Source organism: Tachysurus fulvidraco, chromosome 21 (assembly GCF_022655615.1).
Source record: "Tachysurus fulvidraco isolate hzauxx_2018 chromosome 21, HZAU_PFXX_2.0, whole genome shotgun sequence".
Classification (NCBI taxonomy): Eukaryota; Metazoa; Chordata; class Actinopteri; order Siluriformes; family Bagridae; genus Tachysurus; species Tachysurus fulvidraco.
The window spans coordinates 6027222-6315579 of NC_062538.1; the positions used below are offsets into that span (position 1 = coordinate 6027222).

The 288358-nt window shown below is 38.6% G+C and overlaps 20 protein-coding genes, 4 long non-coding RNA genes and 2 other non-coding genes across 38 annotated transcripts; 18 read left to right on the forward strand and 8 right to left on the reverse strand.

The window, feature by feature from the left end:
• Positions 1–11215: 11215 nt before the first annotated feature.
• ppp3ca (protein phosphatase 3, catalytic subunit, alpha isozyme) lies at positions 11216–56545 on the forward strand. 2 transcript variants are annotated; one of them, XM_027160900.2, is made up of 14 exons: positions 11216–11559; positions 23153–23353; positions 36750–36874; positions 37833–37944; positions 39459–39604; positions 39701–39840; positions 49097–49174; positions 49337–49431; positions 50730–50855; positions 51444–51521; positions 51743–51827; positions 51955–52052; positions 52478–52528; positions 54532–56545. In XM_027160900.2, exons 1-14 carry the CDS (start codon positions 11511–11513, stop codon positions 54708–54710), a joined length of 1563 nt encoding a protein of 520 aa, XP_027016701.1. In that variant the 5' UTR covers positions 11216–11510; the 3' UTR covers positions 54711–56545. The 2 variants fall into 2 exon arrangements, with proteins under 2 accessions (XP_027016701.1, XP_027016709.1); XM_027160908.2 differs by lacking the exon at positions 52478–52528.
• A 1151-nt stretch (positions 56546–57696) lies between these two features.
• ecscr (endothelial cell surface expressed chemotaxis and apoptosis regulator) lies at positions 57697–61205 on the forward strand. Its single transcript, XM_027156410.2, has 7 exons — positions 57697–57999; positions 59085–59141; positions 59612–59668; positions 59754–59849; positions 59977–60010; positions 60234–60304; positions 61014–61205. The coding sequence occupies exons 1-7, from the start codon at positions 57942–57944 to the stop codon at positions 61073–61075; spliced, it is 435 nt and encodes a 144-aa protein (XP_027012211.1). The 5' UTR covers positions 57697–57941; the 3' UTR covers positions 61076–61205.
• LOC125139846 lies at positions 59872–60919 on the reverse strand. Its single transcript, XR_007138974.1, has 2 exons — positions 60870–60919; positions 59872–59922 (listed from the first exon to the last, which is right to left on the reverse strand). It is a non-coding gene; the product is annotated as an uncharacterized LOC125139846 (long non-coding RNA).
• A 396-nt stretch (positions 61206–61601) lies between the features above and the next one.
• On the forward strand, positions 61602–67171 carry dnajc18 (DnaJ (Hsp40) homolog, subfamily C, member 18). The gene is made up of 8 exons (XM_027156397.2): positions 61602–62181; positions 63060–63264; positions 63371–63516; positions 63619–63831; positions 64226–64338; positions 64820–64929; positions 65201–65373; positions 65808–67171. Exons 1-8 carry the CDS (start codon positions 62040–62042, stop codon positions 65930–65932), a joined length of 1227 nt encoding a protein of 408 aa, XP_027012198.1. The 5' UTR covers positions 61602–62039; the 3' UTR covers positions 65933–67171.
• Positions 67172–67753: 582 nt separating this feature from the next.
• Positions 67754–67826, forward strand: trnaa-agc. Its single transcript has one exon. It is a non-coding gene; the product is annotated as a tRNA-Ala (tRNA).
• Positions 67827–68142: 316 nt separating this feature from the next.
• trnaa-agc lies at positions 68143–68215 on the forward strand. Its single transcript has one exon. It is a non-coding gene; the product is annotated as a tRNA-Ala (tRNA).
• A 1204-nt stretch (positions 68216–69419) lies between these two features.
• hnrnph1l (heterogeneous nuclear ribonucleoprotein H1, like) lies at positions 69420–74660 on the forward strand. Its single transcript, XM_027156427.2, has 11 exons — positions 69420–69544; positions 69867–69962; positions 70060–70215; positions 71099–71242; positions 71631–71769; positions 72687–72868; positions 73031–73143; positions 73227–73362; positions 73474–73554; positions 73709–73807; positions 74095–74660. The coding sequence occupies exons 2-11, from the start codon at positions 69878–69880 to the stop codon at positions 74181–74183; spliced, it is 1224 nt and encodes a 407-aa protein (XP_027012228.1). The 5' UTR covers positions 69420–69544; positions 69867–69877; the 3' UTR covers positions 74184–74660.
• Positions 74661–76500: 1840 nt separating this feature from the next.
• Positions 76501–79935, forward strand: hbegfb (heparin-binding EGF-like growth factor b). Its single transcript, XM_027149273.2, has 6 exons — positions 76501–76677; positions 77158–77310; positions 78268–78430; positions 78552–78707; positions 78799–78876; positions 79004–79935. The coding sequence occupies exons 1-6, from the start codon at positions 76635–76637 to the stop codon at positions 79065–79067; spliced, it is 657 nt and encodes a 218-aa protein (XP_027005074.1). The 5' UTR covers positions 76501–76634; the 3' UTR covers positions 79068–79935.
• Positions 79936–81322: 1387 nt separating this feature from the next.
• pfdn1 (prefoldin subunit 1) lies at positions 81323–94008 on the forward strand. Of its 2 annotated transcripts, XM_047805701.1 has the most exons (5): positions 81323–81436; positions 82418–82584; positions 82688–82772; positions 93163–93242; positions 93670–94008. In XM_047805701.1, exons 1-4 carry the CDS (start codon positions 81404–81406, stop codon positions 93193–93195), a joined length of 318 nt encoding a protein of 105 aa, XP_047661657.1. In that variant the 5' UTR covers positions 81323–81403; the 3' UTR covers positions 93196–93242; positions 93670–94008. The 2 variants fall into 2 exon arrangements, with proteins under 2 accessions (XP_047661657.1, XP_027012261.1); XM_027156460.2 differs by lacking the exon at positions 93163–93242.
• Positions 94009–95790: 1782 nt separating this feature from the next.
• Positions 95791–105446, forward strand: slc23a1 (solute carrier family 23 member 1). 2 transcript variants are annotated; one of them, XM_027156449.2, is made up of 14 exons: positions 95791–95946; positions 96805–96963; positions 98575–98732; positions 98955–99043; positions 99142–99209; positions 100331–100512; positions 100865–100985; positions 101249–101405; positions 101928–102075; positions 102190–102295; positions 102612–102741; positions 103484–103627; positions 103993–104088; positions 104992–105446. In XM_027156449.2, exons 1-14 carry the CDS (start codon positions 95869–95871, stop codon positions 105255–105257), a joined length of 1902 nt encoding a protein of 633 aa, XP_027012250.2. In that variant the 5' UTR covers positions 95791–95868; the 3' UTR covers positions 105258–105446. The 2 variants fall into 2 exon arrangements, with proteins under 2 accessions (XP_027012250.2, XP_047661656.1); XM_047805700.1 differs by having other exon boundaries at positions 95805–95946; positions 96709–96963.
• A 150-nt stretch (positions 105447–105596) lies between these two features.
• prob1 (proline-rich basic protein 1) lies at positions 105597–111565 on the reverse strand. The gene is made up of 2 exons (XM_047805699.1): positions 111019–111565; positions 105597–110874 (listed from the first exon to the last, which is right to left on the reverse strand). Exon 2 carries the CDS (start codon positions 110344–110346, stop codon positions 106525–106527), a length of 3822 nt encoding a protein of 1273 aa, XP_047661655.1. The 5' UTR covers positions 110347–110874; positions 111019–111565; the 3' UTR covers positions 105597–106524.
• Positions 111566–112421: 856 nt separating this feature from the next.
• ccnjl (cyclin J-like) lies at positions 112422–125872 on the forward strand. Its single transcript, XM_027148403.2, has 6 exons — positions 112422–113003; positions 113349–113442; positions 116759–116969; positions 122157–122456; positions 122625–122784; positions 123183–125872. Exons 2-6 carry the CDS (start codon positions 113374–113376, stop codon positions 123658–123660), a joined length of 1218 nt encoding a protein of 405 aa, XP_027004204.1. The 5' UTR covers positions 112422–113003; positions 113349–113373; the 3' UTR covers positions 123661–125872.
• Positions 125873–127674: 1802 nt separating this feature from the next.
• Positions 127675–130609, reverse strand: fabp6 (fatty acid binding protein 6, ileal (gastrotropin)). The gene is made up of 4 exons (XM_027149460.2): positions 130453–130609; positions 128872–129047; positions 128573–128662; positions 127675–128029 (listed from the first exon to the last, which is right to left on the reverse strand). The coding sequence occupies exons 1-4, from the start codon at positions 130517–130519 to the stop codon at positions 127967–127969; spliced, it is 396 nt and encodes a 131-aa protein (XP_027005261.1). The 5' UTR covers positions 130520–130609; the 3' UTR covers positions 127675–127966.
• Positions 130610–135813: 5204 nt separating this feature from the next.
• pwwp2a (PWWP domain containing 2A) lies at positions 135814–145143 on the forward strand. The gene is made up of 2 exons (XM_047805364.1): positions 135814–136833; positions 140976–145143. The coding sequence occupies exons 1-2, from the start codon at positions 135839–135841 to the stop codon at positions 142858–142860; spliced, it is 2880 nt and encodes a 959-aa protein (XP_047661320.1). The 5' UTR covers positions 135814–135838; the 3' UTR covers positions 142861–145143.
• Positions 145144–149448: 4305 nt separating this feature from the next.
• On the reverse strand, positions 149449–159327 carry ttc1 (tetratricopeptide repeat domain 1). Its single transcript, XM_027156492.2, has 8 exons — positions 159181–159327; positions 156827–157282; positions 155367–155427; positions 155091–155203; positions 154865–154901; positions 154190–154338; positions 152087–152141; positions 149449–149717 (listed from the first exon to the last, which is right to left on the reverse strand). The coding sequence occupies exons 2-8, from the start codon at positions 157271–157273 to the stop codon at positions 149581–149583; spliced, it is 999 nt and encodes a 332-aa protein (XP_027012293.2). The 5' UTR covers positions 157274–157282; positions 159181–159327; the 3' UTR covers positions 149449–149580.
• On the forward strand, positions 151247–153813 carry LOC125139813. Its single transcript, XR_007138937.1, has 2 exons — positions 151247–152345; positions 152986–153813. It is a non-coding gene; the product is annotated as an uncharacterized LOC125139813 (long non-coding RNA).
• Positions 159328–164808: 5481 nt separating the features above from the next.
• adra1ba (adrenoceptor alpha 1Ba) lies at positions 164809–174463 on the reverse strand. 2 transcript variants are annotated; one of them, XM_047805320.1, is made up of 2 exons: positions 173165–174463; positions 164809–165368 (listed from the first exon to the last, which is right to left on the reverse strand). In XM_047805320.1, exons 1-2 carry the CDS (start codon positions 174123–174125, stop codon positions 165229–165231), a joined length of 1101 nt encoding a protein of 366 aa, XP_047661276.1. In that variant the 5' UTR covers positions 174126–174463; the 3' UTR covers positions 164809–165228. The 2 variants fall into 2 exon arrangements, with proteins under 2 accessions (XP_047661276.1, XP_027004488.1); XM_027148687.2 differs by lacking the exon at positions 164809–165368 and adding an exon at positions 165452–167533.
• A 21259-nt stretch (positions 174464–195722) lies between these two features.
• Positions 195723–201254, forward strand: havcr2 (hepatitis A virus cellular receptor 2). The gene is made up of 6 exons (XM_027149776.2): positions 195723–195949; positions 196088–196426; positions 196606–196665; positions 197551–197603; positions 197829–197913; positions 200659–201254. The coding sequence occupies exons 1-6, from the start codon at positions 195904–195906 to the stop codon at positions 200754–200756; spliced, it is 681 nt and encodes a 226-aa protein (XP_027005577.2). The 5' UTR covers positions 195723–195903; the 3' UTR covers positions 200757–201254.
• Positions 201255–202373: 1119 nt separating this feature from the next.
• Positions 202374–206573, forward strand: havcr1 (hepatitis A virus cellular receptor 1). Its single transcript, XM_027148979.2, has 7 exons — positions 202374–202530; positions 203089–203430; positions 205284–205352; positions 205519–205577; positions 205665–205752; positions 205836–205869; positions 206228–206573. Exons 1-7 carry the CDS (start codon positions 202443–202445, stop codon positions 206358–206360), a joined length of 813 nt encoding a protein of 270 aa, XP_027004780.1. The 5' UTR covers positions 202374–202442; the 3' UTR covers positions 206361–206573.
• A 2596-nt stretch (positions 206574–209169) lies between these two features.
• On the forward strand, positions 209170–212704 carry timd4 (T cell immunoglobulin and mucin domain containing 4). The gene is made up of 7 exons (XM_027156122.2): positions 209170–209353; positions 209566–209904; positions 210039–210104; positions 211064–211146; positions 211242–211353; positions 211464–211497; positions 211587–212704. The coding sequence occupies exons 1-7, from the start codon at positions 209221–209223 to the stop codon at positions 211666–211668; spliced, it is 849 nt and encodes a 282-aa protein (XP_027011923.2). The 5' UTR covers positions 209170–209220; the 3' UTR covers positions 211669–212704.
• A 4226-nt stretch (positions 212705–216930) lies between these two features.
• On the reverse strand, positions 216931–225267 carry fam53c (family with sequence similarity 53 member C). 2 transcript variants are annotated; one of them, XM_027156523.2, is made up of 5 exons: positions 225219–225267; positions 220708–220878; positions 220539–220599; positions 219409–220253; positions 216931–218179 (listed from the first exon to the last, which is right to left on the reverse strand). In XM_027156523.2, exons 3-5 carry the CDS (start codon positions 220543–220545, stop codon positions 217901–217903), a joined length of 1131 nt encoding a protein of 376 aa, XP_027012324.1. In that variant the 5' UTR covers positions 220546–220599; positions 220708–220878; positions 225219–225267; the 3' UTR covers positions 216931–217900. The 2 variants fall into 2 exon arrangements, with proteins under 2 accessions (XP_027012324.1, XP_027012317.1); XM_027156516.2 differs by lacking the exon at positions 225219–225267 and adding an exon at positions 224554–224926.
• A 123-nt stretch (positions 225268–225390) lies between these two features.
• Positions 225391–233336, forward strand: LOC125139863 (zinc finger matrin-type protein 2-like). Of its 2 annotated transcripts, none has more exons than XM_047805724.1 (6): positions 225391–225597; positions 228787–228877; positions 229629–229752; positions 230825–230898; positions 230986–231128; positions 232716–233336. In XM_047805724.1, the coding sequence occupies exons 1-6, from the start codon at positions 225583–225585 to the stop codon at positions 232878–232880; spliced, it is 612 nt and encodes a 203-aa protein (XP_047661680.1). In that variant the 5' UTR covers positions 225391–225582; the 3' UTR covers positions 232881–233336. The 2 variants fall into 2 exon arrangements, with proteins under 2 accessions (XP_047661680.1, XP_047661681.1); XM_047805725.1 differs by lacking the exon at positions 225391–225597 and adding an exon at positions 226301–226494.
• An 11058-nt stretch (positions 233337–244394) lies between these two features.
• LOC125139873 lies at positions 244395–252606 on the reverse strand. The gene is made up of 8 exons (XR_007139015.1): positions 252546–252606; positions 250607–250725; positions 250187–250436; positions 249513–250094; positions 249329–249406; positions 249198–249245; positions 248780–248958; positions 244395–244459 (listed from the first exon to the last, which is right to left on the reverse strand). It is a non-coding gene; the product is annotated as an uncharacterized LOC125139873 (long non-coding RNA).
• A 981-nt stretch (positions 252607–253587) lies between these two features.
• LOC125139875 (zinc finger matrin-type protein 2-like) lies at positions 253588–256635 on the forward strand. Its single transcript, XM_047805811.1, has 5 exons — positions 253588–253641; positions 253790–253844; positions 254111–254181; positions 254281–254420; positions 256018–256635. Exons 2-5 carry the CDS (start codon positions 253828–253830, stop codon positions 256186–256188), a joined length of 399 nt encoding a protein of 132 aa, XP_047661767.1. The 5' UTR covers positions 253588–253641; positions 253790–253827; the 3' UTR covers positions 256189–256635.
• An 11564-nt stretch (positions 256636–268199) lies between these two features.
• si:ch211-57b15.1 lies at positions 268200–276019 on the forward strand. Of its 6 annotated transcripts, none has more exons than XR_007138927.1 (16): positions 268200–268746; positions 269314–269387; positions 269631–269838; positions 270154–270323; positions 270418–270516; positions 270940–271152; positions 271238–271416; positions 271780–272124; positions 272319–272436; positions 272514–272601; positions 272696–272815; positions 273072–273188; positions 273504–273692; positions 273936–274062; positions 274688–274890; positions 275629–276019. XR_007138927.1 is itself a non-coding variant. In XM_047805357.1 (7 exons), the coding sequence occupies exons 3-6, from the start codon at positions 269639–269641 to the stop codon at positions 271137–271139; spliced, it is 669 nt and encodes a 222-aa protein (XP_047661313.1). In that variant the 5' UTR covers positions 268200–268746; positions 269314–269387; positions 269631–269638; the 3' UTR covers positions 271140–271152; positions 271238–271587. The 6 variants fall into 6 exon arrangements, 1 of the variants encoding a protein (XP_047661313.1); XR_007138925.1 differs by having other exon boundaries at positions 274694–274890; XR_007138928.1 differs by having other exon boundaries at positions 270990–271152; positions 274694–274890.
• A 3069-nt stretch (positions 276020–279088) lies between these two features.
• On the reverse strand, positions 279089–285416 carry LOC125139878. Of its 2 annotated transcripts, XR_007139021.1 has the most exons (5): positions 285246–285416; positions 283615–283671; positions 282338–282379; positions 279766–279809; positions 279089–279116 (listed from the first exon to the last, which is right to left on the reverse strand). It is a non-coding gene; the product is annotated as an uncharacterized LOC125139878 (long non-coding RNA). The 2 variants fall into 2 exon arrangements; XR_007139022.1 differs by lacking the exons at positions 279089–279116; positions 279766–279809 and adding an exon at positions 281822–281890.
• Between the last annotated feature and the right edge of the window lie 2942 nt (positions 285417–288358).

A 288358-nucleotide genomic window follows, 5' to 3' on the forward strand; every position in this document is an offset into this window, starting at 1 on the left:
TACATTCAAGGGCTCATTTAGAGGTCTTTATTTCGAGGAGAGACTCATTTAGTATTATGTAAAATCGTTGTTGGCTGGAAATTTATCCAGCTGAAAAATACAACCGAATGGGTCACAATAACACTCGATAGGCATTTTTTTGGTTCTGCTAATGACTAATCCTGGACCATTATACACTTTACCCGTACAAAAGAAGAGAAGACAAAATACTGCTGGTCTAGAGCCAAGAACCGATGACATCAGCAGCTTGAAGAAGGAAATAACCACTTTCCTGGCAATTACAGTAAGCTATAGCATAATGGGGTTACCTTTTAAACTCCAAACTTCAGTTACACCCTTGTACTGTAACTCACCTACTGGATAATTTATAGAAGTGAATAAATAATGGGAAAATACCTCGACTACCACTGCGTCTACTACTACTACTAATAATAATAATAATAATAATAATGTATAAATGAATTGTATATGTGTTCAGAAGCAAAACAATTGGCAGAAAGATTTTTTTAAATGAATTATACAGCGTTCTTAAATGAATTTGCAGAATGCTTCAGATGAAGCTCAAAGTCTAAGAAAAAAGTTTTTTTTGTTACTTTTAAAACATTTAACAAAGAAAATGAACCTTTTATTTCCACTGAAGAAATATAAGAGAATATGTTTCATACATCTTGTATGTACAATGTAACACACAGTATGAATGTACAGTATTAACTCTTCTTCCAGGAGTCTATTTTATGAGAAGCGACCCGGTCTGAGTTTTGCTAAACCACAAGCTGTGAGATGCTATATCTTTAAAGCGCACTGAAGCTATCTGATCATCTGTTATCTGACTGTAAAACAAGCGTGCATAAATTCCACAATCATTATCCTTATTCATCAGTTTCACCTTCGGCGTATCTGGAAAATCAGGCTCATTTCTCGTCAGAGTGTGCGTCAGTTTGAACGTGGCATTTTAATGACCATGCGTAAAAAAAAAACTTGCTTTGTTCAGTGTTAAAAAGAAATCTAAAGCAATGTCCATATCATCAAATAATTACAGCAAAGACAGAAGTACAAGTAACAAAAAAATTGGATAATCCATAAGTTAATAATCACAATTGTGAGCTAGAAGCTCAAACTAAAATATAGGTTTAGTGTCAACATTTAATTTGTTCTTGTGAATAGAAACTGCAGATGCTCTTTTATCGGCTAATTTGTTGCTTGGGCATCGTCGCATGTTTTTCAGGTTGTGGCATAATAATTGTTTTTTTTAGACTTGTAGATCTGTGAATTTTCTCTTTAGCTCACTTCACTTTCACATGGTGGAATTTCAAAGTTTGCCAAAATGCATTTCTTTTTATTTGAATCATGTGTGACCTCTAATTGGACAGAATGCTCATAAAGGTTATCCATCAAGATTGACACTCAGTAGATTCTCGAGCTTATTGTATCTTTCTGTAGACTTTATCATTTACCAGTTTGAGCAAGAATGGAGGTTTCACCGGGACAACACTGTTTTAATTCACCTGTTTCAGAGAAGAGCCATTAGATCTTTATATCATTTTAAAATGAAGATGCGGGCTTTGCTCACTTACAGATCAGACACGTTAAGCTGTTCATGTTGTACGCCATTATTACTCTTTAATTTATAACAAACTACTAAATACTTACTGAGGTAGTAAAGACTATTGTATATAATTAGCGAAGGTTTTAAAGGTCGTCTTTTGATTGATCCTGTCAGCGGTCGCCACGTTCACTGATCACTGATCTGCATATTTGACTTGGCATTGGTTTTACAGCAGATGCCCTTCCTGATGCAACCTTCCTGTTTTATATCCAGGCTTTGGACCTGCAATGACAGTGCTCTGACTTGGAATCGAACCCTGTTTGCGGCAGTGAGAGGTTTTTCTGTCCATGAGTTATAACTTAAGTCTTTACAGTGTGAGAACGGTGCATTAACTAGCTACAAACTCATTTGAAGGGAGAACTCTTTCTTTTCAAAAATGCTCACAGACTGTTTAAAACCAGTTAGTTAACTGATACACAAGCTATTACTTTCACTGATGGTGAGAGCTCTCAGGCTGTAAAATAATACATAGACAATTTCTTTACATTTGCTTAAAGCGCATTTAAGAATATTAGTTCTAGTAGATTGTTTCCTTATTGATGAAGATTCTCTCCATGGTTTGGATACATTCGCTACTCGCTGACTCGTAAACCATCTACTTTTAGTTTTACTTTTCTCCAATGCCCAAGCCGTAGTAGACGCGTGAACACAGTGGAGTGTCATTTTTGACACCTTGGGCTGGAGATGTGTGAAATTCTACAGGTACACAAAGCTACGCACATGGCGCTCAGCTGCAGGTGAAAAGTGTAAAGGTGGCAATGGATCTGACAAGCTTACTTGCAAGGAGCTACATGGGAGATATCGAATGGAGAAGCACAAGTTTGCTTCTATAGACTGATAAGTTCATTAGTCTTAAGTGCAAGTCAGTCAAGGGAATCAATCAGTTGTGTATAAAGTTATTTAAAACACAGTATGAGTATTTACATAAGATGGAGGGTAAGATCTCAACACATTTCAATTTTCCCAATAGTTTAAAAAGTATATTCATGGTTTATACTGGGCTTCTTCAGCTTTTGTTGCCAAAACCTTAATGCATCAGTCAATGACAGTTTAGTAGAGCTGTGTAAAAAACCTATGTACTTATTAAGGATGCAACCAAGCTGATCTTCAGTATCAATATCAGACCAATATTGACCTAAAAACCTGAATCCGATTCCATAACATCCACCGTATATGCTGTGAATCAACCGATGCACATGGTGTTGGCTTATAACATAAGAACACATAAGAAACAAATTACCCTAAACTTTGCTATCACACCTGTGATGTTTTGCATAACTTTGCAACAGAAGCTTGTTAAAAGCCTGGTCTATGGATGGGACTGATTTGTATTTCTTGTCTGTATGCAAAGCCATGTATCTTCCTTAGAACCATTCTCATTATAAGCACTTCATTAGCTAAAACACACATCACACATTAGCTTTCCTTCAAATGTGTACTTTCCAAAAAGATATGGGTTCATATTAGATTTATGACATGTGCCATGACATCACCTTTGACTAGACTTTAATAGGTAAGCTCTTGTAATGGAACATGCTCATCAGTGTGACCCAAACACCTCAGAGTAAGAAATAATTACCATCAACTTGTTACTCGAGAGCAACTTGTTGTGTTAATAGCCAGGATTTAATAAGCAACCTGTTTTATCAACCATATGAGGGGAGATACATACGACGATGCATTCTATAAATAACACAGTTGAGATGATTAAGATGGCTATTGGAAACTGGAGTTGAAATTCTTTGAGCTCCTTTGCTTCAGCAACCAATAGAACTTATTATTTCCCTAAATCATCACAGTAATGTTACTATGAATGCACCTTGGTTTCAACACTGAATGTGTGTGAGCTACAAAATGTAAATTTGAATTTCAAAATTTCAAAATTTTGAATCTGAATAGGGGGGCACGATGGATTAGTGGTTAGCATGTTTGCCTCACACCTCCAGGGTTGGGTGTTCGATTCCCACCTCTGCCTTGTGTGTGTGGAGTTTGCATGTTCTCCCCGTGCTTCACGGGTTTCCTCCGGGTACTCCGGTTTCCTCCCCCTCTCCAAAGACATGCATGGTAGATTGATCTCTGGAAAATTGTCCACAGTGTGTGAGTGTGTGTGTGAATGTCAAGGGTGTATCCTGCCTCGATGCCGGATAACGCCTGAGATAGGCACAGGCTCCCCATGAGTTTTGCTACATTACAGTATGTAGCTATCCAAATCTGTTCCAATATAGAAGTATTTGGAATATATGGAAATCAGGAAGTAGCACGTTTAGATTAGATCAGATTCATCTTTATTGTCGTTCCAGATGGGTAACAACAATGCAACGAAATGCAGTTAGCATCTAATCAGAAGTTCAAAGTAGGAGAGCAGTATAGACATTAGTACAGATATATATATATAAATAGATTACTATACATATAATCCATATATGAATATACAGATTTATATATCATATATACATATGAGTGAAAATACAGTTTATACATCTTTAGTGAATACATGCACATGTTTATTAGCCACATTGGTCTGCACAGAAAGCCTAGCCAAATAAAATTAAACTTACATGAAAACATTTCCTTATCAGATTATATTTTTGACAGAAGTCTTTTCAGGCTAATTGGCTTAATTACACCACAACAACACCAGACAGGTTTTCCCAGACCGCCACACACTTATTCACACTTTCTCTCCTATTGCAAAATGTGAAATGTCTACACCAGAAGTCTACTTGAATTCTATTCACTTTGACCCTTTTACTGGTCTAATAAGAACATCTCTAACACACATCCCGAGCTGAAATCTGGATGACTTAAAGGATGACTTAAGAATGAACTTAACACCACATAAGATTGCAAATGTTTTTGTAGTGGCTGCTTTTCTTAAAATATCTTTTTATTAGTGGCAATGGTTGAGCTAGTTCCTCACATCTGACCTCTGCTGATAAGGGTTTGACTTGTCAGACCTGAAAAACTATAGGAATGTGTGACACTGAGGAAACAGGAACCACAACGTGAATGCATTACTACACACATCTTTGTGTTAAGTATGTGATATCTTGTCTGTGTTAATGGTTGTATATATACTGCCAATCTGAGTATCTTTCGTCACCCAAATGGGCAAACGTACAGGATTATGCGTTAGCATATACTGTGTAAGATATTACAATACTTTACTGGAAATATTTTATAGTGTGTGTTGCACTGCACAAGCTTTGCAAATTAGAATGAGCTGTGCATAATTACAAAGCAACCATAAACATTATGATTATTTCAAATCTTATCGCTGACAGCTTCAGGTGCAATGAAATGCTAAGATATTCCTTATGCGAAGTTATACACCACTGAACTATTTTTAGTCTAAATAATTGAGATGCAATAATAATAACTAGGTGGTAAATGTGTGTTCTTGTCATTTATGGATGCAATCCGTAGTGACGTTTTATTGTTACGTTTATAATGGATTCATATTGTTAACAAATTTGTTAACAGTTGCTTTCAATTATTCTTTTATTGTGGTGGATACAAACGTTAAGGATCTGGGTTTAAAGGTCAGGGCTCAAGACCCAGTACCACTACTGCCAGTACCACTACTACTGCTTGGGCCCCGGAGCACGGCCCTTAACCCTTCCTGCACCGGTGGCGCTGTATTATCGCTGTGCCTGCACAATGACCTACAAAGTTGGGATATGCAAAGGAAGAATTTCACTGTGCTATAATGTATATGTGGCAAAAATAAAGGCTTCTTCTTAATTATTCATTATTATTTGTTCAGATTGTGATTACCACCCAGTGTTATAATGTATGCTGACACTTATGTTATAACATGGTTATAAATGATCATGGAATTATATACCAACTTAGAAACTTCATAATGACATGCGTATATTGTAGTGAATACTTCGGTTTACATATGAGACACTGGAGTAAAAACAAAATGGAAAATCAGACGTAGTGAGGTGGAGCGAATGCTTTGTCTTGTGGGTCTTGTAGGGAGAGAAACAGAGAGAGAGCGAGAAAGCAGCAAGGCGTGACAAAGGAGAGGTTCGGGTGGGTGCGCTGAGCCTCAAGGCTGCGGCCACACTCAGATCTTTGTTGTTTTCTCCATGTGCGAGACGAGGCAGAGCGCTTTTCCTGACAGGGGAGGGGGGGATTAGTGTTCCATGCCTCCGTCTCCAGCTGCACACTAGACCAGCGCCACAGGAGTGCTCCTAAACACTGCCTGAAAGAGTGAGACACAGAAAGAAAGGGAGTGGTGGGAGATGTACGGCTTCTGAGACACTGAGGAATGTTGTGAGCTGTGTAAGCTTTCCAAACAAACACCGCTGTGCTCCTCCCCTCTCCTCTCTCCCCCAAGAAAAACGCATGGCTCTGCTTCTGTCCTCATCAACGTGCTTGTGACGTGCAGCACTACAGCAGGACATGATGGACACTATTGTCTTTGTATACCTCTGGTGTCTGTTTATCATGTATATCTTGGCCCAGAGAGAGAGAGAGAGAGAGAGAGAGAGAGAGAGAGAGAGAGAGAGAGAGAGAGAGAGAGAGAGAGAGAGATGACTCACATTTGAACTTTTAGAACCGTGAGCTCTGTCAAGTCTCCATAGACAAGGCAAGGTTTCAGTGTCTTAACCTGAGTGATTTGGACTGTCAGCACAGGAACAGGTGCAGATAACACAAACGTCCACAAATAAGATGATCGATGGACTTCAGCAACATTGGACATACAGATAAATGTTCTAACACTAGAATGGATTTCATAAGAATGCTGAAAGATTTCTTTAAAAAAAAAAAAAAAGTGATCAAATAAAAACTCCCAAATCCTGGGAGGCACTTTAACCAGATATAAGCAGAGTTCAGAGTAACTGAGTGAATAAATGTTAGGAAATTATCTCAATTATCGATCGCCATCTGGTGGTGTGTATAGTGCATTACAGAGGAGAATCCAATATAAGTGCTGGTGTTTAAATGCAGGTTTTCATTTCAGTCAAGCAGAGGTCAAACTGAGTCTATTAAAATCCAAGGTTAACTGAATAAACAAGAGAAATCAGACCTGGCTCATGCTTGAGAGTTCAACGTAAGGATGGATCTCAAAACCAAAACCATAAATGACATAATGATACTAATGGCCATTAGAGTCACCCTAAACTTGTACAAAATAAGCAAGCTGAATAAAAATCTTATTAGAATAAGACATCAATATATCACAAATGAATGCTGGTGTTTGCAAGAGGTATTCCAAATTGGCCCTGGACTACAGTACCCATCACATGCATTTCATATATAAGCATTTCCCTAAATCAACAACTCTATTGTCATGCTTCTATTAATGGGTGATATTTAAGGTTTGGGGTGGTCCCAATTTGAATATATTTAGCATATAAATCTCTTTATAAGAATAAAACTGCAGGTGCTTCTGTGACTTATTTCCCCCAGCTACTCACTCATTCATTCATTTTCTACCGCTTATCCGAACTTCTCGGGTCACGGGGAGCCTGTGCCTATCTCAGGCGTCATCGGGCACCGAGGCAGGATACACCCTGGACGGAGTGCCAACCCATCACAGGGCACACACACACACTCTCATTCACCCACACACTCACACACTTTGGACAATTTTCCAGAGATGCCAATCAACCTACCATGCATGTTTTTGGACCGGGGGAGGAAACCGGAGTTCCCTCAGCTACACTTTTCTTTAATCATATATTAACCATTTTTTGTTTAATTCCTCTAGCCATTTCACACCATCCTTATCTTGTTATACAGACTTTTGATATGTGTCATTTACCTGGAACATTCCTGGAAGTGTACCCTTAACACTTCATTCAGATACAGTAGAGTCCTTAAGGTTTTAATATGATTGATTAAAATGTTAAGGTTAAATTGGTTTTAATGTAAGCAGCACATACAGTAAATAGAGGATATATGTACAAGTTGGGGTTTTTACGTATCCTGTAGGTCTTCGGCACATTAGCCTCTGAACTGGCTTCTTAAGCCGTAAAGACAGCAGTAACATGTAGTGATGTTCAGCTTGCTGGAAAAGACCAGTTGAGTGGATTTTAAAGTGGGACGCCAGTCTTGCCATCTGGAAAAAATCCGAAGAGAACCACTTCAGAGCACACCTCATTTACGCAGTAATGTGCAATGTGGAAAGTACTATTCAGGCTTAAGCTGATGCTTTATGCAAAACAGATTAGGACCATTTAGCAAGTAAAATATGATCTTGGTCTCTATATGACTGCTTGACATGCATGACAGTTGACGAGTAGTGATGTATGTGTCTTAGTCAGTGATTATAGAGCTGGAGAAAAAAATCACTTAAATGTCTCAAAGCAGCTCAATGTTTAAATAAAGGCTAGATGGTGGCTTTTTGGAAGAGATGATGGGTTACGAATTAATGATGTGAGACTGTTTATAGCTGGTTGTGAGCTCAATACGTGTTGCAGCAACAGAATGCATAAAGATTGAAATAAGGTATCGTCACTGTCTGTACTGAAAAAGAAAAGGTTTACAGCTCTTACTTCATTGTCTTTGTGGATTCACACAAGCACCTTCACATTCTCTGGTTGGAGGAAAACTAGCTTGTGGGTGGGATCTGACCAAATTTAGAGTAAATGGAGTGTAAAAAAAAACTTGTACAGCTCACAGGTGAAAATATTCTGACGTGGCACCATCTGAGCCACAGATGCTGCTTGAAAGAACATCTTCTTCCAACACCTACTGTATAAATGCGATATGTACTAATTGGCAGAGAAAAAGAGCATAGATTGGGTGCAACGTTGCAGATGATGCAGCTCAAATATCACACCCCGGTGCAATTTGGTTTTCATAGTTCTCTGTGTCACATCTCCAAAGGACCAGAGGGTGAATTTCTGAGCACCTTTGAATCATTTCTGAGGCTATTCTTTCAGAGAGAAGGGAATGTGATAGGTTTATTATTACAAATCCAAATATATTTCAGTTAATCAAATGAATAGATGAAAATCCTTATTGTGCTCTGATTTGTATAGTCAATAGATTTCTGTCACTAGGTTTGGATCAAACCTCAGGGAATAGATGCAGTTTAGGGGAAAGTAGAGAAAAAGAGTCAATACATATCCTGCCTGTGCTTTCATGCCTACACAAGCCCCAGGTTAACCTTTGACTGGAGACAAGCACAGTTGTCCAGATTCTCAGAAATAGTCACATAGGAGCTGTTTCGGTTTAAAAAACATGAAGCGTTTGAGTGGCAAAAGAACTTTCAAAGGTAGAACTGATATATTGCCATATAGATGATAAACTTCATGTTCCTATATTGGCAAACTATTCAGGATAGCTGCAAGTTCTGTGTAAACTCTACATGCAATAAATTGTTTGCACTAAAAAGCATCTAGAAATGACAACAAGATAAATGTACAGTATTTGGTGAGGGCTTTCACCAAATGGCTTTCTTCACATGGCAAGCAAAAGTCATCAAATGAAACCAAGCAAAGTGAGATAGATCAGAGAAGGTTTTTCCCATTAGAAGAAAAAGTTACTGCAAATCAATACAAACTTCTTCTGTCTGATTATCCTATGATGAAACATTTCTAGCTTGATGGGAGAGGTCTGATTCATCTCTGCCCACATCAACAGGACATCAAGGACAATCAAATGTCAAATGCTGTAGCCTTAACAGTAGTGAGATCTCAACCCATTTGAACACCTACAGAACATTATGGACATTTTAGGACCTCTCTCTCTCTGGTATATATTAGCTGGTTGCTGGTAGCAGTAGGTATACAACTGTTTAATAGTTATTGGGAGACCTCTTGAGGCAAAACTATGTATTACATCTAGCAGTCTAACATTTCAGTTGGAGTGAGTAGTTGCAAAAAATATATTTATTATAACTATTATGACATCTAGAGTGCTATATGAAGACAAAATGGATTTTAAATTAAGTATTTGTATCAAATATTTTGTAGACAACTTATGCTGTAGGGCCATTTTCTGCCATTTATTTTTTCTGCCGTTTATATATCAAGTCAAGTCAAGTCAAGAAGCTTTTATTGTCATTTCAGCCATATATAGCTGCTGCAGTACACAGTGAAATGAGACAACGTTTCTCCAGGATCATGGTGCTACATAAAACAAAGACAGAGCTAAGGACTCAGTAAGTAGTCCTACATACATAAAGTGCAACTGTGCAACCTGGTGCAAACAGTGCAAGACAAAAGAAAAAAGACAGTGCATGCAAACAAAAAATACAAGACATTAGACCAAAGACAATAAACAAAAGACAATAAACAGAAACAGCGCTGTCCAGTGTAAATACTGTATTCACTGTTTACAGTGTATTTAAACAATATTGCCATATGATATACATATAATATATATATATAATATAACAATATATATCATAGTCATAACCCTGGTTATAAGGGCAGGAAATCAGGCCTAAACAATGGCAGAAAATGCCCCTACAGCATAAAGTGACTACAATTTTTCCTTTAATATTTAATTAAAATGAACATACAGATACTTCAATTAAATCTATTTTGTCTTCATATAGCACTCTAGAGGTCATAATAGTTGTATCTACATCAGTTCTTGGAAATCAGCGTGTTAGTCTGTGGGTGCTTTTAAACGCTATCATATTCATATTTTAAGTTCCTTTGTAACAAGGTGCATTTTAATAGTGTGATCACAAGTGTGACCAACATCCACTAAGACCACTAAATCAGCACTGTACTGAAAGTGTACATTTTGGATGCTCACTATTCTTCATCTTTAGAAAGATGATGATTCTATTTGGAAAACTTTCAAATGACCAGGTTATCTGCTTTGGGTTTATCTAATAGCATTTTAAAGCAATCAAATAATCATAACCTTTTTTTTTTTTGTAAACGTGTGGTTTGCACTACTAGTCTGTGCTCTTAGACTTTTATACTGTGGCTGACTGTGTGAATGCAGCAACAATGCTGCCACTAATATCCAGGTTTCAAAGCAAAAGCTCATTGTTAACCCAAATGTCAGTATTAAAATTATGCAAAAAAAAAGAAAGAAAGAAAGAAAAAGAAAAGTTTAATTGGAATCAGCATTCTGCACACGAGGAACGTCTGTTATTTATACTTTCATTATGGATCGCTTCACTGAGCCAAATGCACGTTGATTGACAGCCTGTTAGTCACCGTTGGGGCGTCACTTAAGGAAATCCTTGCCTTTTCCCAAACAAACAGATTTTATTAAACACAGCATGAATAAACAGAACAGAATACTCCTAGTTGCATGACCTACATCAGATACCAGATCCTGAGGCTGAATAATGGGCATCTATAACCTTTTCATTTTGATTTGTTTATTTATTGTTGCCTGATAATCATCATCATCATCATCATCATCATCATCATCATCATCTTACTTCAGAGGGTTTCCAAAGACTCTTGCGTCAAGTGGATATTGATTAGCAAACATGGCGTGTCTTGTTCACGGGAAACCCCACTTCACATCCACCTGATGGCAGCATTAGGCAGCCCCTTCATATGGGTGCGTGGGAGTTCCCCTCTCCCCTCTTCATGGCTCTCCCAATCTCTCTCTCTCTCTCTCTCTCTCTCTCTCTCTCTCTCTCTCTCTCTCTCTCTCTCTCTCTCTAGCCCCCTCCCCATCCGCTCCCTCCATCCTCCCCCACATCACGGCAGCAGCAGCAGCAGCAGCAGCATCCTCAGCTCAGCCTCAGCAGCAGCATCCACCCATTTCTTGTTTAGCACGAATCTTTAGCTGGATAGTGGCGTAGTCCTTTCCAGCGGCGTTGCTGAGAGCCGGACAGAGTGTCCAAGGTGATGCCACTGCAGCACCCGCAGCTCGCCACCGCGCCAGCACACCGAGCCTAAGCCACTTCCTCTGCGAGGAAGAACAATAACCGTTCTCCCGGAGACATCAGCCGCACAGGAAGATGTCTAACGCCGACATGGTCCTCAACGCCACCGATCGGGTAGTGAAATGTAAGTGTTATTTCATCACAATGTGTTTCGAGCTTGGATTAAAAATGCGCGTACTGGCGAGCGACGGGGGCGTCGTTTTAAATCCAATCGGCCGCGCCATACGATCGCCGGATGATGCATATGTCTGATAATGGCATTTTCTCTGATCGGCTTATGTTCGTGGGCGCCGAAAGGGAGTCAGATTATTAGCAATGTGTGGAGGGATTCGAGTTGCAGGATGTGTAGTTTAGTCTGATCTAATTTATAGTGATGAGCGATGGATGGATGGATGGATGGATGGATGGATGAGGCAGGCACTTTCTGAGGAGGCGGTGGTGATGCAGCAGGATTGCGTTTGGCACGCTGGTAAAGGACGAATGCTGAATATACACACACACTCCATCGTGTGCACAGAAAAAAGGAACATCTAAGATCACAATTCTTTCCACTGGCACAAGTGTTGGAGCGGTGTGTTTGATCATCGTGGACAGGAGTGGGAGGGGGGATTCCAGCAGGAGGGTCATGTGATCCCAAAAAGCTGCCTTCATATAAACGTTGGTCTATGATATAATGGCTTGTACACCCTGTAAACATAATGCAGTCTATCGTGAGACATTTTGAATCTGATCGGTTGGGGTGTGTGTTACAATTCCCTTGTGTTTAAATGATGTGTTTGGATGAATGCACTGTGTGTCTGGCTGATGACCGTGTAATGTTTCATAGACCATGACCACTAGACCGATTTTTATTTGAGAAACTCTTGTAGTTCATGCTGGCTATATTGCCACTGACAGGAATTCTTGTGTACACTGATAGGAATTCTGGTGTCTGTACATCAGTGTGTACAAGCTACAGACATATCTAGGTTTTTTACAGTTGATTGGTCTACAATATTCTGAAGTCATTTTCAGAATGACTCTGCAATGTAGAGCAAAATTCCTTTGGCATTTAAGCTCATGGCATCTGTTATGTTTTATGAGCCAAATATTCTAGTGTTAATTGAGCCTTGTACTGCCAAAAATAAATTGGCACTGACCTGCAGAAGGACATTAAGCATATTTTAAAAGATGCAGCAATGCACCAACAGGGACACTTTTACACTGGTCCTTTAATACTGACACAAGCAAATCCTAATTTCATATTTTGCATTAGATTTCAGACATGAGCATGATTATTAAAAAGAACCTTGAGTTGTCTGTTCAGCAAAATCCCAGCCTCCTGATTGGTTCACAAGAACCTGCTTTGGCATAGACTGCTCATTACACCTAAATCTGTTCGTCGTTCATGGGTTTGACGAAGCAGATATACTGTATAATCCCAGTTTGCAATATTCTGCATTTTAACATAGTTTCCGTGCTATGGTCTCGTCTTAAGGTCTCTATAAAAGTTATGATGAAAAGATTTCAGTCTGCTGCTGTGTAGCCAAAGGTGCAAGTTCATCTACTATAACAAAGAAAATCAATATATTTGTTTCATTGTTATGGTTTGTGAGACTGTGGAAAAAAGGAAACAATAAAAAAAATCCATTCAGGAAGCCAAAGTAACCTTAACAAGACTTATTTGTAGAGACACAGTCACTAAAAGTAGTGAGTCATGGTGGTCTGCACCCACACACAGACCTCAGGATATTCACTCAGTACAGCTTAACAGAACGTCCACACAGTCACTGTGACAAGCCACTGACTGTTTCCTCCCTGCATGCCTTACAGCTGGATCGGTGGGAATGCACTATTGTAGATCAGTTTCACCAATAGATTGAGTGTGTTAACACACTCCTAAACTCTACCTCTACACCACACATGATGCTTTGTGGGTAGTGATAAAAAGATTTTATCATGAGCAACTGCGTCAATGATAACTTTTAGTGCCAACTTCGGTGATTAAGACAATCGAAAAGAATTGATTATATTGCCTCGTCAATAAACATCATAAAGATCTTTACTGCTCTATGCATTGCCACTTTTATATGTGTGACAAGTATTTTTGACAACATTCATGCTACATGTTTGTTTTCTGTTTGTGCAGACAAAAGCTTTTATTCTCAGGGACGCTGTGCACCTGTCCTTTGGAATATAGGTTAATGGGTAATATATTATTTTTTCATAAATACATGCTGCATGTTTGCAATCTATTCATCATTGATGAATCAGTAGCTCACAATGGTTTTATGTGTGCAAATATATACACAACGAGTGTATAACGCGTTATTAACTTATACGATTAACTAAATACTGCTATCTTAAATATAATCATTATAATGATGATTTAAATGACAACATGGTGTAATGGTTTGGATTCTTATTTGGCCTTGTAGTATCTCTCTGGATGTTGGTAGGTGGGTTGGTGAGTCTAAGTTGTGTGTGTGTGTGTGTGTGTGTGTGTGTGTGTGTGTGTGTGTGTGTGTGTGTGTGTGTGTGTGTATATATATATATATATATATATATATATATATATATATATATATATATATATATGTGTGTGTCTGTATGAAACAGGGGGTTACTTACAGAACATTCAGGTGGACATTCAGTTCCTCTAAAGGCAGCTTAGCTGTGTCATATGTCACAGTAATATTATTTCACACTAGCACCTGGTTTCATTTAGGTCAGAGGCTGGCTTCACTCTCTCAGTCCCTGTAATAAATGGCCTAGTATGATGACAGGAGTTTAGTGTGCTGTAGATGCCACTTAGCCACATATTGGTGTCCCAAAAGGATGTTTCTGAGCAGCCTACTTTACAGAGTTTGATTCTAGGGCATTAACTGTGTTAGTGCTGGCAGGGTCTTAGATATTTCCTTGAAAATCCCAAATGTGTTTTCACGTAACATATGCAATGTTTAATTTGCTTTAATCAAATCATATTTCTCAACAATAAATGGAAGATGTTTATACATAGGGTATTTTTATTTTTTGCTTTTTTATTTTTTATTTTTAGCCTGAAACCAAATCCAACCAAATAGCAAACAAAACAAAGGTATACATTTTGCTTTAAACGGTCGTCACTGTAAACGACTGTATGATGGTAGAAATAAAACCTAATCGACATTAGTGTATGTTCAGACACCATGACTATAAGCCTGAACATACACCGTTAATTAAAGTTTTATTGTATATCAAGTATATCCATGTCTTCAGAGGAAACTGTCCTACATAGAACGTTATAAGACATCTTTTTCTTGTCAGACTTGATCAACAGCTTAAAGCATGTCTTGTTCACAAACATCATTCTGACACGACTTGCTTCAAGGCTTTAATGAGCAAAATGGTCTCATCCATTTTTCTTTTATAACTGTTTTGCCTAATCAAATCTAGGAGATTGAATGGAACTGAATGGATATGTTCACCCAGTATTCACTCTAATGGCTTGTCTAATGTGCTAGGCTCTGACAAACCACCTATTATACGGTGAGCTGTTGTGTGTAAAACACACTATGAGTAATCTGATACTAAATTAGCCGCGCAAAATAGCCATATAGAAGAACACAGACGAGACGTGTCCTCGAGTTCGGGGTCTGCTTCTCGCAGGCACCACCGAGGTGAATGGTGAAGAGGTGAATGGGAAGGTATAATAATCGTCTGGGAGGCTGAGAGGGCAGAGAGAGCAGGGAGCTGGGGTGATCTGCATGCAGGATATACGCTGGATGGCTTTATTTAGCAGTGCGGGTGAATTATTTAAACATTGATACGCAGCAGTGTTTTACTGCACACTGCTCTCTTACATAATGAAACTTCCCTGAGATCTATGAAATGCATTGGGGGAAAGTCATAAGGAGACGGAGCATAAATGCTGCATGGTGGAGAAAATATTATGCGAACAAAGGAGACAGAGAGATGAAACCTGGACAGTAAAAATGTGTAAGCGTATGAAAACATGAAAATGTGTAAGCGTATGAAAACAATGAAATGAAAACAGGGCTAAAGAACACACATAGCAATATTCAGTGTTTACAGTTGACCAGGTGCAGAAACTTAGATTACATAGGTTAACCTTGAAGCTCTAGTGCTAAAGGAACAAATCTCATCACCATCCTGCCCCAGCACCAAACCATCAGAACCACACTGCCACATACACGCTGCAGTCCTCTCAGCTCTCTTGCTGCCAGCATATTGCCATTTCATGCATGGATTGTGTTTAGATTAACTGCAAGCTGCCACTTCATGCATGCACTCTTTGCATGTCTGAATGGATGTGTTAATGCTCATGTTGTTAACCATTTCAGATCTACATTAAGGGATTGTAATGCCATGTAAACAAGTTTCTACAGACTTTACATTAAAAAACGCTGAGTTAGTAATACTGAGCTCCCCACCAAGCATCAAATCCTTTAGCTGTTTTCTTAAAGTGTTTAAAAAAATTGAGCTATCATAACATTTGGCTTAACATTCGGTACATCCTTACGTTCTTTGTCGTTATCTCAGACATGTTTTTCTTATTCGTTTTGACGTGATATTTTTCCCCTCCTTTAGTCTTATGACCTCCTGATCGGTCAGCCAATTACTGTATTTGCATACGTTTAAACAAACTCACAGAGGTCACGGACATGCTAATGACTTGTGGCTTTCTGAGCTGTTTCTTTATTCATCGTGGTTTTAAAGTTTTAAATTTTTATAATTGATATGTTTTGGATCTGTTTGGTCATTTTGTAGGATCTAAGCAATTGTCTGCCTTTCTTGTCCTGTAAATATGTTTTGAACTGGGCTTTGTTTACATACTGGGGCTTGCTAATTTAGTAAAATATCTTTTTTTCATGTGAGAGGTTTACATCTTTTCTCATCTCTTACTCGAAAAAAAAAAGAGAAGCAGAAACATTCTAAGAAAAGAATGATAATAAATAGAGATTATCATGCTAGGTAATGCTGTGTGATAACATTCGTTTTTACTGACACTTAATTTAGCACAGTTTGCTCTAAACTCTTGACGTTTGGGTCACTTTCCTCTCAGATCAACCCACATTTGTCAAAGGAGATAAATCAAAAGAGCTTGCTGGATTTTGGCTCCCGGAAGTGTTAAGGCGTATATCTCGTTCTTTCCTAATGCAATCACACAACAACAGAAATGAGCCGCAACAGACAGAGCTAATGTTTCCTCTTATGTCCAGCTGCAGAGGATCAGTCTGTGTAGGCCTACACTTGATCCAGCCACAGCTAATGTGTTAGACAGTAAGGAGGTGGTTATGCAACCTGGTTTGCTCAGTTATTTATAATGTTCTATCAACGTGACTACTTCTCTCTGTTAACAGAGCTCTATCCTACACCCTGATGCATATATGCCAATTAATCCAATGAATTTGGTTGTGTTCATTGGACCCACTGTTGTATTTCACATGATTCTTCTTAAAATCTGGTGTTATGCATGGCTGATTTAAATCCATAATGCAAACATTAGGGGTGATAATAAAGTATAGTGCAATCATCTCACACAAAATAAGTGATAGACTGAAGAATCTACAGCCTGCGCTTGAAAGAAATCAGCTACAGCTTCCACTTTAATAATCCACACTATGTCATATGTTTATAGCAATTAATATGATGTAAAATCTAAACCATATTTTAATATATTTTTCTTTGAAATAGAGGGAAGACTTGGCTCTTCCAGCCCAGTAATACTAGTCAGCTCTGTTCTGCTAGTTTCAATTGAGCTTACGTTATATAGTTCCAGATTAACTCATATTAATGAGGTAATTCTTCTGGTAGTGATGTTCGAGCTGCAGACGGGCAGACTTAAGATTTACTCCACAATCACAATGTATAGTGTGTCAGTGTTGGCCGCCCTCCAGTAGTCAGTGGCTGTTGCTCAGCAACACACACCGCAGTTTCAACAGCTCGGCTTTGGGTGTAAGTAAGGAGCAAAGCTGCTGTCAGCCGCCTCGGCCTGCTAGAGCGCTCTTAAGCGTGACCACTTTCTCTAGTGCAGCCTGCACGTTCTATTATTCCGATATTTCATTTCCTAGTTTGCTTTATTACCATGACTGCTAGTCTTTACATTACTGCCGAAGCAATTACTGAACATCAATAAAAGCAGTAATAACAGAGCTATACAATAGTAATAGTACTATCTATTTTTTTTTCTATTTACTATGTCAATATTGGTGAATCCATATTGAGAACTAATCCATGCATCTATGCACTATGACTCTCAGGATACCAACGCATAATGCTTCATCTTACCCGTTTTATCGCACTTACATCTTATTTAAATATATAATCTTTATTTATTTGTAATGTCCTTTATGAAAAAATGGAACGTTTGCTGTAATTTGAATCTGGTTGAGATTACTGCTTACTGACAGTAAGCATTTTGTAAATACATTTGTTACTGAAAATCAGTCTAGCATATAACCAGGTATTTTTGGGGTGTTGGATTATCCTCTGTACAGCACTGACAGTGACACGGATGTGTGTGTAGCATTGCCTTGAGTGTTTTACATAGAGAAGAGCGGCACTGTCTCTGCTACAAAGAGAATAAGTCCATCAGGCAAACAACCCAGCCAGAGGCAGGGTTTCAGTCAAAAACTAACACGGAACAAGGGAAGAAAATTACTGAAGTTTATGTGATAATTAATTGAAGCTCTTGACCTGTATTTGTATGATTTTATGCCCTGCCACATGATACTTGGCTTGTTCTTAATTTATTCCTACACATGATGTTTCTAATTTAATGGGCATTCAAATGTAATTCATTTGAGACATTACTAATTATACTGCTTCTATGTATGTAACATGTTAAAGCAAACTCTAAGTCTAAAACCCATATTTGTCATGCTGGTTAATGTCACCTATTATGTTCATGTCACTATTTTCTATTATGTCACTTCACTATGTTACACTCTGTCAAATAATTTAACAAATAATGTGTGTGTGTGTGTGTGTGTGTGTGTGTGTGTGTGTGTGTGTGTGTGTGTGTGTGTGTGTGTGTGTGTGTGTGTGTGTGTGTGTGTGTGTGTGTGTGTATGTCCCTCCAGGACATGGAGAGCTGGAAAAGACAGACAGATAGGCATTATATGCTTGTGCCTCTGGAACTGCATGAGACTGAGCGCTAAACTGCTGCTTTTCTTCCCAGATCTGTCCTTTAAAATCTCTCTCTCTCTCTCTCTCTCTCTCTCTCTCTCTCTCTCTCTCTCTCTCTCTCTCTCTCTCTCTCTCTCTCTCTCTCTCTCTCTCTCTCTCTGTGTCTTCTTGCATTATGAAGTAAACAAAATGCTCAATAGGTGTCACTGATTCCTCATCTTAATCTTCAGATTTCCTTCAAATTTTTTGTTTTACATAATTTCCTCCTTTTCTCCAATTTGCTCATTTTGGCCATTTCTATTACTTTCTTGCCCATATAAAATAAGGTCTAACAACCACATATGGTGAAAGCTAGCAAACACTTCTACAGGAGTCATGTGAAACTAGCTTGTTTGCGCATTCACTGATGCTACAACAGTGCTAATTTCTGCTATGTGCTATAAGGCTAACAGTAGCTCACTATGTACAACTGTCCCATGCTAAAGTATGCTAAACTGTTGCCTATATTTACAATACAATCATTTGTACAAATACATATATTTATATGTGCTGTCCCCCTGTCCTGATTAAAGTACATACACGCGTACACACCCTCAGTATAAATCCTACACTAATCCTGGGCCCATTATGTCACCAGTAGGTCCTTGAGACGCCTCTCTTTTCCCCCTCAAGTCACACATGAATTATTTAACTCTGTGTTGATGCCGTTGAGTCTCTGTTCCCAGTACCCCCTCCCGCCCCCTTACTGTGCATCTCATGTTTGCATTGCACTTATTTTGTTGCAGAGTATACGCCTTCTTTTGACTGTGTAGGCTGCATTACCATAAAAATTAGGTTTTAGATAGTGATGCAGTGCAGATGCAGCATAAGTGTTCCTACCTTGAACTTTTCCACATTTTGTAGCGTTGCAACAAAAAATATCTCATAATACTGAAAAGGTGAGGTAGAGAGAGATTCAAACACTTTTGCCAAGAAGAGTGGGCAGAAATATCAGGTTCTAGGTATGCAAAGCGAATATACATCAGCCAGCTTTAATTGCAGCTAAAGGTGGTTCTACCAAGTTTTGACCCGGGGGTAAATAATTTTGCAACCAACATGTTTGTTTGTTTAATTAACCTTTGTGTGACAATGAAAATATTTTACACCTCGCTGTGCTAGACATAGCATAAAATGGCAATGAATTACATTTAAATTCCTTGTTGTTTGTGAAATGTTAAAGGTGGGGGAAGTAGGGGGACGGTTTGGGGTGAATACTTATACATCTTACTGGATACTGACCAATAGAGTATGTTGTTTAAGATATGGCTCATGTAAAGTGCTTTTACCAAGTTATGATGGGTAAGAAAATCAGAATCAGGGACTCTACATAAATTATGTCTCATAATAATTGCATTTATAAATTGTCATTTTTATTTAAAACAATGAGCCACTGATGGTTTAAAGTTCTCTGTAAGGATATGATCAGGTAATAATTATATACTGTAGGAAAGTATCTCCAGTGTCAGTTCTTTGTAAAAGTCAGAAGGCTTCTCTCCTGATAAGGACTTTTTGTAGCTGCAATACAACAAGGGATAATTAGATTAGATTAGATTAGATTAGATTCAACTTTATTGTCATTGTGCAAGATACATGTACAGAGCCAATGAAATGCAGTTAGCATCTAACCAGAAGTACATAGATGGCTTATTTACAAGTGTTAGTGTAATAAATAAGGGTACTAGGATATACAGAAGGTGTAGTAATATGTACATGTAACTGAATAAGGGTAAATATAGTGTGGTTTTTATACAAGTATGTTACAGTATGAAGTGGTATGACAGATATATACATATACACATATATACATAAACACAGAATAAACAGAATAAATATGGATGGACATACAGAAGTGTAATGATAGTGTAATAGGAACTTGTGGAGTTCTTTATTATGTTACAGAATGGTTATTGTTGGCAGTGGTGTGGTATAAGTGTAAAAAAAAACACAAAGGTTATTGCTGGGGAAATAATAATTGTTTTTTGGGTGTTAACAGTGAATCTGATTGAAGTCATCCTGTATCACATTACTCCATCATTGATTATTTTCCAGTAAGAGCATTCCCATCATAGTGTATCATTTATTTGTAGGGTTATAGCCTTCAGAACTGAATAGTGAGAGGTTTGGAACCAGATTGTGTTTAAAGCTACCCCAATTTACCTTCACACAAACAGTGATTTTATTGCTGGAAGTCGCATGTCTCTGTACTATGAAGTCGCCAACAGGCGTTCCTACTCCTGGTTGCCATAGTGATAATATTTCAGTGATAAAGTATCACAAATTTCAATCCAAATCAGTTTTCTTGAATTTAAAATGAAACATTTTGAGATAAAATTCAGCAGTGTGTATATATAGAAGCAGCGACTGATCACATGCGCTCTACTGTCTTCACTTCCATTGGAAATTGCTGCACCGAGTCAGTAGATATTTGCATAAAGTTAAACTTTATGTCACTGGACACGCCCACATCGCTCATGTCACCAGCTCTCACTGACAATGAATGATCTCTGGGTCGCATTGTCGCTGCTAGGCTCCGTACAAGTGAACGTAGATTCATACATTACACAGCTTAATATATTTACACACAGATATAAAGACCACAGTCTGGGTCTAGCGTGCATTCTTTATCATTCCATTCATACAAATTTACCAATACCGTTTATACAAATGGTGACCACGTCATCCATTTCAAAGATGCTTTGTCTTTTGTTCATCGATCTTGTAACCACACTCTGTAATTAGAGTGCAGCTCATCGCCACCAGAACACACGCATAAATAATTCACCATTTCGATGCTTTGTTGAAGCTCCATCATCGCAGCACACATTTCATAATGAGTCACTCTTTGCACTATGTTCAACATTGTGCTCTGTGTCTGATTAGGAACTGAAAATGTTACTCAACTGAGGATCGGCATACACTTTTACTACTGCTTTATCAATAATTCATGTGGTGGAAGTGGAAGTGATTGTTGTGGAGTGTCATTCACTCTGTTCGATGAAGCACTCCTATTGTTTAAATGCTAAAAGGCCATTTTACCTTGTTAATTTATGTCAATGAATGAACAATCATACTAATGAAGCATGTATAATTAAAGTAGTCTAGTATTTTAAGGATTTATTTTAGGCAATGAGCCGTTCATGACAAAGCACCCTTTTGATCAGAAGTATATTAAAAAAAAGCCCGCTTTGGCTTTGTACTGTATCATTATGTTGTGAAGGATGCTTGAATATATTAGGTTTTATTTGGCATTGATAGATGATGTGTTAGTTATAGAGTATGCTTCCGGCAAAGTTTCGCTGTTTCTCTCTTCTTTCGTTTCAGCGCTGTCTGTAATTGCACTTTTCATTTCCAGTGTTTATGTTTCGAAGTTCTAAAGAGTTCCATCATCTGTGTTAGACCATACATATAAATAAGCAATTGAGTTTAAAGTAGCAGTCACTCACACAGTGTGCCCTGTGAGGCATTCTTTAAAAAAAAAAAGCTAATGAGCCTTACAATCTAATCCAGACCCCTCACTCTTTAATGAGTTGGGCTCATTAGTGACTTACCTGCCTGGTACTTTTTTGGCCCCTTAATCCCATAGCTTTTAAGTATGTAGCTCCTTACCCTCTCAGGAAAAATGAAGGTGTCATCCTGTTCCCTCTTCTAGAACATTGTATTTCCTCTGGTCTTTTTCTGGTCTGGTTTTATCTTATAACAAAATGCATTGAGAGAGCAAGAGACCAAATGTGGAATATTATAGCAGTTGATGGATTGTACTGTATGTAGTTTAATCCTTGTTCTGCAGGTCACGTACTGCAGTCTCTACAAACTTCAACTGGTACTTGTGCTGGCTGATCCCATCTATAAATTGTTATACTGATTTGATGAGCTAGAGTAACATGACTGGCTTGTATCTGTAACATATTCTGCTAAGAAACAGAGGCATGAGTCTAATATTGCAATCAACTCTAGTGGGCTGTGTTTGAAGCATGTGGAGCTTAGATAGAAGTGGAAGCATAGCTGCAAATAGATGACCTGAAAAGGCCAAAGCTAAGATAATTTAGTTGACGTTGCTTATTTTTGGTTTTTGTTTATTATTTGTTGCACATTTTCGATCTTAAAATGAAATGGACTAAAATCAGATTATATGTCATGAATCCAATAACGAAAGCATAATATTCAAGTAAATCAATTTAGTTGGCAAAAGTATTTACAAGGCAGATTTTGTTTATGCATAAGTATTAACTAAATGCATTAACTGATTCATACAGTTCTTTTTTTTTTCCAGGTAAGTTTATCTGTGAGCAGTTCAAATCTGTGTCATGTGATCACTGTCAGTATAAATGTACCTCTGCTACAGACCCCAGAGTTTGTTAGGTAAATACAACCTGAGCAAGACTTAGGAGTAAACCAACAAGCCTTGGAAAGTATCAATCAGGGATTGCTTATAAAAACAATATCCCAAAGACATTCCTGAGTAATTCCAATTAAGTCCATTTGACTTCCAGGTTGCAGCTGTATAAGTCAAGCCACAATCACAGTCTGATCTGATAGATAACCTCCTGTATCTTCTTCACTTTTCTCAGCTGTGCCCTTCCCTCTGAGCCACCGCCTCACCATGAAGGAGGTGTTTGACTGTGAGGGCAAACCCAGGGTGGACCTGCTTAAAGCCCACCTAACCAAAGAGGGCCGGGTTGAGGAAGCCGTGGCCCTGCGCATCGTCAACGAGGGCGCTGCTATTTTACGCCAGGAGAAGACCATGCTAGACATCGAAGCACCTGTGACAGGTGAGAGACTTCATGCTGTGCCTTATCATCTACCATGTCCACTTCACTGGTATAAAGTGTAGCCATTTTGAGTAAAGTGTAGCCATATTGAGAATTATTCTACATGAGATCTAATCAAAGATATATACGATATATCCCTGAATTTTTTCGCATTTCATTCTTTAGTTCTGATTTTTCTGATTTGGAGGTGTATTGGGGTGTTCTCTTTCTTGCTTTTCAGGGGGTTTAGTGGTTTAATGGAAAATGAAGTTATCTTGATTGCTTTTTACTCGGTTGGATAAGGGGTGAAAGTGAGCTGTCTCTCATTCCCGTGCTTCAAGCGCCTGCAGTAGCAAGCTGTACTGAGAAAATTAGCACTTAATTGCAAGGAAGCTGCTACATTTTTTGGTGTTTTTGTGTTTGACTCACCAGCAGAAGCATCGAAACATGGAAATAAGTGTCCGAAAACAAACCCATGTTTATAGGCAGATAACTGTTTCATGAAAAGTTCAGATTTAAGCTGAAAAAATCTGAGGGAAAAAACATGTATAAAATTAAATTCTGGCAATTCACATTAAAAAGAAAATATCAGATATAAAATTCATGATTAAATATAAGTATTTTATTATATATTGTAAGTTGGCCTAGCATTCATAACAAAGGGGTTATTAATGATTATCAAGCAATATTCTTGGTTTGGCTAAGCTAGTTTCATCAGTTTTAAAATATATACTTTTGTATATATGAAAATATATTAAAATGCAGATATGTTTTGATAATTTAACTCAAGTAAATGTTTGCCATTTTGCAATTTCATACATTAGCCTGTGGGTCAGACACCTAGTATGTTTGCCCAGCAGTCTGTTTCCCAGCCTCATCTCTGAGGATCCTATTTACTGCACATTTCCTTCCACTGCATGTTCAGTTGTGCTGTAACACACATTTATCCATGTATATACAAACAGGAAACACATGAACATGTATTGGAGTGCATAGGTTTACCAGGACTGAGGCTTTTCTATTCAATGTGTGTAGGAAGTAGTGTGTTGTACAAGTAAATATTTTTTGTTCTGTAAGGGATCCTGTTTTACGGAACTGGTTGCAAAGGGCATGTCACTGTACTATTCCCTGTTTCCTGTTTTCACTGCCCCAATTTCGCAGCTGACATGAACTGCATTCATGTCCTGCCCAAGTCTAAGTGCTTTTTGCTGTATTCATCTCAAAACCAGCTTTAACACAAAGAGCTGGAGAGAGAGAGAGAGAGAGAGAGAGAGAGAGAGAGAGAGAGAGAGAGAGAGAGAGAGAGAGAGAGAGAGAGAGAGAGAGAGAGAGAGAGAGAGAATTAGACACAGAGAAGCTCAAACACAACAACAGAGGGAAATAAATTTACAAATAGTGACCTGAGATGGAAAGAGTTAAGGTTTCACAAACCCTTCATTTAGCTTAGAGTGAAGCTAAAGATGAAAAAAGTTGCCAGTTTGAAGACAGTTGTCACTTTGTCCTTATTAGATAGATGGTTATATGTTTATAATGTTCAAATATGTTAGCCATGCTGTCACAAATTCAAGGTTAAAGACACGGTGTCTGAGCATGTTTTATAAGGTCGGAAACCAGGGGCGGTTCTAGGATTTCATCTTTAGGGGTTTTAGCCCTCAGTGAGAATTTAAAACAAGAAGAGTTTTATATTATATATTATATGACTACATAGTAAGACACAAGTTATGGTATTATTTAAAATGGCAAAAGTGGACACCAAAATGTTCTGCATGATGTAATGATGCCAGTCTTGAATCAAATCAGTTCATGTGCATTCTCTACTAACAGTGTGTCCAATGAATGAAGTCATTAATAAAAAAAAAATATTCACAAGACAAAGACCAAATTAATAAATGTTATTTTTATTTAGTATTGAATGGATTGTTTGCATTAATACTGTATGTTGTTTGTGCTTTCAACTCTGGTAATACGAATAGTGAAATTTCACTGCTTTTGGTTGCCGTCTTTGCGTCTTTCCGCCGATTAACGTTATAGATAAATAAAGATAAAGATAAATAGACAAATAATAGATAGATAAGTGAAGACGCACATTTGAAAGAGAACAACGCACACGCGTAAAAGCAAAGTAAAAAAGCACTCTTGGATCAAACTAATAAATAATTTTCTTTCCTATCGACGACATGTCCTGCATTTTAACGTTATTTTTATTGTTTATTTATAAAAGTAAAAATTATACGTTTAGCTTTAGGGTGGCTGAGATCACAGACAGTGGGGCTGGAGCCACCCTAAAAAAGGGCTAGAACCGCCCTTGTTGGTAACACAGTTGACTGACATAAGAGAAAATACTCAATGAGACAAGCAACAGGCTACTCAGGCTACTAAAGGCATAGAGACCTGAGAATACACTGTATTAAGCAAAGCTAATAAATAGGACCAGTGGTTTTAAAGCTGGTTTAAAGCAGGTGCAGTGCTGAAAAAAAAACACCATTGGGATGGGCTAGGATGTAGCAACCTGGTGTCCAATATCACAATGCAGCTCCCTTTGTATTAAAAGTGCATTGTTATTAGAAATATTATTCTCCAGTATTTCATTTGTCACTCTACGTTTCTGGTTCTGTCACCTGATAGCCGCAGGTAGAAGGAGGCATGTTTCCCTGTTATTGAAGGTCTTTTCAATAGAACACAATGATGTTGTACACACACCATTGTGCATCCTACTGCATCTGGGATACCACCTGGACAGCATTTTGTGTGGAGTCCAACAAACTTACAACAAATTAATAAAATGACGTAAGATCCAGAAATTGTACCAATTTATGGCCGTCGTTTCTTTTAACTTCATATTGTCTCTTCTGTACACCTCAAACCATGAACATTGTCTCCAAATTCCTATCATCTCCAAACTTCTCTTCTGTCCCAAGTAGTGTATTTTTTGTTTGTTTATAATTTTTTTCATGATTTATACATTTTGGTGGCTTAGCTTTGGCTCTTTTATTATTATTGTTAGCCTTTTTAGCCATCATTTAGCATGCTGTATGCTAGTTATCTCAACAAACTTGTTCTGGGCTGTTGCTCAGTAACATCACTTCTCATTATCCCCAGCAGGTTGGGTTTTCCCTCAGTACCATCTCCTTTGAGTATACCCCTCTGTTGGAGTCAAACCTGACCCAACAGTCTAAACAGCTTGCTAGTTACAAGCACCAACATTTGGCAACAACTAACAAGCACAAAAATAACTTGTACTGGTAGCTGGAACTGTGCAAATTGGAGTTTCGTAGCCTAAACAGCCTGAACAGATCCTTGCTTGAATTTGTTATGTCTAAGACTTGGCACTTTATCCCATTAGTGGTGGACTCACCAGATAAAGCAATATGTGCAGTGCCCAAGAGGTAAATGCAGCAACCATGAAGATTGACAAGATTGCATCACATGTGGCGCACACCGACAATATGTTATCCACTGGAACATTCACTCAAATATGCAGTAATCAAACCCTGTGTGGAGGTGCTGCCTGTCACCTCACTCGCAGTGGTAGGTCACTAATGCTAGGATGTGGGTCAAGTCTCCACCCACTGGTTTACCACAGTGTGCCATGTGTGATTAGCACAAGACAGTCTGCCAGGCATTCTGTAAAAAAAACACCTTGTGTAACAGGGTCACTATTTGGGTCTGCTGCCAAATATAACCTGGAGAACCAGCATAGTTTCAGACCATCTTCTGAAGAGCTTTTAGGTGACCACAGTCCAGCTCTCCACAAAGGTTTCACCTGTCTCACGCGGGTTTTTGGAAAAGAGCATCTTGTCCTCAGTCTCCTACCGCTTGAGCACCACCTCATGGGGTGGTCAATAAACAGCACATCCCATTACCACCACCACTAAAGGTCCCCAAGAAGCAGGCCCATGGAGGCTACGTGCTTGTGGTGGAATGTCGTACGCTGAAAAACGTTGGTCATTAGGCAGCAATTACATCAAATCAGAGTCCTAAAGACCAGGTTTGCACAGACATTACAGTTTCTCCAGTTTTAGGCGTAGTGAAACTTCTTGCAGCTCAGAGTCTATTTAGGTTTTGCTCAGCATACTTCATTGTTCTAGATTTGAGTGATTCCTAAACACCCTTTAATCGATATCTCCATGTGTGCAAGTGGCCAGGGGGTACATAATACTGCTGTACGTGGATGACTGGCCCACAGGAGCCAACTATTTGGAATGCATCCACCCTCCTAGTACATGCTGTGGCACTTGGCCTCATGGTGAGTTTAGAAAAGAGTTCCTTAACACTGAAGCAATTAATTGCTGATTGCTAGTCACCCTGCCACCCTAACATGTGGAAGGCATTATTATGCTTGCCAATCAGATTCAGCCAGGTCACTGTGTGTGGTGCAACCTCCTGTTGTGAATAATGGGATTGTCGATAGAAGGCACAGTGGTAGTATCCTTGGAGATTGCAGGAACTACAAGCTTTTCAGCAGTGGGTTATCAGACTGGTTGAAGTCTAAAATTTCACAAACAGAGACATGGCCTCATCAGCGAGAGGTACATTAACCTAGCTTCATTATGACTCTTGGCTTTTCTAATGAGTCTGTTGAGGAACTGTGCCACATATAAGAGAATTAATCACCATTGACGATTCCGTTACTAGCATAAATAATGAAATATAACCTTTTAACCAGAGGAACACCTTCAGCTGTGTTTCTGACAGCAGAATCAGTCTGAGTGACTCAGACTGAGTGCAGTAACACAATTCGACCATCCCTTCAGATTTCCTGCCACAGCTGCTTAAATCCATCAGTATATCAAAACTGTAGAGAAGAAAGAAAAGTAGAAGAAGGAAAAGAGAGAGGGAGAGAAAGATCTGTTGAGCAGAACACACCTACACATCTGAGTCATCTCCTCACAGCCCAGCTTTCTCTCTCTCTCACGGCTGCTGGGTGATTTATATCTGCGTGGGTGTGTGTATGTGTGTGTGCCTGTGTATGTTCATATCTCATACATGTTCATACATATGTGAAATTTTGTTTGTGGGAGTGTATTCATGTGTATAAATGCGTATGACCCCGATTAGTTCTTCAACATAAGCAAAATTAGGACCAGTGAAGTTCCGTCATATGAAATATGCAGAAGATGTACGACATGTACGCTGTGAATCGGGCCGCTTCCTTTTGTGATCCACCAAAATGGAAAAGAAAAGTAAAAATCTCTCTGAATGCTTGCCATACCTTCACACAGCTCTATAGCACCTGATGTAACGCTATTGTCATTGTCACACACACACACATATGCTGTTTTGCAGTTCAAACTGAGGTCAGGATCATCAATTCAATCTAAGGCTGATTTGTTCTGTGTGCCTTTTTGTGCTGGTTCTCATTAAGTCCGACGATGCTGTAGCCAAGTTACATCTGCATAATGCTGCTGTCACCAGAAAATCTCCATTTTGCCTCTTCCGATTTTTTTTTTTCTAATTGCTGACTGTCCTCTTTCTGGATGCTCCTATTCTGTTGCCAATATTAAAGTTGTAAGCATTGATCGGTATTAATACAGACTATTTCCTAACATTTATTTTGTTACATTAATAATCACAAAGGTTATATAAAAGGTGTTGCTGTAAGGACACTGCACTGACTGTAATTTTTCTAAATATTAATATTCACATATCATTAGTGATGGCATATATGGAAGAAACATAATATTATATATATATATATATCACTGGAGGTGTGAGGCGAACGTGCTAACCACTCACACCTCCAGGGTCGGGGTTCGATTCCCGCCTCCCGTGCCTCGGGGGTTTCCTCACCCTGTCCAAAGACATGCATGGTAGGTTGATTGGCATCTCTGGAAAATTGTCCGTAGTGTGTGATTGTGTGAGTGAATGAGAGTGTGTGTGTGCCCTGTGATGGGTTGGCACTCCGTCCAGGGTGAATCCTGCCTTGATGCCCGATGACGCCTGAGATAGGCACAGGCTCCCCGTGACCCGAGGTAGTTCGGATAAAGCGGTAGAAAATGAGTGAGTGAGTGAGAGTGTGAGTGTGTGAGTGAATGAGAGTGTGTGTGTGCCCTGTGATGGGTTGGCACTCCATCCAGGGTGTATCCTGCCTCGATGCCCGATGACGCCTGAGATAGGCACAGGCTCCCCGTGACCCGAGAAGTTCGGATAAGCGGTAGAAAATGAATGAATGAATGAATGAATGTTTATTCCATAAATATACATTGAATATACTATGAATACAGTAATGTTTTAAAATCAATTCAAATTCCTGGATGGAAAATATTTGAGTAAATGTTTATTTGTTACTAAACCTCAGGAAGTTTTGCACTCTGTAAGTAAAATTGAAAAACAATACTTGTGAGTAAGTAAATGACATGTTTTTTTTCCATTTTGAAACTGGAGTATATCGATACATAATATTATTGCAATACATTTAGAATATTACTGACATTATAAATTCAATATATTCAGCACTGGAATGATGAAGGCCATTTCTGTAGCTCTGTGAGTTGAAACTGAACTTCTTGCAAACAGAAGAAAGCTTTAAGCTCTCATCTCTCCTGAAAATCATCTCTAAAATAGAGAGATTATAGGAGAGGAAGGAAGTAAAATAGAAGAGGAGACTGAAGAGATGAAACTCCTGTGCGTTTGTGGGTGGCACTGGAACTGTGTACTGTATTGAAATTGAAGACTGAATTGAAAGCAACTGAATCCAAACAGCAGCGTTCAGCAGAGAATGTTAGGTGTGTTGGAGACAAATGACCTAATAATGGAGCAGAACAAACGAAGAAATGAGCACCGAGGGATGAAATGATTATAGCGGCCACAGATACCTTTGCCAGAGATCTGTGTTCCTGCTGAGCAAGCAAATCCGCCTCTACTTTTAAAAACATTAACTAGATCACCTGTGAGAAATTAGGTTATAATGTAGGAAAGGATCTTGATGAAAAATTTATGGGACGATAACTACAACTAAATAATAATCATAAATAATCTCTGCATGTCATGCTGAGTTCTTGAAGTCTAATCTAACTCACAGCTGAGGAACGCCTACATTTAATCAACGAGTTCATGTGGTGGTTCACTGTCCTAACCAAGACCTTAAACCTAAACTCAGGGTCTCTAAACATCAAAAATAAGACAGTTAAATAAATTACATGGGGCATATTGTTTTTCTTTCAACTTTTTTGGTTGGGGATTTGATTCTTTGGGGATTTGAGTTTCAGTGTTCTCCCCATGTTCAGGGGATCTCCTTTTGAGACTAGGCTGATTGGCGTCTCTAAATATGGGTGTCTGTGGGTGTGTGTAATTATGGACTAAGTCCCCTGAGATAGGCTTTAGGTTCTTTGTGATCCAGTGTAGGGTAAATGAAATGGGTTCTGAAAATAAATCAATGAATCAATGGATCATACAGTTACAGATTACACATAAGTTTATATAATATATAAAAGATGAATATTATATAAAATATCAATATTTTATATATATTATATAAAATATTAATATTTGAGCCTGAGCACCTGTTACCTTGAAAATCAATAAATAATTTGCCTTGGTGGCTTAGTGGTTAGCACGTTTGCCTCACACCTCCAGGGTCAGGGGTTCGATTCCCGCCTCCGCCTTGTGTGTGTGGAGTTTGCATGTTCTCCCCGTGCTTCAGGGGTTTCCTCAGGGTACTCCGGTTTCCTCCCCGGTCCAAAGACATGCATGGTAGGATGATTGGCATCTCTGGAAAATTGTCCGTAGTGTGTGAGTGAATGAGAGTGTGTGTGTGCCCTGTGATGGGTTGGCACTCCATCCAAGGTGTATCCTGCCTCGATGCCCGATGACGCCTGAGATAGGCACAGGCTTGCCGTGACCCGAGAAGTTCAGATAAGCGATAGAAAATGAATGAATGAATGAATTTGCCTTGGTTCTCTCAGATGCACAAGTTACATAGTTATATTTCATATAGGAGAATCTTTTCAACTTGTTTGGTTTTCTTTCTCAGCAGTTAATGCACTATTTGTGCTTTTTCACAAAAGCGATTGTTACTATATATGTTATTCTCTTTACAGACAAAGAAAGAACAGTAAGTACTAAATATCAAAGAGAAAAAAGTACCTAGACCTTTCAACATTTCTGTATGTACAGTCTTAGAAAAGAAGGATCAATCTAAAAGCCATAGGGGTTCTTTTGTTGACCCTCTGGCGAAACCTGGAAAGGTTCTTTGCAGGATCTTACAACAGAATGTCAGAGAAAGCTTCATGTAGAACCTCTTTAAGAAGCAAATAACAATTAACCAGACAACAAACCACTGAGGAGTGCATTTCATGGTTAATTAATAAAAGAATAATTAATGAATGATAAATGAATACTTAGCATATAGCTAATTTTTTAATTTATTACTGATTGTACAAGCCTCTGTTGAAAGGCTTTATTATGAAAACCTTAATTTGCTAAATGTATACAAAAGACATGTATGTTTAATTTGATTTAGTTAAATGTTTTGGCTTAGCTGTCGATATCATCCCATCAGTATTATACTTAATATAATATGCCTTCTCATCCCACAATATGTTTTTGTCTGAATGGCACAAATTCCCTCAAACACGCTATAAAATCTTGTACAAAACCATGTACAGAGAATGGTTGCTGCTGTAGCCCCAAAGGTGGGGGCAACTGTAATGCCCATGGTTTTGGAATTAGATTTCCAACGAGCTCATATAGATATCCAAAGGATGAAAGTATATGCGATGCAATTCTATGACCAAGAAGTCTGGTAACACAGCATATCATGATCAAGCCAGCCACAGAAGAACCTGATGTGTATATGGGTGTGTAAAGGAGCCAGTAGGTGTTTTTAGTACTCATAGTATTCATAGTAATAGTTCTATAGTTTATCAAAAAAATTTTGCATCTGGTAAATTTGATCTGTATTGTCTTGTAATCTTAAATTATATTTCAGTGGAATCACTGCCTACACCACATGCTATTACTTTCACTATAACAGTCAGTACGTCAATATTCATATAAATACTGGCTTGTCTGTGGACACTGTGGTTGCACAGTACACTACTCACTGCATCCCCTTTGCAGCAGATGGCATTTCCTACTTTCCTGTTCATGTTTATGTTCATTTGATTTCACTGTACATTATACAGCACTGATCATGCAACGTGACTACCTTTTTTGTTAAGGGGATAAGGGGAAGGGATTATATAAACCTTTTCCTATCTACAAAGCCTTTTAAAAAACAGGGCTGACAGTAAGCAACACAGTCGTGCCTGGCTGGAAGGGTTCTGAAGTTGCCTTAAGAAAATCCCAAGCTCTGCAGGAGATGGTAGAAAGAAAAAAACGGCAAGCTCGGAGATACTCGCAGGAGTAGCGTAGCTGCACAGCACACTTCACAAGGTCTGCTCATTCGTCTCCGCTGTACCAGTTTAACAAAAAAACTGTCGGATCAAGTGAATCAGCAAAATGGGCGTTTTTGTTCGACATGCTGTTGCCTAATAGTATTTCTTTTGAGCGCAGCCGGTGTAGAATCCTTGAAAGGCAATAGCTTCCTGAAATAGTTCTTTAGAACACATTAAAACTCCTTTTCGGTTTCATCTTAGGCATCTACTTTACATTCCAAACATGTAAAAACAGTTCAAGGGAGTTACAGTTACAAATAGACTGCAATTGAGTTATCAGTGGATATGGATATGCTTGCATGTAAAAAGCATTGAAATAGGGGCGATTAGGAAAGAGTGCAGGTAGATGATGGAGTGCGTCCACTTATCCACCAGCATCCTGTCACATCGCCATTGTCATTTATCTCAAGTTCCTTCATGTGGGTGTGTGGATGCAGACAACACAGGCGGCACTGCACATTCCTTTTTTTTTTTTTTTGGTATATATGAGAGCTTTGTGTATTGTCTGATACAAGATACTATGGGTGTAACACGATGCCAAGCTCACTATTTGTTTCTGTATCTGTTTAGTGCTCCAAATATCCAGGTCCATTTTCAGATTTAAACTGAATGGTGTGTGGTGTAAATCAGAGGGGTTCAAACTCAACCTAAGAGTTCTGCATGAGGTTCATTTTTTAAATCTTGTTTGCACATTTCAATTTGTGTTTGTGCGATGACATTTTCTAACAAATTAATTGTCAATTCACCAAAGATAGGTTGGTTAACTTTTCAAAAAAATGAACAGACCAATGGTGTAATTTCAATCACCCTGACCAGGATATCACTAAAGATTGTGTCAGTTAGTTTGTGTCAGTTAGTTTGTTACAAATCCCTGATTGGCAAGTAACTAAAGATGAGTAAATGATAACTTTATGTTAATGTCACTCAACTTTTAATAATTTGGATTTGTTTCTACTGATTCTACTGGTGTTTTTGATGATAAACAGTGATTCTAAATACATTTATGTCATTTAGCAGACACCCTCATCCAGAGAGACTTACAACTGAGCAACTGAGGGTTAAGGGCCTTTCTCAGGGGCCCAGCAGCTTGGTGGACCTGGGGTTCGAACCCATGACCTTCCAATCAGTAGCCCAACACCTTAACACTGAGCTACCACATACAAACTTTTACTCATAATAAGAAGTTGTGTGTAAGGGTGCTTTCACACCTGCCTTGTTTAGTTCGGTTGAATCGTACCTGAGTTCGATTGCTCATTTGGTGGGGTTCGTTTGGGCAGGTGAGAATGCAGCAATCGAACTCTGGTGCGCACCAAAAGCGGACCAAACAAGCGTACCGAGACCTCCTTGAAGAGGTGGTCTCGATACGCTTTCAAACGAACTCTGGTACGGTTCATTTGTGGTGAGAACACAATCCGAGATCGAATAGACCTAACTGCAAAAAGTACTGCGTATTTTGGACTAAACCAGCTGCCGTAGTGGGTCGTTGGCAATATTTTCGGAAGATAAGCATGTCACAGTTTCGCAAAAGTAATGCTCGCCGCCTCCTGAAGTGTCTTGCGATGCGTCTTCGCCGTTTGCAGTGCATTAAAATGATATTTTTAAGCCGCATCCGCGCTTCATTCTGAAAATTAAGACTTTGCATAGAATGCTGTATACGAGCGATGTAGTAGATTACAACCACGACCATAATTTCAGCACGCGGTCGTCTCTCCATGGTGTACTGTATGCTGTATTTTCCTGTATTTTCCTCTTTTTGTTTAATTTCCGGAGTTTCAATCGAGAAGCAGTTTAGGAAATATGCTCAAAGACATGTGGCCAATGAGTGATGTGGATGTTATCACATGACTGCATTTTGGTTTGTTTCAACTGGTGCGGAACAGAGCGATCAATGTGGTGTGAAAAGGAACCAAAACAGCTAAAAAGCTGCAATGTATACTTTTTTGCTTTTGGTCCGGACCAAATGAACCGAACTATAGATGTGAAAGCACCCTAAAAGTCTGCACTACTACCTATTTTTTCTTTCGTGACAAAATAAAGGTCTCAAATTAAATGTGTCTCTATTTTTTGTTTTATCCTCAAATTTAAAATGTTTGGTTTTCAGATTCAATTTGGGATTAAGCCAGGAGGATGTTACGTACTTGAAACAGTTGTGATATAGTAAATTGTCCAGCAAAAATAAATTTGTTGTCTAGCTATTGATAGATATTTAGCCATTTCAGATAATATCATGAATAACCATCATAACTTCTCTCTCATTTCTATCCATTTTCTCTCTCTGTCTCTGAGATATCCCTAAGGCAGGACAAAACTACTTGGCTGTTTCACACTGCTACATTGCTGCTAGGGGCTTGTCATTGTAAAATGTGTTAATGGCTCATTCTAATGGCTCAGCTCAGGCTTTCAATGCCCATGGCTCCAGTTACCTCAACACAGATAAGACGGCCGTCCATTTAACACTTTGTTTGTCTGACAGCTTTGTTTGTCTGATTGATGGATTCGCTGGATTCAGAGACCTATTGACGTATTGAGCGTATTGCTTGAGAGATTGTGGTAACAAAATGCCTCTACTTGCCTGCAGAGGATCATGTGGTATATATATCGAGCCTAAAATACGAAACGTACCTGTGTCAGAGCTTGAGGTCGTAAAAACATTTGCGAGGATAAAATGGTTAGCTGGCACTGTTTGTTTTTTTGTGAAGCATTTTGCAAAGCGTTAACGGTTTTGCTCCGAGCCCTGAGTGGGCGAAGGCCACAACGGAGCAGATCAGCAGAGACAGAGATGGCAGGTGGGAGGGAAAGAAAGAGAGAGGGAGAGAGAAAGAGAGATTGTGTGTGAGTTTGTGAGTGTGAGAGAAAGAGACGAAGGAGGGCAGTGAAGACAGAGGAGGAAGTGAAATGCTGTCTTGTGCCCCACAGTTTGGTCAAAGATCTAAAACGGACTGACGCAGTTGCAATAGGTCAGCAAACACAAGGCATCTTCTTTGCAGATATATATGTATATATATATAAATATATATATATATATATATATACAAATACCTCAATCTCATAGATAATTACAATTGTAAAAATCATCAGAGACTTGGATATTCATATAGTAAAATAAACAAATATAGCGTTTAAAATCTGATGTTTTCCTCAACCACTTCCTTGTTCTTCAGATTTTTTTTTTTGGTATGAAGACAGAAACTGACTTGTTAGCTAGATAGCTTACAACACTGGCTATTGCTTAGGTAGCTAGTAAATATTCTGATGTAATTGCAAGTGCCAAAATTGTGGCTTATTACCCAAAACTTTACCAATCATGTGCTGATAACAAAAACACAAGACCGTATTGTACGTTGTATATACACTGTGTGCGATATTGTGTGTCGCATATACATTTCCTTTAACATGTCCTGAAGCCACACCCACATTGAGATATGAACTGGCTGATAGGTCTCATGGGTAAATGCTTAGGTAGCATCTCCATGCCAACGCTGAGCAAAGGCAAGAGAAATGAAAACTGCTCATTTATTTCATTATTTATCCTCATCAAATTCATGTCACCATGGCAACTGGAGTTTGCATCTCTCTCTCTCTCTCTCTCTCTCTCTCTCTCTCTCTCTCTCTCTCTCTCTCTCTCTCGCACTTCCTCCTCCTCAGGAAAGAAAGAATCATCATACTGAAAGACAACAGAGATCTTCTGGCCATAGGATCTCCAACCCAACAACCCCCAGTTATAAAATAACACCGATGTATCCTGTTCCCTGACTCCACATTTATACAGAGTGGCGTTTTAAATTCTACAAATCTTTCTGTTTATTTCAGTTTCAAAATGTATGCAGTCATTAAGCAGACTGGAGTAAGAGTGACTGCAGTGCTTCTACACACTGTAACAGCGTACATGAGAGGTTTCTATGGAGTGAGTCTCCTGGTGGTAGAGATTAATAGGCTGTGATCTCTCTCTCTCTCTCTCTCTCTCTCTCTCTCTCTCTCTCTCTCTCTCTCTCTCTCTCTCTTTCTCTTTCTCTCTCTGTTCTATTCTCATTCTGTGCCAGTGTGTGGGGACATCCATGGGCAGTTCTTTGACCTGATGAAGCTATTTGAGGTAGGGGGCTCGCCCGCAACAACGCGGTATCTCTTCCTAGGAGACTACGTGGACCGGGGTTATTTCAGTATCGAGGTAAGGGACACACATCACACACAACCACGAGCACCTCAAAAACATGCTGCTACACTAAATTGCCCCTAGTTGCGAATGAGTTGTGTATGGTGTCTTGGGATTTATTCCCAAAATAAAGTGTGAGACTATTGTACCAGGTTACTGAGGATTCAGAACCTAAGTGTGTCACTAATCAATTGCATATTCATAGAATGGAAACCTTTAAGATTTGCTTGACGCTTTCATGACATAAAAAAAATCTCCTAGCTGGACTAGAAGAAATTAGCATTATTGTATACAGAGCGAATAAACAATCATATGCAAATGACAGTGGTTGTGTCAACATTTAAAAGAAGATATTTTTATCTGACAATGATGTATTAACAGTTATCTTTTCCAAACCTGACACAAGGATTCTGTTTAGTACAATAGCAAAGATCTTAGTAGCAAATACGGCTTCATTTAAAAGGGTCTTAAACTCCAGATGAATGCTGTCTGTTGTAGTAGTAATGAAGAGGTGTTACAGGAGTTGGTCAAAATTGCAAAAACATGCCCACATCATTACTTTATTCTGTATTGGCACTGGAATTTATTTTAGTCTTACACACACATTTGGACATTTGTCTTGCTATGATAAAACAGATATACTGCCATATACTGACTTAATTATCAAAGCAGTTAATTAATGCTATGCCTACATCTAAAGCTAAGAAAAACCTTATCCTCAGTCACCAAAGTGAAATGTGACACGCATATAAACACTCAATGCGCATCCTAGTTAGAAATAAGCCCAGAAACAGGGAAATATTTGTAATATTTCCTTGCAATAATATGAGTGGATGAGTAATAATCATTTGAGTCTTAGGCTGTAAGCAGCTAGGAAGTGTTATAGTTATAGACATGAATGGATATAATAATACAGTATGTAGTTTGTCACAAACATATCACACTTACTCTCTATTTCTTTTTCTGCCCACAGTGTGTTTTGTACCTTTGGTCGCTGAAAATCCTCTATCCAAAGACGCTATTTTTACTGAGAGGAAATCATGAATGTAGACATTTGACAGAATACTTCACTTTCAAACAAGAATGTAAGTATGGATTCATGCTTTCATCGTCTTATCTTCTTTTCTGCCACTTGTTTTCTTACGCGTGCAGCATTGTGCAGTGTTATTTAAAGAGAGATTCTGTCCTCACTCAAAACACTCAATTCTGCTTGAGAACCAACAAATCCTCCAATTCTGAATATGCCCTTGCCATCAAATTCTGTTTAGGATGTCTGAGGTTTAGTTATTGCAACATTTTCAGTATCTTTCAGGCCAACAATGAAATTTAAATTCAGGTGCACTGTTCAACATACGTTATTGTTAGAGTTGATTTAACTTCGTAAATGGGAGAAGCCTTAGTTAGTCTTAGTCTAGAGCAATAGAAGGAAAAAAACGTGCTTTTGTGTTGAAATATTTAAAAATATATATATGTTTGAAAGGAATAAAACACAATGTGGTTTTCTGTTATTGACAATATGGTGGATGACACTTTGTGGCCCAACACAAAGCAGAGCACATCTCTCTCTCTCTTTCTCTCTCTCTCTCTCTCTCTCTCTCTCTCTCTCTCTCTCTCTCTCTCTCTCTCTCTCTCTCTCTCTCTCTCTCTCTCTCTCTCTCTCTCTCTCTCTCTCTCTCTCTCTCTCTCTCTCTCTCTCCTGTCCCAAGGCTGTCTTATAGTTAGCAAGTCATCACTGTTAAGTCCACATCAATAAGGAGTTTGCCACATTAAGGACACATAGAAAACCCAAAATTGAGAGCACTTGTCAAGATTGACTCAGAAGAGAACTGTAAGTTTGCGCTGAGACAGGAGACATAATAGTTTTGCATGAGTTTAGTAAGTAAAAGTGTTTGATCGGGTGCATCAGGTGAAAATAGCTTTGTTCCTAAGGGAGGAGCAGCTGACTGTAAGGCAAGGCTGCAAAACAGATGATGAGATAATGCTCACAAGTAAATCTATCCCATGAGGCTAAGCGACAGAATACAGACACAGGTGAAGGGAGGGCAAGTGCAGAGTTGCTGGCAACCTATTTCTGTACCTACTCTGCTGACCTGTCACCATGGATACAAATGCCTCTGAGAGGCAGCGAATTAAGATTTAATGAAAAAAAGGGAACACACACATCGTCCCACGCAGAGAGGGACCTTTACCAGACTTGCGACAGTGTTCCTTCTGTTTGTTTGTAATGGAGGGAGACACCCAGGAGGGCTAGAAAAGTTCAACCAAGAGACTGAAGTGCAGGAATGAGCACACACACACAAAAAAATCAGCAACTGTTTGAACAGAAATGTTTTCCTAAAAAATATGGTCTCACCAAGTTACATAAAAAGAACTATGCAAAATCAATAACAAATAATCACAGTAACACAATACAATGAATAAGTAATAAGAATAAGGAATTGACAACAGTTAAAACCATCAATGGGGAAATAATTGCTAATTGCATTTTTGAGGCTGTGTTCCTATTAAAGTGGCATGTGAGTGCATAGTACAACAGAGTACAGTATTCGATGTGGATGAAATATCTCACTGATCTCTCTGTTTTGATGTTTTCTCTCAGGTAAAATCAAGTATTCAGAGCAGGTGTACGACTCCTGTATGGATGCATTTGACTGCCTTCCCCTGGCTGCACTCATGAACCAGCAGTTCCTGTGTGTTCACGGTGGACTGTCCCCAGAAATACACACCATAGATGATATAAAGAAGGTGCTTTCTTCTTTCAGTTCTTCTTTAAAAAAGGTGCGATATGTGTGTGTGTTTATATTTAGTATGTTCTTTACTATATGTCTCTGTGTGGCCTAGTTGGATCGGTTTAAGGAGCCCCCAGCGTTTGGACCCATGTGTGATCTCCTGTGGTCAGACCCCCTGGAGGACTTTGGCAATGAGAAGAGCCAGGAGTACTTTAGCCATAACACAGTCAGGGGCTGCTCCTACTTCTACAGGTAGGAGACTTAAAGCACAACAACTAAACAACACATTTCTCATTTCAGCTCATTAAAACATGATTTTGTTAAACATCTTTTTTAGAGCGAGAATTAATGCTTTAAGATAGACACAATTCTTCTAATTTAAATCTAACTTCTTTCATGAATTTCTTTCTTCTTTTATCTTCATGTTGAATTGAATTGATTTAAGAGAGAGAAAGAAACAGATCAGCTATGCGGTCTGTCTAAGTTCTGCCAGCTGACAACATTATAATCTCTCTCTCTCTCTCTCTCTCTCTCTCTCTCTCTCTCTCTCTCTCTCTCTCTCTCTCTCTCTCTCTCTCTCTCTCTCTCTCTCTCTCTCTCTCTCTCTCTCTCTCTCTCTCTCTCTCTCTCTCTGCTCCTCCCACACGTTCTCTTCCCACACGCCACCAGGCCATGAATATTTCACACTCTCTGCTGATAAACTGATAGAACAATGGAGGGCATATATGTGTCAGTGAGGGTGTGTGTGTTTGTTTGTGTGCGTGTACTGGATTACAGGGACTATCATTTTTAAAATGAAAGCTTTGTGTGTATGTGCAGTTAGTTCAAGTGTCGTGAAATGGTCATCATGGGAATCAAGCAAATGATTTCTATTTATACCTCAGCGCTGTTAAAATCTCGAATCTGATTGGTCAGAAGGTGTTGATTCCTTTTCTATACCAGTAGCTCTGACAGTAGTACCTGCTTACAAGTTTATATGTTAGAATATGTTACCGTTTCTATAGTAACAGCTACCGTCTCTATAGTAACAGCTCAAGCTGGCATAATTAGCATCATTTAAGGCTGTCATTGTGTAAGTGATTAACTAATGCGGAGGTAATTTGTTCTGTGGAAGTTCCATAACTTTAAATGTAACCACAAATAATTAAAAAATGACTTAGCGTTCATTAACAAATAAACAATTGCAACAGAAGAAGATTAAATCACTTTTAGATATGCTGTTATTATAAAAAATAATCATCATCATCAGAACAGCTTGGCATGTTATACTTTTTATTTAAATGCAACTTTAATGATTTCTTTACTGAATACTGCAAAAAAAAATCTTGTTTGCAATGCAGCTGTGTATTTTTAGATACCTGGCATAAGTCTATTGAAACTTTTTTTTTATGTTACAATAAACAAAAACAATTATAGATGTAATAATAATTATACTTTTCACAGTCACTTAGAGATTCACACTTTTTCTGTCCTGAATCTCAGCTGGCTTTTTCTGAGGCAGTAGAAATTGTGTTGTATGTAGCATTTTCTATCTATCTATCTATCTATCTATCTATCTATCTATCTATCTATCTATCTATCTATCTATCTATCTATCTATCTATCTATCTATCTATCTATCTATCCACATCTGTCTGTCTGACTGTCTGTCTGTCTGTCTGTCTGTCTCCCATTATAGGCATCAACGCACATTTAAATACAAACTATATCCTTAATGTGATTTCAGTTTCAGTACAGTTTTTCTGTTGAAGAAGAATTGTGACAATCCTAAATATCATCCTAAGCACATCCATACACCCACACACTATATCACACTGCGGGAGATCACATCACACACTGCATTACCCCCCTGTAGAACACATTAGAGCCTCTGTGTGGGTGCGAGTGTTTCAACATTCACATTTTAGACATTTGTCTGTTTTAAGAGAAAATCGCGTGGCCTGTCCAATGCAGGCTCATTAAGCATGCTTAAACTTACGTATCAAACTCTTTATACACACCCAGTACACAATTTCACACACTGCAACCCCTTGGGCGTGTGTGTGTTTGTGTGTATATGTGTGTGTGTGTGTGTGTGTGTGTATGTGTGTGTGTGTGTGTGTGTGTGTGTGTGTGTGTGTGTGTGTGTGTGTGTGTGTGTGTGTGTGTGTGTGTGTGTGTGGCTGTGCTTCTTGCTCTGCCATGATAGATGACTGACCTCCCACATTGCACTAGTTGAGGTTGGGGAGCATTCAATATCTCTCTCTCTCTCTCTCTCTCTCTCTCTCTCTCTCTCTCTCTCTCTCTCTCTCTCTCTCTCTCTCTCGATCTTTCTGTTTCAGTGCAAGGTGATCATTATAACACAGTTAAAGAAGGGTTGGTCACGGTAATGGGAAACACAACAAAGCCCATTACCACCATCAACTCAAATGCTGCATAGAAACACGCATACACAGACTTACAGTACACACACACACATATATATATATATACACACACACACACACACCACACAGAGTATTCCTCTGCAAATATGCCTCTAGCCCTCATATTCAAGATGTGGATGTGGGTGAAACACAGTGAAGGAATCAGTGCAGCAGTGAGCCAGGAGAAAACTGCAGCAGATTTGGGCCAATCAATAGCAGTGCTTGATTCATCATTAGGTTTCTATGCAGAGCCAAAGCCTGTCTTGAAGCCATTTGGACTAATATTCTCTCTCAAAACAATCATCGCTTTCATTACCTTGTCTTCTCTTGCTCCAGGGAGTGACCAGTCTGCAGTGTGTGTCTGTGTGTGTGTGAATGTGAGTCCATGTGCATGAGTTATGTTCATTCTTCACACCGCAGTAGTGATGCTTTTCATGCTTACCCAAGACTGCTTCTAAAGCACAATGTTGTGCTTTGATGTGCTATATTTCCATCAATCTTGTCTGTTATGTAAGAATCACAGCAGCAGTTTTTTTCCCTTTCTTATTCACCATGTTATGAATGTTGAGAGTCAGCATCAGTCTACAAGTGCATTTATGTTTACTCTATTAAGGCACAAATTCACATCGGACAATTTTCTCTCTTGATCACGAGAAATGAAACAGAAAGAAATTATTATCCTAAACTAAGTTCCAATATAAAACATGGTGATGTTGGCCAGTTCTTACTAAGTTGGCCAGTTCTTACTAAGTGACATGGAACACTGAAGAGGTTCAGTCAAGATTACCTATTAAGTTACAGATTAATACAATGATGCAGTACACCAAATTATTATTGACTATATGAACTTAGCCCTAACCGTATGTTCATATGAGCAGACAGACATCTTCTATATCTTACGTCTTACTTTAAGCACGCCTCCCAGGTTTTGTGCAAATTCATGTATTCGAGTCATGAATTAAAGCTGTTTGAGTAGATTTAGATTCACCCCACAAGGTTAATTGGCATGTGGTAATATCGAAAACTCTTTATCTAAAAATATTCTTACTATTAAAGAATTCTTAAAATATTCTTAATATCAGAATGTCTTGTAAATTAACTATAACAACATAAGAAATTTTGATTAGAGTTGATTGTAAATTCAACCACTATTATGTGTTATAATAATAACATAAACGTAAATAAATAAATAAATAAATAAATACATAAATAAATAAATAAATAAATAAATAAATAACTCATGCACCTCCTGCAATAGAATCAACTGGCTTTATATTTTCATTGATTATATTATGTATATTTTTCCAGATTATATGAAAGTTTATATGGAAAATATAGCATCTATGATTTTTTTTTCTCATAATCTGAATAATCTTCAGTTCGTACAGGTATAATCTGTTAAAGATCTTTTAAATTAAATACATGCCAAAAAAAATGTTGATCCCAGAATGCATTATCTTGCAAAAATGCACAAATCCAGCTAAGTATCAGCAATTCGTTCATTCATTCATTCATTCATTCATTCTTTTTCTACCGCTTATCCAAACTTCTCGGGTCACGGGGAGCCTGTGCCTGTCTCAGGCGTCTTTGGGCATGAAGGCAGGATACACCCTGGACGGAGTGCCAACCCATTACAGAGCACACACACTCTCATTCACTCACACACTCACACACTACGGACAATTTTTCTTGAGATGCCAATCAACCTACCATGCATGTCTTTGGACCAGAAACCGGAGTACCCGGAGGAAACCCCCGAGGCACGGGGAGAACATGCAAACTCTGCACAAACAAAGCAGAGGCAGGAATCGAACCCCCAACCCTGGAGGTGTGAGGCGAACGTGCTAACCACTAAGCCACCGTGCCCCCCCACCCCAGTATCAGCAATTAAACAACTATTTTTTAAGTCATTTACACAGTTGGCAATTAAATTATTATATTTCCTCCTTAATTTGTATTTGCTTAAAAGGTTATACACTATAAACATGGTGGCTTTTTAATGTTTGCTCTCTCTGTGGCAGTATAGAATTATAGGCTGATTAATGCTTTGATTGTATGCTTATGTTATCGTTGTGGATTTGGTTATTTCCACCTGTGGCAGGTCTCCGAGGATGGATATTGAAAGGATGATAATTTGTATAGGTGTATAGAAATGTTCAGTGAGTGGTTCACTGGACTTTTGTAGCTAGCCCAGGTTTATAACATATAACAAAGAGTGTAACAATGTTTAGATTACTGTGGGGCTACGTAATGAGAGAGTAGTATAACTGGGCTTTTGGAACGCCTTATATTTAACCCTTATATTTAAGAAATATTACACTGTTATTCAAACCTTTTCCCTATCAAGTGGGTCTAAATAATACGAGCAATTTCTTTACAATAATCTGCCAAATTGTACTGTACTGCGATAAGAATTTTAAATCTTTAGATTAGATTAGACTCAGATTTACTGTCACTACGTTCAGTACTATTACAAAGCCACCAAAATGCCTTTAGCAGCCATCCAGACGTGTAAAATCGCAAATCGGGTGTAAAGTGCAAAGCGACAATGAGCTAATGTAGAAATAATGTTTAAGTGGTGTGTGTAAATGGCATGTTTTCAACGGTGTAAATGGAATATAAAGCATGGGGGAAATTCAGTGCAAATACCAGGATGTGTGTAGATGAGTCTGGAGACATGGATTACAGTAATGAAGAACAAACTGTTTAAGGTTAGTCCATGTGTATAAGCAAGGATGTGCTTGTGCAAACTGTGAAGTGGTATAAGTTGATCTGTGTGCAAACTGTAGTGTGAGGGTTGTAGGATTGGGGATTATCTGCGTTGTGAGAAGTTGATTGTCGAGGGCAAGAAGATTTTCTTCAGACTGCTGTTATGGCATCGGAGAATTCTGTAGAGCTTCCCAGATGGGAGAAGGAGGAGCAGACTATTAATGGAGAGAGAAATATCCTTGATGTTTTCACCTTCTAGACAATGTCTGTCGTAGATGTCTGAGATGGAGGGTAGCTAGACACCAGTGAAGTATTGGGTGGTTTTTATTCATTCATTCATTCATTCATTCATTCATTCATTTTCTACGGCTTATCCGAACTACTCGGGTCACGGGGAGCCTGTGCCTATCTCAGGCGTCATCGGGCATCAAGGCAGGATACACCCTGGACGGAGTGCCAACCCATCACAGGGCACACACACACTCTCATTCACTCACACACTCACACACTACGGACAATTTTCCAGAGATGACAATCAACCTACTATGCATGTCTTTGGACCAGGGAGGAAACCGGAGTACCCGGAGGAAACCCCCCGAGGCACGGGGAGAACATGCAAACTCCACACACACAAGGCGGAGGTGGGAATCGAACCCCCAACCCTGGAGGTGTGAGGCAAACGTGCTAACCACTAAGGGTGGTTTTTACCATCTGCTACAAGGCCTTCTGGTCATGGACCAAGCAGCTGCTTTACCAAACTGAGATGCAGTTCATCAGTACGCTCCTAAAGATTATAGATAGAAGATAATCTCATATCTAAGTAGATAGGTGAGATTTCCTCATTTTATTTAGAAGGTAAAAATCTTGATGTACTCTTTTTATCAGGGTGGAGATGTTAGTGGCACTTGTGAGGTCTTCACAGATTTGGACACTCAGTAACGTAAATCTGGCCACCTTTTCTACCATAGCCACCTGCTATTGATGTGAACAGTGGTGTGCACGTGGCTCCTGTTGGTCTGAGAGAAGCCCACAATGAACTGCTTTACAACACCTTATGTGCTATGTAGACGTTTGTACTGCATGTCACAGGACTCACACATAGTGACACTTTACCTCAGCTCTATGGTATTTATATCTGATCATTTAATCAATCTGGGCAGTGCTTAGGATTCCTGTGGAGGGTTTCTGCACCGCAGATTTGTGCAAAGATGTCTTTGAGCTGAAACTGAAGGAAGATGACTGTGCTCCTCGACATCAAATCTCCCGAATAATGCTTTAGTCAGCAGTAGCATATATACTATATGTGTGTTTGCATGTGTGTGTGTGTGTGTGAGAGAAAGCGTGTGAGAGAGAAAAAGATTGCTAAAGAAGAAAAGAAAAAGCAAAAAGGGAGGGAGGGAAAGAGAGCGAGGCCTACACTGCGGCCAGAAGCAGCGTCAACACATCTCTGTGATCTATCCCACAATCCCCAGGGGCTTTGCAGTGTGGTGTTGCCATGACGACCCACTCCTCCTACCCGAATCGGAGAGAGAGAGTATGACAGAAAGTGATAAAGAGACAGAGGAAGCACTGATTTGTAGAAGATATCAGTAGTATTAGGATGGGGTTGCCACTCGTTAGCAGATGCTGTAGCTCGGAGCAGAGCGAGAGAAAGGACACTCACTTCCCGGTGAACCTGCTTCTCTCCATGCCATCCTGTCTCTCGCTCACACACAATGAAGGAAAGCGAGCTATAGGCTTTACGCGAGCCACAGGATGTGCTGCTCGCCATTAGATCATACTGCGCGCTCCATTAGCTCTTGACAAGGCAGAATTATGTTCACTCTTCACTGCAAGCCCTGCGGTTTATTATGTGGAGCTGTAAAAACTTGCCGTTTAACCCAAAAACATTCCCCATAACACCTAGCGCACTTCATAATAATTACAACAGCAGTATGTGAGTATTTTACAGGGTAGACTGTGTGTGTGTATCTGTATGCTTGTGTGTGTGTGTGTGTGTGTGTGTGTGTGTGTGTGTGTGTGTGTGTGTGTGTGTGTGTGTGTCTGAAGACTATTTAAAGCATTAAGCTGTAATATAACTGTCAGCATATGTGTAATTATTTGTGTGTTGCCTCCGTGCTTGTGTCATATGCTACTTGATCTGTTCACTGTTTTTAAAAAAGATTCCTCTTGTGGAATTCATGAGTTCTGAAGACAAAATAATCTGATAGCTCTCATTTTTACATTTTATATTTTTCAATATGTACAGTATATTTAAATAAAGTTGGTTTCCTTTCAGTTAAGAAATGCTAATTAGAGTACAACTTTAGTGCACGTTGTAGAATTTTACCAACACGTCACAATTTGATTGGGAATTTTGTTTCTACATTCAGTAAATTAAAGACTTAATGGATATGTGTGGCTCTAGCTAGCAAAATAAGTCAGTCATTTGTTAGGTGTCTGCCCCCCCCCCACCAGTTGCTTAGCAACAGTGATGTCAGACCATTAATCACTAAAACACGCCCTACATATCCTAAGCACAAAATAAAATGAACAGAATAGCAAGTCTTTTACACCCATTCTGATCTACGGGTTTTATTTTCTTCCTTTTGCCTGACTACCAAAACCAACCGTGTGCAGCATTGAGTCAGTTTGTTTGCTGGAAGAATTTGAATCTTCCACAAAAGTTAAAGAAACCTACATTATGTGTTGGAATGATTTTTACTGTGAGCCTCATAGTCTTTATTGTTCCTACATTATGTGTTGGAACAATAAATACTGTGAGCCTCATAGTCTTTATTGTTACAGGAGGTACATTACTTTTACAGCATTTGGCAGACACACATATCCAGAGCTCGAATTTTAGTTTTATGTTATACAACAAAAGCAATTGTGGAGTAATTGTTGGTTAAGGGCCTTGCTCAGGGGCCCAGCAGTGGCAGCTTGTGTCCCTTTTCCACCAATGCAGTTTGAGTGCTGGTTCAGAGCCAGAGTCTAATTTAAAATCAGATCTTTCTTTTTCAAACACCAAAAGCACTGGTTCTGAACCAGAAAAAGTGGTTCTTAAGTAGCACCAAAACATTGCTGGTCTAGATTTAAGAACTGCTTGCGTCAGGGATTTGGGGCGGGGCTACTGTGACCAACAAGACAAAAGAGAACGTCGTTAGCACCATTTTTAAATCATTTTAAATCAGGATTCGCCGCATTTGGATGCCAATGTAGGTTCGCAAAGCCATGAGCATTAACAGTAAAGCAACATCCTCCATTGTTGATGTTGTGTTTGCCGCTGCTGCGCTAGCGTTGCCTTATAACATTGTATACATAAGACTTGGCTCTGTAGCCCATGGAAAGGCAAACCGGTTCTTAGAAGGCTCACCAGTGGAACCAAATTTGAACCAGCACTCAGTTATTTTTTGGTGGAAAGTCAGCATTGGTGGATGGCTCTGGGATTTGAACTCACAACCTTTTGAGTTGGTGATCCAACCCTTAACCACTAAGCTACGATATCCTCATGGTGTGTTGTCTGTTAGCATACAAATGAAATTATATTTTAGAAAACACCACAACATCAAATCCACAATCAAGACCGAATATTAATGGGATTAAGATCAAGTCAATATTGAGAACTAAAACCATCAGATCTTTTACTTCGGTTTCATACTGTATATGACAGATCAAATTTAAAAATTCACTTCATAAATAGATGTTTTAACAGGCCCAAGACAACATCATCATTGGACGCAGCCACGACCATATTTAGAAACATTAATGGACAAGTTCATGTAAAGACCTATAATTCAAAACAGAAAACATTTGTATACTGGATTCATGTCCAGTCTGTTTCTCTTTTTTTTTTTCAAAAACCTTTCATCTCCGGGCTTCAGGGACAAAGTCTCACCTCTGCCCTGCATATGCAGACTTTGCTTTGAGCGTTTCCTCTGGGTACTACCGTTTCCTCCCCAGTCCAAAGACATGTACTGTATTACAGGCTGTGATTGTGTGTTTGTTGAGTTGGCATCCAGGATGTCTTTCACCTTGTGCCTTGAGTCTATTGTGCAGATTCCATGTTCCTTGTGACCATTATAGGAATTTGGTACAGAATATGGACAAAAACATGAATTGGAAAACAACTCTAAAATATTGTGGGCAAGTAAAAAAAAAAAATTAAAAATCAATATCTGTGCAAATTGAGTCTGGATCACATTTCTGGTTGAGTGCAGTGAAAGCTTGAGTAACGTAGCAGAGGTTGAGAAACTGTCAGAGCCAGAATTCACAGATCATGCTGACAGTGCTGACATTTCTACCTCTGGGTTTTGTCCAGTGTTTTCAGTCCCCCTACTGGAAACCTGTCTACATGTTACAGTGCCCCTGCTGACTACAGCCTAAACTACACACGTGTTCTTTCTGCCTTCCAGTTATCCAGCTGTGTGCGAGTTCCTACAAAATAATAACTTGCTATCAGTCATCCGAGCACATGAAGCACAAGATGCAGGGTATGTATGCAGACACACTCTGTTTCACAAAAACACACACACACACACACATGCACATGCACACACACTTTAATCTATAGCATAGTCATTTGATAACAAGTCCTCTCTCCCCTTTCTTGTCTCTCTATCTGTATATGTGTTGGTGTGGGTGTTTTGTCACAGATACCGGATGTACAGGAAGAGTCAAACCACTGGCTTCCCATCACTAATCACCATCTTTTCTGCACCAAACTACCTTGATGTTTACAACAACAAAGGTGTGTGGAACCAACACTCATGTCTCAGTGTACCCCTTCTCTAATAGATCTTATATTATTCATTGCATAATGTACTAAAAACAAGTCAGAGCAAGAAGTGTGGCAAATATCACCAAATCAGACCGGAGTCGACATGTTGTATGTGTGGCAACGGAGTGTTATCTATAATAAACAGAGTAGGATGGAAGAGATGTGTGGGTGGGAGAGGCTGTCAGCTTCACTGACTCCATCCATGTGGCTTTATTTCTCCTGATGGAACAGGGTCAGCAGCTCAGGCTTAAGAATGGGCCATCTAGTGGATGTTTTGTAGAATACAACACACACACATGAAGGGACAGAGATATAAACAATACTGAAGCAACATGCTAATTTAGACAATTCAAATAACAGAGGAATTTTTTTTTTCTTTGCAGACGTTCAAGTATGTGCTTGTCAAATCATATTATATGTTTTATGAGTATGATGTAATATCTGTATTTTCTCTACAGTTACAATATGTACACCCACAGTCCACAGAAACACCTGCACAACTGCATAATATCCAATCGACCAATCCAATCATCTGGCAGCAGCATACTAAATAAAATCATAAAGAGAGTTGATGTTCAGTGGACATGTGGGTGAACATATGAAACTCCACTCAAGGAGTAACCTGAGCTAAGGAATGAATTGGGAACCCTGGAGCAAAGTGGTGGCAGGGCTATTCGACTGTGCCACCATTTTGCTTAATGAGATGAAATGAGACTTCTTTTACTGGTTATTTGGTTTCTTCTTTTGTCTTCTTCTCTGGTCTATTCTTCTCAGCTATACTGTATGTCAGCACATTTTATTCATTTGAAGTTCCATGTAGTGAGAATGAATAGATCATATACTGTAGGAGTGACTGTTAACATATCTGCCTAAATGTCTGGAGAAGGGTGAAGGCTAACACTTGCTGATTCTGAGACGTGAAGCTGGATGACATCACAGTTCATTGTAACACACTCAGAGGAAATCGGAGGAATCTACATAAATGCTCACAGATGCCCACGTTTGGCTAGTGTCTGTAAGTGACAAAGGACAGAATATGAGACAGCACAGCCAATTTTGCTCCTGTGGCATCGACAGGATTTGTACTTGACACACACTGTTCTGTTGTGCCAACAGATGGCCCTGTCACTATCACATTTTGCTAGCATTTAGCAGGTTATTTGCTAACTGTCAGTCATGAACAAATCACTGTTAATTATGTATTATGTTTTGGATTTTTGTCAATGTAAATGTAGGGATTTGTGCGTATTTATGTGTTACCCCATCAGCGGCCGTCCTGAAGTATGAGAACAATGTGATGAACATTCGACAGTTCAACTGCTCCCCACACCCCTACTGGCTGCCCAACTTCATGGACGTCTTCACCTGGTCTCTGCCCTTCGTGGGAGAGAAAGGTAACTCTTTTCTCTCAGACATAGGTGCTGTGTATGTCACTGACATTCATCATTCATTCATTTTCTACCGCTTATACGAACTTCTCGGGTCACGGGGAGCCTGTGCCTATCTCAGGCGTCATCGGGCATTGAGGCAGGATACACCCTGGATGGAGTGCCAACCCATCACAGGGCACACACACTCTCATTCACTCACACTCTCACTCACTCACTCATTTTCTACCGCTTTATCCGAACTACCTCGTGTCACGGGGAGCCTGTGCCTATCTCAGGCTTCATCGGGCATCGATGCAGGATACACCCTGGACGGAGTGCCAACCCATCACAGGGCACACACACACTCTCATTCACCGGAGGAAACCCCCGGGGCACGGGGAGAACATGCAAACTCCACACACACAAGGTGGATGCGGGAATCAAACCCCCAACCCTAGAGGTGTGAGGCAAACGTGTTAACCACTAAGCCACCATGCCCCCTGTCACTGACATTTAAATCTAAAACACTGAAAAAATATATTTTATATATATTTTATACTGAACATATAATATATTTCTGTGACCCTCCGAATGATTATGATTCTTTTACAGTTACAGAGATGCTGGTGAATGTGCTGAGCATCTGCTCTGATGATGAGCTAATGAACGATGGAGACGAGATCTTTGATGGTAAGGCATTGCCTTTAAATTCTGCACAATGTCCTATCTATTTTCTCTCATTCCCATTGCAGGCTTTGTCTTCTAAAGTGCTGTATTGAGAATCCTCCTTGCAAACCAGAAGCTCACAGTGTTCTTAAGAAGATCGCTTAGTGTTCTTGCTCCCAGCAAGTCTTGCGTTTAAATGACTTTCCCGATGGCAATATAGCCTGAAATCTTATGTCCGCCCACAGCCAACGCAGCAGCTGCGCGGAAAGAGGTGATTAAGAACAAGATCCGTGCCATCGGCAAGATGGCAAAGATGTTCTCTGTGCTCAGGTACGTGAAGTACTTTCAGTATGCTAATCTGCGTCAGTTGTTTAGAAATAAAAATTAGATCAGAATAACGTACATGAGAGTTATAGACTTGTTTACTTTTGTGTTGTATGTGTATGACTATATACAGAGAGGAGAGCGAGAATGTGTTGACGCTGAAGGGTCTGACTCCGACTGGCATGCTGCCTAGCGGTGTGCTGTCCGGGGGCAAACAAACTCTGCAGAGCGGTGAGCATACAAGCCTACACGGGGTCTCTGGGCACTTTTCTAAACCTGTCCCTGTGTCTTCCACCTGTCTCTCCATCTGTCTCTCTGTATCCTCTGACAGACTCCAGGCTTTGGGGTGCTCTTCTGTCTATACTACACACACCATGAGCGGCCCCAAAGCCTGGACCGCAGTGGGTCGGTTTCCCCACAGTGGGTAAACTGGGGTGAGGTGAGCGTCTGTGAGCCTGTGCCAGGTAAAGAAGGACTCCAAGGCGTCCAAAACGTGTGTGTGTGCCTGAGGGGTTGACTGGCTCTGTGCTCCATAGTCTGGTTGGCGTGCATGCATTTCGCAGGGTCGTCGCTACTGGTGCACTACTGCTGCCTGTGCCTTACTGCAGTATGCATGGCTTGTTCGAATGTAACCGGGTCCCCTCCTCTCCCCTCAGCAACCATTGAAGCCATTGAAGCCATCGAGACAGAAGAAAAGGACGGAGAAGGTAAATTCAGGACATGTATCTGGGCTTAATGTCAGCTATTGCACAGCCATGATCTCATGTTCAGGTTCAGACAAGGACCAAAGCAATGTCAAAGAATCACTGAAAGGAACAATGCATTAATGACTAAGAAAGGGCAAGGCTGATATCTGGGAACTTCTTTAAAGTTGCAGTTTGTGATTTTTAAAAGTGTTTCCAGACCTATAATTATAATCTACTTTCAAAGATATATTTAAAGCTGCCGTTTATGATATTGCCATGCAGCTGGTCTGAGTTTTCTTCCTTTCAGAATTGTGTTTACATTTTTTTCAGGTTTAGAAAATGACCATCCAGAACATCCAGAACATGGATGTTTAGCTCTACCTCTTTTGCTTAAAATACAAGGATACAACAAAGGGTGTGTGGTCTGTTCAGGGAAAGGAGAAGGCTTATTAAATGATTATTCACAGGCAGAAGAGGACTTTGAAAATTACAAACTGCTCCTTTAAGCTTGGTAAAGTGACTGACCTTTCATTCATTATATGTTTAATGCGTCTGAAGTAAAATCTTGTTGCATAAGTACCTTGTGCTTCTGCTGCAGCTGCAGTGGCTAAGGCATTAGTATTAGCATAAGTCAAGTATTTTACAGACCTTTTTTTATATTCTGATCCAAGGAATTGGAAAGCCCTAAATTTTTATGACTTTACCAGATATTTTCAATGCCCTTTCTTAGTGATAACACTAGAGAGAATAGGAACATTCACTGTGAAGAATGCATGATGATTTGAGATGGTGTCTAACCCAGAAGCATGATTACTTGAATCGGTATGTTAAGTGCTGCATTTTTCTCGTCAACTCATGAGACAACTGTGAGCGTAGCATGTGGTTACTGGAACTCTCAGGAACTGCCAGCCAACCAGAGTGTGTTAGCCTCTTCCACAACCTCTCGTGCTATAAAGCAGGCACACCTCAGTGGCTCACTCATGGAAAGGGAACTTATCGCTATTTCCTCTCCAGTCCTGTTTTTGGGACAAGCATAAAAAGGAAAAAGGCCGGGTAATTGCATACAAGGCGATAAAGGGGAAATGGGTTTAGTATCCTGAGCTAAGATTGTTCACCAGTGAGTCTTGAAAGCTGCATTCTTATTTTTTCTTGAATTTTTGAAACTGTGTGTTTAAGCCTATACACAAAATGTATCTTTTTAAGATAAGTAGTGGAATGAGACAGGACTCGCTATCATCAGAGAGTATTAATATCCTATTTTTATATTATCATCCAGAAGTCAGTGGTATGTAACAGAAAGAATTAAGAACTAGTACGGCATACTACATATCACAAAACATTATTATAGAGTTTATAGAAAAAGAAAAACTACAGGGCTTTTATTTTGAAACTTGGATATATAAGAAACCTACTAACTGTTTGTTGGATTACATGAGGTTCATGACTGACAAAATGGTGCACTTTGTTTTATTTATTTATTATTTTATTTATTTATTTATTTTTACCACAGCCCTGATGATTTCTCAGAAGGTGATGATTAGTCAGAAGGTGTTAGTTCTCACAGTACTTCCTGTTATAAGGCTTATATTAACGTGCCTGATCTAATATTTAATAGGTTCTTTAGTAACAACTTGCCTAGGGACTTCTTTGGCAGATGCTTTACATTAATGATTAAAAAAAATGCATGTACTCATTGGAACGGTGAAGCTTTCTGTGATACGATGTTGATGTTTGTTTAGCATTTGTGGAAGGAAAGGAATCTCCAGTGTCAACACTTTGTAACAGTCAGAGGTACAGTAACTACATAAAAAAGATTGGTTGTTAAATTGCTGTGGTATAAAAGGGATAAAACACTTTTGGGCCTGCTGGTATAATCAACAACATTGCTTATTTTCCTATAACAGCATGTCCTGTTGTGATATATTCCTTACATATTACACTTTTGACAGAGGACAGTTTTAATAGGATGGTTCCATTAAACATCTGGTGTGCTGGGGTTCATTGTGATCTGTGCCTCTCCACAGCCATCCGCGGCTTTTCTCCACAGCACAAGATCAGCAGCTTCGAAGAGGCTAAAGGTCTAGATCGCATCAACGAGCGCATGCCTCCCCGTAAAGATGGCGTTAACCACGTCGGTCACTCCATGGGCAAAATGAACATGTCCGAGGCAAACGGTACTGACGACAACAGCAACATCCAGTGATGCAGCGGCCACCTGCAGTGACCGCATGGCCAAACCCGTGCCGCTGTTCTGCTGTGTGGCAGGATATCGCCAAAAGCTGAAAATTTAAAGCCTCCTGATACCAACCAAACCCAAACGACATAACTATATGTATGCATCCACTACTGCTATGTCAAATTAGGGACGCAAACAATCCAATTTAAAATCTGACATGGATGTGGGTTGAAGGCGGCTGCTCTTTTTTCGCTGCCAGTTTACCATATGCGGATTTCTCGCTGTTTCGGGCGAGTTCTGCCGCTTTTTGGGTGTGATGAACAGGGTATGGGGTGGGCTTTGCTTGGGAGGGGGGGAGTAATGTCAGTCAAGGGCTGAAAGTGTCTTTATCAATTCCTTTCTGACTCCACCCATTCACCAAGTGGGCGGGGACTTGGGATTTAGAACTCTCTCTTTAAGCCTGATCCATCGCAGCTCATCGGTGGGGGTGACCAGCCAGTACCAATGCCACGCACACATTTGAATATTTTGATTGATGAGTTTTCTTCATGAGCCCATGTCGTAATGAAATGATCGCACTGTTTGACATATTTTGCTACTAGTATTAATGAATAATGAAATTTGAAATGATGCAAAAATGAAACGTTTCTAAGAAAGGACATTTAAAGAGAAAAATATGTACATTTTATTACTTGCAATGCAATCTTACCTGAGTATTTTTATTTATTAATTAATTTCTTTTATTTATTTATTTTTTTGTTTGGTAAGATGCGATAACGCTGCTGGGATGTAAGGTAAAGGGAGCTTGCGTATGTTGGCTGTGGACTCATAAACCCCACCGTCTATTGTGTGGAGTGAACACTAGATGATGGGGGGAAGGCGAAAGGAGGGGGAGGGGGGGTTATGCAGTTAGAGTTTGACCTTTGGCACCACCTACCTGATTGTTTCTCACCTGCCTGTAACTCGAGAGAGAGAGAGAATGCACATAGTATGTTTCGCAAGTTGAATGATCCTATATATAAGTATAAATATATACATATATAAATATATTATTAATAATAAATGAAGGACAATATCGAGGACAATTTTTAACAGCATCTGTGGTATGGAACGCATCAATGCATGCAATTAAGTTCCTTATTGATATGTGAAATTATAATTGTGATGTGTTTCAATATAGTAGATTTGAATTATTTCCCTCTTCAGATTATATTTGTAAAGTTAAATTTTGTTTTTTTATATCTATATACAGTATATATATATATATATGATTTTTTGTAATCTTTTCTTCTGTCTTTAATTTATTTCCTTTTTTATTTTTTAATGTTATTTTGTTGGTTGATTTTATTTTTGTATTGTTTTTGCTGTACAGGCACCAATGCTCTTTTTGAGGTGTTAAGCCTTTGTGGGGGTTTTTTTTCTTTCTTTTTTCGTTCAGTTGGTGTAAAGAATGTGTTCAATAGTGTGAATGAACATATTACTCAGTGAAAAGCAACATTCAGGCTGCCAAAGCATGATCGCATGGTTTATTCACATGTAAACAAATTGGACACGCTGAAAATCCTGTGTCTCACTTTGAAGGACAACTATATTCTCATTCTAATTCTTGATGATATCCTTATACTTCTTATTATTACAATTAAGCTTACGGTTCATTTCTCCACTGTTTTCTGATCTTTGTTTGGTCCAGATGTGGTTTATTTCAAAGAAGGAGTTTAATGGATTTTAACTTGTGACTAATTTTTCTTGCAATTTTCTCTTTAGCTAAGTTTTGGCATCTGATTCCTAAATGCTAATACACATTGTAAGCATGCCCTATGGGACAAATCACTTTTTTTACTCTTGAATAAAATATGCATGAACTGCTGTGTCTGTTGCCATTCTGTCCCTGTCATGTGTGGTTTCCTCGTCATGGATAAAATATTACGTCTCAAGAGATTACTGGCCAAATGTAATCATGCATAAAAAGAAAGGGGAATCCTGCAGAATTGATTAATTATGTCATGGCTTCCATTGATTTCTCGTCCATAGGGGCAGGTGGATCAGGACCCAACCGTATACTATATTATGTATATCAGTCATTCAACAATTATTAATATTCACAAAGTCCTCATTCACAACGTGACCTGTCGAAACACTAACTAACTGCTCTTAGACTGATATATTTGATCACCTTTCTAGATGCTGTGCAACAGTAAGCCCATTGATTTAATATTAAAACTTGAGGTCAATAAAGGGAACTTCAACATGAACTAATAAAGGTCCATTTGGGCAGGAAACATGCTGCCCCTTGCTTGCTTGCTTAACATACATTTTGTTTATGGTGTGTCTGGGAGAAGCAGGAGTCAAGACAGCTAGTAATGATAACTCTTCAGTGTTCTCTCACACACTGTGACAATGGTGACAGGAGCAAAGGCTGCTGTATCGAACATTACTAAATGTCTTTTAAAAGAAAAATCTATTTGAACGCAACAAATCTACTCAAACCGGACAGTGCCCGAAAGCATGTGATTAGCACATTTACTATACATTGTTCTATCGGTTTCCGTGTCTGGCTAGATTGATAATGTGTCTTATCGGCAGGTCTTAACAGGTTGAAGAATTTGCAATAAATATACAATTTGTTTTTTTATGAGCATAATAAAAAAAAATATTTTTTTGTTTGTTTGTTTTCAGTTATCTGTGAAAAATAAAATGCACGGTTAGTTTGTTCAAATTCTTTTGACACTCGGCTGTGTTATGGAGTTCAAATCAACTCCACTAAACATTCAAATTGAGCATTATAGCCTTTTGACTTCAGTTTGTTTTAGGCTATTGGTTATTATTGATGTTGTTATATACTATACAGTGTTTTTCCGAGAAACCTTTTCCTCTTAGCCAGGCTGAAGAACAAACACAAGGCCACAGAGTTGCTTTTCCATGAGAACGCTACATCCTCTTCCTTCTATTCTTTCACAGGAAACTGTAGGTCACCAACAGGACCACAGCAATCTTTCCCTCAAACCAGGAGTGGGCATAATTACACACAAACACGCACAGTCAAACACCAGGATCCAACCAAATTTGACCCTGTCTTATTCCTTCTATCATCAAAGGCAACAGTTTCTCAGGAACTGCATATTGCTGTGGACTTTTCATATGTGCACACTTTCAAGTTGACTTTCTCTGTCTTTTTTATACAATAATATCTATTCCGGGTGACTTTTAAAAGTCAGCCTTTTTCTTTAGGAATATATCTAAAACTTTGTGGATTAAGCCATGACTCTGCTCTTATCTACTTTCATTGTCCTCTGTGTGTCTGTATCACTTACTGCAGGTAAGTCAGAAATATACCTACTAATAGAATTGTATTGCATACTTTACACAAATTCCTCATATCTGGAACCAAGAATTAAATCTACAAATCACGTACCTTTCACAAAACCTTTCACAATTGTTACTATAACATAAATGCAATTTTTGAAGCCATTGAATACAAACTGTTTATAATAAAGTGTCCTGTACATTTTGAGCAGCAAATAAAATGTATGACATTCTAAAAAAAAATGACAGAATTTCTGCCTATAGTGTGCTTAGAATTATAATATACTTACACCCTCGAGAAAAAAAAAAGAAAACATATTTTACCAAAATGATGTGAAATTATTTTTTAATTTTGTCTTATCTATCTTCCTCTTAAGATAATGTTGGTAAGTTTATGAAAATTGCACACCGGTAGGCATGGGAAAGAGTAAACTGGTGTAGCATGGGCCCGGATTATTAGTTACATTGAGATTTTATAAGCATGATTCAAACAAATAAACTGAAGAGTGAAAAACATCATCAATCTTTGAGTTGATGCACAACGCCTGAACTTCTCCAGATATGGACAACCTTACCAAGGTCTGCCTAGGCTGTTCATGGGCCCTAGTCTCACCATCTCATCTGCAGTACATTCTGAGCCTCTAATATTTTACACAAAAAGATCTCTGCTAATAACAATTTCTAGTCACACACAGAAGGTCAAAACTTCACCAACAAATTCTAATTTTTCTATCACAAGATGCGATGGTAGAAACAGTTTAGAAAAAAACAGGTAAAAAAAGAGGTCTAAAATCTAAGAGCGGTAATAACTCTGATTTCCTTACAAACTGAATGTTGTGCTTTTCAGTTTATTATCTATGTGCGATAACATAACGGACATAAGCCTAGTCAGTGTGTGTGTGTAATCAGATAACAGTGGCGAAATGTCCATGATGCCCATTAAAGCATCTGTATGAGGATTCGCAGAAAACAAGAACATTTTGTTATATCTGATGACTTCATTAACAGTTTTATGTAATGGGGAATGACATGAAAAGGTTTACATTGTTTTCAAAATTTTTAATATTAAGCATATTATGTTTTATACTGTTTCCAAAGTGACCGTCAGTCCAAATTATACAAATACAACTAACGTGACTCAGCATCAAACTACAGGTAATGCATTACAATTTTACATGATGTAAACTCCATATGAATAACTTAGATTCATTTCTAGACTTAGGGCGAAGAGTATTAAAAAGTTTTCCTTCAACATTGACCTTTGAAAACATTTCAGCTGATGATAAAGCTGGACCTGCTTCTTTATGTTTGTTAATATTTGTAGATAATGTCAGTTAGATGTTGTTACAGTTGTCAGGTGGCATCTATCCTGCTATTTCCAGTCTGCCTTCTTTTACCTGCATGCTTCCTTATTGTGGTTTGGTTCTTATTTAAATTAGATTAAACCAAAGTGGCTCATAAGAATCCAATTCAATTATAATGTACAAACAAACAGCACATGTTTAAGATATATTATACACTATAACTTTCACTCTTAATATTCTGTCCTGCCGGTATAAAATCATCCCAGTAAACCACACTGTACAGGAAGCAGTCCGGTCTGTAATGTCTTCTTCTATGTGCAGGTGATGCTGCTCAATCAACACAGACACCAGACAAAGGGCTCACCACTTTAGCCTTTGGTAAACACATCACATCAAATTGTGGAATCAGGAATGTTCAGAGATATCTGTCAAATTCACTTTTATAATTGTTGTTTCTTGGCAGGTGTGATGAGTTTCATTCTCATTTTGATCATTGTTATGGTGATCTTGGTAACAGCTGTTAACTTCAGAGGAGGGTGCAGTAATACAAAGGAAGAGGGTGAGGTGCTGTGTGTGTGTGTGTGTGTGTGTGTGTGTGTGTGTGTGTGTGTGTGTGTGTGTGTGTGTGTGTGCTTTCCCACAGTTTAACGCATTAGAAAATAATGCACTTTATATCTACCTTGTAGGTGTCAAAAACTATGGCTCTGTGACGTCGGAAGGGTATGAACTAAAATTCATAAATGCATTTTTGAATGTATGTAAGCCAGCGGTGTACAATCTTATCCACAAAGGTGCAGGTTTTCATTCCAACAAAGCAGAAGCCACACCTTTTTTGGAATGAAAACCTGCACCCACACTGGCCCTTTGTGGATAAGATTGGACACTGCTGATGTAAGCAAATCAGTGATATATTTGTGATTTGTGATTTTCAATGTTCTTACAGCCAAGTAAGACACGCTGGACAGAGGGAAAGCATAATGCTAGTCTCCATGAGGACATTAAGCACAGACACTGGTAAAGGTTTCTGAAATACAGTAGAATGTGTGTGTGTGTGTGTGTGTGTGTGTGTGTGTGTGTGTGTGTGTGTGTGTGTGTGTGTGTGTGTGTGTGTGTGTGTGTGTGTGTGTGTGTGTGTACAGCTGCCCATATATGCAGTTTATTTAAATCTTCAACTGTTCAATCAAGTCTGTACCATGATAGCCTCAGATTCATTTGCTAGGCTGACACATTCTTCGGTTGTTGTAGCGGTCCATCTCAAGTTTTCGTGAATTCTGGGATTCTTTTTAAAGGGTTGATTATTTGAGTAAATAAACCCTTCCTGGTAGCTTAAACCAATCTGGCCATTTTCCTCTGAGCTCTCTCATCAGCAAGGTATTTCCCCCATTTCCAAAGAGCTGCTCATTAGATGTTTTTTGTTTTTCCACACCATTCTTTGTAAAATACACGCTGATCTACAGTTTCTCAAACCAACCAGTTTGGTACCGACAACCAGGCAAGAAAATGATATTTTTCCACATTCTGAGTCTGAGCCATTCTGAGAATGCAATACTTTGCATTTCTGCTACATTAAGGAGGTAACTTTGTGTGTGTGTGTGTGTGTGTGTGTGTGTGTGTGTGTGTGTGTGTGTGTGTGTGTGTGTGTGTGTGTGTGTGTGTGTGTGTACGTGTTTGTACACGTGTGTATGTGTGTGTGCGATAATTTTTCTCTTTTCTTTTTTTACAGACACAGAATCTCTACGGATCTCCTCCATTTACAGTACAGCACTGGACAGTGAATACCAATAAGTCAGAATCAGAGCAGGACAGTGAACAGACTCCATGCACTGCCTTTTCATTCTGACTCCCAACAACTGCCTTTTCATTTCACCTATTCAACAATAACATATCAAAGTTCTATTAAAATGACACGGTTCTACATTCTTTGTACAGTTTGTCTCCAATTTGCAAATATTTATGTACAATGAAATGATCCCATAATCTCATTTAATATAATATAATATGATATAATGTAAGAATGGTGAATGTGTGATGTTTGGATATTCTTAACAACTCACTGGACAACTTCAATGCCCTCTGTGACTGCATGTGTCCAGTCTCAGACATGATCCATATAAGATATAAGAAAAGCTTCTGTCTTTCTGTTACATTTCAAATATTTGCTATTTTCAGTTTCATTCCAGAAACATTAATTGCAGTGTTTCTTAAAATTGTTGACCCACTTAAACGCATGACATTTAGAACACATGGTGCAGTGTGAAAGACCATATAAGGGCAATGCCGGCTGCCTTATTGTACTTCCGGTTCCGGTTAGCTATGGCGGTTGCTAGCTACCGCTATTTCGATACTTGTCTCGCTTATAACACGGTTATAATTTTTAAAATGAAATATAACGTGACATTGAGTTCCATAAATGTTTTTGTCTGGTAGCAGATGAAGTACTTGGGACTGAAACGGAGTTAAAACGGATGTAATGTTACCGAACATCGGAAACTAATCTGCTGCTCTCTAGCTGTTATTAGCCTGTTAGCTATTTAGCGTCTGACAGATATCTCTAACGTCCACATAAATTAGCCTGTTAGCGGTGTTGTTGTCCCAGCATTAGTGTCGTCATATGTGAAAACAAGAACAAGTTTTCCCCAGATTCGGTGTTGTAATTCGTGTTTATTTTGGCACCCTGTCTCTGCAGCTGTCATTTAGTTTGTCCTCCGTTTTAAAGCAGGCAGTACCGTTATCTGTAGCAGCTGTAGAGATGCCTGGGTTTGGAGCTGATAAAGAAGAATCGGACAGACTGATAGAGAAAGCTAAGCTATGTTTAAGATTAGGGCAGAAAGAAAAAGCCCTGCAGATGTTATATGAAGCACTGAAAATATACCCCAGCACCCGAGCCCGAGGTGAGTAACCTTAGGATTTACACGCTGGCACTTAAATAGAAAGTGCAGCGTCTTGATATTACTTACTTACTTACTTCATGTCTCATGATCAACCCTCGGCTCAGTTGTCCGTTTTCTTCTTACACTTCCTTTTTTTTCCCTTCATTGCCAAACATTGTATTCCTAAGTGTTTGGTTAGTAATGCAGCCAAAATCAGTTATATATTTAACCCCCCCAGGGTACATAAACTTTCATGGTTAAATAAATGCTCCTGGTAAATTAAACTAATACGTTTTCAAGTTAAATAAACTGGCTGTATGTAACTGTGAGCACGAGTAACATTTATGCATTAGGAATATAATCCAATATTAGGCTTTTCATTACTGATATGCTATTATATAGTATAGTGTTGTTTATGTCTGTACGTTTGAGAGTCACAAACAGCTGGAACCAAATTCCTTATGTGTATCAACACACTCGGCTAATAAACCTGATTCTGATATGATGCTGGTTTGTTACTAACATCGTCCTTTAAACACAGCTGATTTTCAGTATGTTCCTGTTGTCAAATTATGCCAAAATTCAGAGAGACGGTTCTTTTATACATAATAACAGCTTAGATTAGAAAATATCCAAACATTCAATCGTGCAGACTTTCTATGTCAGGAGTCGTTGAAGATCATTAGATTTAAAGCTTGATCATGTGTACATTTGTGTGCTTTTCAGTTTGTAAGCAATATTAAGTTGGTCTCATGGGGAAAGGTGACTGACTTGATGATTCAGCTGTTTAGACTTTTTGGTTTGACATTTAGATGTCCTATTTAAGAAAGTACTGACACTTAAAGGCTAAAAAATATCCCACACACACTTATACCGTCTTCCTTGTTATCAACAATTAGTCCTCATTGATGCTATTGTGAAGAACGGGAGTGCAGCCGCTCCAGAAACCGAGCGTACGTACACTCCACCACCCGGGTGGAGGAACACAGATGAAGAAATATCCACTCGGCGGCGGCATCAGCGTTACAGCACAGGGGATGCTGATGAGATACCAAGCGATGACAAGAAAAGCTACACTGAAGAGCAGAGGCAGGGAGTCCTAAGGTTCGTTCCTTTAGCAACAGACAATAAGATGTGTTTATCTGTGCCTGTTCTATAGTATTACTGTGTTTTCATTAGTGACACAGGCCCTTTATTTTTATACTGACAGGATACAGAGATGTAAAGATTTCTATGAGATTCTGGGTGTTCCAAAAGATGCTAGTGATGAGGATCTGAAAAAAGCGTATCGTAAGCTTGCACTGCGTTTTCATCCAGACAAGAACTGTGCTCCTGGAGCTACTGATGCTTTTAAAGGTATGGATCTGCATTTTGCAATGGCATTTGTTAGTGTAGTGCTTGAAATACCTGAGATTTTTTGTACTTACTGTTTTGTACACCTCTTGCTCTTTTCACCAGCTATTGGTAATGCCTACGCAGTGCTGAGTAACCCAGAGAAGAGGCAGCAGTATGATCAATATGGTGAACAGGGTGCTGCAGAGACAGCTGGTCACTCCTCAGCCCAACCTCGTTACACTCACACACACCAACGAACCTTCCATAGGGACTTTGAGGCCGACATCTCACCAGAAGAGCTCTTTAACATCTTCTTTGGTGGCAGGTTTCCAACAGGTTAGTCTTTAGGGTGTATTTATAGACACATCTTTTTCAGATCCGACACGTGAAATAAGATCAAGGCTCTACAAAGTTTTTCACTACAGAAACTATTTTAGTGCTGAGCTTCAGAAGCAGGACAAAAACTAAAACACATAATACCAGTAGAGGTCACAGTGCTGCAGGGTTTTTTTTTTTGCTTTTTTGTTTTGTTTTGTTTTTTCTGTAAACACAAGCATTGCGTAAAATCAAATTGTCTTCATGTTAATGCAACTTTTTACTGAATAGAATTTAAGCTATAGTATGAGTATTTTAAAGTATGGGTGTACTGTGCATGCTTGTGTATATACAGTACATTAAGATACAGGAAATGTGTTACGTTTGTATTGAAATTTTAATTGCATTACTACAGGAAACATTCATGTATACACAAACAGAGGAGCTACTTATTCACATTTCTACCAGCCGCGCAGACGGCGTGCATATGAGAGACGGGAGGAGGAAGTACAGGAAAATCGCAGCCAGGTCAGTCATACTCCTTATCCATCACTCCTTTCCTTACTATTATTACTTTTGGGCCTAATGTAGACATGAAACTAGGAAATTAAGTGCTTTGTACTGTAATGTTTGGTAGTGCCATTTGCTGAGTCAACTGTTTAAGGAGCAGAAACAGAGCAAGAATGTGAATAGTTTGGCACTTTGAAATGCTGCCAAGGATGTAGTGGTAGTGGGGTTTTTTTTTCTGTTTACATTTACATTTACGACATTTAGCAGACACCCTTATCCAGAGTGACTTACAACTGAGCAACTGAGGGTTAAGGGCCTTGCTCAGGGGCCCAGCAGTGGCAGCTTGGTGGACCTGGGGTTCGAACACACGACCTTCCGATCAGTAGCCCAACACCTTAACCACTGAGCTACCACATCTCTCTCTCTCAAATAAAATTAGTCATTTTATTTTTCTCTCTCTTTCTTTTAAATACTTACTTTTTTGGGTTGTTTTTTATAGAATACATTCACCGCCTTCCTGCAGCTTCTGCCTGTTCTGGTGCTAATCCTCATCTCTGTAATAACTCAGCTGATGGCCACTAATCCCCCTTACAGCCTTTTCTACAAACCGTGAGTCTGATTTTTCTCTGAGACCCAAGCTGTGAGGATAGTATTACAGCATACATGTTTGATGTAGCCATTGTAATCAAAAATGTCAAACTGGTACAGAGAGTTTTTGTATCGAAGGACTACGTCAGTTTGAAAGTGGATACCATGAACTTTGGAAAAACTGGGATTGGTTTATGGGGTTATTATGCTGTGAATTATGAATACCTTTTTGAAGCATTGAGGAATAATAAGGTTTCAATAGTGACCACAATGCTAAAACGTTGTCCTACAGGTCCATGGGTTTGGTGGTGTCCAGAGAGACTCAGCACATGGGTGTCCAGTATTATGTGGATAAGAGCTTTGAGAAGGAGTACCATGGGGCAGCTCTAGATGAACTGGAGAAGACCATTGAGACTGATTACATAGACCATCTACAGAGCAGCTGTTGGAAAGAGAAGCAACAGAGTGAGTATGCTAATCAATATGTCTATCATCAAATTCTCTTCATTTGTTTGACTTGGGGTTAATGATGAATTCTACACTCTGTTAAAGGAATTTCTTCATTAAAGAAACAGCATGAACTTGCATGTATAGGATTAAATGCTACGGTTCACAACCCAACACTCATAAATCAAGCACTAAGTAGCCGGGTTTGTATGTAAATATGGATTCAGCTTAATCATTGTAACACATTTTATTTATGATGTGTTTCCATTGCATTGTTTAAATTAGTAATGCTTATCAATACCATAATTTACACATGTTAAATAGTGATGGTCGAAGGAATTGGTTTGGATTATATTGGAACGGTATTGCATTGGTTCTCAAACACATACATGGTTTATGAGTTAACAACATGTTAGTCCTTACTAACTGTGTGGGATTTGTGTACCTCTCAGAGTCTGACCTGGCTAACCTGGGTCAGCTTTATCGTGACGAGCGGCTGAAGCAGAAAGCCGAGACCATGAAGCTGGACCACTGTGAGAAGCTGCATCGCTTTGTGGGCCGCCAAAGGGGCAACTAAATAAGGACATCCTCTATCATACAAAATGATTTTACCCAGACCTAAGAGGTTTTAATGTTTGTGATTAATCTTTGCTGTGATTAATCACTTTATTTAGAGAGAGAGAGAGAGAGAGAGAGAGTTTTTAGGAATAATGCTGTGCCTTTCTTTTAGCCCTGCTGAATTGGTAAAGGCACCAGCATGGCAGAATGCACTCAAGCTGCTGGAAGTGATCATTTCAGTCAGCTTTTTGCAGCAGTGACCCGTAGCCTCATCACAGAGGACCTGCTTTTGTGTATGTGTTCTAGAGCTGGGTTTTACTTCCTTACATTAAGGATTTTAGGCTCTAGGTGCACTGATATTAGATTCTTCTGTACATACTCTTATTTAATATGCCTGAGTTTTAGTAGTATAGTAGACAGTCAATAATAAGAAATAATTTAATTTATTGAACTAATTCATCTTATTTATTTTTCTTTATGTGCACTGACTTATGTTTAGTTGGAATTAATCAGGATGAAGACTTTTCAGTTTCAGTTCAGAACACTAGAATCTTTGTTTTTGTTTGTTTATGCTGACCTAAAAATATTAACCCAAAATACACAACCCCAAAAGTCATTTTCATAAAGGTAAAACTGTTTTACTGGATTAAATTTTCTAAGTTGTGTATTAATTGATGCTTGGTGTCTGAGGATATTAGTATTTAAGTCATTTGTGGTGTTAGAAGAAAAAGGCATTTTATGCTCTGACACCCTTGCCAAAAGTCATTATATTAGTCAGTTTTTCAATATCTATGCTGACAGATTTTAGAGAGACATTTTTTTTCAGAAGTGCATGCAATGCAATGGGAGTTTTATTTCGCTTTGAATTACTAATCACGTTCAATCCAGAAGGTTTAATTTAGTCCTCATGCAGTTCATTTAATTTAGCTATAAACTGTTACTGTTTGAATTGTTGACATGTTAATATCTAATACCTCATGTTAAGTGAACACTAGTCCTAAAATTGTTTATCACAGCACACTGTAATGCCTGACAGCCATGCTGAATGCTCATCGGTGCAACACACAGTTCATGTCAGGAACTGATTTTTAGGAATCAAGGTGAATTGTAGCAGTGATGTCACTTATTAGCTGGACCAGTGTGTGTGGTTAGCTGATGCAGACTGAGATATTGTGTGTTGGTTTAATTGAAACACTGAACATTCTCTTCTACTCCTGAATTCTACAATAAAAGTACCGTATGGTTCTTCTAATAACTTCTGCAATATCACTCTGGCAATAAGTAAAAATGATTGAAAGGTTTTCTTGTTCATGACCAACGTCAAGGCTTCTAACTGACTCGGTGATGTTTTGTACTAAGCTTTTTGTATCAGTAAGAATATGTTTAGCCAAGATTTGGAATTGTGAAAATACTTTAGTCTTTCAAGAACCTGCATCGGTTCTACTGAACGGTGTGAGATGCCTGCTTTTAAAGGCTTTGTTAAACATATTACTCAAAAACTCCCATCATTCAAGAATAATTCGTTTAAAAGAGAGAAGACAATGCCATCTGTGCTAAAGTGGGAAAAACATCTCTGAACAGAAGGTGAGATCTCAACACCACCTGGCATGACGACCCTGTGGTTTCATTCCAGATCACACTTTCAGATCCTGGGATCCGTTTTTTTTTATGATATCACAGGTGTGATGACTCATATACTCTGTAATAGCAGTGATTTCCCACTCTATTACTCACGGTGCAACTGATTAGACATTTTAGTCCGTTAAATTGAATGGACTTTTGATGGAATGGAAAATTGAAAGACTTATAGGAGCACACTCACAAGTTCGTGTTATTCGGTGGGGGATTAGCTCAAATGGTAGAGCGCTCGCTTAGCATGCGAGAGGTAGCGGGATCGATGCCCGCATCCTCCAATTATTATTTTTTTTGTTCCAAAAAATAAAATATTCAACAACATGATTGTTATTTGCGCAATAACTTAGGAATGAGTGATCGGTTGATATTTGTAGTATTTCTATAGAATTATCGTATCATAATGTCTTCATCTGCTCTGCATCTCCATGCTTTCAGTACTATTGGAACACAATCCGAAAATCGTATACCGATGTAAAATGCTTTAAATTTGTTTATTGAGGTTAATAATTTGTAAAATCGGTAAAATTACATGATTGTGCATGTACATTGTGCACATGGCTTTTGTTGTTTTAGTTTGTTTACATTTGTCTGTAAGGGGGATTAGCTCAAATGGTAGAGCGCTCGCTTAGCATGCGAGAGGTAGCGGGATCGATGCCCGCATCCTCCAAATAAGCTCAATTTTAAACCAAATATTAACATTTACACAAGCATATTTTCACGCTGCGCATAACGACTACGTACGGTTTCACCCTTTAGATGGTGCCCAGGCATTACATAACTAACAGCGAACAAGGATAAAAATGAAAAAATATGAATCAGTTCTACGATTATGTGAGACTACATTGCAAGTATTTTAAGTGCAGATTTTCGGCATATCATTTCAGTTTAATCGACAATATTCCGAATCAGAACCAGAATCAGGTTTATTGGCCAAGTGTGTTAACACTTGAAATTTGGTTCCAGCTGTTTGTGACTCTCAAAAGTACATACATAAATAATACATACATACTTATAGATATGAAGCAGGGAATATAAGTACGGTAAGTTGTTAATCATTGTGATTGTCTGGGGAGAGAAAACTGTTCCTGTGTCTGGCAGTTTCGGTAAACAAAGTTCTATAGCACCAGCCAGAAGGGAGGAACTGAAAGAGGTTGTGTTCAGGATGCTAAACAATTCTTTGCACTTCTGGTAGATGCCAAACTGCATTTGGTTGCTGTGTACCTGTACTACGCAATGACAATAAAGTTGTATCTATGATTGGATACCATTGTGTGGATACAAGGTAAATGTATCTAATAAATTGGCCACTGAGTGGGTTGTCCCACCTGTGATGTAATCTGGGAAAATATTCCATTGAATAGAAACAGAATTTGGTTGGAAAGTGTTATAAACTCCAAAATCCGTGTGTTTTAGTATTTTATTACTGCAAATTCAGACCCAGTGCAGCAGAGGGCACTGTGCATCCGACTGATCACGAGAATTCCGACTCTTTTCAGTGACTCGGTGCAATCGGTTCAAACTTTCAAACGACTCACCCTCAAAGCTGAATAGAGTTTCAGCTCGTTTACTCTTTCTGAGTATCCCTGAGTATTTTTGTTGGACCACAGTTTTTCAGTCCGTAAATTTTTAATTATTTTAAAATGACTTTCAAAAGCACATGCCGCAATCTCGAAATATATTCAAAAGAAAGGTTCATTAAAAAAAATGAAGTGCCGATTCCACGCCATAGGTGTCGTGTATTCATCCATATGGACCATAAAAGCATCCGGCAGCATTCTTGTGATTTATTATGTGGCGTTCTGTTACAGTCACTTGATTTGTGTGTCCGTGTAAAAATGCTAGTAATTTTTTTTCAGCACAATAATATACGCGTCTCGATTTGGTTCAGAGTCGACTCGTTCTCGATTCAAATAAGGCGTAGTAGAAGAAGAACAGTTGCTCTAACCGGAAGTGGTGTCTGAGTGGAAGTAGAGCACGCTGAATAATTACGAGCAAGGTATTTTTATTTTTTTTATCATCGTTTCATGCTTTGTGGAAGTCTTATATATGTTTATACACGTTAATGAGCCAGCCTACGTTTTAAAGATACTATGTGTTGGTTGTTTTTGTTTTATTTATTTATTTTGTGGCCTGGCTTTTGTTTACTGTTAGGCGCCATTTTGCTTTTTTGGCCTTTGTTCTGTTTGTTAGCTTCGTTAGCATTTCCGAGCTTTTTAGCTTGTTGTTTTAGTTATAACCATTCTTAATTTGATGCGGTTGTAGAAAATGGTTTATTGTTGTGTCGTGAATGTTCGTGTGCTTTGTGTTTGATGACAAAGTTGTGCTTATCATGGCTGAAGATGAGGGATTTGTGGTGAGAGTTCGGGGTCTGCCCTGGTCCTGCTCTGTGGATGAAGTCGCTAGGTTCTTTTCTGGTAAGAATATAATGTAAATAACCGTGTAATATTAGTACACATCTTTTGACTCTTAGTCTGTTTTATTTAATTGGTGTTTAACAAAAAACCTTTTCAGATTGCAAAGTCGCTAATAATGGAACTAGCATCCACTTCACCTACACCCGAGAAGGCAGACCGAGTGGAGAGGCGTTTGTGGAGTTGGAGTCAGAAGATGACCTGAAGATTGCTCTTAAAAAAGACAGAGAAACCATGGGACACCGATATGTCGAAGGTAGACTTGCTGGAAGTTTCTTTGCCTGTTTTTATTTTTAATTAAAACACCGAATCAGTCAAATGCAAGTCCAATATCCATGCCCTACTCGTGAGGTAAAACATTTTTGATGAATTGAGCTTTTATGTGCTATAAGCCTGAGTTTCTCCATCAGAAATTCAAGAAAAATACTTTGGAATGTTCAGTAATTTCCCTCGGTGCGAGTGGATTATTGGTGTTGGTTTAGTGCACGGATGGTTGTGAGTTTGAATCCCAGGATCACCAAGCTGCCTCTATTGGGCTCTCGTGTCAGGCTCTTAATCCTCGATTGTTCTGTCGTATAAATGAGATAAATCTAAGTCCCTCGGGCATCTGGCCCACACTATGAATGTCATAATTTTGGTATTTGAAGTGTTTTCTGCTAATACAACAAAAGTTAGTTGAAGTATGAGGTCAGCTTGTAAATTGTCAGTAAATGATAGGAATTACCATTTAGGTTTACTGTCGCAGTTAAGACCTTCTGAGGCAAACCACGAGTTTCTGAAAGTAGCTGTGAACAGAATCAGAATCAGAAGGAGCTTTATCGATAAGGGTTCTTTTGCATACATGGAATTGGTGTGTCGTACTCTTCCAGTACGACACACAAAACACAGACAATAAAAATAAGATGAGATGTGATGAGAATTAAAAAAATAAAAATTACACACGTAAATACAAATAGAATAAATAAATAAATTGTATGTACTGTTGTGCTATAGAAAAAGTAGGATAGCAATTTCCTGTCCTGTTACACGACTGGAAGATTTTGCCCTCATTGCTCAGGTTTTTTGATCCGCCGCTTGTTTTGAATGCTAACTTTGAGAACCACCCTGTTGCATTAAGGAAACTTTTTCTGTTCTAACAGTATTTAAATCCAATAACGTGGAGATGGACTGGGTTCTTAAGCACACCGGTCCAAACGGTCCAGAGACAGAAGGAGACGGACTAGTGCGACTTCGTGGCCTGCCTTTCGGTTGTAGCAAGGAGGAGATCGTACAGTTCTTCTCAGGTACGTCCAGCTGTCGTCACTGAACACGACAGAATACTTAAAGTTGGTAATTAAGAGTGTTTGATTTTAACTGTCGCATAGAAACATTTATGACCATTTGCATGTTTTAACTCCTCGATTCTTAAGTTTTATTTTCCGGATGGCAGCCATTTGATCCGGACAAACATTCATGATATCAATCAAAGACAATTAAAATTTTAGGTTGTCTGATGAAGCTGGTAAAACCATCTAATCATTTCAATGCATTGAGATGTCAGTGTGTATGGTTTAATATTGTCATTGTTATGAATTTGATTATTTTGTCAGAAACATGAAAAGTAAGTAACCGTATGAATGGGCATGTGATTTAATGTGTCCCCTGCTGGGGTTATCTGTCCTTGGGTTGAAGGGTTGGAAATCGTGCCAAATGGGATAACATTGCCGGTGGACTACATGTGGAGGAGTACGGGGGAGGCCTTCGTGCAGTTTGCTTCACAGGAAATAGCTGAAAAGGCTCTAAAGAAACACAAGGAAAGAATAGGGCACAGGTGGGGATGGTTGGCGGGTTCAGCTGCTTTTCTTGTGGAATGCACTGACTTCAGTCATGATGCCTGTTTGCCAGACACAGATTAAACCAAGCTTATGACTGAAGTGTCCTTTGTGAAGGTAAGTCAGAGTCTTGACTTAACCTGTGCCTGGAAAGCTGGCCAACAATGTCTTAACACTATACATAATTAACCCAAGCAAGTGTCATGGACATGCACACGTCTCCAGAGGAGGAATTTCACCACATCATGGGTTGTATACTTTCTTTTTTGTTTGTCTACGGAATTTATTTATTTGTTTGTTTGTTTGTTTATTGTTTGGATATCTTCAACTCATTTGAGTTATGGTTCGTTGAAACCTGTTTTATTTCTCAAGTCTGTTATTTATTTATTTCTTTTGTACATTTAGTCCTCTTGTGACTATTGTAACTTATTTTAAAGACATAACACGCTTAATGCCCTTGATGTCAGTTGCTTGTTTTAATCCGACAGCCTCTTTGTTTAGTCTCAAACATGATCTTTGCAGACAGAAATCTTAGGCGAGAATAAAAACACATCCATGTTAGCTTGGGGAAACACATTTTTGGATTCTTAAGGATGTTAGGCTCAAAACCTCAGTTTTCTTTAAATGTGCATCTAAATCTCCGGGCATTAAATGAACAGATTTCCGTTTCTGTTTGGCTACGATGAAAGAAACGGAAGGGTTGCACAATGGCTCTTTTGATCAATACATTCCTTGAAATCTGGAGATGTTGTGTGCAAAGGTGGTACTCAAAGGCTTATTGTACTCTCACTTGTTCTCAACCAGCAAGAAGTAGTTGTGACAGATCACGGCCTAATGGGCCAGTGTATTCCTACAGATTTTAATTAACCTAAGTTTGTATTAAACACATCACTAACACCTTTCTCTGGACACGTAGGTACATTGAGATCTTCAAGAGCAGCCGTGCTGAAGTGCGCACTCATTACGAGCCTCCTCGTAAAGGCATGAGCATGCAGAGACCTGGCCCCTACGACAGGCCCAGTGGGGGCGGCCGTGGCTATAACAGCATGAGCAGAGGAGGCTCCTTCGACAGGACTCGACGTGGAGGATATGGAGGAGGTGCGATTTATTTTTGTTTTCGGGAATTTGTCCATGACTCACTTGCATTGAAGTTTTATTGTGAGTATTCACTGTGCGTATAAAACAGGTACTGTGGTTTAGTTTCTAGCACCGATTCTTCCCAGTTTATGCAAATGAATGTTAACGCTTTCTTTCTTCCAGGAATGTCAGATGGACACTACCGTGATGGTGGTTCCAACTTCTCAAGCACAACAGGCCACTGCGTCCACATGAGAGGGCTGCCATATCGTGCCTCAGAAAACGACATATACACTGTAAGGACGTGTGTGTGCACGCACAGTTATTTTCATTACAGAGAAAATGTACTTGGATTATATTTATTTTGTGGCCCACACAGTTCTTCTCTCCTCTGAACCCCGTGCGCGTACACATCGAGGTGGGTCCAGACGGGCGTGTAACCGGAGAAGCCGACGTTGAATTTGCTACACACGAGGACGCCGTGGCTGCCATGTCCAAGGATAAGGCCAATATGCGTACGTTCTGCAGAAATAGAACTGGATTTGGATAGAAATGGATTTGAATCTTTTTCAGTTTTGTTTATCTTTTTTTCTTTTCTTTTCTTTTTTTTCTTTTTACGTCTCCAGAGCACCGTTACGTCGAACTTTTCTTAAACTCAACAGAACGGGGCAGTAACGGAGGATATGGAGGCCACATGGGAAGCATGGGTAAGTTATGTAGTTTAGATACACCTCAGTATTTTATCAGCATCATTAGTTTGTACATTAATAGAGTAAGTCTTTTTACAGATGATTGGTGTGGCTCTAACTAGAAAGACTATTTAAAGCTTGTGTTACATTTTTTTGGTTCTGTTTGTTTTAGGTAATCAGTCGTCCTATGGCCATGGAAGTCAGAATATGAGCGGAGGCTATGGTGGAGGCTATAATAATCAATCCAGTATGGGAGGATACAATGACTATGGTAAGTGAAGATCTTTTAAATAAACACATCCTTTTAAACGGCCAATAAAATTGTACGACACAATCAAATCCATCAATAAGAGAATCAGTATATTGTGTTCAAAGTTAAAAATACTTTGATCTGCTACGAATCTTTGCAAAATTTGTGGAATTATTTAGGATTTATTTATTTTTATTTTATTTTAAATAGTCCTTAATGTCATTCTCGCTCTTGAAATATTTTCCATAGGTGTGATTTAACCAGCAATTGACATTTCATTCCATTTGTGTGCTTTTGTCTCCTATCAGGTAACCAGAACAGCAGTTATTACGGTGGCAGTCGTGGCTCCATGGGCATGAACGGTGGCATGAGCATGGGTGGAGGCTGGGGCATGTGAGGGCTTTCACAACACAGCTGCCCGGGCCAAACAGAGACATTTTTGGAAAAGAAGAGTGCCAGAGTGGTTACAGATTTTGTTTGTTTGTAAGGAGCGAGGAAAGGCTCGGTCCTTATGTTTCAAGTGTTCGCACTGCAGTCAGTGTCTCCGTCCTTGTATTGTGAATCTACCAAAACAGTAGCCTACAGTTAGGTTCATGCCTTGATGCTGACTGTGCTCTAACCCTTGAGCAAAGTATATTCTTGTAAATATTCTCATTAATGTCTAGCACAGAGGGTGTCGAATGCCTTCAACATATCTGCTTTAGATTATGGGTTTTTATAATGTGAAGATTGTGAATTCAAAAAACTGGAATAATATTTTTTTGGCCAAATTTGATATGGACTTAAATCTTTTAATCTTTAAGTTGTTGTAGGCATGTCTTACTTTTCCATAGTCTGTCACTGATTTCTCAAATAAACTTGTTTGTGATTGTAACCCTGTCTGTGTATTTTGTACAGCAGCTGTTGAAGGTTGCAGTTCAGAGTTTCTCCTTTTAAGTATTATTTGCTCATGATGCTTTCTTAAGGCAGTCTTAATTACGTAACTAATTAACCAAAGCATTTAAGTGTTTATTCCACCGTAACGTTCTTATGTTTGCTTTGTCCAAAGATAGAAAGGTCATTTTTATATGAATGTGTTTATTCTAATACAACATTACTGCACCAGCTTGATACGCCTGTGTATCTTCTACAAAGTTACATAAAGTTGTACACATCATTTATCTTTACACACTAGACTATGAGCCACAAAAGGGTGCTCATTAGGTTCCTTATCATGGGTGTGACTCACTGTAATGAACTAAATCATCTGTTTTATAACAGTGGAGTTATTGTGTGGATTATCTTCGCATTTCAACCTGAATTGCCAACTACAATTTCTTTGGATCTTCTTTGTATTGTTGTTCTAAATTTCAGTGTAAAATGCAGTGTATCTGTAACAATTCTAAACTAATCCCTGACACAGAATAGCCTATATTATAAACAAAAATTCAAGATACATATTGATAACATTACTGTCTGCGGTATGACATTCAGAAACACGCAGTACAACTAATTTAGTTCTGAACTGCTTTTTTTTAAAGCATATCACAGCCCTTACTGTGTGCTTGAATGGATAACCTTTGGGTAATATTCTCTAAAAGTAACTTATTGGTATTTGTCCCAAGTTACGGTTAACATATCTTTATTAATACAGGGGATTAACATATTGATTAACAAAATGATAGTTAACTATTAATGCTGTTAATCTCGGACAAATTCATGTGCATTGGGACATCGGGTCAAGTTGTTGGTGTGGAAGAACCTAAGTGAGATGCACCGAGCTGTGACCCCAACCGCACTCGTCACTAGAAAGCTGACTGTGTGTCTGCGCTTCTCGTCCAAAAACATGACCCAATCTCACTAATGTTATTGTATCTGATGAGCAAATTGCCACAGCCACACTACAAAACAGTGGAACATCTTTCCAGAAGAGTTGATCTGTTATTGTAACAGCAAAACAAAGACAAATGCTGGAATTGGATGTTCAAGTGCACATGGGTGTGATGGTCAGGTGTTCACTTAGTTTTGCCAGTATCATGTATCGGATATTTATAATGCGTATATACGTAACATGCTTTAGTCATTTGGGACAGTGTGATTCAGGGTAACTGGGGCAATTGTTGGTCAGGTGTTCACACACTTTTGAGCATGTAATGTAAATAATCAACTCCTTGAACTTTTCAGAAATGTATTGTTTTGGGGATTTGGTTACTAATAACAAGAAAGTTAAGACAAGGTATGAGTGTTTATTTTTTGGTGGTTTTTTTTGTTTTTGTTTTTTTAAATATATAAAGTAAAATTCCCAGTTCACCATGATTATTGCGAAAATTTAATTCTGTACTCATTTCTAATGTGGGTTAGACTGTAGACAATCACTGTTATCATCAAGCACAAGGTGGCGCTCTGAACATGTTCCACTGTTCAGTATTATACCTTTAAATGGTGCTGATTTGGCAAATGTGCAATCAGAGAGATGAATCAAGGGTTAAATAGTTTGGGCTAAAACCCAGGTTTTAACAATTGGCTTTGTGCCCTTTACTTCTGAGAACCTTTAACACTGTTAAAGCGTCCAGAAGCATCAGTGATTTATTTATTTTCTTTCTTCCTTCCTTCCTCCCTTTCTTTTTTCTTTTTTTCTTCTTCTTTTTTTCTTCCTTTTTCTTTTTTTTATGTGCAATGATTACTCAGGTGTGTCAGTGAATCATGGAGGGAGGAAGTGCACAGTGTACAGTGTGGATATATAACAGCAGGGGCGGTGCAGGACTGACTGCTCTCTCAGGACTCACTGACACTGACAGCACTTTCTGCTCCTCTCAGGTCAGTCAGCAAGCTGTGGACATCTAACTGCATACAACATTCATTTTGGAATATGATCACCTTTCGACTGGGACTTGTTTTCCTTCACTGTGTTGGTGGGTGTTTTTAACAACTACAGATATTTGTTTCTTTTATATAGAAAACAAGGTGTCTTGTCTTGTCTTGTCTTTAAGAGGTCTATATTGACTTCAGATGATGAGAAATGGAATAGAATTTTTCCTCATATATAATGTCCTTCATTATTATTATTATTATTATTATTATTATTATTATTGTTTATTGTTATTGCATGGTTGGACGCGCGCACACGAGAGCGCGCGCGCACGCGATTTCGACTTATATACTATACTTGAGAAACATCCAGTACCATTATTATGAATGAAAATTCAATTAAGCCATGAAACACCTAATTCTATTAAATCTAACCCTATCCTAAACTTTAGTACCCAACTGAAAAGCATTTAATCTGCATTTTTGTTTAAGAAGGGGGGGGGGGGGGGTTCTTTATCCAGATGGTCCAATCAACATTCCATGATGATCCCAACAAACCTGTTAACTGTCACATTTACTTGCAGTCTTTCTCCAGCTAAGTGGCTGCACATCCCAGGATGAGAGTATGAACCCTCCAGCTGAAGTGCACACTACAGACAATCAAACCAAAACGGACGAAGATCTTCTGGAAAGTTATGAAGACGACATGTCCGTTGAATATGAGGACTATCCCAGAGGTAGCGTCCAATCTTCCGATTCTAACAACATTTCTATCTATCTATCTATCTATCTATCTATCTATCTATCTATCTATCTATCTATCTATCTATCTATCTATCTATCTATCTATCTATCTATCTATCTATCTATCTAAAGTGACCACTAAAACAAGTAGTCTCATATTTTTCAAAGAACCTCAATGCAGTGTTTTCACATGTAACTGATAACACCTGACTTCCTTCATATGCATGTTATAACATTATATATGTAGAGAAATCGAAATAGCCTTTTACTTAATTATATTCATCCAGTTGGATGTATGTTTGAATGTAGTATAATTTGCTTATCTTAAAAAAAATGCAGCCATCATGCAGATTTGTCTGGATTTTAAAGATTGGTTTTTGATAATTAAAGCACTATTAAGCACTATATCTGTGTTCGGCTAACCCAGAGGGAAGGGTGATATGTGATATATGAAGACGACATGACAGAGCCTACTTTAAGTAGACATCATCAAATGCCCTTAATGGAAATTCTTTAAATGACTACCAAGTATTTGATACACCCTTCTTCACTTTGGTAATAAGCCAAATGTTGGTCATTTGAGGTGTCCCCAGTTTTGGATTTTATTATTATTTTTGGATATTATTCAGTTTTGGATTTTATTATTATCTATTACAATGTTTATTTGTGGGGAAGCATGATGCTGCAGCAGGTAGCATTTCTGCTTCACAGCTCCATAATCCAGGGTTTGATCCTGATCTTGGGTTACTGTCTGTTCTCCTTGTGTTTGTGGGTTTTTTCTTCCCATCTTCCCAATTGTACCTTGTGAATGTGTGTGTCTGTGTACATGGTGGCATCCCATCCAGGGTGTATTCCCTTACACCAAGGGCCCCTGATCCACCACAACCCTGATCAGCATAAAATAGTAATAGAAATAATGTAATGTTTACTTTCTTTTCTTTTATCTGTAGTTGCATTTTCCACAAAGCCTAAAGATTCCTCAATGACTACAGTGAAAGGTCAAGAGAAGGCTAGGGTTAGGAAGAAGAACCCCTGCATGAGGAAAAAATACAGAAATTATTGCGTTCATGGAATTTGCCAGTACCTGGCGGACCTAAATCGCACCTCTTGCACGTAAGTCATGCATAGTTCATTTAAGTGAGCAGTTTAAGGTATATGTTTACTTGTCAAAGAGTAAAATGCTGCATTACGGATCTGTGTTATTAGTCATGCATGAGGTTGTATGTATTTGCAGATGTAATGCAGGATACTCAGGCGACCGCTGCCACCTGTTCATCCTGCCTGTTGGCAGAGATGCTGAAGGCAAAAGTCACACCACAGCTCTGGCTGTAATGGCAGTGATTCTGTCCTTAATATGTCTCACCGTCATTGGCATTTTACTAGCCTTAAGGTTAGTGCTTTTGCCAAACACGTGCACCTCTTCTACAGTCTACATCAGTATATTTGGCTAAAACAATGTTAATTTCAATTTACTCTTACAGATGTCAAAAAAAGGCAGACAGTTGTATGGACGAGAAGATCAGACTTCAGCCACTGCAGAGTAATAAAGAAAAAGCAAAGTAAGTCTAATATGTTCTTTTATTCTTATTTATACATCCAAAATACAACACTGAAAGCTTTCTTTTCCTTAGAAATCTTTCTGGTCTCGATTAATTATTCATAGTCGTTTGTTGTATTTTATACTAGAGTCGCAAATCAAAGGGTCATTGGACATGATGGTTACCACCTGGAGACATCCTGTCAGTGCTGAAGAGGAATGCTGTAGTATCCAAAGCATCAAATGTCTCCGAAGGACAACTTGAAGGAAATTATGAACATTGATTTAAAGATTGTAGAACATGTCTATGGGTCTGTGTAGCTCCAAAACATACAGAGCATAGCAAAGAAAGTCAGTGAATGTAGTTGCATCATATTTGTTAAATGTTTGAACTTATTATTTATTTATTTTTAAATGATACTTGAGCTCAATAAGGTCAGTCATGTTGGTGTATTTATTTCAATATTAACTATTTATTTTGTCATGTAATAATTATGTATGTTTACTGAATGCACTGCTAATTTGTCACATCCAGTGCAGTCTGTAAGCAATTAAATGGTGATGTATTGTTGGTGGTTTTGCCTCTGTACTCTAACATGCTGGATGTGAAATGAAACAATGAGTGTCAGCTTGAAGAACATAATATCTTCATTAGTTTTGCATTAACAGGCTTGAGACAGCATCATCAAGGATACGATATCTAAATAGAGTCTTCTTATTTACGATCCCTCCACAGTAGAGGTCTGTGTAGAGGATTGTGTATTAAGCATTATAGAATTTAAAACATAGTTTCATTATATATTATACGTCATAATCATTGTCTCGTTTAAATTTGGAGTACAGAGACATAACTAAAAAAATTAATCACTGATCATTAACGTATTTTAAAATGTTTTTAGATATTTATTATTATATAACCAACAAACATTCTGGAAGAATGGATTTTATGGAATATTTGTTGTATACAAACTATTGGTCATTTGAATTCAGTATAATATTTTGCTAATTATTCTTGAAAACTATTTGATGATTTTTAGGATACTGTGAAAAAATGGAGCGCAATTAAAGATAATTGGTTGTACCTTTGTTTATACATGACTGGGCAAAAATATGGAAGCAAAAATGATTTCTTACTACATTTTACCAACAACCAATACGATACAATGCCACATGCTGGACGACAAGGTATGGCATGGCCTGTTGAGTCACCGATTCTCTCTCAAATAAGTCAAACCGTTTAATCACTTATTTTTCAGAAACAAGCATATTAGTGTTTGCTGTTTCCCAAGTGTTGCTTTCAAACTTTTGTCTTGTAACGTGTGTAAGAGCTGTTGGTTTATTTGAGCAGTATTAGTTTATTTAATGCTACATTAAATAAACATATTTGATACATTAAATAAATATATTTACATTATAATTGTCATCTCCGTATTGTCATCATTGTAACTTTTACAACCAAATACTTTTTATTTTAGAGTGCCAATAAAATTAGCTACATTTTCTACAATTCTACATTTTGTACATTTTTTTTTTCTAAAAAAATTCAAGAGACTTAAACAGATTGTTACCCTGCATATAAATAGACATTCTGGTATGCATGAAGTTGACAGCTACATGCAATGAGACACACCCATTCAGAAGACTGTAGTAGTATCGCTTCATCATGTCAGTTTGTGAACAAGCTGGTTCTGTGATTTAAAACAAAAAAAACATGTTCATTTAAACCGGTGAATTATACATCTTCCTTTAGTAGAAATAAAACCCACTAGTAACGCAATGTCAATGAATCGTGTTCCCATATTTAATTTAGTTTTGAGTAGTTGTATTTGTCTGTAAGTAGCTTGAGCTTCAATTAATATTATTGTTATTTATTTATTTTATTTTATTTTTTTTTTTTTTGGGGGGGGGGGGGGGGTTTTGTACCTTAACCTGCAGGATTACATCTGATGCAAATCCAACAAATCTGCAGTCATTAGTTCCATTAAATCACAGCCGGCTTTTGAAAAAAGACATCCGATAATAGTGGTACACATTTATATTCCATTAGAAAGTCATCAAATCCATAAAGAATCCAGCTCTCATCAATTGGTAAACCATTACATTTGTCTTATTTAGATACAGGAGCTAGTCACTAATCACCAAGCGTTAAAATGTGGTAAATGGTTGTCACCATTCACCATATCTGATATAGGTTATAGCTACATGCTTTAAGACAGAGGTTCTCAAAACCAAAGTTTAGTTCCACAGACATCCTTATCATATATTTATTATATGAAATTCTCACAAATTTTCATGTAGGTTTTTTATTCCTGAACTTTCATTTGACAAAACAAACTGATATAAACCATTTATAAACCCCCTGATTTTATTAATGTTTAGATTAAAACAAATGACTTCAAGTCAACCAGTCAATATTTATAATCTAACATATTATCTAATCTAATGTAATAAAAACAATAATCTTTTTTAATTAATAAATCAATAATATGGGAGTGCTGAGTGGAAACCTATAGTGCGCATGCGCATCTGCTACGTCTGTCTCTGGCAAGATGGCGGCCCCCGTAGACCTAGAACTGAAGAAGGTAAATCTTAATAAAGTAACTGCGACTCTTATATCAGGGACGAAAACGCTGTTTATTCTTGCACGATAGTTGAGTTACAATAAAAAAAACTGTATATTCTTTGGGCTGGAATCACGTATAGCGGAGTTACCTTTGTATGAGTAGTGACTTGATGTGAATGCTAGCTAATTGTTAGCAATAATAACATCTACAAGTGTAACACTAGTAATTATTTATGACTTAATGAAGATTGAAAGGTAGCTAGCTAACTTTAGTCTTTTATCTGGTTGTAGTTTCCCTAATGTCCCACACCCAAGGCATGACATAGCAGCTAGCCAGCAGTTAGCCGGCAGTTAGCCGGCAGCTAGCCGGCAGCTAGCCAGCAGTTAGCCGGCAGCTAGCCAGCAGTTAGTCAGCTAGTCGTGTATAGTCACACCATTGTAGCAATTTTGTTTTGATTTTATTTCCGTTAGACCTTTTCCTACATTGACGCTGATGCATTAAAGAGGAGGGGGTCCCCTGTACCAAGATGGCGGCTCTATTGACACATTCGTTCCAATGAACTACCGTAACCAAGGCGACATCTAGGTTTAGCCAGCAGCTAGCCAGCAGCTAGCCAGCAGCTAGCCAGCAGCTAGCCAGCAGCTAGCCAGCAGCTAGCCAGCAGCTAGCCAGCAGCTAGCCAGCAGCTAGCCAGCAGCTAGCCAGCAGCTAGCCAGCAGCTAGCCAGCAGCTAGCCAGCAGCTAGCCAGCAGCTAGCCAGCAGCTAGCCAGCAGCTAGCCAGCAGCTAGCCAGCAGCTAGCCAGCAGCTAGCCAGCAGCTAGCCAGCAGCTAGCCAGCAGCTAGCCAGCAGCTAGCCAGCAGCTAGCCAGCAGTCAATTCACGTGAAATTTTTTATGTATTTGTTTACTTAGTTACGAGTCAACCCTGTGTTTAAGTAGCAAAATGCAACAAAATCTTTCGTTTGAAATATATCGTGTTCCTCTTTGTTCATCTCTCAGGCCTTTGCAGAATTGCAAGCCAAAATGATTGATACTCAGCAGAAGGTGAAGCTTGCAGATTTACAAATCGAGCAGCTGAGTCGTGTGAAGAAGCACGCCAATCTGACCCATGCGGAGATCACGTCACTCCCCAATAACACTCACATGTATGAAGGAGTGGGACGCATGTACGTATCTCACTCATGGTGCTGATGCAGAAACATTTATCTGCTGAGATCACTGAAGTAAGATTTGAAGTTCATAATTAACTTCTGTTTTACTGCCTTAAAGGTTTATCTTGCAGTCAAAAGATGAGATCAATAATCAGCTGTTGGAAAAGCAGAAGACGGCTGATGACAAGATCAAGGAGCTGGAGGTAAAGTTTCTAGCACTTTCACGAACAGGAGTGGTGCAACGTCTTTAAGTCAAACACTTATTTATTATCTAGCAAAACACCAGTCTAAATTTATCCATGGTACATACAAAACAGAACCTGTTGTTGGCTATGGCACATGCACAGATATTGAATAAAGCTTTTATACAATTCTAACAGCATTTAAATCAGATATTTGGTCCCAGGAGTAAAAAATGATCTGCAAAAGGTTGCATATTGATCTGAGACCAATCCCATTTAAAATGCATTAAATACTACTTCTAATATTGGTGTCATAGTGGATATAATATCACTGAATAATCATTTCAAGGTCAAACTGTATTAAGTTAAGGAAGTCTGTATAAATCTGTAATTTATTGCATCAGATGCCCATGATGGCATTGTGGCTAAATGTCAGCTTTGCATCATGTCCTGCAGAACTTCTTAGGAATCTTTAGAGAACAAATAAAGTGGAACATGATGCTTCCTGACATCATAAAGAATTCTTCAACAACCTGCTTGATTTTGTGATTTTAAACACATTAATTTGACCTTATTTTAATCTTTGCTCGAGAAAATTTGTCATCATTTTATACATGGTTTAAAATGATAATTAATTTTGACTAGCTCAGATAAGTAAGTTGCATCTTTCTTTGTCGTTAACTTCAAAAGAGAGAGTCAAAATGAGGCTTGTGATGGATTTATACTGTAATGTAACTGATAACAAGGACAACTTTATTAAGAATTAATAACATTAAATGTAACTACTTCTAAAAAAAAAAAAAAAGTTCCAGGAAAATATATATATATAAAACTTCTGTGCAGTAACGGATCTCCGCGGCATCAGACCACATTATCCTATAGCTGATGGTGTAGTTGATGCTGTGTTTATATTTCTTACCCATCATGTATCCTAAATACCGAGTCATAGAAATGAAGAGGAAAAGACCTTAACTGTAAATATACAACATAACTGATACTAGACAGCAAGCCGGTTTACACTTGTTAAGCACCATTGCTATACTTATATATGTATATATTGCAAAAAATTTTTAGAGAGATGTTCCCTGATTTGATTTGATCTTTTAAAGCCCTTATCCTGATGCCCGGCTATGCTACTGTACTGGCAAGTTCTCACTTGTTAAGTCACCATGATTGAGGGGGGATTAAACAAATTTCACAATTTGGGAAAGGCAAATGTTATTCAGCTGTTGTGACTAGCTACCAATGAACATGTTTAATAGATTTCTTGCCATGCACATTATGTAATATGAAGGTTATTGCCTCACATTTCAAGCCCATCACCCAGCCATAAGGGTTTGTATGACGTGTGAAGAGTTTTCTCATGCGTCTACTTTTCATCAGATAAGTCACACCCATCTGTGTTATAACGTATTTCCCGGTTTTTGTTGTGCTGAGCAAACCTAGTGCTTTTATGCCGTATTAGTTTTGATCATTCATCGTCTTGAGACCTGGTTTATCGGTCAGCTGTTTTAGGCCACCCTCCATGGATCTGGGCTAATGGAATATTCACTGATTCATCGCTTGAACCTGAACATGCGTTGATGCAGAGGAAATCCTAATTAGAGATAATGAGCTTCTCCTGTAGAAAATAACCTAGGAGCCAGAGCTGAGTTAGTAAGTTTGGTGGAGCATGAAATCTGTAGAACAAAGCCTCCTGAAAACACTGGCCTGAGACTTCTTATTGTCTGCTTCACTTTTTTCTGATGGCAGAGAAAGGGTTGTTTTGGTCAGCAGAGTCGACAGGATGCCTTATCGATTATATATGGACCGAAGAAGGCATTGAAATGCAAATGAACACAACTCATAGTAAATCAGCAGCATTGTGATGGCACTAAGAACACCATGAAAAATGCATGAGTTGTGACTTGCTATATAAGAGCAGGTATTCCTCCACAATGACATGCCATGCAGCCTAAATGTGTTTTTCACCACTTCAGTTTTGTTACTAGAGGAAAACAATCAACAGCTGATTTTGCAAACCTTTGGTTTAGACAGAATTCTGATATGAGAGAAAATCTTTGAGGATGAGGGTTTGAACTGCCCTCACTGGGCAAACCACATGGTTTCAGCTGTAACACCAGTAATGCTTGGTGAAATGTATGAACTGCATTTAGTGGGCTGCTCTAAGCAACCAAACATCTTATTCATATTTGAACCTCCACTGAGATGAGGCCGACTCTGTGAGGATCCCGAGGCATCTAGAGATTTACCAGCTCCAGCTGGACTCTGCTATACTAAAGAGGAGATGCCAACTCCGTGTGGTCTTTGAGGACAACAACCTCCTCATCAATACAACATTTAGCAGACTGTATATTTATAATTACACCCTCCAGTGTCACCCATATGAGGATCGTTTCCTCTCAAGGTTTCTTCCTTTACCTTTAAATTTTTTTTCTGAGTTTTTCCTCCCGACAATATAAAATGACTACGATTTCACCCCAGACAAATATAAAGTGGTGAAAGTTACAGGCTGAAAGGAATTTTTAAGAAAAGCTAACAATTTGTCTTTTGGGATGGCATTCATTTTTAAAAGAAAAAAGAAAAATAGAAATTTTGTTTGTTTGTTTGTTAGAGGAAAAGTATGTAGTTTCTTTAATTGTTTGAATAAAACATGAATAGTGCCTGTAATTCTGGACTTGGCAGTGTAGCTGACTAATATTTATACAACAAGCCATAATACGAGTATTACCTTTTTGGCTTATGGTTATGACCCTGATTAAAGTTACAAAAGTCTCTGGGTTTGAACTTGAGACTGTTCTGCTATCAGGGTTCTTCATCTGTGTTTCAGCAGTGTGCAGATGGCATGGACGATTACACGTCAGTACAGGAAATGAGTCTTCATCCAATTTACCTTTCATCTGTCCGGGTGGGATGGGTCATAAAGTCGTAGCTTTATCATCTGCCCTCTGTTATTAGTCTGAGTTTGTCATTTACTAACTCAATGCAAGTTTTACTAATGTCTGCAGGACTTGGGGCCTAGCTGGTGTGTGTTCACACATTTCATCTGAATAACATAACCGTTTAATAGATGGGTAAATCAGATCAACTGGTTAAAGCTCTGGGTTGTTGATCGGAGGATCGGGGTTCAAGCCCCAGCACAGCCAAGCTGCCACTGCTGGGCCCTTGAGCAAGGCCCTCAACCCTGCCTGCTCCAGGGTGCTGTGTCATAGCTGCCCCCGCACTCTGACCCCAACCTCCTCAGTTGGGGTATGTGAAGAAAAGAATTCCACTGTGCTGTAATGTATATGTGGCGATAATAAAGGCTTCTGTGCCCCCGTTCTCTCTCTTAAATCTTGACATTCTTGTCATTTGGAGAAAAGATAGTTCTGCAGTATTCTGAACAGCCTTTGTCTCAAATAATTATAAAACAGAGAACATTACACCAAATATCTGTAAAGTTACCTTTAACAAGAACCACATTTTACCTGCTGAACGTAGAAGTAGCGTTCAATATATATATATATAGTGTTTATATAGTGTTTATATATGCAGCTTATATTCGTGTTCCTGTCCAAATTTTGCCAAGTTTAACAGGTCAGAGTCCTATTCTTCCTACACGGATTACTGTGTCTGAGTTATTAACGATTTGACATGATCCTTTATTTCCGTTCCTCAGTGTCTGTTGTGAAAAGTATTAACGTCACCAGCTCAAATTAGTTAGCATTTCCGTATTAGTATCGTGTAAAGAAAAAAAAAGATTTGTAGCTGTGGGGAATTGTGGGATGGGTTTGAATGTTTGTTTTATATATTTTTTTGTTTCCAAAATGCCTCTGATTTGTGCATTTTTACACCAGATGCTCATTACTTTGCAGGGTGTTCAAGCCACTGCGTATATCTGTACAGCAGTGAGAGAGTAAGCAATTCTGATATGCTGGTTGGCTTAAATAGATGTTGAGTCACACTATATACCGATGCTCCTTAAATTTATCACAAGGAAATCTCTACCCTCAATCATCCAGAAAGGAAAGCTGTTTATCTTATTCAGATAAACGTTTATTATTAAGTGATGTCAGTTCTTATTTAAAAATGATTTATACACTGTTACTATATGTGGATTAAAACATTTACATTTTTATTAAGTGACTTTGTGTTCATGCAGCTCCAGTTTCGACCACTTTGGCCTTTGCGTCCTTCCTTTTTTAAAGCATCATTCTGCTCTACTTAGCACAGCGGCATAGTTTGTGAACTGTTTCTTAAAATTGCACTGCAGTATCGTGTAAGATAACACACATTCAATTTTATTATTTTTAAGGAAATTGGAATATGGTTTAACACGGGGATGAACTTGACTAGACTTGACAGCCAGTTATACGATTACATTCTGTATAACAGATGAACAACATTAGTATTGTGTAAGTGTTGGCTCATCCTTAGTGGTGCGTGTCTGGGCCTGTACATGGCTGCACTGTTGATGGCGGTTTGGGTGTAATCCCAGACTGGGCCACTGATGATGTGCAGGATGGCGGGATAGGAATGCAGTTAAGGGCTTCCCTCACAACGTGCTTTGTCATACTCATGACATTGTATTTTCCTTTTGGTGCCTACTATTTGTTTGTCTTCATCTGTTAATCTAATAATCAGACCAGACTAATTTGCAGACGGTGTACTAAAACACGATGCAAACTGAAGAGGTTTCTTAACTCATGCCTAAGAGCACTACGGTCGTTTAAGAAGCTGGTTTCTTTTTTTAAAATCTTGTGTACATTGAGATGACATTGCTCCCATTTTTTTTGGGTAAGACGTGACTACTGTATTTAGACCGAAGGGTGTGCATGAGCTCATAGCTCTGGTGACCACTGCACCCGCTACCCTGAAGGAGCAGTGATTTAGGAGGTAACATGATGTCATTAGCATCCCAGCAGTGCGCTGGCCCACACAGCGATCCTCGTGACTGTTGTGTACGAGTGATGACAATAAAGCTGCTGATGATTCCTTCATGAACTCATAATTGGCTCAGGGTGCAGGTGGCCACTCAGCTGGGCGTGTTGGAGATACCGGGTCTGATGACAGATCAGTATATGGACCTGTCAACTCCTCTGTCTTGTCATGGACTGGACATTGTTTGCTGTACTGGCAGGAAAAGAAGGGTGATGGCCGTTATTAATACTCAAGGGGCCAGCGGGTAGACTGTCTGCAGGATTAGTTGTGAGGCTTGGGTGTCAGCACTGGGTGTGAGCTTGGGGACAAATGGCCCTACAAGGCACTTTAATGCTCACTCCCAGACTTTGACATTTGATAGGTGTCTTCACACCATTAATCTTACGAGTGGCATAACCGATAATGTTCTGACAGAAAGCAGTAAACTTCTGTGCCGCACACGCTCTGTCACAATTGCAGAAATTGCGCAGACCATTATTGCCTTCGTTTTTAGGAATTCGAATGGTGAGTTCTTGTCACCTGACAATCATCTGGTGCTCGACATTAGCCTTCTTGTTCTTAGTACAGCATTTCTATATGCACTCATTTGAAATAAAGATTAGAAGAAACCCATCATCAAACGTAGCATCTTATTTTTGGATGTAGGATTCCGATTCTTTTAACCTCTTGGATTATGATACATGTGCACTCTAGAATATGACTGACTTATTTTTACCCAGTCTGCACTTCACAGTTTAATGTTGCCTTGCTTCCACACAATTCTTTATACAAGCTGTTAGTTTTAGTTCATATTTGTGCTAACCTGTGTTCGAAAGCATATTTGTCCAGTTAATTTGAATGACTGATGCAAAAAATTGTTTACGATTCTGGTTTCATTTACAAAATGAAAAGATGGCTGCTGCATTTGTCCTTCAGCCGTTTGGAGCATCACTCGTTCCTCAGAAATGAACCCGACACTTCCGCACGGTGCATTTCCATCATAAAAAGTGGACGTAGCTTTGCACCAGTGACGCTGTCTATGAAACTAAACAAACTAACGTCGTATCTCAAATCATCACACGATTTGTTCTGTTTTAGACTGTTCATTATTTCATAGTTTAGTAAACTCATATGTAAGGAAAAGTCGTTTTAGATTTAAGACATGGCGCATGAAAACCATCACACTGAATGAGTATAATTAGTTTTAAAAAGAAACAAAACACCACAGTGTGGTTCAAATCCAATCACTAAATGTTATAGATCCACACTTTCAAACCAGACAGACAGGCAGGTTTTAGCTCTGACGTGCCATCTATTGGACGCCGTTCATGTACATCCTCCAGATGTACACAAGATACGCAGGCGAGGTTGTGAACGGTGCAGCTCACGTCACTGCTTTTGCATCTACACTCTAATAATGTGTTTAGCACCATAGTTAAAAAAAGATAAGTGTTACTACCTGTCTTCCTTGAAGTCCTTATCTGTAGTTGCATTGTTTCAGTAGACAATTTTATACAAAGCAGCTTACAGAAGTTCTTTTGTAGTCTGTGTCAAAACATATCCTAATACTAGTTTAACAGGTCACAGTCTAAGAATAACATCAAGCTACAACTCTGTTAGGGGAAGGTTAATACAGCATGGACAAAAAAACATGCTTGTTAGAAGTTTATGTTCAGATTTGCTTTACACTTGCCAAAGCAGTGCTGTATTAGGCTCTGTTGGTGTTCTTTAGTCACTGAGAGATTGTGCCAACATTCCCGACAGGTCAGGATTTCAGCGTCTCTGCTGGAAATAGAGGAAGATCCAACAACAAACAACAATGAGCCCCATTTAGAGGAGGATGTGTGCAGTCTATCTGGCCTGTCTTATGTGCTGACTGAAGTTGCTTTGGGCACCAAGGGCTTCTGTAAAAAAAGGCTCATTGAAGCTTGAACAATGAGAGGTTCTGCGGCTTGACTTACCTCCTCTTTGTAACTCCTTATGCATTGTTCCGTAAAGGTCAGCCTTATGAGGTATTATTATCTTCTGGCAAGAGTGTTTCATGCTGTGGCAAATGGGAATTAACCATTAGACCATGGTTTTTGTTGTGTCTAGCCTTGTGCTATAGAGGATAGATAGACCGCTACTAAATAAAATATATTTTAACTTAATATGAGTAAAATGTCGCATAGCATACTGTTGGGGTGTGTGTGTGTGTGTTGTTTTCTGCTTTTTTTTTTTCACCCGTAGGATGGGAAATTGGTGTTTAGTGATGGGCAGTGGAGGCTTGGTGATATCAAGGTTTAATGATATCTGAATGTTAAGGGGTTCAAGTGATGGCAAAGCAGCCACTATGAAGAAGACAACAACTTTGTCACATATACACTACAGAATACATTTATTCGAATATCCCAGCTTACCGTTCTAGGGTCAGTGTTTTAGTGTTTTTGTCAGTGTCAGCCTCGATTAATCAAGAACAACCAGTGGCAGCTTGGTGATGCTGAGGCTTGAACCCCTGACCTACCTGAGCCACTGCTTCCCTTTGAGTAAGGCCTTTGAGCTGGGACCTTAACCCACTCTCTACTCCAGGGGTTCGTGTCCTTGCTCACATCTTCCATACAAATAATTCACTTGAATGTATGGTATATGTAATGCATAAAAGCTTGCTATCTTCTTCTCCTTCATAGTGGGAATCATGAAGACATACTGTGATGTTTAAATATCTGGATGACCAACGTGCTATAGTGCAGCAAAGTGATTTTTTTGTGTAACTGGGAATTGGTCAATCGCACAGTGCACGCATATTGCAAATAAATGTCCAGTCCAGTTCTGGTTAGTTGAGTCCTTGGTCTTCCTAAGAGACATAAATATAGACACGGTTCCTTTTTGTGCACCTCCTGCCTATTGTTTCACTTCTTTAAAACCAACTTTCTGATCCTACAAACCTTAATCTAATGCGTATTAATGTGTAATGTTGCAATAGTCCCAGCCCTGGGGGGAAATGCATGGTATTAATCACTATCCATACTGTATTTCAGTAAGTTCTGCTGGACTGCATAGAGCTTTGTGATTATGATCGGTTTCCCACAGGTATCTAAAGTAGTTCACGAACAGGCAAGTTTAAAAATAAACATGCACTTAATATCATGTTCTAGCTGTAGAATGCCAAGGAAACTTTAGGAATGAATCTTTCAGCCACTTTCCACTCCTGTTTTATGTCCTCCTAAGTCTCACTGTTGTATTAAAGATATTTTTGTCCACGGTGACCTTTTAATAATACGTAGCTGTTCTATATCTGCCTGAAGATTGATGGAATGAGTGGTATGAGACAGATAGCAATTGTATTCATAAGTCTTATCACGGCTTCGAGTCTTCTCAGGACATATTTGTCTTTGGTTATAAAGGTGCGTGTCGGTGACAAACAAGAGACGACGAGATGATAATGATAAAAAAGGTCTTTCCTACCCAGACTTCTCTTTCCAAAACAAGGACGTGTAATAGTTTGTGTGTTGCCTTTTATTATAACGTTCACAGACACTGTTATGTTAGTGAACAGGATCAGCAAGGTGCTGTAATTAAAACAATGACTAACATTTTGTCACAAGCATCAGTGGCACCAAGTGTTTTTTCAAGTGTTTTTTTATACGTTAGATTCCTTTTATTTTGAGATAAGCGTATCTATAGAGACCACTGTAGCATCACCTGAAAATGAAGCTTTACTGTCTACTGACTTTAGTCACTGTTCATTCATTCAGTCTGTAGTGGACAAGTAGTGTAGTCTATGGCAGGAATACAATCTGAATAAGAGCCTGAACCACCCTGAAGCACCGAGTCCATCAATTTGGTGTAGCCGGTCCACCTGCTAACACAGAGATTTAAGAATTGGGAGAAAACTGGTGAGACCGAAAGGACCCAGACAACCTGTGACAATATTGACAGTAGAGGTTTTCTCGGGTCTAAAGAAATTTACCCGACCCAAAGTGACCCGAATCACTTTTTAAACGAAACCTTTTTTTTTTTTTTTTTTTTAAAAGAAAGACCTGACCCGAGACAAGCCCGAAAAAATTAGACCTGAGTCCGACTCGACCTGTTGGCAATTTTTTTTTAACCCGACTGGACCCGAATGTTGCATAACTCTACACTAAAGTAACCACTACAGAGTGGATTCAAAATTGATTGACAGGTCTGTTTCAACGAAAATTAGCTTACCGCCAGCCACATGTCGCAAGCGGTCTTGGCAAACAGAGGAGAGGTTGGAAAAGGACTCGAGTCGATGCACACACACGAGATACAGTAGTTCGGGTCTTCTCGGGTTCGTTCGGTAAAAACACATTCATTTTAAATTACCCGAGACCCGATGCCGCTATTATTATACCTGACCCGTGTCCAAGGAACACGTGAAATTTTTAGACCCGAACCCGCTCGGGTCTCGTGTCGGACCTCGGGTTTTTGGATCTAAGTGGACCCGTGAAGACCTCTACTTGACAGTAGCCCATTCTCAGGATCTGAACCCAAGCTAAATGCATCAGAAGAGCGTAACATCGTGTATAGGTCTATTTATACACCTTTCAGACTGACTTTGCAGAGGTGTGTCTTTTCATACCTTCTGCATTCCATTTCTCATTGTTTCCATGCAAATGCTTCCTCATGTGACTTCCTATGAGCCTCCTATTATAGTTATGTGCGCAGTGTAACAATAATATTTCAAGGAGGGTTTGCAAGGCCGTGCATTTAGAGTAGAGTTTGTAGCACTGAAGGAACTCATGCAAAACTTGTCGAACTGCAAATTAGTCGAACAAATGCAGGTAAGAATGTGAGAAAGTCTCTGTCAAATTTAATGAGAACTGTTCACACACAGAATTCATGCAAAAGGAATGTTGGTTGGAAGCCCAGAGACCAGAATGTACATGAGTAAGACTCAAAAACACACTTGTGAACCTGGATCTTTCACAACGATGTACAGTATGTGGCCTTTGGTTTGAGTGATTTGAGATGTCCGTATGGGAAAGCCGGAGGTTTGCTGTTGTAACTTGTGTACTGTTGTGTGTGTGTCTGTGTGTACACGCACTCTAGTAATGACTCAAGGCTCTTATACAGGGAGGGTTCAGATAACAGCATGTTTTCCCGACACCTTGAGACGTGACCCACCCTCCCACCTGTATTCCTGAAAGTGTATATTCAGATGAATTTAAACCTTTTGAAAGTGTCACTTCATCAAGCCAAATGGAGGAAATGTTTTACACCAGTGTGCGTCATTTTGTTTTTTCAAATGTCAAATTTTGTATGAGAGTGAGGGGGGGTTAAGTCTCATATCACTGTATTGACTGACTATGTAGATACATTCTAGTTTGTCCAAACTGTTGGCTGTAAACTGAGCACTGCTGTTCACATACTTACCTGTGTACGTTTTGTACGTTTGTTATATCCATTAGAAGGCAAGATAGCATAGAGACATCACTGAGTAATATTTTGTACTATTTTGGGAAGCATAATTGTTACTGTAGGGTGACATGGATACTGTATGTCTGTTCAGCTTCAGTTCCAGTGTCTCTTCAAAGCTTCTTAACATCTATCAGCTGTGTCTCAACGCACATAGTGACGTTATACTTAAAGGTATTTACCGTTTTCCCTTCTAATCCAGAAGATTAGAGTGCATTACATACTTGTAAATGGCTTTAAACGTGAGAGGTCTATACATTTTAATAGTCATAGTGTAGTCATAATAAGATAATTACAAGCAAAAAGGGGTTAGAAAAAATTGTCTGGAATTTGGCGTTTACATCAGGTCTACCGTGGGCTTATTTTTTTGAGTCTGGCTTGAGTAACACTAAGCATCCTGTACAATCCTGTGCATCCGACTTTGTCGCAACAGTTTAAGAAGCAACCACATATGGGTGTGAAGGTCAGGTGTCAACATAGTCATAGCCATATAGTGTATTATCAGCAATGTGTAATTGCTAGAGGCTGTACTTAGTTGACCAGGTTTCATGGTAATTCACACACTATCACACATCTTACCTGTTTCTCTTTTTCTCTACAGCAAAAGAAGTCTTACTTGGAGCGAAGTGTGAAGGAGGCCGAGGACAATATCAGAGAAATGCTAATGTCCAGGCGGGCTCAATGAACACCCATACGGCCCTGTTTTCACTTACCTGTCCACAACCTGTTATTTGTTTAAACACATTTTGCATGTTTCATAGAAATAGTTATTTCTAGGAACAGAACACATGAATTATTGTTTTAAGTAGGTGCCTGTAAGACTGGATGAATATGGGCATGGCATGTAGGTCACTCATTTTTTTAAGCGTTGCTCCTGTTCCTGCGATGTCATGTTTACTTTTTCATCGGGGTATAATAAAAAAAAATATTCTTTATTTAAGAAGGTGTTGGTGTGTTACTAAAGGTGTTTGTTTAAATGAATGACTGTGTAGTTTATAGACTGCTAACTGCTGGAAGACGGGCATTGAGTTTACTTTCATGAATGACGAATGTTTCCTGGTCTTGTGTGTGTTATCTTTATATGTATGATTTCCTGTTGCACCTCACTACCCATTAACCTTATTTTTTTAATCTTTATGGAATTTATGAGTTGTCAGACCTGCTAAGACTTTTTCTTCACAGTCCCTATTCCAGACACAAATGTTCTGTCTGATTGCACATCTGTGTTTATCACATTAAAGACTTTTTCCGGATTAAAATTCTCAGTCTGGAAGCAGCACTAGTGTGTAGGCTTGCATGCATGGCAAGTATATACACATCCAAACTAGGACCGTCTCCTGAATGCAATGTTGTGTAACAGTGGTGTCATCTCCATCCCTCCCTGTGAGCTATTCTAATTTGCTTAAAAGGCTTTAGCATATTTCTTTGACATTGTAATTATATTATATCCAGTGTACTAAATGGTTTGAATTCCCTGTGAATTTAATGACCGTGAGTCATGCGTGATCGAGATTAGCTTGTATCAGAGAGGACTCTTGCTGGGAAACGTTAGCATGTGTCACCCCCTGGTGGTAGTACAGGAGACAATTTGCAGCAGCTTCGCATTCAAGTCCATCTTCTAGCAAGTTAATAAACTCATTTACTTGCAACCAGCATGAAAATCAGCAACATGTACTTTGAGCTTAAGTGCAAGTATTGTTCAAGACATCAATTATTTTATAAAAGTTTTACTATCTTGTATCTATTAGCTAACATGGCTGTAGAGGATATCTGTGACTCCTTCGTGCACCTTCACCATTAAAAGCTCTTGCATTTCCTATGTGATGGTTACTATCATGACCATCACAATGCACAGGATTTATTCTCTCCTCTCTCTCTCTCTCTCTCTCTCTCTCTCTCTCTCTCTCTCTCTCTCTCTCTCTCTCTCTCTCTCTCTCTCTCTTTCTTCATCGCTCTCTGGATAGGTTTGGAGTCATGTTGTAACCTACTGAAAGATGCAACCAAATTTTTTTGACAAAAATATGCATGTTTTATGCAATTTTTTTTACGCTAATCAATGATTTCACTTTTTTTTCTTGTGTCTAATGAAATTTGGACAGAGGTTTCATGCCATATTTATACCCGATATAAACAGGAAATAAATTTTCCAGTTTTCAATAATTTATGAGAACTGTAAGCAAGTCGAATGACACTTTGAATGAAGGTTAAAGTCTAAAATTATTTTTTTGTGCAGCATAAAGCTATGGATTTGTATTCCAGATGTTTGAGAGGTTGTTTGGAATCATTTTGGAAATTATTTTAAGGGGTGCCAACAGTTTTGGAGTGTAGCTCGAGACCTGAGGTGATTCAATCAGAAGATATAATCAATTAAATTAACTTTGTTATTAAGGGATTATTTGTTATTTCATAGTTGTAAATTATGAAAATTTACAAAAATTTACAACTTTTTTCTTACTGCCCCCAGGTTTAATTTCACTAATACTGATGGATTGATTTCTTTCTCTTTTTGTATAAGTAATTATATTCAATTGTTTAAGTCGAGGAGTTGATCGTACTCATAAAAGCCTAATCTCGCATGTTTTATCACCTGGCTTTGTTTTTCCTCATTTGCTGAGCCTGAAGCATCTTCCATTGCTTTGCACACTGCTTTCTCAGAAAGCAGCTCTCGAATGCTCACTGATGAGCCGGGCTGTGTAAAGTCCAGCCAAAGGCAGATCATTAACCTGCTTAATCTGTCCCTGCTCCCCTCTCTTCTATAAAGCTATCTGTTTGAAGCCATGTTAAAAAAGGAGTCATTAACATGGGCCCCGTGGAGCCCACAGTCATATCCAGCCTCCACAGGCCGAGGAAGCACTCCAACAACGCAGCTGAGCCTAAGGTAAAAGCAAAACAGCTCGCGATCATCTCTCCAAATGTAGCTGTTCTATGAAATAGATCAATAAAACTTGGCAAAGTAATGATTTAAACGTTTACTGTTTAACTGGGAAACTTTCTGGTGAAGATTAAGTGTTTCAATTGTGTACAGAATAAAAGGCACAATGTACAACAGTGGTTCTTTGTTCTTATTCATTTCAGGTCATGCTGTTGTCTATTGTGACTTTTGTTCATCTGACTGCAATATATTTCAGTTTTAAATAACAAATAAAACTCACAAAGAAAAAGATTACTCGTTTGTTAAGAAAAAGCTTTTTCAATGGTCTTAAATTGTTCAGATTGGCTTCCTCCGTTGCTAAAGAATCGCAAAGAACCTTACTGTTTTCCTAAGTGCCTTAAATCATCTGAAATAACTGAAAAATAAATTATCTGAATCTGTATGACAGGTCAGGATGATAAAATCAGTTTAAAAAACTGGTTTATTTGTTTGTTTGTTTGTTCAAAATCTATCTGGTCTGGTAGCTATCAAATCATTATTTAAAATGAAAAGCAATTTATTTAATTAGACTTTAGAAATTCATAGTAATTCATTTTGCCATTCAAGAAAATAATAATACTAAGAATACGAAGGATAATAACATTTTGACAAGGCCAGAATTTTAAGCCTGGCTCATTTTGTGTCCATCTAATAAATTATACTTGCAACTTAGATCACAAGGATGTCAGGAAAATGTGATATGAACCTGGAACCTGACATTTTTCTCAGCTTTACAGTCTATCAGCTTTAAACTCTGTCAATCATTAAGCGAAGACTGTGAGATGAAAAGCTCTGTGTGCTTGAGTGACCTCGTCATTTTTCCAGTTGCCCCTTGAAGATGGCCGTGTGCAGGAACTGGCTGCTGAGGAAGTCCAGGGTGTTGAGCAGCTCTCTGGAATCAACTCTCAGACACCGGGCTTTGATATGATCTACAGAATTGAGGATGTACCACCCTGGTATTTGTGTATTTTGCTCGGACTACAGGTATAGATCATGTGCACAGTGTTTACTTCCACACTCAACATCCTCCAAGACAACTGACATTAACTTATATAAACATATAAACTTAGAAGCTATATAAAAGCTTACAGCAGGTGTTGGCTGTCACAAAGCCTGAGACAGTGACACTTTCTAACCTAAATGAGGTTGCGATGTCATGACAAATGATGTAGCGTGGCATACGTCTGTAATTATAAGTTACATAATGGTCACGTACTCTAGGGAAGTGAGGTTAATCTGTAGATTGAACACTTCCAATTTAGCTAGTTGGCTATAAGCATCAACGTGAAAAGCTGACACTGACCACAGATATATAATTACTCTGGCCTTTGAGTATAGGCCAGAGTAATTATATATGTAATCACAATGTAATCACAATGTTAGATACAGTTTCTCTCTAAAGCATCTTAACATTTTTTTGTTTAGGAGATTTGCTTTAATAGTGCCAAATCCATGACATTGTTAAGCCAGAGGGCATAACAGAGTTGTTTCTTGTATTTAAACAAACTATTTATTTGGTTATTTATAATCTTTTCTTAAATATGGAACATAATGACTAGAATTTCAATATTCTTTGACTGTAAATATAGAGCGTGTATTGATATGATGCTTGGCACTTGACAATGACAAGGTCAGTTGTAATGGCCCCATAACTTTATGTCATCCAGACAGGTGTCATAACACGATCTTGTCAACAATGTCATACTATGTCATCTTACATCAACATTATAATTCACCAGATGACTGATGATCTTCAAAGCAATATAGTTCATGACATTTGTCAGGGAGACTATGTATTTCATGTACGGCTATGAAGACAGTAGCATCAGGTACAGCTATATACATAGGCATGGCAGGGGCTATAATGACTTACATGAAATTATGTATGTATATATATATACATACATATAATATAAATACATATATATATATATATATATATATATATATATATATATATATATATATATATATATATATATGAATGTATGTCTTATTTAACACATTAGTTAACAGACAAATAATTACCGACTGCATTAACTAACATTTATCTAATTCATAAGTATTTAAATAAATCGACCATGAACTAAGATCTTAATAGTTTTATCTGCCTTATGCTGCTGATGGGAACGTTGCTGTCAAGTGCCATAAATGTCTTGCTGTCACTGGTGGATCCCTGACCAAGACCCTTAAACCTTAAACCTCACCTGTTCAGCTGTATACTGCCTAATTTAAAAAGAGTTCAGAAAGTTATTGTGGTTTTGGAGTATAATGTAATTTACTATGTAATTTACTTTAATGTAACCCAACATACTGTAAATTAGCATGCGTTACTTTGTTAAAATGAAAGATATTTTGTTAACAATAAACTCCTGTTGCCACTGTTTGTTAACATTATGTATGGTTTGTTAATGTTGAAGTTCATGGTTTGTTAATGTACATTAATGCAGTAAAGTTAAAAAGAGTAAAACAAAGACAGTAGTTGCTTCTGCTTTGACCTCTCTCTCTCTCTCTCTCTCTCTCTCTCTCTCTCTCTCTCTCTCTCTCTCTCTCTCTCTCTCCCCCTCTCCCCCTCTCCCCCCTGTTGCTCTCCAGCACTACCTCACATGTTTCAGTGGCACTATCGCTGTGCCTTTCCTTCTGGCCGATTCCATGTGTGTAGGCCGGGATCAGTACACTGTAAGCCAGCTAGTCGGGACCATTTTCACCTGTGTGGGCATTACCACTCTTATCCAAACCACTTTTGGTGTCAGGTGAGTGTCACTAGTTATCATAGTTTATTTAATATTTCTTAGCTGATCATTCAAGCTATTACTGTTAGGCCTCTGTGCAAGGCCCTTAACCCTCTCTGCTCCAGGGGTTCTTTATCATATCTGATAAGCTGGGCTATGCGAACAAAAGATAATATAGAGATATACTGATAATAAAGGCTTCTTCTTATTCTTCTTTCTTCATATACGGTACACTTTGTGTAGGTTGCCCCTGTTTCAGGCCAGTGCATTTGCTTTCCTAATCCCTGCCCAGGCCATTCTAAGACTGGAGAGGTGGAAATGTCCTCCTGAAGGTATAATCTATTTATATTGCTTCAAGCTGCTACTGAGTTTATTCTTCATTGTGAACATGCTCACCATTTTGCCACTGCATGCTGCTAATATTTTGCAGAGGAGATTTATGGAAACTGGACCCTACCCCTCAATACCGCACATATCTGGCACCCCCGGATTAGAGAGGTATTAATCACTATGTTCTTAAAGGACCTGTGGACAATTCAAACAAACATCTAGCATTTTCTTAGTTAAATTTAATCACCACTGTAAGCCTAGCCTCTAGATTGATCCCCTTGTAAAATGGATCATCATATTATGTTATTTCCCAAAGACCCACAATTATTAATTTGGTACATAAAATACATTTCTTATTATTTTATATCATTACATCAATAATGATTGGATTATCACCCTAACCAGATTAGATTAGTATCATAAATCTTGAAAACTATGTTTATCACGATCCATCATTCACAAACAAATGTCTTTGAACAAATGATTAACACATCTGGTTTCTCCACTGTACAGATGTTAATTGTTTTTTTTGTAAATGTGTCTGTATTAACAAAGAAAAGTCTAATAAATTCAAATGAAAATGTACAAATGCAGTTGCTCTAGTGTAGCTGTTTTATGATGCTGTAAAGGTTTCAAAAGATATAAAAACTCAAAATTATATCATTAAATGTCAGTTGATTTCTTGTCCCAGCCTCAGAAAAACCAGGCCTGTCTATCTGACATTTCATATTCAACGTTTCACTTCACAAAATGAACGTTTTGAAGCAAAACAAAGTAGTCACTAGTTCAGAAACATAATACTGTTTGTAATCTGTGGCAGTCTATCTTTAACAGCTATTGAAGATGATAATGATGAGTAAATATGGATGACTCACATTTGCGATGTCAGTCAATCTTATCCTCCTTTGCAGTGTTTGTTCAAAGTTAGGAAACAAAAAGAACAGGCTCTTTTGTAAAGGCTAGAAGTCTCATGATTTACATTAAATGACTCATGAGGTTACATTATTGTGCTTTATTTACCATGCATAAACTGTATGTATTGTTCTATGCATTGTTTATCTCTTCTACATGTTTCACATTTTTCTACAAAATAGCAAAATAGTCTACAAAATAAGATATAATAAGAATCAAGATTGTGTTCCTAGTAATTTAATTGAAAATATGCACATTTGAGCCACATCTGGGATCTATTAATATAATTCCCTGACTTTAAGTATTTTTGGTTAGAACTTAAAGAACTTTAAACAATGCACTTCCAGTAATGGAACATTTACAACTCTTCCCTACAGATCCAGGGTGCCATTATTGTGTCTAGTGTGGTGGAAGTGGTAATTGGGCTGGTGGGGATTCCCGGACTCCTGCTCAATGCCATCGGGCCTTTGACCGTCACCCCCACCGTGTCCCTGATCGGCTTGTCCGTATTCCAAACTGCTGGAGATCGTGCAGGCAGCCACTGGGGCCTCTCTCTGCTGTAAATACACTTAGATTTTAACTGTACTTGATTTTATACATCCGGTCTATCTGTTGCAAGAGCAAAGCTAAGTGATTGGTTACTCTTAGAAATGACTTGTTTTGCAGGAATGAAAAGAATAAATGAGTATTGAATTGGCCGAGATATTTTATTAAGGCATGGATGAATCTTGCCTTAGGGATTTACACATAGGTTTCAGTAAATCTGTTTCTTTCATTAGAAGCGTCATGTTAAATGTTAAAGGGTGTGAGTCATCTTATCACTCATCTCAATGTGAATTTTCTCACAGATGCATATCAGTTTATGCATGTATGTGTGTGTGTGTGTGTGTGTGTGTGTTCTGTTTCTCCAGGTGCATCTTCTTCATTGTGCTTTTTGCTCAGTATCTCAGAAATTGGGCTGCCCCCTTTCCCTTTTATTCTAAACAGAAAGGCTGTCATACCTTTCGTTTCCAGATCTTCAAGATGTTTCCGGTATGAGGCAACATTTACCCTTAAACATAGTCATAATGCTTGGAAATCTTTGTGACCGTTCTTGTCTGCTCCTCTGGGCTCTGTCACTCTGACCTAGTAGGCCATAAACCTGTCTCACTGGAACGCAGCACTGAGTTCATCACATTCATGTCATATTACACTTATAGCTGCAATGGCAAGGTTTACTGATATATTCTAGCAAGTTATTTGTACAACAACTGATTAAAATTCCCAGTATCTTAGCTGTGTTTTATTTTTGGCAGATCATCATGGCTATCATGCTGGTTTGGTTGGTATGTTACATCCTCACGTTGACAGACGTGTTGCCCAACGACCCAGAGAAGTATGGCTACAAGGCTCGAACCGATGCCAGAGGGGAGATCATGTCCCAAGCGCCATGGTTTCGCATTCCCTATCCCTGTAAGTGTAAAATTAAATTGGGTGGATTGTGAAGAAAGTAAGCACCATTAACATTTTCACATCAACTTCACAGTATAAAGCTCTTGCACAATATTTGCCAGAAGCAATAACAATAAGGAACCTTAAATAGCCAGTTCTTGCTTCCTGGAAAGAGAATTGCAATTGTAATAAAACCACTGACAAGCCTTTTATCAAATTAAGCAACAAACATCTTTTGGGTTGACTTTAAAAATGCAGGTACTATAGGCCAGAAAAAGTGTTAACAGATGTCTGAAATGTAGAAAATATTCACAACCACTGTCTTTGAAGTTATATGAAAATTGGATGTCTAGACATGTTTATTATAAACCATGCCTTTAAGTAACTAGAACCTTTCATGTCTTGCTTATCTTGTAGTATGTTTTTACAATGCATGGTCATAAAAACACACATGAGCTTCTGACGATTTCAAAGCCATGTTTAGAAGTGATCACAATGTTCATTTCAATGCAGTGCTAACTCTTTGGATGTTATGTGACCCAGGTCAGTGGGGTTTACCCACAGTGACGGTAGCTGGTGTGCTGGGAATGTTCAGTGCCACATTAGCTGGCATAGTCGAGTCTATTGGAGACTACTATGCGTGTGCCCGTCTTGCTGGAGCTCCTCCACCTCCTATTCATGCCATTAACAGGTTTAGAGAAAAGCTATACTGCAAAATATTACATATATTTATTTATTAATTTTATTAATGCAAGTTGTATCAAAGCCACTGACTATGATGACTTTTGCCTCCTGTTTCTTTTAGAGGGATCTTTACAGAGGGTGTGTGCTGCATCATAGCAGGCTTATTGGGAACAGGAAATGGCTCCACTTCCTCCAGTCCTAATATTGGGGTGCTGGGCATTACTAAGGTGGAGCCATTTTTTACAGAATCACATATACAATGCTTTTCTAATACTGAGATGGCTAGAGCTTTACTTTAAAGGGTAGGGCAGATAACACATACGTATCTCTAAAGCGCTTTCATGTAATTTTTTTCACTTTCTTAAGTTTTCAGTGTTATCATTGATGTTCTGGACTTTGTCCTCTCAGGGTGCTTACAGTATGTGTAAAATTATGTAGATCGATTGCAACAAAAATGCCATGACAGACCTGAAATAAAATAGACAGAATTGTAATGAAATGTTTATAAAAAAAAATGCATTTAAGCTCTGTGTTCCTGCACAGGTGGGCAGCAGGAGAGTGGTACAGTACGGTGCAATCATAATGTTACTATTAGGAACCATTGGGAAGTTCACAGCCTTGTTTGCCTCGCTTCCGGATCCAGTGCTTGGTGGATTATTCTGCACCTTGTTTGGTAAGAAGCTCTGCAGCTTTGTTGCATCCACAGTGGGGCAGTCTGGAGCCTGAGAGCTTTGTGACTCAGCTCATTTGTACTGCCATTACATAGCATGTTGACCTTATGTCTGTTCTTTCTGTTCTTTATCTTCCTGTTATACACAAGGACTAAGAACAGACAGTTAGCAGCAAAGGACGTTGAGTAATATTTACAATATTGTTCAGCAACTCTGGCAACTGTATGACCTAAGCATGAGCTCATGAGTCATACAATATATCAACACCTCAGTCACTACTGTTAACTTGAATGAATATTGACCAATTACTCAATAAGAAATAATGAAGTAATAGCTTTAAGTTTATTATGAGCTAAGCCTTAATTAGAGAGTCTCATAGTCTCCTGAGGAATTACTAGCTGATGTGAAGTTACAACAACACACTACAATATAAAAGTGTAAAATACGGAACATAAAATGATCTTCTAAGAAAGGACACAATAATCCTGCAATCATTAATAATGAGTTATTATGTATTTCACTTTACAGTACTGTTCAAGGTCTTCATTATCTCCTTGTGGAGAATGTCGTAACAGGCGATGAGTAATAGCTCATCAAGAACAAGAACGGTATTGTAAAGTGTCAGCCAGAATCGTAACAGAAGTAACTTCTTCCCATATCCAGTGCTTTTTAAATGTTTAGTAAATTATATGCTTTATGTACTTTTTTTACAGACCCTTTATATTAAATTTTGCTTTTGAATAGGTATGATCACAGCAGTGGGTTTGTCTAATCTGCAGAGCGTGGATTTGAATTCCTCACGAAACCTTTTTGTCCTGGGGTTCTCCATGTTCTCTGGCCTTATGCTCCCCAATTACCTGGACGCTAACCCAGGCAGCATCAAGACAGGTGTGTGTGTGTGTGTGTGTGTGTGTGTGTGTGTGTGTGTGTGTGTGTGTGTGTGTGTGTGTGTGTGTGTGTGTGTGTGTGTGTGTGTGTGTGTGTGTGTGTGTGTGTGTGTGTGTGTGTGTGTGTGTGTGTGTGTGTGTAGTTTTCTTTTATTGACAAGAGTCTTACATTCCTCCCACTTCAAACTACATACATCAATTAGTATCACTCTAGTTACTGATTAATTTATAGTAGTTACTGAATAATGAATGTTAAGTATTAAGACCATGAAATGCTAGTTTAGAGAGATTACAAATTAAAAATAACTTCTTGTACACAGTGATGATAGTTTTCTTTTCTTTTTCTTTTTAATGTGATATATTCAGGTGTCCCTGAGCTGGATCAAATCCTTACAGTTCTCCTGACCACAGAAATGTTTGTTGGAGGATTCTTAGCATTTGTCCTGGACAACACCATTCCAGGTACATAATTGTTCTCTAAACATAAAGACAACTTTCACTTGCTGATACACCCACAACACCTATTAGTCATTAACTGTGGTGGACAGCAGTGTAATTCTTGACTCTTCGTTTTTATCTGTAAGTATCCGTACTCTTTTTAAGCATTTTTTGCAGAACCTATACATTAATTTCATTGTTTTTCAACAAAAAATGTCCTACTTTTACTCGATTTCCCTTGTTGCAGAATGTCAATCGCTAATTATTACAGTGTAGCAGGAGAAAACTGGATTGGCTGAACTATCTGAATGCACTTGATGCACTGTTAAATTTAAACAAACCAATTCTATTACAGCAAACCTTTTAATCGATTGTGAAAGATAACAGTTAACAGATAACCGTCTGAATCACATAGCAATAGCTTTAAAAAGCCAAAACTAAAAGACTGCCAGATGAAACAAGGCTAAAAAAAAAAAATTACAGCGAGCAAGCTGTACAATTCAGTTGAAACGTTTGAGGCGTTCATGTAGTTTCTATCGATGCCAAAATAGTGTTAAGAGCGGATATGTTATTTTAATTATGTAAGGTCTGAGCTACAATACGTTGTCATTTAAATTGAAGAAATGTTTTATGAATAAAACAAATGACTGATCATTATTTAAAACATCTAAAATATTCTTTTAGTCTGCAGTAAGTGGGGTCTATTGAGACTGGTAATCAAAACAACAGAACTAAAATTATTCAGTATAGTTAAAAGCAAGCGTCGTATTTTAATTAATGTAGAAGTACAAAACGTTTAATTTTACACAAGCAACATGTTATCACAGGTGTCTCTACTGTAATTTAAGTAGGCTACAGGATTTTTGTATTTTGTCCACCACTGGTCATTAAGCTGATTAATACTGATGATCTTTATGTTTTTTCCAGGCACAAAAAAGGAGCGCGGTCTCACTGACTGGAAGGCTGAGATCTCCACAGAAATTGGTGGTGTCAGTTCAGACACATATAATTTCCCAGTTGGGATGGGGATGGTAAGGCAGCTTGATTGTCTTCGTTACCTGCCCATCTGCCCCACATTTCAAGGCTTTAAATTGTGTCGGCGCAAAAGAAGCTTGCATGAGGAGCTGAACAATAAGAATGATGAAAGTGCAGTAAGGAACACTCCCGGGACTGCAGGCTGCACCAAAGTATAATGTGTACTTCTGTGTTGTAGATTTTATACACTGCTAGATTTTCATATTGGAAAAAACATATTTCCTTTGTTAATGATTCTATTTATTGCTATGTTATGTTCACTGATTAGTAGGAACAGAAAACTTCATTACAAATTAAATGGCTTGTACACAAGATAATGCATTTTTAAATAAAAGTAATCAAAATAAGCTGCAAGTTATTAGTTCTTTATTTTAAATGAATTTTTATATAAAGATTTAATAGCCACTATTAACCAAAAAGAAATCAGACATTCAGGAAGACTTAAAAATGGTTGACGTGTCAAATACAAAGTCATATAGCTTATTAAAAAATACAGTATTAAGCATTTTATTTCATTTATTCCTTTTCTTTATACATGATGTGTCTTGATAAATTCAGCATTTACTGCAGCACTGGAACCATACACCATGATTTACACACTTGTAAGTCTATTCCATTGTGATTGCTTTAATTAATTAATTGACAGTATTCATTAGAGCAGTCTGGTGATTTTTTTTCCTTTTTTGAGACTGACCATTAGTAAGACAATTGGCTTCTCAAAGGGAATAAACCCATCTATGAGGATCCATAGAAAACTGACCTAACATATATTTTACTTTCAAGGAAACCTTTCTATATATGATATATGATACTGAAAATTGAAACTAAATGATTTCTAGTTCAAAATACGCTGTGCACATTGCTCATGGTTGTGGTACAAAGTGCTTCTGTCAGTGCGTAAATTAAATAATGTGCACTAGTTAATCATTATTTCTCCTACTTATCCATGCTTAATATTTCAAAGAAATATGCCAATCAAGTTCCTGGAAAAATATTCCGGATTGACGCGTCACCCATTATATTCATTGCTGAACTCCAATTTTTACACTGTGATTACCAGATATTGTCACAAATGCAAAAAATGTGTAAAATTACAGTAAATGAGGACATGTTCTTGGTCCTCATATACAAATATAAAGAAAAAGAAAATTATTTTTGTATTACTGAGATTGTTACATTTACCTTCATGTCTGTCATGTAATTGTGTGTGTTTGTGCATCCTTTAAAATGAATGAAATGACAGCTACTAATTCCAGAGGTAGATATATCAGTTTGTGTTCAGCTACGCAAACCGTTAAAATGATGCAGTGTTATTAAACATTATTAAACGTTATACAAATTTCATATTTTCTTTGTCCAGAACTAGGTGTCAAACTAGGTCTGTCAACCAGTTCACACAGCCTGTACAGGCCTCTGTGTCAACTCTCAAGGTTGTGGTGGTGGCAGCTCCCAATGGTGTGTCTGGACATAAGACAGGCAATGTGGAGTGTACATGGTTGGGATGTGAAGGGAGGAGAAAGGTACAACACAGGGGGTTGTCATAACAGTACTGGATAAAGTTTGCTGTGGGACTACGACCTCAACATACTGACAGGTCTCTGGGTCAAAGAGCATCTTGCGTTGTGGCAGTTGTGCCTTGTCTACATAGAAGCATTGGCCGGTTTCAGGATCTAGCAATGTGTGTCGAGGATTTGACACATGCTGACTTCCACCCATTTCCGGATACAAGATACTAGATCCTCCATGTTTGCCCTCATCATCAAAGGTTGTGACAAAAGCTGTGCACGGTTGGGTATCTGAAGAAGGCATTTTGTGGCTGATATCTCCACTCTCCATCTGCTTAGATGTCTCTTGCGGTACTGGGTAGCCATCTGCTGTGTATAGCTGAGATAGCAGTCTGTTTTCCACTGATAATGATTTTTTCAAGGGGATAGGACCACTTGCTGTAGCCAGCTGGTTGTGAGGTGCCATTTGCAGCAAGACAGGGCCTTGAACATAACCAACTGTCCCCATTTTGGGGGAGATTGTCTGGTAGCTTAGTACATTAGGATTGTAGAAATATGATGGGAAAACTGGTGCTGGAGCAACTGTTAACATGCAGGCAGAGGGAGATCCAGCTGAGCTTTTTGATTTGGCAGCTAGGCCTGGAATCTGTTGGGCATCTTTTTCTGAAGGTCTTTCCTGGTTGGAGAGCTTACAGCTACCCTGCTGGTCAGAACTTTCTGTAGGCGGACAAGAGAGTAATGCAGTTGTCAGTGTCTGCTTTGGATGCACAGCAAAGATTTTAGGTTTCTCACATTCAGGGTTCTTGATGTCTGCAGACTGCTCATTTGTAGATGCGTTAGTAAAGGTCCAGTTATGAGCCTGTATTTGCTTGCTTGTGCAAGTATTTTGTTTTATGTATGTGTTGCCACGTTGTGCATTTGTTTGGCTTATAGCTGTTTTGCTGTCCTGAACCTCAGGGGATTTTGGCAATCCACAACTGTTTGTCTGGTCTGCACTAATTGGGCTGACCTTTGTAAATCCAGTATGTTTAAATTTGTCATTTGATTCCAGAACAGAAAGAGCCTTTGTTGCACATTCTCTGGAAGAGGTATCAAGAGAAGCCAAATCCATGACTGTTTCCAGTGCAAGAGGTAGTGTTGGATTTGGCACATGTAGTTTTTCACCTTGTTTGTGTCCCTTCAATTTTCTCTCCCTTTTGCTGATAACTGGATGTGGTCCTGCTGTTGTGAAACTATGGAAATCCAGCCCTTGTACTTCCTCACTGGGCCCTCTGAATGACAGACTGTATGTGTTTTTTACTACGCTCCGCATATCCCTCACCACATGCACAGGGGATATTACTTTGAATTTTTCTTGGCTCTGAATGCCCATATTTACTGACTGCCCAGGATGTCTGAGTTCTCCCTTGCCACTCTCCTGATCTTTTTCAAGATTACACCTAGCAGACTGGGACAGGGCATTATCCACCGTGTTTGAATCCAGACTACAAGCTAGCCAGGCAGACACTGAGGGCCTTTGGGTGCTTTCTTTATTCTCACCTGGTTTCTCTTGCTTCTCAATGGGCTGATCCTTGACATAATGTTGTTTCTGGGCTGCCTGCACATTGACACATTCCTCAGGTGTAGTTTTCACTGTGGCTTGTTTGCCAACAGCTCCACTTGTCACTGCACTCAAGTTCCATGCTTTACCTTTTGCTGAGTCACAGGATAGCTTCTCTTTACTGCCCTGGTTTGACTCCTTACTGGGACTTAGCTTCTCTTGTTCAGTTTCAGAATAGGCAGCTATTTCAGTACCACTTCCTTGAAATTGTGTCCTGCCTACACCTCCAAGCAGAGGGTTGAAACTGTGTTTGGTTATCAGTTTAGGAAGTACTTTGGAGCTGACACTGATATGTTCCTTGATGAAGCTCATTGTTTGGGAGTCAGTCTTCAGCGTTGGACTCTGAGATGAAGTATAGCAACTTAAAAGAGTAACTGTAGCTAAGTTCCCATCATTAATATCACTGCACTCTTCCTTAGCACAAGAGGTCAGGTAATCAATATTATTGGCTCTGCCATCTGTTTTGATAGGATAGAAGGCTTGATCAAGAACATCCTCACTGTGAAGATTCTGTTCATGTTGCATCCTCTTTGAAAGGACATTTTTAATGATGCAGGAAGCCATTTTGGTTTTGCTGGATGTTTCATCCAATGATAATGATTTCTGAAGCTTTTGTTGAAGCTGCTTTTGTTCACTTTGCCCAGACTTGGTTTCAGATCTATGTGAGCCCTGATGAAAGACAGCAGGGGTACTGTGCTGACGCTGGAGTATGTCTCGTGGCTGGTTAGGTGTAGATGGAATAATCTCCTTCTTATTAGCATGAGACTCTGTGTTATCCCGTCTTTTCAGATGAATCTGCCTCTTTGGTACTGTTTTTGCATTTCTGTCCACTTCTTCATGGTTTTCCAAGGACACATCAATGCATTCACAACTGCTAGCCTCTGAGCATGCCGACATGTTATTGTTGTTGTCAGGACATGATGTTCTTGTATATTCCAATGCAGCAAGGCCTTCTACTTCCATAGTTGTCCCAACTACCTTTGTAGCAATGCAAAATTTTCCTTTGGTATTGTCTGCAGAACTGCAATGTTGCCTGCGGCTGCTGCACGGCGTTGGTGGAAGTGATGTGGACAGCCCGATGCCCTGTCTGTCCTGCTTTTTCAATGTCCGAGAAACAAGAGAGCCCTGGGATTGGTGTTGGTGTTGGATCCTGGTTGTGAGGAGACGTTTGGAATAACAACGTGGAAGGATTCCTGACTTCTGCTTGTTGGCTATGAGTGTTGAGGTGCAGCTTGCAGGCAGTTTTCTATTTCCAGTACTGAGTGACAGCTCTGCTTGCTCTTTTCCAAACCCTATACCATGCTCCTCCCCCTCCCATTTAAATTTACTTATGATAGATTCACTACTATCCAGGTTGAACTCATTGCTCAGTTTAAACTGAGCATTTCTGAAGCTTGCAGTGTAAAGTGTTTGAAGTGTTGGTTGTTCTTCTGATTCGATATCATTGTGCTTTTGGTTGTTTTCCTGACGGTACTTATTTAAACTTCTGGATAAAATATTATTTGAGGTAATTTTGTGTTCCAGGTCTTTGGTATCAGTTTGAGCAGCATTAATCTTACTTTTTAAATAGTCCGATGGTGTGGGATTAGGTTTATCGGTGGGAATACTGCCTTGGTCAACAATTACAGAATTTTGATTTTTAAGGTTCACATTTAAAATAGTTATTTTAGGGCTTGAAGAATTATTTTTGGATTCTATCAAAACAGGAATCTTGACAGAATCTTTATTTTGGCTGTATATTGTTTTTTCACTTAAATCATACTGTGAATGTCCTTTATTGTTCTTCTGCATTGTTTGGGGGTCTTTCCATAGATCAGTGTTCTCAGATGTTTGTGAACAGTTTCCAAACATTTGTCCTGAAACAGCAACAGATTGTGAGGTCTCAGATAGAGCATTCTCACATGGTGGGTCAGTACAAGTTGTCTGTGTTTCGTCTCCCAGTGCCTCACTATACTCACTGAGTGAACAAAGGGCAGAGCAATATGAACTTGATGAGTCGTCCAAGGAATCGGCAGCCAGTGCTGGGTTAATTTCCTCCTCATCTACTCTTGTTGTTTGAAGCTCAGTGGCATTTTCTTCCAAAGAAATGGATGAGTGAGACACATATTTTAAAACGTTATTTAGAAATTTGTCTTCTGACATAGTTGCATGGAAAAGGTCTTGGAAAATCTGAAATTAATTTCTTTATTCCAATGCAACAGTACATGAAATCAGACTTGACACTGACGTTTTTGGCTCAGAAGCTTGTATGATGTCGCCCAAGGAAGATGAGTTGTAAGAGAAGATCTGTATTGATACTCCAAGCCACTTCTAATGATTTTTGTCCTCCAGAAAGGAAAAAGAGTGCACATTATAACTCAACAGCACACATACTGTAAAAGAAAGACTTGTTAATCAGTGATCAATTTGGTTGAAAATTCTGAGAACTTGTGCTTGCTCCTGCTTTAATTTATGTTTGTTTTCAAACTGACTTCCTTTAAAGTATCCTGTGCTCTTCCAGGGTTTCGCTGGATAATGTGAAATAATGAGTATTCCAGGATGACAGCTGCTGGTAACGTACAAGAAGCTATTTTGCCCCAAGACAATTTAAAACTCCCATGAGATCAAAACATCCACCTGTTCCAAAACATTAAACTATCTTGTGTAGAATCTCCTGTAATTTCCAAAGCACTGTTGAGGAAAAAAAAAAAAGAAGAAAAAATTACATGCCTCTTATAGTATAGCGTATATTTACATATCTGGCTAAAATAAGAAACTAGGCCACTTTCTTAAAACCTGTGTTTAAATACATTCTGTAAAGCAAATGAATCAGACCTTAATTTTTAGCTGCTGAGAGTTGGCCCCGTTTACAGGATCCAGGCCCCATAGGAGTTGAGGTAGCAGTGTGGCAGTTAGCTTTTACAGCAGGTGCTGGTCTGGCTGTGTGGTGAGCTTGCCTCTGGAATCCAGTTTGCATGGCCAGTCCAGTCACAAGGGCCAGTTATATATAACCCCCTCAGCCTCATAACATTATCATCAGAGAGATAGAGCTAGGGACTTTTGGAGAATGCTTTGGAAGAACATACAAGTTTCTAAATAGCCAAGTGGTTAAAATGGGGCCATTTGTACTAGCAAATTTTACACTGAATTTGTTTAAGAACATTTTAGAATGAACACCTACAAATGAGTCAGACCTCTGCCAAGAGTTTCCAGTGTTACCAGTTCTGCTGGAAGTTTTTTAGTCTGTTTTTTTGTTTGTTTGTTTGTTTGTTTGTTTTGTTGTGTCAGTTATCTGGGTGCTCCACTGAAGGAAATGAGACCATGCATGCTATGTGAGCTGAAGCATGTAAACCAGTTGGTCTCTCTGAATATGAGCCTGTGGTATTAGTGCACTCCAGCAGCTCTGGATTTTTCAGATGTATTTCATATCCTTTAAGCAGATAAGTGGCAGTAGTAACACCATGGTGCTAACGTGACTCAAGCTATATTACATGACATAAAGGTTAGTGGTATTGCACAGGCAGATGTATACGATTTATTTTAATAACAGAAAAATATTCTTTTAGTCAGTGTTTAATTTTCTTGGTATGTGAGGCTTTTGTTGAATATTTAACTTTATTGTGGTGGTATTTTGAGTATGTAAATTTGTACACGTGTATAAAAGGAATGGATTAATCCTTTATAAACACTTTACATTTTAGTATTACGCTTTTCATTTAATCGAAGAACTATTGTATAATTGTAATTTTGGCAGCCACCTGTCAGACTCAATAATGGTGTATTTTAGAACACAAATGGGGGAAAAAACATTTAGCAAAAAAAAATTATCCTAAGAAATACTTAAATATAAATTAAAAAAAAAATTAATAATAATAATAATAATAATAATAATAATAAAAACTATTTCCGTATTGATTGTGCAAAAATGTTAATAAAATTGTTTTTAGTTTTCATACTTACAAAAACCAATGCAAAGTGTATATTCCTACATAAACGTATGAATGAATTTGTGTTCATGGCATTGTTTATAGTCAAGCGGCCATCTAGTGTTCAAACATGGATAAAGCATCTTAAAAAGTCGGGGGCTCTTAATTTGAAACCACTAACGATTGCTCAACTCCATTCATCTAAATGAGATATGAGTCATTATATATAAATCAGACACACTCACACACAGACATGAGTCATTTTACACACACACACACACACACACACACACACACACACACACACACACACACACACACATATATATATATATATATAAGATTTTGATATTCATGTATCAGCAGCCACAATGGGACATACGTAAATGACACTGTGAGACACAGTGAGACATACATGACATACATATGGGATCAGGGATGTTTATCAGTTCAAGGCCCGTGCGCGCGACTGTTTGCTCGCTAGTTGTGCGCGTTCTCGCGTTCCTCAACACCCCCCGCCCTCCTTCGTCCTCCTCATCCTCCTCTTCCGTTAAGCCCCCTCTCTCACTCCCTCTACAGTATCATTAGGCTGTCCGCTCCACTCCGGCCGCTGGGGGAACACCGCATAGGACACACGGCAAGAGAAATATAGTGAAAAAAAACACAAACAGCCTCATACCCATCTTTCTAGCAAGTCCAACTTATTCACAACACACGTGAGAAGGCCAGGGAAAGGAATCTGGCTCTCAACGGAGTGCGCATGAGCGCGTGAAACCGGCTGTTATTTTTTGTGCGCGTGGTGTTTGTGTGGTGCGGCTCCCGAAAATGCTGCGGCTCTGAAACAAAGGGACTCCGAGCGGCGTTCACTGTTCTTAGGAAACGACTGGCTGCGAGGTAAACACTGTGTGTTGTGTGCTTTTAGTGTGTGTGTACGCTTTACTTTTCTTTTTGTCAAGTTGTGTGTGTGTGTGTGTGTGTGTGTGTGTGTGTGTGTGTGTGTGTGTGTGTGTGTGTGTGTGTGTGTGTGTGTGTGTGTGTGTCCTTTTAATACTTGAACCCACTGCCATGTTACTTTTAGAGTACCTTAGACCACAGCTTTGGGTTTGGAAACAATGGTCGCGTTTTTGTGAAACTTATTAACGCAGAGAAAAGTTTAGAAAACACTTTTTTTACACGTGTATCGAAGCTGTTTAAACTTCTGTCATGTTTTCACCCTGAATGCTGGTGTTTTTCTGGAAGGCTGACTGCTTCTCTGGATGGAAAGATGGAAGCAGAGGGACAGTGGTGGAAAAGCCAACTCGCCTCAGATATCCATCAGGCTCTGAGAATTAAGGTAAGCTTTCAGTGGCGGTTTTGGTTTATTACTTATGTTTATTGTTTTATTACTTTATTACGTTTTACTTGTACGTGGTTAGAAGACCAAAGGTGGTAGACTAGTGCTTAAGGTGTTGGACAAGCAGTCGGAAGGTCATGGGTTCGAATCCCATGTCCACCAAGCTGCCACTGCTGGGCCCCTGAGCAAGGCCCTTAACCCTCAGTTGTATTAAAAAAATGTAAGTCTCTCTGTATAAGAGTGTCTGGAAATGGTAATGTTTTCTAAATATGGCATTGTTCTCTTAGGCTACAGGTTAAAATAAAACTGTCTGTGTGTCCATTTATTCCGTCTTTATTGTTGTGTTCTAATTTTGTTTGTCGTAAAAGCTGGATGATTGTTAGCTTGGCTTGATCTGATTTCCATCTGTCTTTGAAGCAAAGGTGTGAAATCTTGCATGTCCTGTAGAAAAGGGTCACTGAGTGGACAGCAGTCCTGCTTTATGGATCACTAAATACCAGCCACTGCTCTCATTGTCAGCTTTAGGAATGGGACAAATCTAACTTCTCAGAAACTTTATTTATTTTTATATATAACATGTTTTTCAAATTTATACCGGTACAGAGATCTACAGCAAACCATGTCCTGTAGAAAACATCTGTGTGTACGAGGAAAGTTGTTCTCTAATAAACACAGACGCATTTATATGGTCAATAAAGACCTTCATGCGTAATTTAACAGGGATGTTGATGAATTAGGACGTCTGATATATATGAGAACTGTGTTTTTTGTTTTTTTTCTGTAGGCCTGAGCTTGTCAGCTGGGCTTGTGTTTAAGTTTGCTGCATGCCAAGAGCAGTGTGAAGGCTAGAGTGTGTGTTTTCTTAGTCTGGCCTGTTGTCCATGAAGTAGACATGTGTGTCGTTGTCTTATTGTCTGGCCTGTTTATGAGGGGGTTGTATATCAATCCAACATCCGGTTGGGAATGCAAAGTGGAAGCGGTCTGTTTGTGTTTGTTTGTACTTGAGTTTGACTATTAACAAGTTTAATTGTTGCTACTAATTGTATCCAGTGCTAACAAAATGTCTATCCTGTAACTTCTCCAGAAGGATTGTCTAAGCAAGGATGAGGAACTTTTTTTCTTTCTTTTTTTTTTTATTTAATCAACTAGCTTCAGAGTCAGCTAAGGAATTGTAAATCATATATATACATTTCATATATATTTTGTGTGTATGTGTATATACATATATATATATAACTATTTCAGGACTTTAAAGACAGATGGGTAATGCATGTGTTTATATTATGATCATATAATTTTCAAAATGTGGCCTAATTTCGCATTTTGTAATGGCTAGTTTAGGGGGACGTAAGTAAAGCGGTGTTTATCTTGAAACAGGGTTTGCATTTAACGATTTGACTGATTTCAAGTCTCTGCTGGTCTTTTAAACTGGCTCCATTATTAACTTCTACTGCAACTTCATAGGACTAAAGGAAAAAGACACAATGCCGAGGATTAACACACACTCGATGTGAAAAATACCATAAAAATGAATGTCGCTCTTTTGTGGCAAAGCTTTCTGTCACAGATCTAAAGTTCAGAAGTGATTTGCCGGCTCATGTCTCCGGGCTCCGTTGTTTTTTTTACAAAAGGTTTCTGTTTGAGTTGTCTTCTCTGTCACTAAAACCCCTGTACAGAGTTTAATGCGGCAAATTGAAGCCGTCTATGCGGCTATTCGTAAGAGCCGGGTGGAAACATACACATGATTCATTGTTGCTCAACTGGCAGTGTGCTGAATCAGAATAATCTGTGCTCTTGTGTGTATTATTCAGGAATGAACTGCAGAATTATTGACTTTATCACTGCACAGATCAGCAGAGGTTTGCGCTGTGTTTTGCCATGCCTGACTGCTTGACCGTTTCCCCCCTGCCGACACTGTCTTTATTGCCTTCCCCCGTTTCTTAAATTGTTGAATTTACCGGCTTGTCTGCACATGGCTGTAATGAGAAGCAGCCCTGTTTAAATGGTGTTTAATTTAACTTTGCCAGATTAGACTGACGGTTTTATTTACTGACGAATGTAAATGTTTCCAGCAAACTCTGTAATAAGTCTGGTATGTTCATTATAATTGGTGTTACAATGCATATGCTGTCAACTTAACAAGACTTGAGCAGTTAAGCTTTTGCTTGTTTTATGTGCCATTTAAATGTGTGAAAAGCCCATTCCTGATCTCACCTGCTCTGGAAGCAGCTGAGTGGAAACAAACATGACAAAGAACAGCGATTTATTGAACCGGTTTGGCTGGGTGTACTTCCTCTACTTTTTGCCTTTATATTTTATCTCTGAATTCTGGTGAGTTCTCCTCAGTAACAGGGTTTTCAGGCTAAAAACGTATAAGCAGCCTGTAGCGGTGTCGGGATGTGGATTTGACCTACCTCTTTTTGAATTCAGAGAGAACGGCAGCTGTAGAGTCGCCTAAATTGCAGACAGCCGACACACAAAAAGGGCTGCTTGAGAGGATCGAGGCTCAGCCCCTTATGCCCTGAGGGACAGATGGCTGGGAGACATGGTGGCTGGGCCAACAGAGCAGAGGAACCAGTGCTCGTTCAAACAGCTATCATAAAGTAGCCTGATGTGCTGGAGAACATCAGAGGACTCAGTGTTTATTACGCTTATGATTGTGCTTCTAGTGGGCGAGTATGTGAATCTGCTGAGGTCTCACAACAAAATAGTGATTGTTGTAACCACACAACATATCAGAGTGGGACAAAAACACGCTTCTTCACACGTTCGCACAAAACAAAGTCCTGTGTCTTGAAGGCTGTGAACGTTACAAAGTACTGATGCTGGAACCGCCTTTGAATATCTAAAAGAAACATCTCCTTATTGAAAGCTTTTTATATATCAGTTCCTTTTCATCAAATCTCAGTAGTTAATTAATAAAAATTAGGCTAGATTATTGGCTTGGGTTGGGTGAGCAGCCTCCATAAAAATCCCTTTATTAGATTTTACTTTAGAAATGCTGACCTGTTAGAACAGCACATGAATATAAACCTGGTATTTGTCTTGTCATCAATCCTGTTCGAGAAAATGAATCTATCTGCCAGAATCCCACTTAATTGTTATTTATTATCTTATTGATAGACTGTGACTAACATGGGCAATAAAACTTTGTAGGATCTCTGAGGTATTTGTATTAATTTTCTCTCCCAAATGATTTATTGTTTTGTGGTATTTTTTCTGGACACAAAATATTTTTTATACCATTACCCAGTACTAATTTCTTACTTACCTTTTCTACTTCATTTCTTACTTTTATTTCCCTGTCTAACTCCAGGAGCTGAAGTTACCTACATACCACGCTCACTCGCCTCAGATTGGCATGAGGCGCTACTTTGCTGACCTGCTCGCCGTCCTCAGTAATCGCTACCAGTTGTGCCCCACGGCACGCCACCTGGCCGTCTACCTGCTCGACCTCTTCATGGATCATTATGACGTAGCAGTGAGACAACTTTACGTCATCGCCCTTTCCTGCCTTCTCTTAGCCAGTAAGTTAGCTTCTGTTCAGTGTTTTCTTCATGGATGTAACACGGTTCATGACTGAAATGATGGAGAATTTGTTTGCCACATTTGTAGGATCGAATAAATCATCACAATTTTATTTCGCTGCTCACAAACGAAATCAGTGAATAATGACGTCCTGTACTGTCCATTTTTTGTCTTTGTATTCTGCAGACGTCAGCATTTGCTGCTGACTCACAGACTGCTGCATTGTTTTTCATGACAGCTGTGCACTTTAGAGACTGTGGCCTTCGCCGGACCCCACAAATCTCTGTTAGTCACTAAAGAGGCATTTATTTATTTATTTATTTATTTATTTAAAGAGCACGGTGACAGTAACTGAGTTTAAGGTGTTGGGATTATTTGAGAATGTCACACACACACACTTTGCGGTGTGACCACAGAGTCTGATCTCCTAATGAGATTTACTACTCAGGAAATTCTCAGGCCAAAAGCAGCTGTGTATCAGTGTTTAAAGCAATGCATTGAGGTGCATTATCAGTTGCAACCATGTCTCTCTACATGCAAACAACTTTATGAAATCATCCCCTTGTCCTGTCTGAAAAATGTTCATTTGGAATCACATTTCTACATCTTGGCAGAACAGTTTAATATTATGAGTGCAATTATTATTTTTTCACATATATTCTATTATATTTGTTTATTTAAGCTTTGAGATTTTCTTTGCCTTTATACTTCCCACCCTTACAACCCAAACCAAATGTTTAGAGTTTTTACAAAATCTGTAGAGGTTCCAGCTGCAGTTTATATCGGTGTCGTTTTATATTACCTACGTTGCACTAGGCGCTTGACGCTCCGGTTACTGATACAGTGAAGTTTTTATTACGAGGATATGGTTATTTCACATAAATAAATGGGTTCGTCTTTGGGATAGAGGGCAACATTTGGGTGGTTTGTTGATGGTGGTTTGGGTGGTAACTCTGGTCTGCAGATGTTCCACAACATTAAGTACAACTACAAGCAGATACAAATAATATAAATTCTTTGTGGAGAAACAGTAACTCTTTTGTGTGTTGACCTGCGTCACGTGTCGTTGATTATTCTCTCATAGCAGTCTGCCTTCAAATCTTTACTTAGTATTTTATCATTTATCAACAGTGGCTTTGTTAAGAATAAGCATTGTGAAGTATTTTTTCCCCTTTAAACACACCATGTTTTGCTTTAAAGATGACTTTGTTAGCACAGGATCTTTGTTTCATCCTCCTGTTATTTATGAAGGTGCTTCATTTCAGGAAAAGGGGGGTGTTTGTGCTGGCTGGCAATTGGCACTGTGCAGACATTAATTAATTGCCCAGGTCTGAATGAGTAATGACCTTGCTGATGCTCTGGGTTTAAAGTATCCCTCCTTTTTTCCAACTCATTGATTCGGTCTGCTGCTGCAGCCGCTATTGTTGCCTTGCTTTCGGCGAGTCGGGGTATAGAGGCCTGCTCCAGGCCCAACCCAGGGGGAGAAAAGGCTTGGTTTCCATTCAGGCCAAGGACATTATTTGTTTTGACAAATGGAGGGGAATTGCTCACATTGAATTGAACATTATGCCTCCCAGAATCCATTATGTACACCTTCCATGTCAGCGTGCGCTTTTAAATTCGGGTTTGTTCTTTATTCTGTGTTTCAAACCAGGCCGAATATTTAATGGAGGAAATAGTAAATTTTTTGGAAGGACACAATTTCGAAACCATGAATCAATCACAATTAGTGCAACATTCAAGGGTCACTGTTCATTCAGGCCAAGAAACACAAAGCTTCTTGGAATCAAATGTTTGTGTCTTGGTTCACCTGAGCTGGTCTCTTTCTAAGGAAGTCCTTTGCTTTTAGTTGGCTCTTTATTCTAAACACTCGTTCCAAGACGATGTAGAGGGAAAAATTGTAATTAGCCTTGATGCTGAGTCTAAGCAAGTACTAGATAATTACAGAACTAATGGACTGCTCTTAGAGCTGCTGTTTTGATACTAGTGCTTGGTTTGGGGGACGGATAGATGCACTCTTGTGCCTGGTGTTATCAGCTGTGTGTGAGGGGGAGGAGAGCAGCTCATAGCCGAAAGCAGACTGAATTTCCTCTCAGCAACACATGAGGTTTGTGATGCTAACATGTTTAAAGCTTGTGTCAGCGCAATGTCTGGAAAAAGGAGTGTCATTTTCTTGATCCAGAATCCAATCAGTGAGTAAGCAACCCCCCCCCCCCCCCAACATTTATGTATTCTTAGTATTTCCTGACTTGAAGGAAAACATCAGCATGACAACTTGATAACGTGACCACCCTTTTTGTTAAAAATGTTCTCTGCTTTTTTTTTTTCTGAGAAAGCAGTGGAGTGTAGCACATCCAGGGCTGCCTTGCTGTGTCCTCTCCTCCCTCCTTCCCTCCTCTGGCCTGAGAGGAAGGGGGGAGGGCCGAGTAGCCTAGAGGGTCATGTTTGAACTGAAACACACAGCAGGGCTCCTGATATTCAGATTAGTGTGACGGACGTTCCCCTGAGGTTTGATGCTAATGAAGGGAATTAATACGCCACAGATAATTGAGAAAACAAAGCCTTGTATGCAGGCCGCAGATGCTGGTGTGACATTGTTAAAAAAGATGTCTGAATGTAAAAACGGCTTTAAATGTACAGAGGTCACTGGCGTAAATGTGGAACTGTAGGATGGCCTTAAGTGAATTAAGAAACTGAAATCTAACGTTTTAAATCTAAAGTTTTTTCCCAAAATGAAATATCCGTTTTGACAGAGCAACACTGAGGGGTTTTTGTGCATTTTAATGGATTACCTATTTTGTCCCTGTCATCTTATGAACCTTTTTTTTTTGCTTTTTTAATAAACATCTAAGCAATTAGTTAGATTAGAGGTGCTTACGCCATGCTGTTGGAATCTGTTTTCATCAAAGAATGCAGATGTGAGCACCGCTTGTGGGGAATTTTATTGACCCCCTGCTCCTCGGCTCAGGTCCCCTTTATACCCGCTACTGATCTGAAGACAGGGGCCCTCTGTGAGTGCACAAGCATGAGCTGGGGAGGTCAGGGGTCATGCTGCCTTTATTATTGTGGCATCCAAATGCAGGGGAAGTAATACAGGAGACTATGAGTTTGCAGTAAAGATATTAACACCTAGCACAAAGGGAGAGAGGGCACGAAGGGAGGGGTAGAAAGTGAGGCGCAGGAATTCCATCGAAAAGTAGTTCTCACTGCAGGGGGTGGGTGATGCATGTAAAATATTACAGCTTGGCTGTTTTACAAAATCTGGGCTAACATACACATGCACGTTTTTGTAGAAACATGATCTGAAAATGACGGCTAAAGAGTGTTTTTGTCTTCGCTGGAGTCTTTTACAAACTTTAGGTGGCCCATGAAGAATTTTAACAGCTGTGTGAACGGCACCGAAAAACAGCCCATAGAACAGAACGCACAAAGAACTTTATAACACACTATTACTCGTGTGCAGGACCACAATCCAGTCCGGCGCCAGCACTAAATTAGCAAAGGTTCTTAATATCCTATTAAGAGGCTTAGTATAAAAGTTTCCAAACCGTACCCACACCCCATTTTAACCAGCCCTTAATCTTTATTCTGTACGTCAGTTGGATTTTAGAGGCCGCCAGACATGTAATTCCTGCCTAGCAGGCGAGTACAAATATTTGCATACCCTTAGGACACACCGATGAAGACAAAGAAATTTGATTTATCACAGCAAGACATTGTGTGTCGAGTTTCACAGATTTTTCCTTCATGAACTCGAGTAAGAAAATGTTAGAAGGAGATATGACCCACTTCAAAGTTTGTATCCTTAAAGGCTTTACTTGTAATCCGCTCTGAGGGCTGAGAGACTAATTGTCCAACTTTTTAGAGTTGTTTCCTTTGTCGTCCGTCTGCCTGGTAAAAGACGCCTCATCACGTCTGATTTTAAACATGCAATGTTTTTATTAATACATTATAACGTACAGTAGATGCCTTTTCCTGTTCTCCAAACATCATGGAGGGAACACTGTATGCTTACTGCTTCTAGTTAGTTTGCTCTGTAGATTTGCTCGACCACAGTACAAATGGTGTTTAAGTTCCCACCAGCGTGTCATTTACACCAGTATAGCGACCACCACCACCACCGATTCTGTCATCAAAGGAATTTCCAGAATGCTCCATCTGCTATGTATCGTACTCATTTCACCATCAAAAAATTTGCATATGGATATGGCTTTCAGGCGCTATCTTATCTGGTCGTAGCGGCCGGACATGAAAGCCGAATCTGCACAGGCATCCTGCATTTTATAAACACACCGTGGTATGTGGAAGGAATGAGAGATCTGGGCTCTAGTCTCCATGATAATTACTTGTTCAGGCTGGCAGACTGACATCTCCGAGATTGTGATGCCTGAAATGCCAGCAGGGAAATGTGTGAATGGAGGTTCAGAGAAATGAGTATCAGGTCTGCTTTTTCCCATCCAGTAATCACAAATGTGTTCGCCTTCTCTGTAATTATGGTGTTTTTATCCCCTGTGTAATTAACCCTGTCTTGGTTTTCCCGAGATCCTACTGGTAATGTGATGAGGCGTAAAATAAATCTGTTTTCAAAATTTTAATGATGGACATTTTCGTAAAATCGGGAGGCAGATTTAATCGCCTCATTTGCAAGCCAGAGGTGACCGTGGCATGGGGAAATCTCCTTGAGCTGACACGAAGAACCTTGGGAGGAACCAGACTCAAAATAGAACCCGATCTCTTCAGGGTAACACCCAATGATGGGATTATAAATCATTACAGAGTATACACACACAGGAGGGTTACAGAGCTGCATGTACGCCTGTGTTCACATTACAGACTTCTTTGCTTAGCTTTTGTTTTTTGTTGTGTTTTTTCCCCCCATGAGAGTTCACATTAACTGCCCTTAATTTGTACACATCCGTCCCCTGAAATTTTCTGCTTGTGGACATTGATTTCAACTTATCACCAATTTCCACATCCTTAAGTTTAATATAGTCATTGTTGTAGCCGTCTTTCGTTCTGACTCACCGGTGACCTGATCTGGATGTAAAAGTGGCTGAAATATGAAAATATCAGATTTTTGTGTCCATGAAATCTGGGTTTCAATGTGTTCTTTGCTAATGACGTTCTGAGTACAGTTAGTTTAACAGTTTTAATGTCTCCTCCCCTTCCCACTTCTCTCTGTGTAGGTAAATTTGAGGAGAAAGAGGACCGTGTACCTAAGCTGGAGCAGTTGAACACGCTGGGCTTCATGTGCAGCCTCAACCTGGCCCTGAATAAGCGTGACCTCATCAAAATGGAATTGCTGCTGCTGGAGACTTTCGGATGGAACCTGTGCATGCCCACGCCGGCTCACTTCATCGACTACTACCTCCATGCCGCTGTGCAGGAGGGCGACCTGCACAACGGCTGGCCATTGACCTCTCTGTCCAAGACCAAAGCCTTTATGGACAAATACACACACTACTTCCTGGAGATTTCCCTGCAAGGTGAATTAAGTTAAAGATTGTGAGCATTACTTGTATTGAAGTAATAATTCTATACATTTTATTTTCCTAAATGGGAAGAAATATTTTAATAGATATGATAGATCGATGGCACAAGGTCAGTGACCCTCGTTTCATCCAGATGAATACTTTGGTTTTTTTTTGTCCCAGATCACGCCTTCTTGGGCTTCAGACCCTCGCAGGTGGCAGCCGCTTGCATCGCAGCCTCTCGTATTTGCTTACAGATTTCCCCGAGCTGGACCACTGTGCTCCACCTGCTCACGGGATACTCCTGGGACCACCTGACCCAGTGCATCCAGCTCATGCTGCTGTAAGAACATGCCAAATATCAAATCGCAACATCAGCACAGCAAACTATTGACGAGTGCTTTTTTCCAGTTTCTTTAAAAATGACCAGTCTTCATCAGCTTATCTTTAGAAAACCTCCTGATCCCAAGAGTGTGTGTAGAGCATTGTGTGTGTAGAGTGTGTGTAATGCTCTTAAGAAGTGTAGTCTGAACAGTTGACTATAGATGCAGCTGTTTGTTTTGCAGTTGATTATTAATAATCATATTGCACTCAGCGCATTTCTTTGACCCAGACGGCTTTACAGAAACAAAATAATAAGGCAGAAGTAAAAAAAAAAAAGTAGAAATTGTGACATCATGAGTCTTATTTTATAATAAGAACAGCGTAACTGTTTCCTAATTGTTGGTGTTTTTTCTATAGAGCGCATGATAATGACGTGAAAGAAGCGAACAAGTCCAAGTCTTCACCCTCGTCCAGTCAGAGCGCACCTCCTCAAGCTCACGCCTCGCCTGGCCCTGCTCCCTCGGCTCTGCAAAGACACCCTGCATCCACCTCACAGCAGCTCCTACTCCAGACTGGCAGCTACCCGCCACTCTCGCAGCACTCCTCTGCTCTGGCGCAGCTGCACATGCTGGCTGAGTGCCAGGCCATGGGTGCAGTGAGCACGCGGGAATACCTCCAGCCGCACCAGGCTAGCCTGCTCTCTTCCTCTATGCCGACCGCCTCATTTCCTTCTTTCCCTAGTCTGGCACCGGGGCTGTGCGGCTTGCCCTTGCAGGGACCCATCTCCATGCAGGTGGGCATGGCGGCAGAACCGCGGCCATGCGTGAGCCTCGCTTACGCTAACAGCTACCTGGGCTCACACCACAGCTTCACCGCCGGATGTTTCGACAGGTGACGCCAGGAGAGGGAGGGCAGACTACACTCGGGGCGCCCGCTGTCCTCCACCCTTCTCTCCTCCTCCCCAGCGCCATCTACTCTCAGCCAGAGGCAGAGACTTTCTAAACAGAAGGCCCACAGTCGAACAGATCCATCAAAGGTCATAGTATTAAGCTGAAAGAACCTAAAGTGTGGACCTTCTGTGTTTTATTTTTTTGTTTTTTTTTTTCTTTTTAAACGCCTAAGGTGCCTGTTGCTCTGCCCATTTTGAGAAAAAATCTCAAAAGACTACACTATGCCCATGTGGGTATGTGGGCTAATTCAATCTGAGACCGTGATGGGAGGAAAATTGAATGCCAGCTCTACAGGATGTGATTATCAAACACTTGGAAACGTCCCACAGGGGCATTTTATTTCCATTCAAAGCCTTAAGAAGGGAAAAGGTGGAGATCAGGTTCCAAAACTTTTTTTTTCTTTTCCCACCTTTCTTTTCTTTCTTATTTTTTTTTTTTAATATATGTATAAGTAAGGCGTCCTTGAAATTTCACACTGGAATTACTGTGTCGTCCTTGATGCTGCTGCCTTAAAAGTCAGAAAACTCTGGCTTTGTGACCAAGAAACCTGTCTCCCTTTTGGTATCGTTTACAGTGACTAAATAAAACACATATCAGGGATGCACAGATTACTTGAAAGAAAAAAAAATGCCATTGAAAAATACCAGCTGATGTTTGTATGATGTGGTTACTTTCTAAATGTGTTTGTTTGATCTGCTTTAAAGGTGAGCATGTCTGTGAGCAAGGTTACTTGCAGCTTTTGGTTTAGAGCCCCATTCCTCTGGTCTTCCTGCCGACAGATGGAGAGGAAATCCCGGGGGAATGAGGCATCTGTCCTGTTGCCTCTGTGGCTCACGCTGGAGGAAGCTGAGCTTTACAGGCTGCTTATCCGTGTAGAGGGGAGGGGGGGAGAGTCCTTGATTCATCCATGTTAAGCTCACTGCCATAGAAAGATGACTTCATTGTCTTTTACCTCATCCATTTAGACATGCAAATGACCTCACACTACTGCTGTGAAGAATGACTGGCAGGCAGTCAGTCAGTCAGTCAGTCAGTCATTCTCCAGTCACATCTTAGGAAACTGTGGACACATTTATTGTATTTGGTAGATTAGAGAATATTTTACCATTACATAATCAGCTATACTACTGATCTATCGGTTTGGGGAGATCTGCTTACTTGCGCACACGTGGGTGAGCTCAAAGACACTGTGATGGGTAAAGACAACAGGGATGATGTTTGTTTTCTGCAATTCCTTCCTTTTTATTTGATTTTTTTTTTTCTCATTCCAAATGGTTTACTTTGTTGTGAAATTCCAAGCAAAGCTGAATATTCACGAATCAGACCCATTTTTACAGAACACGGAAGATTAGACTAGCTCTGAGTCCATTTATCTCAGGTTTTTGTTGGGTTTTACAGGGATGTCGACCGCACAACAAAATCAACTAGCAGCAAGACCAAAGTGTCTGCGTGATGTCCTGCTAAATTATAAGCTTTGGAACCACTTTACTGGGCTTTGGATCCAAATCGTCCTGTGATGGTCCTTAATCTTGAACTACCTCAATGTATGCTATCGTTTTTTTGCAGGACTTCCATTTTAATTGATGTTCTTTTTGACTGGTCATGAGCTCCAGGATAGGTTTTTTTAATCCACATTGCATTTTATTCCATTATTTTGTTTTTTGTTTTATATATATATATATTTTATGTTGAAGTCTCGTTATTTAGGTAGATGAATTGTTCACTGTAACGGATATAGGCACTGTTTTTGTATTTCAGTTCATTGTATTTTAGTGAAGCCCCTGTGTGCAATACCTAACCAAGAATTTCACCTGTTACTGTATATCTGTTACTTTTTCTTTTTTTTAACTTTACCACTGTATTATTTTTTTTTTTATTTTAGCCATTAGTGTGTTTTTATAATGAGCTATTACTGCTTGAAGGCAGTGATTTCTTTTTTTTTTTTTTAAACGGTCCACTAAGAAAATGTTGCATATTGCAACCGATGTCTGCTAAATCAAGACGTTTAGTAGACCATTGAGTACTGATAGTTCATTCAGTGGTCTATGGTTTTATTTAAAAGCCTGTATTTGTGTAGGAGATTGAGGCCAGTGGAGATAGGTGTGGGGGGGACATGCCATTTGGATATAAAATCCCAAAAAATAAAACAAAAGAAAAAACAAACAGCAGTGTCTTTTTTTTTTTTCTTCTTCTTCTTCTTCTTCTTCTTGGTTGTATACTGTACTAATAGTAAAAGCAGTTCATTTGCATAGGTCACGTGGTGTTTAATATGAATGTGGAGTCGTTGCACATGAAAAGGTCGAAAGGGAGTGGGGAGATCTCTTCCTTTAGCCCCACCTCATAAAGTAGTGCCCGCCCTCCATCCCTCTGTCCCTCTGTCTGTTGTCTGTCTGTCTGTCTCTCTCTCTCTTTCTCACTCTCGCCCCCTCCCTCCTTCATGTGCTACATACAAGACAATGGAGGAGATTCCTGCTCGGCATGACACTTTTTCCTGTCACTAAACAGTGAATAAAAAGCAGCATAAAGAAAGAGCAAGGGCTAAAGATTTTTTGGATCAAAGAACAGTTAGAATAAACTATGATGGGGAGAGAGAATTTATTCCAAATCATTTCTTAATAATACACTACCGAGGGCAGTGTTGTTAAAAAGCTAAAGCTTAGAAATTCAAATATCTGGGCTACTAGCCAATTAAAGAGTTTATTATTTAGTGCTTGAAAATATATTTTATTGTCAGTTAGGAAAATGCTGCACATTGCAACTGGTGTCTGCTAAACCTAGATGTACCAGTGCTTCCAGTTCTAAGTGTTTATTCAGTGGTCTATAGTTTAATTAAATATAGCTTGTATTTGTGTAGGAGATTGAGGCCAATTGGGTTGGGCAGGGGAAATCACCCAAAAATGTATAACATTAACTGATAATCCTGGTCAAAAAAAAAAATTCTGTTTTTAGACGTCATCTTTTTTTATTCAACGGAATGTTATATATTGACATGTCTTATATCCTGTTTGCTGTTCCAACCATCTGTATTGTTCGAAGGAGCAAATATTTCTGAAGACACTCATTGTGGGATTGTGGAGTGATGTGAGTCTGATAAGGTGTAAACCTGCAGAATGGGATGTCATGCTAGATTAGTGGGTCTGTTGAGAGAGCCGTCTTATCTGAGTAATTAAAGATATTGGCTAGAAGACGACAGAGAGGAAGCCTGGGAGGGAAGGAGGGGAGGAGGGAGCCTCCTTTGTGCGAGTGCTCTGTTGGGGGCACATGTGCAGGCCAAGGGAGGTACACCACATGTCTGAGCCGGTGTGAAGAAAGGATCGAAGGGTGGGGGGCAGTTGGGTAATGGATCATTTTCACAACCTTTGTTTGAACAGCCGAGAGGGGGAAGTGCTGGCACACTTTTAATTATAAGAAAGGGTTACTTCCAAACCCAAACTGAAACACACACTTGCTTGGATTATTGTTTTACTGATTAAAAGCTGTGAAAAAGATGGATAGTTTAAAAGTGTAGAGGATTGGAAATGGAAGTAAATTTAAGTATGTTAAAATAAAAGGATACTAGTCTGAGTGTGTGTTGTGGCTTGTTTTAATTACCCCATTGTCTGTGTCTCTTTACCTTTTTCTTTATAGTTTAAGTCATTTAGGAAATGTCTGATTTGCTACAGTAACCACTTTCTACTAGCATCAAAATAAATAATCTTTGTACAATGTTCTGTAACAAAGAAATCTGCCAAGGATTTAAGCCGGGGTACATCATACCCTCGGGGCAGGAAGGCGTTTTGTAAGTTGACTGCCCTCCAGTGGTAGCCATGAGGAATGTAAAATGTTCATTTGAGCATATATATATATATATATATATATATATATATATATATATATATATATATATATATATATATATATATAAAAATGCTTGTAGAAACTTCTTTTGAACCCTTAATAAACAGATAGAGGCATTCAAGGAGAGGAAAACATCTTTTAGAATTTATTGAATGTACATTATGACGTCATAAAAAATGTAATGCGATCATTTTTAACCTGTTAAAATGGAATGTTTTTTCTTACAGGTGGGCATGTGGTAGCCTAGTGGTTACGTTGTTGGACTGCCAGTCGGAAGGTTGTGGGTTCCAAACTGCCACTGTTGGGTCCCTGAGCAAGGCCCTTAACCCTCAATTGCTCAGTTGTATTTAAAAAAATGAGATACTGTAAGTCGCTCTGGATAAGGGCATCTGCCAAATGCTGGAAATGTAAATTTTAGATTTTCTTGCTGGTTCGGATCATGGTAAGTGGACCTTTAGCTGTAGTGGCCGTGGAAGTCTGTGTGGCAAAGAATGATACACACATTAGCCATTTTCTATGTACAGGGACAATGTTGAATATTGTATATGTAAAAGCAGACATCATGTCAAAAGTGCACCTGATTGAAAAGCCTTATGAATGAAACTTTAAAAGGATAAATGTTCTTTGCCCCCTTTGTTTGATTTCAAGTAGTTTCTCCATTGCATTTAACATGAAGAAATAGCAACATGAATACTTAAATTGTCCTTGAGTTATCAGAGGTAAGAATTTGATTTAACAGAAAAAATGTTGTGTATCTTTTAGAAAATAAATATATAATCATTTAGAAAATAAAAAATTAATTCTAAGCAGTAAAGTTTTTTTTTTCGTTCATGTAAAAGATACACATATTAATTTTTAATATACTATAATTAACAATATGTATAAATTTACTGTTATATGATATTTATACTACATTATATACTTATACTATATAAGTATCATAGTGAAGTACACCTACTTTAATAGTTATCATCTCAAAAATGGATAAAATGTTTATTCGGTTTTTATTCAGTGACGTACCTCAACCAGTTTTCCACCACTGATTTCGACTGTGTGGATGTAGTTAGGAAATTGTGTCCTCAGCTTGTCCCCTTCCAGGGTGACGGTTGCCTGGTGACATTAAAAATATAAAGGTTGATTCTCTTTCGTCTTAAACAGTCAATTTTGTATTCAGTGCTGTGATGATGTCTTGCTTTGTAATTCCCCAGTGGAAGTATAAAGTAGATCTTTAGATCTTGTTCATTTTCTGATGATGAGTTAAAGCAATACTAGTGTAATGCCTTGTGTTATTGTTACCATAGGAATGATTTCAGTCTTACTTTAAACTTCTTTCCTCCGATGGTCTGCATGTCACTCTCCTTGCCGATGATGAATTTGTTGGTGAGGTCGTGGTTGGCTGGGTAATGCTGAGTCCATGTGAACTCATCACCGTTCTGAACCACCTCTGTCACAAGCTTGTAATCACGACCCTTCTCAATCACATCATCAGGGATACCTGAAGTGCAAAGGCACAGACAACTTATTGACCTGCCTGTGTTACAATACTGTGTTAAAATCTCTAAAACCTTAGAGCTATATGTTTTTGTCCTCGCAATAAAGACTGCTTGGACAAATGCTGAAAAATTATATGTGCTGAATAAATTCTCAAAATAAAATAAAACTGGCCTACAGACACAATATTACACTTTTAAAAAGTAAGGAAAAAAATATGGGATTAAACATAAAAAAGGGTATAATATTAGTTACAATGCAAAACATAAAGAATGATAACTATTCTGATGATTTTCTTTTAAGGGTATGCAAACAAACATTTGCACACTAACGCCTATAGCGATTTTTGCATTCACTTTCCCCTACTAGTGCTCTTATAAATCACCTACAAACATGCAAATGCAACAGAAATTTCTATGCAGTATATCTCAGGAAAGTATTTTATGTTCCACCATCCGTTATGGAGAGAAATTCATCAGCTGAAACCTAATCCCTGTAAAACTGAGCACAAAATCCCTGGAGTTGCTTCCCCACATCAAGGTCTTGTGATTTGACCTCTAAGGTCTCACTCTGTCATTGTACACAACCTCGGACTGTCCATAGATATCTGAAACATTGCTAATCAACTAATAATCAACTGTCATGTTGCTATACTGACAAGCTCATGCCAGTTTCTCATTTACAACCTCAAAAAGATTTGTCTGTTTCTCTCCTCACAGACCAGTTTAACACTGGACTACTGCATCTCACTGCTGGCTTGTTTTCAACCTCATAGCCCTCCTTTCACTGGCTTTCTGAGGCTGATTAAAAATGCTGATGCTTGCTAACAAAGGAAAAAAAGGACCAGCGTCCTCCTACTTTAAAGTACTCACACTTCAAACTGCTCCAAAGTCCTTTCAATGCTCTAGCACCTCTCCGATAGACCCAAGGATGCAAGAAATGCAAGCATCAAAGCTATTTTCTGTTCTAACTAAAGACCTACCTCTTCACAAAGTACTTTAATTATACCTTCATTTAGTCTAGAAAAACCCTTGTCTTTCATACAATACTCATACTAATCTTTCTTTTAGACTGATCTTTTAGTACGCTTAGTCCTTGACCTAGTGAGCCAGTATGATGATATAATTATGGATAAAGCACTTCTGTATGTCTCTCTGGATAACGGCATCTGCTAAATCTAAATGGAAATATTCAATGACAAACCAGTAAGCATCCATTTCCCCGTGGTGTCCGTGCTTCCTTTATCTTGCCAACTGATCACCTCCCGTATTGCACTTAATTAAATCCTGTACATCTTTAGCAAGCAGCAGTTTAGAAGATCCCCTTTGTCAAAAGACGCTCAAAAAGCTCACTAGTTCACAAAAATGACACATCACTAATTCACATGTTCCAGGCACAAAATCACTCACTAAGAAGTTTGCAGAAGTCATCGTATCCCTGCTGAGTTTCAGTCTCCCACTTGCCAGAGAAAGCCATGGCTGAATAGAGATGATGTCAATGAGGAGTGAATGGATGGCTGATATTAGAGGAAAGTACTGGTGGATACATTTCATCTGCTTAAATACACAGCCCTTCATGCTGACTCTACAAATTTATGACATGAGCACAGCACTATCATAATCAGGCCATAAACCTGTACAATCGTATGATGGCCAAATAACAAGTCATTAAGGTTTTGACCGTGAGGTTGCTCACCTGCATTACAATTGTGTCTAGAGATATGAAATGAATGACTTCATTTACATTTTGTTTGATAGCTACAATACTGTGTGCCAATACACACATATAATTATGTGTATATGTGTATTTTTTCATTATTGCTTGATTTTTGAGTATTAGCACTGTTAGCTGTAGTTTTGCTTTCAAGCTCAGATAAATGCCATGCAATGCAGTAGGCCTTTATCACAGATTAAATAAAAATACTCCTAATCATCTGCATTCTATACAATATTCTACCAATAAAACATGTTTAACATATTATACATTAAAATAAAAATATACTGCTAGCATTACACCTGCTAGCAAACCTTTGTTGTGGTGTTATCTGCATAATTTACACAATTTAGCCAGCCTAAAGTTAGCTAACCTAGTTAGCAGTTTTATAGCTTTATTCATGTTAAGATAGCTAGCAACATTAGCTACTGGTTTACACAATATCATTTACAGATTAATGTTCTGATTGTTAACCTGGCTAGTTCTTATGAGAACTACTCAAGTGAATTATAGGTACTGCTAGAAAGAAAACGTTAGCTAAGCTGTCATTTAAACTAATGTTAGCTAACGTGAGTTAAGCTCATCATATACTCCAGAACCATATTATACGTTGTGTTTACTGTAAGTTACATATTGTGTTTGAGAAAATGTGTTTACCTGCATAGAAATATAGATTTATTATTGACACACATACATTACATACAGTACAGTGGATTTATTTCCTTCACATAGCCCAGCTTTGAAGGCCAGCACAGAGGCAGCTATAATATAGCATCCCTTGAGCAGGGAGGGTTAAAAGCCTTGCACAAGGGCCCAACAGTGGCAGCTTGGTGGTGCTAGGGCTTGAAACCTTCCAATCAACAACCCAGTGGTAGTAAATATAAAAAATGCCTGCTAGTAGTTAATATTCTAGACTTTATTAATGCCACACATACATTACAGCACTTTTCTTCGCATATCCCTGTTTAGGAAGAGCATGGGGCAGCTATGATAGAATGCCCCTGTAGCAGAGAGGGTGAAGGGCCTTGTTCAGGGGTTCAGTAGCAGCTTGGTGGTGCTGAAGTTTCAATCTTTACCTTCTAATCAACAACCCAAAGCCTTAACCAGTTGAGTTAACTGTTGAGAACCTTATATGGTCTAAACAGCAAATAAATACAAAAAAAACCCCGACAGAGATGGTCAAGCTGGTCTCTTTCCCAGCTGGTGTTATTTTCCAGCATCCTTACTGAACTTATGATTTGAATTTAACAAGTATTTTCCTTACTGTTTACTGTCTACAGTGTAGAATTAGTAACACTAATAGCATTAATTATTCGCCTGGGTTTAGGCATCTGGTAGCTTGCCAGGCTAAGCTGAATTTTTCAGCAGAGCTTTCTTTTATTTCAAGTTAATCCATATGTAACACTTTTAGTATTGAAGATCATTTGTCCTGAATAGACAGATTGTATCTAATGGATGTGACAAAGTCACACTCTTGACAGCACAGGAAGCCACACCTTGACTTGCATGTATTCAGATTCTGAGAAGATTCTACACAGCAGACAGAGAGCAATCTTGTTTCAGTATGTTGTGGATACTCAAGCAAATATTGAATTACTATTGCTAATATTTTGTAATGTCACACATATTCAAAGTGCTAAAATTGAATGTAGGTCATAACAAACAATGTTGTTTTTTTTTAACAGATGATATAATTTTTATGCCATGTTTTCAAGTGAAAAACAGAGTGAGGAAGAGTACACTTACATATCGTCCCTTAACAACACCCAGGCTACCGTACTTTTTGCTGTGTTCTGTTTCCTCAATACATGAATCAGGGCATGTTACATAAACAGAGCTAAGGTCTCAGAATAGTATGTGACCCAGACGGCTGAAACGTGGACTCTAGTTAGACGTGAGAGGTTTTGATTTTTACGATTCAGTAACTGTGAATCACATTGATGTGCCCAATAGTTTTTGTTTATACTTCTATAATACTGAGAAATGAACAGATCTGCAGGCAATAATTACATCTTCAGGGCCTCAAATAGTTGGGAACAATAACTATTGTACTAAATAGTATATCAGAAAAATAGATAGATAGATAGATAGATAGATAGATAGATAGATAGATAGATCTATCTATCTATCTATCTATCTATCTATCTATCTATCTATCTATCTATCTATCTATCTATCTATCTATCTATCTATCTATCTATCTATCTATCTATCTATCTATCTATCTATCTATCTATCTATCTATCTATCTATCTATCTATTATCTATCTGACAAATGCCCTTATCCAGAGCAACTTATGTTTATGTGCATACAACTGAGCAGTTGAGGGCTGTACTCAAGGGCCCGGGGCCCTTTAATCAAACATAGAAAAGTTGCTACCGTTAAATGTACTGAGGAATCAAATATTAAAAAGTGAATGTTTTAACGTGTTTTTTTTATGCAACTATACTGATTTGACAGTAAATATCATTCATTCTTTTTGAATGGTTATGATGTTTGCTGGTTATAAGCATGGTACATATAAGCATGATAGTTATAAGCATAGTGATGATCAGTTAATTAGATGTTGAATATCATGTAAATAAATATTAGACCTTCAGTGAATTGTCACTGAATTACTATTTTCAAAGCTCTGTACGTATGAGTACATGAGTAAAATGATCAGATTAGAACATTTCAGAACAGAATTGGCAAAAGAGAAAAATACAGGTCACATCTTATGTAGGACCCATAGGTCATTGCCCCTGATGAATAGCCAATGCTCATGGACTAAAACTTCAATTGCAACAAGCTTAAGTTTGTTTAAGGCAAACAAATATGTCTCTTCCTTCTTTATTCCACTGATATGCTTGGGATAAAAAAATAGAGCACAGATATACTACAGGTTCTGCCGCTTTATCTGAATGAATCGTCTACATTTATCCACCCTCGGATAAAACAGATTAGGCACTTACAAGGCGACAGTATGACTAAGTCTATGTCTAGACACTGAAAAATAAAAAAGACACTGATTCACAGATACTGTAAGACATTACGAGATATTATCATCGGTGAGTACAGAGGATGAGCAGCTTTAAGTTGTTTAAAATGATGTGTGAATTCTAAAACTCATGTGCATATGGTACACAATACGACAAATGATTGTAGACACAAGACCTTAAAACCCATATGTGGTTCTTCGCACAAAGTTGGAAGCACAGAATCGTATAGAATGTCTTTGTATGCTGTAGAATTGCAAATCCCCTTCACTGGAATTAAGGCATGGCTTGCCAAGGTTGGTGTTGAAGAGCCGAGTGCCATGCACAGAGTCCTGATCTCAACCCCACTGAACACCTTTGGGATGAACGGATACACACACAGTGCCTCAGGCCTTCTAATCCAACATCAGTGCTCAATCTTACTGATTGTCTTGTGGGTGAATCTACAAATCCCCACAGCCATGCTCCAAAATCCATTGGAAAGCCTCCCCAGGTGAGTGAAGGTTATTGTAAGAGCAAAGTAGGACTAAATCTGGACTGGGATATTCAAACTTCCAACCAAGCTAATGTGATAGGTTAGATCAGATTTTTTATATATTCATTTTATGTTTTTAAATGTCACAGCTAATTGTCAAATTTGTAAAATATCATCAGTTTTATGATCAACAAGTCATTGACCCCATTGTCTCCTGAGGCTGTGCCAAAACCCATGAAACAGTACCTGTGACCAAGGTAGAATGAAGTGACATGATTACAACATGACAATTGAATCAGCGACCTTCACAGTTCCGTTCTCAGGAGTAGATTGAGTAGTTTGATGACCATAAACCATAGTAAAATATAAACTTTTACAATACTGTCATTAAAAAGTGTCACTTAAGGTTTGACAATAAATTCTATGTGATAAAATATGATGTAAGGACAATTCATTTAGGTAAATTTCACTGGTTAATTTTTTATGAACTTGGTGAACCTTTGGCATGAATCGAAGTTAATTTTATTGTAGGTACTGTGCTGTGAAGTCATGAAAAATAGTCATCTCACATTACTAAAATAGTGTAGAACACCAAATATTCTGTGCTCTATGATAAATTCTATTCTATGCTAAATTATTCTGCAGTAGTCAAAAATATTCACATCTTGAGAACTCTCACTTGCTCTTTTGATCTCGTTCTCTCTGTATCTATTACCTTTGGACTGACTGAGCAGATGGAAATATGTATAACACAGAACCTGATATACTCGTGTGTACACAAAGAATGTATTCAGCTCATCGGTGTATTATGTTAAGAATTTGAAAGCATGGAGGAAGCAAGATTTTTGTAGATAATATACAGGCTCTTTACCTATATAGATTTTAACGATATACACAGAGAAATATAATAAAAACATGTAGTGAGAATAGAATCGAATGGTCACTTAAAGACAAACTCCACACTGAAAATTTGTTTATATTGAAGGATTTGTGACGTGTTTAGTGATTCTGGTGCAAATCCATCGTCTCACTTGTTATCGCAGTCTGTTTGACTGGTTGCTTGAATTGACTTTAGTAACTCAAAAAACATCTTTGGCCTAAATATTGTTAATTTGGACCCGATGTGTGCTGGTAGTGTAAGGTTCTGGAACAATAAGTACTATGGCACTGATACATAGACAAAATATGAAGTTTAACGTATATATATGTTGTGTGCTTTTAGTGTGTGTGTGCGCTTTACTTCTCTTTTTGTTAAGGTGTGTGTGTGTGTGTGTGTGTGTGTGTGTGTGTTTAATGGGTTAAATTAATGTTTAATTTGAAAGTAATTTACATTTAATAGGTTGAGGAACCCCTGGTGCAAAGGGTATATTATTCATGCAACTCAACATCGCCCCTAGTGGAAAATGTCGCTGAACTTGTCTCTTTTTTTATGCAAAGCAATATTGACAAAACAGAAGCCAATTACAATCGCGTTTTCAGTACTTCGATTTGAATGACGGTAATTTTATCCACTCAGTGACAGATTCGCGCCGAACAAACCAATAGTGAGTGCGTTTAGTTTTTCGGTGGGCGGGATCTCTGCTTATCAGTAGGAGAGGGCCGAGTAGTAGTTGCAAAGCGGAAAGAAAATGGCGGCCGTGGCTGCGGAGCCAGGAGCTGCTGCTGCTGCAGCAGCATCAACAACAACAGTAGGGGACGGGCTCGAGTATGAAGCGGAGCCCGGTGAGCATGTGGTCGGATTAGAGCACGACTCGGCAGCGGGCTTCGTCCCAGAAACGGAGCTGTGTCACCCGTCAGAGAGAGTGGATGCAGTTCAGGAATGCAGTACAGTCCGAATGGAAGTGAGAAGGCCGGAGCTGCGAGTCGCGGGGAAGGCGCTGTGTGTGCACGCAGAGGATGGACACAGCGACACAGACTGCACACACAACGACACTGGGGCTGCAGAGGAGCGCCTGAAAGAGTCCGTTAATCCAAACGCGCCGGCTGCTAATAACGAGGTCAGTCCACACGAGTCCATCACAGACTCCGAGCCTGAACCCTCCACCGTTTGTTCACATCATGTCCCCGCTCGATCTGCCCATGAACCCGGATTGTCTGTGACACAAACGGACGAATCATCCTACATCCATCCCGAATCGGTGCATCCTGCTGATCTAGAGCACGAGTTAGTTGGATCAGAGACAATCTCAGAGCCTGAAGCTGCAAGTGATGCCTCCGACTTCAGACCTGCAGAGGATGCTTTCCATGAACGCCCTCGGTCTCCTAAATCACAGTCCACTTCATCAGAAGAAAGAGAATCGTTTAGAGAATCGCTTGTACAAAGTTGCATGAGTGACTCTTCTAACATCTCTAGTAAGGACTCTGTCCGACTTCTGACGGTGACCGAACATCCTCACGCATCCCCAGAACCTGAGGATGAGAGTTTAGACTCGGGTGTGAACGCAGAACCTGAGCAAAAAGTGTGTACAGGATCTATGGACAGACAGCCCGACGAGATCTGTGGGCTCGTACCTGGTTCTGAGGTTCGGGTCTCACTGGATCACATCATTGACGATGCACTTGTTGTGTCGTTTCGTTTAGGCGAGAAGATCTTCTCTGGGGTTCTTATGGACCTTTCCAAAAGGTAAACACCTACATTACATGGTGCAAGGAATTAAGACCTGGTAATGACTTGTGTCTTGTGGCATTGTCAGTAATCTTTGTTTACATTTTTTGAGTGAAACTCCACCCCTACACATGGCAACCATATGGTTAGTGGTTAAGGTGTTTGACTACTGGTCGGAAGGTCATTGGTTCAAATCCCAGGTCCACCAAGTTGCCACCGCATGGCCCCTGAGCAAGGCCCTTAACCCTCAATTGCTCAGGTGTATAAACTGAAATAAATATGTAAGTCACTCTGGATAATAGTGTCTGCTATATGATGTAAATGTAAATATATTACTTAATGATTTTTGTAGTTATGCTTTTTAATAACACAGCCACTGCATACTGCAGCAACGAGAAGTCTTTTTGTAAAGAATTGCACCAACCTGTAACTGAGTATTTATATATACTAGTGCGGATGTGGTTGCATAGTGGTTAAGGTTGTGGGTTCAATTCCCAGGTCCACCAGGCTGGGCCCTTAAACCTCAATTGCTCAGTTGTATAAAACGAGATAAAAATGTAAGTCGCTCTGGATAAGAGCATCTGCTAAATGCTGTAAATGTAAATTATTGTCTACATTATATTAAAAATCCTGTAACGGGTCAGATTTGTCATTTTTTGGTTCGATTCACTGGTGTGCTGTGAACAGGTGTAGTGTTAATTTAATGCATTACGGATCATGCAAATGAGCAGAAGACACTGTCTTAAAGCACATCACCTTCATGCATGAGGATTTTTTTTATAACCTAATGAGGATGTGAGAACTGGATCAGTATCTTGTATCATCTAACACTTAAGACTGAGATATTTGATATCGATATATCGAAAATGCCTGATGAATCAGAGTGTAATTTCCTTTAGCAAACAAGTGCTACATGCTAAGGGCATACTGATTTTTCTCTAACCAATCATGAACCCGGTATTTTCTCCTTTCCATGTCAAACGAACGAATGAGGCGTGTTTACGGTGGTACTTGATAAATAATTACTGTATAGAGGTATAAGCCTCATAAGTAAAACTGAGTTATTAAACTGCATGGTTTTTAAGCAAGGCTGGAATAATTTGGCGTTTAGTTGAAATTGTTTCCATTCCTGGAAACGATATAAGTAATTTAGAAATTATAAAAATTATGAGTATTCTGTTGTTGAATTACAACTCAAGACATCAAGTCGTTTGTCTTTATTGTATTAGCACAGCAAGCTATTTTTCCTTTTTGTCCCGATCGTTCCAAATCTCGAAAAGGTCGACAAGAGCCCAAAACTGTTGAGATGGAAAAAAAAGACTCCAGTATACATTAGAACTTCTAAATGAATTTTAATGAACTGAATTTTAATTACATCTCATATGTTTTAAGATAAGACAAGACATACCTTTATTTGTCCCACAATGGGGAAATTTCTCTGTTACAGCAGCAAAGAGAGAGAAATGCAAATATATAAAAGAATAGAGACATAATATTTGTATATACAGTATATACACAACACATTGTATAAATACAGAAGAAAAAAAAACAAAACCACGAGTAGTAGTTATGCTAACAGACATATTGCACACAGGTAATATTGCACGTTTTTCAAAATTTGTTATTACACATGTTATAAGTAACTTTGTTATTGTTATTATTACAGTTAAACCATAATAACAGTGTGTATTATGGTGACTGGTTCACTGGGACCAGCTTTTATATTTATATTATATTATTATATGTAAGTTCTGGGTTTTGATACACAGCATCAGGTTAATCAAGTAGTTTGCAATTTTTCAAACTATTGAGAGTCATAGCATGCTAAATAAATAGTTTTGGGTAACAAAGTAATTAAATTTCTTCATTTACAAGCAATTTAAATGCGCTGTGTCGTCACTCAACTGTGTGTGATGTCAGGTTTTAAAATAGCAGAACTGTTCACTAAACATAAATGTGCAGTGTGGCTTATGGGTTAGTTTTATTGATCTTTAGGTGAAAGTCAGTTGGTGGGCTGTGTGTAGAAATGAACACCACACGCTTAGAATAAAAAAATGTAATCTGTTCCCCGAAATGTTATGAACAACAAAGAGTTTACTTTTCAGTGGCAGAAAAATACTTTTAGAAATCTAAGAACCCAAAACTATCCAAAGACTGCTTAAGAATGATGTAATAATGTATCTCAGCCACACCCAGTGTTAGTTTGGGTTTTATCATTAGTCTGCAACATAATTCCTGCGAAAAAGCTGACCGTTCCAAATAAGCTGCAAACGTTTTTGTTGCTCAGTTCGCTTGTGAACGTTCTTGTCTTTAGTTTACCACCAGGGATTGACTAGAAGTCTTAGTTCTATATCTATTCATGCCACAGAACTACATGCTAAATCTACAAAATAATTTATTTGAACACAATCAGAAATATTTCCACACAAATGTAAACATAGTGGATTGAAATGTGTATATATAAAATGTGTCAATGCAGCATCATAATTTCAAATGTTGAAGACACTGCTGATCTGTTTTGTGCAAATCAAACCCTTCAGACCTGTTGTGGACCTATGGATTTAAACACATGTTGGAAACAAAAAACCCTGCAGATATTGTTTAGCAGAAATAACTCCCAAATCCTCGCTTTCATTGATATTCTCAAAATTGCACAAGATCAGCACATGGCTTCCCCACCGATGAAGTGACGAACGGTCACTGTTGAATTAGAGAGCCGTAGAAAAATAACCTAAAATTGGCCTTGATATGAAGATTAACTCAAGCTTTTGACCTGCTGTCATGTTTTGGCTAACTGAATAATTGGATGAAGGCGCAGGTGTTCCTATTAAAGTGGCCTGTGAGCGTAGCTCCATGCTAGCTCTGCATGCCGATGTCTGTGAAACCGAACACTTCTAGATGTTTTAGAATATTGGCACTGGATATAAAATGTCACTTCTTTACAGTGAGTTCTCTTGTGTTCTAGCCGTCTGTCGTCTGTAAGCTTTTTTTTTTTAACAGTGCCTGGGCCAAACAGTTTTCTCCAGTTCTGATAAGACATGCCATATGGCCACCCAAGTTACAAGCAGAGAGTGTACAGCAAATGGTACCTACTGCTTTAGTTAAACTTGTACATTATCTAAAGACATTATTACAGTTTGTGCTCTATTTTGCTACTCAGGAACAAATTTATACTTCGAAAATGAGACAGTATTATTGGGGTTTTCCTGAAAAAATGTTATCTTAAATGATGCTGCATTGAATGTTTTAGTAGATAGAATATTCCTTTTAAAAATTATTAAAAGAGTTTTAAACACGCACTGTTAGTGTTTTAAGAAGTTTCATGCACATAGTCCAAATCTTTTTGCGTCATAGCTTGGAATATGATGTGCTGGTTATATTAGGTCTCAATCAGGTCGAAGGCGATCTTCATTTGCATTTTTGGCATTGGTTCCTCTTAGGTTTGTTAGACCTCATCCCATCTTGAAAAATAATTGGATCTATTGATTCCTTTTTAGAAAAGATTGAGCGAAAGCTATTGTTTTATTCATGTGCCTTTGATGCAGAATCATAGTCCCAGACATGAAATGTGAAGTTTTCACTTTCTCTTTCTGCCAGACTAAACTAAAATCAGCATATTACCGGATTTTATTAAACAAATAAAATAGTGCGACATAGATGGCTCTGATTACACGAGCCTTCAGCAGACATAACAGCACCAAAACAGACATAATGTAAACATAATCATCTCTGATCTTTTAAAAACAAAATCTTTTGATTCGTATTGGGGATTTAAGGAGGCTTTTCCCTTTTGATCAATTCTTTTTTTTTTAATTTATACATCAATAGCAATAAATTATCCACATTGACATCTAGAGCATCTAGTGCCACATGAGGTTTATAATAATTTGTATTTATAACAAACGATGAAGTGTGCATATACACACTTGAATTAAATAGCAGTGAAGATGTAGTAGTTATAAGATGTCAAGTGTCTGTACTGCTTTCAGCCACTGTCTTCTAAGTGAGACTGATGGCTGCAATCATAGGATATGTGTGTAATTTCAAATGGTAAACAAGAAGCCAGTCCACGGAAGATGTTCAAAACATGCAAATAAGGCAAAATGTATTCTGCTTTCACTTATTTAATATGTTTGCCGGTTTCTATTCTCTGTCCTCAGATTTGGACCCTATGGAATTCCAATAACTGTGTTTCCCAAGAGAGAGTACAAGGACAAACCAGAATCTATGCAGCTTAAGACTGAGGCATTCCAGTCAGAGACTGAGAAGGGAGTCACTCAAGGAACTCCCGACATCCTTTCAGAGGAACCTGTGCAGGGGCCGTCAGTGGCTCAACCCAGTCCTAACCCTGAGCCCAAACCATGGACTGTAAAACCACCCCCTTTGTTTCATGAGGGGGCTCCTTACCCGCCTCCACTGTTCATCAGGGACACCTACAACCAGTCGTTACCTCAGCCTCCACCTCGCAAGATTAAACGGCCGAAGCGCAGGCTATACAGAGAGGAGCCCACCTCCATTATGAATGCCATCAAGCTTCGACCGAGACAAGTGCTGTGTGATAAATGCAAAGGGGCTGTGGTACAAGGGGATAAGCGTGAAACGCGCAGAGGCCCTGTATCAGACTGCCGGAGCGATGATGTAAAGCGTCGGCGCAATGAGAGCACAGCTCCGGGTGCTGGGAAGCGGCCTCGCAATGATGCACGATCAGAGGACAGGAGCCGCTCGGCCGATGTGCCCAGGCGGCAAGCTGCAGCGATACGGGTCAATTCTTCAACCACGTCTACTCTGGGCCAGAGCCAGGTAAAAGGAACAGCTGCAGGGAGCCGAGTGATTAAAGGAGTATCCGCCGCAGCACCAGCCTCAGCCAATTCCCGGGTCCAGCTCAGTGCCAAGAAAGTGTTGCAGAGCAAAAATGTTGACCACTCGAAGGCACGTGAAGTGCTGAAGATGGCCAAAGCACAGAAGAGGCAGAGGGAATCCGTCACCGGCAGCAGTGCTAACACAAAGGCCATAACGAGGGCGGCAGCTCTTCAAGAGGCCCACCAGAAGGTTCACTTCACCCGACGACTGCAGCAGATCAGTGGAGGAGGAGCAGGCATGTCCAACCCGCTGCCACCCAGGATGCGCATCAAGCCTCAAAGGTACCGTAATGAAGAAAATGATTCTTCCTCATGTAAGCCACCTTGCTTGGAGAAAGTGCCGGGAGGAGGGCGTTTAATGCTGCCTAAGCTAGCTGCTCCTCGCTGCACCTCCACACGCTCCGCAGGCCAGGCCACTGCCGCTGCAGAGCCTCAGGGGCCAGACAGAGAACTGGATCCCCCGTTGAGGCAGGCACGACCCAAACCCCAACCGCTCTCCCAGCCACCATCGGACCACAACAAACCGCAGTCTGAGCCAGAGGAACAGGGGCAGGAGATGGGTGGGAGCAAGGCTGGCAACCTGGTTGTATACATGACCCTGAAACCCAGGCAGCCCGATTCCTCTAGTACCTCCATGTGCAGTGTCGATAGTGCAGATGACTTAAAGTCATCAAACTCTGAGTGTAGCTCGACCGAGACCCTTGACTTCCCTCCTCCTGGCGATTTTCGATCTGCCTCTGCCCCTGGCACATCTTCCACTTTCGTCTCTGCCTCATCCCCTGCTCCAAAGGATTCGAAAAAGCGCAGTAAATCCCTAAAAGCTGCAGTTTTTTCCAAAAATGTCTCAAAGTGTGTTGCTCTGGATGGCAGGACCATTTGCGTAGGGGACATTGTGTGGGCTAAAATCCTTGGTTTCCCTTGGTGGCCTGCCCGCATCTTAGCTATCACAGTGAGCCGCAAAGATAATGGGCTGTTAGTCAGGCAGGAGGCTCGTGTGTCCTGGTTTGGGTCACCTACCACTTCCTTCCTGGCAATTACACAGCTTGCCCCCTTTCTAGAAAATTTCCAGTCTCGCTTTGACAAGAAGAGAAAGGGCCTGTACCGTAAAGCCATCACAGAGGCTGCCAAAGCAGCCAAACAGCTCACTCCTGAGGTTCGCGCCTTGCTAACTCAGTTTGAGACGTGAGTCTGTGTGCCTTTGAAAGGTAGGCAAAGCAGGCACAGCTTTTGCCCCATACCCCTTTCAGCAAAGAAAAAATTACAAACTGTTCACCCCTTACTGTACCCAGCCACCTTTCAGAGAGAAGCCCAAAAAGTGTCAGGCCTTTCATCCAGGACTCATTTATTTAATTAAATTAGGGCGTCTGGAGCTGAATGTAGTTAGACGTTGACTGAGATGCTGGATAAAATAATGATAGGAAATGGTTGTCATGATTCATTTGAGGAAATATTCTCATGTATTATTTAACTTTATTTGAGCCCATATGCCATATTGAATCTATCATTTGATATTTTCACGTCAGTATATTACTGTATTAGCACACATTGAGTTCTTTTCTTCCCAGATCACTCATTTGCTTAAACCTGTTGTCATATAGTAAAAGAATCAGTCAATGGACGACATTTGTATTATTATTATTATTATTATTATTATTATTATTATTATTATTATTATTATTATTAATGTTATTATTCCTAATCTTTTAAATAGTTTTTATTGAATTGGACTTGCTTTAGACAGGATTAATGATTCTCTAGCTAAAAGCATGTTTCAGGGAGATGTGAATTTTGGACCAGATTCAGACAGAGTATAGGCATCTCTGTTGTTTCTAGTTTCCTTGTGGGCATTTAAAAAGGAGGCACTGTGGGCTTTGATGGAAACAGTTTAGTGTTCATGAGAAGTTTAAACCAGTCCACTAGACATCTCTTAGTCTTAACACTTGCTGTAAAACTGAACACCACCTTTAAGGCCTGTGCAAAAGAAAGACAGCAAAATGTGAAAAAGGACCCCGGTGGGTACAAAGTCTCTAACTCAGGTAGACGAAGAGACTTGCTTGGTGCTGCTCCTCCTTTATAATCAGACTTAATCAGATGCTGGATCCTCGGTCTGAAGAGAAGTGAGGATTCTTAACCTGGGTGTGGTTCTTGCTAACCGTGGCTTCGCAGGCAGTTTAGCTGAGGCTTTGTTGGAGGTGTGTATAAGCCAAAGCCGCCTCAAGTGCCAGGGAGCGGAGTGAGCAGAGGCCCTGTTCACCTCTTAGCAGATAAAACCAGAAGCAAACATGCTAGTGGAACTGAGCAGCCCTTTCCCCCACCCTCACAGCTGCAACTGCTCGCTTCACTTCTTTCATCCTCTCACCCACTTCACAACTCTTCACTTCTCCTATTCTTTCCTCCATTTGTCACCATCGCACGTCTCCTACCTTTCCCATGTGTTCGTCTTTCACGCTCTCTCATGTATATATCTGGTTTTAGCTCAAATATTCCTGTTCCCTTATTCTTGTGTGGTTGTAGTCTTTCACATGGCTCATCTGTCGTTTATCTCCGTGCTTATCACAAGCACACTTTGTTACCATCGAGCATTAAAATTCATAAGTTGCATTATTCCGTTAAAGAGAAGACTGTTATTAAACTGTCTTGCTGAAAACTAGAGCACTGAAGCACAAGACAGCAGTTCTGATAAGTAACTAGAATATATTTAACCATGATTATGCGTTCAAGCTTCTTTATGAATAATGTCGGCTTACTAGTTCAAAGATTTCTCCGATTCTAGTGTTTTTGTCTTTCAGAGGAATGTTTTAAATAATGTTTATTTGTGGTGCCTGAACTTTATTTTTTATGTCATTTCACTTGTTTTGGATCACAGGGCTAAACATGTGGGATACACAAGTGTATATAGATATATATATATATACAGTATTCAACATGTCTTTTATCAGATGCATTGACTGAGAAATGACATACCTGAGAACATTTCATACCTGAGAACAAATGGTTTTAAATTTGTATGAAGCAAGTGAGAGTTATGTTAAGAGAAAAGAAATCATTTCTCTGTATCCATGCTTGTCCTTCACTTGCATTGACATTCTAAACTGTATTTTTTTTCCACCTGAGGGATTTACTGTAAGAGAGTCTGGTCTTTATAAGTATGGCAGTCACACAGGCAGAGATCAGGAGCTTGAGAAAAAAAACAACAACAAAACAACAACATACACTTTGCTTGGTAGGCCACACTGACTGACTGACACACGTTTATTTGTCAAAAGCAGAGCAAAATGATATTTATTTTTGGTGGTTGGCTTTGTTTCATTTCAATCTCTTTATTTTTTACATTTATTATTTCTATCTGTTTGCAGGTCAGAGAATGCTGTAAAACAATTGAAAAAAAAAATTACAGTGGAAGATATTGTGTACATGTTTTCTGATGTTTTAAGAGTATATAAATAAAATGTGAACTTCAAGAATTTTACCTAGTTGTCATTATTTTTTGTATCTTCCCTGACTTAATGCATTTCATCTAAAATATCTAAACTATAGCTGAGATTAGCCAGAGCCAGCACTCTGTAACACCTGAGAAGCATTAACAAAACAAAAAAAAGCTGGCCCTATCATCGAACCTCGGAATAACGGAACAGAGCCGTTATTAAGAAAAAAAAATCATACGGTGTTCGAATACTGGCACAAAAAAAAAAAAAAAACGTTTTCTCACCTGCAAACAGATGAGTAAAGGTTAAAACAGACCAGATTTCACCTGTTATTACTTTAACATTTCTTAGAGTTCACATATACTTATTTAAGCCTTTTGATTTTTTGTCAGTTTGCAGTTTACAAGCTCACACGTTGCTGAGAAATAGTTAACGTTTATTGAGTGTTTGAAACGTTACCAAGATTGGTGTCATAAATACGTGTGGAACCCTGGGAGAACCTTTTACACTGAAATTTAGATGTTGTCTAATAAATCTATAATTGTAACGAATCCTTAGGCTTTTCTGATCTTACAGTTATGTTTGTATCTCAGTGCTAAAATTCCTACTTTTTAAAGTCTTAGACTGATAATTGCATTTAAAGATGCCTTTCCTGTATCTGAATTAATTACGTTAGTTACGATGACTTAACATCTTGATAAAAGAATGAGAAGCTGTGTAAGAGACTCACACTAGCTAGGTGAGAGCCCTTGGTATAACACCATTGTGTTTGCTGCCACTCTTCCTTTCGTGTTCATTTCACTGTTGCCGCTATTACATTTACATGTACAGCATTTAGCAGACACCCTTATCCAGAGCGACTTATATTTTTTTTGTCTCATTTTTTTTAATACAACTGAGCAACCTTACTCAGGGGCCCAGCAGTGGCAGCTTGGTGGATGTAGGAATCGAACTCCCAACCTTCTGATTAGTAACCCAACACCGTAACCCAACACGCAATCCTATAAGCCCTATTTTAATTTGTGTATTTTAGACAAGCATTCGATAGATCTGTATTTCGTCCCATAAATGCGTCTTAAGACCAACCGACTCGCAACTTATCAGTTTGTATGTAATGTGTGATTTTTTTTAGCTGCAGCAGCAAAATCAGCCTGAAAATCATGAAGTGTGAACTATCAATTAGTTTGACTGGCTCTTTACTCATCATGATCTTTTGCAGGCAGGTTAAAAAGTAAAGAAAACGGATAGCTAATGAGAGAGAGAGAGAGGGCGAGATATTTGTATAAATCCAAATCTAAATACATGAACGTTCTAGATGTCTTTATCTTCAGTCCATCGTTATCATGTCACTTTCTCTTCATTTTATCGAAACAGGGTTATTTTAAAGCCTTTATGGAAGACAGAGCAAAGCAAATCTGTGGCAAGAGATTGATCTTTGGAGAAGAACGATTATCTTCCATTTAATTTAAACATCTATTTCATTTTAGTGATTTTATTGATTTATTTTCATATAAAGCAGTGAGTCATTCTTTCATTCCTGAGAGTCAACGCTTGTGTATTTCATTAAAGGAATCTACATTGTGGTTTCTGTAATAACCGTCATGCTCCGAGGTGTGTTTAAGGTGAAGGTCTGACCTGTTGTTCTCTTTGCTCTCTTTCAGCGCTGCAACACTGAAGGGATGCTGATTGGTCCGTTACCCAGGACACTGCCATTGGTCGAGAGCCAGCAGGACGGGAGGAGCCGTCCTCACAGAGAGAACCAGGTGTAATGGAGAAATTATTTTTTATTTAAGAATAATTATATATTTATAGTAATGAATTTAAGACTGTCCACCTCCTACTCAATCAGTCATGCTGATTCCGCTCGATTGTTTTGGCTCATTTTCTTCTGTGCACATTCACAGTCACAGCATGTTTGAGGAAGGACGTCTGCAATACTGGACGGCACAGATTTGTTTTTACTATTATAAATTATAAGTGATGTCTAGGCGTCAGGGTTATGCAGGGGTTTTTAAGTCTATGTCTGTCTCAGATGAAAATTAGAATGAAGAATTGATTTAGAAACGATGGAAACCTTTTCTATGTGAAATGCAATAAATATTGCATGTGCTATGCTTCAAAGGACAGTTGCAGAGCACTGGGGAGAGATTACTGTTCTGAGGTGATGAATAAATGCCAGTGTTTCTGCAGAAATGTTCCCTCGTTCTCTCTCTCTCTCTCTCTTTCTCTCTCTCTCTCTCTCTCTCTCTCTCTCTCTCTCTCTCTCTTTGTACAAGAGAACGTCTGAGCTTTAAAACAGGGACGGAGTGAAGGCTGGATTTCCTGGAGTGACGAACATAAAATTCACTTCTGCATAAGTAAAGAAAAAATATTTTTCGCTTGTTTATGTTACGATCTGTCAAAGGTGAGAGATTTTACCCTGAGCAACACAAATAGCTTAACAATCTCATAGCACAAAGATCATTTTAAACGTCTCTCTCTTTTCTCTCTCTTCTCTTCTCTTTTCTCTCTCTTCTCTTCTCTTTTCTCTCTCTCTCTCTCTCTCTCTCTCTCTCTCTCTCTCTCTCTCTCTCTCTCTATGCCTTGAAAAAACTAGTCCCTGATCTGTAACAAAAAAAAAGATTATAATTATTACACTGTCATGACCAATTATAGTCCATGTATCTTGTCAGACTGATTTTACAGTAAATTTTTAAGATTTCTGAAGAAACATTTGTCATTTAATTGTCATAACATTACATGGTTTCATACCATACTTTCAGCTAGGATTTTTTTTTAATGACTCAGAACTCTCTCTGTCTCTCTCACTCACGCACACACACACACACACGCACACATACGCGCACACACACACACACACACACACACACACACACACACACACACACACACACACACAGAGTTCCCCCCCCACGTTTCTCTCTCTGGAAGACTTCCTTATGTATTTCAGTACAATCGGACAACTCGTGAACATACATAAAATGGTGAAAGTGGACTTGCAAGAAATTTTGTTATTACTTTATATGTATCTCTTTTCAAAACGGACAACAAAATAAACCTGCTTTTTCCCCCCTCGTACCAACATCTGTGTTCTGTTTTTAATAAAGATCTTTTTTGCTGCATGTAGAATATGATCACAATATGGACACTGTTACAATCCACTGCACTGGTTTAATGAAAACATGTCACATTTTATTCCATAGGACAGTAGCCAAAGGTTTGTAAATCCTTTTATCATAATGTAAAATCAAGTAAGGCTGCCCACTATTATGTTTTTAAGAACAACTGTACTTCTCCTTGTGCATGTAATTATATAGTCAATCATGTGGCATCGATCAAAATTTTCACTTAATGTTTGCACAAAGGATCAGAATGGGGGGAAAATGTGATATCCGTGATAAGGGCATGGATTTTGGTCCCTGACAGGCTGAGGTACGTGTCAGAGACCGCTGATCTCCTGGGATTTTTCACAGCAGTTATACAGACTTGTTTAGACATCCAATGAGCAGATGTTCTGGGTAGAAACACCTCATTGAAAAGATGACCGTAACTCAAATATCCACTATTTACAACCATGGTGAAGAGGAAAGCATCCCAAAACAGATAACGGATTGAACTTTGGGGCAGATGGAGACTGTTGTGATTAATAAATTGGCCAGAGAGTGTTAATATCTTGTAATGAACTGTCTGTCCACCTTTTGGTGGACAACTCTAGCCTTTAGAATTTACTGAAGAGCTTCTGAATTCTCTTCCAGCTGGCAGATTGTATACAGAAGGATGAAAGTGTGTCAGGCTACTAAAAGCCATCAAAGCAGCTTCAATGCAGCTTGACAGCGTTTCTACACATCATTAGAACGTTAAATGTCTTTCTTCCAGAAGATATTTGTTCCCCCGGTTGGTGATTTGGAAGGAGAGCTCTGACTAACGTCACTCCATAATCCCCCAGAGGTGTTCGTTTGGGTTATGATTCAGTCTCTGAAGGTCATTTATCATCTGATCTTTCTACTTAAACCATTCTGTGATCCCTCATGCTCTGTGAATGGAGGTGGGGTTATCATAGGATTAAAATGATAAGCCAGGAGATGCTTTTATTGATTTGCAGTGATCTGTCCTTCTAAGGGGACACATGGACTTGTGAAAGAAATGTTAAACAGAGCCTCTGATTATATCTTTAATGTTAGTTAAAACAATAGGGGAATCATGCAATCTCCTACTTAAACTATTCTGCTTTCTTTCATGGTTATGAGATTTATAGTCTTTTTTTTTTTGGCAGAGAGTAAAAGGAAACTCAATTTGTAAGGAATTCTGAGCTTTGTAAACACCAATAAAGACAAGCAGTGACCAATCACTGATCGTTCACATTCATCTTTACTTATAATTTAAGCAAAATGTATAGCGTTACACCATATAACACTGGTGAACATGTTTCTTTAGCTTTAGTCTGGTAGCTGCTGCTGTGCTGTAGCAGAAGATCCGAGCTGCTATCTGTTGTTGCTGCTGGGATTCTGAACGAAGTTAACAGAGTAGGATCCTGTGTTGTCATCCTGATTGACCTGGAAGTTGGCAGTGGAGAGTCCGAAAGGACGCAAAATCATGTTGCCCAAATCCTTAAGTTTACCTGTGTAAAAAAAAAATAAAACGGTCAATAAAACAGGAAGCTACATTTGTCTCTGTCTGTTGATGTGTGTGAAGCTGTGACTGCAGTTTGATCAATAAGGAATACATAAGCAGGCACACACCACTGACTGCTTGCTCATGCTCACTGATAACAAGGACATTTCTGTCAGCTTGATCTCTTTCAACAGGGTGTTTCCATCTTCAGAACTGCTGCACACTCTTTATTGCAGCATTCACCAATAAACTATAGAGATATGTGAAAACCCCAGGAGGTCAGCAGTTATCAAAGCAGCTCTTCGGGTATCAACAATACATTAAGATTCTGGTCTGTATCTGCAGGATTTTACACCCTCCACTGCTGTCAAGTGTTTTCCAACAGTGTTATCACGCTCGTCATCTCCTTGTTTACCAACTAACTGAATCTCTACCATCACTTATCAGATAACTGCACTGCATTCTGGAACTTGGAGTCTACAGTTTGCCGTCTCAACTTCTCAACTGCGTTAACAAAATCCTATGATTTAAGCTGGACACGCAACATCTAAGCTCCCACAAAACCTTATCTGTGAAGCTCAGCACAGTTGATAGGAACTTGGATTTTGATCCATTCTCCCACTACTTTTTATAAAGTTTACTTTTAAAGCATACTATACACCTTGCTCACAAATTTTAAAAATCTTTCTCTCTATAAACTATTTTTTCCAGTTCAATGATGATTATTTTCAGCCTCAAGCAGATATTTTACATTTTGTGTTAAGTGACAGCAAGGTGGGCGAACGCACCCTGTTTAATAAAGTGCTTCTGTATGCTTTTTTGTTCCAATCCCTAACAGAAACATACAGTGACACAAGTCAGATTGATTTTAAGGAGCAGGGGGATAAACGATACACGCTGGTGAAAAATGAGCTGTTATAGAGTGAATGATGAGACGACTTGAGCCCATGGGAAAGCCCCAACACCACACCCTATATTTTTGTCTCCTTATTTTGGTCACCTGCTAATTCCCACCCACCAACCTGACCTAACTCACTAATCATACAACAGTAACCAACTGTGAAGGTTAACCTGTGCTTCCTCAGAGACACGTGTAACCAACCAACTGCATGATACCTACAGTTTTCATGAATAGAAACCCCCAAAAATCAAATCAAATCAGTCATATAGCACATTACAGCAACCTAAGTTGAAGAGCATTAAAATAATAATAACAATAAATAAATAACAATTACAATAAAATAGAAATAAAAAATAGCAAAACCAAAAGCCAAAACCTAAACCTAAAGCCAGTGAGTTTTAAGTTTGCCTTTAAATAAAGGCAGGTCAGTGATAGTACATTTCCTCTACATTTACATTATTTAGCAGACACCCTTATGCAGGATGACTTACATATTTATCTCATTTTATACAAATGAGCAATTGTGGTTTGAGGGCCTTGCTTAGGGGCCCAGCGGTGGCAGCCTGTTGGAGCTGGGAATCAAACTCACAACCTACCACATCCCACGTAACTCAAAGGGTATTCCAGAGTTTAGGACAGGCCACTGAAAAAGAACGATCACCCCTTCCCCTCCCCCACTCCATACATTACCATGTAATATAACATAAAACATACACAAACTGCTCCTTACTGCACCAAATGTGCCCCCTTGGTTACTGGTCATGTGATATCATGTCAAGCCTTGAACTCGTGAGCTGTCTTTAATATAATGAATCATTTTTCTAGCACTGTTTAAGGACACTGGTACGTGATGTGACTCCATGAAGGCGAATGACCTTTGTGCCTTTAGTACTACCATAGTGAATCTACTCAAGATAATAAAGCTAGTTTTGTCAATTAGCTGATACGAGATCGGATTGCTATAGCTACAGTCACACGAGCTTGTTTCCTCGTTCGCCGTGCGTCCGAAATGTAATCCGTTTAAATTATACACGTAACGGTCAGCATGTATTTCTAAGGGTAGATAAAACAAAAATATCGTATACATCATTAATACGTTTCAACTGAGAATATATAAACGAAGTGAATAATATTCTTCTCAAAAAACAGTCATCTCAAAATGATTAAAGATTATCAAGATGAAACCGTGACCTGCTTCAGTAATCCTCCCTTTTTTTTTTTTTAAACAATAATGTTCTCTACTGCAGTCTGCTCGGTGTGTTTTGTTCTGGGTACATTGAGCACATTTGGTCCGTCTGCTCTCATTCTGTTAGCCTTTAGCCTAGTCATGAGCTCACAGATTAGATTAGATGAACAGAGCTGAAGGGAAAAAAAAACAAACCAAGGTCCTCCTTTGTTCCCCCGACACACAGAAAATACACTAACCCTCTCTACTGAGGAAACATTCAATATGAGAAGGAAAAAAAATCTCTTACCCAGCATCTCTTGTTTCAGTTTCTCATTTCGTTCCTCGATCTGTTGTGGTAATCTCTGCAGGAGAGGATTAAAATATACATCAAATAACATGATCCAGTAAACCTAACAGTGGAAATGTAATGCAGCACTAAATATAACATAAATTGTTAGCTTCATTTTCCGAATCTAATTTCTGTCGCATTTTTCTCTTTTAATGTACAAAGGAACTGGAATGATGCAGGACACGACGCTAAACAGTGCACAAAGTTATAACTGAAGGTCAGAAATAAGTTTTAGATCAAGATTTCATTCCAGGACCTGTGCGTGACACAGTAAAGGCTGTGTGTGGTGTGCAATCTTGTGTGTGTTACAGCTCCGTTCACCATATGGTCTTGTGTTTAAAAAGCTGCAGCTTGCATCTGACATCATGAAAAATCTTAAAAGCGGTTATTAAAGCAGTAGAAAATATTCTTAAGGACATGGTGTTCTTGTTGGAGCAGATTTGGCACAGCTTTAATTAAAGCTTGTGTAAGGAATGTAATTTAAAAAAATAAATAAATAAATAAAAACTTTATATATTTTGTAGACAGACACCTTAGAATGTTAATTATTATTTGAAACATAAAAGTGTGGATTTTGAAATAACAACATGAAAATTCAAATATTCAAGCTAATTGCTAACCATGTTGAATTAATTAAATGGATAGATAGGTAAACAAACAAACAAACAAACAAATAAATTCAAATATATATGCATAATTTCCTTTATCTGAGGTTCGGTGTAACAAATACCCAACACATCCAATACATCACTACACATTATTGCCACAACCTCATGCACTACTTAAATACTATGTGTGTTGATTTGATATCTCACAGTTTATTTAGCTTCATTCTGAAAGATATACTTTCATTTCAGGGAGCAGTATCTACTCATATGGAGTATCGGACTGATACTGTACATCATCTCCTTTTCTCCAGCATTTCTGGATGTCAGAATATCTGCTGGACGTCAGCTGAAAACTAAATCCCGACGCAGCCTCTTGTCAAGATATCGTGATTTCTCTGGACGACTCTCGGATCGCGCCATCTGGCATTGCAAGCCTGGGGTAGTTCTGGACAAGCGACTGTCAAACATTGTGAAAAATAATAATATTAAAAGGAAACATTACACCGTGCCCTTTTTATTTCCTCAGAACATGATCTCGCATACATGGTGTAATGCGTAGCATGGATTATCATGTCCCTACTACTTACTTTCATTTTTTCCTTGTGCATGATGCACAATGTTTCTGTTTTCAGATGATAGTTTTTAGTACACATGTATTCTGTCCATACTACATACTAACCAGAATCAACATGCAGGTCTGTCCTGTACAATATCAGCAGGACACTTCTTCAGTATATTATTATTTTGAGGCTGCAGCTTGCCCTTGGCAGATCTGCCTCATGCACTAACTGACTGGTTTCGACTGATTCAGACTGCAGTGACTAGTTTTCAGTCTTCCCACGCTGGCACATTTCTGCGTTCCCTCCACCGCCGACATCAGATTCAAATCCCTGAAGCTCGCCTACAAAGCCGAAAGCGGATCAGCGGCTGCCTACCTGAAGGCACTCGTCACACCTCGCTCTGCACCACGCTTCTGTCAAGCCTCTAGTGCAGCTCAACTGAACCCGCCGTTCCTCAAGCCATCATGCCCCCGGATAAAAATATGACATGTCGCTTTTTAATAAATGGAAAATAGTTGTTGGGAAAATTACTGTGGAATAAGAGGGAAAAAATACCTTGGGGCAGGCTGTTGTCGGAAAATAATCGACTACATGGTGGTAGCAGTGACTCTGCTTTACGGCAGGCCACGACACACCAAAGTCACTGGTTATTAACATGATTGTTTATTTAAGTACAAGTTTCCTAAGATCTGTTGATTATGTGAGTATCTAATGAGTATGCCTGGACATTTAGTTCACCGTATCCCTGAACCTACTGATAACTAAATGCTTTGTTAGAACTCGATTAGTCGCAGATCCTTTTGTATCCGTTTAATCGCCTCGTTCATTTTCTAAATGCGTAAACAATGGCAGCTTTATGGTGAGCAGAAAAAGATTAGGTGACGGTGACATACATAGCAGGCTTCTCTTGCTGTCGTGTTGCCTGGGTCTTTCTCCAGCACAGTCTTGTAGTCCTCCAGAGCTTCATCCAGCTTCTCTGTCTGCTCGTACAGCTCTGCTCTCCGGAGAAGGGCACGCACATAGTCTGGGTTCAGCTCTATAGCTGGAGAAGTGAGAAGAGAAATAGAAGAGATATGGAGAACACTACAGCGTTTCAGAGGTGCTGCGTAATTGCACTTTCTGCCAGCTTCAAGTTTCCTGAGCCATGACACAGGTTTTTCTTGGCTTCTCTATAGCGCTATATGTTCTCTATAACTATGTGAAGTTATTTCTATCCAGAGCCTCGTCCTGACACGACAGAACAAATTTCCACGTTAGGCGCTTTTCAATTTAATCTACTGTAATCAATTCTAATCGGATCTTTTTATTAATTTGGCAAAAACTTTGTTGGCTGTTCCGCAACTTTTTTGATGGAATGAACTGAAAAAGCCTTAATTCACACAGTAAACTTATCCTTCATCAGCATTTTATCTTCGTCAGAAACATCTCATTAGCACCTTTGTATTTGTGCAGTACGTAATTGTTAAAAAAAAAAAGTACTAATAATAATCAGCTATATCTCCATTTATCACAATATAAATGATATATACAGGATATATTGTATGGAAATATTAAAAAAAAAACTATACCTTTAGTGCAGTCACTGATGGCGTCTGTTTTCTCTTCCTAATGAAGGAACCACAGATGAACAATAATCCAAACACGTATATTAATTTCACTTATTTCATTGACTTTAATCACAGATCCTCTTTTTTAAATGAGACTTCAAATCATATAAAACATGAATAAAAACCTATTCATAATAATAAGATTTCATCAGATTCATGTGTTCATCTAGGACGTGTAATCGTGTACCAGGTGACTCCGTGCTGCTGCTCGGTTAGAGAAGAGGATAGATCTCTCCTTTCTGTAACACACAGGACACACTGCCAGGGCATCGGTGTATGATTTCTGAGCCTCTACGTATTCTGGGAATGTCAGCAGATACAGAAAAAAATCGGAATGCGTCTTTCTCTCTTGACACATAAGTTAGTTTATTGAAATCTTTACTATTGGACTGAAGAGAAATTGTTGTGTTTTAAGTGTTTCAAGAAAAATGTTCTTAAAATTCAGGACAGAGCCTATTCTTACCGCGGTTATTATAGTGTGCGTTGCCCGTTAGTTTCAGCGCCGTGCTCTCCACTTTTCTGCTCTGTATCAGAAACACAAACAAGAAATAATATGGGTGACATTTGCAATAAATGGTGCAAAAAAAAGGCAAAAATCTGCCTCTTGGTTCATGTTCTGAATGTTGCAGACTTAAATAACAGCTCTATAAAACCACGGTAAGCAGAAAGGCATCTCTGAGGTGAAGGGGCTACAACTACAGCCCCCAAACCCCAACATGTTCCTCTCCTGTCAGACAAGGACAGAAATCTGAAGCTTCACGGGGCATAAACTCAGCCAAACTGATCAGAGAAAGATTTTTTTTCTAAATCTACCATTTTTGTGTGTTTTGAGACACACTTCTGCTAACCACAACTATGTCTCTTCTGACCTCTCTCATCAACAAGGTCTACACCAGGGGTGTCTGACGTTATCCACAAAAGGCCGATGTGGGTGCATGGATTCTAATCCAGCACCGTTCTCTCTCACTCACTCATTTTCTACCGCTTATCCAAACTACCTCGGGTCACGGGGAGCCTGTGCCTATCTCAGGCGTCATCGGGCATCAAGGCAACCCATCGCCGGGCACACACACACTCTCATTCACTCACACACTACGGACAATTTTCTAGAGATGCCAATCAACCTACCATGCATGTCTTTGGACCGGGGGAGGAAACCGGAGAAGAGGGAGAACACGCAAACTCAGAGGGAGAACCCAGAGGGAGAACACGCAAACTCCACACACACACAAGGCGGGGCGGAATCGAACCCCGACCCTGGAGGTGTGAGGCGAACGTGCTAACCACTAGGCCACCGTGCCCCACAGCACCGTTCTCCACTTGGTTAATCAATAGACTCAGATGTGGCTTCTGATATTTGGAATGAAAATCTGCACCCGGAATAAAACTTCACAGTCTTGTTCTTAAGTTCACACTCTTGTTGAAAATCCCAGGAGATCAGCAGTTACATTTCTACTCAGTACAGTCCATCTGGCACTAACAACCATGTCATGGTCTAAGTCATGGGGATCATTTTTAATATTTGAACATAATTTGAATATATTAAATGTCACACATTTCTTGTCAGGAACAACAGCCTCGACATGACAGACAGCTGCTCTCACATGGCATTACAGGTCAAAGTGTATCAAGTTATAACGTTGGAAATTCACACTTTGCTCACTTTTGTCTGCTATGATTTAAAACACAAGCTTTTAAAATCTATCTGATACTTTTTCTCTTTTTCTGCTTGTGTCCCTTACATCTCTATACACTGAAAAACCTCATTTTTGGCAAAATTCCAGATGTCCAGATGGGATTAATAAAACCCGACAGCAGCTTTAAGCCAGTTTGGGAAACGTTTCTGCTTATGAGACTCCAATCATTAATACTTTATTATAATGTCCACATAAATGCATTCAGTTTAAAGGATGTGATGCTCACCTCTTTCTCCTCGTCGGTCAGGTTTTTCTCCACTTCTTGTAAATACTCGTCATCGTACTCACTAGGATTTGTTGCCTCTTCCTTGAAATCTGAGTCGCTGTCTGTTGTCCTTTCATCTTCCTCTCCCGGCACTGCATCGTTCTCCAGCGGCTCATGTCTCTTCGTAGCAGCATTTCCTTCAAACAGATTAGAAGCCTGTGCAGATTCTTCACCCATGTCAAGATTACTAATGGATTCTGTCTGTAATTCATTCACTGTCCCTTCACTGTGTGTCATCTCTGTTTGATTTAAAGCCAGTGACGTCGTCTCTGCATGAAACGTCTCCACACAGTCATAAAAACAGTCCTCATCCTGCTTTCTAGAGGTCTGACCATCTGGATGTCCTCCTGTGTCCGAGACCTTCAAAGAATCGGCCATGGCGGCCAATGTCTCACACTCGTCACCCATCGATTCTACCTGGACAATTTGTTAAAGAATCAACAGTCAGTCAGCATAGATATCAAAACTATTACTATGTTTTTAAACACTTGAAAATAGTATTAATATGAAACACATTCTGCAACTCATGATGTTGGATATATTTGCACAGTGACATCATTTTGGCCCGGTTTTAAATGTTATATTGCTCTTCTGCAATTAATAAACATATTATTTCGGTGCAAATTACATTTCAAATCAAATAATAGGATGACCAATTCAAAATAACAAATATGTCAGATTCCTAATGGTACGATTCTTTATTATTCTAACACTACACAGTTGTTATACAAATATAATTGCATCCGAGTCTCCATGCCACACTTGTAAATCAAAAAACCTTCCCAATACGATAATAAACCCCACATGGGCCACGACTGTGTTGGGCCACGATGTTTTCCTTCAGAAAATCCAGACAAAATAACTGCAAATTTTATATAATCCATATTACAGCAATAAACAATGAGACACTTTCTATATAAAATAGCCCAAAAAAACCCCTTAGTGATTAACTGAAGTGCTGTATAGTTTTCTGTGTGTATGTGTGTGTCTTTACACCTATAGCTGTAAATGCTATTATTGTGACCTGAAAGCATCCAGGAGAAACAGCAGCTCAGTCAAGAAGTACGCAGTGCATAAAAATCTATCCATAGCCTTTCCTGTGTTGCGTCACTCAGTACAGAATTCCTGAAACTGCCTCTGGATGCAACAACAAAACAAAAACTGTGCACCGGGTCCTTTGTGGAAAGCGTTCCATTGCGACGATGTCGCACACAAGCCAGAGATCAGTGCAGGAGTAGTGTGAAGCACCTCCGTCGGACTCGCGAGTCTCAAGAGTGATCTGACATGCTTGAACGGATAAAATTAATATGTTAACATCTGTATCAACTGTATGCTTCGGACGTTGTGATGACAGTTTGGAGAAAGCTGTTTCCTGACGCTGCAGACCTGACTGTGCACAAACAGATGCACTCACAAGACATGTTTCGACGAGTAACCTCAATCCCAAAATGAAGTAGATAAAATAAAACAGCAACAGCGAGCCAGGATTTCTCATCCATCATCAGTGCCTGAGCTCAATAAAGCTCTTTTGCAGGAATGAGTAAAATTCCTACAGACACATTACAAAATCTAATAAACCTTCTCAGAAATGTGCAGGCTGACAGACACAGATGAGTGCACATTTCACACTTGCACATTTGTACATACAAATTGTCTATATTGTATATTTCAATTGCACATTTCACACCTGTACATGTGTACATACTAATTGTCTATATTGCATATGTCATTCTGTTACACTGTGGAGCTTCTGTCACTAAAACAAATTCCTTGCATGTGAAAACATGCCTGGCAATAAAGCTCTTTCTGATTCTAATGAGTCTATATTAATGCCCCATGGGATTTTAACCATCTCATATAAATGTAAAGGTCATTAAGTTAGTCAGGTGTCTATATATGTTTGGTCTTAGATGTATACATATAAGGCTCAGTCTGTCTGTCATGCCTGAGACAGATAGAAAGCCAGACGTGACTGCTTTAAGTAAGTTCTTTAAGATTATTTGACTATTTTCTTACGTTTGTACCTCTAATAATCAGGAATACATTTATATAGAGCTTACAGGTACATTTATATACAACAAGCATTATTTTTAAGCCCAACTGCATCTAGATAAACAAAATCTTATGTATAAACTTAGCTTAAAAATGCAGCTAACATGTATGTTATGTACGCACAGCTAAATTGTTAGCTTCACCTTGTTCTTTTAGCAAGCGTCAGATAGAAGGTTTAAGTTTTATCAGATAGAAAAGATACCTCTTTTAAGGAAAAACGCTTAAACATATAGACAGAAAGCAACCAAAATGTTATTACATACCTAAAGGCAACTCCTCACAGTACACAGCTCCCTTCTAGAAACAAGGAGAAACTTCATCCGGTTTCCTAACGCGTCATGGCAAGAGGATTATGGGATATGTAGTCCAAGTATATTAGCACGACGCAATTGTAAAGAAAGGTCGTCTTTATTGTCATTACACGTATATATGTATATGTACTTGTGTATAATGATACAAAATGCTTCCTAACACCAGGGAAGCAGCAAAACACATTTGTATCTGTATGTACAGAAAGATAATTTCCTTTTCATCACGATAACAATAAACTTATAATGACTGATGAAGCTGATGTATACAAATATATACATTAGTGCAATATTACATATGAATAAAAGGTGAATATTAAATAAAAAGGTTAAAAAAATATATTATATATGTACACATAGATATAAAGATATAAGTGTACCGGCAATGATTGTGAAGAATGTCGTGGGATTGTCGGTGAGGTGTCAGCTGGACTTATTTGTGTTATATGAGGGACTTCAGGCATTAGGGTAGAAGCTGTACCTCAGTCTTACCTGTTGGCAGAAAGGAGAAACCTGAATCGAATGGTTAAATTCTGCCATGCTGCCAAAGTCCTTCCTGAAACAGTGTGTGGAGTAAACGCTGTTGGGATGTGTGCAGAGTTCAGAGACTTATCCTGTGCCGAACAGCTGCAATACCAGGTTGTGAAGTCCCTCATGAGAACGGATTCTACAGCACACCCATTGAAATGCTGTATGCTCGCTCTGGATAAGGGCGTCTGCCAAATGTTGTAAATGTAAATGTGAATGTAAATTGTTCAAAATTGGAGTGGGCTTTCCTCAGACACCTGAGAAAGTGTTCTGTAATGTTCTGAGCACAACATAGGCCTACACACAATCATCGTTGGACTGTATGGACTTTTTTTTTGCCCTTTGCACATACTGTCTCACATTTCAGTTGTTTGCACAATACTTTACATTTTCTCAGGGACCTGCTGCTATGACACTGTGTTCATTCTAGTATTACTGCACCCGCAATATCGTTTGAAGATACAGTATTTACACTGGTCGGCGCTGTTTCTGTTTATTGTCTTTTTTGTATTGTTTTGTAATTTTTGTTTGCACTGTCTTTTGTCCTGCACTGTCTTGTTTGACTTGTCCTGCACTTTTTGCACCAGGTTGCACAGTTGCACTTTATGTGGCTAAAACTTACTTAATAAGTCCTAGCCCTGTATTTGTTTTATGTAGCACCATGATCCTGGAGAAACGTTGTCTCATTTCACTGTGTGCTGCAACAGCTATATATGGTTGAAATGACAATAAAAGCTTCTTGACTTGAAAGTGTAGACGCAGGTTGGTCTTTTTAATGACATCTGTTTTGTGCTCTGTCCACTTCAGAGTAGAGCTGAGGGTGACCTTATTTAAAGTTGTTGACCCTATCAACAGTGTGTGTGTGTGTGTGTGTGTGTGTGTGTGTGTGTGTGTGTGTGTGTGTGTGTGTGTGTGCGTGCGTGCGTGCGTGCGTGCGTGCGTGTGTGTGTGTGTGTGTGTGTTTGTGTTGTTTCCTGTTTCCTTTAGTCAACGATCAGTTAGTTTTGCGACCATTGAGAGAGAGGTTGTTATCATGGCACCACTCTGCCAGGATTCTCACCTCCTCCCTGCAGACTGCCTCATCGTTGTCTGTAATCAGCCCCTCGATGCTGTTTGAGCTGTATCTAGCCAAACAGTCATGTGTGAACAGCGAGCAAAAACAAAGGGCTCAGCACACTGCCCTGCGGGGTGCCAATGTCGAGAATCAGAGACGAGGAGGTGTTCATGCCTATCTGCACGTATATCCAGTTGCATAAGGTTGGGACTGAGTCCTAAATTTAGTTGTTTGTGTTATTGGAATGACTGTGTTGTACACTGAACTATAGTCTCAGCACCAATCTCTTAAAGCATTTCATTCTTATGAAAGTCAATGCTACCGGGCAGTTTTTTATAAGCATATATATAATAATGGCGTTTTTCTGGCTTTCTGTATGTTGATTCTGCTGAAAGACCTTCACACATTGTTCAAAGGCACCACAGGTATAATCTCCTGAAATGATAGTGTTGAGTGTGTGTGTTTTGTGTGTGGGGTGACGGTGGGGGTGTGTGTGTGTCTTTGTTAGCAAGCTCAAAGCAGGCATAAAAGCATCCAGTTCGTTGGGGAGTGATGCACTAGCAGCTGTTAAAGTGGGTGTTTGGGATTGGTAGTCTTGAGTGTATGGATTCTCTCCCATATCCGACCCACATCTTTTGTTCTTTCTGTTAAATTGCAGTTCCAGATAAGGGCCCCTTAAGGGCCTCCTCCTTATGGTAGTATGATGCTCTTAAGTTGAATGAAAGGCTACAGTTTATTTTTTAGTCTTCTTCCATCCTCAGACTAATTAAATAGGTCAGGGTCTAAGAATACAACTGAGGCAAAACCCTTTTAGAGGGCGAAACAGCAGCAGTTTGGAAGTGCTGGGACGTCTGGGAATCTCTTCTCCTTTACCATATGGAAAAGAATGGTCAGGGGGCACTAGGATGTGAATCAGGTACCTCTTGATGTGCAATCAAATGGCTGTAGTCCATCTGTTGGATTTGTCAATCCACGTTACCCCCTCCCTTGACCACTCGCTAACATAAGTCCATTCCTGATAAGATATTATTAGGACGGTGATCCATTCTCAGCACAGAAGTTTGTCATTGCCTTTGCTGTTGTTGTTGTTGTTGCTTTCTGTCCTGGCCTACATCACAGACCCAAACCTTTTTAAGCTTTTTAATCCCATCAAAACTGGTCTAATTAATACTCATGTCAATGGCACAGATGCTAATCTCCAGGACAGCTGTAGTCCCTGTTCACTGATAAATGAAGTGGAATGTGATTATTGATAAAGGGAGAACTGATGAACAACATATATGACAGATTCACACAATACTGAAATGGACAATGAGGTTAGATACAATCTATAGGTGTACATAAACCTCAAGTGTTACCTAAACGATTAACTGTATTTCCATTGTCTGTCAATTACTTAGAAAGTAACAAGAATGCTTGAAGGGTTTAATGCAAAGTCGGGCTTAGATTATGACTGATAATCATCAAGGCTCCGGCTATACTGTGGTCAGCATATTATTTATAAAAGATTTAAAAAATGTTATAATACAAAGCACATTGTAGTTATGTATTGTATTGCAAAATTATGTTTACCTCAGGATAAAAGGCTGATTAGCATAGCTAGCATGATTTTAAAAAATGTTAGAATACAAAACATATTGTAGTTATATAATTCAATTCAATTCAAATTTATTTGTATAGCGCTTTTAACAATTGACATTGTCTCAAAGCATCATTACAGAACATAAACAAAAGATTAATATAAAGAATAATACTTTATAAAGATTAATATAATACAAAAATTAAGATTTATATTAAATTATATTAATATTAGAAATTAATATTATCAGATAATATTAGATAAGATAATTAGGTAATATTAGATATGTACCATATTGTAGCCAAATAGTCCGAATACAAAACACATTGTAGTTATATATAGTATTTTAGCCATGTATTTATTTATACCTATAAGCATAACTAGCATGATTTAAAAAATGTCAGAATAAAAAAGCATTACATATTTTATTTTAGCCATGAACATATTTTACCTCAGGAAATAAACTTCTGCCAAAAATGTCCTACAATCTTGACTGGGTTTTGGCAGCTGGTAGCTGATCAGATTGAACTGCATTAGGGTTTTCAGCAGGGTTTTACATTCTCAGGATGACATCTCCTGGCTCCTATCTTAAACTGAGTGTTTCTAGCACATGAAAGCTTTAACACACTTTCCACAGAGCAGACACTGTAATCTCATTAATAACATAGCAATCTTGTGATGAGCTGCAGGATGCTGGAAGCTTTTCTCTTCTTCCTTAGATCTCTCGGAATACCTAATTTATTTACAAGCTGCAAGCATGGCACAAGTACTTGTGCTGACATCCACTGTTTTCTGCTATATGGATTCGCTTGGTTTGTCTCTATGCCATCTGGAACATCCCTGCCAATATAAGGGCCATAAGTAGAAAGAAGTAGAGAGCATGAATGAGGAATGGCAAATGTACATCTCATAAAGCAGGATATATCTATTATATCTTGAGGACAACAACCTCAAAATTAATACACAATAAACTGTATATGACCGTAGAAAGGACATTATTCATAATAACATAGTGACCTCAGTCGGCAACTTTTGTTTAATGTTAATATTTATATTTCGTATGTCCTGTAATGCTGCTTTGAGTCAATAAAATTAAATTGAAATGATTTGAATGGTTTAAATTCACATTTTCAGTAGGTTTTAGTTGGTGTCCTGCTAACACAGTGCTCAGGAATGTCCTGGAAACTTTTGTTATCTTTCCAGAAACCTGAGAACAGGTCATTTAAAGTTCATGTTTGACTTTCAGTGAAAGTTTATTTATAGAAATATAGATTTTTTGTTTTGTTGTGCATTTCATTATGGTTCATTGTGTGTCCTGTTCCCTTATAGCATTCCTTTAAATAATTTGAACCTCATGGGAGCCTTGCAGGAACCTGCAATTGTTTAGAGAAAGTTCTGGCAACCTGGGAAAGGAACTTTCTCTGAACCATCCGTATATAATCCTAAACTATGCTAATTCGTTAAAAATATGTAATGTATATCTGAAAAGAAAAAAAACTCAAGTTAATTATTGCAGATTGGAACATCTGGAACATTCCTGAAAGGTTAGTGTGTAGTTACAAAATGCAATATTTACACATTTGGTCTAATTTCTATAATTCAGTATTTATTTTAGATATATGTTAATGAGTTATATTTAGGATTGAGATTAGAAACCTTGAACCACAATTTTTATATATATGTGTGTGTATATGTATATGTATCTATATGTGTGTGTCAAATCTCACCACAAAAAAATTAAATAAATGAGAGTACAAGTTTGTACTGTGTATAGAAATAAAATATATGAAGTTTATATTCAAATACCTTCCAACTAATGTCATATAACCATAAGTGAATGATTTGAGTTTTAGTATGTTCTGAGATTGTTTAGAATAGCCAAATGATAACATTAGACATATTTAGATAAGTGATATTTAAAAAGATTTGCCTTAAGTAAACTCTGGATCTTATGCAACAATATTTTTATTAAGTATACTGCTTGTGTAGTTGGCTTGTATCTCTGCTTACTGGTTATTTAATCAGATACATCTAGCAGGTCACCTTGTCTGTGAACAATTACCATCTATTGCTAAGGACAATTAATCCGCCCCCTCCTTACACTTCTATCAATAAAAAATGTGCCTCCATAGGAGCGTGAATGATGAGAAATAATGTGGGTGGTAGACCATTTTCAGCACTACAGTGACATTGATATTATAGTGGGTGTGGTGCTGGTACGGGAGGCACAGACGCAGTAGTAAGCTCTTCCAATTCTTTGTAATGTACATAATCGAAGCTGTCAGTAAAGGATAAAGTCCAGCAAATATGCTGTCACCTTTTATACACGTCAAATAAAAGAATGCACTGTCAGCTTTTGTACATGCCAGCTACAAGAAATTTTCAATACTTTAAAAAAAAAAAAAAGGATTTGTCTTGCAGTGTACAGGAAATACTGCATTTAGTTCATTCAAGGTTAGTCTTTTAAAAAGGTACATAAAAGGAAATAAAATATAGAAAACTGTGTCTACAGCCAAGTCTACAGGCATAGAGTAAGTAACTTGACACTGTTTTCTGTGGTGCAGAAAGTGAGCTTTATTTTAAGAGAATTTGTGTCTGGGTAGGAATTATAGCCCTTTTTATACATTAGTCCTAAAAGTACTCTATGTTAGCCAGGAGAGTGTCTATCAGCCAAGGACACTGTTATTTGTTTCTTCTCCTGCTGTGTAATTACATTATTGGTTTTTGCACATTTGAGTAAATAAAAGGACCAAATTTGATCCTAGATGTGACATGAGTACGGTTGCTTTGACCTCCGGGGTTCTGGGTTCGAATCCACAATGTGTGCGCAGAGTTCTCCAGTTTATTCCGTCTGTCCAAAAACATGCATAGTAGGTTGACTGCCATCCCTAAATTGTCTGTAGTGTGTGAATGAGTAAAGGGTTGATACCCTGTCCAGGGTTTGTCCCCAACCTTGTGCCCCCGAGGCTCCCTGCTCCATCCCTGAGGAAGGATAAGCATTTTAGAAAATGAATAAATCTGACATAAAGCTATTAAATGCAAAAAATGCACTAGTACGATTATAATCTCATCATGACTCTTTATTCAGACTCTGATTTAAGTCAGGAATAAAGGGGTTATGACTTAATGCGATACAGATTTAAAAACTAATAATAATAATAAAAGATAAAAAAAAAATATAAAAAAACAACACTCCAGCATGTTAAACCCTGTTACATAACACATAATGTTCCCAAATCCATAGCCACTTTTCCACACCAAACACAAATAAAACAAGATACCAGCAAAATTAACAAATCAATGAGTCGATATAATCAAATGCTACAAATACACTGACAAACACAGCTTATTATAAATTAGGTTAATATGTACAAAGGATCGCACAGAAGTAAAAGCCAACATAATATTTGTGAAGTACCAGTCCAAAGGAATGAAAAATAATAATAACAACAGCACAACCTAGTGAGACACCATACTGCACTTAATAGGCTCTGTATGTACCATGATGATCTGTATCATCTTGGCAAAAGGTATTCAGATTATATCATGCACAAATTTGCTTGTTTAAACCGACCAGGTTTTATTCCTGTCTGTAAAAATATCATGGCCAATATCAGGGATGCATCAATACCATTTTTATGCAGATCAAGTACAAGTATGATTTTTTAATTGCATGTATTTTACTATAAATCAACAAATTATTTTATCTCTGCTCATCTTGTATCTGGTTTTACTAGTGATCTCATCCTAATTTTTATTCTCTAGACTCATGCTTTTTAAGGTAAGTTTATATGAAATAGTGTATTAAATAGCTACACAAGTTCCTTAGATCGAGTGAGGTTGCATTAGAGACTCTTCAAACTAGTTTTGTCCAGCTTCTTTCCAAAGGTTAGGTGACACTCGTTTTGTTGTCTTCACTGCATCTGAATCTCCTAGCAATGAACACCTGGTTTTTTGAGTTCATCATTATAGAAAGTTGCTGTAGTCTGCTTGCAGTCTGGTTCACACTGATTCCCAGTATTATTGCTGAAATCCTTCCAGATTGCTTTTATTTTTTGTCATTCGGAACATTGAATAATTTAACTTTTGCTCAGTAAATGAGCAAAGCTGCAGACCAGTAACCAGTACTGATGCATCCCTTATAAATAGTGTAGTGTCAAATGCTGCATTCCAACAGAAGAAATATGGAGAAATATCCTCGATAAGTCACTGAGCACAATAGCGTGTGCTAAATTCAGATGTCCAGACACCAGATTGAATTACATCATATTTATCTTTGATATGTACAGCACTTTCAGAACAAAATAATATTCCATACAAATAAAACCTATTATTATTATTATTATTATTATTATTATTATTATTATTATTATTATATACAAAGTTTTTTTTAATAATGACTTTTAATACAAAAAAAACCCTCCAAATCCAAGATAAGTAAAATTAAATTTCCGTTGAACATCAGCAGCCAACTTTGTTCACAATGCAGACATGCAGAATTAAAAAGATTTTTCATTTAAGACAAGAATGTCAAATGTACACCATAAAAAAAAAAATAAGAGAAACCAGTGTGAAAGATAGATGTCATTGTCATACAGCCAACTACAGTTTCATTTCAGGTGTGTGTTTGGAATTTGTTTCTGGTTCTACTTCTGCTTTAATGTTCTGCCCATTGGAATGCTGGGGATCTGTTGATGGAACCCCATCAGGAATAAGAAGAGTCACTGGGCTGGATTTGTCTGAATTCTCATACACTGGACCAGGGCTGGCAATGAACTTCCTAGGGAAGGAACTGCTCGACAGGGAGGTGGAGGAGGAACTCCAGCCTGGAAAGAGACCTGATGCTGTATGAGAGCCAGTGCCTCTGCTGAAGAACCGAGGGCTGGGTGAAGCAAGACTGCCGTTCATACAAACTGAGCTGTTGTCCATGTAAATGTGGCTGGCGGGACCCATGTGGGATCGGTAGTTGTATGGCCTCCAGCCCTTCCGCTGCTGGCACTGACAGCGCAGGATGCGGATAAATCCCTGTTTGAACTCACGACTGGTACACGGGTAGATGATGGGGTTTAGGCAGCTGTTAAAGTAGCCGAGCCAGAAGATCACCTTGAAAAATGTCTCTGGAGGACGCAGGTTGGTATTGAAGGAACCTGAAAATGTAAGTTTATTCAGTAAACCACAGCCATTTAACACCTAACAATTTTCTGTTGCACCAATAGATGGCATAGTTCAGCTAATGAAAGCTTCAAAAGTCAGATGGATGTTTATGGGTAATATCAGGTGTTTTTAAATTATACAACTGAACAATTGATTGCATCTCATGCTCATTTTCCTGATTAGAGCACTATTCCACCACTCAAAGATCAAGCACAAATCTTAATGAAAAGTTGTATTGAATCAGAGCAAAATCTCCATCCCAATTAATCAATAATAACAACTGAATATGAGGCACCCAAAGCAATGAACTCAATGAACACAAAGAGCGCCTTCCCTGATGTGACAGCATTTAGGTAGACGGTGTGGCTTCAAACCAAGGAGCAATAACCTCAATTTTACTTCAATTTTACTAATAAAAAATTTAAATTTATTGAATTGCAATATAGCAATTACTGAATCAGCCAATTGTGTGGCAGTAACAGAATGCATCATATAAATCCAGGCTATGAGATTCATTTAATGTTCACATAAAATATCAGAATGGGGGAAAATGTGATCTCATTGATTTTGACCATGGCATGGTTGTTAGTGTTACACATACTGGTTTAAATATTTTAGAATCAGCTTATCTCCCGAGATTCTGTAATCAGAAATGTCCTCTTAATGAAAGAGGAGAGATTAGAGGAGAATGGCCAAACTGGATGTAGCTAACAGAAAGGTTGCAGTAACTCGATTAACCTTACTTTACAAGTGTGGTAAAGAAGGAGAGGATTTCAAAATGCACACCACCTCAGATTTTGGACAACTGCACATTTGAATGGAGAGAATAGACCAAAAACAGACCTGTGTGCTTTTCTGTGCTCCACAGTTTTAAAGAGTGCTTATGTGAGTTACTGTAGAATTCCTTTCAGCTCATTGTTCCTAATGAAGTGGCCAGTTTATTTTTTAAAACTTAAATTGTTTTGTGTTACACTTTCCTTCACTTTCTATTATTGTCTATTAACTGTACATAAAACACTCGGTACCTTCAGTACCTTAAATTATTGCAGTCTTAGTATACAGTAATGTATGTGTACAAACTATAACAGATGCTCCAGAAACAGAGAAGTCTTTCAGATTGTTGGTCTACATACTGTACCTTTGTTTCAGATATTCTGATTACAAAAAGGTCATGCAAATCCACAGGGCATATCCAAATGTCTCCCTATTGCCTCTTAACTCTTCCATTCACTATCTCATTTATCCCACAGGACGTCTTTTTGAGATGTTGTGCATCCTGTATCCTTTTATGGCCTTCATCCTAGCTGTGTTCAAAGATTATTATATCCTTGTCTTAATACGTGACAGGACAAACAGGAGCCTGTTCATTTGACAGATTCACCTGCCATATGTGTTGATGTGTCTTACAACAGCTTATTTCTCTGCACTAAAACAATGCTATCCTATATGACAAGTGAGCACTTTAAGTGCTTAGACAGATTAGTGAGCTCAGGATGGTGCGGTGGGGGTTCCTACCTAATCAGCAAAGCAGAATTGTAAGTAGTTTCTTTAGAGCATCAATAACGCTCACATCTGGGGCGGCAAACTCTCCGATTAACCCAAGGGCATTATTCAATTAAATCAAGCCTTCTTATCCTTCTCTAACTTACTCTTAATGCTACTCTTGCTACAGAGACAGAGACATTTCACATCAAAGCACTATTAGCAAAGTAATTAAATTCCACCCCGAAGTTAATGTTAAAGTATTATAGAGGAATAGGTCTGTCATTGTCAGGACATACGTTTTCGGTACTTGTCAATATGCATGTATACAATTTCTTTATGTTAATATAAAACATATAAATATTTCTACATTATGTTAAAAGTTTGCTAGAAGATGTGATATTGAAGTTAATGTTCAAGCGTAATGGAACGGTGGTCTGCCAAAAACGTGAAAAAATACGATTTTGAACAAGACTGACATAGCGACACTTGAAGAAAACCCTGTAGAGTATTCAGATAATCAGTAATCAGATATCAGAATGCCAACAATGTGCCTGCTCTCACATCTTCATCAAACTATGTACAGAAAACATTTGACAAATATTTGAAAGTGAACTAATAAAAAAACTTGAACAAAAGGTCTTACACACTGACACACCAATGAGGAACAAAGCTGTGTGTAGCAATAACAGCAATTTGACTGCAGTAATGTGGAGTTTATGGAGCTTGAATGGCATACACACATACTGGCCACTTTATTAGGATCTCAGTTGACTTTGACCATGGCATGGTTGTTGGTGCTACAGAAGCTGGTATCTTCAGTATTTCAGAACCCAATGATATCCTGAGATTCAGCCATTCACTCTTTACAATCATGTTGAGGAGAAAAGATCTGAATGCACAACACATGGAACATTGAAAAACTGCATATTAATGTCAGCTGTCCACTTTCAGTAAGTCTGTATCCACTGTGTCACATTCTCCGTGGAAGACAAGATTCATTCTCCTGTTTGGTAGAGCAGGTAAAGTGGAACCTGCTGTGGTGTTCAGCTGTTGTAATACATCTGCTTCCTGGTTTGGCATGTTGTGTTTTGTGTGTGCTTTTCAGCTTACAACAGGTATAAAGAATGGTTATTTAAGTTGCCTTAGTCTTCCTGTCACCTCTATTTTTCCTAATGATATATAAACTTATATATCTATGATGTTAGCATGTTTGGTAATGAATGGAGAATTAGAGGGTGGAACTGGAATAAAAACTTAATATATGACTTTCTCCAATTTCACTTTTGCGTGTAACAGAATTTAAAAATTCTATAACTTTTACATGGCACATGAGAAGAAGAGAATCATAATTAATTCAGGAAACGTTTTAGTTAATGGTAGAAAATATCAGAAACTATGACCATGTTATTATCCAGTAACTGTATTTTAAATTCTCTCTTTTTACTACATCTGTTTCATTGTACTGTAAAGATTTTATCAGAGATCCTACAGTAGACACCGGGACTATAACTTGAACACAGGACCTTAAAGAGTTCTGAATTATAGTCTTTTATTGCCCCCTTGTGTAATTTCTCCACAAAAAGCATTCATATTCAGATTTCATCCAAATTACATTAGCATGGCATACAAGACAAAGGGCATTTAGAGGGAAGATTAACTTCCCAAAGGTCACACAGATGGAAAATATTTCTTCCAAAATCGTCCCTGTAGGACAAACACTGGTGACCCGTAGTGTGAGGTGGCCATCTATAGGAGACTAGAGCATTTTGGTCATAAAAATGAAAGCAGATGCTTAATTCCTGACCTGTTTGGGCGTATATATTGTGGGAACACTACCGCATCGGTATTCCCATACCTCAGCACTCTCCTAGCAGCTCACAAGGGGAGAAAGCCTGGGAATTAGCGAGCCCTCCAAAGACATTGGCATTTCCTCTACATTCCTCTACGAGACTTCAACAAGATGCTATACAGAATTGCACCTATTAATCCTGAGCAGATTAAACAATCTAGACAGATAGATAGATGAGGGATATATACGGTGGTCCTTTATAAAGCATAGCGCATCATGAAGTTGTCCTTGATGAGAAAGAATAAGTACTAATAAGCATAGGATAATGCAGTGCCTTGATTACAAGTGAATTCAAGTGAAAACTCATGAATTTGAAGTTGCCTCTGAACAGATGAGACACAACAGGTTTTAACTTTACTAGAAAAAATGTCTTAAACATCTTAAAGATCGTCTTAAACAGTTCTTTTCTGAACATTTGTCAAGCAATGTCGCTTCACTAATCAGCCAGTTCACTAAACAGACCAGGATATGGTTAATTAAACCAAAATCTATCATTTCCATGTAATTTACATTTAAGATGTCTCTAGTAATGTAGCTAAACTTTAGTGCAAACTAAAGAACTATTAAAGGTGCTAGATTGGATATTTTTGTTAAGCGTGTACTACGGCCAATAAAAATTTTGACACTGAACAAAAATCTGTTTTTTCACTATTTCACAAGAGCGAAACCTCACAACCGGGACTAGATGGGGATTTTTACAATTTCACATTTAAATTAATTATGATTTCTCTCTTAATATTTAATTTGTCTTACTTTAATTACTGTCAATACATTTATAAGTAATCAGGGAAGCAAAGGTACTAAGGATCAAGGGTGTAATAACACACTAATTTTGCGAACAGCACTCTTCCAAAGTCAAACTTTGAGCATAATATCACGATAAACCAATAAATAAATAAACAAATAAATACATTTATTTATATAAATTTATACTAAAGCCTTTCTGGATTAGATTATTGCTTCAGAGCACTTGTTTCGTTCACCGTCGTCTCCAAGACAAATAACATTAATCAGTGTGTTTTTACTGGCTGTTGAATTGATACATGATGAAGAAATACCTGGAAATCCATTCAGTCTTTATTTCTTTGACACATCCAGTTTTTGTCAGCACATTTATGTAGGTGTCAACTGATTGACTATCACACGTACTTATAAATAAAAAATTATAATGAATTGTTGTACAACTGGATTTGGTATGTCTCTTTTTAAATAATTACAGTTACTTTAAGCTATATAACTTATGGAAAGAACTCCAAAGCATGATTTGTCATGTAATATAAACCAGATGTCATCTTCTGCAGTAGTCTATTAGAATCCATTGTAGGTTGCTGCTTTGTTTGCTGTAACACACCTAAACTCTCAGAAATAACCTGTTCTTATCCTTGTACCATCCAGTGGACATGTTTTCTACCTTTCATATATATATATACCTATAAAGATTAATGCAAGTAATTGGATCTTAAGAATAATTGCTGTACCTTTACATCTTTAACATCTAATAGAAGGTACAACACATGCACCTCGAAAGGCATACAATGTTAAAAATCACTAAAAGATATTAAAGATGTATAAATCCAGCAACAAGAAGATGTACCAAGTTTATTAAAGCTGGGTATTAAAGGGTAAAATTGTTGAAAGCATCAAACTGTGCTCAGCTTTGGACATAGGCCTGGATTAATGTTATAAAGAACAAACTTTTAACAGCACATTTACTAAGTTAAGGAAAAGTCAAATGTTAGGGTTCCTAACATGTTGGTCCTGAGTACCATATGTCCTGTATATTTTAATATGTTTAGTTCTACTTGAACAATAAGTTGTTTTTCAGTTCAATGTTGTGTATAGTGAGCAGTAATATGTGGGACAGAGGCCACTCTAATGGGACCTGTGGATTTAACTTGTTTTTGAAAACAACTTGAAAATCAATGGGTTTCGTTTGAGCCACTAAGAGCAAGTAAAAGCACACACACACACACACACACACACACACACACACACACACACACACACACACACACACACACACACACACACAAACACAAACACGCACACAAACATGCACACAAACACACTCTCTCTCTCCCTCTCCCTCTCTCTCTTTCACACACACACACACACACACACACACACACACACACACACACACACACACACAGAGAGAGAGAGAGAGAGAGAGAGAGAGAGAGAGAGAGAGAGAGAGAGAGAGAGAGAGAGAGAGAGAGAGAGAGAGACAAAGTAAAAAAAATAAGGATGATTAGGGAGTTTTGGGAGCTTGGAGAAATGAAGCACCTACCGATGGGCAGAACGAGGAAAAAGGGCAACCAGCATAGGATGAACATGCCTACTACAACGCCAAGAGTTTTGGCAGCTTTCTTTTCTCTAGAAAATTTCAGTAATTTCACAGTAAGAGAGCTCCTCATTTGGCCCTTGCCTGTGCTGCTGCAGTCATCATGGATGTGAGAGCCTCTGTAATGCACTCGGAGTGTGAGCTCACTGGAGTCATTGCGCTCCTTCATCACTCCAGCTTCTAAATTCTTAGTGGTCCTTTTGGCAACGATGTAAACGCGGCAGTACATAGCCAAAATCACAGCTAGGGGGATGTAGAATGAGCCTAGAGACGAAAACAGCGCGTAAAACGGCTCCTCTGTTATTGGACAAACGGTTTCATCCTCAGAAGGCGGCTCTTTCCATCCAAGCAAGGGTCCGATGGAAATAATCAAAGCAAGTACCCAAACTCCCAGCATGGCCAGCAGCGCTCGTTTCTCTGTCACAATACTCGGGTACTGCAAAGGATACCGCACTCCGATGTATCTGTCGATGGATATTACGCACAAGCTCATGATGGACGCTGTGCAACAAAGGACATCTACGGCAGCCCAGATGTCACAGAAAATCCTCCCGAACACCCAGTAGTTCAGAATCTCCAGCGTGGCAGACACCGGGAGCACAGTGGTACCAAGCAACAGATCCGCAATGGCCAGGTTTATGATGAAGTAGTTAGTTGGGATGCGCAGGTGCCTGTTGCACACCACGGAGAGGATAACCAGGATATTGCCCACGATCGCGAAAACTATAAACGCGCCCAGAACCATGCCCACAGGCAGTGCCCGACTGAGGCTGAAGTGTGCGCTGCCAGGCCCGGGGGCTGAGCTGGAGTTGGAGCTGTTGGACGACGCGTAGGATCGGACCTCGCTGTGCAGTCCTAATGACGCGTTATTCCACACGTTTGCGGCATCACCAAGATCAGAATCCATTCTGGCAAGCCTGTTTCTCCATACCAAAGTGAGCTCGCTTTTCACCTTTCAGTGAGTCAGTGTGTGGGTGAGCTCATTTGTTGCGCAGACTTAAACTGCCTTTCTTTAGAATTCTTTCTTTTATTCGTTATGTAAAGTCTTTCCATGTAATGCGTACAAAGCGTAATGGCAAACTTCTCCATTTTCCCCAAACAGCACGTTCATCATATTCCCAGAACGGTGTCCAAGTTGCTTGCTGTTTTCGTTTGCATTGCAGTTGGTGCTCTTTTTACCCAGTAGCTGCTTGTGTCCTCTGCAGTGCTATCGTTCCTGAGCCCGTTCATCCATGCGCTCCTAGTCCCAACCCAACCCCGCCTCCTCCCTCCCCCAATCTAATCCTTACCGGACACGTCAAAGACTCGGACTCACGACTGTAAGGATCTGTCCATAACGTTACCCTATATGCTTCTCCTTTGCATATTTTAGGGAAGATCTTAATAACGTACAGAGAAAGTCCTGTTGTAAACACCCAAGTAAGCAGTTAACCCAAAAAGTAGTAAACTACCAACTAACTATGAATCTTTCATAGACAGGATATTTGCCAAATATATATGCTTGTAACTACAAACTTATGCTCCCTGACTGTATCTTACAGGAAGTTCCTAAATTTCACCAAACCTTACTTTTAACGCTTATTTTGCATACAGTTACAGTTTGGTTACAGTTAGGGATATAGGCCATCTCTACATGGTAATTACAATAGAACTTAACAGGTATGCTTAGGGATGCTTCATGGAATGTCCTCCTAATGTTAGGGGAATATTTTCCAAGCCATCTTGAGTTAGTACAAGGTTCCCAAGAGCTTAGACCATAATGTAAGAACATTCTTTGAACCACTGCAACATCTGGAGAAGTTCAAATTATATTAAAAGCTATTGCGAGAATTAGGGAAACATTATTTTGACAATAAAGAAAAATGAAAATCAGATTTTTTTAAAAAATAAATATGAATGTTATATATATTTCCATAATGAAAACTTTAGACAGAAACCACCAAGAACAACAACAACAACAACAAAAGGAAATTTCACAGAACATTTCGGAAACCAAAGAACAAGCATTCTCTAGAATGTAACGGAAACTAAAATTTGTTTGCTGCGTTTTTACTTCTGACTTTTTCTACTAACAAAAATCTCTTGCATGTTATTCATTTGACATGATTTTAACCTTCCGTTGTAACTTGGATGGTTCAGTGTACATTGAATATATTTCACATATGAAATATACGCTTCATAATATTAATTATATACCTTGTAGCATAAATCTATAAACATAGACTGTATGCATCATTCTGGGCAAACGTATACTAAAGATACAAAAAGGTGCACCTTTGAGGATACCACCCCAGTGACAAGGAAGGGTTCAGTATAGTACGCTTTATCTCTGAGGGCAGGAATAGGTTCAGCTGGTTTTTTCCCAAAGCTTGAAGGGGGACAAAATGTCACGAGCCAGTCTACTTGTGTGTCAAAGTACATTTAATTGTAATTCAATACAGAGGCAAACATGCCAAATGTGTCTGTCAGCACCACTATTCTTAGAGTCTTTCCTCGGTTTAACTTATGGACAATACCATGGATGCTGGGTTGCTATGGGTCTAACAATCATGCTAGGGATACACAAGAACAATAAAAGACAAGCAGTTAGGAATCAGTGGTACAGTATTTGTGCTTTTATTATGATGCAATCCTACTGGGCATACCTTGATACTGATTCCAATTAAATAGTTCGTTTTGCTGTCTTTACAAAAGCACGCATTGCATTGTACAGTATGTGAACTCTACCTGGTGACAGGAAACGGTATGTCTTTGCAGAAACATGCTCATTGGCCAGCTTAAAAAAAGTGAAAGACTGAAAAGTTCAAATCATCTGCAATTGTTTAAAATGACATGATCTTGCAGTAAGCAACAGGCGAAAATCCAAAAAATCTAATAGGAATTATTCAAAGCATTTGTAACTGGGGAACTTGGAAACACCATTACATTTCAGTTAGTTAGAGTTAAACAGTTCAATATTAACTAGAAACCCATGCCTATAATTGTGATGCAGTAAAATGACATATAAGTCTGTATAATATGTATGTTAAGAGTCTGGTGTAAATTTGAAAGTTGAATTGTTCCAGTGTGCTAAATTTAGACCTGACTGTTCTGTTTATTAATAGATTTTAACTAAGTCTCAACAACCATAACTCATGCTGCTGAGAGCAATGTGAGCTATCAGGGCATGTGATCAGAGAGGGGAACGTTATAGCTGTTGGGGCAGCACGGACTGCTGACAGTATGAGAGCCAGGATTGGTGCGTTTTTGACATAACAGATGGTTGATGATCTCAGGAGGAAGATGATTTACAGTTGTTTCGGATTGCCAAGGTAAACACATTTCACACATGCTTTATACGCAAACAAAACATACATATACACGTATCTGGAACCAGGTGTGCAGTTACATTTAAAAACATACACCAGAACATCTGTAAGCACAGTATTCACACTGCACCTTTAAAGGAGTTCAGTATAATATCCAACAAAACGCTTCAAGTACATTAAAGTGCTTACATTTCACAGCCTGTGCAGCCATCACTGATGAATAGTGGTTGATGTGATAGATGGAGGCGGAAAAGTGCTAAGCTGTGAGCTGTAACGTGCTAAACCATGCAATCTGCTTGCGGTGCTGCACCCTGCATTTGTCACGGAGAAGGACAGATAAACGAGAGGTGCCCTGAGAAGCATAACATTTTTACTCTCCTGGAGGGATTACATATTACTGCTTCATCAGGAGCGATTGATTTTGGAGAAATGTAATGATGTTTATGGCATGTTTGCTGGTATCGATCAATGTTATTCAAATGATTGGACAAAACATATTGATGGCGCAAGCCCTGCTTTTAAATTGTAGGACATCTTTGTTTGCACCCATATGGAAAAATCATATTGTGCATGCAATCTAGTGTTTTTCCACATGATTATGTGGGTAAAATGTGATCAAATAATGCCCTGAAATTGCACTTGTGCACTGAATTAGGCTCAGGTAACATCATTGTGGAAATAAATGAATTAAGAAAAAAGACCCATTCAATACATGAGAAAATTAACATGAATAAAAAAAAGAAAAATCATGTGAAAATGAATGAATCTTGGCACCATGTAAACAAATGAAAACAGAATAAAAAACATCACATGTAGAAAATAAAAAACGCACACACTTCATGAAAAAAGTATCATGTGAAAATAACGAGAAGTGTGAAAATAATTCATGTGAAATTAAACAATATGTGAAAGAAAATGTGAAAATGATGAAATTAAGGGAAAATCATGTGGAAAAAACATATGGACAATGTGTCAGAGATAACATATGAGGTGTGGGGGGGTGTGTGTGAAAATATATATGGTGTGGATTTAGTCCATTTTTGCTTATGAACCAGTGGAAAAATTTCTGTTATTCGTCTTGTGGAAATGTTTGCAGTGATGGATAGAGGAGAACCCGGGTAAAGCACGCTTCAGGTTTGCTCAAGGGCAATTGCTTGAAGCAAATTTTTCAAAGGACACAAATTAAGAAACTTTATCTTATGCAGTTGATACTTTTATGAGATTCTCAAACCATTAATATTCGCTGCTCCTCTGCATCAAATGAGCCAGATTTGGTTTGGGCATCTGGTTAGGATGTCTCCTGGATGCCTTCATGAGGTGGTGCTTTGGGGATGTCCAGAGCAGACCAAGGACTAGATGAAGAGATTAAATCTCTCATCTGGTCTAGGAGCACCTGGGTATCCCCATGGAGGAGCTGGTGGAGGAGGCTAGAGAAAGGGTAGTCTGGGCATCTCTGCTTACACTGCTGCCCTTGTGACCTGATCATGGAAGACAATGAATTGATGGATTTATAGATGGATAGATGGTGTTTTATGATAATCTTTGGGGTTTTCAGGGGTGCAGTATTTACTGTCTGCTCCGTTTTCTGATTTGTTTTCGTGTTTTTGGTGTAGGTTGATTTGTTTTGCACACATCAATGTGTACAGGAAACCATACATATTATTTGTGGCACCTTATATACAATCAAAAGAATTATTCTTGGCTCCTATAGAGAAGTGCGAAGTGCTCCCATAGTGCTTGCAGTATCGAGTTTGAATCCTTACCATAGCCAGAGCTGATGGCATGTCACAGAGGAAGCATGTGTTAACCTTCACCCTCTGCAGTTGGTTGTTGTTTTATGATAAGTAAAAGTTAGCTGGTGGGGGAAATTAGCCAAATTAACTTGGGAAGAAAATTAAATGGTGTACAAAATGTAGACATGGCAGTGTCTGAAAATACATTGTTTTCCATACTATAAAATGACCCTGTTCAAGACAGTAAATCACTTGACTCTTGGGGGACAAAATCCAGAGAATGTTTGACCTGTGGAATGCTAATTGATGAAGTGATAACAGACACAAACACTGATCTACCACACTGTTTTAAGGCAGTGTTGATTGAACAGCAAAATATTTTAAAATATTTTGAAACCTGGCTGCTTTAAACCAATTCAAATGCATTGTAATTACAAAATGACCTAAATATGAATTTTGTATATTTTAATTAAATTCAAATCACATTAATTAAAAATCTTTTTTCACTGTTTTTTTTTAAAGAAATGTTCATATTTGCCAGTGTTTCTCTGCATTGTCTTGAAGTGAAATCTGCCTTAAAATAGAAATTTGACCGAATTTAACCGAATCCTAAATTTAGTTTTGATATTATTTATATTTATTTTCTTATATTAACCATTAAAAGCAATTTAATCGAATCCTAAATTTAGTTTTGATATTATTTATATTTATTTTCTTATATTAACCATTAAAAGCATTAAACGATTCAATAAGGTTTGCTATTAATTTCTAATAATGTAACATGACATCAGCAAACCTAAGGCTTAATTCATGACCGAACTACCGTTTCTTATTTGTTTACATTTTGCATGTCTACATTTTGTACACCATTTTTACATGTCTACATTTTGTACACCATTTAATTTTCTTCCCAAGTTTATTTGGCTAATTTCCCCCACCAGCTAACTTTTACTTATCATAAAACAACAACCAACTGCAGAGGGTGAAGGTTAACACATGCTTATTTGTCTGTTTTTATCCTAAATATAGTTTTGAGATTATTTATATTTATTTTCCTATATTAACCATTAAAAGCATTAAACAATTCAAAAAGGTTTGCTATTCATTTCTAATCATGTAACATGACATGGGCAAACCTACGGCCTAATTCATGACCAAACTACCGATTTTTATTTGTTTGTTCAATGTGACATATCAGTGCTAAAAATATTCTTGGGATTGTTATGGAATTTTGAACTATTAAAAGCTTTCTGCAATGGCTCTGCGTTGGAATCTAGATAAAAGTCATCGTAATTCATCTGACTGGACATTTGCCAGGGGCACAGGATATTTCGCCGCACTATACTGCAGAGAAAGTGGCACAGAGAGTTTAACTGTGGATAGGGGAAGCACTGTGCTGATAAACTGCACTGATTAGCATTATGCTCAACTTCTAAATGCTGTTTGTCAAAAACATTCAGCATGATATGCAACAATTGCATTTTTGCTCGTGTGTGAAGGAAAAAACATTATGTTATACCTCAATACTTGCTAAATCATTTCCTACCACTGCTGGAAGAGATTTAAATGTCAGTTAAGGTATAATCCCGAGATCCATTTATGTGTGAGGGATGCGTCTATGTATAATACTATTTGCCATATAAGGTAATACTGAACTGAAGAAAGAAAAAAAAAAAACACAAATATTTTGTGACAGTTCCATGGTCTTGGTATAAAATGTGTGTTTTTTTTAACTCTGCTGTTTTCTTTTCTGTAGATATAGTGATATTCAGGTGCTAATTAAATTACTCTTTTTCTATGACAAAGATAAATAGGAGTTAATAAATAAAGACTTTCTGTGTATGGAAAATTGTTTTTTTGCCCAGACTGTGTCTGAAAACCCATCAGTTCTGTTTAACACCTCTCATATTCAGTGGAAAACAAAGCCACGCCAAGCAGTAGATTATGGGAAGTGAGCCATCACCTTTACTCCTGAAGATTTATGACCACTTCATGCTGATGACTGCATTCTTTAATTTTCCTTGTCTTTTATGTGGACTTTAATACACCATTCATAAGGACGAAGGCAGAAAGCCTTTTATATCTATCTATATATATAGTGGGGGGGGAGCGAGAGAGAGAGAGAGAGAGAGAGAGAGAGAGAGAGAGAGAGAGAGAGAGAGAGAGAGAGAGAGAGAGAAAGAATGAATGAATCTATTGGGAAAGATGTGACAAATACAGTATGGGATGACAGTAGGGTTTAACTGATGAACAAATTGTTTGTGGAAAGCTGACCACAGTAGGGTTACATACAGTAGCTGTGCTGGGTTACTGTGTTATTCACTGTGCACTTTTGGAAAGATTGGAATCATGGCCAAAACTAAAACCTCCCTAGTTTTTAGCTACTCTGTCTGTCCTCCCCTGTTGTATTGGCAAAGAAAAGAATGCACATGAGTGGCAGCCTGGGAAATATATAGAAATACATATAATCAACAGACTACATTAAAAAAGTCTCATAGGCTCACAGTTGTATACTAGTGTATTAGATAAAGAGAAAGAGATTAACAACAAGAGCGTTCCCACAATTATAGAGGCAGTAAACTGTGCGCAGTGTGCTGAATCTGCCAAATCTGCCTAAAGTAAGTCTATACTTATACCACAAGCAAAACCAACATCACCCTTTGGTTTCAGTCTCTGGACAACCGAGTATCACACACACACACACATTATTTAGTTTCAATTTGTGTAATTTTGTCCAGATTGGTTGTTTTAAAACAGAAATCTATAAGGCACGTATTAAGGCATGCTCATTTTTATAGACAATCATATCATATCATATCATATCATATCATATCATATCATATCATATCATATCATATTAACACACCACGACATTGTAATGGATCAAATTAGTATTTTATAGATTGTTACTTAAATATTTCAATCACAGTTAAAGTCTGATAATAAACAAAAGGCAAATGAGAGAAATTTACATTTAAAGGATCTACTCTCACTGTTGCGCAGGATCATTACAGACCTTTTCACAGCAAGGAGTTTATTACAAAAAATTTTTTATACTTATTTCCATTCATTGAGACATACAACTAGAACCGACCACTGTGAGAGGAAATTACACTGAGCAAGCATGATTGTAGACATCTTTATGCAGACTGTATGTATGCACCACCATGTTTATCTTTATCCTACATGATCCTTGCTGCCAGACAGCATAGGCGAGATTATAAAGTTAATAAATTCATAAATATAAAATATTTTCACATCATCTTGAAATATATTTAGGGTTTCTTAGGATTAAGGTGTCCAAAAAAGTTTGTTTTGCCGTTGAATTCAGCCCCAGAGACATGAATTCTGACAGGTTTTCCCAGATTTCTGTACATTCTCTAGATTGAAGGGATCACTGTACTCCTCAACCGCTTTGAGGTTATTTGATTGTCCCTCTGGGAAAACTCCCAAAATTTCGATGCAATGCTACATCAGCGTTTCTTCCTGTCAGAGATGTGGACGTGTACATTTCCTTCTTGAAGTCCAACGTATTATTCATTCATTCATTCATTCATTCATTCATTCATTCATTCATTCATTCATCCTAAAGCATGTCATGTAATAAGTACACTGAATTATAGTAATTATCTGATATTATATTATTAGTTACAAAACAGGAATATATGCATGAACTTGCTGACAAGTATATAAGACTTGCTATAATCAGGGGGAAGGTTTAGGGTGAAGTAATTTTCAAAAACATATGATAGAATGTGGATAAAATACAGAAAGGTGGCAGTAACCAGGACACACACACATTGTCTGGTTTGCAAACTTCACGCCGGTTCACAATGTATAGTATGTGTACACACACACACACACACACACACACACACACTTTATGGTTTGCACTAATTGTTCACTTCACTCCAGATCAAAATAGATAGTATGCTTTTACACACACACACACACACACACACACACACACACACACACACACACACACACACACACACACACACACACACACACACACACACACACACACACACACAAACACGCACACAAATACGCACACAAACACACAAACACTCTCTCTCTCTCTCTCTCTCTCTCTCTCACACACACACACACACACACACTCTCCCTCTCTCTCTCACACAAATACACACACAGAGAGAGAGAGAGAGAGAGAGAGAGAGAGAGAGAGAGAGAGAGAGAGAGAGAGAGAGAGAGTGTGTGAGTTTATGGTTTGCACTACTTGTGCACCACGACAGATCACAATATAAAGTATGTTTATTCTAGGTGTAGAACCTCATACTATATCTTGTGATCTGCTGTGAAGTGTAGTGTGAACCAGAAAATATGTATTATTTACATTACTAGCAGTTATTTAAGAATTTATGACTGGATCTTTTCTAAAATTGCTCTGGGAGAATGGCATGAGAAGCATTTGTCCATGGGCAAAGAGTGAAATAAAATGAGTGTCTGCTGTCCCATGGTTACTGTCAGTTACTGGCAGTTTTCAGAATTCACAAATACAGGCAATAGCCATCTGGCACTGAATAGCAAAAATCAGTTAATGGCTCTCTATCAAGCTCTATCAACTATTTTGTGGTCTACAAATATGCTCAGAAAATGTTTTTATAATTGCAGAATTGAGATCACATATATACTGTCTGTGATATAGTTAAATAATGTTGGTAGTCTAATGAAGACACCAAAGTTATTCAAAGGACAGTGCACACGATTGATTTACAGACCGGAGGGAGAATGTAAGGGCATTTAGATGAATGTTATTTATCATATGCTACTTTAATAGAAGACATATTAGTCATATTTTAATCCCAACTTATCTTGGATGAATTGTTAGGTCTTCCTGTCAAACAAAATCGCTTCCTAATATTACATTTTAAGCAGCGGTCATGGTAAGATTAACATTCTTTAACAGTTAATCTTTATGACATTTGGGGGAAAACCCCTAATAAGTTCTCAGTGGTAGGAGAAGCACAAATGTTAGTCAGTACTCATGTAAAAAGTGTATGGATGTTCTAGGATTTGCATCGAGTGCAACAAAAAAATCAGAAACTGGAAAGAAATGACACTATTTGAGCTACAGATAAGACTTTTTTTATTTTGATTAATGATTGTAAATAGGGGGCACGGTGGCTTATTGGTTAGCACATTCACCTCACACCTCCAGGGTCAGGGTTCGATTCCCGCCTCCGTCTTGTGTGTGTGGAGTTTGCATGTTCTCCCCCTGCCTTGGGGGTTTCCTCAGGGTACTCCAGTTTCCTCCCCCGGTCCAAAGACATGCATGGTAGGTTGATTGGCATCTCTGGAAAATTGTCCATAGTGTTTGATTTCGTGAGTGAATGAGAGTGTGTGCGTGTCCTGCAATGGGTTGGCACTCCGTCCAGGGTGTATCCTGCCTCGATGCCCGATGACGCCTGAGATAGGTACAGGCTCCACGTGACCCGAGGTAGTTTGGATAAGTGGTAGAAAATGAGTGAGAGAGAGTGATTGTAAATAAATGAGAATCTCGCCAAAGAACTACCAACAGCTCTGGTGAAAACCTTCAGGCTAGCAGCACAATCTAAAATATACAATGTACTTAATGACATATAGATAGTTTTAACAATGTAGATTAATGTGAAGTGCATAAGTTTTTTTTCTTTAGATATGTGGGAGGATTCATCCCTGTGAAGACAAAGTATAGTATGCAGATTATCATTCACATGCAAATGGTAGACAGTTTATGAAACACTGCATGAAGCGCGTTCCCCTATCGGGGATTTTTATAGGCACATGAGTTTAGAATCTCTGGAAGTTTAATTTGCTGTTTAAAAGTGTAGTACAAAGAGCCTTCTTAAAGCTTCCAAAAATATGTAGATTAAAGAAGAATCTGAGTTCAAGTTTGAATTGTAAGATAATATTAATGGAAGACTTTTTACTCCTGGTGAAAAAAAAGCTTTTTTTGTGTGTGTGAGAGAGAGGGGAGGGAGAGAGAGAGAGAGAGAGAGAGAGAGAGAGAGAGAGAGAGAGAGAGAGAGAGTAAATGAGATGACTGTTTATCATTGCTTTAATGAAAGTAATAATAATAATAATAATAATAATAATAATAATAATTACAACATGAACTAATTTGTCTCACCGAGGTGCCTAAGTCTAACATTAAAATGTCTGATGTGTTTATTCATAAATAATAATTGGCAAATCACTGTGGTCTATAACCAGAACACTATCCTTACTTCTTAACTCTCTATTAACAAATGAACAGTGTGACACACTATAAGATAATGAGTTTCGTAATTTATGGTTTATATACAAACCCCAAGTCCAAAGAATAGCTTTAAACTCCCCACTGCTACTGAAACATAATTGTTAACAGCATAATTTTTTGAAATAATAAAAGTTATATTTTTAAAATGGATATTTCTAGAAATAAAGGAAAGGAACTTTTACTTTTATTTTTTTGTAACCATATATTATAGACTAGTGACTGTAGATAACAAATACAAGCTGTAACACCTGTCAGCTTCAGCTCCAGAGCCATTTACAAACCCATGTCTCAGCTAATACACCGATCTCCGGTATTAAATTCAATGAAGTATAAAACTGAGCGGATTCCATTTTTCTGGCATTGTGAGAATAAAAAATCAGTGAGCAAGTTACAACACCGGTAAATGTGTTGAGTGAAATTCAACCAAAAGCTTGTGCTGACCTTTTAGAACTGGCTTATTTATACAACTCAGCTGTGAAACCTTGAAATACTGAGCTCACTTATTGAACTTTTTGAACTTTTACTTTTAAAGACAGGGCATGTTGATAAACGTAAGAGTCTCTGGGAGCTTCTCTCACAGTTGCACTTTTTTTCCATGGAAAAAGCTAATGATCTCCATCTCAGTACAAAATGATCATGGCGTAATTTTGGAGATTTTTGTGATTACTTTTAATGCGGAATGTGTATCATGTTATTCTTGAGTGAACTATCATGCACACACGCACACACACACACACACACACACACACACACACACACACACACACACACACACACACACACACACACACACACACACACAAACACACACACAAACACACACACACACACACAGAGAAAGAGATCAGATTGCAGCTAAACCTGGAAATTAAGTTCAAGTAATTATGCTTTACTGATCACAGTGGTGTCTTTTTACATCCATGAGTGTTTAATTATTTGTTTGGAAAATTTCTAGATATTCAAAATGTCAACATAGATTCGCTTTTTTTTTCAGTTTGTGCAATTTAGATTATAAAATGAGTAATTAAATTACGTTAATATCAGAAAGTTCATAATAAAAAAAGAGAAAGAACAGACACAGTGTATTAACGGTGCTCTGAATAAAACCATCCAACAACTTGTCAACAAGTGACTCACTATTCATCTGAACTGAATTTGCTACAAAGGAGCTGTGACACATTGACAGCTTGCTTTTTTAAAGCAGCAAACACAATATTACTTCCTAGTAAATTTACAACCGTGACACATCTTTTTTGTTCGCCTGATTTCATAATTTAAAGGAATGTTTTTACACTTATGTGACAAAAAAACAAGAAATAATGCCTTTTTTTTTTTTTAAGCAACCAGAACTGCATGTGAAGAAAAACATCATTAAAATAACGGCCTGTCAACAATGCTCACGATAGAATTACATTTTTAAAAATCGTTATTCATTATGATAAATAATATTTCATCATTCTAGCTGAGACTGCATCTCAAAATACAACGGAGCTGAGCTTGGCATGATAAATGAAGGCTAAATTGGGTTAAACTGGGATTGAGGATGTGGAAAAGCTCCACTTTTTCAATGTGGGAACAGAGCTGCTTAATTTGGAAATGTGAGAACGTGGGATGGGAATCCATCCTAAGGGTTTGATGTAACCCAGTACAATATGATGATGATGTTTTCAGTATTCCACGATTTTGTAGATTTTACCAGATGATCCGCCGTGGCGACCCCGAACACAGAGCAGCCGAAAGAAGAAGAAGAACAACAACCAGTTATAAAAATCTTATGATTGCTTTCAGGCAAAGAAACATGACTGAGTAAAGCCATTAAACTCCCAGCATAAACATATTTTGCTTGAAAAATAAAACAGTCTGAAACTCATTACATCACAAACGTTATCATCACCATTAAGCCAAGTTGTGCTATTTACATATCCATTAAATTAAAGTACGGGACCTTAATTTAACCCCTAATTATAACTCAGCACATTATGGTGAGTCTCAGCACGTTTTAGTAATGGGTCTAGGTCACTGATAAAGCCTTAAAAAGACAATTCAGATTAAATGTTCCGAGAATGTAGAAGCGCTCACTGCTACTTCTTTTACTCTCTCCGATCTTTAAAACACTGGAAAGAATAGTGACGATGAGTTTGTCCAGAGTCAGAGCAATCAGCAGTATGATCAGAGTCAGCTCTTTATCTCACAAATGGCTTGTTGTTTTAAAACCCTTTTCCCCCAAAATGTTACTGGTCTTTGCCTATTCATCACTCATGGATGGTTGATTTATAATGCTTCTAATCCATTGTCACCCAGAAGAGGATGGGTTTCCCCTTTTTTTCAGTCTGGTTCCTCTCAAGATTTCTTCTGTTATGTCATCCCATGAAGTTTTCCCTTCCCTAGGGAACTAAAACTATATCCAGATTTCTATAAAGCTAAATTAGCTAAAATTGCTGTTTTGCCACAATATCTACAGTAAAAGTGATCTGCTTATAACATGCTTGTCATTGTGTTTGTCGAAAACGATGAAATCTATTTAAGTCTGCCTATATTTAAAGTGACAGATACACCATGTATTGATATTATTCTGCCCACTGTGTCTGAGCTTAATTTTCATGAAAGGATTATTGTCCATTTGTCTTGATACATACTCATGATAATAAACTGCAGAGCATTCGAAACCTCATGTCGCCTCAGTCACGCAGAGTTCGATGTCAAACATATGTACCTTACCCAAACATTCTTCTGAACCAAACATGTTCTCTCATCATTCTCTCTAGACGTGGCCTTATATCTTTATTCTCTGCCAAACAGCATACATTTTACTGGATTTATTTTGATCACAGTTGCACATGAGAAATGTTAGAGAATGGTGAAAGCAGAATATTGATGAATTTTCACTAATATGTAAATAAAAAAATGTATATGTATATGTATAACCAAATAAATAAATGAATGAGTGAACACTATTAAGATTTACCTAGACTGTTCTTAGTTGTAGTTTTGTTTCACATAAAAATCACTGATCTCCTCACCATCAGAAAATCAATAGTAGGCCAGGTGAACAATGCTGCATTAGCCTTGAGGCAGACTGGGTTCATGATGTGTCATAAACCCACTCACAATGTTTAAGAAATTACAAGAGGCTTGAATTAGCTTTACCACATACAATATACATTATACATTATATTATATCATCCTATCCTTATGCTGTCCATATATATATATGTATGTCAAATACAATACTCTTCTCAACTGTTTTTTATATGTATACCTCTAAAAAATCTTTTTTCCCGAATTGAGTTTAAATACACAATTAAAAAAGTTACATAATCATCATTCTCAGGGTTATCACGGAAAAACACACTCCTACTACTTCTCACAATACTTTACTATTTTCATCTGAAAACATATACTGGTTGTGTGTGTGTGTGTGTGTGTGTGTGTGTGTGTGTGTGTGTGTGTGTGTGTGTGTGTGTGTGTGTGTGTGTGAGTATTATACGTTTAAGCTCACAATATTTCACAAGCTCTGTGGACAGCTGGAACAGAGCCATAGGACCGCAAGTGGCTGCAAAACCGGACATTACAGTCGTAAATTAATTACTACAGGAATTGTGCCTTGTATAGTGTTGTTTTAAATGCTGGTTACTTATACTGACAGGAAAACATACTGAATCGGAAACAGTGGCAGCCCAAGAGCGAATGAGAGCTACTGATAGAGTTTTAACTTTACTCGTAGCATGAGGATGAGACAACAAGGAGGATGTCATCTCAGGAAAACTTTCCCTAGACTATCTAAGATGGGCCAAGGAATCTCTTCTGGACTCTTCTGCAATTCCCATAAGACAAGCAAAGAAATACTGGCTCTCATCCAGGTGGAACCAGGACCAGTTTATAAAAAAAAAACAAGGACATGCTAATCACTTTGTTTATATTACTGATGAACATCTCATGACTTTAAATACTGTATATGGCTTTCTCCATCTTTACCCAGCTGCATAATGACAGCAAAATTCAGTTTTTTCCCCAGTGTATGTGTGGGCATATTTTTATATCTTGATGAACACCAAAAATCTCAATAAGAATGAAACGATCTGACTGTTTTGACATTGTGGGGAAATTTGATACCACATCTTTTTTTAAATATATTTTATAAAAAAAAAAAAAAAAAAAAAAAAAAAAAAAAATAATAATAATAATAGATAGATAGATAGATAGATAGATAGATAGATAGATAGATAGATAGATAGATAGATAGATAGATAGATAATAATAATAATAATAATAATAATAAATTAACTTAAACAAACAAACAAACAAACAAACAAACAAATAAATAAATAAATGTCCACTGAGATGACTGAGGTTAAGGCTACAGTAAAGATAAGGTTTAGGCATAGCAATGACTATTAATTATTGTCTCAGCAGAAGGTCATCACATGGGGAGTAAGACATGTATGAGTGAGTAATTTCTAAACAAATTGTTTTCCGCAAACAAAACATGTGGAGAAAAAAATAAATCAACTTCACAGTTTTGTAAATCAGTGGCACTCTGATTTTAAATATGTGGGATCCAAAAATCCGAAACCACATCTCTAGGGTGAAAATCTGGTACCTTTTTCTGTTGTGTCATCTATTTTAAATACATATTACATATCTGTAAGGTAGGGAACTGTGGGTTCTGTTTCTTTGTTGATTTGCTTTGTTAAATTAATATTTGTTTATATTTTCTTTACAAATTCTATTAATTTATACTGTCTTCTTGTGGGCAAATTCATAAAGGTTTTATATAGCATCCTAGTTTTTCCTTATTAGAAAGAGATCAAAGCTTTTCGAACAATAAAATCTAAGCTCTTGGACATTATAGCATATATGCCAGATTTGTGACATTAAATCTTCTTTTCTAAGGGACGATTTCTTAGCTTGAGCCACCACTTGAATCTCAATCAAACAATCAAGCTTAAACAGTGTTTCTTATACTCTCTCCTGTGCAAGGAAAAAAGGTCTTTGAAAATGTGTCTGTTGAAGAGGTGTCTGAAGTCTGGTAGTAATTAGATTGTGCCTATTCCAGTGCAAATATCTTCATTAAAATGCAGGTACATGTGATGGGGTTGGATCAGCTGCACGGCAATCGTTGCTAGACAAATGGGACTGAATCTACACTCCTGGTGCCAACAGAGCTGCCTGCCCTGCTTTCTTCCCCAGTCCACACTGCCCTGTTCACTTTCATCACAACTGAACAAAAGGGCTGACTGACAAAATTTTCATGTTGCTCTCTTTGGATCCGCATCACATAACCCTCTGCTGAGCTATACCACTTCTGAGAATTAAGACTTGCACAATGATTCTGACAGAAATTGGCACACATATTGAGCAGAAGTAATGGGAAACATACAAATCATCATGGGTGTGAAATTTCACTAAATGAAGAAATACATATGGGAACTGCTTGAACTGAAACTATGAACAAAGACCTAGTTATGAGCAAAATGATGGGACTTGAATCAAAATCGCAGTGCTACATTTTACAAATTCACCAAATGCTCCCTCGGGACATTCACTAATATATGTAACACTCTTTCACTCTTTTTTTAAATACAATTTTAATCAGCTGTTATAAATACTGTGTTGTGTAAAGTATTGTGTGGCCACAAGTTTTTGCTTTACAGTACCATCAAACCTATATGAACTTGTAAATCCTACATCTCACTCGAATTACATACAGTAAGCCACCAGCCCATATTCACTCTTCTGACATGGTTAGGACTTTGGAGTGTGTATGTGGGCATTAGTACCTATTCAGTTAAATAAGCATTAGTGTGATCAGGTACCGATGTTGAATGAGATATCCTAACTGACCCTAAAAGTATGATTGAGGCCAGTGCTCTGTGCAGGCCACCAAACCTGGACCTCAGTTTTTGCACAAGGGTATATTCAACAAGAAAGGCCAAATGTCTGTTTTAAGACTTAATCATAGTATTACATGTAACAAAGACAAACAATACGGTTCACAATGTTTGGCCTACTAAATATATGTTGTACAATTAGTCCCATGTTCTTTAACAGTGTGTAAGATTTAGCAGATATAAGTCATGTTGGTAGATCAAATTATTCATAACGTATATAATGCATTATTTGTACAATTTTAGCTATATAAGTTCAGTAATTTTCATGAGAACTTGACATAAAACTAAACTTGCCCCTCTGCAATCAATGTTCTGAATTTTAGTAAATAACTTTGTTTTTGTTTATTACTAAATGCATGTACAAATAAAAGGAAACCATATGGATAAAAATTTACTTAAGATCATAAATATTTCAGGACCTGTGGCAAGGTGGAATGTAGATTCATGCTAAAATGATTTCCTCTCTTTCCCTTCTTTTCTAATGAAGATATTCTTTGTACCCAGCAATTTTCAGTCTTTCTGGTTGAGTCCTGTTTATTTTCAAGATTATTTACTTACATAGAGGTGGCCTGAAGCAATGCTAATGAAGGTATTAACAGTGTTCATTGCAGTAATTCATCTGTAGAAGAGAGCTATTAAAATCACTGCTCGAAATGGAAAACTATAAGTTCATACACAATTTCAGATTTTTGAATAAATTGCAAATTGACTTCTATTCTGTGAAGTTCCATGTATTGCCTAGGTTTGTAATGGAGCAAGAGGATTATTGGACATATTTCAACCCTAGACAGCAGGTGCTAGACTATACACACAATATAAAATCAGTTACCCTGGATCCTATTTAACTTCTTATAGCATGATACATGTTTACAGTGAATACACATTAAATGAGACTGATGGAAATCTGTATGACAAAATATATAATTACATGCCTAGCCACTAACAGTTGATGATGCATGATATTGTACATCATGTATTCAGCACAGGGATGTGATTTGACTAAATAATGAGTCTTAGAAAAGATTAAAAAAAAATTGTCCTTTATGATATAGTCATTCTACGTATAACATGCTACTTCTTTTTTGTAAATGTGAATGTCAGAGTTTTTTGACTGTCTCTGTGCTTCAAATGAGTCCGTTGTGTGGAAAATCAATGTTCAAGCAACCTATCCAAAATGTTCCAACTGAACACAGTAGGTGCTAATTCACACGAATGGCATAATTAATTCAGGCTCATGGCAGGTTTTGAGAATACATTATGTCCAGGGACAGAGAGAGACACGCAGTCAAATTAGCTAAATTGAGTTCAATGATTCATTTCAGACTCAGACAGGCTGAGGTTTATCATGGTCTCATAACAACAGGTCTCCTTGAATCCAAACAATTACACACAGACACAATATGTTATGTCTGAGTTTGCCTTAATACAGGGATGAAAGTGTGAAAATGACACAAACATAGACTCTGTGTAAACATTGTATATTTGTTTAAAAATCCTACATGCACAGTGACAAGGAAGGTCACTGTTGCAGATGCTTTGCCACTACATTTAAAAATGGATACACTTTTATTTTTAAGCTGGAGTCAAGTTCAGAATTATTGGCACCCTTCTTGACCCTTCTTGACAAAATTATCACACACACACACACACACACACACACACACACACACACACACACACACACACACACACACACACACACACACACACACACACACACACACACACACACACACAGAGACACACACAGACAAAGGAAGATTATAGTTTTACAAATATAAAAAGGATTTATCCACAGGTAAACATTTTATCTTTACAGTTATTATATTTGGGTGTATGACAGCGGTGTCCAATCTTATCCACAAAGGGCCAGTGTGGGTGCAGGTTTTTTATTCTAACCAAGCAGAAGGTGTGGCTTCTGCTTGTATGGAATGAAACCCTGCACCCACACCGGCCCTTTGTGGATAAGACTGGACACCGCTGGTGTAGGGAAATGATTGGCAGCTCATATTTTACATGAATGCAAATTGTCCCACTGCTGTGACCTAAAATAGTTTCCCATTTAACTACAAATTCAAAGAAATCATACAAATAAATCTGCCTCAATGATTTGAGATTTTAAAAAAATATACATGCTTTGAAGGGAACACAGTATCTAGCATTTGGGCAGTTATGATTTTGTAAGAAATTCACATTAGTTTAATGATTTTGTTTATTGTGTTTACATACCACCAACAGTCATTCTGAGGCACTTTGGCAAGACACGTTGCAATTAATAGTTTACAGGTAGTTTAAGTATGTGACCACAAAGCAATTACATAGAATTTATAATTTATAGCTTTAGAATGGACAAACTAACGATAATACTTGAAATACAAATGAAATGAATCAAGCATGATGACAAGTATTCTTAATAAGTTCATTTAATCACAGCTGTGCATCCTTCTTAAGAGTGCTAGTGATTGTATCTCATTATATTAAGCCTTAAAATGAAGGTAATAAAGGGAGAGAGAGAGAGAGAGAGAGAGAGAGAGAGAGAGAGAGAGAGAGAGAGAGAGAGAGAGAGAGAGAGAGAGAGAGAGAGAAACATTGCTTCATTAATTTTTTTACTGCATAGTACCGGACACTCTGAAATGGCATAGGTTTGATTCACAGAATCACAAAAAAACACCTGGTAAGTTTATTTGAAATTTAGTTATATGTCCTGAAGCATCAGAGAAATTATTGCTTATTAAGCTTCATAAAAAACATAACACATAGCAGAGGTTGTGGTTTCTTTAACAAGGATCTTTAATACAACTGGGCAATTCCATTTCATTATAAAAGTTAGAAACAAAGGGAATATCTTCAAATTTTGCATGTAGACACCAGGGCACATGTCCATTTATACATGTCCGCAATCATAATTTGCCATCTTCACACTTCAGTTTTTGGAAGTGCTTTCCAAATATTAAGTCACTTTCTGAGATAATTTATTACAGCATGCCTACATTTATATATACACCCTTTACAACAGATGCAAAGCATCACAAAGAAACCTGTAGGTTTATTCTAAATCAAGTTAGAATAATAACCCTGATGCATCAGCCAGATAATAAAAAAAATAACATAAACTTGTCTTTAGTTTTTCAGTAAATATATGTTAGACAGTTATGTTTGTTGTTAGTGTTAAGGAGTGACGCACTCCTTCAAATGGCATCTTAAAGGTGATAAATCATTTATCAATGATAAAATATATTCATTATAATTATAAATTCTATTTATTATAAAAGCTAATTCTAAATAATTATAAAATTAAAATGAATAAATCTAATTATAATATAATTATAAAATCTGTTTAATAATGGTTAGTTAGTTATTCATTTATGTATTAGTTCTAAACAATAAAAAAAATGTAACTTGGTTTGATGGTATTAATTCAGGCACTGTTGATGATTCAATCTATGAAATAAGGTTGTATCTAGTAGTTCAGTCATCCCCAACCCTGATCCTTGATCAAATGTGCTCTGTATATTTATCTTTTACCTGATCAGAAAAACTCTATCAAATGTCAAATGTTCTTGTCAGGTGACATGGGTGTGATGAATCTAAGAAAACATTAGAATGCACTGGGCTTAAAGAACCAGGCTTAGGAACATCTTGCAGTACTGCAAGTAATAGTACAAGTGATAAAAAGATCAAACATGTTCTCATAGACTGAATGAATTGGTTCTTGAAAAATTCAAGATAAATGTGTTGGCCACTGTAACTGGACCTCACTAGTAATTCATCAGTGTTTGAATGAAATTCTCACAGGCCACATTACACTGAAACTAATATTCTGTGTTCCATTTTCTCTACTCACAAAAACAAAACAAAAAAAAACCCACAGCTCTGTTTTTACTGAAGGCTTAAACACAGCCCCTTGTGGCAATTGCTAAATTACCTCTGGACAAGTAAACAAACAATTAGGAGGGAAAATAAGGAGTCTTGTTTTCTCCTTGGTGAGGTATACATTTTCGGAAAGAGCTGATCAATTTTATATAACAGAATTAATTCCAGCTGAAGGGGTAATATTAATGTACTTGTTCATATACATTATCATTTCTAGAGTAACAACTTACACAATGACTTGGATGTTGGATGCACTACCCAAATATGTGTAACTGTTTCTTAGTCATTAACTTTCTTAATATGAAATTATTATTATAAGGACTTTTCAGACTGTTGGCGATTTTCAAGATTAAAAACAGCATGCAATCTTCATAGGTGCTCATTCATTACATCATTATCCAGGACCTAGCCACTGGGTAACTGATGCCATGCAGCTTTACAAGGACAGTGAGGTGGTGAGGTGGTGAGGTCATCTGTTTAAAAGAAAAATATGCTTAGAAAAAGTTTACCCTGAGATGTCCCACCTTACATACAATTGCTCAGTGATTTTTGATTGACTTCTGGTCAGTGCTGGCTGTGGTATTATTCTTATTTGTCCGGTCTGATCTACAGGTACATTACATTTGCTGATATGAAAAATGTAATACAGAAGACTTTCTTTGGGTGAAATGGGCTCAAGTGATCATTTTGCCTTCTGACCTCATGGGGAATGTGGTATCAGTAGATTCAGTCCCTCATGAAAGTCTGTTATGCACAAATGTGAAGGTCGAAAAACTATAGGCTATTGCTTGTTATAGTATGCAACATGTAATATTATTTGATAAATAGGAAAGAGCACTACACACCACAATAAAATAGACTAGAATGGACCTGAATAGACATAAACAGATCTGACTAGAATAGCTTAGAGCATTGGTATGCTCCCTCTTTCTCTATCTCCCTGCACCAGATTTAAAACTCTGATGTTTGCCTACAAAGCCAAAAAATGGACCAGCATCAAAGCATTATCACATCCTGCGCTGCTTCACCCTCCTTCTGAACTTCTATAACTGCTCAACTGGTCCCACTATCTCTATCTCCCAGGGTACAAGGTAGGTACTGTACATACCAAGACTCAATCTGGAACCTAGGTGGTGGAACAAATGATATTATATTTTATTGTCACACCAATAAAGTTATCAAATGGCATTTTAAGGTAATAAATAGGTAAAATGTTTATTACCTGCTGGTTAATAAATAGCTTGATAATACAATAATGAATAAATGCACTGTATCGAAGAAAAAAAACATCCACAATAAACAAGCCAACAACATATTTTTGGCATTGTTAATGTTTGAATTTGCTCACTCCAAAGTTTACAGCACTAATGTGTGGATATGCCCATTTCCGAGGTTCTGCATTATCCATTTATGAGAATACCATGTGAATAACATTGATTTATGGTTTACTATTAGTCAAACCAGCAGGTAGAATGGCATGTTTAATTCTATTTTAAAAATCTTTCCTATTGGTGAACCACAGTCATGGAAAACAGAAGTAGTCAGATAGAAGTTTCCAGATTGCTGCCCATTTGTCCATGAGCAAGTGCTTTAAGAGACTATTCTGCTGCAGAAAATGCTGACTTCTGTGGTTCTAATTACATTGGGCATCTTGGTTGTATGTAAGTACATTTTTACATCAAATTCATCTAAAGTCTATGAAAAGGTAAATTTTTAAATATCACAGAAGTGGAGCAACGATACTGAGAATTTTGATTATGTAGGAAATGAGAGCTGAATTCTCTGTGCTTTATCTCTAGTGTGTGAAGGATCTATACTGACGGTGGTTGAACTAGTTGGGGATATGGTTACTTTACCCTGTGAATATGATGTCAGCAATTATGGTATATCAAATGTTTGTTGGGGAAGAGATCAAACCTGGTTCAACTGTGAACATACACTCATCGCTACTGATGGACTGACGGTCAAATACAGACAGTCAAAGAGATACAGTTTACCTAATAAACTCCAGCATGGAGATGTTTCACTTACCATCAAGAAGGCACAAAATGCAGACACGGGATTTTATGTATGTCGTATTGAGATACCAGGACTATTCAATGACCTTAGCTACAGTTTTTACCTCATCATTACAAATGGTAAGCACACCCTTAATAATATTTTGACTGGCAAGTTTATCAAAAATATGAACAGATCTAAAGCCTATATTTAATTTCACTGCTGCATGACTACTCCAGATCAGAACATGTAGCCAATCTAATAATCGAATCGTGGGTTGTCTAAATTCTTCTCATTTTTATTTTTTACTTTTACAAAGGATTTGACGCAATCAACATCACAAATTTTCTACCAACTTCTGCAGAAAAGCACACACAAGGTCAGTGAAACGTAAACTATCAGCATTTCATAACAGCAAACATGAGATCCTTCCTGTTTAAACTTTTTCATGTTTGTTTTCGAAAAATATTTTCTTCCCAGCAGAGTTTTAGACTCATGGATTCTTCAGTCTGTGAGCAATTGAACCAGTGGTTATGTTATTCCTCTATAGAGCCTTCTAAGCATGTTTGTATGTTGCTCTGAATAAAGGCATCTGCCAAATGCTGTAAATGTATTTAATATCAAGGCCAGGCATTCCAGGCAAAAAAGATCATTTGGCTGTTGTTGTGGTTTTGTTTTTTGTTTTTTTTTTTGTTTTTTTTTCAATTATTAAATTTCCGATTTAATTAAAAAGGTCTGCTTTCAGCTGACACTACTTAGAATTAAGCTTATTTTCCATCTACTCTGTATGGTGAAAATTATTTAGATAAATACAGCCTGCTTTTATCCCAATTTAAGACACATGACCCACATTTTGTTGCATTAAGCTTACTTGTGGAAACATACAGTAATGTATTCCATGTAGAGAGAACATCATAATTTGTTCCGAAATCTAAACTTTTTCCAGGGACTCTGTTGGTTATTGATATTATGTCTAGTTTTCCAAGTCTTTCCCCTAGCCTTCTACAGAGTTATACTGTATATACATCATTCAACACACTGCATTGTAGCAGTGTGTAGTATACGGCATTGCTAGCATTCTAGACCACATTACAGGAAAAAGTGACATAAATTCAGCTTAATTGTGTTCACTTGAGAGAGAATGCTAGTCTGAAGGCATGTCATTAATATCTTGGTGTAGCTTTGTTATTCCCAATGTACTGTACAGTATTTATGAGCCAGACAGAGAGAATGAGATTAAAAGAAAAAATTCAACTCATTTCAGAAATCACTGTCAACTCAGGATACAGTTCAGCTGTACAGAAGGCAGACTCTGAGGTTTGTGCAATATCTTTTCAATACCAGTCTTAGTAAACTATGACTTCAGGTTCTAATGAACTTGTTTTTTCATTCATTCATTCATTTTCTACCGCCTTATCCGAACTTCTCGGGTCACGGGGAGCCTGTGCCTATCTCAGGCGTCATCGGGCATCAAGGCAGGATACACCCTGGATGGAGTGCCAACCCATCGCAGAACTTGTTTTTTTTTTTTTTCTCATTTAGGGTGGAGTGGAAACATTTATCCTGACTGTAGTGAGAGTGGGAGCCATTATATTCATCCCTGGTTTAATCTTTGCACTTATATGGAGTAAGTTTATATGTATGTGAATGTATGTGTATATGTTTAAGAACATTTATGAAAAATGTTGCTACACTGAATTTATTAAGGGAACATAGTGCATTTATAACACAATCATAAGCACTGCATAAATCTTGAAATAAAGCAATGCTGGATAATTATAGAAAAAGTGTATTTTATTACTAAGGAGGTAACCTCAGATCTTTTATGTGACTGTCTTTTCATGAAAGGCAGAATAGAGAATAGCCCCCAATTATGGATTGACTGATGTTTTATAATTCCCTTGCATGTTATTAGTTTTGAAAAGTTTTTTTTTTAAACAAGATTAACTAGATTTGTAAAGTTTGTGACGACAAACTTTGATGTTGGCTTTGACAAAGCAAGTATTCACAAAGGCCGGTGTTTTTTGGAGGTGAGTGGACAAGGATCAGTGTTACGTTTGGAGGCAAAAGGACAGAAAGCTAGGGTGCCAAAACATTTGGAGGCAAGTGGAGACGAGCATGTGACATCATCCGAATACTCTTGAGGAAGTTCCACACATTGGGCTGAGTGTTTTGATGTGTCACATGTTCATGTTGTGCTAATTTTTTTTATTTTCACATGATCACATGATGTCATCAGAATACACGTGAGGACGTTCCCCTTATTGATCGGAGTGTTTTAATATGTCACATGTCCACGTTGTAAAAAGTTTTTGGATTTTGCATATATTGGGGTGGGGTTGCGGGACAACCAAAAGGCCAGTCAGTACACCAATTTAAACCTTTTGTTCAGAGTATCACCCTAAAGGAGCTGGCCGAGTTTGGTGTAGATAGTTTGAAAGCTTGCCGAGTTATAAACCTCCAAAAATTTATAACGGGAGTCTATGGGAAAAAAGGCCACTTTGAGACCCGGTACCGGAAGTACCGGTACTCGGATCGCTTAGAAAACTAATAGCAACAAACTTCAGACCAGGTTCTACAACATATCCGGATTTGGTGCATGGGGCTCGAAAGCCCTAGGAGGAGTTACTCTTGATATATTTTTGTCTAAGCTTAAATAGGAAAACAGAATGTTGGCTTCTACGATGCCAACATAATTACAATACAACTCACAAATAGACAGATGACAGGTGGACACTTTATAGTAAGTCTCTAAATACATGATAAATTTAATTATCACACAAATAATACTGTTGGCTATAAACTTTCAACTGCGATTATTTACTGTTGCACACATTTAAAGTTCCCTGAGATGCAGGCCAGTGGTGGATGTACTTTGGTACCTCATCTACATCTTCACCATTTCTTTTGCTGTTGTTTTGAGGTGTTGTCTTGAACCTTTCAGATTAATGTTCTTTTATCCCTAGGAGTTCATTTGTGCATCCTTCTTGAACAATCCAGTGTCTGTGTGTTCTTTAGATTCAATTTACATCCAGTTGTTTGTCAGATACTCGTGGTACCTTCTACAGGTTTGACTACGAAGCAGGACTCGGACTTGTGGAGGTCCACAATTTTTTTCTTTGAGGTTTTAGCAGATTTACTTGGATTTTCTCATGGTATCAATGGCAAAAATGCACTGTCTTAAAAGGTAGACCCTTTTCAGTCACATGTGTGTTCCCAATTAACCCCTAATTATAACAACCGGCCAATCAGAATCGTCTAATAGTCATTACATTAATTTCTATAGCCTTTTAGACTGTTTAAAAAGACAGTTTTGAATATTTGAGCAATTTATTCACAGGAATTCTGATGTGGTCAATTAAAGTTGAACTAAATATGTTTTTTAATGTCATTTCTCAGATCTTGACATACATACATACTGTACATACATACATATATGTATTGTTTTAAAAATGTTTATGCAGTGCTTATGGATGTGCTGTAAGTCCAATGTAGAACAAATAATATGTGGTCAAGTATAACTGAATATGTGATCAGTTTTAATGACACTAAACAACAACTTATACAAAGCTAATAACCAAGTCTCTTGTTTAATCTCGTAAACTCAGGAACTGTCTAACAAATTTCTAGTCCTTACTCTCATAAATATGTACATACATTTCCTGATTGGTTTTCCTGTAGTTTTATATTGTATTCATACTGATAGTAGTTACTGAGTTGTATAATTAATAATTGTATACAAATATGAGATTTTAGTTAACTTTGAGTTAGCAGCTTAACTCAACATTACTTAAAATAAACCATGAAATTTAACATTAATGGTGTATTGCTGCAGAAATGTATATATTTCTAATGGTAACAAAGACAAATAATATTGTTTAAGAAACTTAAGTTTCTGGGTTTTTATCCAATTTATAGGTTCTAAAATAAATATTACAAGAGCCAGATAACTGTCCATGTTGTGTTATACAAGGTGCTTGTTGATGGAACATTATATGGTTTACTGTTGGGAAAATACTGCAGGAATGACAAAAATATAAGAAAAATATTTTTAATGCAAAATTTAACAAGGTTCAATTTTAAAAGCTGAATTTTGACATTCAGAATTGCAGCTTTTTTTTTATTAACTCTCTAATAATTCTAGATTCTCTAGATTTATCTAAATATAATTAAAAGCCAAAATGGAACATTACTCAATGTCTTATGTTTGTCGGGTTCTTGAGGTTAAACTGTGTGGAAATTTCCACATTTCTTTCAGCTGCATGGTGGTTTAATTTAGCTCTCAGACACTGTCTCTCTGGAAGAGTGGAAGTGAAAAAGATGACTCATGAGGCACTTTGCTTGCTATGCACTAAAGTCTTTCTGCCCTTAGAGCTGCGACGCTTCAGAAAACGTGAAGATGGCAGTGAAATGGAAAATACCCCCGACACGACCACAGCAGAAGCATCCCCCATCCATACACGCCTGTAGCACAAGTGTGTACTCATTAAATATGATGTGCTTCATTGAAATATCACACCATTATAACGAACATGAAATATATTTCATGCCGAAAAGCTAATCATCTAGACCTGCCTGTTTCTTCTTTCATTCTAATGTGAGGGACTTTAACATGTCACCAGTTTAAATAACATTTAACGTTAATCAATACTTTACACATAGTCAGTTTCTAATTAAACCATTCCTTCAGTTTAGTTTTGCCATGACTTCATGTGTAGAAGGACCGCTGTCTGTAATATGCACTAGATCTTTTTTATTATTATTTTGACACATTTCTGTTGGTTGGATGGTATATTACAGTCTTGCCCTAGGTTTCAGCAAACAGCTTTATCAACCAGGTTCTTAATAGTCTTTCACTTCTCTCCCATGTGCTCTTAAATTGTACCCTCAAGGTTTATGTATTTCGATTCCCACCTGCTTCCACTGTATGTGCTAGAAAATAATAAATAAAGCACAATGAAAATACTACCACATGGGTCTCGAATCAATTTTTATTTCTTTTTTATACTTATTTAATGTACGCTTTGGTAGCACACATGTGAAAGGTGAAATGTATAACATACAATAGCAACAAAATGCTTTCACGTCTTTATATACGTAAACATGGGAATTCTTTAGATAGGGTCAATGTCTATATAAGGGATGTTCTGTGTATGTTGTATGTAGATGTACTACAGGGAGAATTTAAGTGGTGCCCCAGACAATCTTTAATATTTTTATCAATAGTAGAACAGAGGGTTTCCCTTTCAGAGAGAACTCCGAGTAGAATCGGTTTAGGAAAGAAGAAAGAACCTATCAAAGGACCTGCTCTGAACATGTAGTCTAGACCTTCTGTATAAACCCTTTAAGGTTCACCCCAAAGGAACAAGCCTTTAAAGAGGTTTAAAGAAAAGAGACTCCTTTCTTAAATACATCACAAATTACATAACAAACTTGACCATGCAGCTTCACTATAGCTATGAATTAGAAATCATTTCTAAATCAATCAAATAACTAGATGTTTATATGAAAGAATAATTAAATAAATGACGGCTGTGGTCAAATTGCTGTCTGTGTGGATGTTCTGCCCATGTCCATGTGGGTTTCCTCTAGCTTCTCTGATGTCTTCCCTCCTCCCAAAAACATTGTTGGATTGGCTACTCTGCATTGTCTCTATGTTGTGTGTGTGTGTGTGTGTGTGTGTGTGTGTGTGTGTGTGTGTGTGTGTGTGTGTGTGTGTGTGTGTGTGTGTCTGAATGGAGTCCTGTACCGGTAGCCCATCCAGGATGTACTGATGCTTCACACCCACTGATCTATGGATAGGCTTTGGGTTCATTGCAGTTTTATCCAGGATCGATTAAAAAAATATGTGAGTTCGGCCATCAGATGATCAAAATTAGCCCAATACTGGCCCCTAGTGCTGAATCAAACCTTACAGTAATGAAAAGGAAGACTATGATGCTTACATTTCAGAATACATAGTTTTTTTTAAATTAGGAAGACTCTGCTTTCTGCACTCCTAATTCATTAGTAATCACACTGCAGCATCTAATATGTATATATATGTAATAAACAAATTACAGTTTCAAAGGGCGTATGATTTCCTATGACATCAGGCAGGAAGTCACATGCATCTTCAGTGACTTGTGAAACCTCAAAAGAAATAGGAGAGAAGTAATGAAATGTGTCAATCAGAGCAAACAGGTCACCATGATTTGGGTATGTTCTTGGATCTTCTCAATCTGGCTCCTTCTCTGTCTCACAGGTAAGCAAATTGGTCAAAACTTTAATAATACTATTATTCAGAACTACATACAGCATGAGTAATATGCTAGCTTGTTTCATATTCATAGTATATATTTTTAAACCAGTTCCATTACAAATATACACACTGTATAAAAGACAATAGGAACAAACTTAAAATCAATGTCTGATTAATTTGGTGCAGTTCTTCTGCTCATTAATTGCTTTAAACAGAGGTTCTAAACCTTCTTCACAGATAGTGATCACTTTATCTGTAAAAATAAAATTGCTTATGAATCAAACTTTTTTATTTAACGTCCAAATTGACATTATTTTTAGGCTGATCTTTTTTTTTTTCCGGCTTAAACCAATTAACTGCTTGGATAAAACATTGGATTAATTAATTTAAGTATCCAGTAATACAGGCTAATAACTAATAATTCTGATGAAGGTGGGTTATGATTTAGCTCGGTGTAAGAGCATTTATATATCATGGACTCAATATCTAGGACTGAGGGTTTTAGATATTGCTACTGTACACAATATCTGACTTAATGTTCTCCTTTGCAACCCTGTTTAGTCTGTCCATGCAGAGGAATTAATGTTAAAGTCGTCAGTGGTCAGAACGCCATTCTACCCTGCAGGTATGACGTGAAGAAACAGGGGATATGTGAGATATGTTGGATGAGGGGAGATGTTCCAAATATTGGGTGTGGTAGTGAAATCATTGCCTTTGAAGGAAAGAAAGTGGTGAGGCAAAAGTCACAAAGATATCATCTTGATGGAGAATTACAGAAAGGAGATGCATCTTTGACAATCCACAACACCACACTGGAAGACTCTGGAAGATACGGCTGCCGTGTGCATGTACCTGGATGGTTCAATGATGAAAAAATCATAGTCGACCTGATCATAATTAAAGGTGTGTATCTACTATAGCAACCACAATCCTAACACTAAAATTTCACAATATAATACATACAATTACGTCACAAAGTATATTTGTAAGGGAAGATTTCCTTTACGTTATTCCATTTGTTCAGCAAAATTAACATCATGTGCTTCTGTAGTGTCAGGAATATAACTTCCTCAAGTAAATTAACCAGAAAAAAAATGACAAAACAATTCTATTCTACTTCTGTGGAATATTTAAAGACACGGTGGCACAACCATCATGCTCGTAGCAGATTTTAATCTTCTGCAGAAACTATGATACTGGGTCACATATTATCAGAATGAGGTTTATTGGCCAAGTGTGTTGACACACACAAGGCATTTGGTTCCAGCTGTTTGTGACTCTCAAAAGTACAGACATAAATAACATTTTTTAAAGACTTATTGTATAAAATCGACTTGTCTCAACCAATTTAAGCTGATTCACTGCTTTTCACGGCTTCTTAATCTGAACCATATGCTATATCTGGACCCCAGAAAGCAAACCAAGCTGGAGGTAGTAGGAGTAAGGTTTTTTTTTTCTTTCAAATCCTCTATGTGGTTTCATTTACACATTTGTTGACAGACTGTGAGTTTCCCAGCTCATATCTCAAAATAATAATTTTTCTAAAACCTTTTGACAACCAAATTTTTCCCCAACATTGCTTATGTGATGGTGTGATGATTAGCTCAAATATTTAAAACATTGTCGTTCTAGGAGTTGTGTGGTCAGAGGTGACAAAGCTCTCCTTAAAATGTGGAGTAAGGATTAGATAAGAAACCAGTTAGCTATGTCTAAAAGGTTGCTACAGTTCTCTAAAGAATTGAAAGTGAAGGGTTTCAACATAACACCAATACAATGCTGATACAAGAAAATCAGAAAAAGGCACAAGCAAATGCGAGAACAATCGAGACCATCAGTAAAGTGAGTTACACCCAAATCTAAGTGATTGTTGGTCTCAGTCCAGAAGGAACAACTGTGAAAAGGAATTAGACTGAGGTCTCATAAGAGCTAAAGAATGTTATGATCTGAGTGCACCTTTAAGGTTTGGGACATCCACATTTTTGATGTTAATGCATTTTAGTAAATGTTGGAATCACTACAAACTTCAGTTTACTCAGACCATCTTTAATAATAGTTATTAACATTTTTTCGGTTTTGGTATATTTTGCTGTCCACTTGATGTATATGAAAACAAAGTGGTGCTTTATGGCTAAAGAACATTACGCAGTTGCCTGACACCTCAAAGAAAAATAAAGAAGTGATAAAAAAATACTTTTAAGGCTGTCTGTGTGGTTGACTTGTCACTCAGAAAATCAGTGTTATGTAGCAGGAGGACATTTAATGGTCTTAAAGTGGAATTGTGCCATTAGCAGTTGTGCCATTGAGCTTACGTAGTTAAACACCAGTAACATCAACAGCCTACTACTAAAAATAATGTGAACTATATTACTATTGAAATATAATTGTATGTAGTATATACATTTCTTTTGTTTTTGTTGATCTCTTACATCAAAGTCACAAATAGGACTAAGACATACAGTAAACAGTCATTTCTCTTTTTTCCTCTGATTTTGATGTTTTTGACTCATTTCTGATGACGTCATCCACAATTCAGCAAATCCACAATACGTTTGTTAATTCTAAATAAGTTGTGGTGGGAAATGGGAACAAGTGGTCTGACAGCATATCAATGGAAAATAGTCTAGAAAAGGAACCGATACATTTTTTTAATTTGCAGATGCTTTTAATTTGTACCCACCTTACATGTCCGTATGTGTGGAAGTTTCTATTGTAGAAATGTATAATTTATGTAGAAAAAATATTGTTTTCAAAAATAGGACCTGAAGTGTATTCCTTATCTCCAAGTACAACAGACGGACCAGCATGGTACACGGAACCGACACACGGTACAGCAAAATTCATAATGTCCTGCCTTTCATTGTGATGCTGATTTTAAATATCTACATAGTCTTGTGTATGAAGTCTGGTAAATGCAATAATATAAAATGCAGAAAATGAATCATTTTGGAAAATTTTCTAACATTTTGATGTTTTTCTCTTGGTGAACTCCAGTGAACTCCACTAACACAAGTCACTACTCTAACACCTCGACTCCAGAGGCTAATAAAATTGTAAGTGTTCATGACTTTAAACAGAAATGCTGTATCATGAATATCATTGTTAAAATCTCTAATTCTAATTATCTTGTCATAAAAAAGAAAGTAACTAAAGATGATACGCTTCCTGTAACTGTTGTATCAATCCTGCTGATTCTCCTGGCCTTTGGCACTGCTGTTTATCTGATATGTGAGTACATTTACGTCAAACACCAGTGTTGTTCTTTCCATGTTGATCTAAAGACGATACTGAATGACTGTTCTATTCTTCAGGGAAGAAAAAAAGAAGAACCAGATTTTTAGAAACGTAAGTGAAAGAAAAATTCACATTCATCTGAGTCATACTGTATAAAAAGGCATAAATGTTATTCAGTTAAAAGTAGGAACATTTTGCAATCAATAAAAATAATCTAATGCTACACTTTTAGATTTTTATATTACTGTATGTATGAGGAAACTTACTTGTGTCAAATATTAAAATTACATCCATTTATCTGTACAGGCATTAGGCATTAGTGAAAGAATTTTATTTCATCACAAAGTGTGTTTTAAGCGATTTTACTTTTCCATTTGTGCCTTATTGTTTCGATAAAGTAAAACCATTTATAACTGAGAGTCAAAATATTAAATATTTCTTACATCTGGTTCTAATTTTCTCCCACCAGAGACCAGAACTCAAACCCCTCAGCCATCTACAGCAACTCAGAAGTCAGCGTTGGTCTGTACAGCAGGTCAATGGCTGTGGAAAACATCTACCAATTAGAAACTGAGAGTGAATATGAACAATGGTCAAGATAATTCAAAGAACTTCTTGTACAGTATACTGTACACAGTGCGAGCTTTGGACCAAAAACTAACATTGTGATTGTCTTTTCTGGTTGAATCAATTTCTTTAGCCTACAGATATTCAAATGTCATTTGTACATGTTAAAATTGTAAATTTGTAAATGTTACAGTATAAAAGTTAAAGCAATAAGCAATAAATCAACATCATTCCATGAATGTATTTCACCAGTTTGTCCTGTTGTGCCTATCAGGCTAGTGCTAAGAACTAAAACTTCCTGCGATTAAATGATAGCAAGAGCTGCAGAAATGTTTTATAAAGAGAATACCGAGCATCTGGAAAATGTATGATTAAAAAAGAGTTATAATAAAGCTATAGGCTTTGCTAGAAATTTAGATCACATGCCCTTGATTGCTGTGTAGTTCATACGGCCTCCAATACTATGATCATATCTATACAGTACAGCATGGCTGGCTTTGCCTAATAATAACTACTGCAGAACATTGTTTAGGGGCAAAATTAAAACTTTCTTGTGGTGAAATCTGAACAAGTAAAAAATAATGACAAAGCATAATCAACAGTGCATTACACAAGATGAGTCAAAGATAACCAGGACTGGAATTAGTCATATCTCTAGTGGGTTAGTATATTTTACTCCTTGTGCACACATTTTCTGCCCACATGCACAAAACTCTACCCCTAGAACCTACTGTGACTTCAACCGTAGCAAGGATTGTCATAACATCACTTTTAAGGACACTCGTTTATTTAAATACAATAGTTAGGTCACATGATTTCATAATCAAAAGAGTGATAAAAAAAGATTTAACAGATTATCAAGGCTAATACATGCTTATGCAGCACACCAGAAAGTAATGGTAGATGTAACATTCAAGAGGAGAGAAGGTGTTGTATCTATATAAAACTAAGTTGTATAAAACTGTTGCCCATCTGTTATGCTATTTGCAAGTATTCAACCCTCTCATTCATCAATTCAATTCAATTTATTTGTATGGCGTTTTTAATAATTCACATTGTCTCAAAGCAGCTTTACAGAAGTAAAGAAAAAAAAGAGAAAAAATAAAAAAAATATACAGTTTATATAATAATAATAATAATAATAATAATAAGAAGAAGAAGAAGAAGAAGAATAAATTAATTAATAAATTAATTTAAAGATTAAAATTAATTTAAAAGTATTCATTTGAAATTTTAAATACTATACATCTCTAACATCTATCCCTAATGAGCAAGCCGGAGGCAAAGGTGGCCAGGAAAAACTCCTTGAGATGATATGAGGAAGAAACCTTGAAAGGAACCAGGTACAAAAGGGAACCCCATCCTCATTTGGGTGACACTGGACAGGAAATAATGTAAATAATGTCCGAGTGTATGTATGTAAAGGAGAGATCCTGAGGAACTAATGGGTGGGCGAAAAAATCTGAGTTCAGTACAGACCCAACACTAATACCCTTTAATAAGTCTTTAAATGATTGCTGATAAAGACCAGACAATACAGCTATCTGATGCAACATTGGTTCAAAGAAGGCATGACAGTCTCTGGGTGGCTCCAACCACAACAATCCCACGAGTCAATTGTCATATTCTTCAGTCATATTCAGGGAGCACCCCAGGACCACCGCTAGCCTGATATTGTCTGGATGATGTATCAATCTCAGCACAACAGTGACACTGTGTATCAGCCAGTACAGCATTGTTGTGACACTGTAGGGTAGCTGCTGAGTTGAGAACAGTCATTCGAGCAAAAAAAATCCATTCTGCAGCTGTGGTGTTGTTATAAACTTACACTGATGAAGGGTTTGAGCAGGAATAGCACAATGTGTGAAAGACATAATCTCAAGTTCTAGTCTCTAATCATAGACCCAAAGGGACACCAGCAAGGTGGATGCATATAATATAGTGTTCACACTGTGCTCGCAATGCTGCTGGACTGGGACCACACACACCCACACACACTACAATGTCAGTGTCACTGCTGTAGGGAGAACAGACCACCATTCTGTTCATTGGTGATGCTACAATGGTGCATATATAATAATGTACTGTAAAGGAGAAGGTAAAGAACATTTTGAGCAGACAGGAAGGCTACTACTGTATAACACAAATAACCTCTCTTTACAACTGTGGTAGAGAGAAAAGCATCTCAGACTGCACAACATGCTAGACCTTGATGTGGATATGCTACAACAGCTGATGAAACAAGAGTCTGAGGTGCCGGTTCACTCAAACCGGACAGTTGTTGACGTGTCAATTATGTAGAAACATTGTAAAAGGCTTTGCCTGTACACTGAAATTATGATTAATATGATTGTCCACTGAGAAATCAGACAGCACCACCAGGGTTGTCACAGGGATGGAAGCTATTGGTGCACCCTGTGACAACCCTGGTGGTGTTGTCTGATTTTTCTGGTGGTGTTGTCTTTTTTGCAAAAGTGTTACTGAAAATAGATCAAAGCTAAATGAAACTGTATATACAAAACATTCTCTACATGCTTGTGTCATGATGTGCTTGCCTCGATTCCAGTCAAAGTCCATCGCAACCTTGCGACAGCTTTGCAACAGAAAGCTGATTTAAAAAAGCATAAGATTCAGACACACCATAAGATAATTTTTTTTTTTTTTTTGGAAATAAGAAAATATTGTGTGTCTTTCACAATATCCAGAACCCTTCAAGAATATAAATAAATATATTTTTTTTCTAGAACATGGCCTCTTTCACAAAGCCCTTATTCTCTCTTCCATCCTCATCAACAGTTAAGAGCTCGTAAGGGACTCAGTAGCTCTGACTTGCTTGGAGATGTCACAGACTGAGGTCTCGAGAACACAGCTGCCTTTTCACAGACTTTCATTGTCATGCCCCAGGCTGCCTCCAGCACAAAGCAGGGTTTGCTAAAATGCAAAACCACAGCTAAGAATCTAGTCCGAATGGCTGCCAGTTATAGCGGTTTGACTTTGCTGCTCTGGATTCTGGTCCTCAACATCTCAGGTAAATAAAACAATGATGATTTTTTTTTTAAAGTGGTAAAGAATTTAAGATTAGCAATGACTTGTATTGTAAATGTCTTCTTTGTACTAACAATGTATTACAGAAATCTGAGTTTCATCTGCTAAATCTTGTACTGATGTTCTATGAAGCAGTCAGGCCGTTTTTGTCCCTGTATCATGCTTTTCACCTTAATTTTTCTTTGTATCCAACAGTTGCCAGATCATCAGAGACACCATTCAAGGTAACCGAGGGCAGCACCGTGATTCTGTCCTGTCAGTACTCTGTTAAGCAGCATGGCATGACCCACGTCTGCTGGGGTCGAGACTGTGGAACCTTTTGGTGCAATGACATCATCATTCAGACAGATGAAAGTGGGGTCATCTCAAAGGTCTCTGACAGGTACAGACTCATCGGAGATGTTCTCTCTGGACAAATGGACCTGGGGATCCAGCGGATACGACAGGCAGACAGTGGCCCGTACTGCTGCAGGATAAATATAGATGGACTATTCAATGACAAGAAGGTGACCTACACTTTAAAGGTTATAAAAGGTAAATAAACTTTAAATTTTATTTTAAGTTAAGTTTAAAGGCTTAATGGTTTTTAAATCTTTTTTTCCTTCCCTATTATGTTCTTAAATGCTAGTGAATGTAAAACCCAAAGTTTTACCATTATTTCCCAAAAGGTGCAGTGACAACAGTACCAACAACTACTACACTTCACACTACAGAACCACTACAAACCCAGACAGGTGAGTAACATATTGGTTCAAACCCTTTTTAAGCTAGAACAATAAACCAGTAGATCATTCTTTAGAAATGTAATTGTTGCAGAATTGACATTTTCACCGCAGAACTAATTCTATGTCTATATCCATACTTTACTTTCACTTGTTTTTCTTATATCTAATACTGTTAACATTTATTACCTTACTGTTAAGATTTACTAACAATTAAAAGAAATATCTTTTCTTTCCACTCACTGCATTTGTCTCTCACTGACATGTTGCTAGGGTTAGGGGGTTTGACATTTAGGGGGTTGCTCAGTTGCCTTGATGAAAATGGAACAACAATGTTCCAGTGGTATCTAAAATTTTTCTTCGGTGAATATTTTCATGCTTTTTTTTTTAAGAGTTTTGACTATTTGCTTGAATAATTTTAAAGTAAAATACAGCAATACATTAGAATAGCAGGAACTAGCTAACACTAGTAGTTGTGTGCTAACTATAGCAGGTGTGAGCTAACAATGTTTCCCCTCACTTGCCAAAATAGTGGGTTATTTTCTTGTTTTAAGCTTGAGGGTCAGTTTAGTTCAGGCAGACAGAGGAAAGACTTGTCCTGAAACCTAGAATTTGTCGAATTTTAGTTAAGAACTCTTTATTAATTAACAAGAGTTAATGAGATTAGATGGCTAACTTAAGCTTTTTTAATCTACAAAGTAATCTGATTAATTTGATAACTTATGTTCAATGCTACACTTTTCTAAAAATGCATATCTAGATATAGCCTAATACATGATTGACTAGTAGTTTAAAACAAAGTCTTGTAAGATGCTCTTTCTGCATGATCAGAAAACATGAAATGTCACTCACTGCTTTATCAGTGAGTCATCAAAAACCACACAGTCACTCTGTCAGTATGAAACTCAGTCACTTCGAGGGAAGTGGTCTTCTGAGCATATGCATTTATACACGTTTTTTTTCCTCCATAGTATCTCCGGCCTCAGATCAGATCAGCGATGCACCATTTGACATTTCTGGGCAAAACCACACCCTACACAATTCTAACTCTCTGGTGAGTATGACATATCTGAGTCACATCATTTATTATTTAAATGATTTCCTGACAAGCTTGAGGCAGTTTTAATTCACGCTTTCTGTGTGCTGTAGACTGATGAAGCGATAACAAGCATAACACTACAGATCAACATCCCCGTGCTATCTCTGTCTCTCAGTCTGCTCTTGCTTTTGGTGGGGGCCTTGGCCCTGCTGGCCTTTAAACGTACGTACCACTCTTATTCTGCCTTGTACCACGTAAAACCAATTATTTTTACATTGAGAAGTTCACTAATTCATTGTGAAGCCTCATCTCGTATATTGTTTTGCATTCAGGTGGGTTCCATACAAAGGTCATTGATAGTGGATGGTGAGTTGCAAAATAGCTTCTAGCTCATTTTTAACAAAGAGCTGAGTGTGTAATATTATAATAACCCATTTTTCTGCTCCATGATTTAGTTTGTCAAAAGAGCCAAAACACATTATTTACGAAATACGGACCAGAAGGCCAGTGGAGGAGAATATTTATATCCTGGAATAATTTTGCAGAGCGTGCCCACACACACACACACACACACACACACACACACACACACACACACACACACACACACACACACAGAGAGACACAGACACACACACACACACACACACACACACACACACACACACACACACACACACACACACACACACACACACACACACACACAGATTATGCAACATTGCTTTTTTACATCTGTTTACATGATTATAATTTAATTTAATCTTAAAAGAATGAAATCATATCAAATGGACAGATCTGAAATCTAAGAATATTTACCTAATAAATGTCAGGATTCAAGATTATTAGGCCTATTTGGAGACAAATTTACTTAGAGACATTCACTTGTTCCATTCTCAGATTGTTTTACATACAGTATTTCATGTGTTTATTTCTTAACGTAAGTAAAATTATGTATCTATATGTCTATGTTCTGAACCATGAGTTAAATCATTTGCCTTTTAAGCAACAAAAAGTGTAATGCTTTCTTCCACAAACAGAATTAACATGAACAGTTGTGCTACACTATGCTTTTGTTTGGATAATGCCCTATGATGGCTTGCTTTAACTTGGTTTACTATTCACTGTAAATGCTCACTGAATAGCATCGGTGATATGGCTCTGTAAAGGATACATAATGCTCTACATGTATATAATGCATTTTCATTCAACAATTGGCTGCCTGTCTCATTCTTATGTAGAGAGCTAAAACTTTTTAGCTGTTCATTATTCATTTGTTATATTTTAAACGTCAACGAATGAGTTACAGTAGAGCCTTTTACTTCAGATGGCTGTTATTTCAAGAGGTTTTGGATGCATTTAACTTTTTCTTTGGTTATTTTATGTTCCAATATCGAACAGTACTTACTTTCTCTAAAATACAAAGTAGCCTAGATTATTGTCCTAGCTTTTTGCCCTAACTTTAAAAGCTAATTAAAAAATGGAACATGGAAATCTTAGCAGAAAGAGGGATAAAACAAAATGTAAAACAGCAGAAAGTCTACAGAAATCACTACAGAAGGACTGTGGTCTTACTCTCTCTCTCTCTTAAAAAAAAAAAAAATATATATATATATATATATATATATATATATATATATATATATATATATATATATATATATATATTTTTTTTTTTTTTTTGAAGAGAGAGTAAGACCACAGTCCTTCTGTAGTGATATCTGCACCAAAGCTCAAACATTTTCACTTATTAACTGATGACCGCTATGACAAAACTGCTAAGTGTCATTTTGGGTGACTCTTTATCAGCAAAGCAGCATGTTGGCACCGCTGCAATAAGGCTAACTTCAGGGTTTAATCTTACTAGGTATATAATCTGTGTAATTCTGTTATAATACTCTGTGATTTTGTAGATTATTTTGCTGTACATATATATATATATCTACCAGTCTCTCTCTCTCTCTCTCTCTCTCTCTCTCTCTCTCTCTCTCTCTCTCTCTCTCAAAAGTACTTTCATATTTATGTATATACACATACATATTTAATAAAATCCAAGAAAAAGACCAAGATAAAGGACATGTTAGTATGTTCACCCTAGTAAGTTTGCAATTGAAAGTGCAGGCTCATTTAAAGTCACAGTGTTGTGAAAGAAACTAATAAACACCAGAGGTTTTATTAATTACCCACTCCTTGGGTAGTTTTTTCAATGCAAGTCAAATCCAACAGTAATTCATACATGATGCATGAGCTGTCCTTTTTAGTGCCATTTTAGTCTTGTTTAGTCTGGTGTTTCTTTGTATATATGATTGAAATATAGTTGTAAATAGTTGCTATCGAGTCTTGAGCCAGTGTTAAATATTTGACTCTTCTGTATATTTTCATTTTTATTAAACAGCATTGTGACGCACATTACCCTAAAATGAATGGTTTCTTACAGAAATAAAGGAAAGTGTAGTTTTCATTAGGAAACCGGCTGTCTGGTGACTTTATATACTATTGTTTAATTATGTGCTGCTTTATGCCACTTTTACGAAAAACTGGACATTAATACTCAATGTTCTGATTTAGTAGTGACTGACTTGTTAGTGTGATGTTAGTGCACTATACTACAGCGCCCTCTACTGAATAAACGTTGAAAATGAAAAATAATCTACAGTTAAAAACAAATTATTGTGCTGTATATGTTATTTTCAGACAACAGGATCATCTGCATCAATCATCTGTTAAATTATTTCTTCATTTCTGGAGTATTTGGTTTAGACTAGTTGTGTGAGGTGGGCATTAAAACTAGTATCACATGGCATGCAACAAAAGTCACATGACTGGAAGTATTTTATTATGCCAAAAGGAGCAAGTAGACAGATATGATGCTTGTGGCAAAGACAAAGAAAGCTCATGTTAGTTAAGATGCAATATATTATAGCATTCATCCCTACTAACTGCCTGTGCAGGTGCAAACAAAAAACATATAGTTGGGGTATAAGAACTGTCAGAGCCTGAAACCACAGACCATGCAAAAAGTCTTGCGTATTTTACAGTTCCAGTTCAGCCCAAAGGTGTTCAGTGAGCTTCCAATGTGAACAGGAGCATTGTCAAGCTGGAACAGGTTTAGGAATTTTAACTCCATTGAAGGGAAATCGTAAAGCTACAGCATAAAAAGACATTCTAGACAACTCTGGGGTTCTAATTTTCCGGCAACAGATTTATGAAGAACCATTCAAGGGTGTGATGATCAGGTGTCCAAAAACCTTTGGCCATTTAGTGTATATGAATATCATATATATATAAAAAAAAATGAGTAGGGGTTAGTGTGTGTTTGGATGGGGCTGGTAGGTTTAATGTCACTGTATTTAAATAAAATTGGCCACATTTGGTGGCTGTAGACATCTGTCATTGTTATTTTCTTTGATATATTATGTATAAACCTTTTACATCTAGTTATAAGGTATAATAAAATAAAGCAGAAGGTTTTCAAGTTCCAGTAATCAGTGATTAAAGTGAAATTGAGAAGTGACGTGTCAAATGGCTAAGTACAGTGACCCATACTCAGAATTTGTTCTCTGTGTTTAACCCATCCAAAGTGCACACACACAGCAGTGAACACACAACCAGAGCAGTGGGCAGCCATTTATGCTGTGGCACCCGGGGAGCAGTTGGGGGGGATTTGGTGCCTTGCTCAAGGGCACCTCAGTTGTGGCCGGCCCGAGACTCGAACCCACAACCTTAGGGTTAGGAGTCAGACTCTCTAACCATTAGGCCACAACTTCCCCCACTTTTTTTTTTTAAATTGTAGCACATGGTGAGACACTGTTTATTGTGAGACCTCTGTGTATTGTGCTGTGCTATGCAATTTTTTTAAGCTAAACAGCGCTATAAAGATGCTACCAGGAAACAGTTGGACTGTCTATAATGGCCTTTCTTGAGACCCAGCATTTTCTGTATTCTCAGTCATGCTCTGAGAATTCGCTATAGCAATAAGAGATTATAGTTAGGGAAATCAAGTTAATCAAGGGATAAAATATAAAAAACAGTAACCAAAGGTTAAATTTATTGACAGATAAATAAATAATGATACATTAAAAATAGGTCTGTCAGTTTTTCTGAATAGTTACTGAAGAGTGTTTATTTTTGGCTGAAGTACCGTCATGTGCTTCAGTGTCCATAAAAAAACAACCAATTAAAACATCAAATGTACTAGATACTAAAAGTCTTTGTCCAACTTATACATTTTTCACATTTTATAGTGTTACAACCTAGAATCAAAATGGACACCACATTGAATATACATAAAATATCCCATAATATTCAAGCAGGAAAGGTTGGTTTAGTGGTTAGCATGTTTGGCTAACACCTGGCACAATAAGGTTTCTGTCCTAAATACCACTCAATAAATGTTTTTTTTTGTGTGTGTGTGTGTGTCTAGAGGCTGCTGTGTGTAATAAAAAATCCCAGGAGATCAGCAAAAAAACTGAAACTCAAAAAAAATAAAAGCAAAATTTGCGAGAATCTGAAGCACACGTTTGATTCTCATTATCATTCGCAAAATCTTGTGTACATTTTATACATTAATGTTTTAAATGAAAGTTTTATTTTATTAAATACTTTTGCAAAAAAAAAAATTCATACAAAATCATTCAAAGAGAAAAGAAAAATGACAGAACTTACAAGTTCTCTTCCCAGGATCTTTAGGAAACTTCCTGAACAAGTTCCTCAGAGGGAGAATTTGTTCAGGTAACAGAGTCAAGCAAACTAAAAAAGTACAATTTTCAGAAGATATAATGGATGACTAACAGAAAAAGGCTGTTTTGTAACATGAAATGAACATAATTCTTTTAGTATATTTTTGATTTGATATTAGTGTTTATTTTATTATAGGCGAATGCTATTTTCTAACTGCTTTAAGATTTACATGACATGTATTTTTACATATAAAATAGCAAATAGCACCTTAGAGAATCCCACAAGCACAAAGTGTAGGATACACTTGATTAGCATCTGAAATACAATTGGAAATGCAGTACCTTTCTAAAATAGACTCTCCTTAATAGGAAATAGTGCGAGATTTCTTTCATAAGTGTTGCTGAGTCGGTGTGAAATGGAGAACCAAGGTGTTAGACTATCATTCGGAAGGCTGTGGGTTCAAATCCCAGATCCAACAAGCTGCCACCCCTGACTAAGGACCATAACTCTCATTTACTCAGCTGTATAAACTGTGATAAAGATGTAGGCCGCATTGGACAAGGGTGTCTACCAAATACCATAAATGCATAAATAGGTTTCCTGGAAAATATATTTATTGAATGTACAGATCGCAGTGCCCTGTAGTACACTAGTGCACACATGGATGAATGGAAGTGCATAACAGCGAATGGTCAGAGTTGTTGTTCACGTCCAAGCAGAATAAAACACCTCCATTTTCCAGGATGACATCTGTACGGTGCATGAAGCTTAATCTTTCACGTCACCTGTTCAGCGAGCATGCTGGATTACCGGCACACACAGGAAGTCTCAGAATGGTGTGGGATTATGTGAAAACAGCAACAACCACAAACCTCAAAAACCACAAACTCGAGCTGAATTACATCCAGTCAGCAAAAGCCTGGGCTTAAATGGACAAACATGAAATATTCAAGAAATCCTTACCTGACAGCACTGGGGAAGGAAATGCCATGTCAGGTGGCCACTTTTTATTTATTTATTTAATTTCAAATTTTAATTCCTTTTTTCTTTCCCTTTGAAACAGAAACAAAATGAATCTGGAACACACTCGACACCTGGCATTTGACTTTCTCTATAAAATAATTTCAAATAAACTTTATTTATGCATAAACTGAATCAGAACTTTCAATCTTATTACACATACAACAGAAAAAGACAGAAAAAAATACCTTCCACCCTTCAAGGTACCATCTTCAGTCAATCTGTCAATTTCAAACAAATACTGTACAATGCGACGTGTTCGGCATTTCAGTGCACCCTCAGAATTCAGTGGCTGGGTTTTTTTTTTCTGTTTCTGCCTCAAATACAGTGCATAACTCAAAGTACACTCAACGTATTCAGTTTTTAGAGGAATGCATTGTACAGGTTAAAAGATAAAAAAGAGACAGCAAAAAAGTAACAGTAGGAAGGACAACAGATACACAAGTCATTTCCTTCAAGAGTCTTTTTGATAAAGAAAAAAGGCATCTTAAGGCTTATGCTGAATTAGATATACTTTTTCTCAGGAAGTAGAAAGGCCCAAAGAGTAAAGTACAGCTCTCATGTTGACCTTTTTTTTTTTTATTATTATTCAAACTGAACAAAACACTGTTATTCATAACTATCATCCACGAAAGACTATTCCTACTAAGAAAAAATTGAGAAAAGAAAAAAAAAGACAAGAAAAAGAAAGACCGCAAGAAGCTCAATCTTCTGTCTTTCATGATTTTTTATTTAGAGAACGTCTAAATTTCCTAGCGAGTGTTCACCAGCGGCCTAATATTCACATCCTTAGAGTATCTTTGCAACTGATTCTGGAATGTTATATGATATTGGGTCAAAATCCATAACCAACTGCATTAACCTGTAATAACTGCTACTAGTCAACATGTCTTCATTAATGCATCAATGAGATTTTATACACCTGCACAGCTCGGGAAAGAGCAGCAGAGTTCCTGAGAGGCCTGCCAGTGTAGCAGGTGGTGAACAAATGGGTTGAATGCTGGCAATGCAAAAGAGAGGTGGTGAAGGGGGAGGTGTAGTTGGGGCATCCATTTTATGGGGCGTTTTTTTAATTCTCCTCAATGAGAGTAATGTCTAATTCTGTACAATCCCTCTCGAAAACACTTTGCTGTCCACCGTCACGAGACGAGTCTGCTTCTTCTCTCTCCTCCTCTTCCTCCTCTTCATCACTTTCGCTTAGCGGTCCGATACTCGTCCTTCCTAAACCTTCAGCGGGTGAACATGACCCTCTGAAGTCTCCAAAAAAAGGTTCAAGGCCCATGCAGAGGTCACCTCCACAGGCAAGTCTACCACGGTCCAAACAGCTGAGGGGATCTGTGCTTCGAGTCTGATGGGGGAAACAAAAAGTTACGTAAGAACACTAAGAAGCAGTAGAGTAGGTCTGCTGCAGTTCAATTAGACTTGACCTCGATTCAAAATACTTGAACTGACAAATCACAAGCACATGATTCTTCTTTTAAACTCCTACCAGTGAAGACACATACATAATTATTTTCTATGATGGCTGTACTCATGTCTGACGCATATGAATTGAAGAGAGCTTTAGCTGAGGGGATGTTAAGTTTAAAGGTGTTGGACTACTGATTGGAAGGTTGTGAGCTTGAATCCCAGGTTCACTAAGCTGCCACTGATGGACCCCCGAGCAAGGCCCTTAACCCTCAGTTGCTCAATTGTATAAAAAAAGGAGAGATAAAAAAAATGTCGCTCTACCTAATGCCGCAAATGTAAAAGGCTGAATGTGTGTCGTGACGATGTCACGTGACCCCGTCACGACACACATTCAGCCATAAATGTAAAAGGCTGAATGTGTGTCGTGACGATGTCACGTGACCCATCTTGACCCAAATCTGTGCTAATTTAAAAAAAAAACGTTTCCTTTCTGTGATTACAAAATCCTGAGTAGCATAACAAAAAGACTATCAAATGAAACAACTGTGATATTGAATAAAAGGCCATATGACGTTTCCATGGATAAAACAAGCCAGCCTCTTATATCTGTAACTCACAATCTGACTAGAACATTAACTACTCTACTAGACACTACAGTACTAGACACTACAGAACTAGACACCACATTACCTAACAGCAAACTGACTAACTGTCTAATGTCTAATTAATTTTATATTCCTTATATTTATTTGCCCACTGGCGAGTCATTACTGTTTGTTATGTGTGAACTAAAACCTAAGTCAGGTTAGAGTGCCACTGTGTTTGCTCACTACTTAGGGTGGTCCAACCTGCACTACTATAAACATCATAATCGAAGCGCACTCCTTGTCTTTTTGTTGTATATAACATTGCACGGAAAAATCTGAACTCAGTGTCTCTTGCTCAGTGGGTCACCCTGTGAAAGATAAGCCACCATACACATTTAATAAGATATTTTTACTAATAATTTTGTGAATTTTTATGCAGTATTCTGTCATTACAGATCACCACAGAAAAAAAACACTTGCTGAAATGTCGTTTTCAAATGCCAGCTTTCATGAAGCTTTTTAAAACTGTCTCTCACACAATCACAAGAAATGTGTTTATAGACAGAAAATTAAAAACTACCTGTGTCATTTTTGCGAAGTCTAGCACAGGCCTTGCACATGGTCTGTCCGGGTCCCTGCGACGCTTTAGGCCAGGCTTGAGCAGGAGGAGGTCACATGGCTGAGAGTGACAGCGTGGAAGTTGAGGAGGAAGAGCACGGCGCACGGAAGATGGAGTACTGCACGCGGAGGATGGCGAGGCTGGAACAGCCGGAGGATGGGACGCAGGCTGTAGGGGTGCCTGGGGTGGAGGAAGGAAGTGTGCGGCGGCTTCACGGATGAGCACGGGAGACAGCGAGAAGCGGCGCTGTGGAGGAGGAGGAGGATGAAGAGGAGATGGAGAGGAAGAGCATGAGGAAGCAGAAGGGAAGAAGCAGCAACAGGCACCACCTCCGGCTGCGTCACTCGGGTCCCAGGGGAAACTCCATGGTAGCGGGGAATCTGGGGAAAGGGCCAAGCTGAAGAAAGTGGGGCTCGAGGAAGAATGCAGAGAAGAATTAAGAGAGGAACTGGGGGCACGCAGCGGACACGGCCCCCCCGCGCCCCCTCCACTGTGGCATCGGCGGTTCACTGGTGTCCAAACCTTGGAGGCACTTGGCCGCCAGGTGTACCGGCAGCGTGAGAGGTCCTCCGGCACAGACAGCGAACGACAGTGGCGTTTTGGGGGTGGCGGGGGGGGAGGCGGTGGCCCGGGAAAAGACAGGTCCGTCACAGAGGTGCTCGGGGCGAGCGGACGATTCAGGTTGTCCCCCTCCGGCAGGTGGGAAGCAGAAGGTCCCAGAGGCACGGGGCCGGGGGGGAAGCTGGAACTCAGCACGCCCTGCAAACCAGAACTTGAGGAAGGGCAGAGTTGCCAATAACTGCTTTCTGTGAAAGAAAAAAATACAAAGCTGCATCAGTTTTACCCTCAGAAACAAGTGCTGTTGTTTCACATCCCAACTACACAAACCTTTCACCAAACTTATTGCCTCATTAAATATGAGTGTCCTAAAAAGTGAAGCTTTAATTCACACAGATGGGGTCTTGATTTTACAGATTTATCAGGCTTTTCAAGCATTTATCAAGCATTGTTTTTACATTAACACGGGTGGTCAGACAAAAAGCCTTGAGTCACAGACAAAAATATTAACAAGAACATTTAGCAAAACTCACCAGGCATCAATCCATCTGTGGACCAGCAGGTTTCAGCATGGCTGTGATGATCGTGCAAAGGCTGGGAATGTTATGACAAGAAAAAACAACATCGTTATATAAGAAAGAAAGGATCTGTGTGCTTTGTATTTAATATCAGCACTAAACGAAGATCGAAACCAAACTTTACCAGCTGTTGTGGTTAGTGCTAAAGCTGTGGATTAGCATCACCATAGCTCAGTGTGTGAAGCTCCAAAGTGAGGTCGACGAGCAGCTGAGTGAATCACATAGCAATGGACTTCTCTTCAGCATCTCCTCAGAGAACTCAAGCCCAACCAGTTTTAAACAGCTTCATGATCACCTGGGGAAAAGGGAGAGGCAGAATCACACACTGCTCAGACACAGATTAGACTCAAGATGGCATACACACACCAGGACGAATGAAAAAAATCATTCCGGATTACAATGAATGATTTTACTGTTAAAAGTTCTGGAGGTGTTAGAAAGGGTTTTATTTAAATTTTAGGCGCTTTGCTAAGACACTTATCTATAAGCCACCACTAGGCAGATGTACTAAAAATAGATAAAAATCACAAATACAGTGCAGAAATAGTGAAATGTAAAGGAATGTCGGAAAACCTGAGCAGGAAAAAAAAAATTGCCTTAAGTTTACTTTGAAAAACACAATTTTATTTTTGTTACAGAATTTTTACTAGGCTTCTTTCATACAGTGTGATAAATAAGAATCTGCGGTAATCAGAATCTAAACTGGCCTTAATCAGTAAATCTGATTTTTTAACCCTGTCCTAATAATAAATTAACAAGCTCGCTTATTTTTACTGTAGTCAAATTTGCCAACAAATCATACTCAATACAAAAAGACTTTTTTTTCATAGAATATTAGAAGAATATTAATGCATCTATTATCTGTATCCTACACAGGGTTAACACGGATCTTAGACACTATCCCAAGGGACTCAGGGTACAAGGCAGGTTACTATCCCATTACAGCACACTACAGCATGCTCAGTGTGTCCTGTATACACTAATTATATAGGATATAACAAACACTGTAGACTTTACATTCTGTGAATTACTGTCCATGTGATCCAGACATGTTATTATTAAACATAAATGTAATGAATACAAGTAGATTGCATAAATATTCACCTGTTTCCATCAGTTTTATACCTGTGTGCAATTAAAGGCCCAAGAGTTAACTAAAAAGCATTCAAAAGCAAAAGATCTTTCAAAACAAGACCAGGAAAAAGATCTACCAATAATAATCAAACAGGAGATGGGGATATTAACAGTAGTGCAAATTAAAATAAAAAGGTATAAAAGCTCAAATACGGTGAATACTTATGAAAAAAAAGTTATGTTAAGTTTCAAACACAATAGTCTTACTTTGAAAAGAAAAAAAGTACTCAAATGGTTAAATGTGTTCCGATATCTCCATCATGGATTATTTTTATATAAAGGCTAGTCATGCTTCTGAATATATTTAGCACAGACAACAGACACGATGGACGAGAGTGGCCTACACTACATTTGCTGCCAGTTAATACGGGTTTCCACGATTCTCAAAAGTCTTCGGTGCAGCTCTAGACTATCCCAGGCCCACTAAACTCAAAGCTATTTTGTATTTGTACATACATTTATGGTGATCCCCATGAAGTGAGTGGAACACGTGATTAAATTAGTCATTATGCTTTCTTCATAGCCGAGTTTTTGGTTGCCATTTTACCAGTTTGCACACTTTTGATCCTAGTATAAAGAGCACAGTCTGGTACTGTTAAATAGGGTTCGTGCTATGTCACGGTTCATTATGGTGTATGATCCGACTGTTCATTCACCAAATACCAATTAAAATACATTTCGATTACTGATCGAGTTAGTTGCTCCGGTGCTCATCCTGAATCATACCGCAGTTTCTTTTCTGCATAATCTACTACTGTTGGATTGGACATGTCACATAACTCTCCATGCTCATGACTTTATCCTTCATGGTGGTCAAACACACAGACAATGGCATTACTGACCAAATCAAAACAAAAGTGTATTTTTTGGCAAAGCAATTCTGCACACTGTTAGTTTTTTTTTTCCTCCAGCACAATATCTTTCCTCACAGTAACTACTTCAGAAGTTGTTTTTTTGTAAAAGTATACGTCAAAAAAGAAAAGCAAGTAAGGTATAAGATGGCCACTTTGTCTTTTGTTTTTGTTGTTTTTATATAATTATGTGTAAAGTAACTTTTGTATGAATATTTCAGATTCAATTACATTTTGTAGATCATTATAGGTTATCACAGTGTATAACGTTTTAAAACTTAACACCTCTCCTATGAAAAATGCTCTTGATAAGACTATCAGATAAACATTTGAATGTTTTCTGAGCCTGCACATGATGTTTGGATGAGTGTAAGAATATCAAAGATGTCTGCAGGTTGAATATTTGCCCTTTTCCTTTCAACCGCTATCTAACATTGAGACTTCTGTACCTTATGTACACGAGTACATGTCCAGTGTTTAGAATGGTCTCGACCAAATACTAGAGGGGAAGATGATGTGAAACCCATCCTAACGAGGCAGGACAAGTCACATGTCCAGAAATCCTGATTTGAAACCACATACTGTATTACATTTACATTTCTGTCATTTAGCAGACACCCTTATCCAGAGTGACTTACAATTTATTTCAATTCATACAACTGAGCAATTGAGGGTTAAGGGCCTTGACAAGGGGCCCAGCAGTGGCAGCTTGGTGAACCTGGGATTTGAACTCATGACCTTCTGTTCAGTAGTCCAACTCCTTAACTACTAGGCTAACCACATCTGCCTACATATTATGGAGCAAGAATCTGAATACGAGTTGTTATGCTTCTATTTTGTCTCATGTTCTAATGTAGTTTCCTGTCTAAACATAGCCACAGAGCCAAATGTATAGAAGCTACTAAGATCTGAGTGACTTGAAATATCTTGATTGATACCAAGTCATATACAACACCTAATACAGCGCATCTCATTATTTTCCTAATTCATATCTCAAAAAAAAAAAAAAAAAACAGACCAAAGACTATAATTAACTGCTAATGAACCGGAAGTGACGGAGATGTAGAAAGAACCCAGTCAAATGGCAGCCTGCCTGGACAGTCATCTTGATAGACCGTCTAGAAAAAAAAACACCCTGTCGTTCATTTTTCAAATTACATTTAAAAACAAAAAAAGGCTTAAAGACGTGTTTGCTGTTGCATTCCTCTCACATGTGTATCTTAGCATTGCACTGATTTATTTAGCTAGCTAACGACAATACTGCGGTCAAAGCCATGTCATGTTTGTACTGCAAAAAAACGAGTAAAGCATCATTAATATAACAAGACAACAAGTCATTTATGATGTTAGTCTAACATAAAGCAAATCTATCAAAAGCAGCATAACCCTTTCGTCCAGATCCGTATGATATCGTCACATAAACACCACGGATTCATAAGCTGCCTATCAGGATGGCAATAAACATGGCTGACATCACAGTATGTACATATCAATATATATACAGTAGATCGGGATGCTAGGTTATGGCTATATGATATACAGACAAATAGCTAAGTAAGATACACAAATGATCTAGAAACGACACGCAAGGTATGAAGTCATTTTAGCTGGTGAATCTGAGCAGAATAAGGGATGAGCATTAGGTTTATCTGACTGCCTAGAAAGCAGCAGCAGCAGCACTCACAAGCACAGGCCCTGAATCAGTCCAGCCATTCAGAGCCTGCTAGTTATCAGGCAAAGCAAACGTGTCTCCTAAATAAACAACGCTTTAAACACATCCTATACGTATAACAGCTACGTATGATCATTAACAATCACCTACGAGTGCAGAAAATGAGCATTGGCAATTTCTTAAGCTAAAACAACAACAAAAACAACAACAACATGCATCTGTATTGTGTATGAAAGCGGTTAATTTACACCACACACGATAACACACGCATTATAGACGATTTTATGGACGTTATTTCTTTTCTCTGACTTACCTTGCGAGCATTCGAGGATATATTGACATGTTTTATCAGGGCAGACGGATAAATACGGTGTATTATTGCTAGCATGAGCTCAACCGATTCAGACACAACAGCCTCGCTAGCTAACCAGTGCCGTTAGTGAGCTATTGTGAATAGCCGTCCTCTTTATGCACACAAACCTCTATAATAACGTCCAGGATTCAACACTAATGACCGATAGAAATGAATGAGGGATTATACAGATTTGCGACTCGGATTTCGACATTTGTCCGCTTTGTCACTGCTAGTAACACTGAGAGAAACGGTTGTAGAAATTCACTAGTGTGTATCCGCAGAGGCGAGCTAGCCCCCCTCCCCGCCCCCGCTGGAGCGCGCGGCCGCGCAACGCGAACGCGCGCTTGCACATGTCATCCATTTCGGCTGCTGAACACAGTGATGTTATTAGCACGTGCAGAGCCGATCCTGACCTCCCTGGGGCCCTAAGCAAAATTCTGCTAAGGGGCCCCCCTACCTGACCCGTGAGCCATGTAAACCATTTGCCACACATTCACACTTGCACTGGCAGCACAGCACAGATAAATTAGCTAGTCAGATAGACTAGAGACAAAATCACATCAACTTAACTTTACTGTTATTTACTCTTGCTGACATCAAACTTGAAGAGAACACAAGTTTACCTGATTGCTGTTCTCGCATTTCACTCTCATTTTGTTTCTTTTTTCTCTTTTCATGGCCAGATGGATAGCTCCATTGCATATTGTCATCTACACAGTAAACATTAGCACGCGCTGTAAAATGAAGCAGGGGGAGGCGGGGCCTTGCATAATGAGCGAATTCGGCCGATCGGCTCTGACGTGTATAAAATGTTTTTATTTAAAAGTCTCTGACGTGTATAAAAATGTTTTTATTTAAAAGTGAGTAGTGTTTATAAAGAACAAACCACTTGAGGGCGTGCTGTAAAAGGAAATTAATCAACACAGAATCACACATTTTTTAGATATTATAGAAGATTTAACACTTTCTGAGCAAACAGACTCAAGAATGCAACATCACCAGGTAAGAAGTGACATCTTTTGAAAACTATATTGGATATTTTCTCATTTGTTGGTTACTTTTAAAACCACAGTCTTTACGTGCAGTAAAATTCTAGTTTTTTAAGAGTAGAATTATAAGAGTAGAATTATGAGAGTAGAATTATAAGAGTAGAATTATGAGAGTAGAATTAGAATAAAAATAGAGGGAAAAAATGTGTACAGAAAATTTACAAATACACTCACAGACACAAGTCTTGTCGCTGATCCAAATTGTAGGAACAACAGATAATAACTAGATGTGACTAGATGTGACAAGACATTTGTCCAAACAAAGTCTGACCTTTCTGGCCTAATTAAATAAATAAAAATCAAGGCATGATAAGATTTTATTTTGGTAAAATAATCGTAATCTAGAGGCCTTTGCCTTTCATATAAACCACTTCTGATTCCAAATAATCAACTAGAAGTCAAGTTATTTGTTGGTCCTACAACTTGGATAGGTGACAAGACTTTTGTCAGGGAGTGTATAATATATGAACACAGCTTGGTGGCAGATCTGTATTCATGCATTATATATGCTTAACCAAACTCACAGTATAAACATTTACAGAATCAGAATCAGAACACAGTGACATTATTAGCACGGGAATAAAAATGTTTTTATTTAAAAAGTGAATAGAGTATTTAAGGAACAAACCACTTGAGGGGGTGCTGTAAGAGGAAATTAATCAACACAGAATCAGAATCAGAATCAGAACACACAAGGAATTTGGTTCCAGCTGTTCCAGCGGTCTAATCAACACAGGTTAAGCTGTCTCAGTGTTACGAGCTTAAAATTAGTAAAATTGAGATTTTTTTGGATATTATAGAAGATTTAACACTTTCTGAGCAAACAGACTCAAGAATGCAACATCACCAGGTAAGAAGTGACATCTTTTGAAAACTATATTGGATATTTTTTAATTAGAATTTTGTTGGTTAAATTTAAAACCACAGTCTTTACATGCAGTAAAACTCCAGTTTTTTAAGAGTAGAATTAGAGTAAAAATAGAGGGAAAAAACATGTACAGATAAGAACATGATCTGTGTTCATGCATTATATCCATCAATGGATATGCTGATCTTGCAGCTCAATGCAACTTAAGAACATAAAGGAACTTGATATTTGTATTAGGTTTACACATTCTTAAAAGTTCATTGGCACTGACCAAACAGTGATGGGGACAAGTATTTCTCCAAAGAACCATTGAGAAACTCATTTTCCAAATTTTATAAAACCAAGATACAAGTTTGGTCAAGTGAAATATTAACCAAGTACAAAATACTTGCAGTTACAGCACAGTTTAAAAATGAGTCTGAGTGTTAGGCACTCATGGTGCCATGGTTATATTCATTAATGACAAGGTGAAACATGTATCATATCTTTATTAGGTTTGTTTTCTACTACTTAAAGATGTACAAAAATATGCAGGGTACAAAAGAATTGTAAGAATTACCAGCAACCAAGTCAAAAAAGTGGAAACCAGGGGACTGGATTGAAAAAGAGAACAGCAAAACAAAGTGCTTTAAGGGGCAGGATTGTAGAGTGAGACAAAAGGCTCTGAAAGTGAAAATACAACTGTGACAGAACAAATAAACATCAATGAACATAGAATAGTGAAAACTGTTGTGCTGGTTAATTATAAATCCATGTTATAAAGATGCCCTTTGATGCTTAACCACCGCTAATGTGCTCTGTGCATGCAACAGCTTGTGATACAAGACAAAAAGGTACACATGTTCTCTGGAAAACATGGTTTCATACATGGTCTGTCGAAATCATGGTAAGTCAGTAAAATCTCCAGAGTGGCTGTTCGCTCCGCAAGGCAGTTTCACTGCACGTGTTGTCAGTCTCCAGGAGAAACCTCAGCCATCCCAAAATATTCTCCTCAGCAATTAAGTGACTATTAAATGCGTAGCCCAGTCCAGAAGATGGGCCTTGCTGGCTTATTGATTCAGGCTGCACAGAAAAAGGAAAACAAAAGAGGAGGGTGAAAAACATGTCCGAGACACTGCTTGAAATTTACAAAAGATCAAATCTTGTTCCACTTGAGACAGGAAGGTTTCAAGAATAGATTGGTTGAGCCCTCACTGGGTTGAGCAAGTACAGAAATGTTGAGGTCAGAGGTTTCAGCCTACCTTGCCTTTTTATTTTGTTTCCTGCCTGTCAGGAAGCTGGTGATCCACTGACAGATGGAAGGGGGTATAGTGAGCCTTAAGAGTTTGGAGTGGAGAATTTACGGAATTATAGTATTAAAAGCCGAACTGAAGTCGACAAAGAGAATTCGGGCGTATGTCCCTGGGCAGTCCAGGTGTTTCAGTATGTAGTGCAGTCCAGTGTTGACTGTGTCGTCCACTGATCTGTTTGCATGGTAGGCAAACTGTAGGGGATCCAGCATCTGTTCTGTTTCAGTCTTTAAGTGGGCCAATACCTGCTGTCATGACGACAGATGTCAGAGCGACAGACCTGTAGTCATTCAGTCCAGTGATAGAGGGTTTCTTGGGGACCGGGATGATTGTGGAGAGTTTCAAGCAATTCACACAGCTCCAGTGATCTATTGAAGATATGGGTAAAGATAGGAGCCAGTTGGTCAGCCAGTTGGACCCCGTCTGGGCCGGGAGCTGTATTAATACAGAACACTGTGTCCCCTGATTACTTACTAGGGCTTTGAATCACGTGATTCTTTTGTTAATATTTATGCATTAGACTGTTTGTATGTTCGCATTTCTTTTGAGAACAATATTCAGTATTGTTTATTTATCTAATCGTTTTCATAGACAATATGGGTCTGAACGATTCGATTCAGTTTCGATTCCGAGCCAGTTCGCAGTGACGCATTGATTCATATATTGCATATTAAGAACCAAAACTGTTTTTTTTTATTTATCAATTGCATTCTCATTTTTCACTTGAAAGGAATCACGTTACTTGCTTATTTCTATTAATGAGTTATGATATAAAAATTAAACATTTTTTTTAAATCAGAAATGTTTGGGATTTATAGGTTTCGAACATTGAAGTAACTGTCTTCTGACGGATAAGTTAATAATTGGTTGTGGTTTATCTTTACCTGTAACTCCATCCTGTGTCTCACAACAATATGTAGAATCCTGTGTATAATTCTATAAAAAAGTCTGAACTGAAAAGAAACTTTTTTTATGTTTTTAACAGGCACAGAATGATTTTCGGCGCAAGTGGGACAAGGATGAGTATGAACAATTGGCTCAAAAGCGAATCACAGGGGAAAGAGAGAAAAAAGATGGTAAGTACATTGTCCTCCCATGCTTTTCTATGCAATTTAGGAGCGCAGAGGCAAGCTGACCGTGTCTGTTTTGACTGCTTATAAAAAATTAAGTAAATATGATAGCCATAGTCTAACTTGTTTCCAACATATTAACATATATTCTGCACAATTTTTTGTAATATTTGGTATAATAAACCTCATTTATATACAAAAATGCAAAAAAAAAGAAAAGAACAGAAATTTTGAATTATTTGATTATTTTCACTATAGAAGCACAAAAGTTGATGAATTATTACAGGCTGGTTATATTTCAAAGCCAGGACATTGTTTTGAAACCATTTTGACCATTTTTAATGTCGGCAAATAATAAAACCTGTTTTTTTCCAGGTCAAATTGACTTGAAGTGTATTATAGCATCATCAATTGTTGACAGAATAACTTCATTCCTTGGCAAGACTAATGACAAAACTCAGAACAATCAGTTTAGGTCTTGGGGATGTGGTAGCTCAGTGGTTAAGGTGTTGGGCTACTGATCGGAAGGTCATGGGTTCGAACCCCAGGTCCACCAAGCTGCCACTGCTGGGACCCTGAGCAAGGCCCTTAACCCTCAGTTGCTCAGTTGTAAGTGACTCTGGATAAGGGTGTCTGCTAAATGCCGTAAAGGTAATGTAATGTAATGTTGTGATTTCAGTGATGGTCAAGACACTAATAAAGTGGCCAATGAGTTTGTGTTGAATTGATTCATTTATTTCTGTATTCGCTTCTCTAGGCAAACTCGTACCCCCGGTCAAACTAGCGCCTCTCCAGCCCAGAGACTACAAGGTGGATTTGGAGTCTAAGGTTGGAAGGACCAGCTTCATCACAAAGACCACACCACAGGCTGAGATGGGAGGGTAGGTCCTGATGAACATCTGCTGAACTAGATATATGCAGAAGGCCTACATGTCCTTTTTTTACATTGTCACACTGCATCTCTAAACTCCACATCAAACCATTTTAGTTATTTACTGCTTATTTGACTGTTATTTACACACCACTATAAAATAGGGATTTCTCTGGAGGCGTGGGTAAAATGGCAAAAATGTCATTACAATGGGCAAACCACTGTGTATAAGTGGTTTGCACATTGGTTTACACAAAATGGCAAAATGGTAAAATGGCAAAAATGTCATTACAATGTGCAAACCACTTATACACAGTGGTTTGCCCATTGTAATGACATTTTTGCCATTTTACCCACGCCTCCAGAGAAATCCCTATTTTATAGTGGTGTGTAAATAACAGTCAAATTTTCAAGTTCATGTCAGGAAATTTATTTGCATGCTTTCTGAACAAAATCAGCCCCTTTCCAAACCCTGTGCATCATTTCATCAAAGACCATGATTGTAAACTGTGACATCATGCAGTATTTTAATACATTTTCTTAAAGGTGATGAATTTGACATTATAAATTAGAATAGCTGTAATATTGACTAAAATAATCCATTTACAAGCATCCCATGTTGATGTAGTAACGTGTCTAGCAATGTTGAGAACAGCAACATGTACATGAGAGGGAATTTTGCATATGTGCATGTTTATATTGAGACTGAAGTCATTTATACCACAGAGTGGTGTCAGAAAAACAAATGAACCTTCTAAGCGGATCAACACACTGATTGGACAGTTTAAAACTCAATTCTGATGAAAACATCAATCCTAGCAACACATTAGTGGCTTCAATGCCGTTTTATTAGGTTGCCCAATTTTTCCATGTGGGTTTTACACTACTTCGGCAAGTTGAGTGATCAGATCACAATTTGCGTCCCATTCACACCCTGTTCACTTGTGATCTGTTTAAACAGAGGCTGATATTAAACAGCCTCTCACCATAACCCTCTCTGTGGACAGGGCTCACTCTGTAACTTTACTTTTTTATGTTTCATTAGTATGTCTCATAAGTGATGCTGTACTTTGTCCCTTTAGGCACTACTGCAATGTTTGCGATTGTGAGGTGAAAGACTCATTCAACTTTCTCGATCATATCAATGGCAGGAAGCGTGAGTATTCACTTTTTTTTTACCATTTTTTAAATTTACCATATGCAGTAGGTAACACACGTTAAAGTTTGCTTCTTTCTTGTACAGACCAGAGGAACCTGGGAATGTCAATGAGAGTGGAACGCTCCACATTGGAACAGGTTAAAAAACGTTTCGAGTTTTTTAAGAAGAAACTGGAAGAAAAAAAAAAGAACAAATTTGAAGAGCAAATGAAGAAATTGCAGGAAGAGGTGGGTAATGGGATCAAGCTTATTCTGACATCAGGAGGGTTGTTGGTTTGGTTTCAGAAGGAAACGTTCTGAGCTATGAGAAAATCACATCATAGTAAGTTTGTAATTGTAATACTATGTATAGATATAGCCGTGACAAAGAGACACAGAGATCTGGTGACATGAGCGAAAGCCCCTAGGTTGCAAGATATGGATGTGAACATGACAATGTTGAGAAAAGTTTAACTTTATGCGAATACGGAGTGATTTCTTGCAGCAACTACCAATGGAATTTACGACAGTAGCGTGCACATAAACAACACACACTGCTTCTTCTTCATCTCATATGATATAATGCATATATACACTGCTGAATCTTATACACAAACACCAAATTTGCCTCCATGATGTTTCATTTTAGCTGCAAGAAATCTCCTGATTTTTTTGGCCCACATGCTGCTACACAATACGATGAAAGCATGTAGTAGGAACACCTGCTGGTTACTTCATAGTACAGCGACTGGCTGTTCTATGTTGGTTATGTGTACATGTGTTTTTTGATCCATTATATAATCAAACAATCTACAAAGACGTTTTACAGTCTTCATCTGTTCAGTTAGAGCGAGTCTGTGTCCATGATTGCCTCATATTCCCGTTCTTGCCTGACAGGCGTTGAACCCCATGTGGTCGTCTTCTGTAGCCTGTCTGTTTGATAGGTTGTACATGAGATGCTTTTCTGCTCACCATTTATATAAAGCATGGATATTTATGCTGCTGTCAGCTCGAATCACTCTGGCCATTCTCCTCTGTTATCCCTCATCAACAAGGTGTTTCTGTTTCGTTTTCCCTCAGTTCTGATGTTTCATGTTAGTATTGACATGAAAGTATCTTCCTCATGAAACACTTGAACTAGCACTTTCTCCCCTGTTTGTTGTGAGTGTGTATTTAAAAAGAAGAAAAAAGGCTCATGGTATCTCCAGTCTGTAACCCAGTGACCCAGAGTTAATGTATTCAATAATAGAGACTTAAAAGCACTTATGTATGTCGCTCTGGATGAGGGCCTCTGCCAAATGCTGTAAATGTATTGACTGAGACTCTTTCATCAGTGTTCATCTACGTATACAATGAAGAGTAAGGTCTTCACTAGTACTTTATTACACACTGTGTAATATTTGATAGACAGCCAAATTATGGTTAGGGACTGAGTAAATACTGATCACACTTCACAAAGACCATTTTGTGAAATGCTTAATTAGATTTTTTAATTTGCAGAAATGGGGAAGGACAAATGTGATTATTTTGAGCTACTCTGACTAATTCTTAGAGAGACGCAACAGTTCTTCCCTCTATATAAAAAGCATAAATTCTAAAGATCTAAACCTTAATCTAATCAAACACAGTGCACTGAAGAATTAATGATGTTCATGTTGAGCAAAAATCAAGAGTGCTACTTTAATCACTTCTATTATATAATCATGAGAATAATATAACGAATTTATTTCATTCTGTTCTATAATACTAAACTACATATTATAGAACAACGGAATGAAATACATGTGCACAATATATACATTTTAAAATGGGATTGTTGTATGTGTATGTTTTCAGGAGGAAAAGGCAAAAGCGTACAAAAGGGAGAAGCGAAATGAAAAGAAGAGAAGAAGAGAAGAGAGGAAACGAAAAGCAGAAGAAGACCTTGAGTTTGAAGCAGATGAGGAAATAGCTGCTGTAATGGGATTCTCAAAATTCGATTCCTCCAAGAAGCCTCATTGAATATGAATGTGTTGCAGGTACCAATGCTGAGGCCTCACTGCTCTGTTTAGCTTGAGGACTGGTCTGATTTTTTTTTTTTCTTTTTCTCAAATGCACAATGAGAATACAATGAAAAAATTCAAAGCCAACAACTAATCCACTTATTTTGCCATCCTTGGTTATTTGACATTCTAGTACTTGTCTAAGTCTGGTGATTTAGTATTCCAATCATTTGTCCAGTCTCTACGATTGATTTGAAGTTACACAGTAAACTAAAGCAATATTAAATTGATCTACTAATGAATCTCTCACTGACATGAGGTAAAGTGTGTAGGTACTAAAGGATAAAACATACTTGATTTTTTTTTTCCTCTGCTTTTGGTCCTCTTTTAAAATTTGAATGTTTGTTGACACCTTTTTTTCATTTTACATTAAAAAGCTTTTAACCTTTGTATCTGAATAAATATTTAATTGCCATCAGATTTCATCATTTTTAAAATAATGGTTATTACAACACATCAAGTCATCCCTATTTGCTTCCATGTGTAACACTAGGCCACTCCTTCAAACTTCTAGAGAGCACAGGCCCAAAAAGGAAATACTTCAAATCACTCAAGGTACAAAGATTTATTACAAAAATAGGACAGCAAATGATTGTTGTGTAAATCAAACACATATAGACATGAAATGATTTATGTATATAACTCATCAAAATTGCTCCCAGCTCTCCAAGATGCTAACAGCCAGCTCACACTCTTACTATATTAGCTAGTTTCCTATGACAGACCCTTAAAGCGTAGGGAGACATTCCCCTGATAATACATACTGAAAAGAAAACAAAACTAACAACAAAACATAAACAACCTCTCATAACCACTTCAAGAAAAGATGGCAAACATGGATCCCATACACAGAGAGGCCCACACGCAGAAAGCAAGTACAGGAATCAAGCTGGCAATGTAAGGCTGGGAAAGTGTTATATAAAAAGAAGAAATACAAAACAAAGCCAAAGCCAATGGACTCGAACACAAACAATCCACGTGCTGGCTGCATACGTGGGGGCAGTGGTGGCTCAACTGGTTAACGCTCTGGGTTGTTGATTAGAGAATCGGGGCCCTCGAGCAAGGCCCTCAACCTTCCCTGCTCCAGGGGTGCTGTATTATATCTGCCCCTGCACTCTGACCCCAACCTCCTCAGTTGGGGTATGTGAAGAAAAAAATTCCACTGTGCTGTATACGTGGTGATAATAAAGGCTTCTATGCCCTCCGTTCTATATGCTGCACACACCTCTGAGACCGGCCAGCCAGGGAACCAAACAAAAAACAACACAGGAGAAACAGCAATTGGCTTAAATCTAAAACAGAAGAAAACAAAATTAACAATACATCATGTTTGTTACAAACCCTTTTTGTATGTGCCTAGGGGTCAAGGGTGCAACATTAAAACCCTGAACATGTACTGGAAATAAGCACTAACTGGAAACCACCAAGTCCACAATAGTGTCTTTTATTCTAGTGAACCATACCATCACCAAACAGTCCAAACATTATATACAAACTATATACATTATAATTTTTACAAAACAAAACCCAAACTAATTCACATCAAAACAGGGACAAGAGAAAAGAACAAGACCGTGCCAACTCAGGGAAAGAAACAAAACAATCTTACTAAGCCGGAAACAAAACTTCTAATCTAACTCAGTCACGATAAACCATACGTTAAACAAAAAGAAACATCTTCAGCGGGCAAGACGCCCTAACTACACTACACTTACTAGAAACAAAAATACAAGGGGTGGCACGTATCACTAACCTAGTGTTCTAAACAAGTAGCAGTGGCTCAGTGTTGCATATGTACATCACGTGATGTCTTACCTGTTCTATCTCTTTCCCCGTTTATGGTGTGATTTGATATTTAAGCAGCCAGATAACAGTCGGTAGGAAACATCAGAGAGACAGGACCAGAATGAGGCATGGAACACTGATACAGCACAGAACACAGACTTAATCAACAAATTAACACAAGGATGGTACAGGACAAAACAAAAACCACACGAGTCAACCACCAGACAAACAAAAGACGCCGCGTGCCAGAGAGCTCCCGCCTCCTGCACAGGTGTGCCTTTTAAATCCCACGTAGGGCGCCCCCATTGGTGGAGCTGCACATTGTCATCACCATGCATCGCTGTGATTGGCAGACACACACTGACCTGTTAAAACAAAAGTGAGGGCAAAAGAGAAGGGAAGAAAAACAACAACAAAACACCATTCCAAAAAAACTAACAATATCATGGGGGACGTAACAATGTTGTATTAAAAACACTAAACATTTTTAAACCATGGTTACCAACTGCATGATCTCATTTTTATTTAATTAAAATATAAAATACATTTACCTTCTTTGGCAGATAGCAGATATAACAGTCAATGTTTGAGCATTTATCCACATCTGCATCAAAACACATTCCCAAAGGGAAATACAATTAAAAACTTTCAACCCATCTTAATTAAAAATAAGACAAAGCCCACCAGCAGCTGTCAACATACACAGTCAGCATTACTCAATTTATCTGCATTTAAATAAACAAAAACACAATTTTCCCATAGCATCAAAATGAATCCCCATACATAAACAAATCAAACGATATAAAATAACTAGTGATGTTACCAGTGACACCGAAGCTCTGAGGCGTGTGTCAAAAAAAATGAACCGACTTTCATTGAAGCTTTGTATCGATGCTTGATTCCGTCTGGTAAAATCACGTGACCAATGACGTCCGAAGCTTCATTTCACACACACCCACGTGACTGCTTCGTTATCTGATTAAAGGTTTAAAATCTGAGTTACTAAAAGATCTGAAATGTGGGAACACTTTCATTTGATTTCGCCCAATAAGGTGGATATATATGGTTTTGTTGTGAAGCCTATATTTATAACTTAAATCTCACGCATCATTGGGCAATTATATGATTCAATGTAACATTTCATGTCGTATATTTTGTCTAATATATATATATATATTAGAGTAGTAATAAGGTGAAAAATATAGGAATGCAACAAAAGCCTTTTGTGCACCGCTTAATACCAATAATGATCTTTTATTTTTTTTAAATGGTTCACACCTTATACTTTTGAGACAAGGTCTATCCTTAATCTGTTTTTAGGTCTAGTGTTTGATTTGCTCCCAGCAGCTGGTCTATAATAATAATAATAATAATAATAATAATAATAATAATAATACATCATCCATGTATTATTGAGGCATTTTCGTGCAAAGCATAACAGAGCCAGATCCTCTGTCCAAGATGTAGCCAACAGCCAAGGTTAAAGCCTACTTTTAATTTTATTCAATTGTTTCAGTTTTAATTATTAGAATAACTAAGTGGTTTAAAAGTGCTGCTGTTAATTTATTATTGTCAAAATAGGAACACAGTATCTCTCTTTCAATTTAAGTGTGCTTTATTGGCATGACAAAAACTGTACATTTGTATTATGAAAGCATTCGCAGCTGTGTTGTATACAAATAGTACAAAAGGTTACATTTAAACAATACATTGTGTATAATTAAAAGTAAAATAGTAAATTATAGAAATACAATAAGAACGTACATTCCTGTATTTTTAATATATTGATTCATTTATTTATTAATCTATCCTTAATTTGTCAATCCGTTCATTTTTGCTTCTAAAATGAATACGTTGTTTGGTTGTGGAACATTGTGTGAAAACGCTTTCACCAGCAGAGGTCCTCATCGAGCTCTGATTTGAAAAGCTTTGAGTAATGAACCTTTTTCCGTTACAATTGGGTTGAAAGCTTCACTGCTTCAAGAAAGCTTCACTTCGCCATCACTAAACAATATAAAATAACCACTCTGCCTACCTCATCTGGGGCAAATTCAAACAGCACTATATCCCGCATGCTTCTGAAACAAGGCCCACATTTCGAGGCCTCTTCCCCAGTGTCTGCTTAAAAAGTCTTGGAATAATTAGCCAACCACACCCCCACTGGTAGGCGCTTACCTGGCTACACATGTTTAGATGAACAGAGAACTAACAAATACATTCAGAAAGACGTAGAGCGGGCATCACCAAATGGCGGACCGCAGGTCCGGATGCGGACCGAGTGACCGGTCTGCCCGGACCCATTAAAATTCTAATATTTATTAAGCATCTCCTTATTATAATCTAATATAAGATTATAAGCTCTTTGATATTAATAAAAATATAAATCTTTCGTCCATGCACAGTTAATCTAGTTATTACGACAGCAGTATCATCAAAGGCCAAGCCAAAAACAGATTGTTTCTGTTCCATACTCCAGAGCAGAAGGTGGCAGTAATGCACCACGTTCCCTTTCGGAACTCGAGCTGCGTCGAAACGCTATGGGAACGAGTGTCCAATCACGCCACACTGACCAGACCCTGCTTAGAGAGTGAGGGCCTCGGCACGTAGGACAGAGGAGCCCGGGGTGGCTCTGAGGTCAAGGACATAGAACCCGACAAAGGTCAGCGGGGTGGACCAACCCGCAGCGTCACAGATGTCTTGGAGTGCCACTCCAGCGGACCAGGCCGTAGAGGCCGCCACACTCCGGGTGGAGTGAGCTCGGACCCCGAACGGTGCGGGGAAGCCAGAGGGCTTGTGAGCCGACAATCGCATCCACTACCCATCTGCTCAACGTCTGCACAGCGGCCAGGAAACCCTTCCTGTTAGGGCCGTAGCAGACGAGTAGCTGCACCGATTCTCTCCATGGACTCGTCCTGCAGAGGTAAGTGACCAGTGCTTGCAGTCGGTTCTGTCGCTCCTGTTCGGGGGCTGTAAATGGAGGAAGCTCTGGAGCAGAGAAGAGTCTCTCCTACCTCGGTAGAGAGACCAGCCGCTATGAACTCTGCCCCCTCAGGGGCCACAGCCACAGCCTCCACAGCTCTGGGCGGGGGTGCACCAGGGTTCTGCCTACCTGTGAGAGGAGATCCCTCCTGGGAGGAATTTCCCACGGAGGGCCCTCGAGTAGGGACACCAGATCCGCAAACCATGGCTTGCCCGGCCATCGAGGTGCTACAAGGAGGAAACTGACTCCATCCCGGCGAACTCTCTCCAAAACTCCATTGAGCAGTGCAATCGGAGGAAAGGCGTACAGGCGTAGCCTCGGCCACGACTGCACCATGGCATCCAGACCTAACGGGGCTGGGTGAGAGAGAACCAGAGGGGACAGTTGCGAGGTTTCCCGGGTCGCAAACAGATCCACCTGGGCTCTGTAGAACCTCCGCCATATGAACTCCACCACCTCGGGGTGGAGACGCCATTCCCCAGGCCTTGGCCCCTGCCTCGACAGTGCATCTGCTCTGACATTCAACCGTCCCGGGATAAAATTGGCCCTCAAAGAGAGGAGTCTGTCCCGAGACCACAAGAGGACCGCTCGTGCTAACTTGTACAAAGGGAGAGATTGGAGGCCCCCTTGGTGGTTGATGTAGGAGACCACCGCAGTATTGTCCGTGTGGACCAATACATGGCGATCTCTCAGGTCTGGGAGGAAGTGTTTTAACCCCAAAAACACCGCCATCATCTCCAGGCAATTTATGTGTCACGAGAGACGTGGGCCGCTCCACAGACCTTGGGTGGAGTGGCCACTCATGACAGCACACCACCCAGTGAGGGAGGGGTCCGTCGTTAGCGTCACGCGGCGACATGGAGCCCCCAACACGGGGCCTTGGGACAGAAACGTTCAGTCTTTCCAAACATCCAAGGCTCGAAGGGCACGCCACGAGACCTTGATGTAACGATATGGGTACCTTGATGGAACGATATTGGTAAGCTTCGCCCCCGAAAGCAAACCTCAGGAACCTCCTGTGTGCAGGGAGGATGGAAACGTGAAAGTACGCGTCTTCCAGATCTATTGTGACGAACCAGTCCCCTGACCTGATCTGAGCCACGACCTCCCTGAGGGTGAGATTCCTGAACCTGAGCCTCCTGAGAGAGCGGTTCAAGGAGCGTAGATCTAGAATGGGACGCAACCCGCCATCCTTCTTCGGAACGACGAAGTACGGGCTGTAAAAGCCTGACTCTCGAACCGAGGGGGGGGACCACCTCGATGGCTCCTTTCCTCAGGAGTGTGTGCACTTCTTGTTCCAGGACCAGAGCCTGCTCGGGTCCCACCAGGGTGGGACACATCCCGTTGAAACGGGGAGGGGAGGACGCGAACTGAATCGTGTAGCCGTCCTCTATGGTCCACAGGACCCACCGGGAGACTCCTGGCAGCTCCTCCCAAGCTGTCAGAAAGTTCCTCAGAGGAACCAGCCCCTCAAGGCTGGCCTCTGACCCACTCAGAGCAGCTGGGGCCAAGCCCTGCAGCTGATGGTGCCTTGCAAGAGGCGGCGGACCCTCCCCCTCCACAACGAACCTTCGGGTGGAAAGGTGGGGAGCGAACCGCTGGAGGGAAGCCGCGCCCTGAAGCACATCTTGTGGCAGGGCAGACAGACCGGCCTCCATGACCCGAACGGCCGGAGCCACGTACTGCAGCCGTTGAGACCTCCTGAGAGGCGGGGGGCCTCCCCCATCCCCATACAGAGACTTTGGGCGGAAGTGGAGGGAGGTGCCCGCTGGAGGGGGGCCGTGCTCTGAAGCACATCCTGTGGCAGAGCCAACGGCCTAGTGCCCAGGTGGTGCAGGGGAGGGATGGGCACCATCACGTGAGGCGTGCCCCATCCCCCCAACTGTAGATCATCAGGATCTACGCACCACTGCCCGTTTGCCGGAGGCGAGGATGACCCTCAGGTCACCCTGCTCCTTCCTGGGCCTAGAGCGTCGCCTTGAGCCCTTAGGCCCTGCCCACGGAGATCGGGTGGCCACGCTCTGTCTCTGGGCTTCGCGGTGCCCGGAAGGACCAGGCTGGGGCTGCCGCCGAACAGCCCCACGAGATCGCCGAGGGAGGTGCTGCTGAAACGCAGCCGACTGATTCTTAGACTCCTGGAACTTGTGTACGACCGCCGTCACAGCGTCGCCAAACAGTCCAGGAGGAGCCATCGGTGCGTCCAGTAGCACAGCTCGATCCTTGTCCGGGAGGTCGGACAAGGTGAGCCACAGATGCCTTTCTGTGGCCACCAGGGCCGCCATGGACCGCCCAACGGCCCGTGCCGTGTGCTTCGTGGCCCGAAGAGCCAAGTCGGCAGTGCGACGCAACTCCTCAATATCAGCGGTCCCGGAGCTAAGTCCCTCATCCAAATCACGTAGCAGGTCAGCCTGGTACGCCTGCAACACACCCATGGTGGGGAGGCAGCCCGCGGCCTGACCTGCAGCCGCGTAAGCCTTCCCTACTAAGGCTGACGTAGCGGCTTAGTAGGGTAAACCGGAGACTTTAGCGATGATGCTACGTTAGGGGGAGAGATAGCTAGCCAGCGTCTCTTCCACACGTGGCATTGCCCCGTAGCTGCACGCCTTAGCCCCAACCACAATCGCGTAAAGCGAGGAGTGACGAGGAGAAGTGCGCGTAGAGTATGGGGTTTTCCAGGATCTGGACACCTCGGCATGCAGATCGGGAAAAAATGGCAGGCTCCGGCGCCGAGGAAGTGACACAGGGCGCAGGAAACGCTCATCCAGCTTACTGGGAGAGCGCTGCTTCTGCTGCTCCACCGGCCAATCTAAATCCAGTTTGGCTACGGCTCGTGTCATGACCTCAAGGAGCTCCTCATACAGCACAGGCTGTGAGGAGCCCACGGGCTCGCTAGCATCCATCAGCTCTCCTTCCTCGGAGGGAGAGACATATAATGCTGCGCTGCTCGCACTGGGAGAAGAAGCCGCCATCGAGCTCGATTCAGCAGACGAGGCTGAAGAGGACTCATCCGCCTCCAATCCCGCTGCTAAATCGACCTGCGAGCCCCACGAGCGCGGCGCCGCTTTGCCTCGGCAAGAGCGGGACCGGAGCCGCGAGGGAGAGCGCTCTTCTCGAAGAGCGCTCTCCGGGAGCGAAGCGTGCGCATAGCCATGCGGCTGCAATGTGAGCAATCGACTCCCTCGAGCGCCGATTGTGCATGCCCCACTCCCAAGCAAACAACGCATCGATCGTGCGAATCCTTCCCGGTAATAAAACGGGGACACGGAAAAACACACTTTCGGAAGTTCTGTCTGCTAGCCATCACTCGATCAGAAAAACACAGTATCAGAAAACAGCGCTTACCTGAACGAGCAGAAGCTAGCATCTTGTCCATCTCGCAGCCATTTGTAGCTTCCTGTTTACGCGACGTTACCCGCCGATGACGTCACGTCCCAAAGCCTATTGGTCAGATTACACACGTGGTTCAGAGCGCGGTCACGCAGAGGGCGTTCCCATAGCGTTTCGACGCAGCTCCGAAAGGGAACGGAAGATGGAAAGGGAGTAAGGAGAGATGGAAAGAAGAGAGGAAAAAGGGAGCTGCTCAAAGCTCTGCACTTTTCTTTTATTCAGTAAATTCTGCCCTGTTCTATTTTATTTGAAATGTTCTTTTGCCTAAGGTTCCTGTGTTGTTAATGTAGTTAATGTTTAAAAAAGGGGCAGCTCAAAAGTCTTTTGTTGAATTTTTTTCTTAAAGATTAAAAGCACTTTTATTTTATTCAAAAGATTCTGAATGTTTTACATTACTTGAAATATAGGCCCTAAGTTCAGGCTGCCCAAAGCTGTGTTTGCACTTTTTATTTATTTTATTCAGAAGAAATTCAGTGTCTGTTGGCTGTTACTTGACATGTAGTAAAGACAACTACAGTATTGTTTTCCATTCAAGTGCCATACAGGTTCAGACTTTGAAAACACTTGAAATTTAACAATAAATTATATAGAAATGTATGTGCGTTATTAATTTTATTAACATGAGGGTACACTATTTTAAGTGACAATATAAGATTCGGACCTTTGCTGGGAGGAAATTTTAGTAACTGGATCTCTTTGAATTTTAATTGAATACCCCTTACGTAGAGTTTAAATTTCTTTAGGAATCAAACACAAAGAATATAACTGATTTCAAACCAGTAAACCAAGTTTGTATTATAAAAAGAACAACATACTTGGATGTAATATTTTACCAGTAAATATATGTAGAACCTTAACCGTCATTTTTCTTGTATTTAATAATAAAATTTTAATTACATTTACATTGCTCTCAAAACTGTTGGGGCTTTTTGTAGAATATTTATTTATTTATTTATTGTTCATTCAAAGTTTTAGTAAATTTCAATATAAATGAAGCATGCCTGAAAGAAGAAAAAAAAGGTTGTGGAAAACTGGCTGAAAGCTAGTGTGTCATTTGTGAAAGAGTCAGCTCTTTTAGGAAAGTGTTGTGATGAGCCGACTCCCATTTGTGAGTTGTTTTTGGATGAACTAATTGTAGTAAACAGAATGCTAGTGGGATGAATACAGTGATGTTTCACATTTTTCTTTCAAGCAAACAAGATTACTGTCGCGGACAAGAAGAAAGCAATGCTGTGAAAAGGGGTAGGTGCAGCCACTTATAGTTTGTTGAGAAGTTTACTGTGTCCGATGACTCCAGGGGAAAAAACATATGATGAGTTAATACATGTGCTAAAAGCCCATTACAATCCAAAGCCAAGTGAAATAGTGCAAAGATATAAGTTTAATTTGCACACACGGAAGCCTGGAGAGACTGTTGCTGACTATGTGGCTGAGCTAAAAAAGTTAGCACAACATTGTGAGTACGGGGCGACGCTTTTACAAATGCTGTGAGACAGACTCGTGTGTGGAGTGAATGACGACAGAATGCAGAGACGGCTATTGTCGGAAGTGGACTTAAACTTCGAGAAAGCACTTAATATCTGTCAGGCAATGGAGTCGGCAAACAAAAATGTTAAGGATTTGCAAGGAATGTTAACAGATGAGACAGCGACAGCAACGAGGATGCCGAAAGGGCTGAAATTGGTGCATAGAATGTACTCAGCGGAAAGGAAAGGCCCGAAAAGAGACTCAGTGTGTTACAGATGCAAAGGACTTCATGCGCCCGGGGAATGCAGATTTTTCAATGAACTCAGTCATAAATGTGGCAAGCGCGGACACATAAAAAGAGCATGCGAGTCAAAGCAAGTGGGGGCAAAATTGTAGACTGCACCATTAAAAGGACAGAGAGGGTAGAGAAAGGAAAAAGAGAAAGGTAGGAGGTCACATTTAGTTAAAGAGGAGGAGTGATGAAGAGGATGCAAACAACATCAATACAATTTATAGTGTATCACAAAATCTACCTAGAGTGGCTCCCATCACACAAAAGTTAAAGGTGAATGGCATGGAAGTGGAGTTTGAAGTTGATACAGTTTGTGGGGTTACAATCATCAGCAAAGAACAATACTCCCAGCTATGGAAAAGAACAGACATGCCAGAGTGGAGATCAAGCAATCTAAGCTTGAAGACATATACATGTGAGAAGATGGGGGTGCTGGGACAAGTCACAGGAACAGTGGCGTGCCAGGAAGTAGAAAAAAAACTGCCGACTACTGTGGTAGTAGAAGGTGCAGGGCCAAATTTGCTGGGCTGTGGCTGGCTAAGAGACTTAGGGCTGCTGCCACAGCTGGTAAATAAAGTCACAATGACTCCAGCTCTAAAATTGTCATGTCAGGTCTTTACACAAAGTGATACTGGATTTGCTTTTTATTTGGGCTGATATTTACTGTAAAACTGAGCAGTGATGAATAAAACTTGATGTGGGTGTGCTGTTATGAGAAAATTATTAATGTTTAGGTGGCATGACACTACTTCAGAGCTGTTTATTTTCCTATCGCCCTTATCTGAGAATTGTTTTTCCTCTTATATGACAGGAATATGCAAACTGTTCTAATGAACAACAACGTGCATTTGTCAATAACAGTTTATTATGTGTGGCAGTTAAAATTAGCTGTTTCTTCACCAGCCTCACTTTTTCAGTTCAGTTTATTATACCATTCTGCCCTAAAGACTGAAAACTAACAACAGGCTTAACACTAAAGACTCCTTCTACATAACTGTTAAATATTAATCTCCTTACAGAACATCTGACCGTATCAATCATCATATAGGTTACGTGTTATACGAGCGATATCAGCACTGTGCATTATTATAAATGTGTGATTTGTCTTGTAGCCAGCACAAAACTGCTGTTGTAGAAATTTCATTAACACATTCAGAGTATCGAGAACCCAGTAGTGCTGTGGTATAAAGAAGAGTAAAAGTACATGATCCTGCCTCTGAACCACCAGGGATTAAAAGTAATCATCTACAAAAAAGTTTAAAAACAACAGTACCATGCAAAGTCACATACTACATAAAACATTTAATATCACATTATAAATCTGAACAAAATTCTTTAATAAATGCTTCAATATTGCTTTCAACAAGATACATATATAGATAAATGTGGTTTGAAAGCACAATAAAGAAGCCGTTCAAATAACATTCCTTGTATGTTGTGTGAATATTTGATCAGCATCATCATACCTGCTTCTTGGTACTTGGGTGTAGATGATCTAAAAAAGAGAAACATTAAAAAAAATTGATTTATTAATTTTTTACTGTATGTGTGTAACTGCTTGCCTTAATTGAAAAATCCTCTCTTCTCCTCTTTTTTGTTTATTTCCCTGGAGATCTTGGAGATGAGTCTAGATAAGTTACACAATATATACACAGAATATTGTATAAGCCACCAAATGAAGAAGATGACGCGTGCAACGCTGATGCTTGGGTAGATGATACTCCAGCCCACTGTTGGTGTTTAAAATTGAACAGATGTCCTGAACCTCAACTCCTTCCGCATCTTCCTCACTCTCCAGTGTCACTGCCTCAGAGTTAGCACCAATCAACTCATCCTGACTCTGTTCACCAGACACCTTAAACCTAAAATCCTATACGTATAACAGCTACGTATAATCATTAACAATCACCTCCGATTCAGACACAACAGCCTCGCTAGGTAACCAGTGCCATTAGTGAGCTATTGTGAATAGCCGTCCTCTTTATGGACACAAACCTCTATAATAAAGTCCAGGATTCAACACTAATGACCGATAGAAATGAATGAGGGATTATAAAGATTTGCGACTTGGATTTTGACATTTGTCCGCTTTGTCACTGCTAGTAAAACTGAGAGAAACGATTGTAGAAATTCACTAGTGTGTATCCGCAAAGGCGAGCTAGCCCCCTCCCCGCACCCGCTGGAGCTCGCGCTTACACGTCATCCATTTCGGCTGCATCACACAGTGATGTTATTAGCACGTGCAGAGCTCTTGATGTTACTCTTGCTGACGTCAAACTTGAAGAGAACACAAGTTTACGCGATTGCTGTTCTCGCACTTCACTCTCATTTTGTTTCTTTTTTTTCTTTTCATGGCCAGATGGATAGCTCCACTTCATATTGTCATCTACAAGGTAAACATTAACACGCGCTGTATAATGAGGCAGGGGGAGGCGGGGCCTTGCGTAATTTGCGAGGCCCTACGCAACTTTTGTGGCGAGCGAATAGGGCCGATCGGCTCTGGTCTTTGGCACATCAACTATCTAGCTTTCACATTATGTTCCTCTCAAATTTGTGTATCATATTTAATAAACCAATACAATTTAAATGTTCAAATTAACATGTATAGTCACAACATTGTAGCAGTGTTGCATGCAGTAGGCTAAGGTAAGTAGCGATTGTTCATTTGAAGTTTACTCAAGTGTAAGAATGTAACTAATAAACTTACACCTACTAGCACTTTGAATTATATTTTGAAAAAGTATATTTTGAAGAATTTTGTCTGAACTAGAAAATAGCATTCATGACGATTTATGCAAGTAATGACATCCACAAACTTTCTCCTCACATAGTTTTTCTTCCTGAGATTCAAAAAAGCCTTGAGCGCTTTAGGGAGGCCTGGAACAACCATGCTTTGCGTACAGAAAACAATTGAACACCCACTCAAATCTGGATGGAAGGTATACTCTTAAATATGGCAATGGACAGTGCTGCACTCAACAATATGTTTGGGGAAAATCTTACAGACCACAAAATTTGGAGGCAGTTCTGACATGCCATGGAATTGACTCTTTACCCACCACTGATGATGATGATGATCTCCCTGCTTTAATTGAAAGACAATCTCAAATCAATCTCAGTCAAAACCAACAGGAGTCAATCTCTCATGCTATTGATCACATTTCAGATTTGAAGATAAAGTATCTGACATGCTGTGCAGAAATTTTGAATGCTATTGAAACCTAAAACATAAAATCACAACTGAATGCATCCACGGTCAACAGAGCACAAGATATATCTTACTGTATTATAAGGTTAATACATGCAGTTAATGAATGTAACGTTCACTTGACAGACAGTCTAATTGAGGTCTAAAACAAATCGTGCTTTTACTCTAAAAACTTCTGCCAAAAACTCTCCTTTACCAATGTGAAAGTATGCGTGTATACATTCAGTTTGCATGTTGTTAGACTCTACAGTTCTCAGTGAAATGTGTTGCCTTCCTTTGTTTAACACAGCATTGTTGAAAATTGCAGATGACCTTGCTTGTACTTTGTATATTTCTGAACATTATATGTGTATAATTTTCACTATTTGGAGAATGTGTATATGTTGTTATTCTTACTTTGCTTGTGCATTTACTCCAGGCAAAATGTAAGCAGAACAAATGTGTTCAGGAACCATTATTTGTTGAATATGATTAAAAAAAAGAAAAAAAAAGAAATAAGAACTGAATTAAGCCTACTGTCAATTTTCTTTCATTTTGAGTTAATACAGTTGACCATGTTTGATACACAGTCCTTGAGCTGCACAAACTGTGGTCTAAACTGTTGTCTAGTTAAATAGTCCATGCTCCAGTGTATGATATATTGTTCAATCTTATTATTAGCAGATTTATTAATTTTTTACTGTTTGTGTGTAACTGCTTGCCTTAATTGAAAAATCCTCTCTTCTCCTCTTTTTTGTTTATTTCCCTGGAGATCTTGGAGATCAGCTGTCCGGACCTCTAGGGGAAGTTCATTCCACCACCTTGGTGCCAGAACAGAGGAGAGCCTTGTAGTATACTTGCCTCTTACTCTGAGAGATGGTGGAACCAGTCGAGCAGTGCTGGTAGATCGGAGGTTGCGGGGTGCAGTGCGAGGAATGATGAGGGCTTTGAGGTAAGAGGGAGCTGGTCCATTTTTGGCTTTGTAGGCCAGCATCAGTGTTTTGAATCGAATGCGTGCAGCTACCGGAAGCCAGTGGAGGGATCGCAGCAGCGGGGTGGTATGTGAGAACTTTGGCAGGTTGAAAACAAGCTGGGCAGCTGCATTTTGGATCATTTGCAGAGGATGGATTGCGTTCATAGGTAGACCTGCCAGCAGTGCATTGCAGTAATCCAGTCTAGAAATGACAAGAGACTGAACAAGTACCTGAGCAGTCTGTGTGGACAAAAATGGCCGAATCCTTCTAATGTTGTAGAGAAGAAACCGACATGAGCGAGTCACATTAGCAACATGAGAGGAAAAGGACAGTTGATTGTCCATGGTTACCCCAAGGTTGCGAGCTGTGGCTCAAGGGGAGATCAGATCGTTGTGCAAGGATATAGCAAGATCATGACCTGGGGATGAATCACCTGGGATGAACAGCAGTTCAGTTTTGCTAGGATTGAGCTTTAACTGATGAGCATATATATATATATATATATATATATATATATATATATATATATATATATATATATATATATATATATATATATATAAAATCTTGGACAATATAATAGAAAAGGCCCTTTTCTATTACAACTTGACTGTGCCCCAGTTCACAAAGCAAGGACTGGAAAGAAATGGTTTGAAAAGTTTGGTGTGGAAGAACTTGACTGGCTTACACAGAGCCCTGATCTCAACATATAAAGCACCTTTAAGATGAAATGAAATGGAGATTGCGAACCAGGCTTTCTTGTCTGATGCCAGTGCAGGACCAGAGAATGAATGGGCACGAATTCTCACAGAAACGCTACAAAATCTGTATATACAGTGGGCAAACTTATAAAATCTGCAGGGGAAAATAATTATTTGATCCCCTACAGATTTTATTATTTTGCCGGAATAAATGAGCAATTTTTATCATTGGTTTATTGTAAAGGAAAGAGACAGAATATCAACCAAAAATCCAGAAAAAGCACATAATTAAAAGGGATCAAAATTAATTTGCATTTAAGTGAGGAAAATAATTATTCGATCTTTAGGCAAAACGTGACTTATTACTTGGTGGAGAATTGTTGACATGCACAGAGGTAAGACGTTTCTTGTAGTTGGTTACCAGGTTTGCACACATCTCAAGAGGGATTTTGGTCCATTATTTTTTTTACAGATCTTTTCTAAATCCTTAAGGTTTCTTGACTGAATTTTTTTTATAGACTGGCTAGGCCACTCCATGACCTTAGTGTGCTTCTTCTTGAGCTTCTACTTTGTTGCCTTTGGGAAGACACTTGTATCTTCTTGTGGATTGTGGCTACTCTACCAAAAAGTGGGCACCCAATAGCACAATGAGGACTCAATGAGGAAAAGAAGAAACCCTAAGTGACCCCCAAAGATTTGAAGACATCAACCAGTTATTAATTCCAAGGGTTCACAGTTTTTCCAGTACCATTTTGAATGTTGGATGAGTGTGTTGAATAAAGACATGAAAGTTCAGAATTTGTGTGTGTTATTAATTTAGGCACATTATATTTGTCAATTCCCTTGACTTAGATGAAGATCAGCTCACAGTTGATGATAATGCAGAAACCATTAAATCTCAAAATTTTCACATACTTTTTCTTGACACTTTAATTAAATCATTGTAAAGGAGAGCCCAGAGGCCAACATTGGCTTTTAAAGATACCTTCTGTATATAGATGAAGATAGTTCTACACCATAAACAGAACAGGTAAATTAGACAAAAAAGTTTGAAGGATGCATCACAGGAAAAACTATACACTTACTTTGATTAAATGTTGCCTGAAGGTATGGTCAGCAACTTTGTCTACCATGGTGGGTGGTGTTGGTAATCCACAGATCTGCTGGAAAAGCCTTTAGGAGAAAAAGTGTGGACCAACTCCTCCATGAACAACACACACCGCTATCATTTTTGCCACGAACGTGTACCGCTTAGTCTGTAAAGCTACAATGAAAAAGCAGTAAAACCTTCTGCTCAAATAATTCCTCATGCTGATGTGTCCATCTGGATATTTAAATTTTAACAATATCCCATCTGAGGGTTCATTACATGTTCATTACATGTTCATTACAGTTCATTATGGCCATTTGCTGATGTCTTGTCTCAGTAGTGTGAAATGTGATTTCATTCATTAAAAATGTTCTGCTGTTAATTCAGTAAACTAATATATAACAAACACAAACCTTTTGACTCTTGTCCTCAGAGGCCCGATAAGCCACTTTCTGCAGTTCCTGTTGAAAGAACAGATTTAAAAATATTTTTTTGCTTTTTGCAAGTGCATGGAAAACATACACAAAAAACTTTGGGATATTACCTTTTCTTGATCCATCAACAAGGTTTCTTTATACTCCTGGTCCTGCTGGGCACGTATTGCATACCATTCTTGAAGAGCCTAAAGCAAATTGTAAAAAAGATATTTATCACAAATCATGACAAAATAGTACACACACACTAAAAAATGTAATCAAATTGTTCTGTACCACGTCAAAATAGGTTACCTGATCTGAAACCACATTTAGCCATTGAGTACTCTCAGCCAAAACTGTCACATCTTGTACTGGAGCAACTGAGAATTGTGGGAATGAATTCTGAGATATAGCAAAGGATTTGGATGTCGCCTGGTAGTACACAGAAAATCCAAATCATTTTTGTTTAGGTAAAAGAAGGGGGTATCTTTCAAATAGCATCTTTCCTCTATCTACCTTTTCAAAAGAACCACAACTTAAATGAATGATCTAAAATGGGTAGATGTGCAATCATTTTAATATTGTTTACCACAAACGTTCTCAGCTCTAGTCCTGAAGGACCACTGACCTGCACATTTTAGTGCCTTCTCAGCTCACCTGATTTAACTAATCAACAAATTAACAGCATTTTCTTAATTGAAGCAGGTGTGATAGAGCAGGGAAAACACTAGCATATGCAGGGCAGTTGCCATCCAGGAATAAGGCTGAGAAGCACTGGCTTGCCAGATCTGAAACTACGTTTTCTTCAGTCACTTGTGAGATCTTCTGTACAGCTGCACCTGTGGAGAGTGGTGGAAATGAATTCTGGGATATGGCAGAGGGTGGTGATGTAATCTGATGGTAGAAAGGGACCCTTTTAAGTTCATTTACAAACCTGTGACCTTTAAATTATTATTATATAAATCCCTATGTATATATTTCCATACCTGTAAGACAGTAGCTTGTAGAATGATGTAAAGTCTGCTTTTGCCAACAGATGTTTTTAGCTCTTTTACAGAACTAACTTGTAATTTCTGTATCTTGCGTCCTTTGCCTGTCCTTGCCAATTCAAAGCCTACCAAATTTAAACTAATATGAGGGTAACTTTGGCAAAGTTGTTCAAATCAGATAAACTCCATCTTATGTCAATCTTTGACTTTGTATGTCCAGCCTCTGCTGACTCATGCACAGGTTTGTCTACAAATGAAAAACATCAGTATGATCAGTTTCAAATGGCAGAGTAACACATTCCTAGCTGCTATATGCATTATCTCTCAGCAATAATAGCAAATCATATACAGGCCCATAGAACAGTTGACAAGTCATAAAATAAGTTTATTTTCTTAATAAGCTTTTTTCACAATTACCTAATCCATGTTTGGTGAGTTCAGCAAGTGCAGATGTAGGGGGCAGAATCTCACTATCAGGCCCTGGAAGAAGGAAGAGGTTTGCATGCCAGATAGGTTCTTTCCTGCAGCCACCAGACCTTCCAGCAAACAAATGCAAAGCTGTGACATCACTTAGACTTGGTTAAAATATTTCCAGAATTAAAAAATACTTATTTGCATTACTTTGGCATTACTACCCACCCCTACAACTAACATTATTTAGTTCATTGTCTTCTTTGGTTGCCGCCTTTTTTTTTCAGGTTAATGAGGACGGTGTGTTAAGCCAAGCCAACACATTATGCTGCAAAATAATTTGAATGGTAACTGAGCTAATGTTGAATCAAGTTACATTAACCTAAAGGAGTAGCCTAACGTTGGCCTATTATTTACAAGGATGCAACAAACCGATCTTTGAACTTGATGGCGAAATAGTTGTCTTGTTGAAGTCAGTAAATTGTCAGCAATTCTTGCTGACAGCTCATGTCTTGCACGTGCTGCAGCATTAAAAACCCGGTGAAAAACTGCACATTGTTCCTCCCACTGCTCTGACATGATTACTATTCAGTCTATAATGAGTTTATCCTGTGGATTAACAGCAATCGCCCATATAACAAGCTCCTCCCATGTTTACAGATATCTGCAACATAATTTCGTCTAGTCAAAACTCTATTTCAAGACATCTGTAATTACATTTTGACTAGGACGAATGAAAGTTAAAGATATCTCTGATTTGAGATTTCTCTAATCAAAATTCATTTGAAGATATCTATAACTTGATAAGATATCTACAACTAAATTATGACTCTCCATAATTCCGGTTTGAGATATCTACAATTTAATTCTGACTAGTCACAATTTCATTTCAAGATATCTATAATCTAGTTTTGACTAGATAAAACTGAATTTAAGAGATCTCAAAAAGACATTATAGATATCTGGAAGTGGAATTGTGACTAGTCAGAATTAAATTGTAGATATCTCTAACCAGAATTATGGATAGTCATAGTGTGTTTCTTTTAAATGTTCCCTTCCATCACTCAGAAAATAGTTAATTATAACCACATAATATTAAAGACATTTGTACCACACTCCAACATAAATCTTAAGTTACATAACAGTCCTCATTTTATCAAGCTCTTTCTTTAAACAAGAAATCACAGGAGATTATACTGTATAATCAATAAACAAACATTTATTAACTCAAACAAATGTAAACAAAACAAACCCCCACAAAAGAAATATGACCCAGCTGGGATTTAAGTCTCCCGTTGGCGCGCTACGTTGAAGCTCATGTGAATGTATGAACACTTTATAGTACCAGGGCTGTCAAATGTCACGCATTGAGAGTGACAGTCACTTATTTGGGTCTTTTATCACGCTCTCAAGCCACACATCGTATTTCTCACGCAGAAAAACGTTTTGATTATTTATCATACATTTAATAGGCCGCATCGCCCAAACTGTATCAGTCCGCATCGCTGTCTCTATGGAAACGGGCAGGAAACAAGGGCGTCTCCTTCTTAGTCGAGCCTGACACTTATCAGCCAATCAAAAAAAGAGGCTACACAATAGCCAATCAGAAAATACCACCATCTCTGTGAGATTTAACGCAACAACCTATGAAGAAAAAAACATATTCATTAGCGAGGGTATTTTCGATGGTCGGTTTGAACAAAACCTCAACATGAAACAGCTTGTCTCTGGACGGGACATTGTCCTCAATCATGACCCGAAAAATGTCTGGGCTTGAGCCGAACTGTTTTAAATGGGAGCAACATTACAAATGATGAAGGAGTCCAAAAAGGCAACAAACACTTACAATAAACACCACCAGTCATAATCTCTCTCTCTGTCTCGGTCCCTCTCTCTCTCTCTCACACACACACACACACACATTCTCACTCACTAATTATCTTACCGCTTATCCGAACATCTCAGGCGTCATCGGGCATTGAGGCAGGATACACCCTGGACGGAGTGCCAACCCATCGCAGGGCACACACACACTACGGACAATTTTCCAGAGATGCCAATCAACCTACCATGCATGTCTTTGGACCGGGGGAAAACCGGAGTACCCGGAGGAAACCCCCGAGGCACGGGGAGAACATGCAAACTCCACACACACAAGGTGGAGGCGGGAATGAGGCAAAGTTGCAGCAGACGTCACCACGTGGCCTCGGTCTCTCCTGAAGAATCGCGTAGCCTTCAGTTTCTCCGTTGCTCATTTACTGTATATGACTATTGGCCTTGCAAACTATTCCGCAACGTTTGTACAGTCAATAAACTTTGTGATAGTCCATTTTATGTCATTTTGAAACTATATGCATCTCGTAAAGCTTACAAGTACTGATATTAAAAGAACTGCGGTATCTTTGGTCCCTCACATGAACGCACGCACGCTGAGTCAAGTTACTCTCTCACTTACGCTTTCTACATAGAGTTCATTTACGATTATTTTACTTAGCAGTCTCTTATCTGTTCAGGGTCCTTGTGTGCAGTCCACAGACTCTTTTTCAGCTTTACAGTGCTTTTTCACGTGGACCGTGCGATCGGCCACCTCGTATCGTCCGTCTCTCTCACTCACTTCGTAGTCCCTCGCACTCTGCCCTCTGACCTTCAGAGGTCAGAGAAAAAACCTAGGGTTAGACTGGTAAACATTGGTTAAACAACACTTTTTTTTTTTTAACAGTATTGTCTTAGTTATTTCTCTTTTGTATGAAAGTAATAATTTTTCACTGTTTACTGTAAAAGAAAATACAAACTAAATAAATATTTGACCCTAATTTAGCAGGGCTCTACATAAGATAGAAAACAAAATAATAAAGTTTTCGTGAGCAAATTAATACTAAGTAAATAAATAAAAATGAAAGGATGATATCAGGCACACATATTGACAAGACACGCCCCCTTCTGCTCATTGGCTACACATTCGTTTTGTTCGTTTTCTGAAGCATTTTTCAAACATCATGCACCCCAATTTTAATGTAAACTACAGCAGTATAACAGCACAGGTGACTTCATATCCCCAGACAAGACTAATGACAAAACTCAGAACATTCAGTTTAGATTTTGTGATTTCAGTTATGGTCATGACACTAATACAATGGCCACTGAGCTTGTGTTTAATTGATTCATTTATTTCTGTATTTTCTTCTCTAGAGAAACCCGTAGCAAACAAACCTGTCCCCTAAAGAACGATGGCTGAGATGGGAGGGTAGGTCACTGATGAACATCTGCTGAACCAGATATATGCAGAAGGCCTACATGTCCTTTTTCACATTGTCACACTGCATCTCCAACTCCACATCAAACCATTTTAGTTTAGTTATTTACTGCTTATTTGACTGTTATTTACACACCACTAGAAAATAGGGATTTCTCTGGAGGCGTGGGTAAAATGGCAAAAATGTCATTGTAAACTGTGACATCATGCAGTATTTTAATACATTTTCTGAAAGGTGATGTACTTTTTCCCTTTAGGTACTGCAATATTTGCAATTTCTTTTTGGAAGCCTCATCCAGCTTTCTCAGTCACATTAATAGCAGGGAGCGTGAGTATTCACTTTTATTACCATTTTTTTTATTTTACTTTTATGTACCATATACAGTAGGTAACACACGTTAAAGTTTGCTTCTTTTTTCTTGTACAGATCAGAGGACACTGATAAGGGGCATTTTGGAGTACTACTCATTAAATTCTACAAGCAATCATTATAAGAAGAATCTTAGAAGAATTGAACTAGTTCTAGTAACAAAAAAATATCAGAACAGACTTAACGAATTAGAAAAGGTGGGTTATGGGATCAAGCTTATTCGCACATCAGGAGGGTTGTTGGTTTGGTTTAAGGAAACATTCTGAGCTACGAGAAAATCACATCATAGTAAGTTTGTAACTGTAATGCTACGTATAGATATAGCAGTGACAAAGAGATACAGAGATCTGGTGACATGAGCGAAAGCAACCATGGGTAGCAAGATGTGGATGTGAACAGCAACGAGTCAATGTTGAGAAAGGTTTAACTTTATGTAAATATGGAACGATTTCTTGCAGCAACTACCAATGGAAGTGAAGACAGTAACGTACACCTAAACCATGGCAAAGAACACACTGCTTCTCCTTCATCTCATATGATATATTGCATATATACACTGCTGAATTTTATACACAAACACCAAATTTCCCTCCATGATGTTTCAGTTTAGCTGCAAGAAATCTCCTGCTAGTTGTGCCACATGCTGCTACACAATACGATGAAAGCAGGTAGTAGGAACACCTGCTGGTTACTTCATAGTACAGCGACTGGCTGTTCTATGTTGCTTATCCTTTTGTTGATTCATTATTTAATCAAAAAATCTACAAAACCTTATCGTTTTACAGTCTTCATCTGTTCAGTTAGAGCGAGTCTGTGTCCATGATTGCCTCATATTCCCGTTCTTGCCTGACAGGTGTTGAACCCCATGTGGCTGTCTTCTGTAGCCTGTCTGTTTGATAGGTTGTACATGAGATGCTTTTCTGCTCACCATTTATATAAAGCCTGGATATTTATGCTGCTGTCAGCTCGAATCACACTGGCCATTCTCCTCTGTTATCTCTCATCAACAAGGTGTTTCTCTTTCGTTTTCCCTCTGTTCTGATGGTTCATGTTAGTATTGACATGAAAGTATCTTCTTCGTGAAACACTTGAACTAGCACTTTCTCCCCTGTTTGTTGTGAGTGTGTATTTAAAAAGAAGAAAAAAGGCTCATGGTATCTCCAGTCTGTAACCCAGTGACCCAGAGTTAATGTATTCAATAATAGAGACTTAAAAGCACTTATGTATGTTGCTCTGGATGAGGGCCTCTGCCAAATGCTGCAAATATATCAACTGAGACTCTTTCATCAGTGTTCATCTACGTATACAATGAAGAGAAAGGTCTTCACTAGTACTTTATTACACACTGTGCAATATTTGATAGACAGCCAAATTATGGTTAGGGACTGAGTAAATAATGATCACACTTCCCAGAAAGACCATTTTGTGAAATGCTTAATTAGATTTTTTAATTTGCAGAAATGGGGAAGGACAAATGTGATTATTTTGAGCTATGCTGCCTAATTCTTAGAGAGACGCAACAGTTCTTCCCTCTATATAAAAAGCATAAATTCTAAAGATCTAAACCTTAATCTAATCAAACACCGTGCACTGAAGAATTAATGATGTTCATGTTGAGCAAAAATCAAGAGTGCTACTTTAATCACTTCTATTATATAATCATGAGAATAATATAACGATTGTATTTCATTCTGTTCTATAATACTAAACTTCATATTATAGAACAACGGAATGAAATACATGTGCACAATATATACATTTTAAAATGGGATTGTTGTATGTGTATGTTTTCAGGAGGAAAAGGAAAAAGCGTACAAAAGGGAGAAGCGAAGAGAAAAGAAGGAGAGAAAAAGAGAAAAGGAGAGGAAACGAAAAGCAGAAGAAGACCTTTATTTTGCAGCAGATGAGGAAGTGGCTGCTGTAATGGGATTCTCAAAATTCGGTTCCTCCAAAAAGCCTCATTGAATATGAATGTGTTGCAGGTACCAATGCTGAGGCCTCACTGCTCTGTTTAGCTCGAGGACTGGTCTGATTTTTTTTTCTTTTTTTCAAATGCACAATGAGAATACAATGAGAAAATTCAAAGCCAACAACTAATCCACTTATTTTGCCATCCTTGGTTATTTGACATTTTAGTACTTGTCTAAGTCTGTTGATTTAGTATTCCAATCATTTGTCCAGTCTCTACTATTGATTTATAGTTACACAGTAAACTAAAGCAATATTAAATTGATCTACTAATGAATCTGAAATGAGTTAAAGTGTGTAGGTACTAAAGGATAAGATGTACTTGAATTTTTTTTTTTCCCTCTGCTTTTGGTCCTCTTTTAAGATTTGAATGTTTTTTGACACCTTTTTTCATTTTACGTTAAAAAGCTTTTAACCTTTGTATCTGAATAAATATTTAATTGCTATCAGATTTCATCTGATTGACTTAATTTCAGTGAAAATCTCAGTGTTCAGAATCAGCTCATGTGCAAGCCTTTATTATTTGTTTACTATAATGGTCATTACAACACATTGGGCCATCCTTAAAAATATTTTGGTTTGCAGTAACAGTATATAAATATATATAAATACACATACATACACACACACACACTTTCGGTGCATTGCTCAAGGGCACCTCAGTGGCTGGCCCGAGACTCGAACCCACAACCTTAGCGTTAGGATTCAGACTTTCTAACCATTAGGTTACGACTTCCCATTATTAGCTAGTTTCCTGGCATGTGACAGACCCTTAAAGCATAGGGAGACATTCCCCTGATAACACATACTGAAAAGAAAACAAATAAAACTAACAACTCAAAACATAAACCTTTTCAAGAAAACACGCCAAACATGGATCCCATACACAGAGAGGCCCACACACAGAAATCAAGCACTAGGAATCAAGCTGGCAACATAAGGCCGGGAAGATTGTGTTGGCAGTTTTTATCTACATATAAAAAACAGTCAAAAACAGAGTTGGTCGTAAAAGCAAAGAAGTATAAATGATTTATTTTGCTGCAGCAAAAGGCGTCTTCCTACAGTGCAGAGTGCCAAGTCTACACAGTGAAGAGACAAAGTTTAGTGATTCAGCTCTCCCTTTTATACCCTAAGTGTGTGCTTGTGTAGCCTAGTATATGTGTGTGTTAGTATGTGTGTGTGCATCTGTGTTTATGTGACCTCTCTGTCACCCCAATAAGGTTAGATCTTATAGGTGTTATATAAAAAAAGAAATACAAAACAAAGCCCCAGCCAACCGGACTCGTACACAAAAAATCCACGTGCTGCCACCATGCTGCACACACCTCTGAGACCGGCCAGTCAGGAAACCAAACAAAACACACAACACAGGAGAAACAGCAATTGACTTAAATCTAAAAGAGAAAAAAACAAATTTAACAATACATCATGTTTTATTAAAAGGTGGGGTGTACGATGTTTGAGAAATGCTTCAGAAAGCTGAGTCGGGCTGACAAACAAAATAAACGTGTAGCCAATGAGCAGAAAGGGGCATGTCTTGTCGATATGCGGTGGAGAGAGTGTTCAGTGTGCATGCGTGACATTAGCAGAAAGCGATTGAAACATTGACATGGCAGATAAAAACAAAAAAGGCTTACGATAAGGCAAGAAGTAGGACCCGTGTTAATATAGGATCAGCTTTCAAGCACTGGAGCAAACTGAAGGAGTGGGAAGGCCTGCAGTGGGATGACAAGGTTGCCTTTTTCCTTCTCGATAGGTGAGTAACGCTGGTTTTGCTTTGTTTCACAGAACTAATATATGCGTCCTTTGCGTGACTATGCTTGTGTGTCATTTTTGCTTGTTTGATTATCTGCAATAGTATTGTTCTTCCCTTCAGCTATGATAAAGACACATTTCTTCCCATTAGTTGCCTGGGTTACGCATGTATGTGTGGGTATGTTTATCAATACAGGGGTGGGACCCATTTGGGTAAGGGGCGTGTTTGTTTTGGTGATTTCATATGTCAACATTGGCTTTCAAACATCGTACACCCCACCTTTAAAAACAACATTTTTAAACCATGGTTACCAACTGCACACTCTCATTTTTATTTAATTAAAATATAAAATACATTTACCTTCTTTGGCAGATAGCAGATATAACAATCAGTGTAGGTTTGAGCATTTATCCACATCTGACAACACATTCCCAAAGAGTAACACAATTAAAACCTTTCATCCCATCTCAATTAAAAATAAGACAAAGCCCATATATTTACCTAAACCAGCAGCTGTCAACATACACAGCATTACTCAATGTATCTGCGTCTAAATAAACAAAAACACAATTTTCCTATAGCATCAAAATAAATCCCCATAAATAAACAAATCAAACAATATAAAATAACCACTCTGCCTACCTCATCTGGGGCAAATTCAAACAGCACTATATCCCACATGCTTCTAAATCAAGGCCCACATTTTGAGGCCACTTCCCCAGTGTCTGCTTAAAAAGTCTTGGAATAATTAGCCAACCACACCCCCTACTGGTAGGCGCTTACCTGGCAAATACATTCAGAAAGACGTAGAGTTTAAAGTTCTTTAGGAATCAAACACAAAGAATCTAACTTACATAGATTTCAAACCAGTAAAGCAAGTTTTTATTATAAAAAGAACAACATACTTGGATGTAATATATTACCCCTAAATATATGTAGAACCTTTACCGTCACTTTACTGTCCTTTTCCTCTCATGTTGCTAATGTGACTCGCTCATGTCGGTTTCTTCTCTACAACATTAGAAGGATTCGGCCATTTTTGTCCACACAGACTGCTCAGGTACTTGTTCAGTCTCTTGTCATTTCTAGACTGGATTACTGCAATGCACTGCTATCAGGTTCACCTATGAACGCAATCCATCCTCTGCAAATGATCCAAAATGCAGCTGCCCAGCTTGTTTTCAACCTGCCAAAGTTCTCGCATACCACCCTGCTGCTGCAATCCCTCCACTGGCTTCCGGTAGCTGCACGCATCCGATTCAAAACACTGATGCTGGCCTACAAAGCCAAAAAATGGACCAGCTCCCTCTTACCTCAAAGCCCTCATCACTCCTCGCACTGCACCCCGCAACCTCCGATCTACCAGCACTCCTCGACTGGTTCCACCATCTCACAGAGTAAGAGGCAAGTATACTACAAGGCTCTCCTCTGTTCTGGCACCAAGGTGGTGGAATGAACTTCCCCTAGAGGTCCGGACAGCTGAATCACTGGCTATTTTCAAGCGGCGGTTGAAGACCTACTTATTCAGGAAACACTTCAACTAGCACTTATTTCCTTATCTTTTGCATTAAAAAAAAAAAAAAAAACCTTTGACACTTTTTTCATTGTAACTTTGAACAAATGTTTTAAACTCATGGTATCTTAAGTATGTAACCTAGTGAACCAGCATTAATGTATTCAATGTTAGAGATTTAAGCACTTATGTACGTCGCTCTGGATAAGGGCATCTGCCAAATGCTGTAAATGTAAATGTAAATGTAAATGGATAACATTCACTCTTCTGAAAATTGAATTTATATCCAGAAAAGGAGCTGAATGTATCAAGAGTGGACAAGATACCAGGCAGACCAGACACAGGGTCTGATACATAGAGCAACAAATCATCTGCATACAATGATACAGGTAGTCTGTGTTCGATGCCATTCCTAGTGACACCTTTAAATAAAGTAAAGGACTGTAATGAAATGGCCAATGGTTCAATGGCCATGGCAAATAAAGATGGAGAGAGGGCAGCCCTGATGTGTCCCACGTTTTAATGGGAAATACTCTGAACATACATTGTTTGTTTGAATGCTGGCTTGAGGTGATGTACAGTATAAAGTAATTTCACCCAACCAATAAAGTTATTACCAAAACCAATTTTTTTTAATACAGTGAATAAATACTCCCACTCTATCCTATCAAATGCTTTTTCGGCATCCATTGAAATCACAATCTCAGGTACCGTTTCAGAATGTACAATATGAATAATATTTAAAAGTATTAAAGTATTCGAGTATTAAAAAATAAATGATGTCCCTTAATAAAACCGTTTTGCTCCTCAGAAATAATGCTGGGCAACACTCTCTCTAAGCGCAGAGCTATAGTTTTTGCCAGAACTTTAACATCAGCATTTAACAAAGATAGAGGCCTATAGGAACCACACAAAGTTGGATCTTTGTCACTCTTCAAAAGAAGAGCTATCGAAGCTTGGGTCATAGTAGTTGGGAGCAAACCATTTTCCAAGGATTCATTAAACACTGACAAAAGTAGAGGTGCTAATTTATTAATATTTTTTTTAAGAACTCAATAGGATACCCATCAGGTCCCAGGGCTTTATTGGACTGCATCGCTTTAATTAAGAATTTTATTTCTTCAAGGGAGAGTGGGGCATCTAGTTCTTGTACATGGTCAGAATCAATCGTAGGGTTTTCAAGATTGTCCAAAAACTGATTCATAATATCAGTATCATCCGTAAATTCGGATTTATACAAAGAGGTATAAAACGATTTGAACATGGCATTAATTTCTCCCGGGTCTGTAACAATTACATTAACATTATTATTAATTTTAGGTATCAAACGTGAGGCAGATTGACGTTTCAATTGGTGAGCCAATAGTCGATTCGCTTTATCCCCATGTTCATAGTAAGTGCCACGTGTCTGTAATAACAATCACTCTTCCTTAGTGGAGATAAAATCAAATTCTGTCTTAAGGTTAAGACGTTTCTTAAACAGTTCTGGAGAGGGATTGGATGCGCACTCTTGGTCAAGGATACCAATGGCAGAAGTGAGTTCTGTAAGCTTGGCCTTATGTTTTTTATTATAATGTGAAGAGTATGAAATAATCTGCCCCCTAAGGAAAGCCTTCAGTGACTCCCAAAGTAAAGACGATGATGTAAGTTCGTTCTGATTAAAAAGGAGAAACTCATCAATAGAATTAGACAGAAATCCACAAAATTTGTTATCTGCCAACAATAGAGAATTAAATCTCCAAAGGGGGGTGGTAGATCTCTGTGTGGACAGCTGAATATCCAGAAATAGTGGTGTGTGATCTGATAGTAAAATACTTGAATATTATATTTTCAAGTATATTATAACGGCAGCAACAGATGAATTCAAGCTGTTATCTATGAAGAAATAATCTATTCTTGAGTATGACTGGTGAACCTGAGAGAAAAAGGAGAAGTTTTTTATTTAAAGGATTACGAACTCTCCAAGGGTCAACCAACCCATTCTGATTCATAAAATCAGAAAAGGATTTTGACATAGCTGACTGAGATATTGGTCATGAACTAGATCTATCTAGCACTGGGTCAAGTACACAATACAAATCACCTCCAAAAATCAATAAATGAGAATTTAAATGAGGTATGCTACTAAGTAATCTGTTGGCGAATTCAACATCATCAAAGTTAGGTGCATAGACATTTACCAGCAGCACCTTTGTTTGCATTAACATGCCTACAACCATAAGATATCTGCCATTTTTATCAGCAATAACATCAGTAGGTAGAAACTGAATATTTTTATTGATCAAAATAGCAACTCCTCTTGATTTAGAGTTAAAGCTAGAATGAAAGACATGCCCTATCCAAGACACCTGCAGCCTATAATGATCTTTAGATTTGAGATGAGTTTCTTGCAAAAACACTATGTCGGAATTAAGCCGTTTCAAAGGGCTAAAAATTTTACCACGTTTAGATGGGCTACTCATGCCACGTATATTCCAGCTAGTGAAACGAACAGGATTACCGGAATTCAATTTAACAGTACTCATTTAAGTGCACATGAATAGTACGAAATGCCCCCCCCCCCAAAAAAAAAAAACACACACACACACAACCATTAACAGATACACACCCCAAAAAAAGGAAAACAAAATAGAAGGGGAAAAAAAAGAAAAAGAAAAAAAGGGGGAAAAGAGAAAAAAAGACAACTATACAAGAACAAGAGAAAAAAACATTGATGCCACGGGATTGTGACATCAACTCAGAGAATAGCCTGAGACTAAGCTGCAGTAGAGAGATAGATAACACCCACAGAGTCTTAATACTGAACAGCATTATTATTAATGTAAACCCCATTATATAAACAGGAAGTAAACACACACCGATATTACCGTATTACTGCAAACTGAAACGCTACCCAATGTTCATCGTTTTTATACACTTCTTGGCCTCTTCTGCAGAGACAAAGTCTTTTTCCACGTGACCTCCTGACCTCATTAGATGCGGCTCGATCCCGGGCCACCTTGGCCGTGTGGTCGCGGAAAACGGACATCTTTATTTCACCCACAGCATCTTGTCTCTCTCTGGCACGCCGTAGAACATTCTCACAGTCGCTATAATAGTGAAACCTGGCAATAACAGTGCGCGGTCGCTCACCGTGTTTGGGCTTCAGCTGAGAGGTTCTATGTGCACGGTCTATCAGCGGTGTTTCATCAAGTTTAAAAGTTTCCTTAAGCAGTGTAGAGACAACTGTATTGTTAATGACGGTATCCTCAGGAATCCCGACTATCCTATTATTCCGTCGCGACCGAGATTCGAGGTCCTCACACTTATTTTCTAGCGAAACAAACTCTGCGGTTAAATGTGCGAGTTTGTTTTTAAGCTCTGCTACATCATCAGTACAGACAGAGAGAGAATCCCCCATTTCTCCCACTGTACCTCTGAGTGCGGCCAACTCTGCGTCTGAAGCGGCCTTATCGTTCACCAGCTGTGCTTTTACTGACTGTAGGTCAGCTCTAATTGTGGACAAATCATCACCCAGTGCCGCACGAAGTTCGGTCTTAAAAATCTCAGCAATGTCTTACTTTAAAGAGATTAGCAGTTCTCGCTTCAGGGACTCCGCATCAATTACCTGGGTGACTTCCCTGGGAGAGGTGGAGCTGCGGGGTGAAGACAGATCCCCGGGGTCGCTACCTGTGTAGCAGGCCTCAGTTGTTGGGTCGGGGTGGCACGGGTTTTAGCGGTTTTACCAGCCATGATATTATGTCCAAGCGGTGAAAAAAGCCATTAACACAATATCCCACGGGTGAATATATCAAAAAGGTAATCCAACTTGCAATATAAAATAACAATTACCATAAACTCTGCAGGAGTCTCAAATCACACGTCTTACTCCATTGGCTGCTCAACAGCGCCCCCTATTATAGGAGATTTAACACTTTCTGAGATAACAGACTAAAGAATGCAACATTACCAGGTAAGAAGTGACATCTTTTGAAAACTATAGATATTTTCTATTAGAATTTTTGTTGGTTAAATTTAAAACCACAGTCTTTACGTGCAGTAAAATTCTAGTTTTTTAAAGAGTAGAATTATAAGAGTAGAAATAGAATAAAAAAAAATTGTACAGAAAATCTACAAGTACACTCCCTGACAAAAGTCTTGTCACCGATCCAAGTTGTAGGAGCAACAGATAATAACTGGATGTGACCAGTGTTGTAATGTAACGGAGTACAAATACTTCGTTACCGTACTTAATGCTAATGACATGTTATAGATGTGTCAGCCAAGTGGGCTGAAATTATCAGCCCAAATAAAAAGCAACTCCAGTATCACTTTGTGTAAAGACCTGACACAACTGACACTAGTAGGATGCATGAATCTATAGCCTGGGCTAGAAAAAAATCAGCCTGGCTTCTTCATACAATTCTACATATTTTTTTAAAGATTGTTTGTGGTGCTGTTATGTTTGATTTAACAATTTTATGACATTTGTCAACAGCAAATAATCTGATGGGAAAAAATTGAATATTATATTGACGTGTAGCCCAAATGGCCTGTTTAGACTATAGCAAGCCCTGCATCTGAGGCATGTCTCTAGCTGACAATTGCAAGGTTTCCTGGATTAATCTAGTCTCAATGGCCTTTTTCCTTTTCTAAACACACAAAATGACCACATCGTTATTTCAGATCTGCTCTACTTTCTAAACACATCAAGTCATTACTTACTATAAGATGTTTTTCATTGTTCATTGGCTACATTCTAGTAATAAGTCATTATATAAGCTTTATTAGATTTATTATTAAGTAAGTCTAACCTAAACAGTACTGTCTAATAAACTCTGTTAAAGGGCTAGGAATAGTACATACAGTGGGGCATACGTATTTATTCAGCCACCAATTGTGCAAGTTCTCCCACTTTAAAAGATAAGAGAGACCTGTAATTTTCATCATAGGTACACTTCAACTCTGAGAAAAATAATCCAGAAAATAACAATGTCTGATTTTTAAAGAATTTATTTGCAAATTATGGTGGAAAATAAGTATTTGGTCAATAACAATGGTTCATCTCAATACTTTGTTATATACCCTTTGTTGGCAATGGCAGAGGTCAAACGTTTTCTTTAAGTCTCCACAAGGTTTTTACACACTGATGCTGGTAGTTTGGCCCATTCGTACATGCTGATCTCCTCTAGAGAGATCAGCATGTGATGTTTTGGGGCTGTCGCTGGGCAACACGGATTTTCAACTCCCTCCAAAGATTTTCTTTGGGGTTGAGATCTGGAGACTGGCTAGTCCAGGACCTTGAAATGCTTCTTACGAAGCCACTCCTTCGTTGCCCGGGTGGTGTGTTTGGGATCATTGTCATGTGAAGTAATTATACTGACGTACTTTCCCCTTAGCGACACATGTTTTCAGATTGCGTAGGAAACCTTCCGTGCCCCCGCTAAGGAGTGTGTCTTAATTGGCACGAGGTCGTGTTGGAAACACAAGATCAACTGTTAAAAGTCTTACCTTGAACAGGTATCCTTGAAAAGGTATCCTTCGAAATCCCCCCGGTCTTCTAACAAAGGCTCCTCTCCAAGGTCTTCTACTTAATCTATTGTTTGAATCCTTAAATGAAGGAGGCAGACTTAGACCTTTTTGTCTTTTCAGGATCCTCACAATGGGAGGCATTATTTTTATTACTAGAATAAGTAAAAGGTATTAAGATGCAAAGATTATAACAAACCAAGAAACACTCTCCATGTGTAAACTTGCGTTTGTTCTATGATGCACCTAAAGTATAACATGCACTAAGGCTGCTTACAATAGAATGCACACCCAATGTGATTCAAGGCAGGCTTTTATACTTTTTTACTGTGGCCAGATAGATTTGGCTGTCAGGTTTGGTTGGCTTTGTGCCATTTAGACGGCTACCATCTTATTTCATAAATACTTCTCGGTTTCCCAAGCATATCTCGCCGCCATCTCTGTGTGCGCTGCTTATGTCATGTACTAGCTTAAGCAGGGGGACATGTATGGCACTGCAGGATTTGAATCCCTGGTGGCGTAGTGTGTTACTGATGGTAGCCTTTGTTACTTTGGTACCAGCTCTCTGCAGGTCATTCACTAGGTCCCCCCGTGTGGTTCTGGGATTTTTGCTCACCATTTATTTTGACCCCACGGAGTGAGATCTTGCGTGGAGCCCCAGATCGAGGGAGATTATCAGTGGTCTTGTATGTCTTCCATTTTCTAATGATTGCTCCCACAGTTGATTTCTTCACACCAAGCTGCTTATCTATTGCAGACCCAGTTTTTCCAGCCTGGTGCAGGTCTACAATTTTGTTTCTGGTGTCCTTTGGCAGCTCTTTGGTCTTGGCCATAGTTTGGAGTCTGACTGTTTGGGGTTGTGGACAGGTGTCTTTTATACTTATAACAAGTTCAAACAGGTGCCATTAAGACAGGTAACGAGTGGAGGACAGAGGGGGGAAAAAATAAGAGAAAAATGACGGTAAAGGTTCTACATATATTTAGTGGTAAAATATTACATCCAAGTATGTTGTTCTTTTTATAATACAAACTTGGTTTACTGGTTTGAAGTCTATGTAAGTTAGATTCTTTGTGTTTGACTCCTGAGGAAATTTAAACTCTACGTCTTTCTGAATGTATTTGTTAGTTCTCTGTTCATCTAAACATGTGTAGCCAGGTAAGCGCCTACCAGTAGGGGGTGTGGTTGGCTAATTATTCCAAGACTTTTTAAGCAGACACTGGGGAAGAGGCCTGGAAATGAGATTGGCGAGGTTTGGAAGTTGGGAGCTGGGGGCGGTTTGCGGCAGCTGATCTGTGACTGGAGAGTGCGTGGTAGGAGGTGGGGTAAAGCTGTCCAAAGTAATAAAGGAAATTATAGGACTGGTTGAAAGTGTGAAGAAGTTGAGAGATTGATGATATATTGTAAGGACAGTATGCAACAAAAAAGGGCTGTAAGAGTTAAGACGATCATGGATCAAAGAGTGATTTGTTCAATTCAAGAAGAAAGGAAATGGGTTAGAGGGGCAATTACAGGGATTCCTACAGAGGTTACAGTTGAAAAGATTAGGAAAGGTCTTACAGGAGCGGCAGTGATTGATGTAAAAAGGCTAAAATGCAAGAAGAACAATGATAGGGGGGACAGTCTCTCAGTAATGATTCATTTTGATGAGGAAAAACTGCCAAGTAAAGTCATGTTAAGGTATATGAGTTTTTCAGTTAGACTCTATATACCCCCACCTCCAAAATGTTTTAAATGCCAAAAGTTCGGTCATGTAGCAGCGGTGTGTAGAGGCAAACAGAGGTGTGCGAGATATGGTGGAGAACATGAACTTTTGGCATTTAAAACATTTTGGAGGTGGGGGTATATAGAGTCTAACTGAAAAACTCATATACCTTAACATGACTTTACTTGGCAGTTTTTCCTCATCAAAATAAAAAAATGGGATCAAGCGAATACTCACGCCTCTTGCCTTTAATATGCTCCAGAAAGTTGAATGAGTCTTTCACAGCACAATCGCAAACATTGCAGTAGTGCCTAAAGGGACAAAGTACAGCATCACTTATGAAACATAAAAAAGTAAAGTTACAGAGTGAGCCCTGTCCACAGAGAGGGTTATGGTGAGAGGCTGTTTAATATCAGCCTCTGTTTAAACAGATCACAAGTAAACAGGGTGTGAATGGGATGCAACTTGTGATCTGATCACTCAACTTGCCAAATGGAAAAATTGGGCAACCTAATAAAACGGCACCGAAACCACTAATGTGTTACTAGGGTTGATGTTTTCATGAGAATTGAGTTTTAAACTGTCCAATCAGTGTGTTGATCCGCTTAGAAGGTTCATTTGTTTTTCTGTCACCACTCTGTGGTATAAATGACTTCAGTCTCAATATAAACATGTACATATGCAAAATTCCCTCTCATGTACATGTTGCTGTTCTCAACATTGCTAGACACATTACTACATCAACATGGGATGTTTGTAAATGGATTGTTTTAGTCATTATTACAGCTATTCTAATTTAAAATGTCAAATTCATCACCTTTAAGAAAATTTATTAAAATACTGCATGATGTCACGGTTTACAATCATGGTCTTTGATGAAATGATGCACAGGGTTTGGAAAGGGGCCGATTTTGTTCAGAAAGCATGCAAATAAATTTCCTGACATGAACTTGAAAAATAATGAGTAGAAAAACTACATACAATAAAAGGCACACTTATTGAATCCTCACTATCTAACAGTATTTTGGGGTTTGTAGCCTCATGCACTGTGTATAAGCGGTTTGCACATTGTAATGACATTTTTGCCATTTTACCCACACCTCCAGAGAAATCCCTATTTTCTAGTGGTGTGTAAATAACAGTCAAATAAGCAGTAAATAACTAAACTAAAATGGTTTCATGTGGAGTTTGGAGATGCAGTGTGACAATGTGAAAAAGGACATGTAGGCCTTCTGCATATATCTGGTTCAGCAGATGTTCATCAGCGACCTACCCTCCCATCTCAGCCTGTGGTGTGGTCTTTGTGGTCGTGCTGTAGGAGGCGCAACAGTGGTCCATTTCTCTGCTACGGGTTTTCCTAGAGAAAAAATACAGAAATAAATGAATCAATTAAACACAAGCTCAGTGGCCATTGTATTAGTGTCATGATCATAACTGAAATCACAAAATCTAAACTGATTGTTCTGAGTTTTGTCATTAGTCTTGTCTGGGGATATGAAGTCACCTGTGCTGTTATACTGCTGTAGTTTACATTAAAATTGGGGTGCATGATGTTTGAAAAATGCTTCAGAAAACGAACAAAACGAGCGTGTAGCCAATGAGCAGAAGGGGGCGTGTCTTGTCAATATGTGTGCCTGATATCATCCTTTCATTTTTATTTATTTACTTAGTATTAATTTGTTCACAAAAACCTTATTATTTTGTTTTCTATCTTATGTAGAGCCCTGCTAAATTAGGGTCTAATAATTATTTAGTTTGTATTTTCTTTTACAGTAAACAGTGAAAAATTATTACTTTCATACAAAAGAGAAATAACTAAGAAAATACTGTTATAAAAAAAAAGTGTTGTTTAACCAATGAGGTGGGTTTTTCTCTGACCTCTGAAGGTCAGAGGGCAGAGTGCGAGGGACTACGAAGTGAGTGAGAGAGACGGACGATACGAGGTGGCCGATCGCACGGTCCACGTGAAAAAGCACTGTAAAGCTGAAAAAGAGTCTGTGGACTGCACACAAGGACCCTGAACAGATAAGAGACTGCTAAGTAAAATAATCGTAAATGAACTCTATGTAGAAAGCGTAAGTGAGAGAGTAACTTGACCGCAGTTCTTTTAATCTCAGTGCTTGTGAGCTTTACGAGATGCATATAGTTTCAAAATGACATAAAATGGACTATCGCAAAGTTTATTGACTGTACAACCCAGTCTCACGGCAGTTTGTGACACAGGTCACGAAATGTAATCTGTTTGATTCGTGTTCGTGCAGACTTTTTTTTTCGTGTCACTCAGCACGACTTTCGATCTAATGTATTTCAATAGGAAGCATCTTTCGCCACTCGGCATCTTTCTGCCACTCCGAAGCATTGTTTTTGCTCATTTGTTATTCATTTTTAAACTTTAAGCACTACATTACTCAACATTTAACCAGGAGATTTTATCCTTGTTTTTATTGCTTTGTGCTATGGTCTACTTTTACTGTGTTGAAGACGTCAGCTAAAACTACCTGATGACCCACCGCCAATTCTCTTTTAATGACATCCTCATCTTTCTTTCAACACATAAACACGAAAGTGTGCTTGATAATTCAACAATACGATGACCTCGTAATACTCAGCCTAACCTGTTGTTATTCTTCTGTGTTTTACAGTCACATACCCTCCGGTTGAGTGTTCCCTGTCATCCAGTGTGGAGGTTCCCTCAGAAATACTAAATCCTCAAAAGGTATTTGGTAAATAACAGTGATGGATTTAAGTTTAAATCTAAAAGTCATGTAAAAGTAAAGTAATTAAAGACAAAACCCTTAGACAAAACTGTCAGTGCAGTAGATGGATTAAGAACACAATGCAGTAAAGATGTGGTCCAGTTTGATACTGAATCATGAAAGTTTATTCAAAATATTGATCAGTTGACTTTTTAATTGGCCCTCATCGTCCTTTACAGCTTTATTTTGTATTTTCTTTACAGACAAAAATATGGAGAGGCTCTCAAATATTTTGGCATCATGTCTTTCTGCTGAGCCTCAGAGAAGCTCTGCTTCATCATGTTCTTTTCGGCAGCAGAAAGCCTCAGAGTGCTGGAAAGAGGCAAGACCATACCACCTACAATGCCTTATCGCAAAGGAGGCTGTTGGTCATCCCTTGTGTTGCCTTTGCCATGAGCCTGCTGTTATTAGGTTGGTTTTCAATAATATTAAACTTTAATTACCCAGGGTCAGTTTGCTGAGAATTAATGCTCAGTGGCGTGCTTTATAAGCTAAGTTGCATGTCTTGTGGAATGGTAGAAACTTAAGTTGAAAACCACATTAATGACAAGTTAATTGTCATTAAGGAACTTTGTGCTGTGAGGTGAGGTGCTAAACATTGAGCTACTACGCAGTCCTATCAAATCAAATCAGAACTACTCAAAGTAAATTTGAAATAACTTAAATTATTCACCTGAAATGATGTATTTATATTAGAATGTTTTTTGTTTTGTTTTTTCTCCGTAGGTGCAGAGAGTGTCTTCCTGAGGATTGGTTCTGTGGGGACTGTGATGTATTGCATTACAAAAAACAGCCACTCCACAACAGGGAAAGTGTGATTCATGGGTTTTTTGAAGCTATTCCTCCAACCTCATGCATCATTAAAGGAGAAGGTGGATATTGCGCTCATGAGCAAGGTACGTTCTCATGAAAGTCTTAATGTTGCTGTTCATGTGTGTCAGCAGCCAGTTACAGATAATCAAAATTAGTGGTTTTCTTTCTTTTTGCCAGCTTGCATTTTGCCAACTGTGAAGGTGCCAGACTGCTCCTGTGAAGGCACAAGCTTCACTGTATTACCAGGCAAACCGGTGATTTTGATTACCATCAATGGTAAAAACAATATACACTACTTAGATTTCTATTTTAGATTTGATGTTTTTCATACTGGTGTGCTGTGACATTGTGCCCGTCAACACCCATGGTATTGACATTAACTGGAACAAATACAAACAGCTTTTTTTATTTTTGTCCTCTGCAAACAAAAAAAAAAAGTTAGCTGTTGCAAAGCAGTTACATCCTTTGAATGCTTCCAGAATGAAATCCAATCGACACAGCTGTTTGGAATTTGGTGAATTAGACGAATGTAAACAATGTAGGTGTGATACTTCTCAAGAAGTGTGAGTGCTATACTGGGATTATAGGAACTTAAACAATGTCTCTCAACCATTCACAATGTGCAGAATGAACTGTTGTAAAAAAATGATGTGGTAAATGTTTATTTATAATTTTTTAAATTAACTTTTTTGTTCCAAGTGCGTTTTGACTTGCATCAGCCACTATATGAATGTCAAACATGCCAGCAGCAGTGGACTCCTGATTCAAAGGACCTCCTTAGGAGTGGATTTTGGCCAGCCTCTGTCAGCAATTCAACGCTGTATACACTGGACCTCCAAGGTCATCGCTCGAGGATTCTCCAGACAAGCCTTTGCAAAGCTGTTGGAGCATCGGACTAAGTGTGGAGGAAGAGTAAGTGTAATTGTTATTACTTATAACGTGTCTTTCCATAAGCAGACAATATCACAAATACTATTTCTTTCTATATATCTTCCAGAATGGACATATCAACGACGATGCACTGCAGCGGAGCTTTTTGGAGTTTTTCTACGCTTCTTTTGAAGAAGACCAGCTCTGCTGTAGTGCACCTTTCACCTGCCCAGCCTGCATGCCGGAAATGTTGGCTGTTTCCGCCGATGGGAACAGAAAGCTATATCGCTTTCACCGAAACACAAGGTGGTTTTTGTTTCAGTCTTTTTATTGATTTATTTACTTTATATATGTAATGGATGGATTCTCTATTTTTCTTTCTTTCTCAGCTCTGATGATCCTAGTTTTTTTTAAGGGCTCTTTGTGGCTGAAGACAGTGTGGTGTCTACATTTGTCGACACCATACAGAAAGCAGTGAGAAATGCAAGTGTTTTATCTTAACTTGACAAAATAGTTGACAAAAAAAAAAACGTGTGTCCGAACTTGATTTCCTTCCCACTTCAACTACTTCTGCCTACCAAGTACTCTAAAATCAAATTGAGAGAATAAATGCTACATATTGTAAGACACCATTGTTTTTATTTGATTTGCTATGTTTGTGTGTCATAGACACAGGGAAGAGGCACATGTGGGGACTCCCAGTGGACAGCAGCGAGGGAGACGTCAAAGAAGGCTTCCAAATTGGATGAAGAGGGGATGGAGGTTGCTGTGTGTCGCCATGGGTTCCTTCTGAAGGCCCTTGATATGTACAGAGGGGAGATATTTGCCTACCCCCTGTATCTTCAAAAGGAGCTCGTGCCAGCCAAGGCAAAATTCTTTGCTTTGTATGTGGCTTGCAAATATTGGCCATACTTGGAGAAAGCTGTTCGAGTCCTTCCTGCCCTTCAGGAGCTCACCGAAATGAAACCCTTCCTCAGCATAATGCATGCTCGAGCCCATGCTACAAAGTGTGAGGTATGTATAATATATTTGCAACATATGTACATTTGTAATGTTTACACGCACATTAATAATATGAAATGAAAAGGCTACTATACTAGGTAGCCTTTTTGCTTTACAATTTGCATTTTGAGGCAATTTGTGATATAGGGATATATAAATAATATTTACTTGAATTGATTTGAATTTCTTCCACCCTTTACTAACAGATTAAATGGAGTGGTAGGAACCAGGAAGGAGCAGGAACAACAGCTGGAGAGGAGGTGGAGCAAGTGAACAGCTACCTGTCACGTTGTGCCCTGACTACCAAATATATGTCCATAGCAGGTGATCAGAGTGTTTGCAAAATTCCTACATACTTTTATTAGATTAAGCATCATAACCTCATTATTTGCTTTCAACAGCACGGGTGGACATGGTTACTTTGCATGCAGTGGGGTGGAACCACAAAGTCTCTCTCTACATCTGGCACTTTCCACAAGATATGTGAAGGTAAGACTACTGTTAATTGTTTTGTGTGTCCTTTTGTTGTGTGCACTTGGCAAGTTTTAATCCTGATTATTGTATTATTAAAACTGTTAATCAGACTTTTCAGAGACTCCAGGATGAGACTACAAGGCTAGATGAACTCAAAGCAGAGCTACACTGCACAGATGAATTGGTGTCACAGTGGCTCTCTGATGTGAAGGAATGGGCAGCTGATAAGGTAAGCATGACCAGATAAAAGAAACAACAAATTTCCTTTTTTACTACTGTTTGAAATTTTAAGTTTGACATTAAAGAGCAGCCAAAGGTCATCATGCTGAGATCATCGATGGAGTACAACAGTTGGTGACATCACCTGCCACCATAGACATCCAATGTTATGCCACATTTATATGTTTATTTTATATTCCAGTTTCCCTGCAGGAAATGCACATACCAAGTTGGATTAAAATTTGTTTTCACTATTAATTCTACAGACACATAAGATACATCTCATGCCAGTCAAGGCACCACACACAGAGGACTTCAGCAGTCAATTGAGGGTCTTTACCTTAGTGTGAGGCAGCGGAAGCAAACCCTCTACCGTCAGAATGGTATAAATATATAATATAATATATTGAAAAAATCAAGCTACTGTATGCATCCTACTCAACAAATACATAGAAATACAAATAGTATTATATTTCTTATTTGTTAATTTATTTATTTTTTAAAAAAGTAATTATATAAAGTGTGTATATAAAGTAATACTATTAATTGTTTATATATACTGTGTGTGTGTGTGTATGTATGTATGTATGTATGTATGTGTGTATATATATATACACACACACACACACACACACACACACACACACACACACACACAGTATATATAAATAATTAATAGTATTACTTTGTTTTTGTAGATAGCAGCAAGTTTCGCCACCGCCTTTGAGGGAAGCTGGCAGAAGACAAAAAACACCTTCAGGAGATCCAGAAATACAATGGTCTTGTACAAGACTCTGCCACAAACATAGATGTAGCTACTGTGGAGCATTCCCTTAATGGAGAGAGCAATGTGTCTCAAATATGGCCGTGGGAGGTTCATGGCAGTGGTATGTCAGTTTCCAGAAGCTTCTCAAGAATTTATTTACAGTTCTGCTGTATAGACTATACTGAAAAAACACACAAACTAAATGAATATTACAACACTCAATATGTTACATGCATGCCTTAGATGCCTTTCAGTTTTTTTTATTATGTATCAACTTGAAAAGGTACATTTGTAGTTACAAAACATTGCAATGCTATTATGCAAGATTGTCTCATGCATACATACAATTGCTATTGATTCTTAGCCAACATTTCAATCAAGAAACAATTGCATGACCAAGGAAAAAAGCATTTTGGCATTGGAGATGGCACAACACTGCACATGGTTGCAGAGCCTGGATGTGTTTCTCAAGGACAAGATGGCTGAGGAGGGTAAGTTGAATAAAACCGCTATCCATTTAAAGTATGAATTTCAAATGGAAAAAAATAAACATTATCAGTCTCAGCCACACAATTTGAATGGAGTAGAAGGGTTATTGCTCTTTTTGCCACAAATGGGGATTATATTATGCGATGGTAACAAGTCAGTAAGGCTTTAAAACTTTTCAAATTTGCTTGATAGATTTGTTGTATTTGTTGTACTGTGGCTGTTAAATAAAAGGAGAAATTAACAAAAGAATTTTGAACATTGAATTCAGCACCATCAAACACACCTATTTCTTGATGTAACACCTGAATGCTACACAATGTGTTACTTTAGCACAACTGTAGTGAAGAAGAAAACCGTTAACTTAAAACAGCTATCAGACATTGGCTGCAACACAAAACACATTTCTGCTGCTTTGGGGCTCACTGCATAAATTCACCTCAGTGAGACTGATCATGTTGCCTCAAGTCAGTTTATACAGAAGCTAGCCTGGTACCATGGCAACGATACACATTAAAATATGCTGGTATGTAGATTTGAATGGATGAAATCTTCATTGAAGTTCTTTGGCCTCATTAAGCAATCTTAACAAGCAGTTTGTCTTTAATGTAATCTCTTTTGTATTTTGAGATGTAGACAAGGGAAATGAGGGACTTTGCTGTCTCTTAAGAAGACGACTGTCAGAGGTGTCAGAACAGTTGCAAGTTGTCCTCCAACAGTACAAGCCTGCTTTAGGTCCCGAGGCCTCTGTCCTTCTACATGTTGAAGCAGAAGATCCAAGTGGCCTCAGTAGTCCAGACACCAGTGAGGATGAAGAGGAAAACACAGTTTAGGTATTTATTTGTTCATATGTTCTCAAGAATAGACTTGGGGGGTGTTCCATCAAGGTGGGTAAAGGAAACACCTGGCTTATTTTGATAAATCTTGATAATTTAGGTAAGAGTTCCGTGCCATTACTGTGGCTTAAGCCCAGTTCACACCAAAGATTCACAATGAGACAAAACCATTTTAGAACGTTACAGTGATGTAAACAGGCCCTTTTCAGATTGACTCTGATGGCACCAATTCACCAGTTGCTGGTTTTCGAATGTAAGGTACAATACCTGTTTCAACAGCCAATCAGCTCGTAGCAAATTCAGCTGGTCAAGTCACTAAACTGTCGGCTAGTTGAAGTTTTGGATGGAGGAAAGAGATGATCAGTTGATCAATTAGTTTGAGGAACAGCACTATCTGTGTAACTCAAGCCTTAAAATTTATTCAACTCTTCAGGGCTGCTTATGAACTATGTGCACATGCACAATGCATGCTTATTCAAGCCTGGTTAAAGTCACTGTTGACTAGACGTGGCTAATAATTTAGTGGAATGGCTTGAGCCTGCAGTGAAAGTCAGTGTTAATTTAAGCAAGCCTTTTTCAAGTGGTCAGCTTACATTAACTGCATTGATGGAATACCCCCCTGTTACTGTTACTCTTTATTTGTGTATTTATTAATGCTTTACACACCTTGTTCATTCTAAAACTTCACCTTCTTATCATACGTCTTGCTTTTTTTGTTTTTCTGTATTTTCCCAGATGGAAGATACACAAAGGACTGTGTTGAAGGAAATGGACTCACCCTATGTCTGTATATTATTAGTATGCTGATTGTTTAACCACATCAAAATATGTATGCATCCTATATTGTTGAAAATTCAACCTTTGTTGACAATTTGTCACTGTCTTTTTTTTTTTTTTTTTTTTACAAGCACATTGTACATTGGTACAGCAGATTTAGCTAATACATTCAGTGCTTGTATAATGCATTAGATTGTATGTAACAGAAAAATACACTGTTTTGTATGCTATGATTATACTTTATATAGTATATTATTACAGTTGACCGATAACTTGTTTCCCTGTTTTGTTGGTGCTTTTCAAGTTACCTTAACCTCAGTCCAGTGTCATTAAATACAACCGTATGACGTGTGACAAATATGCATTTGGTGTATTTTCAATAAATTATTTCCAAAGATGAGTATTTTATGTCTTTTATTTTTATATACATTATTTATAAACAAAGTTTTATGGTTGATGAAAGTAAATAGCTCGAGAAAGAAAGATAAATAAAGCATATTTATAAGAGTAATCTTGTTTAATTTGACATCACACTGCATTTTTAATACTTTAAGGCAGGTCTATTTATTTATTTACAAACAAACTGCTTTTGGCATTAAACTTGAGATATAGAAGTAATGTGTATCTAAGGTGTATATGCATAATGTATGCATAGCTTTGTATTAGTATTTTTACATTTAATGCATGTATTTTGGCATTTTTTGAGAAACAACTTGGTGTGGTGGCGAGTGGCTAGACCTGGGAGAGTTTTTGTCTATGTATTGTATGTGGGACTGTATCTGGATTGTGTTTATGTACAGTAGTTTCTGTAAATGCATAGAGGCAAACTCCTCACCTTTCAGTGAGAACATTTTGAGATCAAAATAGGTCATCTATAGGATTTGCATAGATCCAATGAAAATGTGTTTTTATGGGGGGGGGGGGGTTGCAACAATATTTTGTGAAAAATTACAGCTATTGTCATATAGGGTAATAATAATACATGAAAAAATCCCTTGAAGTAACTACAAATAAGCATGTAAAACAAAAAACAAAAAAACAAAAAACAAAAAAAAAAGCATGCTCCTGCCCCGTGCAATGTTCTCATCTTTTCACCCCCACCTGTTTGTGTCCCTGATATGTGTTAAGGACCCTCTTGAAAACGATGGTTCATCTCAAGGGGTTTCATCGTTGTAACAAACTTGTAGTGACCAACTGGAATTGCCTACAATTCTGCTGACCATCCAGTGCATTACTACAGGTGTGGGGGAATGCTTGAAGGACTTGGGTTGAGACTGAAAACATAGATCTCGCATGTCATCATGAAAATAATCTTAAAAATTAGGCCATGTCAAACAACTTTGTAATTTTTGTCAAAGGGGTTCTGTAAAGCTATACCTGTGCAAAGCCTTTTCATGAAATTGTGATAATTAAAAGTTTTCCGAAGGACTGAAAGAAATTAGCTAATAAAACAGATTCTGTCATATTGTAAACTTGAAAGTGACTCATTTTGGTCACTATTTTCACATAAAAAGGAAAAACAAACAAAAGCTTCTTTTTTATATACAGGGCCTTCAAAGTGCTCTATGAAACTAGGCCTGGGATGGCTTGTGGTAATAAAAAAAGAGAAAATTAAAACTTTGTCTTAGAGCTAATCCAAATACATCAATTGGAAAGGTCTCAACCTGGAGAGTAACATATGTCAGTATGAAGGTTCTACATGGCCCCTGCGTTCCAAATACTGATCTTTGAACCTTGACCTTGGACCATGTTTGAAGTATTATAATCCAGCAACAAAAAGGTCTACAGACATGGGACCAGCTGTTATAGAGAGCTCTGGACCTCAGCTATCATGTGAGTATAGTCACTATTGGGCACCAACTGGGGGTGCTGTCAAAAATATCTCACAAGCTATTTTCACCCATTTAACAATTATATTTTTAAATCTGATAACACCAATGTGCCCCCCCCCCTTTAAAGCCCTTAAGAGGATCCACAGTTTAATACTGTCAACTTCTAAATATGGGGAATATATCACTGTATTTAAAAACTACAATTCACAGTACAGATGCGCCAATGAACTTGTTACTGAGCGTTCAAATCAGTATCCACACTTGAAGTTCATCCAGTTTAGGGTTAAAAATCAGTAGTTGTCTTTTAACTAGTGAAAAACACTAGTGACTAGTGTTCATTTATAGTAGCTATAACCATGGTGATCCAGAAAAGTATATTTATAATTAAATTATATGCTACCCCAAATTGTCATTTCAAAGTAATCCACCTAAAACAATCAAATTTCTCAATTAAATATGCTCAATGTAAGTTGTTTATTTATTTAATCAACTATATCACTGTCATATTGTGTTATGAGTTATTATGATGCATGGAAAAGTAAAAACAAAAATTATATTTTACAAGTGTTTATTGTAGTTCATTTGTGTTCTTTGACAAAAATACAAATGAAAATACACCAAATGACTATTTATTCATTAAAGAGTCGTAATAACAATTTACTGACAAGATGCAGAAGTTGAAACCAATATTCTTTGGCATGGAGTCTAGACAATGGTGGTGATACAGGGCTGAAAATCTGGATGCTGATAAGATGAATGTGGAGCTCAGCGGAAGGATCCATGGGAGCTGAATGCAATGATGACTGGAGGTGAATGGGGTGGAAGAGGGTCACGTCAATTTGCCTGAAATGACAACTGACAGCAGCTAAGGAACAGCTTTAAACTTATTTAAAAATATGATTGGTTTAAGAAGTAAAGTGCCAACAGTCAGCTGACAAGTTTGGAGTGGAAGACAGTGAGAGTGTGGGAGAGAGAATGTAATGGTATGGTCACTTATTGTTGAACCATATTCTAGCTTCATAATTCTCAAACAAGCCTTTCTTAACAGTGGACTGTAAGGTTAAGTTAACTTGAAAAGCACGGACAACAGAACACAAAATCAAGTAGCTTCATCACTCTGTCTCCTCTCCACCAATAAGCTGGTGTGTGGTGGGAGTTCTGGCGCAATATGGCTGTCGTCGCATCATCCAGGTGGATGGTGCACATTGGTGGTGGTTGAGGAGATTCCCCTTACATGTAAAGCACTTTCAGTACACAGAAAAGTACCATATAAATTTAACAAATTATTATTAATTATGTAAACTGTAATAAAATACCAGTGAAATTTATAATCATGACACATAAAAACATGTTTCTGAGTGACATCTGAAAAGGAAATTGAGTTGGATTAAGTATATTTCTATTTAAGCCTGCTTGGGTGTAACATTTGTCACATTTATTGGAGATTTATCTTTTCACCACTACAGAAAGATGTGATACAACTTCAAATGCAGCACAGAAAAAAAATGTAATAAATAGGCAGAAACCAAAATGGATTACAATTGTACATTTTATTTATTTTTAGTCATTTGGAGAGAATCCTTTGGCTGCCAGGAATAGGCCCACTCCTTGCCACTAAAAAAAAAAGAAGGAAATTTGTTTTGAACTTTGTAGTTGGGTGTTTCCAATAAACATAAACCTTTTAACAAGTGTAAAGCACATATCATTACAGAACATGTTTTTATAAGTATAACAGTTTAATTTTCCATCTGTGAACTAGCACCATTTGTAAAACAGAACAGATTAATAACAAATCATTGTAGCAATACATGAATAAATAAACAAACAAAACAAATAAAAATTAACAAGTAAATTATTAGGGGGACACGGTGGCTTAGTGGTTAGCACGTTTGCCTCACACCTCCAGGGTTGGGGGTTCGATTCCCACCTCCGCCTTGTGTGTGTGGAGTTTGCATGTTCTCCCCGTGCCTCGGGGGTTTCCTCCGGGTACTCCGGTTCCCTCCCCCGGTCCAAAGACATGCATGGTAGGTTGATTGGCGTCTCTTGAAAATTGTCCGTAGTGTGTGAGTGTATGAGTGTGTGTGTGCCCTGTGATGGGTTGACACTCCGTCCAGGGTGTATCCTGCCTTGATGCCCGATGACGCCTGAGATAGGCACAGGCTCCGCGTGACCAAAGAAGTTCGGATAAGCGGTAGAAAATGAATGAAGTAAATTAATAATGCATGCAATAATTGATAAAGCAGAAAAACAGAAGAATACATACCATACTGGACAGGGCTCCCAGTCAACCAACATTTCTGCTTTGCCCTGTCAAGAAAATAAAAAGCATTAAAACACAAATTCAATTCTTAGCATAAGGCTATTATGATTGGTTATAGGCACTGAGTTTCTGTCACGATGTGACACGGTGAAACAAAAGGCAAGAGAGGATCCAAATGCAGATAGGACTTTACTGGACAAAAACAAGAAACAAACATACAGGCAGGCAAAACAGATCAGGACACGGAACAGGAACAGAGAACAACATGAACCAAACACCTACAACGACCAACACCAGGGAAGTGAACAGACAGAGTAGATATAGTGGACAGGAGCCAATAACAAAGCAGAGACGATTAGAGACAAAGACAAGACACCTGGGAAAGAGATGGAATGTGATTAGTGTCCATGGTGAGCAATGAGTGGGCGGAGCAAAACAATTAATACCAGGGAGAGACGGCAGACAGAAACAAGGGGAAAACACAGACAGACCCATTACAGAGCCCCCCCCTACGAGCGGCTTCCAGACGCTCCCAAGTCCACAAAACCCAGTTCAGGCGGGTGGAGCGAAGGCGCAACCAGGGTGGGAGGGCGGGTCGGGTTCGTGTAGTGGTGGCGCCCGCTGAGCAGGAGGCCAGGGCGGCGCCGGCAGAGCCGGAGGCCAGGGCGGCGCCGGCAGAGCCGGAGGCCAGGGCGGCGCCGGGTGAACAGGGGGCCAGGGCGGAGCCGACAAAGCAGGAGGCCAGGGCGGAGCCGGTAGAACAGGAGGCCAGGGTGGTGCCGGAGGCAGAGCCGGAGACCAGGGTGGTGCCGGAGGAGGAGCCAGAGACCAAAGCAGGACCGGAGACCAGGGTGGTGCTGGAGGCGGAGCCAGAGACCAGAGCAGGACCAGAGACCAGGGTGGTGCTGGAGGCGGAGCCAGAGACCAGAACGGAGTTGGCAGCCAGGGTGGTGCTTTGGGCCTATGAACAGGGACAGGAGGTAGAAGGGCTGGCAAGTCCAGCGAAGCAAAACACAGGAAAACAGAAACATGCATAGGTTCAGGCCAGGCAGAGAGTTCAGGTAGCTTGGGTGTCATGATGTCGACCGCGTTCTCTGACTCAGTCATATCGGTCGACCCGGCTGAGTCGGCTGGTTCCGTCAGCTCGGCCGGTTCCTTCGACCCGGTGGGTTCCGTCGACCCGGTGGGTTCGGCAGGTTCCGTCGACCCGGTCGGTTCCGTCGACCCGGTCGGTTCGGCAGGTTCCGTCGACCCGGTCGGTTCCGGCGACCCGGTCGGTTTGGCAGGGTGTCCGCAGATACCGCAGGATGTCCCTTAGTCCATGCTTAAAGATATCCTTGAGCGCCTTCTCGCCAAAATTGACCTCGTTGCACAGGTCCAAGAATACCTCCGTGTATTCCTCAACTGGGGCGTCCTCCTGACGTAGACAAAACAGGATTTCTGCTGGATCCATGTGGTTGGTCGTTCTGTCACGATGTGACACGGTGAAACAAAAGGCAAGAGAGGATCCAAATGCAGATAGGACTTTACTGGACAAAAACAAGAAACAAACATACAGGCAGGCAAAACAGATCAGGACACAGAACAGGAACAGAGAACAACATGAACCAAACACCTACAACGACCAACACCAGGGAAGTGAACTGACAGAGTAGATATAGTGGACAGGACCCAATAACAAAGCAGAGACGATTAGAGACAAAGACAAGACACCTGGGAAAGAGATGGAATGTGATTAGTGTCCATGGTGAGCAATGAGTGGGCGGAGCAAAACAATTAATACCAGGGAGAGACGGCAGACAGAAACAAGGGGAAAACACAGACAGACCCATTACAGTTTCATTGATACAAAGGGTCATTGTTGATATTTACAGTATCTGATAATGAATTTTTCAGTACAAGCTCCTTCCTAATCTGTAATAAAAACACAAAAATGATCTATCTAACAATTATGGTATGTATAGTACTGTATGTATTGCCAACACACAAGGAGGTTTCTAAATATTATATTACACTCGGCATATTGTCTACACTATGCTTTTCTTGTATGACTGTCTAACCTTTCTCACTCTTTCTCTTACAACACTCATGTTGGGGAAAGTCTCTAGGCGAGTGTGATAGGAGCAATCTGTGAACATCAAAAATATGTTTCGCACATTTCTTAGATTAGGAACAAAATAAACAACTAAGAAGACTTAAGTAGTGACCAGACTTACAAGGATGACAAGTGATGTTTATCTTTAATCAAAAGTTGAACCAGGTTTAACTTGTACCCTATAGCCAAATTATTCTCAGTTCAAATGTGGTATTCTTGCTTGAATAACAATACCTCTGCTGAGCCACAAATCACAATTGAGAATACTCTACTGCTGCTGCTTCTTCTACTACTTGCCAATGCATTTTGGTCAAATTAGACACCTGAAGCCAGTTGGATTTTATAGTTTGTCTGTTAGGGCAATTTTTTTGTTGTAAGTAGTTAAAAAAACCCAATAAAAATATAGCAAATAACCAAGGGTAAAATAGCAATTTCAACACACTGATGGAAGCATCAATCATTGCATTTACATGCACTTACTCTTTTGTGGCTTTTTCCTCTCAGGCATATGTCTTAGTCCACCTGTGGGATAGAAGATTACAGTCCAGTCATATATCCACTCAGAAAAAAATAAAAATTATAATTGACAAAAATGCACTTTGTAATGTCTTTTCAACATAAATGTGTCCCTGGTGCATCTAGATACCCCCAAAATATGAGACCAGAACATCCTCTCTCTTTCAGTAAATGTGTACACAATATTATGTTGGCTCCACATTTTACATCATGTGCAGGTTTATTAGCATAATAACCAGTAGGCTTCTAGATTGCTCCATCTAAAATGGCTTTTTTCAGACAGACAATGAACTGAGGTTCTGAATAAAAGGGCCAATTTAAGATAAGGGCCATTTGTAACTGTGGACATGCAAAGCTATTCTAGTGGAGTTTCAGAATAGAACTAGATTTGTAAAGTTTGTCGCAACAAACTTTGATGTTGTCTTTGATGGTGCAAGTATTCGCAAAGGCCGGTGCTTTTTGGAGGCGAGTGGACATAAGGGACACTGTTACTTTTGGAAGCAAGTAGACAGAAAGCTAGGGTGCCAAAACATTTGGAGGTAAGTGGAGACGAGCATGTGACGTCATCCAAATACTCTTGAGGAAGTTCCCCACATTGGGCTGTGTTTTGATATGTCACATGTCCATGTTGTGTTAATTTTTTTTTTTCATGTGACGTCACGTGACGTGATCAGAATACCCGTGAAGAAGTTCTCCTCATTGTTCTGAGTGTTTTGACATGTCACATGTCCATGTTGCAAAAAGTTTTTTGATTTTGCATATATTGGGGGCGGGGCTGCGGCACAACTGAAAGGCCAGTCGGTATACCAATTATAACTTTGTTCAGAGTATCACCCTAAAGGAGCTGGCCTAATTTGGTGTAGTTGGTTCGAAAGCTTATAAACCTCCAAAGTTTATAATAGGAGTCTATGGGAAAAAAGGCCAGTTTGAGACCCGGTACCGGACGTACCGGTACTCGGATCGCTTAGAAAAGTAATAGCAACTAACTAGACCAGGGTCTACAACATGTCAGAATTTGGTGCATGTGGCTCGAAAGCCCTAGGAGGAGTTACTATTTACAATTTTTTGTCTAAGGAAAACAGAATGTTGGCTTCTACAAAGCCAACATAAATATAGAAATAAGCATAAGAGGTCCCCTTTAAATTAATTCAATTGCTTATGAGAATCTGCTTGACAAATGAGCTATGTTAATAGAGATATCAGATCCACCAATAATTACCCTACAAATATTATTTACATACCTGACTTTTTCTTTTTGGGACTTGTGACTGTGCCCCTGGCTGACCCTGTGAAGACAGCTGTGGGGTTGGAGAAAGAAAATTACTCATATACCAAATAAAGCTTTAACTTATTATTTATAATACTAGATCACAATAACACACAAGTGCGGCATGTGGTGTGGTTAGCATGAAATGTGCTCATCAAATTTCATGACAATCCAATTGATTTTAAGATTTGTTGCCTTCAAGCGCTCATGGACAAACACTGAAATCCTTTTACCCCACTGACAAGAAGGACCTAAGGATTCACTGAATTTTAGACTCTCTTATGTGTGCTATGTAAGCACTTCCAAAACTGTGTTTCAATTGGTGCCATGAGTTTGCTTTGCTTTTAGAAATAATTATACATATAGTACGCACAGAAAATGACCAAAATCAAATGTATGCTTAATTTGTGAGGCCTGATGGGAGGGGTGGTATTTTTACAGTTGTATACTTTCATAATCTAGCACCCCTGGCTGGTTTCTCTAACATTGCCTACACTAGATTTAAGGGCGTAACACGTACATGATTCTCAGATTGAATGCAAAGTTTGACCATCATATAATTAAAGTTTAGCATTTCAGTGTGTTTTAGGTCATGTAAGTTTCAACATTAAAGCAATTTTAAACCATTCGAGCACACAAAAACGAGAAAGACAACTGAATTGTGCACGCGCAGCTGTCTGTGTTCTGTGCGCACACACGCAGAGCCATGCAGACCTGAACACAGAATGCTGTTACAATTGAGAAAGAAAACTGGTTGTGTAACAGTATTTTGGATCCACGCATCGTCTTAAAGTGACCGTAGCCTATATTCCTGCTGCTTTCTGTATCATGAATGTCAATCAAACAATAAAAGACAAAGAGAAAAATCACTTTTGTAGTTTTAACACAAATTAATTATATTTAATTTATACAGTTAAGAATATGCAGTGTTATTTTACAATTGACTATTAAATTTCTGTTCCTGTTAGATTTACCTGAAAATATATAAAAGCACTATTTATTTCATTTGTATCTTTGTTCTATTGTATTTATTTATGCTTGTGATTTGTTCATTATTTTCAATGTGTATTCACTCACCTACAAAATCATCCTTGAATGGTTAATTCTTTCCAAATAGAGCTACTCAAGTTATCTGGTGATTTTTTTTTTGTGAATTTCTATCATAATATATGGTGCAGAAAAACAAAGTTTTTACATTTTAATTTTTTTAAATATCATGCGGCCCTACCCTGACATTTAAGTGTGTGACTCAAGAAATTTGCTCCAACAGCCCTAGAACAGATAGATCTATCATCTGTCTAATAATATAATATCAGATGGACTTTTCTTGTAGATAAATCATGGAAATTAGAAACTTGAAAGTTTTACTTTAGTATCAAGCAGCAAAAATGTTTTAGCGTGACGTGTTTGAGTTAATTTCCCTATTTGACATCATGCGTCCTGCAATGTGACTTTCACATGCATACATTGCAATGTTGATGCTGAAAATATATATCATGCCGCCCTAACCTGCATAAAGCTCTATGGGTAAAAACAAAACAAAAAAAAACACTGGAAGTCAAGTAACGTTAAAGTAACCCATGGGTCAACATCTGTCCTAATTACCTTGACCCTCCGAAGTACTCATCTGCTCCATCCTCCCCTCTGTAGTGCTCGTCTGCTCCATCTCCCCCTCTGTAGTGTGGTCCTCACCACCTCGCAGTTGCTTGTGTTCTCCAATGGTTCACAGGGTGTGAGGTGCAGCGTACTCAGCTGATCATCATTAATATCCTTGGTCCAACCTGTGCAAGTTAAACAAGTGTTGTTTCACTCACATTTATAGGGTTAACCATGAACTTGAATTGTACATATTTAAGTGTTAATCTGTTTGAATCATATAATCAAATTTTTCATAACCAGATTTGTGGGCACTTTAGATTCCAGGGAAATTATTGATAGTCTACTGGATGTATTATACATCTGCAAATCTATATTTAATTGATTTTCTGTGATTGATCATCTTTTAGTCAGGAAAAAACAGAGTGCTCATAATATGTATTCAAAAAATGACACCAAGTGTAATGTTTGTTTGCAGACTGAGTCTGTATTTAGTTCAGACTAGACTGTGTTGTGCACTAAAAAACTTTAGGCTTTATGCCTCCAAGTTTGTAGTAGTGTAAGCATGTGGTGTATCCAGCCAGCATTTTTATGGTTTTCTTTTTCATTGTGCTGTTTCAGTTAATGGTCCATCTGCATCATGAGCTCTACCGTTGAGATTTATTACAATTTGATTCATTGACTCAGTGACCAAAACAGACCTTAGCAGATATCATGGATCTAATTAGTATATGTCCCTACAAAAATTACTTTTGGTCAGTGTGCCTAAACATTAAAAATATTGTTGTACTGTATGTGGGCTGAAAACAGAAAGGAAATATGGCTTGTAGAAAAACCATCCCAAACATAATTCCATAGTTGGCAGTATGTTTAAACCCAATATTGTTTAAAGTAACAAATGTAAAATTAAACAATCTTAAACACTTGCTTACAATCATAGAACATGTGATGTGGCACACACAGTTCAAGTTAAATAAAGACACAATACAGTTTGGTAAGTTCTTTATTTTGTTTGTTTTACTATTGAAGCAGTCACATGAAAGGTGAATTGAATGGGTTTACCATTCTCCAGAAATCCAAGGCAGGGTGGGAATCAGTTCAACAGATAAGTCAACAAACTCACTACCCATTACCTACACCCAGAACACTTCCACAAGCACCAGGAGGAGGAGCCATGTTTTCAGAACCTCATGCAACCCAACCAGAGGACCATCTGCCAAGTATGTCTGTACCACTGGTAGCACCTTTGAGACGTTTTCATGAACGTCAAATTCCTGATTTTGTGGAAGGTGAGGATGTGGAGAGCTTCTTTGTGCGGTTCGAACGCATTGCTAGAACGTGGGGATGGCAAACCGATTAGTGGGCAGCACGAGTGGTAACTTTGTTAACAGGCAAAGCTCTGTAGGCCTATGCAGGCATGGATGAACGACGTTCCGGATCTTATGCTGACATCAAAGCTGCTGTGCTGGCCAAGTACAACGTGACTGAGGAGACATATCGCCTGCGTTTCAGGAGTCTGACGGTACCAACTGGAGAAAGTGTAAGAGAGACCTACACCGCATTAAGGGCTTGAACGAGAGTTGGCTGCGACCGGAAATGAAGAGCAAGGAACAGCTGGGAGAAACCATCATACTGGAACAGTATCTAAGAGTGTTGCGTCCTGACATGAGAGTAAGGGTTAAAGAAAACCAACCACTAACTGGTGAGGAAGCTGCTAGGTTGGCTGAGAGATACATGGCTGCACATCGAGATCCACCACGAACCAACAAAGGTACTGTGACTGTGGGCAGGGGTAAAGTTGAGGAACCCGTTGATAAGACAGTGGGAGTGTTTGGGAAACATTCTAATGCAACTTTGATTTGTTTTTATTGTCAGCAACCTGGACATAAGGCTTCCCTTTGTCCCCTTAAAAAAACCAAAGTGACTAATATGTGTTATGTTCCCAGGAATGAGTGTTTTGCCGAATCATCATCTACCGAGAAACATAGCCACATTCTAATGGTAATTGTAAATGGTCAGCCTGCCCAGGCTTTGGTTGATACAGGTAGTACACAAACTTTGGTGAAATCTGACTTGCTGAACTGTGAAATAGTGATACTATAGTGATACTGTATGCTTGGGATGTGTACATGGGGATGAACAAACTTATCCGACTGCTGAAGTCTCTGTCATTGTTGAAGAACAAGCATACTTGTTAAGGGTGGGGGTAGTTGAGAAATTACCGTTTGATGTGGTGTTAGGGGAAGATTTTCCTTGTTTAACTGATTTGGTGACTTCCAAAATGTGTGCAGTAGTTACAAGGTCCCAGGCTAAAGGCTTGCAACCTCTTCCCAATGCAGAAGCTGAATTATTTTCTAATGTGGGGAAGGAGAGAAAAAGTAAAAGACAGAGACGACAGGAAAAACATAGGGGGAAGGATAAGGTACAAGAGAGGTTAGCAAATCTTCCTGACTCTGGGTCTGAGTTGCTTAATTCCCGTTGGCAGGTTCCTGATAATTTTAGGGAGTTACAAAAAGATGTTGCTTTACAACCCTTGTTTGCAAAAGTGTGTGAAGTAGATGGTTTGGGGGGGACCGGTACATTTTAAAGAACAACCTTTTGTACCTGGCTGACATACAGAGTCCTAGATTAGTGGTACTCAAAGCATTGCATCGAATAATTTTACATTTGGGGCATACCATCCCTTGGTCAGGACACTTAGGCCAACAGAAAACGTATGAGCGTGTCAGTCAACGGTTTTATTGGCCAAAAATGTACCATGATGGGCAAGAATACTGTAAAACTTGTTCTGAATGTCAAATGGTAGCACCTGTTCGAAAAGCTGATAGAAGTTATCTGCAACCTTTGCCCATTATTGGGACTCCATTTGATCGTATAGGTATGGATATAATAGGTCCTTTGGTAAAGAGTAGTTCGGGTCACCGATTCGCATTGGTGATCTGCGACTATGCTACCCGATATCCCCTTGCGTTCAGTCCAAGTTAAACACATTGTGAGATGTTTGGTTGACTTGATTTCACGGGTTGGAGTTCCATCCGAAATTATCACAGATCAGGGGCCAAACTTTATGGCTAAAGTGATGAAGCTGTTGTATAAACATCTAGGCATTAAGGGAATCAGAA

Coding starts and splice junctions, on each gene's coding strand:
- fabp6 (XM_027149460.2), bottom strand. CDS start 130,519: ATGGCTTTCTCTGGCAAGTGGGAGACTGAAACTCAGCAGGGATACGAT. Junction 129,048..130,452: donor TGACTTCTGCAAACTTCTTA/GTGAGTGATTTT, acceptor TTTGCACTTCAG/GTATCCCTGATGATGTGATT. Junction 128,663..128,871: donor TCGGAGGAAAGAAGTTTAAA/GTAAGACTGAAA, acceptor TAATGTCACCAG/GCAACCGTCACCCTGGAAGG.
- LOC125139863 (XM_047805724.1), top strand. Junction 228,878..229,628: donor GGAAAGAGAGAAAAAAGATG/GTAAGTACATTG, acceptor TCGCTTCTCTAG/GCAAACTCGTACCCCCGGTC. Junction 229,753..230,824: donor CCACAGGCTGAGATGGGAGG/GTAGGTCCTGAT, acceptor TTGTCCCTTTAG/GCACTACTGCAATGTTTGCG.
- si:ch211-57b15.1 (XM_047805357.1), top strand. CDS start 269,639: ATGGAGAGGCTCTCAAATATTTTGGCATCATGTCTTTCTGCTGAGCCT. Junction 269,839..270,153: donor CATGAGCCTGCTGTTATTAG/GTTGGTTTTCAA, acceptor TTTTCTCCGTAG/GTGCAGAGAGTGTCTTCCTG. Junction 270,324..270,417: donor ATATTGCGCTCATGAGCAAG/GTACGTTCTCAT, acceptor TCTTTTTGCCAG/CTTGCATTTTGCCAACTGTG.
- havcr1 (XM_027148979.2), top strand. CDS start 202,443: ATGAAATGTGTCAATCAGAGCAAACAGGTCACCATGATTTGGGTATGT. Junction 205,353..205,518: donor GTACACGGAACCGACACACG/GTACAGCAAAAT, acceptor GGTGAACTCCAG/TGAACTCCACTAACACAAGT. Junction 205,870..206,227: donor AGAACCAGATTTTTAGAAAC/GTAAGTGAAAGA, acceptor TTCTCCCACCAG/AGACCAGAACTCAAACCCCT.
- timd4 (XM_027156122.2), top strand. CDS start 209,221: ATGCCCCAGGCTGCCTCCAGCACAAAGCAGGGTTTGCTAAAATGCAAA. Junction 211,147..211,241: donor TACACAATTCTAACTCTCTG/GTGAGTATGACA, acceptor TGTGTGCTGTAG/ACTGATGAAGCGATAACAAG. Junction 211,354..211,463: donor GGCCCTGCTGGCCTTTAAAC/GTACGTACCACT, acceptor TTTTGCATTCAG/GTGGGTTCCATACAAAGGTC.
- hnrnph1l (XM_027156427.2), top strand. CDS start 69,878: ATGGCTGAAGATGAGGGATTTGTGGTGAGAGTTCGGGGTCTGCCCTGG. Junction 72,869..73,030: donor ACGTGGAGGATATGGAGGAG/GTGCGATTTATT, acceptor TCTTTCTTCCAG/GAATGTCAGATGGACACTAC. Junction 73,555..73,708: donor AGGCCACATGGGAAGCATGG/GTAAGTTATGTA, acceptor TGTTTGTTTTAG/GTAATCAGTCGTCCTATGGC.
- ccnjl (XM_027148403.2), top strand. CDS start 113,374: ATGGAAGCAGAGGGACAGTGGTGGAAAAGCCAACTCGCCTCAGATATC. Junction 113,443..116,758: donor ATCAGGCTCTGAGAATTAAG/GTAAGCTTTCAG, acceptor GTCTAACTCCAG/GAGCTGAAGTTACCTACATA. Junction 116,970..122,156: donor TTCCTGCCTTCTCTTAGCCA/GTAAGTTAGCTT, acceptor CTCTCTGTGTAG/GTAAATTTGAGGAGAAAGAG.
- hbegfb (XM_027149273.2), top strand. CDS start 76,635: ATGATCACCTTTCGACTGGGACTTGTTTTCCTTCACTGTGTTG. Junction 76,678..77,157: donor TGTTTTCCTTCACTGTGTTG/GTGGGTGTTTTT, acceptor ATTTACTTGCAG/TCTTTCTCCAGCTAAGTGGC. Junction 77,311..78,267: donor ATATGAGGACTATCCCAGAG/GTAGCGTCCAAT, acceptor TTTTATCTGTAG/TTGCATTTTCCACAAAGCCT.
- ecscr (XM_027156410.2), top strand. CDS start 57,942: ATGACTCTGCTCTTATCTACTTTCATTGTCCTCTGTGTGTCTGTATCA. Junction 59,850..59,976: donor CAGTAATACAAAGGAAGAGG/GTGAGGTGCTGT, acceptor TCTACCTTGTAG/GTGTCAAAAACTATGGCTCT. Junction 60,011..60,233: donor GGCTCTGTGACGTCGGAAGG/GTATGAACTAAA, acceptor ATGTTCTTACAG/CCAAGTAAGACACGCTGGAC.
- adra1ba (XM_027148687.2), bottom strand. CDS start 174,125: ATGGATTCTGATCTTGGTGATGCCGCAAACGTGTGGAATAACGCGTCA. Junction 167,534..173,164: donor TTTCCTCGTTCTGCCCATCG/GTAGGTGCTTCA, acceptor TTACATTTTCAG/GTTCCTTCAATACCAACCTG.
- ppp3ca (XM_027160900.2), top strand. CDS start 11,511: ATGTCTAACGCCGACATGGTCCTCAACGCCACCGATCGGGTAGTGAAA. Junction 39,841..49,096: donor GGCTGCTCCTACTTCTACAG/GTAGGAGACTTA, acceptor TCTGCCTTCCAG/TTATCCAGCTGTGTGCGAGT. Junction 52,529..54,531: donor AGAAGAAAAGGACGGAGAAG/GTAAATTCAGGA, acceptor GCCTCTCCACAG/CCATCCGCGGCTTTTCTCCA.
- pwwp2a (XM_047805364.1), top strand. CDS start 135,839: ATGGCGGCCGTGGCTGCGGAGCCAGGAGCTGCTGCTGCTGCAGCAGCA. Junction 136,834..140,975: donor CTTATGGACCTTTCCAAAAG/GTAAACACCTAC, acceptor CTCTGTCCTCAG/ATTTGGACCCTATGGAATTC.
- prob1 (XM_047805699.1), bottom strand. CDS start 110,346: ATGTCAGAAGACAAATTTCTAAATAACGTTTTAAAATATGTGTCTCAC.
- slc23a1 (XM_027156449.2), top strand. CDS start 95,869: ATGGGCCCCGTGGAGCCCACAGTCATATCCAGCCTCCACAGGCCGAGG. Junction 98,733..98,954: donor CAAACCACTTTTGGTGTCAG/GTGAGTGTCACT, acceptor CACTTTGTGTAG/GTTGCCCCTGTTTCAGGCCA. Junction 103,628..103,992: donor CCCAGGCAGCATCAAGACAG/GTGTGTGTGTGT, acceptor TGATATATTCAG/GTGTCCCTGAGCTGGATCAA.
- havcr2 (XM_027149776.2), top strand. CDS start 195,904: ATGCTGACTTCTGTGGTTCTAATTACATTGGGCATCTTGGTTGTAT. Junction 195,950..196,087: donor ATTGGGCATCTTGGTTGTAT/GTAAGTACATTT, acceptor CTTTATCTCTAG/TGTGTGAAGGATCTATACTG. Junction 196,427..196,605: donor TTACCTCATCATTACAAATG/GTAAGCACACCC, acceptor ACTTTTACAAAG/GATTTGACGCAATCAACATC.
- pfdn1 (XM_027156460.2), top strand. CDS start 81,404: ATGGCGGCCCCCGTAGACCTAGAACTGAAGAAG. Junction 82,585..82,687: donor TATGAAGGAGTGGGACGCAT/GTACGTATCTCA, acceptor ACTGCCTTAAAG/GTTTATCTTGCAGTCAAAAG. Junction 82,773..93,669: donor ACAAGATCAAGGAGCTGGAG/GTAAAGTTTCTA, acceptor TTTTCTCTACAG/CAAAAGAAGTCTTACTTGGA.
- LOC125139875 (XM_047805811.1), top strand. Junction 254,182..254,280: donor TCACATTAATAGCAGGGAGC/GTGAGTATTCAC, acceptor TTTCTTGTACAG/ATCAGAGGACACTGATAAGG. Junction 254,421..256,017: donor GACTTAACGAATTAGAAAAG/GTGGGTTATGGG, acceptor GTATGTTTTCAG/GAGGAAAAGGAAAAAGCGTA.
- ttc1 (XM_027156492.2), bottom strand. CDS start 157,273: ATGGGTGACGAGTGTGAGACATTGGCCGCCATGGCCGATTCTTTGAAG. Junction 155,428..156,826: donor TGACCGACGAGGAGAAAGAG/GTGAGCATCACA, acceptor TTTCTGATACAG/AGCAGAAAAGTGGAGAGCAC. Junction 155,204..155,366: donor CGCACACTATAATAACCGCG/GTAAGAATAGGC, acceptor TGACATTCCCAG/AATACGTAGAGGCTCAGAAA.
- dnajc18 (XM_027156397.2), top strand. CDS start 62,040: ATGCCTGGGTTTGGAGCTGATAAAGAAGAATCGGACAGACTGATAGAG. Junction 62,182..63,059: donor CCCCAGCACCCGAGCCCGAG/GTGAGTAACCTT, acceptor ATCAACAATTAG/TCCTCATTGATGCTATTGTG. Junction 65,374..65,807: donor TTGGAAAGAGAAGCAACAGA/GTGAGTATGCTA, acceptor TGTACCTCTCAG/AGTCTGACCTGGCTAACCTG.
- fam53c (XM_027156523.2), bottom strand. Junction 218,180..219,408: donor ACTTCGCAAAAATGACACAG/GTAGTTTTTAAT, acceptor TTCCCCCATCAG/ACTCGAAGCACAGATCCCCT.